The sequence below is a fragment of the Eurosta solidaginis genome, chromosome 3 (assembly GCF_040869045.1).
Source record: "Eurosta solidaginis isolate ZX-2024a chromosome 3, ASM4086904v1, whole genome shotgun sequence".
NCBI classification, from domain to species: domain Eukaryota; kingdom Metazoa; phylum Arthropoda; class Insecta; order Diptera; family Tephritidae; genus Eurosta; species Eurosta solidaginis.
Window position 1 is genome coordinate 193,352,636 of NC_090321.1, and position 262,016 is coordinate 193,614,651.

General features: G+C 40.6%; 7 protein-coding genes and 3 long non-coding RNA genes across 16 annotated transcripts; 4 read left to right on the forward strand and 6 right to left on the reverse strand.

Moving 5' to 3' along the window:
* Positions 1 to 42,675: 42,675 nt before the first annotated feature.
* LOC137246870 (uncharacterized) lies at positions 42,676 to 45,661 on the reverse strand. 2 transcript variants are annotated; one of them, XR_010951729.1, is made up of 3 exons: positions 45,470 to 45,661; positions 44,029 to 45,410; positions 42,676 to 43,128 (listed from the first exon to the last, which is right to left on the reverse strand). It is a non-coding gene; the product is annotated as an uncharacterized lncRNA (long non-coding RNA). The 2 variants fall into 2 exon arrangements; XR_010951728.1 differs by having other exon boundaries at positions 44,029 to 45,213; positions 45,267 to 45,661.
* A 5,664-nt stretch (positions 45,662 to 51,325) lies between these two features.
* Pbp49 (proximal sequence element A Pbp49) lies at positions 51,326 to 53,085 on the reverse strand. The gene has a single exon (XM_067777890.1). The coding sequence runs from the start codon at positions 53,083 to 53,085 to the stop codon at positions 51,841 to 51,843; it is 1,245 nt and encodes a 414-aa protein (XP_067633991.1). The 3' UTR covers positions 51,326 to 51,840.
* A 51-nt stretch (positions 53,086 to 53,136) lies between these two features.
* LOC137246872 (general transcription factor 3C polypeptide 6) lies at positions 53,137 to 54,173 on the reverse strand. The gene is made up of 3 exons (XM_067777892.1): positions 54,075 to 54,173; positions 53,544 to 53,714; positions 53,137 to 53,477 (listed from the first exon to the last, which is right to left on the reverse strand). Exons 2-3 carry the CDS (start codon positions 53,704 to 53,706, stop codon positions 53,137 to 53,139), a joined length of 504 nt encoding a protein of 167 aa, XP_067633993.1. The 5' UTR covers positions 53,707 to 53,714; positions 54,075 to 54,173.
* Positions 54,174 to 60,707: 6,534 nt separating this feature from the next.
* On the forward strand, positions 60,708 to 66,459 carry Socs44A (Suppressor of Cytokine Signaling at 44A). The gene is made up of 3 exons (XM_067774400.1): positions 60,708 to 60,970; positions 61,028 to 61,703; positions 62,609 to 66,459. Exons 1-3 carry the CDS (start codon positions 60,958 to 60,960, stop codon positions 63,078 to 63,080), a joined length of 1,161 nt encoding a protein of 386 aa, XP_067630501.1. The 5' UTR covers positions 60,708 to 60,957; the 3' UTR covers positions 63,081 to 66,459.
* A 38,420-nt stretch (positions 66,460 to 104,879) lies between these two features.
* On the forward strand, positions 104,880 to 110,523 carry LOC137244820 (uncharacterized). Of its 2 annotated transcripts, XM_067774403.1 has the most exons (6): positions 104,880 to 108,915; positions 108,980 to 109,205; positions 109,266 to 109,497; positions 109,558 to 109,635; positions 109,765 to 109,899; positions 109,953 to 110,523. In XM_067774403.1, exon 1 carries the CDS (start codon positions 106,901 to 106,903, stop codon positions 108,176 to 108,178), a length of 1,278 nt encoding a protein of 425 aa, XP_067630504.1. In that variant the 5' UTR covers positions 104,880 to 106,900; the 3' UTR covers positions 108,179 to 108,915; positions 108,980 to 109,205; positions 109,266 to 109,497; positions 109,558 to 109,635; positions 109,765 to 109,899; positions 109,953 to 110,523. The 2 variants fall into 2 exon arrangements, with proteins under 2 accessions (XP_067630504.1, XP_067630502.1); XM_067774401.1 differs by having other exon boundaries at positions 109,558 to 109,899; positions 109,953 to 110,522.
* LOC137244822 (uncharacterized) lies at positions 108,359 to 111,963 on the reverse strand. The gene is made up of 3 exons (XR_010951205.1): positions 111,063 to 111,963; positions 109,541 to 109,894; positions 108,359 to 109,472 (listed from the first exon to the last, which is right to left on the reverse strand). It is a non-coding gene; the product is annotated as an uncharacterized lncRNA (long non-coding RNA).
* Positions 111,964 to 113,303: 1,340 nt separating this feature from the next.
* On the reverse strand, positions 113,304 to 116,407 carry LOC137244821 (uncharacterized). 3 transcript variants are annotated; one of them, XR_010951204.1, is made up of 4 exons: positions 116,347 to 116,407; positions 114,575 to 116,291; positions 113,523 to 113,634; positions 113,304 to 113,363 (listed from the first exon to the last, which is right to left on the reverse strand). It is a non-coding gene; the product is annotated as an uncharacterized lncRNA (long non-coding RNA). The 3 variants fall into 3 exon arrangements; XR_010951203.1 differs by lacking the exon at positions 113,304 to 113,363 and having other exon boundaries at positions 113,378 to 113,634; positions 114,575 to 114,745; positions 116,077 to 116,291; XR_010951202.1 differs by lacking the exon at positions 113,304 to 113,363 and having other exon boundaries at positions 113,378 to 113,634.
* A 2,901-nt stretch (positions 116,408 to 119,308) lies between these two features.
* On the forward strand, positions 119,309 to 131,086 carry coil (coilin). The gene is made up of 5 exons (XM_067774404.1): positions 119,309 to 119,590; positions 119,646 to 120,145; positions 125,413 to 126,542; positions 126,599 to 126,704; positions 129,809 to 131,086. The coding sequence occupies exons 1-5, from the start codon at positions 119,370 to 119,372 to the stop codon at positions 129,934 to 129,936; spliced, it is 2,085 nt and encodes a 694-aa protein (XP_067630505.1). The 5' UTR covers positions 119,309 to 119,369; the 3' UTR covers positions 129,937 to 131,086.
* On the reverse strand, positions 126,914 to 132,293 carry LOC137244824 (mediator of RNA polymerase II transcription subunit 30-like). The gene has a single exon (XM_067774405.1). It carries the CDS (start codon positions 132,098 to 132,100, stop codon positions 131,102 to 131,104), a length of 999 nt encoding a protein of 332 aa, XP_067630506.1. The 5' UTR covers positions 132,101 to 132,293; the 3' UTR covers positions 126,914 to 131,101.
* Positions 132,294 to 135,036: 2,743 nt separating this feature from the next.
* Positions 135,037 to 222,390, forward strand: Pi3K59F (phosphatidylinositol 3-kinase 59F). Of its 3 annotated transcripts, none has more exons than XM_067774407.1 (8): positions 135,037 to 135,194; positions 135,252 to 135,873; positions 135,942 to 136,037; positions 164,004 to 165,051; positions 200,382 to 200,655; positions 200,719 to 201,080; positions 203,573 to 204,022; positions 221,101 to 222,390. In XM_067774407.1, the coding sequence occupies exons 1-7, from the start codon at positions 135,121 to 135,123 to the stop codon at positions 204,016 to 204,018; spliced, it is 2,922 nt and encodes a 973-aa protein (XP_067630508.1). In that variant the 5' UTR covers positions 135,037 to 135,120; the 3' UTR covers positions 204,019 to 204,022; positions 221,101 to 222,390. The 3 variants fall into 3 exon arrangements, with proteins under 3 accessions (XP_067630508.1, XP_067630507.1, XP_067630509.1); XM_067774406.1 differs by having other exon boundaries at positions 221,119 to 222,390; XM_067774408.1 differs by having other exon boundaries at positions 221,273 to 222,390.
* The last annotated feature ends 39,626 nt before the right edge of the window (positions 222,391 to 262,016 follow it).

Here is a 262,016-nt window from a genome sequence, read left to right on the forward strand (position 1 = left end):
CTCGATCAACTTGGACCAGAGCGCAACAACCACCAACAGTACCAACACAGCGCGCCCAAGACCGCGCGCCATAACCAACAATAGCGACAACTTCACCAGCAACAACAACATCACCAGTAACCACGCCGGCAGAGGCCCACGGTACATACTCTGGCGGCCATGTAAGTACCAGCCATGTATGAACTTCAAAATAATTACCCTACAAAAAAAATTTGGTCATAAAACTTACCCACGCCCATGCAAATGTGACTAGGAATATAACCTATGACTGTATAATAGCTAGTCAATTGACGTGGAATGACGAGAGCGTTTTTGCAGGGTAGTTAAAGAAACTTCTAAGTGGTACTTAGAGGGTTTTATACAGTCCGGTTGAACATTTTAACAAGGGTCGATTTTTTTTGTCAAATTGTATTATTGAATACTCGAAATGGTTAGCTATACAACAAGGGGCATACATTTTTTTTATTTTATCATTTTAATAATATTTTTTCTTGCTTTAAAATGATTGAAGTTAGCTGGATAAGTTTTTAGTCAAAAAAAAAAACGGTCTGTATCATTTGAAAAGTTTTAGCGTTCCATTTTTGGAGCTCAAACATGAATCTTTAACAAAATTTTTTTGCGACAGCAGCCATTCGTCGATTATGCACGAATTGGCTAAAAGGATTTCAACTTTTTTTTCTTATATCGTACAAATACAATCAGACCAATTCTAAATATTCTTGCGGAATTTTGTTCTCGCGGATTTTTTTATTCCCGCGGAAAAATTCCTCCAATTCTGTTCTCCTAGGGAGAACAATAATTGGGGAACAGGAATTTCGAATTTTCGAAGTCAGCTGTTTTGTCAATTGAAATTTCGTTGCACATTTCTTATTTTGTTTAAAAGATTGAAAAGTTTAATTATTGTTGCAAATTGGTTGGAAATTAAGAAATAAAATATAAACAATGCACAGTATTAATTGCATTTCATGTGATATTCACTGAAATTAGTAATGAATTGGTTCCACAGCAACATCAACAGCGGAACATAAGAAGAAGACGGCCGCATAACACAAATCTGCCAGTTGCCTGCTTTCGTTCAGCAAAGCAATTTTCTGGCGGCCAAGTTGAGTTGAATTCCTACTTCTTCATATGCCAAAATCTATTTAAGCCTTATTAAAAAATTCTTGCACAATTTCTGGATGGCTGCATCAAATATGTATACCAAGAGCCCTACCGTTGCTTATGATATACTTTTCGACTTAAAATAATTATTGTGGTTGTTGTTGTTGTTGTATTAACAGTGAGAATATTGGGGTAGAATGTAAATACATATTTTAGCACAAGTTTGTACAAATAAGTGTTCTTTCTTAAAAGAACCAATTTCCTTTAACTATTTTGATGCATTCCCTTTAATTTAACTAGTGAAAAAACTCCTATGAAATGGTAGAGAAATCTCCCTCTCCCTCACATTCATAATACCTACTTTTCTCCCATAACCGGTTTCCGTTTTTTCGAACATTGTTCAGAATAGGAGGAAAGGGAGAAGTGAAAAAACTCAAAAGGAATTTTTATTTAGAATACGAGGAATGGGAGAAGGGAAAAAACTCGCACGGAATTTTCGTTTAGAATTGGGCTGAATATATATATATATATATATATATACATACATATGAATCGCTATTGCTTGCAATATCTTTCGAACAACAAGACGAAAATAATATACGTGCACGAAATACATACTGCTATCGCAATTTCATCTTTACTGCTTTTGTAACCAATTTTCTTAGTACATATTACATATTAGTATCATTATACTATGCGCATTATAACAAATTGATATTTTGTTACACTCAAAATTAAGTTCTACTACGACCACATAATAATTTTGTAAGAGAGCCCCAAATATCGAAATTTGTATCCAAACTTTATAGTCTTAAAATATGTTTTGTGAATGTGAATGAAAAAGAAAAAAGTTCAAACAAATTCTTACTTTGTAGGTAGTATATTTACAATACATAAGTACATTTAATTACATATTTTTTCTCACACATAGCGTTTATAATGATTATCAAAAAAAAAAGGGGAGACATAAATAATTGTATAATTTGAAATATTAAGAGCAAAAGTAAGAGAAAAGAAAAGAACCCCCAACAGAAAAAGCTTAGCCAGACTTAAGTATTCATATTCGATTCCGTGTCGATTTCGGCCCAATAAAGTGTGAACTGTTGGATCATTTTTTTTTCTCTCACTTTATACACTACACACTCTTACCTACATTTTCATAGTGTAAAAAGCTATTCGTAGTTCAACAGCGCTGTAGCCCTGGTTAAGAAACCTGCATTATCTTATTTTTGTTGTTGCTTACATACGTTAATAGAAATGAATTATAAATAAATTAGTATTTAAAATGGGAATGCTGGCGTCGCCATTTATTTAGAAGGCACGTAGGGTCTACAGGTAAGTGGCCACTGAAAAATAGGTCCGTCGGTGGCCATGGATTTTGAGGGTGGGCAAAGCACCGGGCGTCGCAACACCACTCGCGGCACCCCCTATATATATTCGGCCCTTTTCTTCTTTTTGTTTATTTTCCCTTTTCAGCTTTTTTTTTTAATTTTATTTTCAGCGTTTTTTTTTTTATTTTAAAATTTTATCAGTTAGTAACCGGTCATTTCCGGTTCGGTTAGCTTTGTCTCCTTTTGCGTTAGATTTTTTGAGTTTTTTTTGAATTTGAATTTTTTTGAATGTTAACGGTCTGTCCGTGACATCGGTTCGGCCGGATGTTGTTTTATTTTGAATTATAAGCGTTTTGAGTAGTCTCTGCGCTTTTTGACAGCTAGTTTTGATAGGCATGATAGGAATTTTTTTCTGTTTATGGCGCAGGAACAGTAAGGTTGGCAAGGACCCGCCCCAGCCGACAATGACTAGCCACTGTGCACCAACACATCATGCCGACCGCCTTCCTTACTGCTTCCACCGAAGATGCGATACCGTAACAATTTGGCGATTTTCATGTGGTTGTTGTAATGTTGTTGTACCCTTTCTGCCAGCGCAGAAAATTGTTCTGCCCAAAAATGCTATGTAGCCAACTAATTGGTATTTGGTTTCTCGCCATATCCAAGTTAACACGCTGCGGCACCCAACATCCATTCCCACACTCTACCTGTACACGTGCCGCTGTATCAGCATAATTGCAGTGATACCATTTTGCAACCCAACACCCTAATTCAAGGCCAATGATATTGCCCTATTTACACCTGTGGGAAACCAATATCATGATTAGTACCACGTACTAATGGTTACTCAATAAGAATCATACCAACAGAGCCAGACAGTCAGAGCGTCAGCAAATAATGTTTCACACGATCGTGAAATACTTGCACATGCCCTCAGTGCATGTCAACCGTGAGAAGCTAGGGCCTAAGCCAGCGTCCCAAATACTTCGCACCCCAAGGCAGCATAGCAACAAGTCTATAAAAGGAAGCAGCGCGCATCAAAGTGGGAGTTGCATTGTGGACTAATAACCCGCTTGTTCTATTTCAATAAATTACTGGAAATCTAAATTTTCTGTGTTTCATCGCAGGGCAATTTGGCCCTTTAATTTTTTTATTGTTCAAGGACCTTCAGTCCTTTTCTTCCATAACCTAAAAATTTTTGAGTTGGTCAATTTAATAACTTTTTGTATATTTTATTCGTTGTTTTGGATACGTTATGACTAAGAGACTTATTTTTTGTGGAATATGTATGTAATTTTTTGCATTTTGTCAGGGGTGGGTGTTCCCCGCGTTGGGCGTACCTTGTCCCGCTCGGGGGATGTTAGATGGTATAAAAGGGCATAAAGCCGGAGGCCGCTCTCAAGAGTGTCACCGAAGTTCACCTGAAAAAGACAAAAGAAAAGTACCCTAAAGTAAAAAGTTCTTATAAGCAGCGTGTAATTTATGTATGTATACTTCCCGTAAACTCAACATTCCAGGGCCCCAACACCTCGCCTCCTACGCCTCCTAGTTTCCGCACTGAAAAAAAAAGCAAAAAGAACAAGAAATTTATTTAAATTAGTTTGGGCATAAATAGCGAAATCACTTATAAGTACAACAACCAAATGCAAATTGCCCACCTTCACTATAAATATTCTTAATTAAAATTTTCACATTTATTACCTCTTATCATCATTCCTAAGGCTTTCGGTAATTGTTGGACTCTATTAGCAGTCCACCAATGCTCCAAACTTGTAGTTTTTTTTATATTCCAGGCCCGGGCGCCTGGGGACCATAAGGAGGAAGTGTTCTTTCCTCAGCCACTTCAGGCACCGCAACCTAAACTGGTTATATGGCACTGAAGAGCCGCGTTGCTCTTCTTTCTTAAAAATAACACTCGCGCACTGAAATTATTTAATTTAAACGCGAAATTTATTTTTTTTGGTCGCGGACTTTAACTCGCACTCACGATGCAAAAAGGTAAACAAGCGAGAAACGTCAAATTAAAGATAATAGCAAAATTCCCAATATGGAGAAATTTGTAAAAGCTTTTCGATGGAGGGTTGCCGGACCGCAGCGAAAGGGATGATGAAGGAAAATAGGATCAGTCCAGGAAAAGAATGGATATAGGGTAAAGAAAGTGCGATTAAGATTGGAAATGAGGACTATAGAAACGGTATGTGGAACCGGTGTTGCTGTTGGATTCGGCTGGTATATATATAGGGCATAACTGTGGCAGAAGAAAAGAACGATTTTAACTGTGGGCATATGCACGTCGTGAGTGCGCGGTGAATTTTTTTTGGTGATAGTCCGTGAACGGTAAATAAAACTGTTTTCCCTGTGCGCGCAAAGTCCAGTAAGGACCAAATCCGTAGTGTTCAAAATCTGTATGTGCTGTGGGGCAGGATGCCCATAAATCTAAAATAATCGGTCGTACAAGTCGAAATTAAAATCATTAATACCATTTGGAAATTTAAGCTCAGGACAACGAGCAAATCGAGGGGAGACGATAAATCTAAAGTTAAATGGTGATAAGTCATCGGAGCGAAAGTGGTAAGTCGATCAAGATCCAAAACCCTTTGTTTAGGCCCTATGCAACTTTTTGTTTTTGGCTTTGCGCCTCTTTGGTGATTCACGCCAACCCAGTTTCCAAATTTGTGTCAACAAATTTTGCTAAAAATTCTGACCCAGCGCATTGCGTCTACAGGTGCAGATTTCTATGCAAAGTAAATTTCGATTCTCTTCCTGTTTTTTTTTATAAAAGAATGTTTTCCTTATTTTTTGTTTTTGTTTTATTATTTCTCGGTTTAAATTTCCATGTCGCATTCATACATATATTTGCTTTTGTAGCAATGCAATCTACCTAATCTATGAGGCGTGAATGCCAACTTGGCGCTCAGGCACACCATTGTACCTTATGGTAAATTGTACCTTTTTGTTCCGCTAGCTGGGATACCTTCCCCCATAACGAAAGCTCTGGCGAGCACAGGGAAATTCTTCAAGCCGACACACTAGTATTCACCAAACCATGCTATAATTTTCACCCATAATTCGTTCAAGAAACATTGCCATAAAACTATTGCGTGCCGGAAACCCAGCGAACAAACTACATTTGGAACCTCATTTGATTATATGTACATTTATATGTTTTATGTATATTTCGTTTAGTTATAAGATTTGTATTTGATTATAGTGTCAAAATATTAACTTTTTGAATAGTAATTCGTGGCGGACGTCCACGCGTCAACCCAAACGTTTATTCAAATATACCGTTTTTTTTTTGTAAATAGCGGCGAGAAAGCCCAGCCCCTAGGAGTCCCTTGACCACCAAAGAGAGCTCTTTTAGGTAGGATAGGACCCTGGTAGGGAATATAAAATTTTGTGCTCATATTGAGCGGTTCTAATGTTTGGTTTTTGGTAGCGTTGGCGGGAAGTCCCGAAGTAATTTGCGGAATTAATAATAATTAATAAATTTAAAAAATGATTTCGTGTAAGCCGAATAAGGCAAAGTAAAAATTTCCCAGAAATTCAATATTTTACTGATATATGTATGTAAGAAAATTTTGTTTGAAATAATCATGTGTGGTTGAGTCCATCATAAAGTAAAATTTTTTTTTATTGTTCAAATCGCCTGTCGTAAGCCAATTTTTATTGCAATTTTGAGTAAGCAGTAGATGTATGTATTTAGCTATATTTTATCTAATTAAAAATGTTATATTGAAGTGAAAAAGAAATTTAAGATGGCGTTCTAAATTAATAAGGTGGGGAGGGGGAAGATGAGCAAAGGGTAGGAGGTTTGGAACGGAATGGAGCAAAGGTAAGATAAGGGGACCTGCAGAGCGATGCGAAGCGAGCGGTCCAAGGAAGGGTGGGCTTCTTGTGGGGTGAGGTGGGAGAGGAAATGATTAATGTGATTGTGACATCCGCCCCGCATCAAGGTGGAAAAAGGGTTCAGAACCGCGACTACATGTACTGAGCTAGCTGGGGCAATTCCACCTTGATTGCGCAAAGGGGCGGATCCACAAATGTACGTGTACGTGACAATCATAATTAATAATGGCGCCCAATCAAAAACATATAGAGGGGCCGCCATATTCTATTAATATGGCGCCCGAACAAAAAGTTTTTCTTTTAGTGATGACATTAGCGCGGGTTGAAATTGGCGCCCACGCATGAGTTAAAATGTAAATCTGATTACCGAGATCTAGTCAGCGAAATAGTGTTCAAAGCTCATTTTTTTGTACAAATTATATTTCAACCCAAAGCTAATGTCCAATAGTTGCAGTCATTAAACCAAACGGTTCTGTCTTTATGTGACCATCTTTCCTATTTGGTGCCTTGTCTATGGTGTTAGATCCAAAAAGTTAATTGCACCGATAGTGGAGGTTGGGATCATAAGGACAGATACCATTAATAGCCCATAAGATGACATAGCTAAACAATTAATGGTAAGCTATAAGCATCTGAATAATTTTTAATTTTCAACTAACTTAATTTTTTTTAATTTTTTTTAATACCAGTTACGGAGCTGTCCTTATGTAACCATCTCCCCTATCCGATGACTTGTCCATGGTGTTAGATCCAAAATCAATTGCACCGATGGTAGAGTTTGGAATCATAAGGACAGTCTCTATCAGTAATCTGAGGATGGCATAGCCAAACAAGTTATGCGAGGCTATAAGCATCATACATAAATGTTTATATTGTTTTTAAAACCTATTTCGATTTTTTTTTCAACACAAAAGAAATTTTTTTTTTTTTTTTGATTTACAATGAATAGAAGTCCTTATAGTACATTCATATAAGACGCTTCTTATTGAAAATACAGCACTTATGGCCACAAGAAAGCCTCTATGCAATGCGTGTGTAGCATAAGTTGTTAGACATAATTAGTCAGATTTTTTTTTATTTTTCATAGATATATTCTCACCTCACAACAGGAACGTTTACAGTTGCTCCAACGATTCCTAACCAGTACAAATTTTTTTTTGCCTGCCTGAAAGGTAATCTGAATTTAATTAAATTATACAAAAAAAAAAAAAATTTTTTTTACATTCCGAGATTTTGAAAACAAACCAAAAATATATATACAACAAAATTGGGTCCCTAAAAGGAACAAAGTGTGCGAACCGTAGATCGAGCCCATATGATACGCGTTTTAGAAACAGGCAAGAAACCATGGTTCCGATGAATGTGTCCTACTCGAAGCATCCAAGCGAAAACGACCCTGCTTTTATTGATCTTTCGGGTCGGATAGGAGGGGGTAACCCAGCAGCTGCGGGCGCATCGGGCGGGGAAATGAGAAAAGAAAATTCTAGTACTATACCAGCAGAGCCAGCTAGCAACACGGGTGCCATTCCAAAGCCCCCGAAAGAATCCCAATCTACACAGCCTTTGACAGCCCCACCATCTACCTTAGCCTTTCCAAAACCCATTGCATCTAATAATAGTGATGCCAACCGGCAAGCTAAAGACAAACCATACGATCTGCGCAACGACAAAGTGCCCATGGTAAGGGAGATCATGGCCGAAGCCAAAAATGCCATCTTAAAAGAAATCCGCGATACCTTACCGGAAGTAGGCGCAACGGGTCGAGGGGTGCGCGAGGGGTTAGAGTTTTCGGGGGGTAACAATAATAACAGTAGGTCGCGCAACCGTAATAAAAGAAGAAGGCACAACTCCAGCCTTGAATCTCTCGAATCCAGGCGCTCTAAAAACGATTTAACAATTAACGAAAATTCCCACTGCTTTGCCATGAGTAGACACAATAATGTGAACCTAGCCCATACAGCAACATATGCATTTCCGCCGCGTAACGATCAGCCACCAATTCGTCAAACCCCAAGTGCAGATAGAGGCATACCCGCAGCTATCTCGGGAAGACATCGTGGACAATCTGAGCGAGAGAGTAGGGAATATGGCGGATCAGACCTCAAAGTCGAAAAGTGGGGGATTAACTACCAAGGACATCGCGATGCAATGTCGGTTGAAGACTTCCTGTTTCGTTTGGAGTACCTGAGGGAACAGTACGGGTGCTCATGGGCAGATATAATACGCGATTTTCACAATTTGTTGAGTGGCGAAGCCCGCGAGTGGTATTGGCTATATATCCGTTCTCATGGAAGAGTCGACTGGCCAAGTTTGCAGATGGCTCTTCGACGACAGTTCGCCTCTCAACAAACAGACTTTGAAATTTTAAGGGAGTTAACCGAGAGAAAGCAAAGGGCGGGTGAAAGCATAGATGCCTACTTCCATGTTGTTGGCACGCTTCGTTCGCGACTGCGGAATCCAATTCCGGAATATGAAATTGTGCGCTTAGTAAAAGGTAACTTGCGCGAATCTTTGGCCAAGTTGGTATACCCTATGTCAACATATTCATTGGACCAGTTGAGAATGGATTGTAAAGAAGCCGAAAGGTGTTTCCCGCGTCGCGAACGGCCGCATGCCGATAACTATATGCCACGTCCACAAATCGAGATCTGCGAGTTCGAATACCAAGAGGCGTGCACTCCCGGTGATGAGGGTCAAGTCGCCGTGGAGGAGATACGTCAGCAGTCTTTTCCAAAACAGGTAATAAGCCGAAGAAACGTATCATGTTGGAACTGTGGGGCAGATGGCCACTTTTTCACAGAGTGTATGTCGCTCCAACGGCGAATCTTTTGCTACAAATGCGGGAAGTTGGACGTGATAACCCCGAAATTCCCCTTATGTAACAAAGCGGGAAACGGATCCCGGAGCGCGATTGTGACGGGGGAATCGCGTGCCACACAAACCTCGTCAAAGTAGATGCGTCGACCAACACATCAACAGACGACGAAAATACATACAACAAGGAAATTTGCATTTTTAAAAATAACACGAAAACTAGAAGTCCACCAAAGGCCGCAAGGGAGAGCACACCATCATATAAGGAGAGATATAGAAAGTACCTCGAAAAGTGAGAAAGAATCTTCGCAGAAAGCATAGTGATGGGTCGCAGAGGAGTTTCACGGAGAATACAAAAAGCAAAGCAACGATTTCGTCAACGAAAACTTCTACGACAAAAAGTATTGGCCTCCATCAAAAAAATAAGTAAGTCAGATCCGCGTATCTACGCAGATATAGAAATCATGGGCGTTCAAACACGAGGCTTGCTGGACACTGGCGCATCAGTCAGTATTTTGGGAAGAGGGTGTAGGGAATTCGTTGACAAAATAGGTGTGTCGATAGAAAGATATGTGTCCTCCGTCAAAACAGCTGGCGGCCGGAGGCACAACGTTTTAGGAAAAATTACTACTTTTGTAAAATTTAACCAATTAGAACAAAAAGTTACATTCTTTTTATGCCCGTACCTAGAGCAAAATATCTACCTAGGAATAGATTTTTGGCGTACTTTTCAGTTAGCGCCGGATGTGGTGGCTGTAGACGAAATTGATTTAAATAAATTAGAACAGGAAATGGTTTCAGAGGAAGACAAAAATGAACGGCGCGTTTTACATAGCCTAACAGCGGAACAGAAACAGCGCTTAAAAGAAGTTGTTAGCGGTTTCAGAACTTTTGAGAAACACGGGTTAGGACGTACCAATTTAGAGAAACATACAATTAAGCTGGTTGATGAAGCGGTACCCGTAAAAGAGCGACATTATCCTCTGTCACCGGCAATGCAGGCAGTTGTGTATGAGGAGGTGGACAAAATGTTAGAGTTGGGAGTGATAGAAGAAAGTGACAGCCCTTGGAGTAACAGAACGACAGTTGTGCGCAAACCGGGCAAGAATCGTTTTTGCTTGGATGCGCGTAAACTAAACGCCGTAACCGTGAAGGATGCGTACCCCTTACAAAATATCGAGGGCATCATTAGCCGTATCGACGACACCCACTTTATAAGCAGTGTCGACTTAAAATTTGCCTTCTGGCAAATTGAGTTAGACGACAGTAGCAAGCCATATACCGCCTTTACAGTGCCCGGTCGTCCTCTCTACCAATTCGTCACTATGCCATTCGGGTTATGTAACGCTGCCCAAAGGTTATGCCGACTCATGGTTCGGGTTATACCACAAAAGTTGAAATCGAATGTTTTCATTTATTTGGATGATTTATTAATCATCGCGCCAGATTTCGACTCGCATTTGCGAATCTTAAAAGAAGTCGTCACTTGCTTAAAAGACGCAAATTTAACAATTGGATTGAGCAAGTCTAAGTTTTGTTTTAAGGAGTTACCTTATCTTGGCTTCATAGTAGGAGGAGGGATGTTGAAAACAGACCCGGAAAAGATAAAGGCTATACAAAATATCCCTGTTCCCAAAACAGTCAAAGAAGTAGTTTTCTAGGCACTGCCGGATGGTATAGGCGGTTTATAAAAGATTTCGCCACCATGGCAGCGCCGCTAACCGACTCTTTGAAAAAGGGAAGAAAATTTGAGATGTCAGACAAAGCAATGGAAGCATTCAATGCTTTAAAGAGAGCCCTCACAAGCGCTCCGGTTCTGAAACATCCTGATTTTTCCAAACGATTTTGGGTACAGTGTGATGCATCTGATTATGGTCTAGGTGCTGTTTTATATCAGAAAGAATGTGATGGTGGTGAAAAACCAATCGCGTATTTTTCTCAAAAATTCAATGAATGTCAGCGAAAGTACAGCACCACAGAAAAGGAATGCCTTGCGGCAGTAATGGCAGTCAAGAAATTTCGGCCTTATATCGATCTGATGCCATTTACAGTGGTGACAGACCACGCCAGTTTAAAATGGTTGATGTCTTTAAAAGATCTAAATGGCAGATTAGCTAGGTGGTCTCTACAATTGCAAGCGTTTGATTTTGAGATCGAGCACCGTAAAGGCTCGGAGAATATTGTCGCCGATACTCTATCACGCTGTATAGAGGAAATAACTAACTCACCAATAGCTAACATAGACACCACTGAGTTTGAATCAGAAGGGTATTTAGAACTAATTAAGACAATCGAAAGCAATAAGGAGCGGCTTCCCGATTTGAAGGTAGAGGATGGGATGGTTTTTAAGAAATTTGTTTCAAAGGATAGTGAACTTGAGGAAAACGAATGGAAGCTTTGGGTCCCTGAAGCACTGACCTCAACTCTCATAGAGAACGCCCACTGTCCAGAGATAGCTGCACATGGGGGGATGACAAAAACACTACACCGCATACGGAGGCTGTATTACTGGCCTAATATGGTGGTGCAGGTTCGGAACTTCGTGAGGGAATGTCAAACGTGCAAAGAATCGAAACCATCTAACGCGATTTTAAAACCAGGGATTGGGAAAGAAGTGGTTACTGTCCGCCCTTTTCAGAAGATATATATAGATTTTTTGGGGAAGTATCCTAGATCAAAGCGCGGAAATTGTTTCATTTTTATCGTAGTCGATTATTTTTCTAAATTTATTTTTTTGAAAGCGATGCGTGAAGCAACCGCAGGTAACGTGGTTAAGTTCATAACCGAAGAGATTTTTCATAAATTTGGCGTTCCGGAAACCATACATTCAGATAACGGAAAACAATTCGTATCGAAACAATTCTCGGAACTGTTAGAATCATATGGTGTCATACATCTAAAGACAGCCTATTATGCGCCGCAGTCGAATGCTGCTGAACGCGCGAATCAATCGGTACTAGCCGCCATTAGATCATATCTCGAAAATGATCATAGGGACTGGGATTTGTACCTTACTGAAATAGAGTGCTCCCTGCGTAGCGCTGTACATTCGGCCACGGGAGTTTCACCATATTTTGCCCTGTTCGGACAGAACATGTTTACCAATGGTGCAGATTACGCATTGGCGAAGAAATTGGATTGCCTATCGGACAACGAATTGTTCATTTTAGATCCTAGCGATAAAATGAGACTAATGCGCGAGAAAATAAAAGAAAACCTACACGAGTCGTATGAAACGAACGCGGCACGATACAATACCAGAGTCCGCGAAACACGATTTTCCCCCGGGCAAGAAGTCTACAAACGCAATTTTATCCTAAGCGATTTCAAACAGAATATAAACGCGAAATTCTGTCGAAAATTTACGAAATGTCGCGTTACTAAGGCTTTGGGTAATAACATGTACCTACTCGAAACCCTGGCAGGAAAGAGTCTAGGGGCATGGCACGCGAAGGACATTAAACAGTAACCTAATACTAAATAACCCGATGGTAAATAACTTAATACTAAAGGAATTGATATTACATAACTTAGTGTTGAATAACTTAAAACTACATAATTTTGTACTCAATAACTTAATACTATATTGCCGCTTGGTGACCTGAAAATAACACAAAATGTAATTAACTTTACACAAAGATATTCCATTACTTGCGTGAATACCACCCCGTCGATCAGGGTCAAGTCGGCGGGGAAGGGCATCGCCAAAAAGCTCTCGGTCCGAAGTTTACCTAGAATGAATACAAAAGAAAATAATTTCTATATACATATTCAAATTTTTTTCTTCACGTAATAGCAAGGCGAATAAATTCCATTACCATATGCCCGGCTCAGCTCTCGAGGCAGTAGACGTTGTCAGGGGTGGGTGTTCCCCGCGTTGGGCGTACCTTGTCCCGCTCGAGGGATGTTAGATGGTATAAAAGGGCATAAAGCCGGAGGCCGCTCTCAAGAGTGTCACCGAAGTTCACCTGAAAAACACAAAAGAAAAGTACCCTAAAGTAAAAAGTTCTTATAAGCAGCGTGTAATTTATGTATGTATACTTCCCGTAAACTCAACATTCCAGGGCCCCAACACCTCGCCTCCTACGCCTCCTAGTTTCCGCACTGAAAAAAAAAAGCAAAAAGAACAAGAAATTAATTTAAATTAGTTTGGGCATAAATAGCGAAATCACTTATATAAGTGCACATTTTTTCTGTTGGGTAATCAAACACTCAAAAGTACAACAACCAAATGCAAATTGCCTACCTTCACTATAAATATTCTTAATTAAAATTTTCACATTTATTACCTCTTATCATCATTCCTGAGGCTTTCGGTAATTGTTGGACTCTATTAGCAGTCCACCAATGCTCCAAACTTGTAGTTTTTTTTTATATTCCAGGCCCGGGCGCCTGGGGACCATAAGGAGGAAGTGTTCTTTCCTCAGCCACTTCAGGCACCGCAACCTAAACTGGTTATATGGCACTGAAGAGCCGCGTTTCTCTTCTTTCTTAAAAATAACACTCGCGCACTGAAATTATTTAATTTAAACGCGAAATTTATTTTTTTTGGTCGCGGACTTTAACTCGCACTCACGATGCAAAAAGGTAAACAAACGAGAAACGTTAAATTAAAGATAATAGCAAAATTCCCAATATGGAGAAATTTGTAAAAGCTTTTCGATGGAGGGTTGCCGGACCGCAGCGAAAGGGATGATGAAGGAAAATAGGATCAGTCCAGGAAAAAAATGGATATAGGGTAAAGAAAGTGCGATTAAGATTGGAAATGAGGACAATAGGAAACGGTATGTGGAACCGGTGTTGCTGTTGGATTCGGCTGGTATAAATATAGGGCATAACTGTGGCAGAAGAAAAGAACGATTTTAACTGTGGGCATATGCACGTCGTGAGTGCGCGGTGAATTTTTTTTTGGTGATAGTCCGTGAACGGTAAATAAAACTGTTTTCCCTGTGCGCGCAGAGTCCAGTAAGGATCAAATCCGTAGTGTTCAAAATCTGTATGTGCTGTGGGGCAGGATGCCCATAAATCTAAAATAATCGGTCGTACAAGTCGAAATTAAAATCATTAATACCATTTGGAAATTTAAGCTCAGGACAACGAGCAAATCGAGGGGAGACCATAAATCTAAAGTTAAATGGTGATAAGTCATCGGAGCGAAAGTGGTAAGTCGATCAAGATCCAAAACCCTTTGCTTAGGCCCTATGCAACTTTTTGTTTTTGGCTTTGCGCCTCTTTGGTGATTTACGCCAACCCAGTTTCCAAATTTGTGTCAACAAATTTTGCTAAAAATTCTGACCCAGTCATTGCGTCTACAGGTGCAGATTTCTATGCAAAGTAAATTTCGATTCTCTTCCTGTTTTTTTTTTATAAAAGAATGTTTTCCTTATTTTTTTTTTTTGTTTTATTATTTCTCGGTTTAAATTTCCATGTCGCATTCATACATATATTTGCTTTTGTAGCAATGCAATCTACCTAATCTATGAGGCGTGAATGCCAACTTGGCGCTCAGGCACACCATTGTACCTTATGGTAAATTGTACCTTTTTGTTCCGCTAGCTGGGATACCTCCCCCATAACGAAAGCTCTGGCGAGCACAGGGAAATTCTTCAAGCCGACACACTAGTATTCACCAAACCATGCTATAATTTTCACCCATAATTCGTTCAAGAAACATTGCCATAAAACTATTGCGTGCCGGAAACCCAGCGAACAAACTACATTTGGAACCTCATTTGATTATATGTACATTTATATGTTTTATGTATATTTCGTTTAGTTATAAGATTTGTATTTGATTATAGTGTCAAAATATTAACTTTTTGAATAGTAATTCGAGGCGGACGTCCACGCGTCAACCCAAACGTTTATTCAAATATACCGTTTTTTTTTGTAAATAGCGGCGAGAAAGCCCAGCCCCTAGGAGTCCCTTGACCAAAGAGAGCTCTTTTAGGTAGGATAGGACCCTGGTAGGGAATATAAAATTTTGTGCTCATATTGAGTGGTTCTAATGTTTGGTTTTTGGTAGCGTTGGCGGGAAGTCCCGAAGTAATTTGCGGAATTAATAATAATTAATGAATTTAAAAAATGATTTCGTGTAAGCCGAATAAGGCAAAGTAAAAATTTCCCAGAAATTCCATATTTTACTGATATATGTATGTAAGAAAATTTTGTTTGAAATAATCATGTGTGGTTGAGTCCATCATAAAGTTAAATTTTTTTTTTTTTTTTATTGTTCAAATCGCCTGTCGTAAGCCAATTTTTATTGCAATTTTGAGTTAGCAGTAGATGTATGTATATAGGGCGGCCACCGTGGTGTGATGGTAGCGTGCTCCGCCTATCACACCGTATGCCCTGGGTTCAACTCCCGGGCAAAGCAACATCAAAATTTTAGAAATAAGATTTTTCAATTAGAAGAAAATTTTTCTAAGCGGGGTCGCCCCTCGGCAGTGTCTGGCAAGCGCTCCGATTGTATTTCTGCCATGAAAAGCTCTCAGTGAAAACTCATCTGCCTTTCAGATGCCGTTCGGAGTCGGCATAAAACATGTAGGTCCCGTCCGGCCAATTTGTAGGGAAAAATCAAGAGGAGCACGACGCAAATTGGAAGAGAAGCTCGGCCTTAGATCTCTTCGGAGGTTATCGCGCCTTACATTTATTTTTTTTAATTTTTTTTAGTAGATGTATGTATTTAGCTATATTTTATCTAATTAAAAATGTTATATCGAAGTGAAAAAGAAATTTAAGATGGCGTTCTAAATTAATAAGGTGGGGAGGGGGAAGATGAACAAAGGGTAGGAGGTTTGGAACGGAATGGAGCAAAGGTAAGATAAGGGGACCTGCAGAGCGATGCGAAGCGAGCGGTCCAAGGAAGGGTGGGCTTCTTGTGGGGTGAGGTGGGAGAGGAAATGATTAATGTGATTGTGACATCCGCCCCGCATCAAGGTGGAAAAAGGGTTCAGAACCGCGACTCCATGTACTGAGCTAGCTGGGGCAATTCCACCTTGATTGCGCAAAGGGGCGGATCCACAAATGTACGTGTACGTGACAATTTTCTTCTTTTTTATGAAATTTTGACGTGCCTTAACACCATTAATCGATGACATTGGAGATGGTCATGAATATGGGTATGGTTGCGACCATGATACAATTAATTAATTGTACCATGGTTACGACTATGGCGTTAGGGTTAAGGAAGTTTAATTTGCACTTAAGGAAGTTTAATTCATTGTGAATGATAACTAAGTGTGATATCTTCTGCATATACGTCAAAATTCCAAAGTGATTGGATCACCTGATTTGTAATTGCCTATCGCTGTCTCATTCTGTATCTCTTTCTATCACCCGCTGAAGATAGGCGCCGCCATATTGAACACCCTGTCAAAACGCTAAAAAGTAGCCATATTGAACATCCTGTCAGGCAGTTGACAGATAAGATATCACACTTAGTCATTATTGACAATGTTTTAATTAGCCCTTTAACATGCAAAGGCAACAACGTTGTGAACTTGATATTTAGCTCGTCCAATTTTTGATCCGTATAGCAGTTCTGTTCGTTTTGTTTTCTTTAGTCGATTTTTTGACAGCTAACCACTTTTGAGTTGGCAGCACTGAAATATGTGTATGCATAAAAGATTTCGCCATATTTAAGCCGGAGTCATTGGTGCCGTATGTCGTATCGCTGTATCCGTATCCCTAACGTAATCAGCTGTTTATCGTTACGACGGTAAACCAAAACCCAATTGGTTGGCTACGATACGGTTACGACTTTAGCGGCACCAATAATCGATTGCATTGATTCTCATAAGGTTGGTCGAATCAGCTGTTAAAAGTTTACCGATACGGTTACCGATAAAGCACCAATGTCTCCAGCTTTAAAAGCAAAAATACGGTAAGAGTAAACACCTTGAAGAAAATGTAAGGAAAATAAAGGTAATAGTCTAGTTGAGGGGTCGACTGCTAATACGCTATCGAGAGATGTGTCAAACGACGCGTCGTGACATCAGTATTAATAATCCGAAGGCGGAAAATAAAAATATTAACTCGTTCAAAAGATATTAACGAAACCTCCGAAAAAAGACCCGGGGGAATATTTAGAATAAGGTGCCACGATTTTCCAACTTTTCTTTTTTTCGAGGGGTGGCGGGGGTCCTAAAAATCACAAAATTATCATCCGCAACTCTAGGAAACTCTTAGTTTATGAAATATAAGCCTTTTAATTTCCAAATTTAGTAAAATTTCAACTTAAGTCCTGCACTTAAAATTCGGGTCGCACATGTCGATAGTGATATCAAAAGACGCGTATTTACGTTAAAATTCAGAATCCGAAAGCAGAAACTATTTTTTTTTATCTCGTTTAAAAGTTATTCGCGGAAAACCCGTCGGTACTATTGTCGCTTTTTTCGTTGTTGCAATTAAGCAAACGAAAACCAATGAAGGTGGTGAATAGTGTTGCAAGCTCCGCAACAATATCTTTTTAACTTTGTAGAAGATTATAAGGTGCAAACAAACATACACTATCAATGTATTTTGTTTTGTAATTCTCTGAATAATTTGAAATTAATGTATTTAATTGGAACAAGTGCAGAATACATACATTTGTCAAAAAAAAATAAAAAATTGGACTTTATAGAGATTTTTATGCTGATTCCAATGGTAATTCTGCGTAGAACACCTTTCTGCATAGGCGGCCTTCGGCCGCGCTTATAAAAAATAACCCTGGGTCTACGCCATGCCAAGTCCGGGTGTGTGGTATAACCTTCTGCGTAGTACACCCTTCTGCGCAGCACCCCAAAGAATATTAGACTACAATTATTAAAACTGTTTTACAAAAACAAAATACATTAATAGTGTATGTTTGTTTGCATTTATGTCGACGTGCCACCCCCTTATAATGTTCTACGAAGATAAAAAGATATTGTTGCGGAGATGGCAACACTATTCACCACCGTCATTTGTTTTATGTTTTATGAGAGGGACATTTTTAATTGTCTCGCATTTATCCATGCCGTGTATGCCCCTTGTGCAACTGTGATTTTTGGAAAGAGAATTAAATAAATTAATTAAATACAATCGAAAAATGAACACAAATACCCCACGAAAATGTATAGAAGACATTTATAAACATCTCGCCCAAAATAAAGTATCGACTACCTCTCAGTATACATCATTGTAAACTTTACCAAGTAGCGCAACTAACAGCTGATCGCTCAAAATTTACACACGCACACAAACATGACTAATGGCCATATTACGGAAATCTTATGGAAATTGAAGTTAAATTTTTAAACAGACATAAGATGTTATAATTTTGGAATATATAGCATCTACGACACCTTAATTGCAGTAATTGAAAGAAAATGTTTGCTTACACTCAAGTATTTAATTATTTTTTCTAAATTTATCTTTAATATTGATGCAATGATTGGTCCAATGCAACTCTGGTCTTCCTACTGTTCTTCATTCCACTCAATTCGAGTGCCTATTTTCACGGCCTGCGAGTGCCTTCCACTCTATTCGCAACATAACCTCGAAGTAAGCTGCCAAACTATATAGTAAACAATGGTATACATCAGGCATGCTTAACCAACGAACCGATATCATTTCGTTACGATAATTAACGTTAATAAACGAAACAAAGTCATTCCGTTTCGTTTATTAACGTTAAGAACGTCAAATTAACGAAATGATTTTGCTTCGTTTTCTGCCATATCAAAACGAAATCAAATCGTTTATGTTGATTTATTAATTTCAAACTATGCTGGCAAAGCTGATTGATGGCGGAGTCATTAAAGGTGAAAGCATTAGTCAAGCTGATTGCAACTTTTCTCACGAATTTTGACAGTACGAACATTTCTCAGAGTATTTTTGACACTACCACCAACGAATTACACGAACAAGTTACATGGAGTTTGTGTGTGTATGTCCGCTCGCTGTTACCACCTTACGGCTTCACCATGGCTATAGCATTGCCAGCACAATTCAAACATAAAGTATCACGTTTTTGTTAACGTTTTTAACGTTAACGAAAGCTTTTCGTTTCGGTTAAAAACGAGATACAATTTATCTTTATAATTTCTTTATCGATAATATTTCGAAGTGTTTCAACGGAAACGGTGGAAATTTTTGGATAAACGATTAGCTTAACGTTAAGGTGCATCCCTGGTATACATCGAGTAAATGCCAAAAAAATAACGAGTGACGCCTCTTATTGTATTTATCTTCTCTCAAAATAGTGTACGTGTGACTCGCTTTCTCGCTCTTACCTATTGTGTTTTCGACATTCCTTCTCGCTCGATGTTATTTACATTTTTAAGTTACTTCATCAGTTGTTTTCGTTATCGCTAACCAAAACATATGCAACAACAACACGGGTAACTGGCCTACCGGTTACCCGTATCGGTTACCTGCTGTCAAATCGCTTTTTCCATGAATGAAACGCGCCTTTATGTTCAGATAATATTTAATTATAAATAATTCATATATACAATGTTTTTTTTACAATTTAAAATATTCCCTTATTACTCTAGTGAACTTTACATATGTGTATATTGATATGTACAAGCTAATTAAGTACAATAACGTCTATTAATAGCTGTGCCCTTTCTGAAACTTTCGAAGCTCAGTGATGATGCCCAATTTTTCCTGCGCTGGTGGTGTTGTTCAACATCAGTTTGCAGAGCCATATGAGTTTTGTAGGGATAATACCGGAAGCCCCAATTCGTGCTATCAAAGTCGATTTACAGGTGATATTGATCCTTTGGTCTTGACCCTTTCCCATAGTATGCTTGTTAGCGCCTTATCTGTGGTACTAAAAAGGGGGGATAGTTGTCGCAGTTTTCTTATAATTTGAGCAAATTTATGTTCTTCCTTCAGCTACAGCTGGAATATTTGGAATATTGCTATGCGCACATCGTCAAAATCAAATTTCCTAGAATGAGAAAGAAACTGATATCAGTAAGGATATATTAAAGCTTTAAATATATTTAACCCGAAAAGTGTTCTATAAATAGGGCTCCACAATTAGCTCTTTTCTGAGAGGCCAAAGGCACAAGGGACTCAAGGAGATTTCAGATAACTAGAATCAGGGGTACCCGAAGATACTTCGCTGTTGCATTCATAGAGAACACAGCATTATAACAAGGGATAATTGATTGATGTTACGAAGGAAATTAGACGTGCACAAAAACAAACAAATGCAGATGACTGTTTAATTCAACAACAACACCAACAACAACAACAACAACAACAACTGTTTAATTCATTATCCGAAGTTCTTGTATGGACGTGCAGTATGAAAAGTGCAAAGTACTGCTAAAACTGATTTCCCCGAGTAACCTGGGAACGAATTGATGTGACTACGCCTATCCTTCCTTAGCAGTAGGGTCTAGAACCAGTTCCCTGTTGGACAGGAAAATAAACGTTTGGTTATCTCCAAGTTGATCATATGCTATTACAGAATATACTCGTTCGCTGCATCCGACCAGTACATCCAACTTTCCCAGATTTTCTTGGCTCAGCAAGGGTATCCTCCTGAATGGTACATTTGTTGCACGCTGCTGCCTGGCCGCTCACCAAACAACACAAGACACGACGGAACTTTCCTTGGGACACCCAAGGTCACTAACGTTTCTCATAGCTCCAGCGGGTTAGGGGGCTTAGAGTATACCCGCGGTGGGCATGCCTGCGTAAGAGGCGATTAAAATACAAAATTGGTTCAGGGGATTGTGTAGCGCAACCCGTTCAATGGGTTGCCAGCGCAATATATAGCTTCTCCAACCCAATTGTGAACCTCACCTACCCGTGGCGAATCGTTTCTTTAACAGCCGAGGCTCTGGCGACCCCATGTTCCTTATGGATCTACATTTGAAGGCGCTTAGTTAGCTGACATCGCTTACTTAAACGGTTGATTCTAAAGTAAAAATCAAAACAAAATACAGGTTAGGATGAACTGGCGGGTTCATGACGACCTCACATAGACTGAATGAGTCCGTAGTGTTACCAGAAGTTTGTTTTAACGACCAAGCTAAAAATCCTATCAACAACCAGGACATGTTATAAAATAACTCCGTCCTCTTGACAAATACCAGAAGCTTCCTAGAACTTAAGCCACTTGCTGCTTTTAGATCTGACAGCTGTCAGCTGGAGTCTTAGCCTGGCAAGCGCAGGGCACGAGCACAGAACGTAATCGATCGTTTCCTCCTCCAACCCGCACTTCCTACATCTGCTATCACTGACCAAGCCTAATTTAAAGGCATGTGACGCCAGAAGGCAGTGTCCAGTAAGAATACCCGTCTTGAGTCTACAGTCTACAGTTTAATTATACTGAAAATATAAGAATCAGTGTTTATGAATGACATATTTTAATTAATCCCTTACAACAACGTGATCGGTGGCTACATCGCCATGTAGATAGTGTTGTGTTCCACCTTGTATAAACGTAGGTACTGTATGTGCTCAACCGTGCAAATGGACATAAGCAGTAACATTATTCACATAAACATAGCTTGGTATTTGTGCAGGCATCAATATAGCATACATTGGTCCAGTTCGGTGTGCACCAGCCACTGGTACAAACACTTTTGAATGCATAGCTTTCATATAGATTGGATGTCCAGCAGTGCTCCGGTTGTGCCAAAATGTAATGGGCTGCTCAGTCTCTTGGTACGGCTGTATAGGTATGGGCGGGTGCAATGTATTACTAGTCTGCTCAAGATCGTATGGTACATAGATGGCTCGAAGACGCCAGAGGGGATTGGAGCCAGAGTTTTCGGACCCAGAGCCAAAATATCAGTAACTGTAAAAGCACATCCGAGCATTTTCAATCGGAAGTATTCGCCATAAGTTAGTGCGCTAAGCTGAACCTTCAGCGCTGATACCCCAATGAATCCATTGCCATACTCAGTCAGGCAGTCAGGCCCCAATAAAGGCATTTGCGGCGTTCGAAATAAAGTCAGCACTGGTCCTTCAGTGCGTAGAAAAGCTAAATCAATTAGGAGCACACAACGTAGTACTGTTGCCCTGGGTCCTAGGCCATAGAGGAGTAGAGGGTAATGAGCAGGCGGACTCAGTGTTTAATTTATTGCGTCCCTCCCACAAATTGTCATCCTCCCAGCAGATCCTTGCAGCGGGTCTGCGCCATAATCTCCTCTTCCGGGAAGGTATCGACCCCAATCCGGGTCCTTCTCCTGACCCCGGTCCTGAGAAATGAGTTTGCTGCGTTGGCCGGAAAAGAATCTTTTTAGCACGGTCATATATATAAGGGCCTGAAATATTTCAATTAACTTCCTAATCACATAAAAAGTAGTAATAACTTCAATACTTTTAAAAAAAAGTTTATTGGAGCATTGTAAAACCCTTCCAATAAGATAAAGTTTTTCTCCTCTTATTTTTTACATGATATATCCGATACTGGAGCGCGAAAAGGGAATGGTAATATTGGAAGCAGCAAAATACAATGCATCCGGCCCTAAGAAAAAGAAAATCGGTCGCCACCTGTAACTCCAGACAGTTCCAACAACTAATTTCGCTGGAATTCGGTATTTTCAGCTGATATTTACTGTTGCTGATCGGAATCACTCGCATTCCGACAGCATTAATATAACAATAAAATTATATAATGTGTAACAAAAATAACGAAAATAAGGCCAAACAAAAGTTGGAGCAGGGGGGATTGGAAACACGTCCTTTTCAACCTCCCATTATATGTTGAGCTGTGCTAATCGGAATCTTCATGCATTCCGACAGCGTCTTTACTAAACAAGGTTGAGGGGTGATTAGATAAACGTTATTTTCAATTTCCAACATCCAAAAACATGTTTAGCTGTGTTGATCGGAGACTAATACATTCCGACAGCTTAAAATACACATATAATTGAAAAATATAAGTTCCAAATTTTGTTGCCTTAAGCTGGGAGCACTGGAGGATTGGAAACGCGTCCTTTCCAACCTTCCTTAAATGAACGGCTCCCAGACTCGTCCCTTTGTCACGCTAGTAAATATGCTGATCGGAATCACATGGCATATTCTATAGATAAGTGATTATAACAATGAATTGTACTTAGTAGTTTAAGTTTTAGGCCTAAAAAGCCGTAATAATCAATAAACTAAATTAAAAAGATAAATACTCTTGTCAGTGTTTCACGTGCAAGGGATGATTGCATCGGACAGGTTGCTCTGGGCTAGATTCCAAAATCCAGCGTCCTCGTAACTTTTATAAATCTTTTGTGGCTCTTGTCGTTCACGGCCTCATTACAATATGAGGAAATACGGCAGCTGAAAACACAGCCGTATGAAGCTAAAAAACACAAGCATGTCTTCAGTGAACTCCACAAACAGGCGTCGGACCTCTATGCCGGTGATTCTTGTACTCAAAGAACAAAACTAGCAGAGGAGGAACGCACTCTCCCTAGGGAAACGAGAGTAGTCACTCTAGCTCAACTTCGAGCTGGATAACGTAACAGGTTAAACTCTTACCTATCCAGAATTAACCCCGACATATAAAACATTATCCTGCTTGTAATGTGTCCCCACATGACACCAACCATCTCTTTAACTGTATTGTGGAACCAACGCCTCTAACACTCCTCTCATTATGGTCCACCCCTGTTGAAACAGAAAGTTTCCTTGGACTCCCGTTAGAAGACATTGATGACAATTTGTGATCGGTCGCACCTATTGGATGGGACGAAGCACTGCTATAACAACAGCAGGCGGACAACCCGGAAAGAGAGGCAGCAACTGCATGACCCATCGATCCCGAGCCGTTCCTGGCAGTTGGCTCACTCAATAAATGCCCCTAAAATAAAAAGAGAGAACACTGGCGCAATATGCCAGGCCTGAGTCAATCTAAGTTGCTGTTAGGGGGTTACAGCACACCTCGATATAGGGCATTAATGGGCTTCTAAAAAAGATAACCTGAGAATCCTAACGGCTTTTCTTACAAGACACTGTAGACTGAACAGTCACATGCAAAAGCTGGGTATAATATTGTCACGGATATTAGCATCACTAAATTATCCCATCACTAAGGCGATGCTAAGGCCATGCCAAGCAGTATTTACGTTAATAATTAAATCAAGTATACACATATATAAGGCAGCCCAGAGAGATGTCACACACAGATGCATTTACTTATATGCCTATGTGCGCGCGAGAGACTGTAAACTACAAACATTCACATCAATAATTCAATCTTTATGTATCTACATAAACGAATAAATAATTGCGTCTACACATATGTACGTATACGAGCAGCGGAGCGGCAATGCACAAACACATGCATATATCTTATCTGAGTTGTCACAAGAGAGAGCAATAATTTGTGCACGTAGTTGTGGCTGGCGATTTTGTAGCCGAAACAACTAGTAAGTTCTGGAAATCGAAGAGCCTAGAAGTATGCAGCGTAAACTATAAAAGCGCGGCAAGCGAGTAAGAAGTATTTCAGTTTGATTTGAGATTTGGATTAAGCGCTATCTAGCGAGCTATAGCAGTAGTAGAGTTTCATTTGAGCTGTCAATCAGTTTGGTTATTAAGTAAGCTATTCGTTGCAAAGTACAAGTGTTATTGTGAAGTACTTGAATAAAGGCCATTTTGCATTATTACATATTGGAGTTATTTATTAAACAGTTTAGCAATACGAACTTAGCAGAGGGTTGCAAATAAGAGGATTTGCAGCAAATTCGTTACAATTGGTGTCAGAAGAGGAATTGTTGAATAAATTCCAGAGGACAACAAGGACATGGCAAAGTTCAGTGAATTAAAGATCCAGCAACTAAAGAAGGAGTTGGAGAACCGTGCATTGAATACAAGCGGCGTTAAACACGAACTTCAGGCACGGCTAAGAGAGGCAATGGAAGCAGAAGGAATTGATGTGGAAGAGTATGTCTTTCATCTTGATGGCGAGGAGACAACAAAAATTGAAGAGAAAAACGAAACATTGCAGACGGTTACCAGCACAGACTTGAACATGATATTGGCTGCAATATCTGCACAAACATCGACAGTAGCATCAATGTCGTCACAAATGTCATCACAACTGGAAGAGAAGAAGACATATATGGTGTCACGGCACGCCCTTACATCTAATTAGCCAGCGTTAATGGGTTAATCTTCAATACCGAAATATGCCTGCACATCTCTATTTCATTTCATTTGTACATACATATGCATACATGCAGTCGAAAGCAGTTATGTATATGCACCTTTCATGTTATTTTTTGTATACTCTGTTGTTTGTTGTTGTCTAAATTTGTATTGAATTTTTAAACCGTAATGCGTCATTCTCCTTTGTTGCTTATGTGCATAATCGGGTGAGCTTTTTCGGCAAACCGCTGCGCATTAGAATGATAGGTTTCTATAATTTTTGGCAGCATACAAATTCTTGTTAGCTGTCGTCAACCAAGGGAGAAGGATCACACTGCGGTAAGTAGTTGCTTTCGTTATATTGTTCATTTTATAATTTATGTCGTTTTATAGAAATAAACCATTCCATTCCATTTCATCCATCCATTCAATTTAATTCCAATAAATGTACTTTGCCACATTAGCCTGTCCTTATTATTGGTTAAATTCGCAAGCGAGGACGACGGCTAACATCTTTATTTCGCAGAGCTGCATAGCATAATTTTAATTTTAATACATAATTTAATTACATAACGCAACCTGCATATATTTTATAAATTTACGACTTTGCCATACGTCATGTTTGCCTAACAAAGTGTCTATACATCTGCCATTGGTTTCGGCTGAAATGACACGCGATCTTCCACGTCGAGGCACTCGATTGAATACAGAAAGCGACTCCAGCGCAGCCGCTAATTCAACATCTGGTGAAAGAAGTGCAACTGCATCAACCGCTGTTTCCGCCACCGAATCCGTCGTCACCACCACTAGTAGCGCAGCACCAGCCAAGGTGCTACCAGTAACCGCCGCAAACGTCAACATATCTGCCAATACAACGCCAGTTACTCCTGGTGCAATGAATGTAATGCCAGCCAGGGATTACAGCGGCGGTGGTACTGCAACCAAAGGAACTAGCAATGTCACGCCCACTGCCACTGGGACCATTAAAAAGGTATCTACTACCACGGCCGTTGAAGCATCAACATACTCAGCGACGGTAACCACATCTCATCATGACAGTGCACTTCTAGCCATGGAAAGACGAATCGCCTTGCTGGAAAAAGCTTTAAAAGAACGGGACCTGCAAAACGAGGTACTGACTGCAGCACTCCAAGGTAACGGACCTAACTGTAGAAGCTCTGCCACTACCTCTGCTGACGTCGCAGCGCAGCCAATGCTTGCGTCGCCATCAACGCTACACTTACCTGCGCAACCGGTAACCGTACATACAAATACAATCGCCGAGCCCCCTAATTTTGTGCCAGCTAGTACAGCTATTTATAATTCAGCCTACGCGCCATCAGTCTCCTGCATCACATCATCATATGTGGGCCATAACTCATATGCAGCCTCAACCATTCCTATTGGTGACTCAATTTCTTGCCATTCGTCCAATGGAACGTTTCATCCAATTTCTGCCAACATAGGTAACGGGAATATGCAGTATATGTCACACGTTTCGATAATGCCGAGAAAGATTATTGATTTACCAGAATTTTCTGGAAATGCTGAAGACTGGCCTGTATTCCATACAGCGTTGGTTGAATCAACAGCGGCATATGGTTATTCAAATTTTGAAAATAACCAAAGACTACAGAAAGCCTTGAAGGGAGAAGCACGCGAAGTGGTGAAAGCATTACTGATTCACCCCAATAACGTTGGCTGCATCATTGAGCAGTTGCAGTTCAGGTTTGGTCGGCCGGAGCAGCTCATCCGCAGCCAATTAGCTAAAGTGCATGAGATTGCACCTATTCCCGAAAATGCCTTAGGGAAACTGGTTCCATTTGCCACGAAGGTAAAAAATATTTGGGCCTTTCTCCAGTCTGCTAATGGTGAGCATCAGCTGGCCAATCCCACACTCCTTGACGAGCTGATAGCCAAATTGCCAACGAGTAAACGCGTCGAGTGGGCCATGGTTGCAGCAAAGGTAAAGCCTCGCCCCACAGTGGTGCACTTTAACGAGTGGATTAGTTCACTTGCCAACGTGATCTGCACAGTATACGACGCAGAGGCCAAACGCGATTCCAAGCGCCGAGTGGTTCTGCACGTCGAGAAGAAACCACAGCCAAGAAGATGTCCAATATGTCAGGGCGGCCACAAGCCCTTTGAGTGTAAAACCTTCATCGATGCTACAGTAGCCACCAGGTGGAATGAGGCAAAATCAAGGCGCTTGTGTTTCGCATGTCTCAATCCTGGTCATGCTACTCGGGATTGCCAGCGCCGGAAGACATGTGCTATCAACGGGTGCCAAAGAATGCACCACAAACTACTCCATGAGGTTCCAAATGCCGTGAACAATACGCATCCAGCATCACCGCCAAGTCATGGTGCCCTTGAAACGCAGTTAGCGAAACGCCCAAACGATGATCGAAATTACATACAAGCGCAAGGAGTATCTCAATGCCAGCAATCGTCGAACGATGCAGAAGCATCTGTCTTAATCTGTTCTGCCAGTGCAGCTGAAGGTAAGCTTCTTTTCCGAATACTTCCAGTGACCTTGCATGGAAGACACAAGCTCATTGATACATATGCGCTGTTGGATGAAGGCTCTTCTGTCACAATGCTGGATGATGCGCTTGCCCAAGAGCTCGGCCTACATGGACAACAACAGCGCCTCAATATCCAATGGTTTGGTGGACAGTCAACGCAAGAGTCGTCAACTTTGGTGGACTTATTCGTCAATGGTCTTGGCCTAGAGAAGAAGCACAAGCTTCGCAACGTATACACCGTATCCAACTTGCAGTTGCCATCACAGAGTCTACTCAAAACCGATCTACATTGCGATGATAAATACTTACGTCAATTGCCAGTTCAGCCATACAGGGGAGTGACACCTAAGCTTCTCATCGGCCTCGACCACTGCCACCTAGGTCTGCCTTCTGCTACTGTAAGGATGAGGGAGAACGGACCATTCGCCGCCAACACCGAATTGGGATGGGTAGTTTTTGGGCCAACCAGCAAGCGTCTTCCAACCGCGCCTTCCTGCCTACTAGCCCATCGCATGACAAACGAGTCCCTACATAATTTAATCGAAGAATATTTTGCCATTGAAAGTTTCGGGGTGAGACCTTCGCCTCCGATCGAAAGTGCCGCCGACATCCGTGCTAGGTTTGTATTGAGCTCAGTCACATGCCGTGTCTCCGATAAAAGATTCCAAACAGGTCTGATTTGGAAGCGTGATAATATCCAGCTGCCCAATAGCTACACCATGGCGTTGAAAAGATTAGTTAGCGTCGAAAAACGAATGAGTAGAGATACAAATTTTGCCATAGCCTATAAGGCCACGATGGACTCCTACATAGCGAAGGGTTACGCCCGTAAGCTCGAACAGCCGGAAGCATCGATGGTCACGCCCCACACCTGGTACCTACCACATTTTGCAGTGGTCAATCCCAACAAGCCATCTAAGTTACGGATGGTATTCGACGCCGCAGCTGAGGTCAATGGTGTCTCGTTAAATTCAATGCTGCTGAAGGGTCAGCAAGAGTATCGACCTCTACCATCGATCCTCTTTCACTTCCGCGAAGGAGCAGTTGGCGTAACGGGCGATATTAAAGAAATGTTTCACCAAGTGGTGATGCAACCTCAAGATAGATGTGCCCAGCGTTTTCTTTGGCGCGACGGAGTGGTTGGAAGAGAGCCTGATGTGTATGAGATGTGCGTCATGACCTTTGGCGCTGCTTGCTCGCCATGCGCAGCACACTACGTCAAAACGCGGAACGCACTTGAGCACAGCCACAACGCCTCGCCTCGCGCTATCAAAGCAATCACCGATTATCACTATGTCGATGATCTCGTAGACAGTTTCGACACTTATGAAGAAGCCATATCCATTGTCAGACAGGTTCGATCAATCCACTTGGACGCCGGGTTCGAACTCCGCAACTTCGCTTCCAATTCACCGCAGGTGGTCACTACTTTGGGTGGTGCTGAGGTTACAAAATCAATATCTAGTAAGGAGGGCTTGGCAACTGAGAAGGTGCTTGGATTGTACTGGCAGTCATCAACCGACTATTTCAAATTCAATTTGCAGTTCAATAGAGTCGACCCAGACGTAGTGACAGGCAGCAAACGCCCCACCAAACGCGAACTCCTCAGCGTGGTGATGTCGATCTTCGATCCATTGGGGTTCCTTTCTCAGTTCGTCATTGGTGCCAAACTGATTATGAGAGAGGTTTGGAAGCAAAATACATGCTGGGAGGAGCCATTGCCTGACAGCATCTATATTGTATGGGAACGATGGCGAAGACAACTGCCAGCCGCCACTGAATACGCCATTCCTAGATTCTACTTTGGTCATGGTAAGCCAGAAAATCTGCAGCTCCACATATTTGTCGATGCCAGCGAGGATGCCTTCGCTGCTGTTGCTTACTGGAGATCAACCACCAGTCAAAGCGAAATTAGTGTCAGCTTAATATGCGCGAAATCCAAGTGCGCGCCTTTGAAACCGCTTACAGTACCGCGGTTAGAGCTACAAGCAGCTGTCTTGGGTACGCGTCTGATGCAGATAATTCGGAATGAGCACTCCTTCGTCGTGAACGATTGCTTCCTCTGGAGCGATTCATCCACCGTGATGAAATGGATCAACAGTGAGCACCGACGCTACAAGCCTTTTGTGCAGCACAGAGTGGCCGAAATATTGTCTTCCACAAATGCTTCCAACTGGAGATGGGTGCCCACTGAGGAAAACGTCGCTGATGAAGCAACGCGTTTCAGTAGTAAAGTTGACTTTGGCCCAGCAGCCCGTTGGATTCATGGTCCACCATTCTTACGCCTAAACGAATGCGACTGGCCCACTGATGAGATTCCCGCCATTCATCAAAACGAACACGATGAGGAGTTGCGACCCAAATATGCCATGGTCATTGTGAGTAGCAATTTGATAGATTTTAATCGTTTCTCTACATTCAACAGATTAGTTCGTACGACTGCTCGCGTCCTTCTTTTCATCAATATGTGTCGCAATCGAAGCTCAGCCAGATGTAGGTATGGACCGACAGCTACTGTAATTAACGCAGCTAAACTAATCCTGTGTCGCATCGTACAATACGAGTGTTTTGGTCCAGAAATACAACAGTTGAAGGATAGCAAAGAGGTCACTCGCAACAGTTCGCTACGCCAGCTATCACCGTACATCGATGATGAAGGAACGCTTCGAGTTTGCGGACGCATTGACGCAGCCAGCTGGCTCCCAATAAGTGCCAGACGCCCGATTATTCTGCCACCTAATCACGTTTTCACCAGGCTGGTCGTAGCGCATCACCACAATCTAATGCGCCACCAAAACATCGAAGCCACAATTTGCGCTATTCGTCAAACGTACTGGGTTCCTCGCCTACGGGCCTTGTTACGTAGTGTTATCGTTAATTGTCAACTGTGTCGTCTCAGGACAGCCACGCCAGTCCCACCACTAATGGGGCAATTGCCCGTCGATAGGCTCACTGCATACGTAAGGCCTTTTAGTTACACGGGCCTCGATTATTTTGGCCCGCTCAACGTACGAGTTCGCCGAAGCACCGAAAAGAGATGGGTGGCACTCTTCACTTGCCTCACTGTACGAGCTGTCCACTTGGAACTGGCCCAAGATCTGAGCACAGACTCGTGTATAATAGCTATTCGTAATTTCATCAACCGCCGCGGGGTGCCAGTGCGCATTACGTCCGATAACGGCAAGAATTTCTTGGGCGCCGATAACGAAGCAAAACGTTTCCATGAGGTTTTCGATTGCCAGCGGGTGCAAAGTGAGCTGGCGCAAAGAGGAGTCGATTGGGTGTTCAATACACCCTGTAATCCCGCCGAAGGTGGTGCCTGGGAAAGACTAGTGCAGTCGGTCAAGCGAGTACTGCACCACACACTCAAAGAAGTAGCGCCGCGTGAGCACACTTTAAACTGCTTCCTCATCGAAGCAGAAAGCATCGTCAATTCCCGTCCACTTACCCATTTGCCAATCTCTATTGAACAAGAGCAACCGTTAACACCGAACGATTTCCTGTTGGGATCCCCGAGCACAGCGCAGACTCCAGGTGTAGCCGATGTAACAAATGGTATGTGCGTCTTGCGCCAACAGTGGCGTGTTGCCCGACAATTAAGGGATCATTTTTGGAAGCGCTGGATCTCGGAGTAACTCCCAACATTAACAAGAAGAGTTAAGTGGTGCGAAAGGACAACACCTATAAAGGAAGGTGATCTGGTTTTTATATGTGACCCAAATGTGCCACGGAGAGAATGGTGTCGTGGAAAAGTTGAGCAACTGTATCCTGGACCAGACGGAGTAATAAGGCGAGCAGATATTCTTACCTCTGCTGGAATCAAAAGACGTGCCGTTTCCAAGCTTGCCATCTTGGACGTTGAAGTTGGTGAACCGGATCGCTTCACGGGGGCCGGGATGTCACGGCACGCCCTTACATCTAATTAGCCAGCGTTAATGGGTTAATCTTCAATACCGAAATATGCCTGCACATCTCTATTTCATTTCATTTGTACATACATATGCATACATGCAGTCGAAAGCAGTTATGTATATGCACCTTTCATGTTATTTTTTGTATACTCTGTTGTTTGTTGTTGTCTAAATTTGTATTGAATTTTTAAACCGTAATGCGTCATTCTCCTTTGTTGCTTATGTGCATAATCGGGTGAGCTTTTTCGGCAAACCGCTGCGCATTAGAATGCTAGGTTTCTATCATTTTTGGCAGCATACAAATTCTTGTTAGCTGTCGTCAACCAAGGGAGAAGGATCACACTGCGGTAAGTAGTTGCTTTCGTTATATTGTTCATTTTATAATTTATGTCGTTTTATAGAAATAAAACATTCCATTCCATTTCATCCATCCATTCAATTTAATTCCAATAAATGTACTTTGCCACATTAGCCTGTCTTTATTATTGGTTAAATTCGCAAGCGAGGACGACGGCTAACATATGGCATCACAACTGGAAGAACAGAAAACGTATATGTCATCCCAACTGGAATCCCAGGAGAACCGTATAACATCCAAGATGGAAGAACAGAAGACACGTATTGCAGAAATGTCGTCAGAAATAACATCGAAAATTGAAGCACAAGAAACGCGTATTTCACAAATTTCAGCACAGATATCATCTCAGATCTCCACACAACTAGAAGAGCAGGAAGTCCGTATATGATCTAAACTGGAAGCGCATATGGAAGAAAAACTAACCCAGTTTCATGAAGGCTTCAGTGGTCGACAGGATAAAATCGAGTCCGAGGTGGATGCTTTGAGAGGACGTATCGAGCAGTTACAACTAAATCGTCCAGCAGTTTCAGCGAGTAATCCAAAGGTAAAAACACCATCCTTTGACGGTTCTGTTCCTTTTCAGGTCTTTAAGCTACAGTTTGAGAAGACCGCAGCAGTGAACCAATGGAATGCTGAAGATAAAGTTGCAGCTCTGTTCGTGGCACTGAAAGGGCCTGCCGCGGAAATCTTACAGACCATCCCAGAGTATGAGCGGAACCACTACGAAACATTGATGAGCGCTTTAGAGAGACGTTACGGAAGCGAGCATAGGAAACAGATATTCCAAATTGAGTTGCAAAACCGCTACCAAAAAGCAAATGAAACATTGCAGGAGTTTGCTTCAGATATTGAAAGATTGGCTCATCTTGCAAATGCAGACGCACCCGTGGAATACACTGAAAGGGTAAAAATTCAGAGCTTTATAAATGGCATACGAGACGTGGAAACGAAGCCAGCTACATACGCGAACCCAAAACTGACATCTGCTGAAACGGTATCACATGCATTGACTCAGGAAACTGCCTCCCTATTAAGTAAACAAGCATATAAGGCTCATCGTGTAGAAGTAGAAAGGCCAGAATGGGTAGACACAATTTTGGAAGCACTGGTCCCAATAGCTCCAACAATGTGGGTGGCCGTAAACGCAGAGCTGAAGGAGATGAGCAAATCTCCAAGTCCACTCAATCGTTAAACTAAAGTGAGTCAGCCGCAAGGGGCGACAGCTGGCTCCTTCAATTGAATGCCCCATAATCTCTATCTCACAAATTGGAAGAAGGTCAAACAATCTTACTGTCGGAGGACATGTGGATGGAAAGGAACGTTTACTGACTGTAGATACGGGTGCGTCTCATTCCATCATTCGAGCGGATTTAGTCAACAAGAAGATAACACCATTGCATGGAGCAAGATTGCGTACAGCCACTGGAGAAGACAAAACAGTTCTAGGAGAAGTATCATGTGAAGTCGCAATTGGGAACGTCACGGTAGTACACAATTTTATAGTGGCAGAGATTGTTGATGAAATCATAATTGGAGTGGACTTCTTAATCGACCAGGGCATCAAGATCGACATGCAAAGCAAGACGATGCGATATAAGAACATGGACGTACCACTTAATTTCGGCTACGAGAGAGGCTACAGCAGTAAACGAGTGCTGGTGGAAGAGAGTCAGCGAATACCACCAAAATCCGAAGCAGTCATCTGGGCAAAGGTTGATGGAGATTGTGGGACAAACAAATTGTGGATTGTCGAAGCAGCAAACAAATCAGCACTGAACATACTTGTAGGAAAAACCCTGGCTATGACAAAACAAGATGGACGTGTTCCTGTAAGAGTACTCAATGAGTTCAATTCACCACTCAAACTGACTAAAGGAGCTATTTTGGGAAGATGCCAAGAGGCTGAAGTAGTTATTAACTGTGAACAGCTCCAGGAACACGTTTCAGCTAGTAATACTAATCTTTCAAATGACATCACGTAATGGACGCAGGGGCTAGAGGAAGCATATCAGAGTAAGGCAAAACAACTGCTCCTAAAGTACGCGAACATATTTGACCAGGATGGTTCTAAACCAGGCCGCACCAACGTTGTGAAACATCAAATTGACACTGGAGATGCGAGGCCGATCCGTCAAGCTCCACGTAGTGTTCCACTGGCGAAGCGGCAAGTTGTGAGTCAAATTATACAAGAAATGAGCGACAGCGGCGTCATCGAACCATCAGCTAGTCCCTGGAGCTCACCGGTAGTACTTGTAAAGAAGAAGGATGGAAAAATGAGGTTTTGCGTGGACTACCGGAAGTTGAATGACGTTACGAAAAAGGATAGCTACCCATTGCCAAGAATTGACGACACTCTGGACTCGCTCTCTGGTACGAAATGGTTTTCCACACTGGACTTGAAAAGCGGCTACTGGCAAGTGGAGGTAAAGGAGGAAGACAAAGAGAAAACATCCTTCAGCGTCGGAGATGGTCTTTTGCAATTTACAGTAATGCCCTTTGGACTATGTAATGCACCAGCTACTTTCGAGAGACTCATGGATCAGGTATTGAAAGGACTACATTGGAAAACATGCTTGGTGTACCTGGACGACATCATCGTATTGGGCAACAATTTCGATGAACATCTTAAGAACTTGGAGGAAGTTTTCCAAAGAATAGCTGGCGCTGGTCTGAAGTTAAGTCCCAAAAAGTGTGCTCTGTTTAAAAAGGAAGTAAATTATTTGGGTCACAAGGTAGCGACAGAGGGCATCTGCACTGCGAACGAAAAGATAGAGGCAGTAAAGGATTGGCCAAGACCACAGAACCTACATGAATTAAGAAGTTTCCTTGGGCTGTGCACATATTACCGCCGATTTGTACAAAATTTTTCCAGCGTAGCCCATAGCCTCCATGAGCTTACAAGAAAAAATAAAGCTTTTGAATGGAAGAAGGAGCAAGAAGTGGCTTTCCAAACATTGAAGGAGCGTTGCCCCAATGTTAGCATATCCGATTCCAGGAGCAACATTTATTCTAGATACAGATGCGAGTGGATATGCTATAGGAGGCGTTTTATCACAACTGGTCGATGGACAGGAGAAGGTAGTTGCATATTACAGCCGTTCGATTGGAAAACCAGAGAGGAACTACTGCGTTACGCGGAGAGAGCTGTTGGCATTGGTAGAGTGCGTTAAACATTTTCACAAATACCTCTACGGCCAGCGATTCCGTGTCAGGACAGATCACGCGGCTTTAAAATGGCTACTGCAGTTCCGTAATCCGGAAGGACAATTGGCACGGTGGATCGAGCGACTACAAAGCTATGACTTTTCCATTGAGCATCGAAAAGGTAGTACCCATGGAAATGCCGATGCATTGTCACGAAGACCATGTAGTTTGGAATGCAAGCACTGTTCAAAAGCCGAGGCTAAAGAAGACATTATAGATGTCCGGCTAATGACTATAACATGTACAGATGAATGGGACAAGGAACAGCTAAGAAAGTGCCAGCTAGAAGATGCAGATCTGTCACGTGTTATGCAAGGGCTCGATCGAAATGAAAGACCAAACAGAGAAGAGATGTCAGCAGAGAGTCCCATTGCGAAGTCATATTGGGCACAGTGGAACAGTTTAGAATTGATATCCGGTTGCCTTCATCGAGTATGGGAGAGTGAGGATGGTAAATACAAGAATAAACTGATAGTTGTTCCCAGAAAGAGGATTCCTGATGTGCTCAGCGAGCTGCATAATGGTCCAAGCGGAGGTCATCTTGGAATCACGAAGACGCTCGAGAAGATTAAACAGAGATTCTATTGGGTTGGTTGCCGTCAGTCGGTCACTGAGTGGATTGCGAACTGCGAGGTTTGCAGCAGAGCGAAAGGGCCCAGAACACGAAGTCATGGCCAGATGAAGCAATATAACTCAGGTGCGCCATTTGAAAGGATCGCTATGGATGTCGCCGGTCCATTTCCTACTAGCAACGACGGAAACAAATATGTACTGGTAGTTATGGATTATTTCAGCAAATGGCCAGAGGTATACCCAATCCCAAATCAGGAAGCGGAAACGGTAGCAGAAGTGTTTATAAACAATTGGGTTGCAAGGTATGGTGTACCAATGGAGTTACATTCTGACCAAGGCAGGAATTTCGAATCAGCTGTTCCAGGAAATGTGTAAGTCATTGGGCATTCGAAAAACACGGACAACTGCATTGCATCCTCAATCCGATGGTATGGTAGAACGATTCAATAGAACGTTGGAGGAGCACTTAAGGAAAGTAGTGGACAAGTACCATAAAGAATGGGATACCCGCATACCATTATTCTTGATGGCTTACCGATCAGCAGTGCATGAGACAACGGGCCAAACCCCTGCAAAAGTAATTTTTGGCAATGACCTTAGACTGCCAGCTGATTTGAAGTTTGGGATAGATGCCAGTGCGGAGAGACATGTCAGGAAATCCACTAGTGATTTGGAAGAAGAGCTAAGAGAAATACATGATCTGATAAGGCAACGAACAAAGATTATGAGTGACAAGATGAAAGCCAGATATGATAAAGCAATTCAGAAGGTTTTCAGGAAGGAGATTTGGTGCTGTTATACAACCCACAACGTAAAAAAGGTTTGTCCCCGAAATTGCAGTGTTATTGGGAAGGCCCATACAAAGTTGTAAAACGGATCAACGATGTAGTGTACCGCATACAAACCATCGGTAAACCACGAACCAAAATGAAGGTGGTCCATTTGGAAAGGGTAGCAACGCTTAGATCGAGAGATTTGTCTGATCGGGACGATCAGACTTAGGTGGAGGGCAGTGTCACGGATATTAGCATCACTAAATTATCCCATCACTAAGGCGATGCTAAGGCCATGCCAAGCAGTATTTACGTTAATAATTAAATCAAGTATACACATATATAAGGCAGCCCAGAGAGATGTCACACACAGATGCATTTACTTATATGCCTATGTGCGCGCGAGAGACTGTAAACTACAAACATTCACATCAATAATTCAATCTTTTTGTATCTACATAAACGAATAAATAATTGCGTCTACACATATGTACGTATACGAGCAGCGGAGCGGCAATGCACAAACACATGCATATATCTTATCTGAGTTGTCACAAGAGAGAGCAATAATTTGTGCACGTAGTTGTGGCTGGCGATTTTGTAGCCGAAACAACTAGTAAGTTCTGGAAATCGAAGAGCCTAGAAGTATGCAGCGTAAACTATAAAAGCGCGGCAAGCGAGTAAGAAGTAATTCAGTTTGATTTGAGATTTGGATTAAGCGCTATCTAGCGAGCTATAGCAGTAGTAGAGTTTCATTTGAGCTGTCAATCAGTTTGGTTATTAAGTAAGCTATTCGTTGCAAAGTACAAGTGTTATTGTGAAGTACTTGAATAAAGGCCATTTTGCATTATTACATATTGGAGTTATTTATTAAACAGTTTAGCGATACGAACTTAGCAGAGGGTTGCAAATAAGAGGATTTGCAGCAAATTCGTTACAATATCGAACAACACATACCGATTTTGTGATGGATCAGCAGACGGCGGACCATATCCTTCTAGATTGCGGCGCAATTTGAAGTCGTAGGGCTAAGTTTATGTTCTCACCATGGCCAGAGCATTCCCACATTTAATCCCTCAAGCCAAGAACACTGCTGGGGTTTATCAAGGAAGTCGGCTAGGATGAGGTGCTGTGAAGGAGATGTGCAAGTCACTGTGCAATCCTCAAAAAATTATCTATCTATCCACGTTCCGGTAACAAGCACCATTGTGGTACTAGCCCCACCATCTCGGGAACTATTGACATGACTACATCAAACCTTCTAGGGATTGAATATTAATAATGACCGCAATGCGAAACTCTGCTAAAATGTACCATTCTCCATGGAATGCTCAATATATAACTTTCCACGTTTTGAAACAGTGATGAAAAGAGCAAAATTTACTAAAATTTTAACTGGCTGTGGGTAGTAAGGTGTTGATGTCCTCTGTTAACGGAATATAATGACAACTGCGACGCAGGGAAAATGACAAAAATCTACTGATAATAATTAATTAATTCCTCCCCTTCTATGCAGTTCTATGCATACATACATATGTATTTTTCTCTCCAAACGCTAATTAAAAAAATTAATTGGTTTTCACATGAACTTCGAACTCTGTCGTATTTGCATTCTTCAGTTGATTATCAACAAAAGCATGACAAATTATTTAATATGGTAGCCAATTTACTTACCCTTTCTGGTGCGATGATTCCTGGACAATCGGGCCTGACTAGACGCGATTTTTTTTTTTTTTGCCTTAACCTCCTGCGTACAAAACCTAAAGTTTTTGGAATTTCTTTACAAAATCTTACTTCTGCACTTCTTGAAGATTACTTATTATGGAAATAATAATAAAAAAAATTAATTTAACGGTAAAAGTGGGTTTTCGCTATGTCCTATATAAAGGACATGGGAATTGAATCAATACACCACTTTTCAATTCATTAACTTTAGTTTTATTGTAGTTTTTTAAATAAACAAAAAAATAATTAGTTTTCTTTACTAAAACATAACAAAAACTTTACATTAATTCAATAGTTGTAATATAATAATGAGAAAAGTATAAAAATATATCATTTTTCACTTAACAATTTTCATGAAACTTTGAAAAGCAATTTCGATCCGGAGTGAAGCAGAGATAAATTTCAAATTTTTTGCAAAATACTGTTGTTTTTTTTCACATCCAGTTTTTCTGCAGCGGCTTTGCTTTGGGCCATATTCTGGCAGATGCGCAACCCCTTTAGTACGAGTTGCTTTAGTAGGCACTGGCTTTATTAAGACTTTTTGTTATGCTGCGGTTCAAGTTCATCGTAACTCATTTCAGCTTCAGTGTCGTCTTCTTCCTCATTTTCAGAGATGAGTTTTGTGCCCAAATTCATTTTGTATTCTCGCATCTGTATAATGTTTCTTTTTGGTACTCCCTTCTCCACTTCATTTTGCCTATACTGCAGTCAAGCATTTACCACGCATAAATCAAACAAATGAGAGATTACACGGATGGTCCACTTCCTTGTACGGTTACGCGATGGGCAAACCGAAAGCATTCTATCAGCGAGATCCACACCTCCCATATTTTCGTTATACTTTTTGATAACATCAGGCCTTTTGTTACATATTGCTTATCCTTCTTAGACCATCTCTTACATTCGTCATGGTACTGGCCGTAATAACATGTTGACATCATCAAGACTGGTTTATTATCAAGCCACATCGTTATGGCGAGTTTTTGATCTTGCCTTATCTTTACCTCACTACTTCCTCTTTCTTTCTTCTTGAACAACTTTTCTTCAGTCAGTACATAATCTTTCGGAACTCTATTTTTCATAATAGTGCCTGTGCAATGGAATCCAAGCTTCAGTAATTTGTCACACAGCTTTGCAGTGGTAAAGAAACGGTCGAAAAACAGTGAATGTCCTGGCACCAGTGTTTTTGTAAGATCAATAATAGCTGCTTCTCCCAAATTAAATCCGTTGCTTACCAAATGTGGAAATGTAGTATCCCCCTGATAAATAGTCATGTCGCAAACAACGCCTTTTGGTGTTGCTAAGACGAAAACTTTAAGCCCCACAGGGTTTGGTTTGTTGGGACAGTATTGTCGAATGGGACATTTCCCTGTGAAAGGTATAATCATTTCATCAATACTCATTTCTTGTGGACGATTCTGTTCATGACATGCAGCCAAAATGCGATCAAATAATGGCTGAACTTTCCAGATTTTCTGCAATTTTTGCTCCGGTGTTACTTCAGAGTCGTAAACGCATTTCAATCTCAGACGTATGAAAAAAAATCTGTTGCGTCACATTGCCGTTGCTATTATAGGAACTTTCCACTTGTTGGACCAATACATTGAAATTTGAGGATATTGTAAAGCGGACATGACCATGGTAATACCAATATAGACCTTCAGTTCACTTACAGTAAGCCCCACAGATTTTCCAGTTTCTAAAATATGTGTTCTATTAGTGCAGTGTGTTTTCAACCCAAGTGCGCTGAATGCCAGGATCATTTTGTTCGATACTTATCCGCCGGCTAGATAATGAACTCCGTCTTCGGCCATATGGTCTTTGCAATGTACGTTTTCTTTTACGTATTAAAACAGACGATGACGGTAAATCATGCAATTCTCTCGGAGAAGCCAGTGGAGTCTGCACAGTCTCCTCATTTTCATCCGAACAATCGGTATCAGTTTCAATGCGGTTTCTGGTTTCTTGTCCCAATTCTCCAGGGACAAAATCAGGGTCATTATCTTCGTCGTCACTAGAAAAATCAAAATCCGAGTTTTCCAACGCTGCAATTATCTTATCCTCAGTTATAGCTGCAAAGGAATAGAAAAAAAGTTTGATGTACTTCATAGAGTACATGAGCACTCATATTCATTAACTTAAATTAAATACTGTTGTACTTTGCAAAGGACATCGAAATGCATTTCAGTATTATAAGTACACTATTTGGTATTTCAATGAAATAATAGTTTAAACAAGTAATTCACAATTCTGTTAAATAAATTATCACTGATTTGCACTGATTTTCGAAATAATCCACTAAATAAATACAAATTAACTTACCTCTGCGCTGACGCTTATTATCACGTTCTTTTATGCACTCCATATTTATAATAACTGTAAATAATATTTGACATTTGGATTTTTTTCCATAAACTAAGATGCCAATGCGTGTCATAATAATAATATTTCAGTGATGCCAGTTTTAAAAAACGCTCTAGATTTTTTTAAATTCAATGTACTATGTGTAGGACAAAAGTACGCAGGAGGTTAAGAGAGGGTGCTTAACGCGAACCATATCATGTTATGGCACACCTTTGGTGATGCAAAAAATCAAAGACATTTCTGCTTCTAATGCTTCTAGGATAGCAGCAGCAGCTCCCGGAGGCGCCACATAAATAACAGTTGCATGCCGATCAGTTGCATTTTTTGCTCTGGCTACCTATTCAATTTTAATTCACATTACATTATCTACTATTGCAATTTTTAATCAATACAAATCAATATAAATTACCGAAGCAAATACTGGCAAACCAAGATGCGTAGTTCCCCCCTTTTTTAGGGAAATACATCCAACCAGTTTGGTACCGTATTCCAAAGCATGTTGGTTGTAAAGTACCTTGTATCTTTGGCAAATGACACGTGAGTCTGCATTTAATTGTAGATTTCCTCTGATTTTGGCATATTCTGAGCTGCATCGCAACCCGGCGGAGATGCTATCTATTGGAATAATATAACATTTTTTTTTATTATTTAAAAATGTACATACGTATGAATTAAAAGTAGAAAGTAAATAATGTTGTTGTTGTAGCGATAAGGACACTCCCCGTTATCGACTTAGTTGGTCCTTTGCCGGATGAAGATCGGGTACGTCCCGGGAACAATTAAGGTACTAGCCCGACGATATCGGGAGCGATTTAGTATGACATGAAACCTTGTAGGCCATCCCATCGATTCTATACAACTTAATATGGTAACGATTTAAAAGACGGTGCACCACCTAATTTTTATCAAAAATTATCAAACGAGGAATCAAAAGACGTGCCTCGAGCTCCGTTTTTATTATTATTTGATATTTTTGGTAATAGTCTAGTTGAGGGGTCGACTGCTAATACGCTACCAAAAGTATCGAGAGAGGTGTCAAACGACGCGTCTTGACATCAGTATTAATAATCCGAAGGCGGAAAATTTTAACGCGTTCAAAAGATATTAACGAAAAACCGAAAAAAGACCCGCGGGTACCTCCGAAACCGGGGGTCGGATCCATAGAATTTTTGCGCAGAACACCTTTCTGCGTTGGCGGCCTTTGGCCGCGCTTATAAAAAATAACCCTGGGCTACGCCATGCCAAGTCCGGGTGTGTGGTATAACCGTGGCTACCGCCAAGGTGATGCACAATTTTTTTCGTGGGTACTAACACAACAACAACCACATGGAAATCGCCAACTTCAACTGCAAATATCTCCGGACAGAGATAAAATTTTTCTTTTCTGCAGTCGGATTATTGTTGTCGAGATTAATACGCATCTTTTGACACCTCACTCGATATTTTTGGTAGCGTATTAGCAGTCGACCCCTCAACTAGACTATTACCATATTATTTTGGGCGAAGGCCGCCAACGCAAAAAAGTGTTCTCTGCAACAAAATTTTTAATTTCCATCACATGTCACAACTAAAAGCACAAGATATTTTTCGTTGTAAACAATGCTATTTTTTCTTCGTTTCAAAGTTTCAGGGAATAATTAATGAACTGTCATTTCGATGACAGCATGAAACATCGATGTTTAGTGGAAAAAAGCTTTGAATGTGTGGGTGAACTACCCTACAAGACAGGTACCCGTTACCTAATCGATTACTTAATCGTTACCAAATAGTTGGTCACCAATTATCGTCTTAATGACTTTTATATTGCTGTCGTGAAGAAGGTAACGCATGCGCTCTCTCAAAATAGTGTACGTGTGACTCGCTTTCTCGCTCTTACCTATTGTGTTTTCGACATTCCTTCTCGCTCGATGTTATTTACATTTTTAAGTTACTTCATCAGTTATGTTTTCGTTATCGCTAACCAAAACATATGCAACAACAACAACACGGCTAACTAGCCTATCGGTTACCCGTATCGGTTACCTTCTGTCAAATCGTTTTTTCCATGAATGAAACGCGTCCTTTATGTTCAGATAATATTTAATTATAAATAATTCATATATACAATGTTTTTTTACAATTTAAATTATTCCCTTATTACTCTAGTGTACTTTACATATGTGTATATTGATATGTACAAGCTAATTAAGTACAATAACGTCTATTAATAGCTGTGCCCTCTCTGAAACTTTCGAAGCTCAGTGATGACGCCCAATTTTTCCTGCGCTGGTGGTGTTGTTCAACATCAGTTTGCAGAGCCATATGAGTTTTGTAGGGATAATACCGGAAGCCCCAATTCGTGCTATCAAAGTCGATTTATAGGTGATATTGATCCTTTGGTCTTGACCCTTTCCCATAGTATGCTTGTTAGCGCCTTATCTGTGGTACTAAAAAGGCGGGGGGATAGTTGTCGAAGTTTTCTTATAATTTGAGCAAATTTATGTTCTTCCTTCAGCTACAGCTGGAATATTTGGAATATTGCTATGCGCACATCGTCAAAATCAAATTACATAGAATGAGAAAGAAACTAATATCAGTAAGGATAGATTAAAGTTTTTAATATATTTAACCCGAAAAGTGTTCGATAAATAGGGCTCCACAATTAGCTCTTTTCTGAGAGGCCAAAGGCACAACGGACTCAAGGAGATTTCAGATAACTAGAATCAGGGGTACCCGAGGATACTTCGCTGTTGCATTCATAGAGAACACAACATTATAACAAGGGATAATTGATTGATGTTACGATGGAAATTAGACGTGCTACAAAAACAAACAAATGCAGATGACTGTTTAATTCAACAACAACAACAACAACTGTTTAATTCATTATCCGAAGTTCTTGTATGGACGTGCAGTATGAAAAGTGCAAAGTACTGCTAAAACTGATTTCCCCGAGTAACCCGGGAACGAATGGATGTGACTACGCCTATCCTTATTTAGCAGCAGGGTCTAGAACCAGTTCCCTGTTGGACAGGAAAGTAAACGTTTGGTTATCTCCAAGTTGATCATATGCTATTACAGAATATACTCGTTTGCTGCATCCGACCAGTACATCCAACTTTCCCAGATTTTCTGGGCTCAGCAAGGATATCCTCCTGAATGGTGCATTTGTTGCACGCTGCTGCCTGGCCGCTCACCCAACAACACAAGACACGACGGAACTTTCCTTGGGACACCCAAGGTCACTAACGCTTCTCATGGCTCCAGCGGGTTAGGGGGCTTAGAGTATACCCGCGGTAGGCATGCCTGCGTAAGAGGCGATTAAAATGACAACAACAGGCGATTAAAATACCAAATTGGTTCAGGGGACTGTGTAGCGCAACCCGTTCAATGGGTTGCCAGCGCAATATATAGCTTCTCCAACCCAATTGTGAACCTCACCTACCGTGTCCGATACGTCTAAACTTTAGACTCTAAACTTTTAAAGTTTGATCAATTATCCTTTATCTCAGACCATGATCTAATTTTCTGTTCATTTGATGTAGTGCTCGATAACCACAGTGCAGTAGCTAGACCATCCATTTCACCAGATTATCGACGACTGGACGTAAATAACCTTCTTGGCGACATCTCCAGCATAAATTGGTATACTTGTTGGAGCTTGAGTTCGATGCATGAAAAGCTGAGATTTTTAAATGAAATTATATTATACCTCTATACAACTCACGTTCCATTTCGGGTATATAGCAACAGATCTTCCTCTTGCCCTTGGTTTAATAGATCTGTCCGTGCTATGATTATCAAGCGCAATAAGCTTTATTCCCTTTGGAAGAAAAACCGAAGTGACGCAAATTGACGTGCATACAAACTTACACGAAATGAGACCTCAGCCTATATTAGGAGAGAAAAATGCAGATACTACAGTAAAATGTTGAATATATCGTTGCCTAATCATGTTTTGTGGCGTAATCTGAAAAAACTTCGTGTACATGTGAGTGAGAGTTCTGACTGTTCCCTTAATCCTGAAGATCTTAATGCAGCTTTTGTGAGCCAAGCTAACCCGTTTTGTCTTAATACCAGTTTCTCAACCCCTCCCTTATATGTGGTTCCTGTTTGTCAAGTATTTGAGTTTACAGCTGTTTCGGAACTTGATGTTTGAATGGGCTAGGAAAAATGACTTATGCATGAACAGTGAGAAATCATACGTGTTGCCTATATCTAAAAAACGAATAAGTTTCTCAAGTATTCCGCCCTTGCGCGTTGCCAGTAAATGTCTCAAACTCGTTTCAAAAGTGACTAATCTTGGTTTTGTTATTAACACGACGTTGTCCTGTGATGATCATGTAAATTCGGTGGTTAAGAAAGTATACTATATCTTAAGAAACTTACGAATGTCTGCTATTTATACCCCGGTCAATGTTAGAAGAAAACTTGCAATTCAATTGATTATGCCGATCATTTGCTACTCTGAGCTAGTGTACAGTAAACTGAGCTCCCAGTCTGCTCATAAAATTGATGTAGCATTTAATCATGTTACACGTTATGTATTCGGCTTAGCCAGATTTGATCATATATCCAGCTGGAGAGCGCGTCTACTGGGCTGCGAAATCTTCGATTATCTGAAAGCTAGGAACAGCATTTTCCTTTGTCAACTTATCATGTATAAGGAGCCTAGTTACCTATATGATAAGCTAATATTCCCCAGGTCTGCTTGAATCAACGACCTAATAGTACCAACTTATAACTATCTAACATCTGGACGGCTATTCTTTGTCAATGCCATTCGCCCATGGAACTCTATTCCAGTATCCGTACGTAGTAGTCTAAATAAAAGCAACTTTAAAAATGTTCTTTATGCTCATTTTAGTTGAAACCATTATACTTCTTGAGTTTTCGCCATCAATATGTATGAGTGTATACAATGTTTTGTTATTGAATTTAATTATTTGTTTATTTTAGATACTAGTAAATTACGATAATTCTCTATGTTTGATGTGATTATTTAACCTACATAACCCTCTGTTATGACTTTTGTTCTTTTTTACATTGCGATTTATCTTTTTGTTGTACTATAAAAGATCCTAGATCTTATTGTACTAATACTATTTTTGCAATAAACGATGATGATGATGAAGAGCAGAGCATTGCTTATAAGCCTAAGTCTAGAAGGGAGCGAGTTCCAAAGACGTATGGAAGTAATGAAGAACTGGCGATCAGATATTAGCATACGATGTCTGAAGTGGGTAAGGAGAACAGATCTAGACGACTGGAGAAAATTTAGCCTCCGATACAGATAGTCAGGTTCCTTCATATATATTAATTTATGTAGCGCAGTGAGCGTTTTAAGTTTAACAAGGTTATCGAAAGAAAACTATATACACGGCTCAAAAACACTGCGCAATATTCATTTTTAAAGTAGCGCAACAAATGAAATATATGTTTTAATTGCATAAAAAAGGCACTAATTGTATAAAAAATCACTATTTATTTTCCGCAGCGCTGGTAGTTCACGGTATAAGTAAAAAAAATCGCACCGGAAGCGTTTATTTTCCATTGTACTTATAAAATATATAATTTAATTGCAAGACCAGCTCAACTCATTGCAGCACTGCGCAATATTCATTTTTCAACTAGCGCAACAAATGAAACATGTGTTCTAATTGTGTAAAAAATTATTTTGTATTACTAAATTTGTGTGAATTCCTGTTACAAGCTAGAGATGGTCCTTTCGCCTTCGATATTAACATTTTTAAGCAATAATGGTAATAGTCTAGTTGAGGGGTCGACTGCTAATACGCTACCAAAACTATCGAGAGAGGTGAAAAATTTTATCTCTGTCCGGAGATATTTGCAGTTGAAGTTGGCGATTTTCATGTGGTTGTTGTTGTGTTTGTACCCCCAAAAAAATTGTGCATCCACACACCCGGACTTGGCATGGCGTACCCCAGGGTTATTTTTTATAAGCGCGGCCGAAGGCCGTCAACGCAGAAAGGTGTTCTGCGCAAAAATACTATGGATCCGACCCCCCGTTTCGGAGGTACCTGCGGGTCTTTTTTCGGTTTTTCGTTAATATCTTTTGAACGCGTTAAAATTTTTATTTTCGGCCTTCGGATTATTAATACTGATGTCAAGACGCGTCGTTTGACACCTCTTTTTGGTAGCGTATTAGCAGTCGACCCCAACTAGACTATTACCGCAATAATTACTGATGTTATATTGTCAGGAACCACAGGTAAACTGTGTAAGATTCAACACACACGAAGAAAAAAGCATGTGCAATATTTGCAGCCATGCGTAAATCGCCATCAAAATCGTTTTAATTTTAGCGCAGTTCTCTGCGCAAATAGCGCAACCAGTGCACACACCGGTCAAATCCTTGTGCAAATTGGTAATTGGAACAAGGATACTTGAGCAGTGTAATTGGCGTATAACTCAGTGGAACTGTCCTAATGGCAATATGACACAGGGTTGCAAATATACCTATTATGGAGCTGCCAGATCTGTCCTTCAGTAATGTGGTTAAAGGGCAAATTAAACTTCCTTAAGGGCGAATTAATAGTGACTTATAACCATAAAGCCATAACCAGATAAAACAGCTGATCGAACCTACCTTATGGAAGTCAATGTAATCGATTAATGGTGCCATACCATAACGCTAACTCTATTACATTGATTTCCATAAGGTAGGTGTGATCAGCTGTTTTATCTGGTTATGGCGTTATGGTTATAAGTCACCATTTAACCCTAACGCCATAGTCACCATTAATTCGCCCTTAAGGAAGTTTAATTTGGCCGTTAACCACATTACAGAAGGACCTTATGGAAATCAATGTAATCGATTAATGGTGCCATACCATAACGCTAACTCGATTGCATTGATTTCCATAAGGTAGGTGTGAACAGCTGTTTTATCTGGTTATGGCTTTATGGTTATAAGTCACCATTTAACCCTAACGCCATAGTCGTAACCATACCCATATCCATCTCCAATGTGGTCGATTAATGGTGCCTTAACCTAAAAATCGTGAAAATTTCATAAAAATGAAGAAAACGCAGAAAATTACAAACATATTCCACAAAAAATAAGTCTCTTAGTGAAAACGTATCCAAAACAATAAATAAAATATACAAAATGTTAATAGATTCACCAACTCAAATATTTTTAGGTTATGGATATGGCGAAAAACCAAAAACCAATTCGTTGGCAATGGTACGGTTATGGCGTTAGCGTTATGGTATGGCACCATTAATCGATTACATTGGTTTCCATAAGGTAGGTTCGATCAGCTGTTTTATCTGGTTATGGTTTTATGGTTATAAGTCACCATTAATCAGCCCTTAAAGCTGGAGTCATTGGTGCCGTATGTCGTATCGCTGTAGTCGTATCCCTAACGTAATCAGCTGTTTATCGTTACGACGGGAAACCAAAAACCAATTGGTTGGCTACGATACGGTTACGACCTTAGCGGCACCAATAATCGATTACATTGATTCCCATAAGGTTGGTCGAATCAGCTGTTATAAGGTTACCGATAAAGCACCGATGTCTGGAGCTTAATGCCGTCACAACCCTTCAAAAAACGCGGTTACTCTATAAATAATGTAAGGAATACTCCTTTGGGAGTATAGGACTGCTCCAAATCTAATCTGTATTCATACAAAAAATGTGCTCCAATTAACATTGCGATGTCCTAGGAGAGGAGTAGGTGATCCCACTCTCGCTTTGTTTGTGAGTATGCCATAGAGTACATACGTGAGAGTACTTTCCAAGGTACTTTCACTGTAGTACTGCATGGAGCACCCACAGAGGATCATATGCCAAAGTACTAAAGAGGAATTGTGTCGGAAAGAATTATCGAAGTGAATTTAATTTAAAATGAAAGTAAATGAAGAGGGGCAATACAACTTTAATATTTTATACTACGAATATTCTTATGTTATTTAGCATTTGAGTGAATAAAGAAACTAATATAATACGCATACGCTTACGTGAATAAAGAAACTAATATAATGAGGCCGTTCCATTTGTTTATCGAGCTCTGGCTCAAATCTGATTGGAACGATTTGGATCAACTTTATGAGAGCTGGCAGCACTAATATAAAACATCTATTTTGTTGAAAATAACGTACGCAAAATTTTAAGTTACTGATAGAATTATTAACATTTAAATAGTTTCGCACATAAGCAAACTATTTATTTTCCTTAAATCACCCTCAAGTTGTTTACTCTGTCAGTGTTTTTGCTTTTAAATATGGCGAAATGTTTTATGTATACAGAAATGTACACGTATTTAGTTCAGTACTACAATGGCTCAACTATATGGTTGGCTCATCTGACCAGCTGATTTTATATTTTTCATTTCACTGGAGTAGGGATTGTCAGAAGGAGATGGCCAACTTAAAATGAAACCAACGAATTTAAAACATTTGCTTACTACTTACAAATGCTACTAAGTTTTATGTTTTCATTCCATTCCATTCGTCTAACACCAACACGATGATTTTGGCAATGTGAACAAAAGGTATGTTGTTGCTGTAGACATGAGCCAACCATATAGTTGAGCCATGAGTGCTACCAACTCAAAAGTGGTTAGCTGTCAAAAAATCTACTACAGAAAACGAAACGAACAGAACTGCTATATGGATCAGAAATTGAACCAGATAAATATCAGGATCAGAACGTTGTTGTTACATTTGCATGTTAAATTTCTATCCGTATCTCGCTCAAGTCTCAATGGAACGTAACTAATATGTATACATAAAACCAATGCGCTATTGCATTTTATCAGAGTTGCCAAAGTAAAATTTTATTATTAGTTATTTGCATGCAATATTTTACTTTTGGCAACTCTCTTTGATCGTCATCGTGTCGATAAAAAACGAGCAATGATCGGCTGATGATGGGCCGCAAACGCATTGCAAAGGAGTATTGTTAGAGTACTCCAACATGAAGAAAATGGAACACGTAATCCCATGGCGCAACGATACAAGGTGGCAGCATGGAACAGCTGATTATAAATTTTTTTTATTTGATTTGATACATCAACTTCCGGTGCAGTACGATTTTGACATTTGTCCATCGAATTTGCAAAAAACAAAGTACATGGAATTTGTATTTATGTTTGTAGGTATGTCACCATGCTGCCACCTTGTATCATTCCGCTATGCGTAATCCATGGTTCAACTATATACAGGTTGGCTCATCTGTAAAGCAACAAAATATGTCTGTTCAAATTGTCAAAATCTGTGAATTGGTGTTGTTGCGAATGGTATGGAATGGAAACATATAACTTAGCAGTTTTTGTATGTGTACGTAAAATGTTGCCAATGGGTTGGTTTCATTTTGAGTTTGCCATCTCCTTTTGACAATCCCTTCGACCATGCAATGACATAATTAAAATCAGCTGATGAGATGAGCCAACCTGTACATAATTGAACCATGGCGTAATCCAACAATTTTTGCAGAGAAATCACAGAGATTACTCAATGCGCATGTAAACATTATTAGATCAGCTGTTTTTGATGACGTATGGTTTAACCCTTTTCTTTTACCCGAGCGCATTGTACAGGTCTACAAGTAGGATATGTAGCAGCACGCACATACACAGCCACGCTCACCTGATAAAATGCTTGTTCTTGTTCGTTTTTTTTGTGGATGCTATTTGGCACTGTTGTACTTCTTAGGACCAAACAAAGTTTAGTAGCTGCTATCGAAAACTGCTTAAAATTTTTTTTTCTTATATTACAAAGAAATATACTTATTTACTTTCAAACGAGCACTTAATTACATCTCTCTTTAATAACCATATATTTTGGACAATTTTAATTAACAAATTGTGATACTTTTTTACGGGGACGATTGCTAAAACACGACCAAAACCGTCGGGGGAGGTATTAATAGACGCGTTTTTGCCTCGCTTCCAATAATTCGAATACTTTTTCTCTTCGGACTATTGACAACAGGACAAAACGCGTCTATTCATTTTTCTTTCCCCTTTTTTGGACGGGTTATTGCAGTCGACCTCGGTTTCAAACTGTTTTTCGCGGAGAACTTTTGAACGGGTAGAAAAACTTAACTCCCGTGTTTGCATTCTTAATACTGAAATAACTACGCGTCCTCAGATACCCCAATTGAAGACTTTTTTATAATTTTCTGAAGGACCCACATGAGTGCACTTAAAATTTCGTACTAAATTCGTTAAAAGAAATTTACCATCACAGCAACCCATATTTGATATTCCGATCCCTTTTTTGCTTCCCTGTGTCGCTTTAGACGAAGCAACCCCGGTAATTTTGACACTTCTTTCAGTGTCAAAACTCATGTTCCACGTAGGTTCCACTGGGTTCCACGCTAGTTTGACACTGACCGAAGTGTCAAACTGCCGTGTGTTAGAAAAGGAAAGAAATTGTTTCCCTCTCATACATATCATACTTGTAAACCTGTACAATGCCCGAGCGTTTATATATACATATTTGGTGTTATTTGTGAGAATTTTAATTAAATAATTATATTAATAATGCGATGTGCTGTTTGGGTGTAACAACAACAACAAGAAAACCGCTGAAAACAAATGGAGATTATTCCATTTTCCGAAAGATGCAGTAGTGCCTAAGAAATGGCTTCATTTTTGCCGCCAAAAGGACGTAGTGAATCTCAAAACAGCATGCATATGTGAAGTGCATTTCACTCCCGAAGATTTCGAAAGAAATATGCAATACGAATTAATATTTTATGATTATATAATATAATTATTAATAGCAGCCTAAAATAAATTTGATACATTATATGGTTATTAATATATCTACATCTTTATATAAACACCATTATACGGTACGGTAAATAGTTGTGTAGATGCTGGTTGTCCGCCGGATGCACCCGTTGCTAAACCTGATTGTCGTGTGTCTGTGTTTTGGTGGTCCAATTGGTAAATTTTCTTTGAAAATTTCACGAAAAACACGAAGTTTGATTGGTTCTCCTATATCCACGAATAAATCATGCTTAGCACCATCTTCTAGTGGATATTCCCATACCCAAGCTTGTTCAGCTTCCTCGAACCGAGAGGATGTTGTAATGCAGATGGCGGTATTAATGTATCACCGCCTAGATAAATAAAAAAAAATATAAAAAACAAAAAGAATTTCGGACATTTTTTTACTCAATTTTCCGCTCCAATAGGAAAATCCTTTTTTTAAGATAATGGCGTACGTTGTTACGCGTATATATGTAGCGCTATTAAATTAAGCTAGAATCCATTATGCATCAATGTTACTGACTGCTTCCTCGTTTCCTGATATAATAATTTCACCTACTTTCTCATTATTATCCGAAGTATATTCAGTTTCATCGGCTGTCCTCTTGTCGTCGTTATTTAGGTCTCCCACCTCACTGGTTTCATTCACACGATAGGCTTGAAAACTTCCAATTTTTTTACCATCTATGTAATGGTACTGTAAGAAACATTTACTGCATACGTAAGCTGGATCTTGTAGTTGACGGTCACTATTTGTTACTATAAAAGTATACCGTCCTGTACCACACATATTGCATACACGGCTATTAAATGAACCAAATGAGCAAAGACGTGGATATTGTTGACGCTGGCCCCACGCCATACCAGGTACTAAGACTTCAACTTGTGAGATTACGAAAACATGCTCGCAATTTCCATGATGCTGATACAATTGTGGAAATCCAATGCTAACGGACAAATCTAAAAAACGTGTTTTTTCCATTTGTGCCACTTCAAAACTTAGATCTTTTAAGCCAACTGCTTTTTTAGCCCACTTTCGTATAATCTCTGAATAATCAGGGTTGTTGGGAATTCGTAGATCATTGTAGAACGTATTGTTTATAAAGAAGTATGCCGGATCGGTTATTTTTGTTGGTAGCTCAGCATTTGGATTATCACTTACATCAAAAAAGCGTTTCTTTTTACAGACACATGCTATCCTATCTCTCAATTCACTCAAATAGTTCGTGCCTAAACAGTCAAACTCTTCAGCAAAAACGGGTTTTTCCAAACTTTGTCCTGTATGTACAGCACGCGCAGGCCTATAAATCCGCACTTTTACAATTAAGTCATTATAAAAGTTTAGAGAATCGAAGCCTTCAATTTCTTGTTGCGCAGGAATAGGAGTCATTGGAAATGTTTCTCGTGTGCGTTTAAATGGATTTCGACTAGCGCTGCTTTTTCCTGTCATAAGCTCATTGTACGTTTTTAGATTGATGTCATTTATTACCAAAGAAATACGACCTGGGTTGGTAATACCTGGTTCATATTTGATGGGTTTGATATCATTTTCATCAGCTAGGTGCTCTAACGAGCATTTCTTTGATACGCATATAAACTGTTCTGGCCGTTCAGATAATTGCATTGCATTCTGTATATCTATAGGGCTTTTCGGTATAATCGTAGATTCCAATGTCGATTTCCAATCTTGAAAAAATTGCTGAAGTGAAATGGGCGGTCGCATTTCTACACCAAGTATTTCTTCCATTATGCTAATTATAATTTTTATTTATATTTAAGGCTTATAATTAGTTAGTATCTATACGGCGGCAGAGTCGTGTGCTTTAAATAATTTTATTGCCTCTTCATATGACATATTTACTCGAAGTTTTTCGGAGTCGGCTAATCTTTCATGTTTTTCTCGATCAACAGAATGGATTTCTTCTGTAGATGTCTCAGAAATATTCTCATTTAATTGATCTTCCGTTGATTCCAATATTTTTTTTTCTACAAAAATGCGCTCAAAATTTATAACTTTATTGGTTTTTGCTGTATACTTAAATTTTTGCCGGCAACTATTTTCGAAGAGGGGATCTGATGGGTTTGCATCTACATCCTTTTCAAAGAAGACACATGTACCCATAGGATAATCATAAGCTCCTGTGGATGTAGTTTGATAAGATTTTTTATGCTTAATACATTGTTTAAATTTTTTTTGGAGCTTACCTTTGAACACGTTTCCGTTCACTTCAGCTATTGGGTCTTCCTCAAATCCAATTATTTTTACAATTGCATTTTCACTTAATTCAAGTGGAGCAAGTTGGTTTTTGAAATCAGCGTACACTAAAATTTCTTCTTCCTCATAATCCGATTCTTCATTTGCATTCATTCTGCAGTATATTGTACATTGTAAATTTTACCAAGTAGCGCAACTAACAGCTGATCGGTGAAAATTCGCACATTCACACGCACAGTTCTCGACTCAGTTTCAAAACAAAACTTTAGATTATTTAATTAAAATTTTAAAGTGAGATAATCCTTACAAATTTATGTATACAGAATATATATGGCGTTTTTGTTGTTATTAAAACAATAGTTTTATTTATAATAAAGCTTTTATCATTTTTATTTTTAACTTTGAAAAATCTCCGAACACCATTCCTTCATTATATGACATTCGACTGCCTAGTCCACTGCCTTCCACTCTATTCGCAACATAACCTCTACTTAAGCTGCCAAACTATATAGTAAACAATGATATTGTAGGATAATCTGATTGTGCTTCACGTTATTATTTTTGTTAAAGATGGCATTTATCGTGCCATACGATATTCCATATCTCGATGTGACTTTTCCTTAACAAATCACCTACCCGTGTGTGATTTGTGCTTTTCATTATAACTGTTCGTTCCAATGAAGCCTGACCCAGATACGGATAGAAATTTAACATGCAAATGCAACAACAAATTGATCCATATCCAACCATGGCGGAACGATACAAGGTGACAGCATGGTGACATACCTACAAATCTAAATAAAAATTCCATGTATTTTGTTTTTGTAAATTCGATGGACAACTGTCAAAATCGTATTGCACCGGAAGTTGATATATCAAATCAAATAAAAAAGTTTATAATCAGCTGTTCCATGCTGCCACCATCTTTCCACCATGTATCCGACGCAGCGGTTGACACAATCATTCTTACTTATCCACATCTATTGGCATCGGTTATTGGTGCTTTAACTTAAAAAAGGTGACAATTTTATGAAAAAGAAGAAAATATTAAAAATTTTGAAACAATTCCACAGAAATAATAAGTTACTTAGTCAAAATGTATCCAAAACAAAAAATAAAATATCAAAAAAGCTAATAAATTCAACAACTGAAATAAAACACAAAAACGAATTAGTTGGTTCAGTATCTATGGTTATGGCTAGGGCGTTATAATATGACACCATTGACCAATTTACTTAACTTCCGTAAGATTGTTCTTAGGTTATTCCGGTAAATTTTTTGAAGGTTTATCGTATTGTGCAAGGTTACTTGACCTATTACGTTTTTAGTGCAAATAAAACAAGTTTATTCACTGTTATAGCCTGACGTTTCGCTAGTAGTCCTATCATTTTCAAGGGCGGAATCTATTTTCATCAACAACATTTTTCACATTATTAATATATGGTATTGTTACGAATATTAGCAACACTAAGGGGTACTGCCATCTCTAAGCCGATGCTAAGCAGTGATTGTATGCACATCCATAAATCAATCATTATGTATCTACATAAACGAATCAATCATTATGTCTACACAAATGTATGAACACGCAGCGGAGAAGCAACGCACAACCACATGCATATATCTGAGATACTCCCGAAAGTATGCAATGAGAGAAGCTATAAAATCGTGCATCTGTAGTTACAGCTGAGAAAATTGATAGCTGATGGCCAACTAGTAGATTCTGGAAATGGAAGCGCCTAGAAGATGCGAACGAGGAAATCAGAGAGTATAAAAGGCAACAACGGTAGAGGCGCAATAAGAAGTTTTGATTAAGACGCTATCTGGCGAGCAATAGCAGTATTATTTATTGTGAAGTACTCTAATAAAGGCCATTTTTCCATTATTCAATATTGGAGTTATTTATTCAACAGTTTAGTGATTCGAAACTTAGTAGAAGATTTGAAATAAGCGAAATTTCAAGTAAATTCGTTACAGTATAAATAAAATTGTTCGGATCAGATACGTATTATGGATAAGACAAGTTTGCCACGAGCTTTAAAGTTGACATATTCATAACGCTATAGTAATAATCAAATTTTTATTTTTATAAAATTGCCATTGGTTATTAATACCATAACCTTAAATATTTTTAAATTCCATAAGAAAATGGAAAAACTCACGACTAAATTCCATAAATAATAAGTCACTTAATCACAAAACGTATCCAAAAAAAAATTAAATATCCAAAAAGTTAGTGAATTCACCAAAAGAAATATTTATAGGTTATGGACATGGTAAAAACCCAAAAACCTATTGGTTGATATGGAGCCAACGGACCAATTGGGGTGGGAAAGGACCATTTTTGATCCAAATGGACTATCGTGGGAACCGTGTTGACGATATCGTCTGCCGCAAGAGAGCAATTGTCAAATTTGTTTTCGTCCTTATTTTCTAAAACTTGGTGTTCACTTTCACAGCAGGTGTTTGTGATAGAGAATGCCGACTTACACACGAATATTTTTGTTCCAGAAACACGATATATGAAGCAGAGGGGGTGACGAGGAAAGCGGACGTGCACCGAGTTTCTTGTGTTTGGAAACTTGCTTTGTGCTCTCTTTTTCTTATTGTTAAATTCTGGTTTTTGTTTTATTGCATTTTTTCGTGGATTTCGAACACAAATTTTTATAATTTAAATTGATATTCCCAATGTTTCGCAATAATATTTCAATGAACTCGAAATATCGACACTAATAAAATAATGATATATTCAATATTAACCAATCGTCTTTTAATAATATATATTGTGGCCTCGAGCTCCAACAATCTTCAACAAAGTACTCTTTAAAGGCCGATAATAAGAATATAATAAATATTTCAAACAGTCAATAGAAAGATAGATAATTAATTGAGGATCGCATTGCGATCATTGGTCTATTGTGCCCTCATCTGCTTCACAACACCTCATCCAAGCCGACATCTATGATGAACCCTAGCAGTTCACCTGGCTTGAGGGATTTGATGTGAGAATTCTCTGGCCATGGTGAGCCCATAAACTTAGCTCTACGTCTTGAGATTGCATCACACTCCAGGAGGATATGGTCCGCCGTCTCCGCTGATCGATCACAAAATCGGCATGTGTTGTTCGATATTATACCCAGCTTTTGCATGTGGCTGTTCAGTCTACAGTGTCCTGTAAGAATAGCTGTTAGAATTCTTAGGTTATTTTTCGAGAGGCCTATAAATGCCCTGTATCGAGTTGTGCAGTAACCCCCTAACAGTAGCTTAGATTGTCTCAGGCCTGGCATATTACGCCAGTGTTCTTCCCTCTTTTCCTTTTCTTCTGCTAATAGATGCCCCCTAATTTCCTGCGGGCCCACTGGCAGGAATGGCTCAGGACCAATAGGTCGTATCGTTGCTGCTTCTCTGGCCAGGCTGTCCGCCTGCTCGTTTCCCTCGACTCCCCTGTGGCCAGGAACCCAGGCCAACAGTAGTTCATTGTGTGTATGTTTCCGCTGAAGGTTCAGGTCCGCGCACTGGCTTATGGCGAATACCTCCGCTTGAAAAATGCTCGGGTATGCTCCCAGGGGTATTGATATCTTGGCTCTGGGTCCAACGACTCCAGATCCAATCCCCTCTGGGGTCTTCGAGCCATCGGTATACCATAATATACTGTTTAGCTGCTGAATGCTCTCAATTCTGTTTTCTTCCCACGTACCCTTGTCTTCCAGTTCTACTTTATATCTTTTCTCATATACTATCTGCCTGAGGATGGCATCCCTCGGGAGTTGAGAGGTGGGGGTCTTCTCTCTCAATTCCTCCATGTTCCGGGACGATATGACTTTACCTTTGCCCGAGCCCTCCTTGACGATATTAAGGAGGGCTCGCTTGCATGACTGCTCTATCGATATATGCAGCGGGGTTAGATCGAGGATAGCTTCCAGCGCTGTTGTGGGGCATGTGCGCATAGCTCCCGTGATGCACACACATGCCAGTCGCTGAAGTTTTGACAGTGCTTGCCTCGTCGTCGCCCGAGTTGTTCTCGATGCCCAGGCTATTGACCATATGTTATCATAGGTTTTACTATCATGGTATACATCCATCTTAGCACGTGTGGGCTACAGCCCCATGATTCGCCTGCTAGACGTTTGCATACCATGATGGACCTCGTGGCCCTAGTCTTCATGGAGTCGAAGTGTTGTTTCCATAAGAGCTTGGTGTCAAAAGTGATCCCCAAGTATTTCACTGCGGTTCCATATTCTAGTTCCACGCCATCTATTGTTATTGCTCTCAGGGCTGGTAGGACCCTTCTTCTGGTGAAGGGGATGATGGTTGTCTTAGATGTGTGGATGTTAAGACCCACATTGGCGCACCATTCCCTTGTAATGTTCAATGCTCTTTGTATTATGTCACAGAGCGTACTCTCGAATTTACCCCTTGCAATTATAACCCTATCATTGGCATCTTATGCCACTGTCTGATAGCTTTTGCAGGAGTTCATCCACTACTAGGCTCCACAAAAGGGGTGACAGGACACCTCCCTGGGGGAACCCTCTCGTTGTAATAACCTTAACTGCGCTGCTGCCTACTTAAGCTTCAGCGATTCTTGTGCGGAGTAGATTGTCAATCCATCTCTGGATTGGCACCTGAACTCCTCTTCTCTGCAGTGCTATGTTTACGCTTTCGTGAGATGTGTTGTCAAAGGCACCCTTCTGGCACTGTTTTCCCTGTTTCGAACGCCCTCTGTATTTCAGATGTTAACTGGTACAGAGCTGTGTCCGTGGACCTACCCGCTCTGTAGGCATGCTGGTTATAATGTAGGGGCCAGCTCTTGAGGGCGTTCGACCTGATTTCTTGGTCTATTATCTTTTCCATTGCCTTCAAGACAAAGGAGGTTAGACTTATTGGTCTGAAGGACTTTGCCTGTGAATAGTCCTTTTTACCTACTTTTGGTATGAATACTACTCTTGCTCTTCTCCATATCGTGGGTATATATACCAATGCCAGGCTATCTCTCATGATCCTGGCGAGATGTGGGATGATCTGTGTCCCTTGCTGCATTAGCGCCGGGTAGATGCCATCCACCCCCGGAGATTTGTATTTCTCAAAAGATTCCACTGCCCATCTGACTCTGGCCTCACAAAAGAGGGAGTTGGCTAGTTGCCAGTCCGATGGGGTTGGTCTGACTCTGGGGAATACAGGTTCCGGTACTTGCGGGGAGGCCTCAGGAAAATGCGCTTGTAGCAAGGCCTTTGCTCGCTCTTCCACCGTTTCGGTATAGGTACCGTCTGGGAGCCTAATTGCTAGGTTTGTCTGTCTCTGCTCTTTGGCTAGGGCGTTGTGTAGCCTTGCCGCTGCAGGCGTGCTGGAAATTTCCTCACAGAAATTCCTAAAACTTTCCCTTTTTGCTTTTCTTATCTCTTTATTGTACTTAGTTAGATTTTGGGTGTATTCCTCCCAGTTGTCGGTTCTCCTTGCCTCGTTAAAGAGTGTTATGCCTTCTGTTGGGCCTCCACTCTTCCCGGTTTCGTTTGGTGTCGTTCCCTTTCTGGGTCCTATCGCAGCTACCTTGTGAGCTGCTTCCAGAATCATGCTTCGACGGTGATCGCCCATGCTTACTCGGCTCTCTAGAGGGCCTGCTAGGATGGTTGTTGCCACCTTCTCTCGTATGTGTAGAGGTACCTTCGGAGCTACGTTTAGTTGCTGTACCTCTTTCCTTGGGAGGCCCGCGATGCTCTATGGTGGTACTGGGCCCTCCATGGTTCGCGGGTTTATTGCTCGACGCCTGTCCCTCCTGCTCCCCTCTTTTGATTTGCCCGCGCTGCTCACCAGTGGCCGAGATGCCTCTGGGGATCGCGGGTTTCGTCGCCTTTTGCTTATTATGCTCTTCTGGCCCGCGTTGCTTTCCTTGGGTATCTGTGTTGCCCTTTGGGTTGGCCGGTTCTCTGCGCACTCCAGCACTCCAGTCAATAAATAAAGCAAGTTTTTAAAAAGAATTGAAATAAAAGGTCAAATTGACGGTTAGAAAAAGTCGCCATGTAAATATGATACGCAACTCCAACAGAGAAGTTGCCGATAATCGCAAACAAAACTTTTTGTATGTAAACTTCGACTTAACAAATGAGTTCAATGAATCGGAAAGATTTAATCGAGAAATCATTCCTCGTGTTCCAGATACGGATAGAGATTTAACGGCCAAATGCACCAACAATGTAATTTGGGTGTTAATTCCCTAACTGTGAAAAACTGAAAAACGCAAACTTATTGAAAACTCAACAAAAATTACACTTTAAATTTTCATGCGATTCGGTAAAGTATTGTGCACGTTGTTTTGCTGAATGGGTGCTGAGTGTAAAAGTCTTATGTCAGTAAGAAAATGTTTATCAAACGCCATGAAAAGAAAAAAGTTATTCTGCAACAGTGCGTATGTCTGAATAGTGTACATTGGCTGTCAAGAAAACTCACCAAGTTCTTAAAGGTGAGTTTTCTTGTTCACAGTTTTTCTTTACATAATCAGAGTTTCATAGTTTAAAGCCGGAGCCATTGGTGCCGTATGTCGTATCGCTGTATCCGTATCCCTAACGTAATCAGCTGTTTATCGTCACGACGGTAAACCAAAACCCAATTGGTTGGCTACGATACGGTTACGACCTTAGCGTCACCAATAATCGATTGCATTGATTCTCATAAGGTTGGTCGAATCAGCTGTTAAAAGGTTACCGATACGGTTACCGATAAAGCACCAATGTCTCCAGCTTAAGGCCAAATTAAACTTCATTGTTAGGGGTGGTCGTAACCATATCCATATCCATCTCCAATGTTATCTATTAATGGTGCCTTAACCTAATATTCGTGAAAATTTCATATAAATGAAGAAAACGCAAAAAATTACAAACATATTCCACAAAAAATAAGTCTCTTAGTAATAACGTATCCAAAACAAGGTTATGGCGAGAACCAAAATTAAAATGGTTGGATATGGTATGGTTATGGCGTTAGCGTTATGGTATAGCACCATTAATCGATTACATTGATTTCCATAAGGTAGGTTCGATCAGCTGTTTTATCTGGTTATGGTTTTATGGTTATAAGTCAGCATTAACTGCCCTTTTACACAATTTTTCCTGTACACTTTAAAACTGACAGATAGTGTATAGGGCCCGGGGATCAAGATTCGATAGCTGAGTTCCATCTCTAGGTAAAGTGAAGAACAAACAAAATAGTAATTTCTTTCTATTGGAATTTTTTATATCTCTCTAGTTTTTAATATCAATTACAAACCATATAAAAATTAATCATCGCAATGCGCAATATTTGTTTTAATTAAGTTGTGCACGTACCCGTAAGCGTTGCCTATGTTTGAAATACCTCTAAGCATAATTAGGATACAGCTCCCCAGAGCTTATCACTCAAAATATAATGTGAATGGGACGAACAGGTACCAGTAAATATAATTTGATAAATTATTATGTACTAAATATTAAGTATTCTGTAGACATAATGAATGAACGTATATCCACAAAAAATGAGGAAAGTGACGAAATACCTGGCACATGTGAAGGTGCAAGCGCGCTAACATCAAGCGTTTTTACTGTGGCATCAACAACTAAAGAAAAGCGCAATTGGTTTAAATCGTTAACAAGAAGAAAAAGAACTGACACACAAATATCCTTGGCTGATGTACCATCCACCTCTAGAGAAGCGCCTCGTATACAAAATAACAACAATGAACCTATAATACAGCTCGTAAGCAATAGAAACACAATAGCAATTGAAAACGATACAAACACAACCACCAAAGCATTAAATATAAGTGGCTCATCTGGACGTAAACGTAAAGAAGAAAAAAATGTTTTTCAACGTTTACGCAAAAAGATGGGTATTCGATTTTCCTCATTAAAACACCACAATGATTCTGTCGATAGAGTTGGAAGTGGTCGTGCTGGTGCTGGTTGCGCGGGAGGAACAATAAATGCATCAAATGAATTTTTAACTCACTCGCCCATACGTGAACCTCGGCTGCAGTTTCACTATGCACAAAATATTCCAATTGATGAGCAAGAAATGACACCCTTTACACATGGCTATAAGCGTTTCATAGTAAAGAAATGGTTGCAAAATGAGTCAAGACCTAATCACATAATGTACACTGCATGTTCAGAAATGTTAAGGTAGGATTAAAAAAATTTTCATAAGTGGAAGATATGTATATTATACATACATAGAACGTTTCATATTTCAAATAGTTTTTAGGTACACGTTTTGTCGATTTTCGTTGGTATATCAAAAAAGGAAAAGATATTATTAACAACTTCCCTGTCCCCATACAAAGCGCTTTGAGAAGGCCACACACCCACTAGTTTTTTGTATTGCTCAGAGAGTGCATACTGAGTGCATAATGTGTAAAAAGGCCTTTTGCTTTGAATGCTATAACGAAAGACACACTTGATTTTATTAATTTAAATGAATAAAAACATTCTCTTTTGTATTTAATTTTTATATATTTCCTGTTTCTTCTACCGAATAAAGGGCTACTATCAAAAAAGAGTTTTCGAAATTTTATTTAATTTTCCTAAAGTTTAGGTCTTTTGATATACGCTCACATAGAATTCATAAATACATATATCTGTGGCCAAAAGCAATAATCGCCTAAGTTCTATCCTATCTTCTATCTATCTAAGTTCTATCCTTTTACATGGTACTTAGGCGGTTATGGCTTATGACCACAGATATAACGACACGCTTATAGCAAGAAAGCTTCTCTAAGTTGTATAGATAAATGAGTCACATGTGACTCATGAACTTATTTCAATACGCTCTCGTGAGTCACATATGACTCATTGTACAGGGAAGTTGTTAAAATATATTTCTCCAAACACTGAAATTCGACAAAATAACTATTAGAAGTTAACTCTGCTATTTGTTCAGAGCAGTTACTTTGGTATACTCTCAGCATCCGGTATGCTGGTTAAAAATTATAAAAATACATTATTCTTTATAGCAGGGCTTTAATTACTTAGAGATCAAAATTTATAAGTTACTGTATACATAAAAACATATTTTATATCAATTATAGCCAAGTTTGGTACTGGGGCGAAATATCCAGACTCGATGCTCAAAGGCAACTTAGCGACAAACCCACTGGTTCGTTTCTGGTTCGCGACTCTGAAACACGTGGATGTCAATTTACGCTTAGCTTTCGTATTGTTAATGTGACATTTCATTATCGTTTAGAATATCGTGATGGCTATTGGCATTTTGAAGAGTTACAGTATGAATCTATTGTGGAAATGATTGAAGATATACTTTACCGTTGTACCAACGATAATTTTGTATGTTTCGTAAAAGTACAAAATGAATTACAACCGCCTTGTCCAGTCATATTAAAGTATCCACTTAGTCGTTACTTTAAAATGCCACAATTGCAGGATTTATGCAGAAGGGTAATACAACAACATACTGCTTCCGAAGAAATTGCAAAGCTGCCAATACCACCCAAGCTTCAAGCATATTTAAATATAAAGCGTGAACTAGTATTTCATAGTTAATCAAGAATTCACTATATTTAAGTTGAAAAACTAAAAGTTGGAATTATTTGTACAAAAATTATTTTGCTGATAAACAATTAAAACATGTAAAAGTTGATCGGATAATACTAAAAATTAGTGAAAGCCAAATATGTACATATCGCTCGTTTACATCAATAGTGTCACAACTCAAAAAACACAATTTTCCAAGAGAGCCATTCAAAGATTTCAGCACGTGGTAAATTATTAACTGATCACAAAAATTTTTAATACAACATAGATCATGATATTGGGTACGTTTATATGTTATTAACTCAAAAGTCGTGTTTTTTGAGTTATTACACTATTGAAGTTAATGAGCGATATGTATATCCTATGTATATTAGGCCGTTTCAGAAACTCGTATTTATATTTTTTGACGTTTCACTCTACCAAAGAATCTTTATAAAATTACATATAGTGTGACATAATCATAGTCATAGTAGATCCCGCATTAATGTGTCAGCAGGGTGTACCATAGATTCTGGGTTCAAGACCGAATCGAATCTTTAGAAAGTGTGTTTTCAACTAGAAACGAATTATCTTTGTGGGGTCGCCTCTCGGCAGTAGTTTGGCGAAATCTCCAGGTGTATTTCTGCCTTTCTTAGATCAAATTCATCTGCTTGCATATGTATGTGGATCGCGCCCCACCAATTTGTGGCCAAAATAAAACACTAGCACAAAGAAAATTGGAAGAGAAGCTAAGCCTAAATCCCCTAGGAGGTATTGCGCGCCTTGTATACATATATATTTTACATCACAGTCAAAATTAAAATTTAGCAACAGATTTTTGACGTTGGTTTTTAAAGGTCTTTCTGTCAAAATAGCTGAAACTAAATTTTGGTTTTTTCGACTATGGCAATAAGTTTATGTTTCATTGTTTGTTTGCAATTTAAACACGCAAAAGAAACTTATAAGAGTCTCGTATTTGTTGTAAAGTCTTAAGTTTTTAGTTGTTTCCATGGTTTCTATTATAAAAGTTGATTAAAACATACATAGCTCATACGACGAATAGGAGACCTTGTTAATTGCCTATATGTGCTAGTATTTCATCAGCATATGTAACCCGGCCTATGAAAAGGTGGCTTATGACTCACAAAAGAAATTGCGAGAAACAGCTGTTAGCAGCTGTTTTTTTAGTCATAACCTTTTCATAGGCCGGGTCCCATATGTAATTTGACAACCATGAAAAAATTTTAATTCCGTAAAAAGAAAATGGTTGCGGTCTGTTATACTCCTGGAAGGATCGCCAAATGTTATACTCTTAGTATAACCAATTAATATAAATTTATTTGAATAATAATACTGTTATTTATTATTATTTAAGTTAAAGGAAATTGATGTTTACAATTAGATAGAAAATTAAAATATGAAAATTTTTAACATTCATTGAAATCAAAAGAAAATATAATTAATAAATTCAATTTTTCAAATAACATATCTAAGTGGTACAATAAACAAGTACCACTACACGGTCAAATATGTATGTATATGTACTAGGGATGTAACGGAACTGAGTTCACCGGAACTGGAACTTACATGTTTGCTTGGAATCGAAAATGAAATCGGAAGCTAAAGGCCAAATTAAACTTCCTTAACCCTAACGCCATAGTCGTAACCATAGCCATATCCATCTCCAATGTGATCGATTAATGGTGTCCTAACCTAACCTAAAAATCTTGAAAATTTCATAAAAATGAGGAAAACGCAAAAAATCACAAACATATTCCACAAAAAATAATTCTCTTAGTCAAAACGTATCCAAAACAATATATAAAATATACAAAAAGTTAATAAATTCCTCAACTCAAATATTTTTAGGTTATGGATATGGCGAAAATCCAAAAACCAATTGGTTGGCTATGGTATGGTTATGGCGTTAGCGTTATAGTATGACACCATTAATCAATTACATTTCAATAAGGTAGGTTTGATCAGCTGTTTTATCTGGTTATGGTTTTATGGGTATAAGTAACCATTAATTAGCCCTTAAGCAAGGTACCCGAGACGCACATCCCTCTCACAAATGGAGAGAAAACTGTGAACAGTGTTGTTCGCTTCATAGAAAATTTTAGTGCAAACGCATTTGACCGTAAAAAAAACACTGCTAATATTAAAGGCTTCTTTACCCAGTTGTTAAAACTGGTATTAGAACTAAGAAGCCTGAGAGTTACTGACTTTTACATAGTATTTAAAATGAACGAAAGTGCTAGTCACAATGGTTTTGCTCTCAAAAAAAATATCTATATATGTGACCCGGCCTATGAAAAGGTGGCTTATGACTCCAAAAAATGTTTCCACTTTTTTCTGGTTTCGATAGTTTTTGAGACGCTCTTTCACGTGGTGAAAACTAGAAAGTCTTAACTTGCTTAGAAGTGTTCTGGAGATGATATTTTCATCCACTTCCATTTGACCATCAGTTTGAAACAATGCTTGTAGTTCGTACTCGTAATTGATGCCAACATCATCGAAAGAATCATCATCATTCTCTTCGTTTTCACAGAAATATGTTTGAAAAACCTCGCAAAATTCTTCTTCGACAGACATTATTCACAAGCGACACACGTCCTACTCGTTCAGCATTGCTTTTAAATCTGAGCACTAACACGATTTTTTTTCGGTCAGAAACCGGTTTGTGTTTTGCATTGAAAAAAACATCGCTCTTTATATACACACACGAACTTATCTCATTTATGCTCTTTTGCCTTTTTTGGTTGCCTTTTGGGCATGATTGTTCATAATGCAAAAAAGAAAACCACTAAGAAACTGAAGAAATGGATTGTTTATCTTTAACAGCTGTTTCTCGCAATTTCTTTTTATAGTCATAAGCCACCTTTTCATAGGCCAGGTCACATATATAGAAATGGAGGCTATTTTTCCATGTAAAGGGATGCAGCTCAAACGAGTGAACCAAACATAAAAAAAAAATGTAAGGCGCGATAGCCTCCGAAGAGATTTAGGCTGAGCTTCTCTTCCAATTTACGTCAGATGAGTTTTCACTGAAAGCTTTTCATGGCAGAAATACCCAAACACTGCCGAGGGGCGACCCCGCTTAGAAAAATTGTCTTCTAATTGAAAAAACTTGTTTCTAAAATTTTGATGTAGCTTTGCCTAGAGCGTGAACCCAGGATCTTCGGTGTGGTAGGCGGAGCACGCTACCATCACACCCCGGCGGCCGCCGTTTTGACCAAACTTACACCCGTTTTATGTACATGGACCCTTATTGTTTTGGTTCTTTAATTTTTAAAATTAAATACACTACGATCCTAAAGCCCAAAGAAAGGACCCGGTATTTTTTCAAATATGAATGTAAAATATGAATATCAAACGAGCTTTAATAAAAGGTAAACTTTTTGCGAAATGTTGTTGTAGTAGCGATATCTTAACCCGTGGTTCAGGGGTATTATCTATCTTATATATTGTATCGAATTTAGTAAAACTCCGCTTATTTTACACCTTCTGCTAACGTTCGAATCGCTAAACTGTTGAATAAATTACTCAAATATTCAGTATTGCAAACTGGTCTTTATTTAGATTACTTTGGGAGTAGTACTTCACATTATACTTCACAACCAACAGCGTGTTTAAATCAAAACTGATTAGTCATTCCTCAGCTTGCGCTGCTTTTATACTCTCTGTTTCACCTTCTAGAATTGTTGTATCTTCTGCTTGGTAATTTTAGTTATATGCGTGTGTATGCATGAATAAGAACTTCGGCTGATGACTATATGTGTGTGTGTGAGATATCTCTCCACTTCGAGCTTCTGGTTATGTGTGTAAATTATGATTAAATTGATGTGTTCATGTATACAAGAGTGGCAGCTTGTTTTTGTTTTTGTGCCTTTATTTACTAACAGCTTAGTGATGCTAAAATTCGCCACACTGCCCTCCACCTAAGTCGAATCGTACCGATCGGACAAATTTTCTGATCTACACGCTGCCAGCTTTTCCAAATGAACCACTTTCATTTTGGTTCGTGGTTTACCAATGGTTTGTATGCGGTAAACTACATCGTTGATCCGTTTTACAATTTGTATGGGCCTCCCAATTATACTGCAATTTCGGGGACAAACCTTTTTTCCGTTGTGGGTTGTATAACAGCACAAAATCTCCTTCCTGAAAACTTTCCGAATTAATTGCTTTATCGTATCTGGCTTTCATCTTGTCACTCATAATCTTTGTTCGTTGCCTTACAAGATCATGTATTTCCCTCATCTCTTCCTCCAAGACACCAGTGGATTTCTTGGCATTTCCTTCCGCATCGGCATTTATCCCAAACTTCAAATCAGCTGGCAGTCGAAGGTCATTGCCAAAAATTACCTTTGCGGGGGTTTGGCCGATTGTCTCATGCACTGCCGATCGGTAAGTCATCAATAATAATGATATGTGTGTATCCCACTCTTTATGGAACTTGTCCACTACTTTCCTTAAAAGTGCTCCTACAAGGTTCTATTGAAACTTTCCACCATACCATCGGACTGAGGATGCAATGCAGTTGTTCGTGTTTTTCGAATGCCCAATGTCTTACACATTTCTTGGAACACAGCTGATTCGAAATTCCTGCCTTTGTCAGGATGTAACTCCATTGGTACACCATACTTTGTAACCCAATTGTTTATAAACACTTCTGCTACTGTTTTCGACACTATTTCGGGAACAATTCGGAATAATTTCAGGACCCCTTCGAGACTATTTCCGAACTATTTGGAACGGATCACATTGGGATTGTTTTTGGAATAATTTCGGGAAAACTTCAGAATAATTTCTGGACAGCTTATGCATCCTTTCGGGTGCTATTCGGCACAATTCTTGGAATCATTTTAAGACTACTTAATTATTTATTAGTAGAAAATTTAAGAATTTCATTGAAATTTTTGTCGTAAAAATTAAAAAAAAATCAAATTGTGTGTCCGGAAACGTAGCTGGGTATGGAATTTCTTTTCTAGCTACGAAAATGCAACGACGCAAGTGCAAGATGTGTGAGCTGCAGATAGCTTACACTCAGAGAAAAAATCGTTCTAAAACGATCGAAACAAGTTCAAATTTAAGAACATTCGTTGACAAAAGTCTGTTAAGTACGTTTTTTCTTAACTCGTGGCCGATTTTCTTGTTTTAAGAACCGTTTTTCCAAGCACACCGTTCGTATTTTATGACCAGTTTGGTATTGATGTGTGAACCTTCTGTGCTCATTTCAAGCACTACTTGGGCTTGATTTAAGATTTTGCGTTGTCACGTTACGAGAACAATTTGTGGTCGATTTAACATTTTTCGGTCTCAATTCAAGAACGGTTTGTTCTTGATCTTTAGGGGGAGTGGGAAGGTACCATTTTATTTATTTATTTTATTATTAGTAAATAATTTGTTTTTCATTAATAAAAAAATATTAATAACAAAAAAACTATTATTAAAATCCAAAAAGGTTTGAAAAAACGCATAATATGCATTTTTTCATATATTTCTCTTATCGAGAAATTTTTCTTATTTGATGATGCAATCTGAATATATATTTAAAACATTTTATAACAAGTTTGAGAATTACCTGTGCATATGTGAATGCAGTTGAACGAAAAATAAGAGTTAAAAAATGGAAAATAAAAAAATTGTTTTAAAAAACTTCAGAGCTTGCCGGTGATCGAACTCGCGCCACACGATCGCAACCGCAACATCATAGCCGCTGGGCCACTACAACTGCTTGATAACTTGCGCCAAATATTGTATTTAACATTTTAGTACACGCGAATAATACCGTTCTCATTAATAGAACATTTGTTCATATTTTAAGACCAGCCGTTCTCTTTTCAAGAAAATGGTTGTCAGTTCAAGAACAAGGTTATTGTTTTGAGGACAGGTCGTTCATTTTTCAAGAACAAAAAGGTAAGAACATGAAAAGCTTGAAGTGAGTCCGGTGGTGCTGGATTTTAGAACGCCGTTTTTCTCTGAGTGTACAAAAACTCCATGATGTCTTTACAAATCGCGCAACTCATTAAAAATTACAAAAAAAAAACTATCTATTCGAATAGTCAAATCTATCACCTATCGAATGCAAACGACTAGTCGATTATTCGGTTATCAAGAACTCTCGTTAGTATCTATAATCCTATTTCAGTTCGAGGTATTTACTTTATGTCATCCGTGTTTAATATTCCAAATATTTTTTACCAATAGCAAACGACATAAATCCTTGAAAAAGCTTTAACATAAAATTTACGCAGGGAAAACTTTTATTGCCGCATGGACAAAAGCGTCAATTCAAATTTGTTTCTAATGCACATGTGCGTTATGGGTTTTAAAATAAATGTAAATATTTGCAAAAGTCCCAGTACATACATATGTATATATTAGGGCGGGTCAAATTGTATGGGAAAAAAAAACTTCAGGTGCACATCCAGTTTCTGAATCTATGGGTCATACTGAGTAATATTGTCCATGGGACCATAGGTCTGAAATGAATTTCGAGCCTCCCTAGTTTTGTTAGAAAATTTTATATCCCAGTCCGAATCCTAATTTGACATTTATTTTCATGTATTTTATTTGTGAGAGCCGCAATTCGGATTAGAATATAAAATTTTCTAACAAAATTAGGGAGGCTCGAAATTCATTTCAGACCTATGGTCCAATGGACAATATTACTCAGTATGACCAGAGAATTTAAACACAATGAGAAGGCGTTTTTTTGGCATCCACTGCTTACGATCCATTTGCATGTGACACGTCTTGCACTTCACTACTATTCCCCAAATTCATGTTAACTTAACAGGGTGCAAGACGTAACAGAAAATTCTCTTAACGGTTTTCTCTGTTTGTCTGTTACCAAAAAATTCTCTGATCAGAGCAAATATATTGGAAATTTTAATTCTCTGATTTTTTGTAAATAAATTATGATGATTCATTGTAAATTGACTTGCCCCATTAAGTAAGGTCTTAGGAGGCAATTATTTAATAGGGTGTTTGGTGCAGGTGTAAAGCACTTGTATCAATTTCAATCAAAAATCAATAAAAGTTTCTTTTTATAAGGTACAGAAGAAGGCAGAAAATTTGAAAAAGAGCCCGATTCACCAGGCCATCATAAAAAATGTGTAGGGTTACTGGATAATATAAATTGAATTTGACATCTCTAATGAATGCTGCTAAGTAAAAAGTACTAGGGCTATCTCCTTTGTACAACATATAAATATGTTTCCAAGTCAGAAATTAACGTTAGTTATATATATCTTCCACGCATTCACTCACCATCACTTGATTGAAACTCATGCATTTCGCATCTCTAATGAATGCTGCGAAGTAAAAAGTACTATACGAATCATAGAGGATAATAGGGTTATCTCCTTTGTACAACATATAAATATGTTTCCATGTTAGAAATTATATATATGTTCCACGCATTCACTCACCACTCACCACTCACTAGATTGAAACTCATGCTTATAACTGCCTGTTAGGCTATTAAACTTCACAAGCTATTGTGGAACAGCTGTGTAGGCAACTACATTGTTGTACGATTTCGTGGGTTCGAAGCCCGCTCCAGTTAAAATCCTTAAAATCCAAAATAGCAAAATTTTGCCGATAAGCGCGTTTTCTTACAATGCAATATCAAAGCAAAATTTTTTGCAAGAATATATAAAAATGTGCTTAAACCATTTGACAAAATTAAAAGCTAACCAAATTCAAACAATTGTTGAATTACTTTCAATTGTTAGAAATTGTTCTCGAAGCTAAAAAGGGCATTTCAAGACCATTGAAAGCTGGCATGGTAATAGGCGACCATACAAAATAGCAAATGTCGCTAAAAATATGCAAACATTTCTCCTAACTTCCATACCCGCCTTCGCTTCATCCTCAAGCACAAAAGTCAAACCAGAGACAAAATCTTAAATTTAGATTTTGTGTCGATTATTTTTACCAACACATTCAAACATTTCGTCCGGCCTCGTACATATAGGCCAAAACTAACACAACCTTAGATTTTGGCGAGGAAATCTTACATTCCCGCCTACGTCTCAACAACAAAATCACAAACATAAGAGGAAGAACAAAAAATCGAAGTCAGACAAAATTTTTATTTCTACTTGATTCCGCTTACTAACACATTCAAAGTTTCTGTCTGGCCTCGTACATATAGCCCAAAACTACTACACCTAAGAGAAAAACTTCCTTTCCCGCCTACTACACATTGTCCAAAAGCAAACTTATAGAATTAATTTTTTCAAAGACATTGTAAAAATCCATCTTGCCTTGTCTTCAAAGTGTAAGAAGAAGAATCATTGGGCAAGAAACATTTTTATATTATCAGGCGCTCATAAAAATTGGCGCGTGTGTGAAATGTATGAAAATAGTTTTTTGGCTTTCGTACGCACATATGCTATTCCTTTTACGCATGAGGCTATACCATACAAAACTTCATATTTCCATTTCTGTTCTGATATTTCGAAGTTTTGAATGAGAAGAAAAAAATCTTCTTTTTCTTCGCCGCCTTCACCTGACCCACAAACAAAATAGCAAAAGCGAAATATTTTTGAGGTCGTTCGCACTTGCAAGCGCAAAGTATAGAGTTGGGTCGTTTCGTTCTGAACTTGTTCAATTGACCGGGTCTCTCAACTGAACAAGTGAACTAGATCTTCGATTTCGGTTCTATTTGTTCTTTTAGTTCGTTTTACCTAATGTTATTCTTTCTCTCTTCTCGTTCACGAACATTGTAAATTCATACATACATACGTAGAAATTCACAGTGAGCACGAATGTCGATGATGCCACTTATGCGATATGTGTGTATATATTTATGAAAAACATCTTTTGTAAGAAACTAATTATTATATTTATTAAACTTGAAAAGTTCATATTTACAATTTGTGCCTGTACTCTTTCAACTTCCTCGATCTTCCGAAATTTGTAACTTTTTTTGAAGTTAATTATATATATCTATATATATTAACTTACTTATTCATAACACATTTAAATATACCTACACAAAGCATTGCTGCATACACTTGCTTGAAAAAAAAGGAAAAGATGAACAAAAAGAACGAAAGAACCGAATCTCTGAAATGAACGGAAAAGCGCAACTCTAGCAATGTATTTGTAATTATACATGGTCAGTTGATCAGGTCAGAATAAGGTAATCAAAAATTTGAAACGCAAAATAGTCAAAAACGGAAAAAATTGCCAAAAATCGGCGGAATTTTCTATGAACTTAACATTTGCACTTTGTTAGGGTAGAATTAAAAGGGCTATACAACTGTATACTTGAAATATTATTTCAAATTACAGAAAAAAATCCACACTTAATAAATATAATTAAATAAGCAAAATGACATAGACTTTTCGGCGTTTGCTTATCGAAAATTCATAATTCGATATGTTAACGGGATTTTCCATCAATAAAAAAAAAGAAAGAAAACAAGCTTTATTAAGGTTCGAACCTGAAACACCTGCAGCCTTAAACGAGTGCCTAACAGGTGCGCCAAACCTACTATGACTTTCATGCTGTCTTATCTGCTACTTTGATCGTATATACGAATTTGCGCGCCATAAGGCTATTTTCAACCCTCCATTTACCATTGAAATTAAGCCTAGGTTCGCATACGGTCGGATAACGCTACTAACTTCACCGGCGCTAATAAAGAAATGCAGCGGCAACGTTCGGACTTCGCGAATGGGAGGATAGCCGACGCACTAGCAACTGAGGGCATCGAGTGGGTGTTTAATTGCCCGTTGAATCCGCATGTAGGTGGATGCTGGGAGCGACTTGTGCGCAGCGTCAAGCAGGCCATAGGGCATGCCCTACACAATGAGAGTCTACCCGAGCAAAGTTTATACAGTCTTATGTGCGAAGCGGAAAACCTTGTGAATAGCCGACCGTTAACGCACATTCCATTAGAAACACCCACCGACGAACCTTTAACACCTAACCATTTTCTTATAGGTACTGCCAACTCAGAACAGACCCCTCATCCGCGAGAAGAAGATCACACGGTGTCTAGGAAGCAATGGAGGAAGGTGCAACAAGCACAGCATCGCTTCTGGAAAAGATGGGTTCAGGAATATCTGCCAGATCTGTGTCGACGCACTAAGTGGTACCAACCGGTCGAGCCATTGCGACCAGGAGATTTGGTCCTGTTGTGCGACAGTAATATACATCGCTGCAAGTGGCCGTTGGGAAGAATAGTTCGCGTGTTCCCAGGGAAGGACAACCAAGTCCGAGCAGCGGAGGTGCAGACCACAGTTGGGTTATTCCGGCGACCAGCGTGCGTATTGGCTCGGCTAGAGGTTGGTGAATCTGACCAGATTCACGGTGGTCGGGATGTTGGCGAGAATCGTTAAAGTAGTTTAGTCGTTACTTATGTTTGCATTATTCTGTTCTTTATGTTAGTATTACCTGTTTTCATATTTGTATTACCCTGTTCTCTACACTTTGTACTAATGGAAACAAACTTATAAATTTGGCCCATCTGGTAACTCCCTTCGCCTTTGTCAAAGTTTTGCATTTTCATTGCAACCGATTAAAACGAATTTGAGCGGCGAGCTAGACGGGAGGCGAAAAACCAAAACGTAAGTTTATTTTCAGTACTTGTATTTTATACATATGTTGTAACATTATAATTATTTAGGAAATAAAACAGAGCATATTCAGAGCATATTAGCTTAATAATACAAGTTCAAAAGCCTGTTAATTTCAAGCCTACCCCGGCCGCAACAAGGACTATGGGATAAATACAACAGCTAGATAATATGATATTTATGCCATAACGCTAACGCATAGATTTATGACATTCGTTGCTGTATAAATCATGTTATATATGGCACATGAATAGCATATTGAAAAGAGAAAAATATATGAAAGCTTAATAGCAGAATTTAGTGAACATAAAAGAGAAGGCTGCTCACATGTATAGATAAATATACGTGAGGATTTGTCACTCTGTCTTAACAAACTGATGTAAACTTTTTGAATTTCTCACGCATAGTTTTTGTAGCACAATGGATAATTTAATTCATTAGGTGGACTCATGTAACCGTATAAATGCCTTATAAAGTGTGTAAACGTATAAATTTATCTAGTGCGTAAACGAGCTGTCAAATTTTGTATGAAAAATCATTTACACAATTTGTATAAATTTACGCGCACATTTCATTGTGTAAACGCGATAAACTCAAAGGAATGCAACCTTGCAGACATTACAGCCAACATTTTCATCAGAAATCTCCAACATCAGCAAGTAATGGCGTTTTAGTTTTGATTTTTCACTTAATCTTGGTATTTTTTAATTTGTATAACAATCAAAAAAATTTTGTTTGGCAATAATACAGCTGATAAACAATCAAGTTTATCAAGAGTATTACTAGGTGCGTTCATATAACCGCGTGTGTAAATGGATATAATTTTACACCTTATAACTTTATATGCTTTCATGAGTCCCCCTATTATATAACAAGTAGCGTTCTAACTGGGTGTAGACATAATGATTGAATTATTGATGTGAATTCACGTCACATTACTGACCCGTCAGGATAATTTCGGGACTTTTCCGGAACTATTTTGGGATGCTTTTGGGGCCCTTTCGGCATAATTTCTGGATAGTTTTTTCCCGTAGTAGTTATGTAATTATGTGGATCAACTACATGCAATGTCAGTAATTTACGTGCCAAATTTAAATAACGTGGCTTCTTTAGATACTCAAATATTTCATGTTCTGTGCGGAAATTTCTACATACAGAAAGGGGCGTGGCTACTGACCGATTACGACCATTTCTTTTTTTGGAAAGCTTTCCTATCATAGCAGAATGCGGTTTACCAATTTTCACTCTAATAGTTGTATTGGAACGAAATTTATTGTGCAAAAATCCACTGCGAGTTCACCATTTATACTAAGAGATTTTCGATCTAGTTTGTTTATGATAAATTTCTAGTATTATTAACAGAAATTTTCAAAAATCTTATTTTTAAAAGTCCGAGTTTAACTAGTTCTATCGGATAAAAATACAGATTTTACTTTTATATGTGGACTTTTATGGAAAAAGTTTGACATGATATTGCTATAGAGATACCTGGGAACTCAAACTTTTCACCTAGGACAATTTTTTGACCAGGACTTTTTCGACTCCGAAAAAAAAAATAATTATTATTTTCCGTCCCTGCATTAAAGAAAGATATTACTTAATTGCGCCACTTATAAATATGAACAAGTAAGGAAGGCTAAGTTCGGGTGTAACCGAACATTACATACTCAGCTGAGAGCTTTGGAGACAAAATAAGGGAAAACACCATGTATGTATATGACATGGGTATCAAATGGAAGGTATTAAAGAGTATTTTAGAAGGGAGTGGGTCATAGTTCTATAGCTGGACGCCTTTTGGAGATATCGCCATAAAGATGGACTAGGGGTGACTCTAGAATGTGTTTGTACGGTATGGGTATCAAATTAAAGGTATTAATGAGGATTTTAAAAGGGAGTGGCCCTTAGTTGTATATGTGAAGGCGTTTTCGAGATATCGACCAAAATGTGGACCAGGGTGACCCAGAACATCATCTGTCGGGTGCGGCTAATTTATTTATATATGAATTACCACGAAAAGTATTCCTGCCATGATTCCAAGGTCTTTTGATTTCACCCTGCAGAACTTTTTCATTTGCTTCTACTTAATATGGTAGGTGTCACACACATTTTACAAAGTTTTTTCCAAAGTTATATTTTGCGTCAAAAAACCAATCCAATCGCCATTTTTCTTCCCTTTTTTCGTATTTGGTATAGAATTATGGCATTTTTTTTCATTTTTCGAAATTTTCGATATCGAAAAAGTGGGCGTGGTCATAGTCGGATTCGCCCATTTTTAATACCAAGATAAAGTGAGTTCAGATAAGTACGTGAACTAAGTTTAGTAAAGATATATCGATTTTTGCTCAAGTTATCGTGTTAACGGCCAAGAGGAAGGACAGGCGGTCGACTGTGTACAAAAACTGGGCGTGGCTTCAACCGATTTCGCCTATTTTCACAGCAAATAGTTACCGGCATGGAAGCTATGCGCTTACCAAATTTCACAAGGATTGGTAAATTTTTGTTCGACTCATGACATTAAAAGTATTCTAGACAAATTAAATGAAAAAGGGCGGAGCTACGCCCATTTAGAAATTTTCTTTTATTTTTGTATTTTGTTGCACCATATCATTACTGGAGTTGAATGTTGACATAATTTACTTATATACTTTAAAGGTATTAAATTTTTTGTTAAAATTTGACTTCAAATTTTTTTTTTTTTAAATGGGCGTGTTCGTCATCCGATTTTGCTAATTTTTATTTATCACACATATAGTAATAGGAGTAACGTTCCTGCCAAATTTCATCATGATATCTTCAACGACTGCCAAATTACAGCTTGCAAAAGTTTCAAATTACCTTGTTTATATACAAGTGGGTGTGACTTTAATTCGATTATAAAACTTTTTCCGTCGGCATGTACAAATACAAATATGAAGTTCGCTTACTAATTTGCGAAAATATTGCTCAAAGTATGTACGAGTTATCGCACTTGAAAAATCTTATTTGGAAAGTAGTTGGTGCCACGCCCATTGTCCAAAAGAATTATGTGGATCAACTACATGCAATGTCAGTAATTTACGTGCCAAATTTAAATAACGTGGCTTCTTTAGATACTAAAATATTGCATGTTCTGTGCGGAAATTTCTACATACAGAAAGGGGCGTGGCTACTGACCGATTACGACCATTTCTTTTTTTTGGAAAGCTTTCCTATCATAGCAGAATGCGGTTTACCAATTTTCACTCTAATAGTTGTATTGGAACGAAATTTATTGTGCAAAAATCCACTGCAAGTTCACCATTTATACTAAGAGATTTTCGATCTAGTTTGTTTATGATAAATTTCTAGTATTATTAACAGAAATTTTCAAAAATCTATAAGGTTTTAAATTTTAGGCATCCGGAGAATCGACTGGTACGAAATTTTTTTTTAATTCGGATAAGCCGTTTCTTTGTTATCAAGCGGGACTTTTATTTCGGCCTTAAAAAATAAAAGTATTGATTTAACTTTTATATGTGGACTTTTATGGAAAAAGTTAGACATGATATTGCTATAGGGATACCTGGGAACTCAAACTTTTCACCTAGGACAATTTTTTGACCAGGACTTTTTCGACTCCGAAAAAAAAAAAAATAATTATTTTCCGTCCCTGCATTAAAGAGAGATATTACTTAATTGTGCCACTTATAAATATGAACAAGTAAGGAAGGCTAAGTTCGGGTGTAACCTAACATTACATACTCAGCTGAGAGCTTTGGAGACAAAATAAGGGAAAACACCATGTAAGAAAATGAACCTAGGGCAACCTTGGAATGTATTTATATGACATGGGTATCAAATGGAAGGTATTAAAGAGTATTTTAGAAGGGAGTGGGTCATAGTTCTATAGCTGGACGCCTTTTCGAGATATCGCCATAAAGATGGACCAGGGGTGACTCTAGAATGTGTTTGTACGGTATGGGTATCAAATTAAAGGTATTAATGAGGATTTTAAAAGGGAGTGGCCCTTAGTTGTATATGTGAAGGCGTTTTCGAGATATCGACCAAAATGTGGACCAGGGTGACCCAGAACATCATCTGTCGGGTGCGGCTAATTTATTTATATATGAATTACCACGAAAAGTATTCCTGCCATGATTCCAAGGTCTTTTGATTTCACCCTGCAGAACTTTTTCATTTGCTTCTACTTAATATGGTAGGTGTCACACACATTTTACAAAGTTTTTTCCAAAGTTTTATTTTGCGTCAAAAAACTAATCCAATCGCCATTTTTCTTCCCTTTTTTTCGTATTTGGTATAGAATTATGGCATTTTTTTCATTTTTCGAAATTTTCGATATCGAAAAAGTGGGCGTGGTCATAGTCGGATTCGCCCATTTTTAATACCAAGATAAAGTGAGTTCAGATAAGTACGTGAACTAAGTTTAGTAGAGATATATCGATTTTTGCTCAAGTTATCGTGTTAACGGCCAAGAGGAAGGACAGACGGTCGACTGTGTACAAAAACTGGGCGTGGCTTCAACCGATTTCGCCTATTTTCACAGCAAATAGTTACCGGTATGGAAGTTATGCCCTTACCAAATTTCACAAGGATTGGTAAATTTTTGTTCGACTCATGGCATTAAAAGAATTCTAGACAAATTAAATGAAAAAGGGCGGAGCTACGCCCATTTAGAAATTTTCTTTTATTTTTGTATTTTGTTGCACCATATCAGTACTGGAGTTGAATGTTGACATAATTTACTTATATACTTTAAAGGTATTCAATTTTTTGTTAAAATTTGACTTCAATTTTTTTTTTTTTAAATGGGCGTGTTCGTCATCCGATTATGCTAATTTTTATTTATCACACATATAGTAATAGGAGTAACGTTCCTGCCAAATTTCATCATGATATCTTCAACGACTGCCAAATTACAGCTTGCAAAAGTTTCAAATTACCTTGTTTCAAAAGTGGGCGGTGCACGCCCATTGCTCAAAATTTTACTAATTTTCTATTCTGCGTCATAAGGTCAACCCACATACTAAGTTTCATCGCTTTATCAGTCTTTGGTAATGACTTTTTCGGTTCTTCAAAATTTTCGATATCGAAAAAGTGGGCGTGGTTATAGTCCGATTTCGTTCATTTTAATTAGGGATCTGAGATGAGTTACTCAAGTTATCGTGTTTACGGACAGACGGACGGACGGACGGACATGGTTAAATGAATTTCTATTTTCGCCTAGATCATTTTGATATATAGAAGTCTATATCTATCTCGATTAGTTTATGTCGTTATGCGAACAAAATTAATATACTCTGTGAGCTCTGCTCAGCTGAGTATAAAAACTATTATTTAATTTGTATATTAATTCTTTTACTTTTATACTATGTCTGTACAGCGGCATTTAATTTGGGTGTATAACTTAATCCCGAAACACATAATCCCGACACGACCAAATCCCCACAACTCATAATCTCGACACGACCAAATCCCGACAAAAATCCCGACAACATGTAAATTGGGGACTAGAACATTTTTTATATATTTTGTCAGTATTTTTGAATAAGCTGGATTCAGTTTTCACTCAGTGATAAAACGATGCCATAAAAAATACACATCTTCGGTATTATTCTATTATTTTAGGCACCTCTTTTGCGTAGGCTACCTTCGGCCGCGACTCATAAAAATAATCCTTAGCCGATCCAATCCGGCTGCGCCATGCACAGTAATTCTGCGTAGAACACCTTTCTGCATAGGCGGCCTTCGGCCGCGCTTATAAAAAATAACCGTGGGCTACGCCATGCCAAGTCCGCCACGGTGATGTCCTTCTTCGTAGTACACCCTTCTGCGTAATACCGAAATTTTAGTAAATTTGTCTGGATTATGTGCTGTCGGGATTTTGAGTTGTCGGGATATTGTGTTGTCGGGATTTCGTTGTCTGGATTGTGTCTTGTCGGGATTTCTGAAAATTGTCGGGATTATGAGTTGTCGGGATTTTGAAAGTCGGGACTATGAGGTGCACCAATTTAATTTAATAGATAAAGAGGTAGGAATAAGCAAATGAACACAAAATAGAGAACGCACGAACTTTTTTTTCACTTTTGCAAATAAGGCCCCTTTTATTAGACAAATTCGATCTTCGACTGTGATCGAAAGAGCTGGACCCGCATTACGTTTTACAATCAGTTACTAAGCCATCGAATACCGAAGATCTTTTGCAATCCCGGGATTTGAAAATGATAATCCCGCGATTTTTCGGGACTATCCAGAGGCTTTTACTTTTAAATTTTGATTCAAAAATAATGATGTTACGTAAATGCATACGAGTAGTTACCCATACATATTTATTCAGTCCAATGTTTTAAAAATAATTCAAGACAAATAAATAACTTATCTTGTGCACCTCAACACATGCGCATTGTGAATTCATACAAGTGGCGAATGTTTGAAAAATCGTTTAGTTAAATCATTTACTCGATAGTGTTTTTCAAACATTTTTGTAAATTCTTGGTATATTGCATTATTTACATATTTTAAAATGTTTGCTTGACTGGTTGCCTGAATTTGCTCTTTTCACTAGATTTTATAAACGAATATTAATAATAAGTCGTATTTTCTATGGATACATTAAAAAGAAATGTTGCTTTGAAACACAAATGGGCAAGCCATAACGAACTAATTTATTTGGCGCGAGCAATCAAACAATCCTTCTTTCTTCCATTCTCTGGCCATTCGTGACAGTCTTTCTCCCTGTAAGCCTTATTTGACAGGTAGGTATGGCAATGGAGGAATAGACAGATTCTTCACACGATGTACAAATGTTACATATGAAAGATCAGCCAAGTCAAAACACTTCTTTATTTTAAAAAATACCCTCATCATATTCATATGCTTTAGAACAGGGATCGCCACAAGCTTCTTATGGAAGCGTGACCACACCTACTTTGAAATCCAAAAAGTACACTGTAAAAACTTCGAAAATTCATAAAATGATATTATTTTATTTAGAAAGAAAATTATATATTTTGTAATCCTGATAAAATAAAAATTCATTCGGATTTTTTCTCTTTATATAGTTTTTTTTTTGTTTCTATTTTTTTAATTTCTTTTTATATTTTTTTAAATTTTTTTTTATATTTTTAGGCTTTTTATTTTTTTGTTGTGTTTTTTTAGAAACAAAATAATATATTTTGTAATTCTGGTTAAATAAAAATTCATTCATTCATTTTATTTAATCTTTTATATTTTTTTGTTTTTATTTTTTGTATATATATATATTTTTTTTTTTGTTTTGTTTTTAAATTTTTTTATTTAATAGTATTTAAGAAAGAATGATTAAAGTTAGGATGAAGAATAATAAAAAGACTAATAAAGTAAAAAAACGGGGAAACTGGAGATATGAACCTACTTTAAATTGTCCGCAACAAATTTGTCTATATCTATTTTGATGTTTGTGGTTGATAATTTAAGAAGCGCTTCTAAATGCTGATTTCTAATTCTATTTCTGATATTTGTTTTTATTTGCTTAAGAAATGAAAAGGAGCTTTCACAAATGTACGTACTACCAAACATTGAATAAAATTTTAAAATTTCTTGACGCAGTAAGGGATATTTCTCCTTGCTTATAACTTTCCAAAAATCAATGCCTTTTAAATCTAGTAACTGTAGTTCAGAGTCGCATTGTAAGTCGCATAGCGCCATTTGGAGTTCTGGGCTCTGCTGTTTTGCATCGCATGTCATGGGTATAAAAAAATTGGTATAATTTTCCTGATAATTTCAAAGTCTTGGAATCTTTTAGAAAAGTTATTTTTAAAGTCAGCGAGACAAGTTATAAAAAAAGAGAAATTGAAAGTTGAAATATTAACCATCATCCGGTGGCAAAATCCTGAGCCAGATAAATAATTTTGCATGTAAATGCAACAAAAACGGTTTGAGCCAGATAAATTCAGATAGAAGTCTGGTTCAGTTTGTGAGCCATATAATTTGTTAATTACTTCTTTTTAGTTTGGCAATGCTAACCTACTTTTTCAAAAATAGATGTCGCTGCTTAGCCTTTTGACGTATGAGTTAAATGAAAAACAGCGGCGACATCTGCCTATCACATTTCACGTGTGCGAAAATTTCACGACATCTGCTTCTCAAGTCTCTCAATGATCCAGAGCATTCCCGTGAGAATTGAGCGTGAGCCGGAGCTGTAAAACTCACTGGATGACGGCAATTATATTAATTTAGAACCAACTTTAATGAAGGAAAGTGATAAAGTTTTGCTATGTTCAGATCAGCTATAAGCACTTCAATTTTTTTTTATAAACCCTTCAATTGAGTTCACCATTTCAAAAATCGTTTTATTACTTCCTTGCATTGAAATATTTAAATGATTTAAATATTTTGTCAAATCTGTCAAAAAAGCAAGATTTATATTAAATTGTTGTGACTTAATTTCTTTTATAATATCTTCAAAGCCTTTAACTTCAGTTTCTATAAATACAACAATTTCTTTTCTCAGTTCAGAAAATCGTTGCAGACATTTTCCCTTACTAAGCCATCTAACTTCCGTATACATTAACAAATCGCCGTATTCGTTTCCCATTTCAATCAAAAATACCTTAAATTTTCTGTGTTAATGAGTTGTGCCCTCCTCTGATTCTGTTAACGATTTTTACGACTCCATTAATCGTATTAACACTACTAGTCCATTTTGCACACAGAGACTCCGTGTGTATTATGCAATGAAACAATGGAACGCGTATACCGTTTTTCAAGAGCTTGCCAAAAAAGCCTTTTTTTTTCCAACCATTGCAGGTGCACCATCTGTACACACCGAAGATAACTTTTCAATGTTAGCGCTTAAATTTAACCTTTCATTAACGGAATTAAAAATATTAACACCCCGAGTATTTTTTAATAAAGGAATTAATGCGAAAATCTCCTCGAATATGCTGATATGCTAAAATTTTCATCAACCAATATTACTGCTCAAATGAGTTGACTTGTGTCGGAAATATCGCAAGCTTCATCCACGGCAATGGAAAAATAGCTACAGGAATTCAACTTTTTACCTAACGCTCCATTCAGAAAGGAATTTAAGTTTGCGATTCGGCGAGTCACAGATGCTGCAGAGAGAGAAATTTTATCTATAGTATCTGCCAACAATGCATGTTCGAGCGAGATGATACCCATTTGAGTTAGTTGCGATTTGAGTGTACATCAGAACGGTAGTAAAATGAAAGCGCGCAAGGCTACAATAAATGAATTAAATTAAACCATAAGTGTATTGTGTTTTTATTTGGTTATGCGGAAACATTTTGGTCCATCGAGCCGAAGGTTATGGATTTACAGCCCATTAGCTGCGAAATTTCTGCGGAAAGGTGCAAACTTATTACAAAACGGGCTAAAGCAAACGAGTTTGTACATGTTGCATAATCGTGAAAGAATAATGTGTATTGTGTAGTGGTGGAAAACTTCGATGCTAGCACATCGATTATACGAAGTTTTGTTGGAACATCGATGTATAAAACTTGCAACAATCGAATATCTTGTTTACTGTTTTCGAAATATGGCAAGAATCTGCGCCTATAGGGTTACAATCATGATAAAAGAGAGATGAGCTGCGATATTTCGTTTGCTATAGAAAGATAAAAAAAAAATCCTCGGTAATAGTAGACCGATAAAAAAACGGCGAAAATCGAAATGAAATCAAGCATTGATGTATTGATATTTCATCGATGTTGCTTCCATCGCTAGTATAATGTATTGCGTCTTACATACATGACTATGTGGGTATATATATACGTAAGCGTGCGAATTTATTGCGCACGAGTTTTGTTTCTGCTGAGAGTCACAAATTTGCTCAGAAGACTGCGTATGGCGTTAAAGTGGTGACAATATTGAGCGAACACAATATAGTTATTGCTCGAAAGATCTGAGCGAAGAGAAACTGATTAATCCAGATGGCGTTGTGTTTCGCGAATGGCGAACGGCGAACGGCGAATATGTATAAATGTGTAGCGTCAGCGTCGTGCGATGGCTTAGCATTGTGTTTGAGTTTTTCATGCGAAAGTGAGAGGGTTCTGCATAGTCGTCTCATGTTTGAGTTGTTTCATGAATAGAATTGTAGTATTATAGATTCGCGGCGGAGTATATTTGAGTCGTTTCGTGCGAGAGTGGAATATTTTGTACCAGCGGCTTTGTATCATTACTGCGTTTCGTATATTTGGAGTGCTTGTATGACTGTAATACTTATTCGATCTTGCTCATAGCATACGGTGAAGGGAAAGTATGTATGAAAATAAAGCGAATATTATCAGCGTACTATGTACGGCGAAACAAAAGTGCTTGAAAATAGAAGCAAAAGATTCAGCAGAATATTCTCGAAAACGGCGACGCATATGTATGTATATGTACGAGGCGAAAATAGATGCACATTAATAGGTCTGTAGCAGAAGAAAGACTTTGCTTCTCTTTAAAAACTTGTATAGGTGTCGTGAAGGCAAATAAAATTTTAAACTGTTTCGTAAAATTTTGGCTGCAATAAAAATAACAAGAGTGCGAAAAACATTTTCTGGAGACTCACAACTTTGAACCACAGGAGAAACTATATGTTGTGCAGCTTCCGCTCAGACGTAATTGGGATCGTATCGGGTCAAATCGCGTGACAGCGCTTCATAGATATTTACGGTTGGAGCAACGATTTAAACGGGAACCAGAACTGAAAGAAATATTTGGCCTTCGTAACCGACTATATAGCTAAAGGCTGGTTAAAATTGGCAACGAGACCACCAGAAGGAAAGGCATATTACATTCCCCATCACGCAATTATGAAGAAATTTCGAGTGGTGTTCCACGCTTCCTGTTCAACAGATTCTGGGGTTTCTTTGAATGATGTCCAAATGGTCGGGCCTAAATTGCAGCGAGACTTGATAGATCTCCTTTGGTGGTTTCGCATGTATTCTTATGGTGTATCGGCGGACATTAAGCAAATGTTTCCTCAAGTAAAAATATCCCCAAATCATTGGGATTTACAGCGAATATTTTGGAGAGACCAGACGGAGAAAATACGTGAATACTGGCTTACTCGAGTGACATTCGGTATGGCATCGGCTCCCTTTTGTGCTGTTAGGACAATGCAGCAGTGTGCCAGGGATAATGGGCTCAGATGGTCTAGAGCGTCTGAGGTTGTACTTAACAACTTTTACATGGACGACTTTTTGGCTGGTGTTGATACGGAAGAAGAGTTACTATCTTTATGTATGCAGTTGCAGCAACTCTTAGCGGCTGGAGGGTTTGAGCTCAGTAAGTGGCGGTCAAATTCGAGCCATGTTCAACATTCTCTTCATCTTCAATCTGAATATGACGATAATTGGCTTAACATCCATAACGAGACATCAGTACTGGGCCTTAAATGGATCCCGTCCACAGACGAGTTGTCGTTTGCAGTAAAACCGTTATCACATGTAGATCCCGACTCTTGGTCTAAACGTATGGTTTTAAGTATCACTGCCCGGATGGGCTGACGTCGCCATTTATAATAAATGCTAAGGTATTGATTCAAAGAATATGGTAACAGAAGTTGGAGTGGGATGCAGTTTTACCTGACCCTCTGAAAACTACATGGCAGGAAATCTTTTCCCAAATACAACAATTCAACAATGTTCGCGTGCCACGTTGGATAGGATTTTCACGACTAGTAGTCATAGAGTTGCATGGGTTTGCCGACGCCTCCATTCTAGGATTTGGAGCCGCTGTATACGCAGTTATACACGATAATAAATCGGTGACATCAAATCTATTGCTGACAAAATCAAGGGTGGCACCTCTAAAAAAGGAAACTATACCTCGGCTTGAATTGCGTGCAGCAACGTTGCTTGGAGAGTTAATGCACCGCGTGATTACGACGTGCCAAGCACATCATAAGATCCAAATCCATTCGGCCTACTGCTAGTCGGATTCGATGGTAGTGTTGTGTTGGTTAAGGCGCGATAGTGCAACCCTAAAGCAGTTCGTGGCTAATCGGGTACGACAAATAAATAAAAACACAATGACTTGTAAGTGGAGGTACGTGCCCACTGAAGTGAATCCTGCCGATCTTATTTCCAGAGGTATGTCAATGGACGAATTAATTGCTTCCAGACTTTGGTGGAGTGGGCCGGAGTTTCTACGTCTCCCGGAAGCAACATGGCCGCTGCCACCAAATGAGATGCAGGAAAAGGTAAGGACAGAGGTGGATAATGAATGCCAAGTCAAGGTTCGTCGAGATTCCAAGGGGGCAGGTAGTAAACCTATAGCCGAGGTCAGCGTGTTATTAATGAAAGACCAGTCATTACTGCAGCGGTATTCATCCTTAACTCGTTTAACTCGGGTAACGGCTTGGATTTTCAGGTTCATTAAAAATTGTCGGGCACCATCAGAAACCAGACGCCAAGTACATTTGGAAGTTAGCGAACTCGAGGACGCACTGAATTTCTGGATCAAGCAAGAGCAACGGAACCATTTCGAGGATGACATACGAAAGATAAAACATGGTGAGCAGGGGAAAGGTAAAACGGAAGGAGTTCGCCTATCGAATTTCATCGGGAGTTTGTCCCCTTTTCTTCAATGTGGGGTACTTCGTATGACAGGCCGATTACAAGAAGCCGATTTACCCTACTGCCAGCAAAATCCAACCATACTTCCAAGAAAGGGAAGACTAGCTTGGCTAATAGCTCAGACCACACACTTGAAGTTACTTCATTGCGGGGCACAGCAGTTGATATCTGACTTAAGGCAAAGATATTGGGTCATAGGGATGCGAAGATTAGCAAGGTCGTTGATAAAGAACTGTATAGTATGCGAAAGGCTGAAGGCAAGAACAAATGATGGGAAACTTACCGGCTTGTCGGGTGCGTCCAGCGCGACCATTTTTGAACTCGGGAGTAGACTACGCAGGTCCCATTCAGGTACGCCCAGACCGTCGCAGAGGCAACGTGGTTCTGAAGGGTTATATTTCCGTTTTTGCTTGCATGGTGTCCAAGGCGGTTCACCTTGAATTCGTATCCGACTTATCCACCAACGCTTTCCTGATGGCGTTCATTCGTTTTACTTCCCGGTATGGGCACTGTCTGCATTTATGGAGCGACAACGGCACTAATTTTGTCGGTGCAGAGCGCGAGCTTTGCCGAATGTAGGAGACATGGCGCGGTTCCGATCTCTTTGACCAGTTATCAGCGCGGCAAACCGAGTGGCATTTTATTACTCCATCCGCTCCTCACCAGGGTGGTTTAAGCATCATTTGCGTCGGGTGATGGGAGCTCGATTATTAACTATAGAAGCCATCCAAACTCTATTAGCAGAGATAGGGGCAGTCCTCAATTCACGACCATTGTGTGCTCAAAGCGCAAATCCACGGGACTTAAACTATTTAACACCCGGGCATTTATTAATTGTAGAAGCTCTGATCCCAGCATTGGGAGAGCAAATACCAGTGGAACGGCCGGAGAATCGACTTAGCTACTGGCAATCCCGGCAGCTCATAACGCAGAGATTTTGGAAACTTTGGTGCAACAGTTATCTCCATGAACTGCAGCAGCGCCCAAAATGGCGAGAAGCCAGGCAGAATATGAAGGTAGGCGACTTGGTAGTTGTAAAAAATGAAGCTACACCATCAGCTTTATGGAAATTGGGGCGGGTTACTGCACTGCATCCAGGCAGTGATGGGTTAGTTCGAAATGTCACTATTTGGACTAGGCAAAATACCATAAGTCGACCAGTACAGAAACTTTGTATCCTGCCATTGAAACCTGTTGAGCCTCGAAATGCATCGAGCCTCAAGGCCGGAGGATGTTCGAGCGAGATGATACCCATTTGAGTTAGTTGCGATTTGAGTGTACATCAGAACGGTAGTAAAATGAAAGCGCGCAAGGCTACAATAAATGAATTAAATTAAACCATAAGCGTATTGCGTTTTTATTTGGTTATGCGGAAACAATGCACCTTCATCTCCGAAACAATGCAGCATTTCTTGGTAAACTTGTTTAATGAAAATTTTCTCTGTGAAGGGTTTACAATTTTTTGCAATGCTTAAGCTTGCAATATATGAAGCTCTTAGAAGGGCATTGTCTGGGAAACGTTGAATTTTAGAGAGCCGTGAGCCCACGAGTTCTCCATTACTTTCAATATACGACAATATATTTTTCGCATCCTGCTCAATAAACGATTTTCGGAGGGCTTCCACAAGTTCTTTCCGCGATTCTCCCACTAAAATTTCTGTGGAGAGTTCAGCATGACAACTCATATAATTCCATTTCAAGTCGTGACCACAAATTCGGCTTATAATGGTAAAACAAACCATGCATTGTGCTTCCCCTTTGAAGTTTGTGGAAAATAAAAATTCAACCTCCAAATCCATATTAAATTTATTTTAAAATGAAGGACACAAAAAAATTTGTCAACTTGTATCGCCAGTTATTGCAAAATTAATGCTTTTTAAACGGGTTTATTTGGCTTGACTATGTGTAGCGAACAGAATTTTGTAATTCACGTAAACTTCCCGATAAAAAAAAACTCAAGAACAGCTTCTAGTTTTTATTCATTTGAAGCTTTTAAATATCTAAAACAAAAATTTTCTTTTTGAAGTAGTTCAAAAATTTTCATCTTCAAAAGATAACTCAATTAAAAATAATTTACAAAAATAAAGTATTGTAACGAATTTAGTAAAACTCCGCTTATTTTACACCTTCTACTACCGTTCGTATCGCTAAATTGTTGAATAAATAACTCCCATATCCAGTAATGCAAAACGGTCTTTATTAGACTACTTTGAAAATACTTCACAACAACACTTATACTTCGCAACTGATAGTGTGCTTAAACTGATTACAGACTACTCAGCTTCTGCTGCTTTTATATTCTCTGCCCAAATGTCTAGACGTTTCTTCTTCTAGAATCCTCTACCTGGTCACCAGCCAAACGCGCGTGTATTTTTAGTGTGTAACCGTATGCGTATGTATATGTGAGCGAAGTAGTAGCTGATGACATGCGTTTGTGAGTATCTATCCGCTGCTTGTATGTATGTGTGTACATGATGATTAATTTGTTTACGTACATACAAGTGTGGCAGCTTGCTTTATTGTTGTTGTGGCTTTATTTACTTAGTATCAGATTAGTGATGTGAGTATCACTTAGTGCCACTAATATTCGTCACAGTATAGTTAACTCAAGTAGATAACCCTACATAACTATATCTATATATATAAAAGAAAGTGGTATTAGTTACACTATTTATAACTCAAGAACGGATAAACCGATTTGGCTGAAAATTGTTGGAGAGGTAGCTTAGAACCAGGAGACGGACATAGGATACTTTTTATCCCGTTCTGGCTAGGGTCTTAAGATCAAAACGTGGACCTGTGTAATCCTGGGAAGTGTTTGTACAATATGGGTATCAAATGGAAGCTGTTTATGAGTGCTTTGATACGGGGTATTTTTCGTACCCCTGGGTGACTGGGGTCTCGAGATATAGGCCAAAACGTGGACCCGGATACCCCCAGAATGTGTGTGTAATATGAATATCAAATAAAAGCTGCTGCTAAGAGCTTTAAAGTAATTTTCATTGTGATATTCGATTTAGTCGCATCAACCTGGCAAAACTGATAAATATGCATGCGAAGCCGAAATAAAGACATGAATTAAAAATACCCACATACCTATTTACATACGTCCTATTCGATTTGCCTGAAATTTGGTATATAAATTTGGCTATATTAGTATTTACGATACTTGTTTCCGGGAAGTTGACCAGAGACGGACTGGGACTAGGATTAGGACTAGGACTGGGACTGAGACGCGGAATGGTACTGGGACTGGGACTTGGACTGGAACAAAATACATACCACCCTCTGGGACTGGCAATTAGGGATGAAGAGGAATGAGAAGAACTTGAGAGAAGAGAAAAGAGAGAAGGAGACTGAGAAAGAGATAGACTGAGACGAAGATAGAGACAGGTGAAGAGAAAAAGACGGAAAAAGGAGTGAATAAAATGATTAGGAAAAAGTGAAGAGGGGGGGGGGGGGGGGGGGGGAGGACAGAGTAAGACGGAAAAAGCTTATTAAAATGTATGCAGATAGACCAAATTTAGGGCAGATTATATTAAATTTTAAATAAAATATATTAACATTTTAAAAAATTTTTTAAATAACTGCCAATAAAATTTTCATTTTGAAATAACATACAAAGTAAAATAATTCAAAAATAATTAACAAAAATAAAGTATGTATATTTAACTCAAGTAGATAACCCTACAGCAATAATAAGAAGAAAATCGCCGCCAGCTGGCGCAAGGACCAAAATATTAAAAAAAATGGTATATGTGTTGCGCTAAAAAGGGCTCCTACGCATTATCTAAGTGAGGATTTAAATGAGCCAAATCAGACCACAATATCTCGATCGTTTCGCTACCTAGCGGGAGTTTTTTTTTTCACAAAGCGATTTCTATTTCCGTATGTAATGTGTGTTCCAAATATGAGCCAAATCGGATCACAAATACGATTTTTTGAAATATTTCGATCCATGCGCCAACTATCGGAAATTTTTTTCTTATTATTGCATTGTCATCGGGTTCTGAACTATATTCCAAGATTCAAGCTTGTAGCTTATCGGGAAGTTACTTAAATTTCGATTACAAAATCCTGTTCGCTACACAGAGTCAAGCTAAATAAAACCGTTTAAAACAAACACGGCTATTATTTATTATATTCTATTAGATAAATGATTGATACTCTTAAATTATCTTTTCCGGTTAATAATGGTGAAACAAAGCATGCATGTACTTCAAACTTATCACTAATATGTACCATATTCCATATTCAATTTTTAAGTTCAAGTGAGACGAAATAAATTTTTGTCAGTGTGCGTCTATTCTTCATATTGTTTTCCAAAAAAATAGCTACAACCAATCAGTGCACGTCTATTCTTCATTTTGTTTTCTAAAAAAGTAGCTACAACCATTCAGCGAGCAGAAATGGCGCTGACACGTACACAAATCCAGTCGGACTTGGTAGCTTTCAAAATTAACGTATCGCATTGTTTTCTTGAATGCATTTAAAAATACATGCGTTCAATTCAAATTTAATTTAAATTCTAATTATTAAATAAATTAAACAAAGCTTCATTGTTTTCGTACAGGTGAAACAAAAATATACCCAAAAATATTACTTCAAAAGTCATTTTATACGAAATTATAGCAGTTTAGTTCCTAATGGGTACAGCAGAATGCATTCGGTTGTTTGCGAGAGGATAGAATGCGTGCGCGCGGGGATGTGTGGTGCGCTTGGCTGAGCGTTTTACAAAAACAATTGCGTGAAAGCGCTTATGGGGTGGTGGTGCTTTAGAAGTTTCATTTTTAAGAATTTAACCTTGCAACGCATGTAACGGGAAGTTGAGAAACATCTTTCAGACTCCACAGTATTAGGGAAAATCGCTGATACCATGTTAGTTCTAAATGTGCACCACAAAATCCACCAGATGGCGAAATGTCTATTTCCCTTGAAATCAGATCATTGAATTTTGTAACAGGGACATCCATCGGTTAAAGTTTTTTTAAATTTTCAATATGAGACTCCAACATATATAATCCCGGGATTTCGGGATGGCACAACGAATCGGGAATCCATTTTCACTTAAACGATAACTATCCAACTGTCAAACTATTTCTAAAAATTATAACAAGTTTTGAATCTAACGAGTACTATTTGTCGCTAGTTCACATATGTCATTAATCCGATCCACCATTAAAAAGTTAATGTGATTAAAAAATGGGTCTCGATCACAGATCGTAAAACGGACCCTGGGCGATGAAGACTAGCGTTTTTGGACGCTTTCAGCGAACACAATTTTTTTTGATACTTTGCAAACATGTTACCATCAGTTGAATGATAGAAAAGTTGTTCTATGAACAGCGAATTTAGCCAACTTATTTACTTAATTGGCGCTTAACCGTTTAAAAGGTTATGACCGTCCAACAAGGCGTGCCAGTCGCTTCTTCGCTCTGCTAACTGACACCAAAGGAATTTAAATCGTTTTCCACCTCGTCCTTCCAGCGGAGTTGGGCCGCCGTTCTTCCTCTGCTTCCATATGCGAGTTCCGATAAAAATACTTTCTAAGCCGGAGCGTCATCTTTCATTTGCATAACATGCCCTAGCCAGCATAGCTGCTGCGATTTAACTCGCTGAACTATATTGGATGTCTGCGTAAAGGTCATACAGCTCAATATTTAATATTCCTCGGTACTCGCCGTCGTCAAAGCGTAGAGGTCCGTAAATCTTTCTAAGAACTTTTCTTTCGAACACTCCCATCTGATGTTGTCATGGTCCATGCTCCTGCACCATATAGTAAGAAGGAAACGATAAATGCCTTGCACAGCATGATTTTCGTTTGCGGATAGAGGACTTCACTTCTCAATTGCCTACCTAGTCCGAAATAGCATTTATCGGAAAGAGTGATTCTTCGCTGGATTTCAGAGTTGATATAATTGTTTGTGTTCTGTGCTGGTTCCCAAACGTAAGTCTTTTACTATTTCGAAATTATGGCTGCCAAGACGCAAGTGCACTAACTCTTTGCTCAATGCCAACAGGTACTTCATTTTGTTCTCATTCACAACCAAGCTCATGTTTTCCGCTTCTTTTTTCAGTTTGGAGTAAGCAGAACTGACAGCGCGGGTGTTCAAGCCGATGATAGTAATGTCATCAGCATACGCAAGTAGTTCCACGCTTTTATAGAACATTGTTCCAGAGCGGTTAAGTTCCGCAGCTAGTATAAATCTCTCCAGCATCAAATTAAAGAAATCGCACGATAGGGGGTCATCCTGTCTGAAACCTCGTTTGCTTTCGGACGGCTCGGAGAGATCATTCCTAATTCTGACTGAGCTGATGGTGTTGCTTAATGTCATTCTGCACAGCTGTATAAGTTTTTCGGGGAAACGAAATTCAGACATAGCGGCATATAGGCAGCTCCTTTTCGTGCTGTCGAAGGCGGTTTTAAAATCGACGAAGAGGTGAATGGACTTCTTCAGTGCATAGGGGATGATTTTGGTGTAAAGGGGCGTGACATCTGATATACAGAACAACATACGAAAAATCAGATATCTCTGAGGCGAATAGGTTACCAGTGGAGAAAAACCGGAAGAATTGGAAAGTGGAGATGTTACGGAAGAACCAGTAAACAGAAGCATTTGTCATATTGTAGCTTCTGCAAAAAAAAGTAATTTCTTGTTGACTCTCTTTCCTTCTCTCCATATATTTGATCCCTGAATCTTCTCCGTATCTCTTTCCCTTTACATTCTCTATTTTTCTCTCTTCTACTTACGCTTACTTTCTTCTCCCTGAACCTTCCTTTTTCACCCTAACCCTCCTTTCTCTTGCTTCCCTCTCCGATCACTAATTTTCCTTTATTTTCCTTTTTCGAAAGGCTGCCTAAACAAAACATTTCCAACAAATTGCACCAAAGTAAGATTTTTTGGAACATGTTGTAGGCCCTTTGCCCACATACCGGAAAGAAAGTTTTTCAAGTATAAAGCTTGTCGAAGAGGAACTACTGTACTAAATTCCAAGTAAATCGCACCCACCATAAATAAGATTTTTTCAAATAGCTCGGTAACTCAGCCACTTCCCGGAAAGAAAAGTTTCTCAAATATTAAGCTAGACAAAGGGTACTGTACTAAATCTTAGTCAAATCACCACATGAAAAGGAATTATTACAAAAGGTCAAGCCTTTACATACAATTTCTTACAAAAGGTCAGGCTCTAGTCCACTTTCCAGAAAGAAAAGTTTCTCAAGAAATAAGCTACTCCGGAAGTACTCTTTAACCAAATTTCAAGCAAATCGCGCTACAAGCTGTTTTATTTAGGCTAGGTCGGCTCCTGATCCGCTTCCTGGAATGAAGGGTTTCTCAAATGTTATCTTTGTCAAAGAGATACCACGAGGTACCGAAGTTCAAGCGAATCGCACCATAAATTAGTTTTTTTGGAATAGGTCGGCCCCTGGTCCACTTCGCGGACCAAATTGTAAATCTAAAGCATCCTCAAACCCCCTTGAAGACACACAATTTCATCAAAATCGGTGCTTGCGTTTAAGAGGAGTTCAGTGACAATACATAAGATATGAGTATAAGGGAAGTAAAATTTAAATTGCAGCTACACAACATAAAACCCGTGTTGTGCACAAAGTTATATATTATAGGAAAGAGGTTGGGCTCATCTCAAATAAAGAGAAATTTGTATATCCAATGCGTAGAAATCTTTATACGCGCTTTTCTAATCGGATTGGTTGAGCTTTCGACCGCGGGCGATACACTGAAAGAAATGGTGCTATTAAAATCAACAAATCGGTTCTGTTGTTCTTGACTTAACGGAGATTCGGTGAAATTGATCGAATTATGGTTAATTCGACCGAGTTCTTTGTCAAGCGAACAAATTAGTTTAGTCATTTTAACAGAAGAGAAATTGTCGCTCTTAAGTTAACAAAATATTGCAAAATTGACAGATTCCTAATTAATCTAACTGATTTTTCTGTTAACACAACTGATATCACTGGTCATTCCAACAGCGATCAACAGTCAATACATGAGCAAATTTCAAAGAGAATTTTACGCTCACTGCGCTCTCTACTTTGTACTTATGACGATGGTGCCACTTGTTAACAAAAAAACAGCAAAATGAGAAAACCACTAAATCGAAAAAAAATAGTTTTTCAGTTATCAATACAAAACGAAAAACCCTTTTTTGAATTTACTGTGCAAAAAATTATGAGATACCGGGACACCTATTTATCGGGTACAATTTTGCAACTTCTCTTCCAAGCGAAATGCAAAATTGCGCCCTTTTGTTGGAAAAGTTTTGTTTGAACGAACAGGATTTTTCCAAAGTTAGTAACGAATTTTCACTCACGCGAACGTATCTAATAAGATAATAAAAAACATCCTTTTTTAATGTTGATGTTTCCGACAACATAAAAGTTTGAGTTGTTTTGGAATCGTTTCAAAATAAACTGTTACGAAATTTAAACTTGCCGAATTACATGTAAAGTTACTCCAGTGGCGATTTGATTCTTTACTTTTATATAACTCACTTTTTTAAAATGTTATGTTAAACATTTATACTACAAGTTTTGTTCGAAACAATCAAGTGTGGCAACTACATGCGAGAGAAGAAATTGAGAATGAGCTGAGCTGCAACTGAAAGAATTGAGAATCAGTTTTGTGACTACTATTTTCATTTCTATCTGCAAAGCGAAGTTCAAAACTATAAATTGAATAAATTATAAAAAATAAAATTTGGTGAAAGTGCGTTTAATAAAACAAAATAATAAAGTGTAGAATGTTTAATATGTGTCAGCATATTTGATGTACGCCCAATTGAAGTTCGGTTAGTAAGTGCGTACATATGTATGTATATGTAGCAAGCATGCGTATTTATGTATTCACATATTTACGTGTGTATGTATATGGCAACATAGGTACTTTCGTACAAAGCTGTCGCAACAACCTTTTTTATTCATTTGAATACTAAAACGGTCAATTACGAATCAACGATTTGTGCGCAGTTGATTCAACATCTTGTTGCGATGGATAAAAATTGACAGAAATTTCGGTTGAGTTGACCCGTATTTCGGTTGATTTTACCAATCTTTTTCTTCAGTGTACTAGTTTATTTAAAACTTCAGACTGTCCACCTGCACAACCACTGTGGTACTAAAAGAGGCTTTGAATGCCTTGGAAATTTTTTTTTTTTGAAAGAGGAGGCTAAGCTGCAAAGATGCATTTCTATAACGTAAGCAGAATCTCGGAGATTATTGGTGGATTTTGTTACATTATTGAAACCAGTACCAAGCTCTTGCTTTGTACTCACAACCTTAGACCTATGTAAAATTTATGCAAATAATTTAAAATTACCATTAATTAGGTGGCAACGAAGTAGACGGTAAATAACAAAGACTTGCATTTTAAACAGTTTTCTTTCGATACACTTTCGACAACGAACTTCTATTCGATTGAAAATGAGGAGATACACAACGAGAACTTGGAATTGGGTTTTCGATGTTCAATAGCCAGCGAAGATCGAGATCGAGTAAATCTTGCTCCGATTAGACTTTGACGAAAAAAGTGCGGAGTTTTGGCCTTTGTTTTTCTTTTGAGGCTTCGAAAATTATTGTTAAGTTCGTCTTTGGGAAAATTTGTGCAAATGTCGGTCGGTTCGAGGCAATGTGCGGTTGTATATTTTTAAAAACCAATTCATGATCTTAACTCACCACCATTTCAGCAAATCTTTACTTTAAACCAATAAAAAAATCGTAAAAGTGTTGAAGAATTTTTCTTAATATTGCATAAACTTTAAGCACACAAAGACTTGAAATTAAAATAAAATAATAAAAAAAAAAATTTTACGATAAACGGTTTTAATTTCCAAAAATGTGAGGCGTAGCATAACCTTAGTAAAGTTCAGTTGGTCTTATATATGTATGACTATCAATAGAAATTTTATGCGTCCAACGCTTTTATTTAATTGTCTGATCAACGCCCTAGATTGATGAGGAGTGCGATGACTAGTACCTAGGAGCTACCTAATTATTTTCTAGCTTTTAGTATTATTATTACTTTATGTAAGTATTGTTTTCAATAAAACTGTTTAACTTAAAATTTTTTTTTAATTATTTTATTTTCAAGTTTTTAGTCTTTATTAATTGCCTATTATTTCTCATTCTATTTAGTTCATTTAGTGACTCATATTTACAAGGACTCTTTCCTGACAATTTGTTACAATATATGTCCTCAATACATAATCCTTCTGCGCCACGTATGCTTGTTTGTGTCTCCTCCAACTCCAAAATATTTTGATGTCACTTCCACCGGACTGTATGTATTATGTGTTCCAAATATGAACCAAATCGGACCACAAATACAATTTTTTGAAATATTTCGATCCATGTGCCACCTACTGAAGTTTTTTTTTATTTTTGCATTGTCATCGGGTTCTGAACTATATTCCAAGTTGCAGGCTTGTAGCTTATCGGGAAGTTACTTAAATTTCAATTACAAAATTCGTGCCGGCCAGCCAGCCAGCCTGTCAAGTCAAGCTAAATAAAACCGTTTAAAAAATGCTACTTCCGCTAAAGAAACGTGTGCTAGTTATATGTTTTAATAGTGAAACTAAATTCACTTGAATTTTCACATAAATACTATTGTAACGAATTTTGGAAAATTCCGCTTATTTGAAACCTTCTGCTAACGTTCGTATCGCTAAACTGTTGAATAAAACACTCCAAACACTACAAAATGGTCTTTATTAGATTACTTTGAGAGTACTTCACAATTAAACTTCACTTCACAACCAATAGCGTGCTTAAATCACAACTGACTCGTTATTACTCAGCTTGCGCTGCTTTTATACTTTCGGTTTTCTCGTTAACCCATTTCTCCCAAAGTCTAGTAATTTCCCGAACTGTTGTAGCTCATGCTTGGTTAGCTATCAGCTATATAAGTACATGTATATTTGTAGTTTATAGCCATATGCGTGTGCATGTGTGAGTAACTACTGCAGCTGATGACTACATTTGTGTGTGTGAGATAGCTCTTCGTCGCCTTCTACACAAGTGTTGCTAGATTTAATGTGTACACGTACATAGGAGTGGCTGTTTCATGTTTTTGTTGTTGCGTGATTATTTACTAACAGCTTAGTGATGCTAATATTCGTCACACTATTGTCTATACATTTTTTAATTAAGTTAATGTATCATAGGTAAGTAGTGCACTACATAAGAACGTATCTATGTAAATATATTTTAAATAAAAACATTTGTTGTTAGGCTTTACGCCATTTCTGTATTACTCATTCTGTTAAGTATCAATGTAGTTAATTAAGAACCAATTTGACACTAAATGATTGTATGTTATAAACATAAATAAATAAGAACTCCATTGACTACCAAGTGAAACAAGCGCAATATATTGAAAACGATACGCACAAATATATAGTATCTATGATGCAATAAAATGAATTAAAAACAAACAAAAATGAAATAAATTAATTTATTTTATATTTCAAAAAATTCGGTAAACCGAAATACATTTTACATTAAAATATAAGAAAACAGCTTTATTACAGGATTTGACACAACTTAACTGTTAGTTCTAATTAGTAGTACTTAAGTACAACATTACGCTTAAAATTGTATTGCACGGTTATATGTATAGATGGAAATTTATGATGTCGCATGTTTTATTGTAAACCGATGTATCGCAAAATTTAAATTTTATGATTCAATTTAATTATAGGCTTATATAATTGTGTTGAATCTCATGCAATACTTGGCGGGCGGGAATAAATGTGTTTCACCTTTATGTTATGTTCCAATTCAGTGCGAACCACAATCAACTTTTTCATATACATAGATGCAGGGCCGGATTAACAAGTAGGCAGAATAGGAAGTTGCCTGGGCCCCCGATTTTAGTGGGCCCCCGAAAAGTGAGACTTCTAAAATTTTCTTACAAACATAAAATTCTAGAGAGTGAAAAAAAATATAATCAGACTGAAAATAAATTTTACTCAAATAAATAAAACTCAATTGACTGCATTCAAAAGACATTATATAATTTTTTTTCCGCTTCCACCTATCGTTGGGGTACACGCTGGAAAGCACATTCGAATGCAGTTTACGATCCATTTGATATCTTATTAGAGGCTCTAGAAATCATTGCTGATCATGAATCACAAAATACTAATACTCGTTATGAGGCGACGTGTATCGCGAATAAAATGCAAAAATTCGAATTTGGTTTCATGTTGATTTGATGGAACTCTATTTTGACTGCTATGCGTTCAGTAAGTTATTGCAAAGTGAAAAAGCAGATTTGCAAACGTGTGCTTTTTTGTACGGATCGTTAGAAGAGAGTTTAGTTTCATTCCGTGAAAAGTTCAATGATTCCGAGGAAAAAACAAAACAATTATTACCTGGTATAGGATATACAGAAATCATAAAACGTACTCGTAGAAAAAACCAACCTAATGACGGAAATTCTCCAGAAGTATAATTTTCGCCTCGCGATGATTTTAGGACAAAAGGTTTCCTCGAAATCATCGATAATTTTCACAGTGAAATCAAACGACGTGGGAAAGTGTATATAGAAGTTTCAGAGAGATTTGCATTTCTCATCAACTTTTCTCTAAGTGATGGAAACATCCACGAAGCTATAAAAAACTTAGTTCATTTTTATTCTAGAGATTTGGAAGAATTTTTCATTGAAATGAAACAATTCCAAAGTTACGTGAACTCCAGATACACTGATGCACAAAAAACTCATAGTCATTTGTATAAGTTTATAATGGAAGATCAATTAGCCGATGTATTTCCTAACACAGAAATAGCTCTTCGGATTTTTTAACACGTATGATCACAAATTGTTCTGCCGAACGATTCTTCTCGCAATTGAAAAGAATCCTAGAGAGACTCGAGATGTTAGGTATACTTTGCATTGAGTCAGATTTATTGAACAAAATCGATTTTGATGATATAATAGATAGATGGCGGCCACCGTGGTGTGATGGTAGCGTGCTCCGCCTATCACACCGTATGCCCTGGGTTCAACTCCCGGGCAAAGCAACATCAAAATTTTAGAAATAAGGTTTTTCAATTAGAAGACAATTTTTCTAAGCGGGGTCGCCCCTCGGCAGTGTTTGGCAAGCGCTCCGGGTGTATTTCTGCCATGAAAAGCTCTCAGTGAAAACTCATCTGCCTTGCAGATGCCGTTCGGAGTCGGCATAAAACATGTAGGTCCCGTCCGGCCAATTTGTAGGGAAAATCAAGAGGAGCACGACGCAAATTGGAAGAGAAGCTCGGCCTTAGATCTCTTCGGAGGTTATCGCGCCTTACATTTATTTATTTATTTAATAGATAAATTTGCCGAAAATAAATGTAGAAAACGACATGTTTAAAATGTAGATAGTAATTTTATTGATATTATTACATTGTGACAATACAATTTTATGAAAGTTCGTATTTTTTAATTGAAAACAGAAGGGAACGGACGTGAAAAATTCGGTATTATGACACTCATTCGATCAAGACTAGTGTCCATTGTGAATGAAACTAACTGTGATATCTTCTGCATAGACGTCAAAATTCCAAAGTGATTGGATCACCCATGGCGCAACGATACAAGGTGGCAGCATGGGACAGCTGATTTTAAGCTTTTTTTATTTGATTTGATACATCAAAATACGGCGCAGTACGATTTTGACATTTGTCCATCGAATTTACAAAAACAAAGTACTTGAAATTTTTATTTTTGTTTGTAGGTATGTCACCATGCTGCCACCTTGTATCGTTCCGCTATGGGATCACCTGATTTGTAATTGACTATCGCTGTCTCATTCTGTATCTCTTTCTATCACCCGCTGAAGATAGCCGGCCCTATGCGCCGCCATATTGAACACCCTGTCAAAACGCAGAAGAGTAGCCATATTGGACATTCTGTCAGACAGTTGACAGATAATATATCATAGTTTCATTCACATTGCTAGTGTCATTCTTCGATAATTCGATAAATTCAACCGTTCAGAAAAGCACATTCCCAACGTCTGTCAATTAAAAGCAAAATTATTTATTATGAAGAAAAAAGCTTAAGTACTGGAACTAGCCACAAGTATAAAACGCTGAAATGAATTTCAACGCGTAATTGTAGCTTTCTAAATATTGTAACTTTCTAAACATGTCGTTACATGTGTTAAAAACTAAACTTCATAATGACCATAGAAGCGTTCATGGACTTGCTATCCAGTAAAGATGAATGGCTGCAACAATGTACAAGAGCCAAGTCTATTCCAACCATTTGGATATTGGCAACAATTCTAAGATTTTGCGATAGGGATTGTCTCAACTGAGCATCGGGTACGAGAATGCACTCGGAATTTTTTCCACCTGATCCTTTCTGCAAGTTCCTATTGTTATAAACGGATTTTGTCCAATTTTCGAAACCTTTCTTCCAAGCAGTTGTTTTGCATTCACGACCTTGGACCTATATTTAGGGTTCTTAAATTATATTGACTCAATTATTTTTATTTAACTTTGTTATTATGTTACTTTGAACTTTGTAATTTTAATATGATTAACAATATTTTAATTTTCAATATTGATTTTTCTATTTTCGAAAATTTTCATTATTATTCAATTTTGCATCATGAAAATATAACATTTTCTTTTAAATAATTTTTGTGTGGATATTAACTTTAATAAAAATAAAGCCTCCTACACTATACACGACTAATACAAATAGTTTGAAATTACTATTAGGTAGCAAAAAAGTAGAAGATAAACACAAAAACCTACGTTTCAAACAATTTTCTTCTAATTCGATACAGCGTCGACAACAAATTTTTATTCGCTTCAAAATTAGATACACAACGAAAATTTCGACAGAGATTAGATGTCGTAATACCAATTTCAAATTCGATTTTCGATGTTCGATAGCCAGGGAAGATCGAAAAATGCTCATAATAGGGGCCAATGTCATATGGGTATTACCCACAAATCACAAAGAAGATTGCGCATTGCGCATGTAAACAAAAGATCAGTTGTTTTTTATGGGCAATTCCTACGTCATTTTCCTTTAGCTCTTGTTTTTCTCTCTCTTTCTTTCATTCGCTTAAGCAGTTAGCTGTGACGTGAATGCGCAGAACGAAGCAATTTTGAACTCATGACTGCGCAATCTTCTTTGTGTGATCTGTGGGTATTAAGCTGTAGTCATTGGTGCCGTTTGCCGTATCGCTGTAGTCGTATCCCTAACGTAATCAGCTGTTTATCGTTACGACGGTAAACCAAAACCCAATTGGTTGGCTACGATACGGTTACGAACTTAGCGGCACCAATAACCGATTGCATTGATTCTCATAAGGTTGGTCGAATCAGCTGTTATAAGGTTACCGATACGGTTACCGATAAACCACCAATGTCTGCAGCTTTAAGCTGGAGTCATTGGTGCCGTATGTCGTATCGCTGTATCCGTATCCCTAACGTAATCAGCTGTTTATCGTTACGACGGTAAACCAAAACCCAATTGGTTGGCTACGATACGGTTACGACTTTAGCGGCACCAATAATCGATTGCATTGATTCTCATAAGGTTGGTCGAATCAGCTGTTAAAAGGTTACCGATACGGTTACCGATAAAGCACCAATGTCTCCAGCTTTAGCCATGGCCATGGTACAATTACCAGGTAGAAGCATTAGCGAAAATGCGACCCTCCCTTGTATTTTGTTGTTGCCGATTGTACATACAATCGTTCTTTCAGTTTCTTCTGTCAAAAGTGATGGAAGAAGAAAAATGTCACATGTAATCTTCGTCAACAAAGCCAAAACAAAAAAAAGAAAAGAGTTGGTTTGCTGATGAAGATGGAGGAAAAAGGCATTTTTAATGGAAAATAAAGGTAATTACCTGATTTTTAAATGATATATATTTAATTTATTGTTATTATTTATTTACATATAGCAGCTGAATCACTTCTTCAACGTTTCCAGCGCATCAACTCTTGGTAATTCTATACGACAGCATGACACTGATAATATAAGTCCATAAATATCGAGAGAGGTGTTAAAAGACGCGCATTGACCTCGACAACAATAATCAGAAGGCGGAGGTAAATTATTTTGTGTTGGACAAGAGATATTTGCAAAAAAAGCTGAAAATTTTCATGTGCGCGTTGTAATGTTGATGATATTTGGTACCTACAAACAAAATTGTGGAAATAAGTGTTTTGCGCAGATATAGTTTTGGTCTCTAAACCGGTGTTGGACCCACCCAGATTAATTTTTTATAAGCGCGGCCGAAGGCCGCCAACGCATATATACTATGGGTCCCACCCCGGTCTCGAAGCACTCCGGGGTCATTTTTCGGTTTTTTGGGAATATCTTTTGAACGAGCTAAAATTTTTCTTTTCCGCCTTCGGATTATTGTTATTGGATTTGGTGCTGCATGTTATCTTGCACTCAAAGAAATGGAATATGATAAGAAATTTATAGATTTTCTGTCGAAACGTTTGAAGAGGTTGATTATATTACCGATACCTGCATCAAACATGTCGAACGTTTACGTGAAATGTCTCCATTATGGGAGATGGTGCTAGAACCAATTGATTTGAAAAATATCCAATGGTCGCAACATTAATTTTGTGTATGATATATAAATAAGGGACCGTTTTGTATTGTATGTATCTTTTTGTGTATGTATTTATATTCCAAAGCAGTTTAATGTAAAGTGAGATACAACTTTTTAGGAATTATATTGTTCCTACTTTATCTGCCTAAGGTCGTTATTTTGTAGTATTAAAATTATATTGGGAAATGCTATTGCTAAATATTTTTTGTAGTGGACCTTATTTTCAATACATGTATGTATGAATGCTAACGTTACTGTCTCCAAGAGATGTTGAAAATTTGGGATAAGATTGTATATAAAATGCTGAGTTAATAGTATGTTCATGAATAAGTACTGATTTATTTTAAAATTTCATGTATTTTGTAAAGTAAAAATTAAGTAATTTATTAACCTAATAAATATCGAAGATACATATATACATAATAACGTTTAACGTTGGAAACTCGTCGTGTCGGTATTTGAGGTGCAGATTTCTTTGAAGGATATGTACTCCATGTCTTTAGATGTAATCTTTTTTAATTAAAAAAAGCACGGGTGTGTTGAAAATTTCAAATGAGTCGCTTTGCCACAGAACTTTCGCGTTCAGCGCCATTGCATGGTTGTTTTGATCCAATTTTTCTTTTGGCTCCTCTGTTCGGAACCGATTTCGCTTTCGGTTTAATTTTTGGATACTAGTTCGGTTGTAGTACTAACTTAAATTACGGTTCCGGGTTTTCCTTCTGGCTCTAGCCAGGAGGCTTTTGTAGCAATTTCGGCTTTAGGTTGGATCTGGTATCGGTACCTGCTACGGTAAAAGTTCGGCTTGGAATATTTCCGTTTTCAACTCCAGTATCGGTTATACTCCAGTTTTTTTCTTGTCATCATATGGATGATATAAATAATCCAAAAGTAAATCTATAGCATATAAAACATAATTTTCTAGCAATATTTTCTCTTCGCAAATTGTTTGTGGCCCCGATAAGGGCCGCTTTTCGTAGGTATAATTGTTTAGCATTTTTTTCTCTTTGTTGACTAGTGGTGGCCCTGATAAGGGCCGTTTTGCGTATACTTGTATAGCATATTTTCGCTCTTTGTAAACTAATGGTGGCCCTGAAACTAGGGGAGGTTACTGCGTCTGGGTTTCACGGCTTATTCGTGGTACATCATGCATATCCGTTTGTGTGCTGCAGCTGTTCCGTGCGAAGTATTGACCATTCGCTCCAACGGTGTCACTTAAAAAAAAGCGAACATGTAGAAGGGACTTTATTATTTATTCTTCGTCCTTCTTTCACGTTGTAGCGGCGAAAGTATTGTCCGATATTTTGGTAGATAACTGTAGGAATGACCGCGTGGGGACGATGAGACAACTTCCGTTTTTTACAAACTCTTGCTAAGTCATACATAAAATTATATTATATTTTTTATCTTACAACATTCGGGAAACAATATTTACATCAAAGACGGTAAATATAGCGATGGAGTGGAGTTGGGCATCAAATGAGCTCCCACAATAAGGTCACAGGCCTGAAAATGGAGCGAAAAAATTAAGCCATTTTAGGGAAGCTAATGCCACAAGCTTTTTCCCAATTTTTCCTCTTCCTTGTTCTTGCGGGGTAATTCTTTACTTTAGCTCACAACTGCAAAAACTCGTGCAAAAATATCGGGAGAGATATCAAAAAAATGTGTTTTGGACTCAGGACGACGAATCCGAAAGCGAAAATTAAAAATTTTATTTCTGTCAGAAAATATTCCCAAAAAACTGAAAAATGGCACCGGAGCGCTCTGAAACCGGGGGTGGAATCCATAGTATTTTTGCGCAGGTAATAGTCTAGGTGAGGGGTCGACTGCTAATACGCTACGCGTCTTGACATCAGTATTAATAATCCGAAGGCGGAAATTAAAAATTTTAATTCGTTCAAAAGATATTAACGTAAAACCGAAAAAAGACCCGCGGGTACCTCCGAAACCGGGGGTGGGATCCATGGTAATTTTGCGCAGAATACCTTTCTGCGTTGGCGGCCTTCGGCCGCGTTTATAACAAATTACCATGGGAGACCAAATCTATATCCGCGCAAAACACTTTTACCCACAGTTTTTTTTGTGGGTACCCAACACCATCAAAATTACAACAGCCACATGAAAATTTTCAACTTTGTAAATATATCTGGAAAGAAATAAAATTTTCAATTTCCGTTTTCGGATTCGTGGTTCTGGGTCCAAATCGCGTCTTTTGACACCTCCCGATATTTTTGGACGAGTTTTAGTAGTTGTGAGCTAAAGTAAAGAATTACCTAATAAATTTTCACATCAAAAGTAAATAAACAAAAAATGTAAACATAAACAAAGTTTGACATTTTATGACCACCTTCGAATGAAACAGGGATGCACCTTAACGTTAAGCTAATCGTTTATCAAAAAATTTCCACCGTTTCCGTTGAAACACTTCGAAATATTATCGATAAAGAAATTATCAAGATAAATTGTATCTCGTTTTTAACCGAAACGAAAAGCTTTCGTTAACGTTAAAAACGTTAACAAAAACGTGATACTTTATGTTTGAATTGTGCTGGCAATGCTATAGCCATGGTGAAGCCGTAAGGTGGTAACAACGAGCGCACATACACACACAAACTCCATATAATTTGTTTGTGTAATTCGTTGGTGGTAATGTCAAAAACACTCTGAGAAATGTTCGTACTGTCAAAATTCATGAGAAAAGTTGCAATCAGCTTGGCTATTGCTTTCACCTTTAATGACTCCGCCATCAATCAGCTTTGCCAGCATAGTTTGAAATTAATAATGAACACAAACGATTTGATTCCGTTTTGATATGGCAGAAAACGAAACGAAATCATTTCGTTAATTTGACGTTTTTAACGTTAATAAACGAAACGAAATGACTTTGTTTCGTTTATTAACGTTAATTATCGTAACGAAATGATATCGGTTCGTTGGTTAAGCTTGCCTGGAATGAAAAAACATGTAAAATGCAACTGATGCTTTTACCTGGTTATTGTACCATGGCAATGGCGTAACGATACAAGGTGGCAGCACGGGACATCTGTTTATAAACTTTTTTTATTTGATTTGAAACATCAACTTCCGGCGCAGTACGAATTTGACATTTGTCCATCGTATTTACAAAAACAAATTACATGGAATTTTTATTTATGTTTGTAGGTATGTCACCATGCTGCCTCCTTGTATCGTTCCGCCATGGTAACAGCTTTGTAACCGGTAATAATACTTTTGTTATCACGCCGGAATGAGGTGTAATAAAAGAACAAGAAAACAAATGTTTTTCGAAAAAAAAATATATATATTTCATTGTTTACTATATAGTTTGGCAGCTTAAATAGAGCTTATGTTGCGAATAGAGTGGAAGGCAGTGGACTAGGCAGTCGAATGTCATATAATGAAGGAATTGATGTTCGGAGTTTTTTCAAAATTTTCCCGAAATCCTGAATCACAAAAGGGAGTGTAGTTAAGTACGAAAATGGTAAAATTTAGTTAAGTTTTGCTCCTGTTTTAGCAGGAGATTTTCATTTTAAAAATGTAATGTACAAACCAATGTTCATTCTATTACTTTTTTAGCAGGAGATTTTCATTCTAAAAATGTAATATATAAACCAATGTTCCTTCTATTGCTCATTTTATCTATGGAGCTTCACATACACTTTATAAAAACGGGATTTTTATTTTTACGAACTTATTCCTCAATGAAAATAAATGAAACACGTATTAATGTAAGCATTAATCATGTTTCGTACTTCTTAAATGTTCTTCTTAAATATTATAAATGTGTTAAAAGTAGCAGGACTGAAATAATATTGACAAATCTGATATGTCAAACTAATTTTATATAATACAAATGATTTCATAAATTGCATGCATTTTATACATATGCATTATATTTTAAATTTTCTCTAACTATTCGTTTTGTGCTGACTAAATTTTGCTTATGCATAACTTTCTTTGGCTATATAAGCTGTTATGGAAACGCATTTACGTTGGAAGCAGTAAGGAAGGCGGTCGGCATGATGTGGTGGTGCACAGTGGCTAGTCATTGTCGGCTGGGGCGGGTCCTTGCCAACCTTACTGTTCCTGCGCCATAATCAGAAAAAAAGGTCATATCATGCGAAAAGCGGAAAAGGATTTTTTAAAATATGAGTTGGAAAGCTTGTACTCGAAGAAGGATGAGATAAATGCCGAGTTATTATCTATCCATTTAAGATTGGCAGAACAACTACCTACGACTGCATTAATGGAATGTTTCGACCGCATTAAGACAGAGGTCGATCAGGAACTACAACAAAAATACAGGTCGCTGAACCGAAAATTGGACAAGCTGGCAGGACACCGAGAGGGTAACCAAAACCAAAACACTCACCAGTTTCATGACAAGTTCGTTAACCTCACAACAGTGGCCATTACCAAGGAAGAGGCACAATTTCTCGAAAAGGGCCTGAAGCACAATATCATGGACCAGAATACAGTAAGAAAAACGGAGCAAGCGATTGTAGATGCGGAGATCGCAATATCATTGATACCACAGGAAGAACAGGAGCACGCAAGACACATGTGCAGGGAAATCATAAAAAAGGAGGTGAAAGCACAGGAAGGACAAAAATCGAATACAGAGGAGAAAACAATAAAGAATCTACGGCATAAACTAAGGAAAAACAATATTGTCACAACGAAAGCGGACAAAGGAAACACCACTGTGCTAATCGAAAAAGAGCAATATATATCCAAAACCGAGGATCTCATAGGGGAAATGAAATGTCGTAGAATGAGAGAGGATCCCACAGATGAATACCAAAAACAAATCAAAGTTGCTATAAAGAATGCAACCAATATAGTAGATTCTAACATGGCATATAGATTGGTCCAAATGAACCCTTCGGCTCCTCCACTGGTTGTGCTACCAAAAATCCACAAGCCGGACACGCCAATGAGGCCCATCATTAATTTTAAATCGGCACCATGTTACAAACTGTCCAAATATTTAAAAACGATATTGATAGATACTCTGGAGCTAAGGAACGAATATGCAATAGCTAACACAACAGAACTAATAGAGAGACTCGAGACCGTAGAGCTAACAAGAAACAGCAAATTGGTATCTTTTGACATAAAAGATTTATACACATCTATACCACTATCGGAGACTTTGGACATAGTTAGCTCAACAATAGTTCATAACACAAAAAACAAAGTGAAAAGTATGCAAATCACAAATACGCTAAGAGCCACTTTACGTCAAAACTATTTTCAATTCAACAATAAAATATATAGACAAACAAACGGTCTTGGAATGGGAAGCCCCACATCAGCAATTCTTATGGAAGTGTTCATGCAAAATCTGGAAGAAAAGTACAAACAGGAGCTGAAGTCCAAATTAGGCGTGTAATTTTATGCTAGATACGTGGATGACATAATATGCGTTTTAACTACTAATAACGAAGAGCTTGTACTGGAGTACCTCAACAAGCAGCACGGAAATATAAAATTTACAATGGAAACCGAAAAAGACGGAGGAATCAACTATATAGACCTCACGATAAATATTGATAAAGAAGCCAATAAATGTTGTTATTTTTCTAGAGTGGTCCTCAAATTGGTCAGCTACACCACCAACATCAATTGCCGGCAGTGTTAAATCTCCATACCAGCAAACAGATGAACAGCAAATGCCACCGCAACTGGGTCCAATGCCACGGCAGCCTGGTCTAATGCAGTCAAAATCCGGTCAAATGCCACCTCAACACCCTATGCGCCAGTCATTTGGTGGCCATGAGCAACAAGGTCCTCCAGGTATGCCGCCCGCATCTACTGGACCATGTGGAGCAATGACACCACATCCAGTTATGCCAAGGTATATACCACAACAGCAACCGGGTTATGCAATGCCACGATAACAGCAGCAACAACCTCCCCAGGATGGCTATCTGCCAATGCCACAAAATCCGGGCTATCCACCACAACCTCAAAATCCAGGTTATCCTCTACAACAACCAGGTGCACCACGTGGTTACATGGGTCAAATGATGCCACCAACACAACCTGGACAGACGCCAATGCTCAGTCAACCACCCAAGCCGGGTCAACCCCCAATACCCGGACACATCCGGACGTTCTGGTTATAATGTATGCTAATACAACTAATAATTTACAAATTTGCTGATGATTATTTTTGTGTTATTTTCTTTAGCAACCACCTGCAACTGTTACTGGTAAATATCAACAGCCGCAACAGTATGATCAAGCCCAACGCCGTTTAGATCCCGATCAGATGCCAAATCCGATAAGCGTTATCATTGAAAATCAAAATAGCGCTGGTGGTGTTTTTATTACTAATGAACAGGGTTTATTACCACCATTGGTGACCACAAATATGTGGTAGAAAATTAGGGTAACTCCTCGCCACGTTACGTTAGGTATCGATAATCGAAATTAATGTTTTGTTTGGCAATTACATTGATCTTTCTTCTTTGCAGGTCGTCTTTGTATTGCATACCTGCAACAGCTGATTTATTAAAAACAACAGCTTTGTCCATTACACTTACCGTCTCACCAATGGCACGCACGGTTGAGGGTGAATATGAGCCACCCATTATAAATTTTGGTGAATTGGGTGCAATTAGATGTAATCTTTGCAAGGCTCATATATACAATTTGTAGATGCTGGTCGTCGTTTCCAAAGTCTTGTGTGTAAAGTAACAACAGATGGTAAAAAAATCTGTAAATTTTGCTTGTGTTCATTGATACATACCTATTTTTTCTCAACAGTGCCAACTGAATATTTCCAACATTTGGGCCACAGCGGACAGCGTGTAGATAAATATGAATTTCCTGAACTTGTATTGGGTACGTATGAGTTTTTGTGTAAAAGATGTTTGGGTACCGATAGCTCTCAAGGTAAACCTCAACTCATATCCAACATCAATGCCACGCAATCAATTGTGGACGCTATACGCACTAATTGGGTCCACGCAGTATGGACAAGCATATTGTTGATTCCAGTGGTAAGGCCACAATTTCAAATGATAGGGCAAGCAGTATGAAACTATTGCATATTGTGCATCCAGCCGTAAAACTCTAGTCGACATCGCCAAATCTCAAGATGCTGAGGTAAGTTTTTTGTTATATTAGAATGTGTAAAATAAAAATGTTTCTCTTATCAGGTCAGCGATGGCACCACTTCAGTAGTACTTTAAGCAGGTGAAATCTTAAAACAAGTTAAGCCATATGTTGAGGAAGGCGTGCATGCACATATCATTATTAAAGCTATACGTAAAGCATTACAATTATGCATGACCAAAATATGACATGGCTGTACATGTAGAGGCGCCAATCAAAGGAATAACAACGTGCTTTATTGGAAAAAGACGCTGCCACAGCAATGTCATCCAAACTTATTCATCAACAAAAAGATTTATTTTCTAAAATGGTTTTGGACGCTGTACTTTCCTTTAATGGACCCAAAGTCACACAAAAAATATAAAATCGCAAAATTAAATATAGAATTGGAATTGAAGGCTTTTATTCAGTCTATAAATTTCACTTTCAGACAATGTATGTATATACAAAGAAACATTAAAAACTAAAAATAAATATACATACAAACAGTGGCTCCGAAATCTATAATAGAAGCCACCTAAACAAAAGTTGCAAAAGTTACAGAGAGTTAATCAAACTTTGAAGAACGGACATCAAAGTTTGCACCTTTTTTGGCAGAGGGTCTAGCAAATTTTTGAGTACGCAGTTTTGTAGCTCAATCAATTTCAAAATAATAATGTAAATGTTAGAACGACTAAAAAGTTTATCTGAATTTTCATAACTTTTTTGTACAGGCTGTTCAACATTTTCTTCCATACAAAAGAAAATTTTTCTCATGCGTTGTATGGAAGAAATTCCTCAACAGCCTCTACAAAAAAATTCTGAAAATTCAGATAAACTTTTTAGTCGTTCTAGCATTTACACCATTATTCTGAAATTGATTGGGCTACAAAACTGCGTACTCAAAAATTTGCTAGACCCTCTGCCAAAAAAGGTGCAAACTTTGATGTCCGTTTTTCAAAGTTTGATTAACTCTCTGTAACTTTTGCAACTTTGGTTTAGGTGGCTTCTATTATAGATTTAGCTATATTTTGCAAATTAGAGTGCCTTTTTGTTATGCAAATTTTACAGCCTTCCTGTGATGCATTTTAATCGACATTTTGATACAATATAGAATATTTAATGGTTCATCTAATGACCTGATTAGATCAAAGTTTAAAAAATGGCACACTCACGCTTCTGGCAATCAAGTGACGATATGTACATTGTGCGCCAAAATTAAAGCACCGAAGTCTCTGTTGCTTTTGGTTAAGTAAAATCTTAAATGCAAGTTCTTAATTCAATGGGGCGTATACTCTAAATTAGTTGCAACTTTTTTGACAGATAGCCCATTGGAAGTTTTGTCAAAAAGCTACAACTAACTTTAAGTACCCACTTAATTCTGACTATGAATATGCCCCAATATTTTGCTTTTATTTGTGAAGACCACATCGACGGTTGAGTGGAACCGTATCACCGTATTTCAAAACATTTTTCGAAAATCCCTCTCTCAGAAATTGTTTCACGAGCGCCTTAAATTAGAACTTGTCTCAAAAATGCCCTATTTCAAAACTTGGTTCAAGAACGTCCTATCTCAGAATGAGTTTCAGAAACGCCCTATCTCAGCTGCAAGTGTATTTAGTTTTAGTTCAAATATGACCTTTTGTAAACTCATTCTAAGATACGGCGTTTTGGAACTAAGTTATAAAATAGGGCGTTTTAGGAAAAAATTCTAAGTTAAGGCGTTCTTGAAACAATTTCTGAGAAAGGGCATTTTTTTTAAAATGTTTTGAAACAGGGTGATCTTCCACTCAGCCGTCGATATACTAAACATTTATATATTATATTGAGTATATGTTCTTCCTTAATAAAAGAGACTTAACATCCTTTTTTTTTTTTTTTTTTTAACATCCTAGAACTTATAATTTGACTTTTGTTGAGCTATGTAGATGTTCTGAAAGGAATTTCGGTGCTTTATTTATGTCGCACACTATATATCATAAATTTCACCAACAGACTTCAATATTTACTCTTGGAGAGCTCATTAATAATACAATACAATAAATAATAATAAAGGCATGCTTTCAATAAGCGCGTATAAACTTCCCCTCTTATCCATAAAAAAATAAAATAGGTTTATTAAGCTCTTATAATTGGAAATTTGTATGGAAATGTCATTTTAAAATGCTTTATAAACCTTCAATATTTTATATGAATAATGGGATTAAATAAATATACCCCCTTATACATAAAAAATCATGAGGGTTTATAAAGATTTTTAAAATGACATTTCCATACAAATTTCCAATTATAAGAGCTTAATAAACCTATTTTCTTTTTTATGAATAAGGGGTATAATTTATAACAAACATAAAATAACATTTCTTTTTATCTAATAATATATTGGGTAATATGAACAAAAGAGTTTGCTAATAGACTTCAATATTTGGACGCTTTAAGAGCTTATTAAATTCATTAAATGTATACTTTCAATAAGGGCTTGTATTAGGCTGAGGCGATTTGGCAATTTATACCGTGCCGTCGAAATTATAGTTCCTCATATTCGTACGAACCAAAAATTTAATGTTGTTATAAAAAAAATTAAAAACTTAGAAGGAATCATTCGCAAATCTAAATCTTTTCCATTTTGAATTCAGAAAACGTCAACTGAATTTCAGAATAGGTAATTGGATTTCAGAATAGGCAATTGAAATTCAGAATGTGTGAAGTGGATTTCAAAAATAGACAATTCAATTTCGGAAGGCATCAATTGGATTTCAGATATCAAACAATTTATTACGCAAAGTTGGAAAATAATTTGTAAGTTCAAGACATTTCATAAATTCATTTAAATGTAAAATGGTTCGAAAGGTATTTTCTGAAATCCACTTGACGATTTCTGAAATCCAATTCACACATTCTGAATTCCAATTACCTATTCTGAAATCAAATTAACATATTCTGAAATCCAGATAACTATTCTTAATCCAAATGACAAATTTTGAAATTCAATTAACTATTCTGAAAGGTGTAGTTGACCGATCAATTATGTACCTATTAATTTGGCAATGAGTGTATGTTGTAGACCAATTTTTTGTTCGTACCAACATAAGGAATCATAATTTCGACGGCGCGGTATAGCCTGCTTACTTAAATATAATTTATAACAATTTTTCATGAGGACGATATGTGATCACAGGTGGTGCACTGACGTACAGACCAATTTATTCTGTGGTCTGGCTGGATTTGTGTTCCACGATTTTCTGTAGAAGGATACTGTTTATGTGAAGACACATGTCATCTCCGACAGAACGTGGCAGCTTATTTAGCAGCCAGTCAAAAGTCGATAATGCGTGGGCGTATGGGGATTTCTTACGATCCTCCAAAAACTCCTCTTGCTTTTTTAAAATTCTATTGAAGCGCCCCCCCCCCCCTCCCCCTCCCCACTTCTCATCTGGACTTTGAGATAACGTATACGGTTTCGAACGCTTTGGATTCTGTAAATACCAAATGATAGGTCTATTTATATATTTTATTTATTTATTATTTATAGAACGTCATGCTGTTGCGCATATTGCCAGACATCAACGCAGAATGTGATGCTGGTGCAAATGCGCAATACTGCTGTCGATATTACCATCTGCACCCATACTCACATAGTCGTATTGGGAATCGTTGTCACTAATTTGCGTGCTGTTCAAGTCCTCTGATGGATCTAAGGGAGATTGGCTTGATTCCTCACTGAAATTCGATGAAGATGTAAATGTCCTGCAAGGGAGTACATGTACAATGTTAACATTTTTTGAAGTATACACACAGAATTCATGACAATGGATCAAACTTCAAAAACTTTTTTTTATCAAAACTTGAATTTTTTTATCCGAATTTCAAAAAATTTTTCGAATATGCAGTTTTGTAATGTCCTAGTTAGAAGTTTCTCAGAAGTTTCCCCGAATTTTCAGAACTTTTTTTGTAGACAGTGTTGGATATTTTCTTAAAAAAAATAAAAATATTTCGTTTTTTATTCGATATTCAAAAGTTTCATTTCGTTGATATCAAAGTAAAAAAAAATTGATTTTTGGAGTTTGAGTATGTTTTTCCATACAAAAAACGCTCAAAAAATTACTAAAAAATTCTAAGTTTTTGATTTTGTTTCTGATGCCAACATAACGAATTTAAAAAAATTTTGTTTGACTTCGTTGTCGAAAAAAAATATTTGTTTATTTCGTTGTGCAGCCTTGTTTTCTTCCATACAACTCATGCAAAAAAAGTGATTTTTCAATCAAAACATATGGAAAAAATACTCAACACTATCGACAAAAAAAAATTCTGAAATTTCGGGGAAACTTATGAGGTACTTCTAGCTTACACATCTATCTATATATATAAAAATCAAATTATGTATGTATGTATGTAGGTATAGATCGAGTTGCGTCCTAAACGTATCGACCGATCACAACCAAATTTGCACAACCCACTAGAAACCTTCCAAGAATGGTCATAGGCTAAAAATAATATCTATATATAAAAGGGGCGTGGCACCTCCCATGCAAAATGAATATTTAGTACTACATAACTCTGAATATATTCATGCTAGAACATTGAAATTCAGTAAGGAGTTATATGAGGTCAATCCCCAACACAAACAAAATGTGGGGAGGGGGAGAAGGTCATCGGGAAGCTAGTTAAAAGTGGATTGCAAAATTACCTTCGTTTTTGTGAAACGTTTGGCAACAATGCCATTTCCCCCGGCATACTCCCAATATAGCCGCATCCAACGCAGCGCCGCCGCTACTGCCATTCTTTTGCCGCTTGGATGCTCTGGCGCGGTAGCGATAGCTTTCCCGAAGGCTGGTCCACGCGTCTTTGCTTTCAATCACTAATGTAAATAACACATACAATTAAATGTGATACTTTGCATTTGCTCACAATTGTTAAAACATGTCCAAAAATGTCGCGAGAGGTATATAAAGATACGTTTTGAGTTCCGTACCAATAACACACTTGCAGTTTTCGGAACACGCAATACTTGTGCGTACACGAACCAAATGGAAATTACAGAAAATTTCCAACTTTGCTTGCAAATACCTATTTATAAAAGACAAAACGCGTCTTTTGACACTCCTCCAAATATTTTTGGACGTGGTTTAACAGTTTTGAGCTAAAGTAAATAATTACCAATTAAAATACACAAATATGGTAATTGTTTACTTTAGCTCACAACTGCAAAAACCCGACCAAAAATATCGGGAGAGGTGTCAAAAGACGAGTTTTGATCCCAGGACCACGACTCCGAGAGCGGAAACTCAAAATTTTATTTCTGTCAAAAGTTATTTCCAAAAAACCGAAAAATGGCCCCGGAGCGCTCCGAAACCGGGGGTGGGATCCATAGTTTTCTTGCGCAGAACACCTTTCTGCATTGGCGGCCTTCGGTCACGCTTATAAAAAATTACGCTGGGTGAGTCCAACACCGGTTTGGAAACCAAAACTATATCCGCGAAACACACTTTTACCCACAGTTTTTCTTGTGGGTACTACAAAATCATCAAAATAACAACCACATGAAAATTTTCAATTTTGTTTGCAAATATCGGTAATAGTCTAGTTGAGGGGTCTACTGCTAATACGCTACGACGCGTCTTGACATCAGTATTAATAATCCGAAGGCGGAAAATAAAAATTTCAACTCGTTCAAAAGATATTAACGAAAAACCGAAAAGACAGGGATCCATAGTATTTTTGCGCAGAACACCTTCCTGCGTTGGCGGCCTTCGGCCGCGCTTATAAAAAATAACCCTGGGCTACGCCATGCCAAGTCCGAGTGTGTGGTATAACCGTGGCTACCGTCACGGTGATGCACAATTTTTTTGGGGGTACTAACACAACAACAACCACATGAAAATCGCCAACTTCAACTGCAAATATCTCCGGACAGAGACAAAATTTTTCTTTTCCGCCTTCCGATTATTGTTCTCGAGATTAATACGCGTCTTTTGACACTTCTCTCGATATTTTTTGACGCGTATTAGCAGTGGACCCCTCAACTAGACTATTACCCAAATATCTCCGAAACGAAATAAAATTTTGAATTTCCGCCTTCGGATTCGTGATCCTGGGTGCAAAGCGCGTCTTTTCACTCCTCTCCCGATATTTTTGGACGAGTTTTAGCAGTTGTGAGCTAAAGTAAACAATTACCACTAATATACACACAGAAAGTTTTATTAACATATCTTCTTTACCAAGGGAGCTATTTAAGTGGACCCAGGCCTGATCCACTGCATTTTTGTTGCAATGCAATGGATCAGAAGTATCCCATATCCTGGGCCACTCTTTCACTTCCCTTATCAGAGCCCGTTTCTCCTCCGCCGTGAAATTTAATACGCGCTTTTTGCGTTTTGGTGCTGCAGCAATATTTATTTCCATTTCTGAAATAAAATAATAATTATTTATTGCAGACAAATTAAAAAACCATTTGCTTACCTAATTTTTCCAGTTGTTTACCTTTTTTTCTTCAAGAACTATATGGCACTTGACATATTTCTTGCGGAAACCGGTGTTGCCGTATGTAAATTTAATGGAAAAATAGTAGTAAAGTATCGTACTAAATTTCTTGTAAACTGCGTACTACTTCAAGAAAATTTACCACAAGGAATTTTCTTGAGCATTTCTTGAGCCTCTTTTTATATGGAATTTTTACTTTCTTGTGATCTGCGTACCACGCTTATCCTTTGAGGAAATAGGAGGTGGCAAGAAAAACGGATAGAAGATCAGTAAAGAGAGTCAGTTGAAGGAGAGGTGAGTCGATTAAAGAACAAGATCAATTCTTTTTTGAAATGCAGTGTATTACTTATTTGTCTTATTCTGGCTGGAAGGGAGTTCCAAAGACGGATCGAAGTAACGAAGAATTGGCTTTCAGAAATTAGCATACGGCGTTTAACATGTGCAAGAACCATTGTCCTCGTAGAATGAATTTATCAATATTAATTAAAAATGTTAGATCTCCTAAAAAGTTGAACTTAGACAAGATACACAAGAGGCGTAGCTTCGTAGACGCCTGCAAAATATGTCATGCAGCTAAGATCTCTCTACACCTCAAGATTGCTTATGCTGTGCCTAATACGCGTCTATGAAGCTACGCCTCGTGTCCATCTTCTCTTAGATTATATTTCAAAGACATTTTTTTTAGCTTTAAACTTTGTTCATAATATTCATGTACATGTCTACTACTATGGCAGTCGCTTGCATACTACTATTCATTACTACTATTTCATTATTTAAAAAAAATTAAGTTCGGAAAAATGCAACCTTATCACGTGCATTCTCAAACATGGTTGCCACACCATGTTGTCATTTGGGACCAAAATTTATCGAAAAAAGGACCAGACCTCAAAAAAAGGACCAAATTTTAGTTTTATTTTATTGGTATACAAACAATTCGACAAGTTACTAGAGTATCGTAAGTTACTAGAGTATCGTATTTTTTGTAAAAAGCGAAAATTGTAGGATGTTTCAGAGGATCCTATATAAAATTTTAATAAAAGAGACAATTGGCTTTAGTTAAAACTGCACAAACAAAAACAAAGTGTACCTTTAGGTATCACATTTTAAAATTTTTAGGATAAGACTATGTCTTTCACCAATATAACGTTGTGAACCTAGTTTTGCTTGATTGCAATGAAATAAAATGTATCGCGCAGCTAGGTTTTAGTAAGGAACGGTTAAAAAATTTGCGTTGTGGCAAACTCATTAAATCGTAAATGAAACTATGCAATTGTGTTAATGCTATTTTTATAGATGCTTTCATTTTCACTCACAGTTTAAACTTCATACCAGAGCCTAGATTCAGTAAGTGTGAGTTTTGAACTCAGGCTAAAAATGAAGCGTCTTAAAAGTTTCAACTGTATAATAATTGAACACCGATCGGAATATCTAAACACTAAAACAAGTATTTTTGTGATAAGTGTGTTGTTATTGCCTCGCCTAAATTATCTCCCAAGTGAAATATCATTGTTCTGCTACATTTTATTGACAGCAATTTTCTTGGTAAGAATTCCATTGGAATAAATTGAAAATTATATGTGGTTAATAGATTTGCGGCAATTTTTTAGCAGTGTTTTGAATTTTTGTTTCAGCGAAAAAGAAATAAAAGTACCAAAACCTTGCCGAAAAAGAACCAAAATTGAGAAAAAGAGATCATGGGTCCATATAAGGGGGAAGGGAATGGACTGTAGTGGCAACCGTGTTCTCAAATGCAAGCTTCCACATCAAATACATATACATATAAGTACTTCGACGTTACGAAATACATTAGGGGGACTCGTGTAACCGTATAAACGCCTTATAAAGTGTGTAAACGTATAAATTAATGTAGTGCGTAAATGAGCTGTCAAATTTTGTATGAAAAATCATTTACACAATTTGTATAAAGTTACGCGCACATTTCATTGTGTAAATAACCGCGTGTGTAAATTGATATAATTTTACACCTTATAAGTTTGTATGCTTTCATGAGTCCCTCTATTGTCACGTTGTGAGGCTAAGTATTTTTGCATAAAAGCTTTATGACCACCATAATACCACAGGTTAAGTATAAAATTTCACAAAAATAATAGGGGGACTCATGTAACCATATAAATGCCTTATAAAGTGTGTAAACGTATAAATTTATCTAGTGCGTAAACGAGCTGTCAACTTTTGTATGAAAAATCATTTACACAATTTGTATAAATTTACGCGCACATTTCATTGTGTAAACGCGGTAAACTCAAAGGAATGCAACCTTGCAGACATTACATCAGGCATTTTCATCAGAAATCTCCAACATCAGCAAGTAAAGGCGTTTTAGTTTTGATTTTTCACTTAATCTTGGCATTTTTTAATTTGTATAACAATCAAAAAAATTTTGTTTTGCAATAATACAGCTGATAAACAATCAAGTTTATCAAGAATATTACTAGGTGCGTTCATATAACCGCGTGTGTAAATGGATATAATTTTACACCTTATAAGTTTTTATGCTTTCAAGAGTCCCCCTAATACATTTTTTCGAAACATCACACAGAATACTGCAGTCATTGTTTACGAATTTAGAAACAATGAGAATGGCAAATACGAACGTGTATGAAATGTAATGTCAAAACGTATATGCACATGGTTGTATTTATATGCCCGAAAATGCTTAAATAGCATGAAATTGTTAAATTAAAGTTCAAAAATAAATGATAAAAACTTTAATATAAATAAAAACATTCTATTAATAACAAAAAAACGCCTTATATATTCTATATATATATCAATTGGTAAGGAATATCTTACTTTAAAATTTAAGCTAAATAATCTAAAGTTCTTTTTTGAAACTGAGTCGAGAACTGTGCGTGTGAATGTGCAAATTTCACCGATCAGCTGTTAGTTGCGCTACTTGGTAAAATTTACTATGATTTACAATGATTCGCGTATTCCGGTAACCTTATTGTCCTTGTGGGCGGGCATATTTACTGTGAAAAATGAAAAAGTTTCCTGTTAAAATTGACCTATCGACCTTTTTCCAAGACGAAAGGAAATTTGTCATAATTCTAGTGGATCCAGAGTGGAAAAGTGTGGAATATTTACAGCACCGCGTAGAAGAAATATTTGATGTACGACCGGTGCGTTTTCTGACAAATGATGGTTTATTCATACCTCCACAAGAGTCGGTAGAAGTTGTGGCATATACTGAGTCGCTTAAGTGATTAAATATACTTTATTTTCTTTATATTATATATAATATATATAACCCTTAGAGCTTACATACCCAAACATGCAATCGAGGAATCACACCGACGTTCCAAGCATTTTGCTATCCCCGAAATCAAAGAAAATAAAGATTTTGCTGTTACAGAAGAACGTTCAATTAAAAAAAGAAAATATTACACATTGGGTACAGAAGTACTCAATAGTTCTACTCCGAATCAGAAAAAGAGGTCAAGGCGTACACCAGTTACAGCCTCGAGTACCTTAACGTCTACAGCAATGCCATCAACAAATGATTCACAGGAAATAACGAGTACCAACGAACAAGACAGCGGGGTGAAAAGTCTGGGGGAGCAGGAATCAAAGCATTTGAAAAATCAACAAAACGCTGGCAGTGAGACGGCATCCGTTGACTCTGATCTTTCAGATAATCAAGGTACAACATGTGAGGGAATGGAACTTAATGCTATAACCAAAAAGAAACGTAAAAGACCAGGAAAGAAAAGTTGTTCACAGCAAACGATTTCGAAAGAAAAAACTGAACAATGTGGTAAATATGAAATGCCATATCCATGGATGGTTTTTATTTATTAATACAATTACTTATATTTTAAAAAATACTAATCGATTTTACGTTTGGGTACTTGACTATCCGGATAAAAATCCCGGCTCTAATTTTTATATATACCTTTTCCTTGTTGTTGTTGTAGCAGTGCTTCGCCCCACCTAACAGCCGCGACCGATCACAAATTGTCATCAATATCCTCTAACGGGAGTCCAAGGAAACTTGCTGTTTCAACAGGGGTGGACCATAATGAAAGGGGTGTTAGAGGCGTTGGTTCGACATTACAATTAAAGAGATGGTTGGTGTCATGTGGGGACACTTTGCAAGCGGGGCGTACATTTTGTATGTCGGGGTTGATTCTGGATAGGTAAGAGTTTAACCTGTTACAGTTTTCAGTACGAAGTTGAGCAAGAGTGACTCGCGTTTCCCTGGGGAGTATGCGTTCCTCTTCCACAAGTTTTGGGTACTTTTCTTTGAGTACTGGATTTACCGGGCAATTCCCGGCATAAAGGTCCGACGCCTGTTTGTGGAGTTCACCAAGGACCTGCTTGTGTTTTTTTTTTGCTTCATACGGCTAGGTTCTCAGGTGCCGTATTTCCTCAAAATGCTTACAGAGATGACTCCTTAAGCCCCTAGGCGGTGTTGGCTCATCAATCAGATGCCTGTATTTTGGCAGGCCTGTAGCTTCTTCCAGTGGGTAATTTTTAGGCTTGGCGACCATATGGGTGACGCGTAGCACGTAAACGGCTGGCTAATTGCTTTGTATGTAGTAATGAGCGTTTCTTTATCTTTTCCCCAGGTACTGCCAGCAAGGGATTTGAGGATTTTATCACGGCTCTGGATTTTCGGAACAATTCCGGCTGCGGGCTCACCAAAATGTAGATCCTGATCAAACGTCACACCCAAGATTTTGGGGTGTAGGACAGTCGGTAGCGTAGTGCCATCGACGTGGATGTTCAAAATGGTCGACATTTGGGACGTCCACGTTGTAAATAAGGTCGCGGAAGATTTAGTCGGTGATAATGAAAGATTTCGCGAGGCGAAAAAACTGAAGGGATCAGGGAGGTAGCCGTTTATTCTGTTGCAGAACTCATCGATCTGTGGGCCTGTGTCTGTGGCCGTTATTATGCAGTCATCGGCGTATGAAACGATTGTAACTCCTTCTGGTGGTGAAGGTAGCTTAGATATGTAGAAATTAAACAAAAGTGGGGATAGGACACCACCCTGTTGAACCCCCTGTTTAATTCTTCTTGGTTTTGATGTTTCGTTTCTAAATTGCACGGATGCGTGCCGACCACCCCTATAATTTGCGGTCCACCTTTTAAGACATGGGGGAAGGGTATACCCTTCCAGGTCTTGCAGTAGCGTGTCATGGTTGACTGTATCAAAAGCATTTGATAGGTCTAGCGCTACGAGTACTATTCTATGGTGGGGGTTTTGATTTAAACCGCAATTTATGCTGATGGCATTTAGCGCGGTGGTGGTGCTATGGAGTTTTCTGAAGCCATGCTGATGACAGGCTAGCTGCAAATTTGCTTGGAAGTAGGGGAGCAAAATTACTTCAAGCGTCTTTGCTACTGGCGATAGGAAAGATATCGGACGATACGACTCTCCTATGTTAGCTGGTTTCCCAGGCTTTAGTAACGGGACCACCTTGGTCATTTTCCATTTTTCGGGTATGACAAAGGTGGAAAGAGACAGGTTGAAGACATGTGCTAAGTATTTGAAACCCTCTTTCCCTAGGCTTTTAAGCATCAGCATGGTTATGCCGTCTGGGTCCACTGCTTTGGATGGTTTAACGTGACCAATGGCATCTTCAACCTCTCTGGCGGTGATGGTAATTGGTGACGCGCTGAACTTATGTTTATGTGCGTGTCTGTTGGCCCTCCGTCTATCTTTGTCGACCGTAGAATGCATTACATATTGACGGCAGAAAGCGCTCGCGCATTTTTTCGAATCCGACAACACTATCGTCGAAGGCGATAGAAACTTTGTCATTGTGCTTAGACGGATTCGATAGGGACTTTACGGTGGACCAAAGTTTACCCACACCGGCAGAGAGGTTACAACTTAGGTGCTCCTCCCATTTCGCCCGCTTGTGTTCATCCACAAGCAATCTGATGAGTTGGTTTATTTACCTTATTTGGGGGTCGCCTGGGTCGAGCTGTCTTATAAGGTCACGTTCTCTCGCTAAATTTGCGGCCTCCGCCGGGAAGTGGGGCCGAATTTCGGGAATTCTCCCGGCGGGAATGAAACATGCCGAGGCGGATTCAATGACCTTGCGGAAAGCACGCTCCCCTTGGCGGGCATCAGTCGGGATAGGGAGGGCAGCAAAGAGGTTGTCTGTAAAAGATTTGTATTCGTCCCACTTTCCTTTTTTAAAGTTTATGAAAGTGCGTTTTCTGTAACGATGAAGTCGGCGGTACGCTCGAACGAAATAAGTATAGGCAAGTGGTCGGATGCCAATGTTTCCATCGGCTGCCAGTTGACGCAGTTTACGAGTTCTGCGCTCACGATTGAGATATCCGGCGAACTGTGACAGCTTCCTGCCATACGTGTAGAGGCGTTTCCGTTTATTGTACAGAACGTCGTTTCTTCTATTTGATCCGCCAACATCTCACCCCTACTGTCCGCCCGCAAGTTTGAATGCCATAGATCGTGCAGGGCATTAAAGTCGCCTAAGATAATGCGATTGTTGCCAGTGAGTAAGGCGCTAATATTAGGGCGGTATCCACTGTGGCAACAGGTGGCAGGAGGGATGTAGATGTTTTCCTTGCAACTCGTTTGTTGGCAGTTTTTGTGTTGACTTTTAATTCCCATGAAGTAGTAAGCCGCTAGTATTATAATTGGTATACCTAGGCAAAGGCAATCTTGGGTAATAGCCCGCTGAGGAGTTAAGCGGCATTTCCATGACACATGCGCTTAAGAGGGATTCAAGAGGTTGTTAAGCGTAATACAAAGCTTTATAGCTTCACAGCTTCTTTAATCGGATGTCAACCTCACTAACTCGAAGGGAATGTTGTTTTTAATGTGAATGCATCAATGTTGTTGTTGTTATAGCGATAAGGACACACCCCGAAGGCCTTGGGGAGTGTTATCGATGTTGATGGCCCTTTGCCGGATGCAGATCCGGTACGTTCCGGTACCAAGCCCGATCATCTCGGGAACGATTTGTTATGACCACATGCGACCTTCTAGGCCATACCGCCCTCCCACCCTCTACGTCCATGATGAGCTCGGGGTCGCCAGAGCCTCGGCTGTTATTGAAACAGGATTCGCCACGGATAGCTGAGGTTGACAATTGGGCTTGGAGAAGCTATATATTGCGCTGGCAACCTGAAAGGGTTGCGCTACACAACCCCTTGAATCTATTTATTTGGTATTTTAGTCGCCTCTTACGATAGGCCTACCTGCCGCGGATATATTCTAACCCCCTAACCCTGGCTAGCTTGGCTGTGTCGGTAAGGTATAAAGTAATGTGTTATATTTTTGCGTTGATGGCGCGAATGTACGTATGTAAAGATGGCGTTGATGTTTTCGATTATGCGATATTTTATAAGGTTGATTGGTTTGGGACTGTGTAGGTTGGTTGAGTGTTCGTTTTGGAAGGCCGAGCATTCAAAGAGCAGGTGGGTAACCGTAAGTTGAGTGTTGCAATGTAAACAATTGCTACTGATTTGGTTGTTTAGTAGATGTGAATGTTCGGAAACTCCTTTGTATTGTCAAATTGTATTAATTTTTGGACTTGGTCTCATCCTTTCTCAGCGAAATCTGATTTCGCTTTCTTTGATTCTTGTATTTGTTGGTAAATTTCTGTGTGTCCCGTTTCAAGTGGTGAAGTTAATTGTGAGAATTTTTTTCACCAATTTTCTTGTCGCGATGTTTACATTCCCTTTTATCAATCGGTTCAAAAAAAAAAAAACGAATTAATTATACACTGCATTACTTACTTACTTAATTGGCGCTTAAGCGTTTAAACGGCGCGCCAGTCGCTCCATCTCTCTGCCAACCAGCGCCAATTGGTCACACCAAGGGAGTTTAAATCGTTCTCCACCTGGTCCTTCCAACGGTGTGGGGCCTCCCTCTACCTGTGCTTCGATAGGCGGATTCCGATAGAAACACTTTCTTGGCCATCTTTCAATCGCATAACATGGCCTAGCCAGCGCAGCCGCTGCGTTTTAATTTGCTGGACTATGTTGATGTCTTCGTATAGCTCGTACAGCTCATCGTTAAATCTTCTTCGGTACTCGACATCGCCAACGCGTAGAGGTCCATAAATCTTTCAAAGAACGTTTCTCTCGAACACTCCCAGAGCCGCTTCATCTGATGTTGTCATGGTCCATGCTTCTGCACCATATAGCAGGACGGGTACGATAAGTGACTTGTAGAGCATGATTTTCGTTTGCCGAGAGAGGACTTTACTTGTCAGTTGCCTACCTAGTCCAAAGTAGCATTTCTTGGCAAGATTGATTCTTCGCTTGATTTCAGTGCTGATGTTGTTGCTAGTGTTGATGCTGGTTCCCAAATAAACGAAGTCTTTTACTATTTCGAAATTATGGCTGCCAACAGTAGCATGGTTGCCAAGGCGCGTATGCGCTGACTCTTTGCTCGATGACAGCAGGTACTTCGTTTTGTCCTCATTAACCATCAAACCCATCTTTACCGCTCCTTTTTCCAGTTTGGAGTAAGTAGAACTAACGACGCGGGTGTTTAGGTCGATGATATCAATATCATCATATGCCACATGCCAGTAATTGCACGCTTTTATAGAATATTGCTCCAGAGCGGTTAAGTTCTGCAACTAGTATAATTTTCTCCAGCATCAAATTAAAGAAATCGCCCGACCTGTCTGAAACCTCGTTTAGTTTCGAACGGCTCGGAGAGGTCCTTCCCAAATCTGACTGAGCTGGTGGTGTAGCTCAACGTAATTTTGCACATCCAGATAAGTTTTGCAGGGAAACCAAATTCAGACATAGCGGCATATAGGCAGCTCCTTTTCGTGCTGTCGAAGGCGGCTTTAAAATCGACGAAGAAGTGATGTGTGTCGATTCTTTTTTCGCGGGGTTTTTCCAAGATTTGGCGCATTGTGAAAATCTGGTCGATGGTAGATTTACCAGGTCTGAATCCGCACTGATAAGGTCCAGTCAGCCGGTTCACGGTGGGCTGATTGTAAATGCAAAACACAAATGGAGCCATCTAGGGATCAACAATTAATTCTTTATGCTATTAAACCTTTTATTTTTTTTTTGCAGTTTATTCCATGACAATAGGACGACCCGGCGAAGTACCGTCTTCCACTCTACTTAGCACTTCGAAATCAATGGATACCGATTCTCATATTTATTTTGATGATTCCACCATCGTTGCAACTGCAAACTCTATAAAAGCAAGCAAGCGCACGAAAGCTAAGCCTATTCAAGAACAAACAAAGCCAAGAATAATTTTTAAATGTAAATTGAATGAAAAAGACATTGGCAAGCCATTGATATTTCCCTTAAAAGTAGTGAATAAAAATAAAAAATCCCGTAAGCCCCTCATCGATATAAAAGAAAATATACTTTTGCCGCCTGCACATATTGAAAACATAATTAAAGAAAAAGCTAAACAAGATTTGAATAAAGAATTGGACAATAATATCGCCGCTGTAAATAGTTTGATCAATTTAGAAAGTGAAGGAAAAGAATGCTTGGAAAACGTAAATTCTATGGAAACAGAAAACACTCAGACGGAATTCACCAAAAATGAAATTAAAAATAATACTGAAATTTCAAATGATCACACGAATTTTGAGAAGTTGTGTGAAAATACGACGAACGTGTCGCCGAACATCACTTTGCGCTTAGAAGATTCATCAATACGTGATAATGAAAGTAAAGATATTGAAAATGTTACACCTGGAGAGAATAATAAGAATATTACCAATTCGAAAGATGAAAAAACAGCAAATGCTAATAATGATGGGGTTACTGTTGAAAATTCTAAATCCACTAAAGAAACAGAAAATGCTAATATAACCAACACCGAGTCTTCAAGAGATGACTGCTCTTTAAATATAACGCAAAAAGAAAATTCAATTCAATCAAAAAACAAAAAACTTGGCAATAAAAAGAATTCAACGGATGATTTGGAGAGTTCATCATCAACAATCGATGAGAGTTGTGTTATAGATTTGGATGATGATGATGATGATGATGAGGAAGATGTCATTGATTTAAGTGATGCTGATGAGAATCCAAACGAAGAAAGCGCGGCCATGAATCGAAGTAAAAACCTATCGGGTACTTTGAACAAAAGCATCACAAAAATGAGCATCAAGGAAATGTTCCCGTTCTGTACACCGCTTGATGGTACACCAAAAGTTGGGGATGTTGTCGTATTTAAGGTTCGTGTGCGGTTGTTTAAATTTCTTAATTTGATGAAAATAAATTTTTCTTACAGTTTAATCGTAAAGCTCTGGGAGATAAATTGGATGTGTCTGAGTTTATAGCAGGCAAATGTGAACACGTTAATCGGCGCACCAAAGTCTTAAAGCTGGCTATAATTGGTAAACAGTTTTTTTTTATTTTTTTAAATAATCAGCTAAATTAATTCTAAATTAGGGCTGGTACTATCCGCATATTCGAATATCCGGATATCCATACGGATATGCGTTGACACGGATAAAATCCGGACGGCATGGATATCGGGTTAATCATGGTTCGTGAAACTATCCGGATATCCGGATTTATGAAGATCCTGTTAATAACCGTATTTTTCAATATCCAGTGAAAGCAACAAATTGATTTAACATATACATATGTACATACATATGTGTATTTAACATTAATAACAAAAATAATTGTTGATGGTTGTAAAATTGTAGCTTTTTAATTTATTTAATTTTTGACGTTAATTTTATAATCTACAAACATATTTTGTGAATAATTTTTCGATGTTTGCTTCGTTCAATTCTGATATGCAGATATTCAACTTTTATATTCCAGTATCCGGACATACGGATATCCGGATTTCCGTTTACATATCCGGATAACCGAACAGCGGATTTCCCATTTATGAATCCGGATATCCGGATAGCCGGATTTATTGCTTAGCTATCCCGTTATTCGAATATCCGGTTATCCGGATAGTTGAAAAATCCGGATGCAGTTCACAGCCGTATTCTAAATATATCTCGCAATTTTATTCTCGTGAATTTTTTTCCGAGGAAAATTTCCACTAATTCTTTTCACTTTGGGAGAACAATAATTAGGAATATAGGAATTTTGAATTTTCGAAGTTGGTTGTTTTGGCAAATCGCATTTTGTTGCGCATTTTGTTTGGTTTAAGAAACTAAAAAGTTTAATTGTTGTGACGAATGTATTAAAATTTGAGAATAAAATATACAACAATGCACAGTATTGCTTTGCAAATGGTATTGGACGAAATGAGTAATGCATTGGTGCCACAGCAACAACAACAGAGTAGGGTAAGAAGACTGCGCAATAACAGGAATTTTCTGGCGGCCATGTCGAGCCCAACTGCTCTTTCGTCATACGCCAAATCTCTTTAAACCTTTTGCAAAAATCCTTGCGAAATTTCTGGATGGTTATTTATATACTTTTCGACTGAAAATAAAAAGTATTATGATAGAATATGAATGTATTTTAGCACAAATGTTTACAAATAACTATTTTTTGGTAAAAGAAAAATGTAATTTAACTATTTTGTACGTTCCTTTTAACAAGTGCAAAAAAAATCCTTCACAATGGCAGAGAAATCTCCCTCTCAATCACGTTCATAGTACCTACTTTTGTCCCTTAACCGGTTTTTCCTTTTTCGGACATTGTTCAGAATACCGAAGAGGAAAGAGAGAAGTGAAAAAACTCACAAGGATTTTTTATTTAAAATACGAGGAATGGGTCAATTATAATTACCTTGTATATACAGACTTATCTTAAGCTTTATTCGCAAATGCACTAAGAAAGTTTAAAATTTTGCATGAGAGCAAAAAATGTTTTAGTTTCAGATGCTTTTTCAAAGTGGCGAAACTCCGTTATTGGTTCCAAAACTTACAAAAATCTATGATGCATTTTAATATATCGCCCACTAACTACAAGAGTCATAACTTAAAATTTTTCAAACTCGGTTTTTTTCCATAAACCAATTCACAGTACACATCTCTAACTGCCCCTTAAATTTCGTTGTCATTATTTTCTTCTTTAACTGGAAAATTACCGTTATGCCAGTTTTGGTGTTTTATTGCATCACTTGCATAGTGTACAAGTACAAGTGTGTTGACTTATCTGTCAAGCATTCTGACAGGCACTCGCTGGATTCGGCAGACCGAAAATGACAGCGAATTCAAAATGGATACCATTACCGAATGCGCCGAATGATTGAAAAATTTAAAAAGTCGAGACGATAAAAATATTGTCGTTGAGACCAAAAATGCGACTCTAGACCTGAGATTTCCATCAGGTGAGCGAGGCTGTTTGTAGTTTTGACGTTTATCGCTTAGTGAACACACTTGTATAGGTACACTATGATCACTTGCGCTGTATCAACTAAAGCTTGAAACACAATGCCCTGACGCCGCGAAATAAACGCGACGAACATCGCGTTGTCAAAAATAGAATCCCCATAATTACATGAAGGTGAACACAATGAACGCCAAGAGCGAAATTTACGCGACGTCATTTTGCGACGATAGATTTATTTCTATCGTCGCCGCCGGGCGATGACGACAAACATCCCAAGGGTTGCTGCTGTTCAATTTTTTAAGTATAAAAAAAAGAAAGCATAATATCCAAAAACCAAATTTTTTTCTTTACATATAATTTTTAATTTTTAGTTTAATTTCTTAACATATTTGTTTTGTTTTGTTAATTTCTTAACATTTTCTTAACATTTTTGTTTTGTTTTGTTAATTTCTTAACATTTTGGGCGTGTTTTAGCAGTCAAGTGCTAAAGCAGAGAATCAAAATAGTTTTAATTGTTTTCATCTTTATTTCTAAATAATGGCCACTCTGAATAAACAGCGTCAATTTCGCCCGGAATTGTATTTTAAGTAGACGAAATGTCTGGGCGTAATTTGAAAAATGTCATCGCCCGACGCGGCGTATATCGTCGTCGCTCGGCATTGTGTTTCAAGCATAATGAGTACTATTTTTAGTTGTGTCAATGTGCTTAAGAACAAGTGAACAGTTTGTTTACGCATAAAGCGTATTATTTTAAATTCTGACTATCTTGTTGCAAAAAAGTTTTAACTTTGTTGTTTATTAATTAAAATTGTGTCTTTTTATACGTAGAGTAAGTAAATTTGCTTGTATTATTGTGAAATGTGCCTTTTTTGATGAAATAATTGTGCTATAAAATTGTCATAAATAGTCATAATTCAAAATTGCTATATATTTTGTCCGTAAACAAATAATTACAACAAAATTTCGTCAATTCATTTTATAATGAAGGTCTCCTTCTTTGTAAAACTGGTTTTCAGTATAACATTACAGACGTTTTCACATAAACGGTTTTTCTTCTCTCCTGAACATTTACATTTTTCAAGTTGTGACTCTTTTGTAGTTAGTGTGCGTTATCTTACCAATTATATCTTGAATTAAGCTAACGATATATTCATTAATTTTTCATTTCATATTGTTTATTTATTTCCAGATGCACGTTCCGAAAACAACATCATTCCGCATCAATATGCATACAATTTAGATGAATCACTCAACACTGATAAATATATGAATATTAAGGTTTCCGAATTGATCGATCCTAAGGTGTTGGAAACTTAGCGAATAGATACATTTATAAAATGTTCGTAATGGAAAATAACGAATATTTGTGACGTTCCAAGCGTGATCTACACCTTTTCCAATTTAAGTTCAGAAAATTACAATTCAAGTTCAGAAAATTACAATTCAAGTGCAGAATTTCCAATTTAAATTCAGAAATTTACAATTCAAGTTCAGAAATTTACAATTGAAGTTCAGAATTTTCAATTCAAGTTCAGAAAATTACAATTCAAGTTCAGAAATTCCAATTTACATTCAGAAATTTACAATTCAAATACAGAAAATTACAATTCAAGTTCAGAAATTCCAATTTAAATTCAGAAATTTCCAATTCAAGTTCAAAAATTTCCAATTCAAGTTCAGAAAATTTGTCGGGTATTTTTTTTTCATCCAATGGATATAAATGTATGTAAGATGGTATGTATGAAGGAAGCATTGACATCTTAACTCGTTTAAATTAATTTTGTGGGATAGCGAAGAAAAAACTCTCGCTCATAAGAAGCAATTGCAATGCCATCCAGCTATATCCTTAGCGTCACAACCATTGATCTGCACTGAGTATGACAGCAGTGATGACGAAGATATGACCGACCACTTAAACAGTCAACGGAGCGTCCACACTCCCAGAAGTAACGTATAGGCACTGTCTGCATAGATCTTGGCGCCATATGTCATAATATCTCAACTTATCCGCCATCATCATCATTCATCATGAATTGGCACTTAATCGCGATTTTGGCAGTTTCGTAACAAATCATTCCAGCTAAATTTCTGAACTTGAATTATAAATTTCTGAATTTATATTGGACATTCTGAACTTGAATTGTAACTTTCTGAGCTTGAATTGCAATTTTCTAAACTTGAATTGTAAATTTCTGAACTTAAACTAGAAAAGGTGTAGATACGGCTAGAAATTTAACACGCAAATGCAGCAACAATGTGGACCATATGGATCAATTTGTTGTTGCATTTACATGTTACATTTTTATCGGTATCTGGGTAACTGTTCATTGAAACGCAAGGTATTAATATTATACAGTTATTCAATTAAGTGTTAAAGAATGTTATCGAGCACATCTTTTTTTTTTAAATACATAACTCAAAACGCGCTTAAAGCAAAAAATATAAGGGCCTAGTTCATACAAGCGTACATATATCAAATACACTAGGATCGCCTCATAGCTAACATGGTATTGATTTCCCAAATGATAATACGCGTACGATCAATGATTTCGCGCAATTGACGATTTTTTAAACGAACCGTCTCAATTAATTCTTGGTTTTCTTGCAAGGCTTTTCGATATTCATCGCATTGTGTAGGCTCATTGCGATGATCGAGTTGCTCTTCTTTATACGTTATTAAGCTCTCGACATTTGTATAATCCATGCCATGCGGATATCCGTCATTACATTTTTCATATATAATGCGTACACGCTTGAATAATAATCGAATAGTGCGAAAGTACTCCTGCACTTTCTTTTCTGTGTTGTTATCTCGATTGGCTGTTGGTTGTATAATTTTCAGCGCAGTGAATATCTCTTGAAAACGTGATGTTATATCTTGTACAGTTTCCTGGCCTAGACGCGATAGCGCTACAATATTGATCTCTTTATGTGGATTTGGTTGCGATATAGCTAACATATTTCCACTGGTTGAAGATGTGGCTGTCTGTGGTGTAGCATGTTGCTGTTGCGAATGCATCATTCCTGTTATATTTGTCTGTGGCATCTGCACTTGTTGTTGTGGCTGCTGTTGCTGAGCACCCATTGCCATTTGTTGTTGTTGTGGGTGTAACATTATATTTCCGGTGGGCCCACTGTTGATTCCAGGTCCACCAACGCCCATCATACCTGAACCTACCGGGGCACTGCCGCCACCACCCTGAACCATTTGAACATGTTGCTGTTGCGGAATGTTCATAAGACTTCCAGGGCCGCCCATTCCTATACCACTAGGCAGCTGTTGGGCGTGATATCCACCCATCGGCATCATACCACCACTACCAACACCAACTTGCCCAGCAGTTCCACCACCTACAATTGCATTTTGTCCCATTTGATTCATAGTACTCATCATTTGCGGTGACTGTTGTTGCTGCTGCGGATTGAACTGGCCCCGATGGCCTATTGGGCTATTGTAGCCACTAGGATATTGTCCTGACATTCTTACGTTCTGTAGTACTTTATTTAAATTTGCCAAATCAGTGCTTACGGTAAAGATGGCTCCCTTTCTAAGCTAAGCTTTCTAACTAACCGATAAACGTCAAAATTAAAAACAGCCTATTTCGCCTGATCAAGGACCCATTGTAAATTGATGGACTAATGTCAAAATCCTACGTATTAAATGATATTAAAAAAGTACAAATCAGCTGTCACCGTGCTGCCACCTTGCATAGTTCCGCCGTGCAGCTGATCTCAGGTCTAGAGTTGCATTTTTGGTTGCAAAGAACCGCGATCCAGGGGCCCTATTCGCTAACTGTGAGTTTTAAGGTGTACACAAGAAATTGTGTAAACTTTGAAATTCTGGTTCAGTAAAGCAAAACTTTGAACACAAAAACTCACTGATAAAAACTTCGCGAGTTTTCTTGGCAGCCAGTGTACACTTTTATGACATTAAAAACTCATATGCACTGTTGTAGAATGACATTTTTGTTTTCATGGCGTTTGATGAATATTTTCTCACTGACATACGACTTTCACATTCAGCGCTCATTCAGCAAAACAATGTGCACAATAATTTACAGAATCGCATGAAAATTTAAAGTGTAAATTGTGTGTACAAATGAGTTTTCAATGAGTGTACATTTTTCAGTTTTTCACAGTTAGAGAATTGACCCCCAGATACCGACAAAGAAAGTAAATTAACAGAGGGCGCATTGTAAAATTGTTCATTCAACACAAAGTGGAACGACTGCGAAATGAATTCACCTTACGTTTTGCACCTGCTTCGTTTTCACCAGATGGATACTAAAAGTCACAAGCCTGGGCATTCGCGCAATTTTAGTGATGTAAATTGCACTGAGCTGATGACGGTAGCGCTGGTAGTCCAGCTTTTGAATCAGAGATAGAATTGATGACCCATTTAATTATGGCTTGGCTATTATTGGTTGTGATTTTGAACCAAATAAATGCTGCGGTCATAACAACCGGAGTAATTTTTGAGTTTTCTATTTTCTGCTCAAATTTTGATCTCTCTGTAACAGCGCTGCACTGCAGCTCGAACACACCCTATATCGAGCAAATAAGAAACAAACAGACAAATTCGCTTTTTTTTTACAAATCCCTGGTTGAGACTTTCATTTGTTGATTTAACTTAAGCTGTTATGCTACTATTTTTCAGACAGCTTATTTTCAAATAGGTCATTTTTCCAAAGGCAAAATAAATTACAGAGTTAGACAGCCTTAAAAAATCAGCTATGTTGAGGCGGACAGCATAGCAAAACATATGGTGAATTCCTTTCATAGCAGTTCTACAAATTCCACGAAGTTCCACAGGTCTACAATGCACCATCTTATAATTTTTAAAATCTTTGTTATTACTCTTAAATCTCAATACGCATTATACTCAGATGAAACTGAAATATGTGTTAATGTTTCGCCTCTACACTACCTCTATGTATAAGCTCTACAAATGGTGTGTGTCCACTATTCACGGCAACCGATTCACCTATAGGTTATACACTATGGCCAAAGAGAATAGATATAATAAGAGCCGTCACTCGTTATTTTTTAGGCATTTACTCGATGTAAACTTTGGGGTAGTCGCTATTTTTTTTGGGCGAGATGTTTATAAATGTCTTCTATATATTTTCATGGGGTATTTGTGTTTATTTTTCCGACTGTATTTAATTAATTATTTAATTCTCTTTCCAAAAATCACGTTTGCATAAAGGGACAGCACCGCATATATATTTGGGAGGCAATTCAAAAATGTCCCTCCTAGAAAATATGCGGCATCAATTTTTTGATTCCAGCGAGTTAAAATAAATAAATAAATGTAAGGCGCGATAACCTCCGAAGAGATCTAAGGCCGAGCTTCTCTTCCAATTTGCGTCGTGCTCCTCTTGATTTTCCCTACAAATTGGCCGGACGGGACCTACATGTTTTATGCCGACTCCGAACGGCATCTGCAAAGCAGATGAGTTTTCACTGAGAGCTTTTCATGGCAGAAATACACCCGGAGTGCTTGCCAAACACTGCCGAGGGGCGACCCCGCTTAGAAAAATTTTCTTCTAATTGAAAAATCTTATTTCTAAAATTTTGATGTTGCTTTGCCCGGGAGTTGAACCCAGGGTATACGGTGTGATAGGCGGAGCACGCTACCCATCACACCACGGTGGCCGCCAAGCGAGTTACTCGCCACAAAATAATGAGTGATAGCTCTTATTATATCTACTCTCTTTGCTATGGCCAACAGAGGTGTGTGTCTCCGCTTTTCGGTACAACATATTCTGTAGCTAGTTATTTAACCACTGCCGCTAGATGGGTCTCCTAAACATTATCTATGTGAGGATAACTGTTCTTTTACCCGCAAACGTTAACGTATATACGTGTAAAAAAACACCTCGTTCTATGTAGGTCCGGCACACAGGGCCAATTAATGGTGACTTATAAACATAAACCCGTAACCAGATAAAACAGGTGATCGAACCTACCTTATGGAAATAAATTTAATCGATTAATGGTGCCATACCATAACGCTAACGCCATAACCATACCATAGCCAAACAATTGGTTTCGCCATACCCATAACCTAAAAATATTTGAGTTGGTTAATTTAATAACCTTTTGTAGATTTTATTCATTGTTTTTGATACGTTATGACTAAGAGACTTATTTTTCTGGAATATGTTTGTAATTTTTTGCGTTTTCTTCAGTTTTATGAAATTTTCACGATTCTTAGGTTAAGGCACCATAAATCGATCACATTGGAGATGGTTATGGATATGGGTCTGGTTACGACTATGGCGTTAGGATTAAGGAAGTTTAATTAGCCCTTAAGATTGTTAACAACGATGTTGCAAGAGCATCGATATTTTTATTTTGTCGATATTTAAGGAAATCAATGACTAATTATCAAAATCGATACATAGTTTGCGTCAACAACTACAGCTGGAAACAAAGCTGTGGCAAAACCAATATAAATGAAAAATATATACCTCAATATAATAAGGATACGCAAGCATGGATCAACTGCCCGACGATCATTTTCGTTACATTTATAGCTCTTCTTTGCATGAGCAAGTGCAAATTAAAGTGTAAGTCGTTAGCACAACACAAAGTAATTTTATATCGTAATAATTTTCCTATTATAGAGGAACATTAGAAGGCAAAAAACGTCAACCAGACTATGAAAAGTTACTCGAAGATCCCATTCTACGCTTTTCTGGTCTCTACTCTGAAGAATGTCCTCCATTTCAAGTACGTTTGCAAGTTTTCAACAAAAATCGACCATACTGCTTGCCAGTTACGACATCATATAAAGCCTTTACCAAACGTTGGAGTTGGAATGAATGGGTTACATTACCTTTACAATTTTCCGACTTACCGCGAACTGCTATGTTAGCGCTAACCATACTTGACTGTGCTGGGCCTGGTAAAACGACTGTAGTAGGTGGTACATCAATATCTTTATTTGGCAAGAATGGATTATTCCGTCAGGGTATGTTCGATTTACGTGTTTGGTTAGATATTGAAGGAGATGGTAGTTATCCATCCAAAACGCCTGGCAAAGGAAAAGAGTCATCTAAATCACAAATGCAACGTTTGGGAAAACTTGCAAAGAAGCATCGAAATGGTCAAATGCATAAATTGGATTGGTTGGATCGATTGACATTCCGTGAAATCGAAGTTATAAATGAGCGTGAAAAACGTATGTCCGACTATATGTATCTAATGATTGAGTTTCCAACTGCAACGTTTCAGGAATATTATAATGTAAGTTAAAGTAGATCAAATAACCTTTATCTGTATCCACCGATTAAGTTGTTTTTGCAATTCTTTAGTATTCAATTGTTTATTTCGAGCCTGAAGGAGATACAAGTTACAAAATGCTGTCTAAACCAAAATTGGTCACTGTACCAGATTCGGATATATTACAGGTTCGTAAAAGAATAAACATTTACTTTGTTTTTAGAAATCTTTAAGGAGGGGGATTATTACAACTTACAAAGCAATTGGTAGGCCACTTTCATGATACGCGTCCCCGATATGGTAGCCGAAAGATTAGAAAATACAGACTTGTCATAACACCAATCTCAGAACCGCTACGGCCTGTCTTCCTATGACCCCAGAAAACCATTTACCCAGTGAGGCGGGCGTACTCCCTATTAGGGAGAGAAAGTAAATGCTGAGCAAAAAGCTTCTGTTGAATACTCAGAAATCTGGGAATACCCCAACCCCAAATCTGAACATTCCCCGCCTCCCAGGGGCTTAAGGAGTAATCTACCTAAGCATTATGAGAAAATACGGAACCTGAGAACTCAGCCGATTCAGTGATATCCGCAAACAAACATCGAACCTCTATGCCTGGAATTTTTCGGGGGGAGTCGCGTTCTAAAAGTGAAATACCCTGAACTCGCAGGAGAGGAAAGCAATCTCCCTAGGCAGACGCGCATCTAGCTCAACTTTGAAAAGGTCAAACTCTTACATATCCCGAATCAACCCCAACATATTAAATGTATGTATGTGCTGCTTGCAACGTGTCCCTACATAACACTGTAGTGACTACCCAAATCGAACCCTGCCCCAATATGTGGCAACATCATAGAGCAGCAACAACAGCCAACGTCTAGTAAGACTTTGAATTTCAACGCATATATAATTTTGGGAATTTTCCTTTTGAAGATAACATTGTTCTTTTTAGTTTAATTTTGAGTTTTATTGAATTAAATATTATAGAATAAACATTAAAATTCTATAAGTGGTGACCCCGACGACAACAGAATAGTACAACCAAGCATTACTGAGGCATTTTCCACATGATGGCCAACGAGAACGAAGAAACATTTCGCGAGGCAGTAGCTCAATTTGCACGAGCGGGAATTACTACAGACGATACCAAAAAGTTTACGGTCGCTGCCGAAATCGATTCAGCTGTACTAGCACATGCCAGCGACATTATTTCCTCGCCACCCACTGCAAACAAGTACGACATATTGAAAGAGCGATTGATCTAAGAACTTAGCGAATCAAAAGAAAAAAGTTTAGGCCATTATGCGAGTTGGGCGAATCGGGCCAGAAAAAGCCTACAGTTTTGTAACGAAAGATGAAAGACCTGGCGAAGTCTTTATGGCTGCGACGACTGCCCCTCCATGTGCAGCAAATTTTAGTAACAATGGAGGGTGAAGTAGAAGAGTTGGCAAAAAAAGCTTATGACATAGTGGCAATTCCAACTATGATTAGTAGCGTCGATGCTATTTGCAAACCAAGTGACGATGTAACAGCAACCATTTCAGAATTGGTGGATAGTTTAGATCGTTTAGAGAAGCAGGAGGTAACGTATAAACAGCAACGGATCGGATTGCCTCGACAACAAGCACGACCGACCAGCTCACGCAGTGAGGACACACGGGATACAAACTGAGATATCTGTTGGTATCATCGACAAGAACGCAACACGGTGTCGGCCACCATGCGCTTTCACACCATAACTTTCGGAAAACTAGTCAGCCCTCCGTACAAAGCGGCTATGTCGGAGGAAGATATGAGCTCCAGCCGCCTTTACATTCGGGACATAACGTCCTCAATGAAATTCCTCATCAAATACAAATACGGGCGCCGAAGTTTCGGTCGTACCCAAACGTCACGGTGAGAGTATACAACCAAACGCAATGAAATTGGTTGCTGCGAACAATACTACAATGTATACATTCGGCAAACGACAGATAATATTAGATCTCGGTCTACGACGGCCATTTAAGTGGTGTTTCATAATAGGTGCGGATTTCCTAAGACACTACGACGTGTTGGTGGATTTAAAAAACAAAGCTATCATCGATCAAGCAACGCGTACTCGGGCGCTTTGCCAAATCATACTGCCGCCACATAGTGTACTCTCTTTAGAGGGAGCTAATCCCTATCACCGGCCACCGTGGTGTGATGGTAGCGTGCTCCGCCTACCACACCGTATGCTCTGGAAATAAGGTTTTTCAATTAGAAGAAAATTTGTCTAAGCGGGGTCGCCCCTCGGCAGTGTTTGGCAAGCGCTCCGGGTGTATTTCTGCTATGAAAAGCTCTCAGTGAAAACTCATCTGCCTTGCAGATGCCGTTCGGAGTCGGCATAAAACATGTAGGTCCCGTCCGGCCGATTTGTAGGGAAAATCAAGAGGAGCACGACGCAAATTGGAAGAGAAGCTCGGCCTTAGATCTCTTCGGAGGTTATGTTGTTGTTGTTGTTGTTGTAGCAATGCTCGCTGTTGTTGTTGTTGTTGTTGTTGTTGTAGCGATAAGGTTGCTCCCCGAAGGCTTTGGGGAGTGTTATCGATGTGATGGTCCTTTGCCGGATACAGATCCGGTACGCTCCGGTACCACAGCGCCATTAAGGTGCTGGCCCGACCATCTCGGGAACGATTTATGTGGCCACATTAAACCTTCAGGCCATCCCCTCCCTCCCCAACCCCAAGTTCCATAAGGAGCTTAGGGTCGCCAGAGCCTCGTCTGTTAGTGAAACAGGATTCGCCGCGGATAGGTGAGGTTGACAATTGGGTTTGGAGAAGCTATATGTTGCGCTGGCAACCTGCAGGGTTGCGCTACACAGCCCCTTGAATCTGGTATTTTAGTCGCCTCTTACGACAGGCATACCTACCGCGGGTATATTCTGGCCCCCCTAACCCGCTGGGGGATAGCAATGCTCGCCCCACCTAATAGTCGCGACCGATCACAAATTGTCATCAATATCCGCTAACGGGAGTCCAAGGAAACTTGCCGTTTCAACAGGGGTGGACCATAAGGAAAGGGGTGTTAGAGGCGTTGGTTCCACATTACAATTAAAGAGATGGTTGGTGTCATGTGGGGACACATTGCAAGCGGGGCATACATTTTGTATGTCGGGGTTGATTCTGGATAGGTAAGAGTTTAACCTGTTACAGTATCCAGAACGAAGTTGAGCAAGAGTGACACGCGTTTCCCTGGGGAGTATGCGTTCCTCTTCCGCGAGTTCTGGATATTTTTCTTCAAGTACTGGATTCACCGGGCAATTCCCGACATAAAGGTCCGACGCCTGTCTATGGAGTTCACCAAGGACCTGCTTGTGTTTTTTCGCTTCATACGGCTGGGTTCTCAGGTGCCGTATTTCCTCAAAATGCTTACGGAGATGACTCCTTAGGCCCCTGGGCGGTGCTGGTTCGTTAATCAGATGTCTGTTGGGATGCCCAGGTTTCTGGGTATTCAACAGAAACTGTTTGGTCAGCATCTCATTTCTCTCCCTGATGTTGATGAGTATTCTCGCCTCATTATGCAGATGGTGTTCTGGGGACATAAGAAGACAGCCCGTGGCGATTCTGAGAGCAGTATTTTGGCAGGCCTGTAGTTTCTTCCAGTGGGTAGTTTTTAGGCTTGGCGACCATATGGGTCACGCGTAGCACGTAATCGGCTGGCTAATTGCTTTGTATGTGGTCATGAGCGTTTCTTTATCTTTTCCCCAGGTACTGCCAGCAAGGGAACAATTGCGGTTGCGTGTGCACCAAAATGTAGATCCTGATCAAACGTCACACCCAAGATTTTGGGGTGTAGGACAGTCGGTAGCGTAGTGCCATCGACGTGGATGTTCAATATGGTCGACATTTGGGGCGTCCATGTTGTAAATAAGGTCGCGGAAGATTTAGTCGGTGACAATGCCAGGTTTCGCGAGGCGAAAAAACTGGAGAGATCAGGGAGATAGCCGTTTATTTTATTGCATAGCTCATCGATCTCTGGGCCTGGACCTGTGGCCATTATTGTGCAGTCATCGGCGTAGGAAACGATTGTGACTCCTTCCGGTGGTGAAGGTAGCTTAGATATGTAGAAATTAAACAAAAGTGGGGATAGGACACCACCCTGTGGCACCCCTTGTTTAATTCTCCTTGGTTTTGATGTTTCGTTTCTGAATTGCACCGATGCCTGCCGACCACCCAGATAATTTGCGGTCCACCTTTTAAGACATGGGGGAAGGGTAGACCCTTCCAGGTCTTGCAGTAATGAGCCATGGTTGACCGTATCAAAGGCTTTTGATAGGTCTAGCGCTACGAGTACTGTTCTATGGTGGGGGTATTGATTCAAACCGCAATTTATCTGGGTGCTAATGACATTTAGCGCGGAGGTAGTGCTATAGAGTTTTCTGAAGCCATGCTGATGAGGGGCTAGCTGCAAATGTGCTTGGAAATAAGGGAGCAAAATGGCTTCAAGCGTCTTTGCCACTGGCGATAGGAGAGATATCGGACGATATGACTCACCTACGTTAGCTGGTTTCCCAGGCTTTAGTAGCGGGACCACCTTGGCCATTTTCCATTTCTCGGGTATGGCAAAGGTGGAGAGAGACAGGTTGAAGACATGCGCTAAATATTTGAAACCCTCTTTCCCTAGGTTTTTAAGCATCGGCATGGCTATGCCGTCTGGGCCCACTGCTTTGGATGGTTTAGCGCGACCAATGGCGTCCTGTTGTTGTTGTTGTTGTTGTAGCGATACGGTTGCTCCCCGAAGGTTTAGGGAGTGATCGATGTGATGGTCCTTTGCCGGTTACAGATCCGGTACGCTCCGGTAACACAGCATCATTAAGGTGCTGGCCCGACCATCTCGGGAACGATTTATATGGCCACATTAAACCTTCAGGCCAATCTGGTATTTTAGTCGCCTCTTACGACAGGCATACCTACCGCGGGTATATTCTAACCCCCTGACCCGCTGGGTTACCAATGGCGTCCTCAACCTCTATAGCGGTGATGGTGATTGGTGACGCGCTGAATTTGTGTTTATGTGCGTGTCTATTGGCTCTCCGTCTATCTTTGTCGACCGTAGGATGCATTATATATTGTCGGCAGAAAGCGCTCGCGCATTTTTCCGCATCCGACAGCACCTTATCGCCAAAGGCGATGGAAACTTTGTCTTTGTGCTTAGTCGGATTCGATAGGGACTTTACGGTGGACCAAAGTTTACCTACACCGGTAGAGAGGTTACAACCTCTTAGGTGCTCTTCCCATTTCGCCCGTGTGTTGGTCCACAAGCAATCTGATGCGTTGGTTTATATCCCTTATTTGGGGGTCGCCTGGATCAAGCTGTCTTATAAGGTCGCGTTCCCTCGCTAAGCTCGCGGCCTCCGCCGGGAAGTGGGCCGGATTTCGGGAATTCTCCCGGCGGGAATGAAATGTGCCGAGGCGGATTCAATGACCTTACGGAAGGCACGCTCCCCTTGGCGGGCATCAGTCGGGATAGGGAGGGCAGCAAAGCTGCTGTCTGTTGCAGATTTATATTCTTCCCAATTTCCTTTTTTGAAGTTTATGAAAGTGCGTTTTTCGGTGACGATGAAGTCGGCGGTACGCTCGAACGAAATAAGTATGGGCAGGTGGTCGGATGCCAATGTTACCATCGGCTGCCAGTTGACGCAGTTTACGAGTTCTGCGCTCACGATTGAGATATCTGGCGAGCTATGACAGCTTGCTACCATACGTGTGGGGGCGTCTCCGTTTATTGTGCTGAACGTCGTTTCTTCTATTTGATCCGCCAACATCTCACCCCTACTGTCCGCCCGCAAGTTTGAATGCCATAGGTCGTGATGGGCATTGAAATCGCCTAAGATAATGCGATTGTTGCCAGTGAGTAAGGCCTCGATTTTAGGGCGGTATCCACTGGGGCAACAGGTGACAAGAGGGATGTAGATGTTGATGATTTCCATATTTGCATCGCCTGACCGGACAGATAGGCCCTGACGTTCTAAGACATTGTCCCTGCGGTCGATGCCAGGATCAAATATATGATATTGCACAGAGTGGTGTATAATAAACGCGAGGCCGCCTCCATTTCCGCTCTCGCGGTCCTTCCTGTGGACATTATACCCAGAGCAGGTCTGCAATGCAGATCTTGCTGTGAGTTTAGTCTCTTGAATCGCAGCAATGCGGATGTTGTGCCGCTTCATGAAATCGACTATCTCCGTAATCTTCCCAGTTAGTCCATTACAGTTTAACTGCAGAATTCTGAAGTGCATGAGGGGTAACGCCGCCACTCTAGGGGTAAGTGACGGGTGACTACGCCTAGGTTGTGGAAGGCCAGGACGCAATTGCTGTTGTGGCCTTGGGACTGGGCGCCCTTGGGCAAGCATTGGGGTACCCGGATGATTTGGGTTTGCGACCTGGCAACATGGCGCGATGAAACCCGTCGAGGGGTTGCCGTCGCGGAGACCAGAACATCTAGGAAAGTGGCACCACCCAAGGCAGGAGCTGCATTGAGCGGATGTCGCAAACCTATATATTCTGTGCTGGCAGACGGTGCAAACGGAGGTAGGGACTAAGAGTCTGTTTCCCTGGCCTGCACGATTGCTGCCAGAAAAGAGGGGGGGAGAAGAAGGCGGGGGCAGGGGCTAATGCTCAGCATTGCTACCAGCTCTACTCCGAAGGTAGTAGTTATGAGTGGTATCAGCTGTTTGAGTTGTTGGCGCCGTGGGGCGCGAGCAGCAGCGGGTACTTGTTGTGGCTTGCTGAGCAGCGAGGCTGCTGGAAGGTAGTGGAGGGGCGCTTAGGCGTAGACTACGGGACGCCCGTGGGCGTGAGCAGCAAGGAGCCACAACAGATTTATAAAAGTTACGTGGACGTCGGGTTTTGGGATCAAGCCCAGAACAACCTGTCCGATGCAACCATCCCTTGCACGAGACACACTGAACAGAGTATGACCGTCCTAAAAAGATTCTTTTCTGGCAAATGCAGCAAAACCATTTCTCAGGACCGGGGTCAGGAGACGGACCCGGATTGGGTTCGATACCTTCCCGGAGTAAGAGAATATGTAGCAGTCCTGCTGCAAGGAGCTGCTGGGAGGATGACAATTTGTGGGAGGGACGAAACAAATTAAATGGGGTAACACTGAAATGACAGTCCTTGGTCGGGAAAAATCCCGAGTCGCTCCGATACATAGAACCGACTGCCTTGGGAAGCGCCTTCGGAGGTTATCGCGCCTTACATTTATTTATTTATTTTATAATCCCTATCATGCGATCTTATCACGTTATCCTGATCTTACTAATGACTTGCCCAAGGCCGATATACCTACGACAGCAGTCCAACAACATATATAGACACGAGGGGCACCGGTAGCGCAAAGGAAGCGACGACTTTCTCCTGAAAAACTGGAATGCGCGAAGAAAGAGTTTGAGTACCTAATCGAACGCGGGATTTGTCAGCGCTCAAGTAGTCAATGGGCGAGCCCGTTGCACATGGTGCAGAAATCAAACGGGACGTGGCGGCCTTGCGGCGATTATAGCAGATTGAACGCGAAAACAGTGCCAGATAGCTATCCAATTCGGCATATTTAGGACTTAGGTGGTGAATTGTTCGGGAAAAAAATGTGTTCGGTAATAGATTGCAAGAAGGCATACCACCAGATCCCAGTGTACTCGGCAGACGTGCCAAAGACAGCTATTCTAACGCCGTTCGGACTATTTTAGTTTAAATATATGACTTTCGGGTTAAGGAATGCTGCCCAAACGTTCCAACGCTACATTGACGAAACAGTAAAAGGTTTATCTTTTGTATTTCCATACCTAGATAATGTACTCGTAGCTTCCACGTCGCCGGAGGAACATGCGGAGCATCTCAAACAGCTTTTTGATCCTTACCGCGAGAGGAAGGTAGTTATCAACAGCGAAAAATGTCAACTGGGTTTAGAAAAAGTGGAGTTTCTAGGATACTGAGTCTCAGCGGATGGTGTCAGACCGCAGCCACAGAAGGTCAAAGGTATTCTACAGTGCAAAAAGCCGAAGGAAGTGTACGAGTTGCCCCAGCGGGTTAGGGGATCAGAATATACCCGCGGTAGATATGCCTGTCGTAAGAGGCGACTAAAATACCAGATTCAAGGGGTTGTGTAACGCAACCCTTCAGGTTGCCAGCGCAATATATAGCTTCTCCGAACCCAATTGTCAACCTCACCTATCCGCGGCGAATCCTGTTTCACTAACGGACGAGGCTCTGGCGACCACAAGCTCCTCATGGAACTTGGGGGTGGGGAGGGGGGAATGGCCTGAAGGTTTAATGTGGCCACATAAATCGTTCCCGAGATGGTCGGGCTAGCACCTTAATGGTGCTGTGGTACCGGAGCGTACCGTATCTTTATCCGGCAAAGGACCATCACATCAATAACACTCCCCAAAGCCTTCGGGGAGCAACCTTATCGCTACAACAACAACAACAACAACAACAAGTGCACGAGTTGAGAAGGTTTCTGGGGACAGTAAATTTTTATAGGCGATTTTTGCCCCATGCTGCGGCCACCGAGACACCTTTACAGAAATTAATGGGACTATGTAAGAAAAGAGATAAAACCGAGATCCGTTGGACGAGAGAAACAACAGAAGCGTTCGAGAGACTGAAACAAAAATTGGCAGAAGCGGCCCTTCTTGCGTTCCTCATGAAACATGCCACAATAGCTTTAATGACTGACGCCTCCGACGTCGCAGTCGGTGCCGTGCTACAGCAATTAGTTAAGGGTAAGTGGATGCCATTAGGGTTTTTCTCACAGAAGTTTACCCCAACAGAACAACGCTATAGCGCATATGATCGTGAACTAACAGCAATTTACAAAGCAATACGGCATTTCCGTTATCATTTAGAGGGAACAACTTTCATTATTTTCACGGATCACAAACCGTTGGCACATGTATTGGAACAGAAGTGGGAGAAACTTTCACCACTGCAGACACGACAGCTTAATTTCATTAGTCAGTTTTCTTCGGACATACGACACATCAGCGGCGCGGATAATATTGTAGCCGATATGTTCTCAAGGGTCGAGACCTTTTCGATACCGACGCCAGTAGATATGCAACAATTGCATGACGAGCAAACAAAATGTAACGAACTTAAAGGATTACTTGATGGCGAACAAACCTCGTTGCAGTTAGTGGAACACCGACATCAACAATCGGGCATCGTAATAATTTGTGATAAATCAACCGGCACACTGCGACCATACGTACCAAAAGTGTTACGACAAGTGATATTTAATGCTTGTCATGGTTTGGCCCACCCAGGGGCGAAAGCAACTATTAAATTGATAACGAAAAGCTATGTATGGAAGAGAATGGGTTCGGACATACGCAGTTGGGTACGCAGTTGCCCAGTGTGTCAACGATGCAAAATCTCACGGCACACGAAAGCAGAGCTAGAACAATTCGCAGTTCCAAAAGGAAGATTTGAGCATGTCAACGTGGACATAGTTGGTCCCTTCACTCCGTCAAGAGGTTTCACTTACTGTCTCATATGTGTGGATCGGTTTTCAAGGTGGTTGGAAGTGATTCCTTTGACGGACATGACAGCGGAGACGATTGCCAGAGAGTTTCTCAATGGTTGGATAAACCGGTTCGGTACACCGAAGTTTATTACCACAGATCAGGGACGCCAATTTGAAAGCGCTTTGTTTAGGGAGTTGACCAAACTTTTAGGGGTCAAGCATATACATACCACCAGCTACTATCCACAAGCAAACGGTATGGTGGAAAGATGGCACCGAGTTGTAAAGGCAGCCCTTAGATGTCATGCAGCGGATGCAAACTGGGTGGAAGTCCTGCCTCTCGTTAAGAGAGACCGTAATAACACAAGCCACATGTATTGATGCCAACACATCGGCGGATTTTCTGGAAAGGGGGTGGTGTAGTGACTACCCAAATCGAACCCTGCCGCAATATGTGGCAACATCATAGAACAGCTGAGTTTTAGCAACTAAAGCCAACGTCTAGTAAGACTTTGAATTTCAACGCATATATAATTTTGGGAATTTTCTTTTTGAAGATAACACATTGTTCTTTTTAGTTAAGTTTGAGTTTTATTGAATTAAATATTATAGAATAAACATTGAAATTCTATAACACCAACCATCTCTTGAACTGCAATGTGGAACCAATGCCCATTAACACCCCTCTTTCTCTGGTCCACCCCTGGCGAAATTGCAAGTTTCCTTGGACTCCCTTTAGAGAATATGATGACAATTTGTGAGTGGTCGCACCTATAGGATGCGGCAAAGCACTGCTACAACAACAACACAAATGACGCAAATGGGTTTTGCGAAAAAATTAAATAAAACACGATAATTTGTATTGATATAACGAATTATGTTTCATTGACATTCAAAACTTGATCAGAGCCGACGGAAACTTCCAAATTGCCACGAACCCTCAATTTTCTCTCTTAACGAAAGAAAATGCTGGATCACCACGATTGGAAGTAAGCCGTTGCTTGCTGAAAAATGAAAAAATAGTTAAGTTCCTCATGGAACTTGGGGTCACCAGAGCCTCGGCTGTGAATGAAACAGAATTCGCCACGGATAGGTGAGGTTGAAAATTGGGTTTGGAGAAGCTATGTATTGCGCTGGCTGACAGGCATACCTACCGCGGGTATATTCTAACCCCCTAACCCGCTGGGTTGTAGATCTCGGTTCTAAACAGGCTTTATTTTGGCATTGTAAGGGTGGCATTAAAAGTCCAAAAACCGGGTGTGAGCATCTCAATATATTGTAGGTCAAACATTTCTTTCGCACATATCTCACTTCTCATGTCCAGCCTGAAGTATTTGGCGTGGACTCAAAAACTTCTGAGTTACAGCGCGGTAAGCTCGAACGAATTCGTCCAAGTTATTAACGTTCTTGGACTAACATTGGGGTCGCCAATAGGAAAAATTGAAATTTTAGAAAAAATAGGCGTTTATAGGCTCGGTTGTTGTTGTTGTTGTTGTTGTAGCGATAAGGTTGCTCCCCGAAGGCTTTGGGGAGTGTTATCGATGTGATGGTCCTTTGCCGGATACAGATCCGGTACGCTCCGGTACCACAGCACCATTAAGGTGCTAGCCCGACCATCTCGGGAACGATTTATGTGGCCATATTAAACCTTCAGGTCATTCCCCCCTCTCCACCACCAAGTTCCATGAGGAGCTTGGGGTCACCAGAGCCTCGTCTGTTAGTGAAACAGGATTCGCCGCGGATAGGTGAGGTTGACAATTGGGTTTGGAGAAGCTATATATTGCGCTGGCAACCTGAAGGGTTGCGCTACACAGCCCCTTGAATCTGGTATTTTAGTCGCCTCTTACGACAGGCATACCTACCGCGGGTATATTCTGATCCCCTAATCCGCTGGGGTATATATATATAGGCTCGGTATTTCTATACAACTTGAAAGCTGTAACTCTCTTAATATCTTAAATTTCGAGATTTGGCCTTTTTTATGTAAAATGGCTGAACTATATCTTACATTTTCTTCTACTCCGAAATCTCTCTGTTGTTGTAGCGATAAGGTTCCTCCCCGAAGGCGTTGATCCGGTACGCTCCGGTAACACAGCACCATTAAGGTGCTAGCGCGACCTTCTCGGGAACGGTTTTTGTGGCCACATTAAACCTTCAGGCCATCCCTCCCTGTTGTTGTTGTTGTAGCAATGCTCGCCCCACCTAATAGCCGCGACCGATCACAAATTGTCATCAATATCCTCTAACGGGAGTCCAAGGAAACTTGCCGTTTCAACAGGGATGGACCATAAGGAAAGGGGTGTTAGAGGCGTTGGTTCCACATTACAATTAAAGAGATGGTTGGTGTCATGTGGGGACACATTGCAAGCGGGGCATACATTTTGTATGTCGGGGTTGATTCTGGATAGGTAAGAGTTTAAGCTGTTACAGTATCCAGAACGAAGTTGGGCAAGAGTGACACGCGTTTCCCTGGGGAGTATGCGTTCCTCTTCCGCGAGGTTTGGATAATTTTCTTTAAGTACTGGATTCACCGGGCAATTCCCGGCATAAAGGTCCGATGTCTGTTTATGGAGTTCACCAAGGACCTGCTTGTGTTTTTTCACTTCATACGGCTGGGTTCTCAGGTGCCGTATTTCCTCAAAATGCTTACGGAGATGACTCCTTAAGCCCCTAGGCGGTGCTGGTTCATCAATCAGATGTCTGTTGGGATGCCCAGGTTTCTGGGTATTCAACAGGAACTGTTTGGTCAGCATTTCTCTCCCTGAGGGGGAGTATTCTCGCCTCATTATGCAGATGGTGTTCTGGGGACATAAGAAGACAGCCCGTGGCGATTCTAAGAGCAGTATTTTGGCAGGCCTGTAGTTTCATCCAGTGGGTAATTTTTAGGCTTGGCGACCATATGGGTGACGCGTAGCACGTAATCGGCTGGCTAATTGCTTTGTATGTAGTCATGAGCGTTTCTTTATCTTTTCCCCAGGTACTGCCAGCGAGGGATTTGAGGATTTTGTTACGGCTCTGAATTCTCGGAACAATTGCGGCTGCGTGCTCACCAAAATGTAGATCCTGATCAAACGTCACACCCAAGATTTTGGGGTGTAGGACAGTCGGTAGCGTAGTGCCATCGACGTGGATGTTCAAAATGGTCGACATTTGGGACGTCCATGTTGTAAATAAGGTCGCGGAAGATTTAGTCGGTGATAATGCCAGGATTCGCGAGGCGAAAAAACTGGAGAGATCAGGAGGTAGCCGTTTATTTTATTGCATAGCGCATCGATCTTTGGGCCTGGGCCTGTGGCCATTATTGTGTAGTCATCGGCGTAGGAAACGATTGTGACTCCTTCCGGTGGTGAAGGTAGCTTAGATATGTAGAAATTAAACAAAAGTGGGGATAGGACACCACCCTGTGGCACCCCTTGTTTAATTCTCCTTGGTTTTGATGTTTCGTTTCTAAATTGCACCGATGCCTGCCGACCACCCAGATACTTTGCGGTCCACCTTTTAAGACATGGGGGAAGGGTAGACCCTTCCAGGTCTTGCAGTAACGAGCCATGGTTGACTGTATCAAAAGCTTTTGATAGGTCTAGCGCTACCAGTACTGTTCTATGGTGGGGGTATTGATTTAAACCGCAATTTATCTGGGTGATAGTGGCATTTAGCGCGGTGGTAGGGCTATGGAGTTTTCTGAAGTCATGCTGATGAGTGGCTAGCTGCAAATTTGCTTGGAAATAAGGGAGCAAAATGGCTTCAAGCGTCTTTGCCACTGGCGATAGGAGAGATATCGGACGATACGACTCAGCTATGTTAGCTGGTTTCCCAGGTTTTAGTAGCGGGGCCACCTTGGCCATTTTCCATTTCTCGGGTATGACAAAGGTGGAAAGAGACAGGTTGACGACATGCGCTAAATATTTGAAACCCTCTTTCCCTAGGCTTTTAAGCATCGGCATGGCTATGCAGTCTGGGCCCACTGCTTTGGATGGTTTAGCACGACCAATGGCGTCCTCAACCTCTTTAGCGGTGATGGTGATTGGTGACGCGCTGAATTTGTGTTTATGTGCGTGTCTATTGGCTCTCCGTCTATCTTTGTCGATCGTAGGATACATTATATATTGTCGGCAGAAAGCACTTGCGCATTTTTTCGCATCCGACAGCACTTTGTCGCCAAAGGCGATGGAAACGTTGTCTTTGTGCTTAGTCGGATTCGGTAGGGACTTTACGGTGGACCAAAGTTTACCCACATCGGTAGAGAGGTTACAACCTCTTAGGTGCTCCTCCCATTTTGCCCGCTTGTGTTCATCCACAAGCAATCTGATGCGTTGGTTTATATCCCTTATTTGGGGATGGCCTGGATAAAGCTGTCTTATAAGGTCACGTTCTCTCGCTAATTTTTCGGCCTCCGCCGGGAAGTGGGGCCGGATTTCGGGAATTCTCCCGGCGGGAATGAAACGTGCCGAGGCGGATTCAATGACCTTACGGAAGGCACGCTCCCCTTGGCGGGCATCAGTCGGGATAGGGAGGGCAGCAAAGCGGTTGTCTGTAAAGGATTTATATTCTTCCCACTTTCCTTTTTTGAAGTTTATGAAAGTTCGTTTTTCAGTGACGATGAAGTTGGCGGTACGCTCGAGCGAAATAAGTATGGGCAGGTGGTCGGATGCCAATGTTACCATCGGCTGCCAGTTGACGCAGTTTACGAGTTCTGCGCTTACCATTGAGATATCTGGCGAGCTGTGACAGATTCCTACCATACGTGTGGGGGAGTCTCCGTTTATTGTGCAGAACGTCGTTTCTTCTATTTGATCCGAAACATCTCACCCCTACTGTCCGCCCGCAAGTTTGAATGCCATAGATTATGATGGGCATTGAAATCGCCTAAGATAATGCGATTGTTGCCAGTGAGTAAGGCCCTAATATTAGGGCGGTATACACCGGGGCAACAGGTGGCAGGAGGGATGTAGATGTTGATGATTTCTAGGTTTGCATCGCCTGACCGGACAGATAGGCCTTGACGTTCTAAGACATTGTCCCTGCGGTCGATGTCAGGATCAAATATATAATATTGCACAGAGTGGTGTATGATAAACGCGAGGCCGCCTCCATTTCCGCTCTCGCGGTCTTTCCTGTGGACATTATACCCAGAGCAGGTCTGCAATGCAGATCTTGCTGTGAGTTTAGCCTCTTGAATCGCAGCAATGCGGATGTTGTGCCGCTTCATGAAATCGACTATCTCCGTAATCCTCCCAGTTAGTCCATTACAGTTTAACTGCAGACTTCTGAAGTACATAAGGGGAGACGCCGCCACTATGGGGGTAAGTGACGGGTGACTACGCCTGGGTTGTGGAAGGTGCTGTTGTGGCCCTGGGACTGGGCGTCCTTGGGCAAGCGTTGGGGTACCCGGATGATTTGGGTTTGCGACCTGGCAACATGGCGCGATGAAACCCGTCGGGGGGTTGCCGTCGCGGAGACCAGAACATCTAGGAAAGTGGCACCATCCAAGGAGGATGTCGCAAACCTATATATTCTGTGCTGGCAGACGGTGCAAACGGAGGTAGGGACTAAGAGTCTGTTTCCCTGACCTGCACGATTTCTGTCGGAAAAGAGGGGGGGGGGGAGACGACGGGGGCAGGGGCTGATGCTCAACATTGCTACCAACTCTACTACGAAGGTAGTAGTTATGAGTGGTATCAGCTGTTTGAGTTGTTGGCGCCGTGGGGCGCGAGCAGCAGCGGGTACTTGTTGTGGCTTGCTGAGCAGCGGGGCTGCTGGAAGGTAGTGGGGGGGGGGGGGCGCTTAGGCGTAGACTACGGGACGCCCTTGGGCGTGAACAGCAAGGAGCCAAAAAAGATTTATAAAAGTTACGTGGACGTCGGGTTTTGGGATCAAGCCCAGAACAACCTGTCCGATGCAACCATCCCTTGCGCGAGACACACTGAACAGAATATGACCGTCCTAAAAAGATTCTTTTCCGGCAGATGCAGCAAAACCATTTCTCAGGACCGGGGTCAGGAGACGGACCCGGATTGGATTCGATGCCTTCCCGGAGTAAGAGAGTATGGAGCAGTCCTGCTGCAAGGAGCTGCTGGGAGGATGACAATTTGTGGGAGGGACGAAACAAATTAAATGGGGTCACACTGAAATGACAGTCCTTGGTCGGGAAAAATCCCGAGTCGCTCCGGTACATAGAACCGACTGCCTTGGGAAGCGAGGTGGTAATGAGGTGTGAGGTGGTAATTTAGTTCGCCGTATTTTCGCTCGTACCATTCCGCTATATTCCGGACTAGCATTAAGGTCCAGCGCCCTTTTCTCGAATCTTCCCACCGTTCTTGCCACCTAACTATTCAGCCCAATCTCGCAATCCATCGTAGACTGTTTTTTCGGGATTCGTAACATTGCTACGATGGATTGTGTGATTGGGCTGTTTGTTTTAAATATTTTTCGCGTTTCGTAAATTTTCTCCGTTGGCAAGAACTTGTAGAAATTTTCAAATAATCGTCAAACGTTTACGTTCCGAGTGAATTCAGTGATGCCACTGTACGAATTTCCAATTTACTTATTACTTTCGGAGACGTTCGGAAACACGGTCGAATTGCATGATAGCAATTTCGTAACTTTCCCGAAAAAACAGTCTAAGATGGATGGCGTGATTGAGCTGATTGTTCGTTACCTTGCGCTTTTCTTAGTATCTTCAGATGGTCGGCTGATTCCAATGCCATACAGGTCGGCCATTTCACCTGAGAGTAGATCTACTGGGATTTTAATGGATAAAACATGGATCGCGTCGTCGGACACCGTCCGATAAGCACATGCTATTCGTATAGCAGTAATGCGGTAGGCTGCTAATATATCTTTTTGGTGGACCATTTTAGATCCGTGCCATACTAATATTATAGAGCTGGTTACGTTGGGATAATAGCTGACTGGTAGCTTCGCCTGGGCCGCCGATGTTGGGCATTATTCGCGTTAGGGTTCCACTAACTCTAGAAACTTTCTCCCCCACCGCCCCGAAGTGCTCCTTTAAAGTTAGTTTCGAGTCAATGATTACTCCTAAATATTTCAAGGAAGGCTTTGAATTTATTTGATAATCTCCTATGGTTAGGACCAACTTTAATTTTGTTCGCATAAAGGTACCCCGTACCGGCATAAACTAATCGAGATAGATATAGACTTCTATATGTGACCCGGTCTATGAAAAGTGGTTTATGACTCAAAAAAAAAAAAAAGAAGAACACAAACGTCCTGAAGAAATGCATTCTTTATCTTTAACAGCTGTTTCTCGCAATTTCTTTTTTGAGTCATAAGCCACCTTTCCATAGACCGGGTCACATAAATCAAAATGATCTGGGCGAAAAAAGATATTCATTTAGCCATGTCCGTCCATCCGTAAACACGATAACTTGAGTAAATTTTAAGGTAGCTTAATGAAATTTGGTATGTAAGTTCCTGGGCACTCACCTCAGATCGCTATTTAAAATGAACGAAATCGGACTATAACCACGCCGACTTTTTCGATATCGAAAATTTCGAAAAACCGAAAAACTGCGATAATTCATTACCAGGGACGGATAAAGCGATGAAAGTTGGTAGGTGGGTTGACCTCATGACGCAAAATAGAAAATTAGTAAAATTTTGGACAATGGGCGTGGGACCGCCCACTTTTAAAAGAAGGTAATTTAAAAGTTTTGCAACCTGTAATTTGGCAGTCGTTGAAGATATCATGATGAAATTTGGCAGGAACGTTACTCCTATTACTACATGTGTGCTAAGTAAAAATTAGCAAAATAGGATAACGAACACATCCACTTAAAAGGAAAAATAACTTTACAAGTAAAATTTTAACAAAAAATTGTATATCTTTACAGTATAGAAGTAAATTATGTCAACATAAAACTCCAGTAAAGATATGGTGCAACAAAATACAAAAAGAAAAGAAAATTTCAAAATGGGCGTGGCTCCGCCCTTTTTCATTTATTTTGTCTAGAATACTTTTAATGCCATAAGTCGAACAAAAAATTACCAATCCTTGTGAAATTTGGTAAGGGCATAGCTTCTGTGACGATAACTGTTTTCTGTGAAAATGGGCGAAATCGGTTGAAACCACGCCCAGTTTTTATACACAGTCGACCGTCTGTCCTTCCGCGGGGCCGTTAAAACGATAACTTGACCAAAAATCGATATATCTTTACTAAACTTAGTTCACGTACTTATCTGAAGTCACTTTATCTTGGTATTAAAAATGGGCGAAATCCGACTATGACCACGCCCACTTTTTGGATATCGAAAAATGAAAAAAATGCCATAATTACACACCAAATACGAAAAAAGGGATGAAACATGGTGATTGGATTAGTTTTTTGACGCAAAATATAACTTTGGAAAAAACTTTGTAAAATGGGTGTTATATCTAGTTCTGCACGGCGAAATCCAAAGCCCTTGGAATCATGACAGGAATACTGTTCGTGGTATTACATATATATGTAAATATATTAGCGGTACCCGCCAGATGATGTTCTGGGTCACCCTGATCCGATATCTCGAAAACGCCTTCACATATACAACTAAGGTTCACTCCCTTTTAAATCCCTTATTAATACCTTTAATTTGATACCCATAATGTACAAACAAATTCTAGAGTCACCCCTGGTCCACCTTTATGGCGATATCCCGAAATGGCGTTCACTTATAGAACTATGGCCCACTCCCTTTTAAGATACTCTTTAATAAATAAAATAATTGTAAGGTGCGATAACCACCGAAGAGATCTAAGGCCGAGCTTCTCTTTCAATTTGCGTCGTGCTCCTCCTGATTTTCCCTATAAATTGGCAGGACGGGACCTACATGTTTTATGCCGACTCCGAACGGCATCTGCAAGGCAGATGAGTTTTCACTGAGAGCTTTTCATGGCAGAAATACACCCGGAGCGCTTGCAAAACACTGCCGAGGGGCGACCCCGCTTAGAAAAATTTTCTTCTAATTGAAAAACTTTATATCTAAAATGTTGATGTTGCTTTGCCGGGGTGTGAACCCAGGGCATACGGTGTGGTAGGCGGAGCACGCTACCATCACACCACGGTAGCCGCCATACTCTTTAATACCTTCCATTTAATACCCATTTCATATAAACACTCCAGGGTTACCCTAGGTTCATTTTCCTATATGGTGATTTTCTCTTATTTTTTCTCCAAAGCTCTCAGCTGAGTATGTAATGTTCGGTTACAACCGTCCTTACTTGCTATTTTTAAAAAATTTCATCAACTCTTGCTTAATTATGTAAGTTCGCTATACAAATATCCTTACATTCAAAGCTGAAATTTCACGAAAATTTAGTTTTTGTTGTTTGTAGCGATAAGGTTACTCCCCGAAGGCTTTTGGGAGTGTTATCGATGTGAAGGTCCTTTGCCGGATACAGATCCGGTACGCTCCGGTAACACAGCTCCATTAAGGTGCTAGCCCGACCATCTCGGAAACGATTTATATGGCCACATTAAACCTTCAGGCCATCCCTCCCTCCCCACCCCCAAGTTCCATGAGGAGCTTGGGGTCGCCAGAGCCTCGTCTGTTAATGAAACGACATTCGCCGCTCGAAGGTGAGGTTTACAATTGGGTTTGGAGAAGCTATATATTGCGCTAGCACACAACCCCTTGAATCTGGTATTTTAGTCGCCTCTTACGACAGGCATACCTACCGCGGGTATATTCCAACCCCCAAAGCCTTCGGGGAGTGTTATCGATGTGATGGTTCTTTGCCGGATACATATCCGGCACGCTTCGGTAACACCGCTCCATTAATGTTCTAGCCCGACCATCTCGGGAACGATTTATATTGCCACATTAAACCTTCAGGCCATCCCTCCTCACCCATCCCTCCCTCCCCACCCCCAAGTTCCATGAGGAGCTTGGGGTCGCCAGAGCCTCGTCTGTTAATGAAACGGCATTCGCCGCTCGAAGGTGAGGTTGACAATTGGGTTTGGAGAAGCCATATATTGCGCAGGCACACAACCCCTTGAATCTGGTATTTTTGTCGCTTCTTACGACAGGCATACCCGATAAACGAACATTTAGAACTTTGTTTTAATTGCTTACTGTATGTATGAAACGAGATGGCAGCGCCACGACAATAAATTATTTATATATACATCTGGCAACTGTGTTGCCAGAACATTCTTTATCTTCTTATTTATTACTTTTTTATCTTTCAATTGATATACTTTTACGCATTAGCTTTAAAATGTAACAATTAACTTATTTCATTAATTAAATAAACACTCATATATAAAAGTGGTGTCAGAAGTGTATTTAAAAATGAGCCTTACACCGGAGGATTTAAAAACAGTGTTGGATGCGCTAGCAGGAGCAATCCGAGGAGCTGTGGAGGAGGCTGCACAGAATGCTGCGGCAAATACAAAGGTAAATCGTTCGTTGTCACCCAAACCGCCACCGTTTAGTATTACGGAATACAAATCGGAAGATAAATCCTCAGTACAGGATTATTTCACACGTGTAGATTGGGGATTACAGTTGAGCAAGGTTCCAGAAGCGGAACAGCACAAGTTCGTACGTGTGCACATGGGGACAGAGCTTAATACAGCGCTAAAAATTCTTGTTAGCCCAAAAACACCAGACTCGCTCAACTACAGCGAAATAAAAAATATCTTGATTCGCCATTTTGATGGCTTTAGGAATAAGTATGCAGAAAGTATCAAGTTCCGGCAAAACAAACAAGAAAAGGGAGAGCCGATTTGCAAGTTCGCACTTCGGTTAAGAGAAGCGGCTGTACACTGTGAGTATGGAGAATTCTTGGATATAATGCTACTAGAGCAATTGTTGTATGGCGTAGAATCACGAGTTATTTGTAATGAAGTTATTGCAAGGAAACCAAAAAATTTTGCTGAAGCATACGAAATTGCGCATACAATCGAATTAACACAAAACGCCACAACAGACCTAAAGTGCACAGAAGTGATACAAACAAGCGAGCCAACGTATAAACTGGGATACGCACCAGTTAAAACAAAAAAAAAAACAAAAAAAAAAACCCGAGTGGCGAAAAACCGATGCAGAGGGCAAAAGAGAAAGAGTCCAATTGTTACGGATTTTGCCCCCCACACCTTAGAAAAGACTGCAAATTTAACAAGTCCAAATGCTTTGCATGTGGAAGAGTAGGCCACATCGCCAAAGTGTGTAAGATCAAATTAGATCAGATTTCAGAGGATGAATGTGAATCAGTACATAAACTAAACAGTGTTAATGCATGCAATGCAGTAGATAGAAAAATGGTTCCTATATATATAGATGGGAAACAAATTCAGATGGAATTAGATACGGGTGCACCATGTGCAGTAATGAATTGCAAAACGTTGCGTTCGATTAAACCAAATTTTAGGTTGTTAAAGACAGATCGACGATTTACAAGCTATACGGGCCACAAGGTGAACTGCATTGGACGGGTCGTAGTAACTGCGACAATGGGGAAAACTTCACGACGACTTAATTTGTATGTCGTTCAAGGAGATTGTGATACACTTTGCGGCCGAGAATGGATATCGTAATTCGCACGAGAAATAAACTTCACTGAACTGTTTTCATCGTCTGACCGAATCAATACTATAAATTCAACAGCACCAAAACTATTAATAAACCAAGAAACGCGACTGCAACATCTCATTACACGTTTTGAGGACATCTTCAGAACGACAGCTGGGAAGTTGAGTGGGCCACCTGCAAAAGAAAAGCTCAAAGCTGGAGCAACACCAGTTTTCGCGCGAGCGCGCGTTGTACCGATGGCGCTGAGAGAGGAGTATGCCCAGGAAATAGATCGTAAAATTCAGTCAGGTTTTTACAAGAGAGTGGAGCATTCAGAATGGGCCTCAAGAACACACGTAGTAGCAAAAAAGAATGGGGGTATTCGCATTACCGGTAATTATATGCCCACTGTCAATCAAAAATGATCATCGAGGAACACCCGATTCCAAAAGCAGAAGATTTGTTTAATAAAATGAAAAACGCTACAATATTTTGTCACTTAGATATAACAGATACATATAGGCATTTAACAATTGACGATGAGTTTGCGCATGTATTGACATTAAATACAGTGACCCATGGGTTAATACGACCTACTCGTGCGGTATATGGAGCAGCAAATATTCCAGCTATCTGGCAAAGAAAAATGGAGACTGTGTTACAAATGTTTTAAATTTTTTTGATAACATCTTGGTGTTTGCTGAAAACTTCGAGCAGCTACTGATAGTTTTGGAAACGACACTAAATCGCATTAAATCACATGGTTTGCATTTGAACAAGTCAAAGTGTGTCTTTGCGACACCATCGGTGGAGTTCCTTGGCCACCGGTTCGACGAACAGGGCATACATAAATCCGAAAAACACATTGAAGCGGTACTAAACGCTCCCAAGCCAACGACTTTCGAAGAGTTACAGCTGTTTTTAGGAAAAACCACGTATTATAGCGCATTTATTCCAGATTTGGCCACAAGTGCACGGTCATTGCGGGATATGCTGAAAAGAGAGAAATTTCACTGGACTAAGGAGGCAAACGCAGCGTTTGCCCTATTGAAAGAGACGTTGGTTTCACCTCAAGTGTTGATGCCATACGACCCAACACTACCTGTACTACTGGCAACAGACGCGAGTCCAACAGGACTAGGAGCCGTGCTTTCACACCGTTTAGGGAAACGGGACCGAACAACCAATTGCATACGCAAGTCGAACATTGAATGCTACAGAACAACGCTATCCACAGATTGACAAAGAGGCATTGGCAATTGTGTGGGCGGTTCAGAAAATTTTCAAATATTTATACGCGCGTCATTGGACACTAATCACCGATCATAAGTCATTGTCACAAATATTACAACCTGACAAATCGCTTCCAGTATTATGCATAAGTAGAATGGCGAACTACGCAGACTTTTTAAGCAGATTTGATTTCGAGGTAGTGTACAAGAGCTCAAAGGCGAACGCGAATGCCGACTATCTTTCCCGCGCCCACTTTCAGCCACCGAAATCATTACAAATTAAGCAGTTGCAACAGACAGCCATGACGAATCTAGACGAATATGATGAGTTCGACCACTTCATTATTCGCCAAATCAACCAATTACCACTAAGTTCAGAACACATAGCAAAAGAGTCCAGAAAAGGTGAACGAATGGGTAAAATAATTAAACTACTGGAAAGTGGCCAGTGCTTGAAATGGGCAGGGTACAAATCCCCAGAAGTCAATTATAAGTTGTCCTCCGGATGATTGACGTTCGAGCATCGTGTTGTTATTCCACCGAAATTTCGAAACAAACTGCTTGACAATTTACACACGGGGCATTTAGGAATTGTTAAGATGAAAGGGATTACTCGCTCATTCATATACTGGCCGGGCATAGACAATGATATCGAGAATATTGCGAACCAATATGATGCATGTGCAAGACACGCAAACATACCGGCAAAAAGTGAGGATCATCATTGGGAATAACCCAAGGGACCATGGGAACGTATTCATATCGACTATGCGGGACCTTTCGAGGGAGCGATGTTGCTGGTAATCTCGGACGCATACAGTAAGTGGTTAGAAGTGAGAGTTACTAAATCTATAACAGCAACGGCGACAATTGCGTTGTTGGACGAAGTGTTTGCGGCTTACGGCGTGCCGCTAACTGTCGTTTCTGATAATGGAACAAATTTTACTTCTGCAGAATTTAACAACTTTCTGACAGCAGTTGGTGTTAAATATCACAAATATTCAGCGCCGTATCACCCAGCAACTAACGGACAAGCAGAGCGTAGCGTACAAACAGTCAAGAAAGCATTGAAAGCGATGGGTACTACGAGTAGTTCATTAAAGACAAATTTGAATGAATTTTTGAAGCAATACAAAAACGCACCGCATGCAACCACAGGGTCATCACCAGCACTATTATTTATGGGGCGACAGTTGCGCACAAGGTTGAATCTGATTCGACCAGAGGAAATTTCAAAGAAGGTAGAAGAGAAGCAATACGTAAAGTCCAAGAAAACTATTAGAGAGTTTGAACCAAATCAAAATGTTTACTTTTTGTCTGGAAATCCACGAATTTGTAAGTGGCTCAGGGGAACCATAAACGCACGTCTAGGTGATCTGCACTATGAAATACCCTTCAATGGGGAAAGTGTAAAACGGCATGTGGACCAAATACGCAAAGCCCCGGTTGGACCTGATAAAACAGCTCGGGAAGTTGATTATTACAAGGCGAGGCTGTCAACCGAAGACAACACTAATGAAACGGAGGCATCAGCTGAAGTAGATATCACTAAAGCAATAACGCAACCGGTGGTTACTGAAACGGCGCAAAACGAATCGTGGGGATCGGAAGATTTTGAAGGCTTTGCTTCGGCCAATAGTACAATAGCGCATAATCCTACATCTACACCGCAGACAACACCCGAAACAAGTAGGATACCTCAAATTCCACGGAGATCAACCAGACAGAGAACCTGTCGGATACCTTAGCCCTTGCAGAGGAGGGAAAAATCTTATGTATGAAACGAGATGGCAGCGCCACGACAACTGTGTTGCCAGAACATTCTTTATCTTCTTCATTACTTTTTTATCTTTCAATTGATATACTTTTACGCATTAGCTTTAAAATGTAACAATTAACTTATTTCATTAATTAAATAAACACTCATATATAAAACTTACGACGTTTATCTCAAAACATGAAGCCGTTACTAGTTTGTTATCACTTTTGTTTCGTAAAATGTACAAATGCATTAAAATTAGTTTTGTTTGGGGTTAAGGTTTGTAACCTTTTGGCCTTTTTATACTCAGTTGAGCAGAGCTCACAGAGTATATTAAGTTTGATTGGATAACGGTTGGTTGTACATATATAAAGGAATCGAGATAGATATAGACTTCCATATATCAAAATAATCAGGATCCAGAAAAAATTTGATTGAGCCATGTCCGTCCGTCCGTCCGTCCGTCCGTCCGTTAACACGATAACTTGAGTAAATTTTGAGGTATCTTGATGAAATTTGGTATGTAGGTTTCTGAGCACTCATCTCAGATCGCTATTTAAAATGAACGATATCGGACTATAACCACGCCCACTTTTTCGATATCGAAAATTTCGAAAAACCGAAAAAATGCGATAATTCATTGCCAAAGGCGGTTAAAGCGATGAAACTTGGTAGATGGGTTGACGTTATGACGCAGAATAGAAAATTAGTAAGATTTTGGACAATGGGCGTGGCACCGTCCACTTTTACAAGAAGGTAATTTAAAAGTTTTGCAAGCTGTAATTTGGCAGTCGTTGAAGATATCATGATGAAATTTGGCAGGAACGTTACTACTATTACTTTATATGTGCTAAATAAAAATTAGCAAAATTGGATGAAGAACACGCCCACTTTTTAAAAAAAATTTTTTTTTAATTCAAATTTTAACAAAAAATTTAATATCTTTACTGTATATAAGTAAATTAAGTCAAAATTCAACTCCAGTAATGATATGATGCAACAAAATACAAATATAAAAGAAAATTTCAAAATCGGCGTGGCTCCGCCCATTTTCATTTAGTGTGTCTAGAATACTTTTAATGCCATAAGGCGAACAAAAATTTACCAATCCTTTTGAAATTTGGTAGGAGCATAGATTCTATGACGTTAACTGTTCTCTGTGAAAATGGGCGAAATCGGTGGAAGCCACGCCCAGTTTTTATACACAGTCCTCCGTCTGTCCTTCCGCTCGGCCGTTAACACAATAACTTGAGCAAAAACCGATATATCTTTACTAAACTTAGCCCACGTACTTATCTGAACTCACTTTATCTTGGTATAAAAAATGGCCGAAATCCGACCATAACCACGCCCACTTTATCGATATCGAAAATTACGAAAAATTAAAAAAATGCCATAATTCTATACCAAATACGAAAAAAGGGATGAAGCATGGTAACTGGATTGGTTTATTGACGCAAAATATAACTTTGGAAAAAACTTTGTAAAATGGGTGTGACACCTACCATATTAAGTAGAAGAAAATGAAAAAGTTCTACAAGGCGAAATCAACAGCCCTTGGAATCTTGGCAGGAATACTGTTAGTGTTATTGAATATATAAATAAATTAGCAGTACCCGACAGATGATTTTCTGGATCACCTGATCCACATTTGGTCGATATCGCGAGAACGCCTTCACATATACATCTAAGGGCCACTCGCTTTTAAAACCCTCATCAATACCTTTAATTTGATATCCATATCGTACAAACACATTCTAGAGTCAACCCTGGTCCACCCTAATGGCGATATCTCGAAAAGGCGTGCACCTATAGACCTAATGCCCACTCCCTCTTAAAATGCTCAGTAACACCTTTCGTTTGATACCCATGTCGTAAAAACATTCTAGAGTCACCCCTGGCCCACCCTAATGGCGATATCTCGAAAAGGCGTCCACCTATAGACCTAATGTCCACTCCCTCTTAAAATGCTCAGTAACACCTTTCCTTTGGGAACCAGCATCAACATTAGCAACAACATCAGCACTGAAATCCAGCGAAGAATCAATCTTGCCAATAAATGCTACTTTGGACTAGGTAGGCAATTGAAAAGTAAAGTCCTCTCTCGGCGAACGAAAATCATACTCTACAAGTCACTTATCGTACCCGTCCTGCTATATGGGGCAGAAGCATGGACCATGACAACAGCAGATGAAGCGGCTTTGGGAGTGTTCGAGAGAAAAGTTCTTCGAAAGATTTATGGACCTCTACGCGTTGGCGATGGCGAGTACCGAAGAAGATTTAATGATGAGCTGTACGAGCTATACGCAGACATCAACATAGTCCAGCGAATTAAAACGCAGCGGCTGCGCTGGCTAGGCCATGTTATGCGAATGAAAGATGATGCTCCGGCCAAGAAAGTGTTTCTATCGGAACCCGCCTATGGAAGCAGAGGTAGAGGGCGGCCCCCACTCCGTTGGAAGGACCAGGTGGAAAACGATTTAAACTCCCTTGGTGTGACCAATTGGCGCCGGTTGGCGGAGCGAAGGAGCGACTGGCGCGCCTTGTTGGACGGCCATAACCGTTTAGACGGTTAAGCGCCAATTAAGTAAGTAAGTAAGTAACACCTTTCCTTTGATACCCATATCGTACAAACATTCTAGAGTCACCCCTGGCCCACCCTAATGTCGATATCTCGAAAAGGCGTCCACCTATAGACCTAATGCCCACTCCCTCTTAAAATGCTCAGTAACACCTTTCGTTTGATACCCATATCGTACAAACATTCTAGAGTCACCCTTGGTCAACCTTTATGGCGATATCTCGAAAAGGCGTCCACCTATAGAACTGAGGATTACTCCCTTTTAAAATACTCATTACCACCTTTCATTTGATACCCATATCGTACAAACACATTCTAGAGTCACCCTGGCCCACCCTAATGGCGATATCTCGAAAAGGCGCCCACCTATAGACCTAATGCCCACTTTCTCTTAAAATGCTCAGTAACACCTTTCGTTTGATACCCATATCGTACAAACATTCTAGAGTCACCCCTGGCCCACCCTAATGGCGATATCTCGAAAAGGCGTCCACCTATAGACCTAGTGCCCACTCCCTCTTAAAATGCTCAGTAACACCTTTCGTTTGATACCCATATCGTAAAAACATTCTAGAGTCACCCTTGGTCCACCTTTATGGCGATATCTCGAAAAGGCGTCCACCTATAGAACTAAGGATTGCTCCCTTTTAAAATACTCATTACCACCTTTCATTTGATGCCCATATCGTACAAACACATTCCAGAGTCACCCCTGGCCCACCCTAATGGCGATATCTCGAAAAGGCGTCCACCTATGGACCTAATGCCCACTCCCTCTTAAAATGCTCAGTAACACCTTTCGTTTGATACCCATATCGTACAAACACATTCTAGAGTCACCCCTGGCCCACCCTAATGGCGACATTTCGAAAAGGCGTCCACCTATAGACCTAATGCCCACTCCCTCTTAAAACGCTCAGTAACACCTTTCATTTGATTCCCATATCGTACAACTAGAGACACCCCTGGTCCACCTTTATGGCGATATCTCGAAACGGCGTCCACCTAGGGAACTAAGGATCACTCCTTTTCAAAATACTCATTAACAGCTTTCATTTGATACCCATATCGTACAAACATATTCTAGAGTCACCCCTGGTCCACCTTTATGGGGATTTCTCGAAAAGGCGTTCACCTATAGAACTAAAGCCCATTCCCTTTTAAAATACTCATTATCACCTTTCATTTGATACCCATATCGTACAAACACATTCTAGAGTCAGCCCTGGTCCACCTTTATGGCGATATCCCTAAATGGCGTCCATCCATAGAACTATGGCCTACTCTCTCTTAAAATACTCTTTAATACCTTCCATTTGATACACATGTCATACAACCACATTCCAGGGTTACGCTAGGTTCATTTTCCTACATGGTGATTTTCCTTATTTTGTCTCCATAGCTCTCAACTGAGTATGTAATGTTCGGTTACACCCGAACTTAGCCTTCATTACTTGTTGGTTCTAGCCCCGAGTTGGACTCACTACAGCCTAGACAGTCTAATCTCTAATCTGGGTATAAGAAACGTCAATAATTCATATTCGCAATAATAGTATGCAACATTTTTTTATTTTAGGAAAATCTTGTCGAACGAAAACATCATCGCTTGGCGCGTTCCGAACGTTCACGTATATCCGATCGAGATGCAAAACCCACTGCCATGATACGCAATCAATTACATACAATTGTGTATCGTTATCCACCAACATGTGTACTTAGCAGCGAAGAACAAGATCTATTATGGAAATTTCGATTTTATTTGTGTTCACATCGTAAGGCTTTAACGAAATTTCTAAAATGTATCAATTGGGAAACTCAACATGAAGTTATGCAAGCACTTTCTTTATTAGCGAAATGGGAACCTATGGACGTAGAGGATGCTTTAGAATTGCTTAGTCCTGCATTTACACATCCAGAAGTGCGACGTTATGCCATTAGTCGTTTGGCTCAGGCACCCGATGAGGATCTTTTGCTTTATCTTTTACAATTGGTGCAGGCATTGAAATATGAAAATTTCAATGATATTTTAGAACTACACAAACGCCTTTTCCCCTATCATGATGTTGTACGTTCATTGGATGGAAACTCCACCATATTTGATCCAAGTTCAACTTGTTCAGATACAAGCGGTGTTGCTGGTGCTGGCGCCTCATCAGTAATTGCAGTAGGTGGAGGAGCTGCAGTACAACGCGGAATTGTTGCATCGGTTCTGCAACGCTCCACAGCACAAGCAGAAATGTCTGTCACCCGCACAGCCACACCAGTGGTGCCAACATCTACAGCAGCGTCATTTGTTGCAGCTGCCGCAACAAGTGCTGTGGCAGGTGGTGGTGGTGTAGGCAGTCTGGATAGCAATTTAAATACTTCAATAGCTTCTGGTATCTCTGATGCGACTAATACATTAACAAATGAAAGCATTACAGCCGGTCCACTAAAAAATGATCCTGGAGATCTTTGTATATTTCTTATACAGCGTGCATGCAAAAATCCAACACTCGCTAATTATTTATATTGGTATTTATCTATTGAAGTTGAAGATCTCGGATCTTTACTCAAACAGGATGAACGTGTACACGATATGTACGTGATGGTGTTGAAAATATTCCTGAAAGTCTTGGAAACTGGTGAGTAGAACATACAGATATATTCAGAGATTAAGAAGGCGTTATTGTGGGTGCAATTCAGGCACATAACATCTAAAAGCAGAAGACTTAAACAAGGGGTAGGTTAGGTTAGGTTTCGAGGGCTGAGCTGGACACTATGGTAACAGCTCACTACTTAGGCCACCAATGGGCCCATTGGAATACCCTATACGGTCTCAAAGAAGACCCCTACCATGCCTAAAGCGGGTCAAACCACTTCGTGGAATTTATATATTTTGCTAGAGCCTTGACTTCATAGCTAGAGACCTCAGCAAGGTCATGTAGAAAAGGTTTACCAAGGATGGCCAACCTACGCCTACTAAGCGCAGGACAATGACATCTGCAGCTGCGACAATAGTTCGCATCCCAAGGCAGTCGGTTCTATGTACCGGAGCGACTTGGGATTTTTCCGACCAAGGACTGTCATTTCAGTGTAACCCCATTTAATTTGTTGCGTCCTTCCCGCAGCCCCTTGCAGCGGGACTGCTCCATATTCTCTTGCTCCGGGAAGGTATCGAACCCAATTCGGGTCCGTCTCCTGACCCCGGTCCTGAGAAATGGTTTTGCTGCATCTGCCGGAAAAGAATCTTTTTAGGATGGTCATACTCTGTTCAGTGTGTATCGTGTAAGGGATGGTTGCATCGAAGAGGTTGTTCTGGGCTTGATCCCGAAACCCGACGTCCACGTAACTTTTATAAATCTTTTGTGGCTCCTTGCTGTTCACGCCAAAGAGCTTCCCGTAGTTTACGCCTTAGCGCCCCCCACTACCTTCCAGCAGCCCCGCTGCTCATCAAGCCACAACAAGTACCCGCTGCTGCTCGCGCCCACGGCACCAACAACTCAAACGGCTGCTACCACTCATAACTACTATCTCCGTAGTAGAGTCGGTAGCAATGCCGAACATCAGCCCCTGCCCCCGTCTTCTTCCCCCCTCTTTTCCGGCAGCAGTCGTGTAGTGTGACGACGTCTCCCCCGTTGCACTTCAGAATTCTGCAGTTAAACTGTAATGGATTAACTGGTAAGATCACGGAAATAGTCGATTTCATGAAGCGGCACAACATCCGCATCGCTGCGATTCAAGAGACTAAACTCACAGCAAGATTTGCTCTGCAGACCTGTTCTGGGTATAATGTCCACAGAAAAGATCGTGAGGGCGGAAATGCACCACTCAGTGCAATATCATTTATTTGATCCCGACATCGGCCGTAGGGACAGTGTCTTAGAACGTCAAGGCTTATCTGTCCGGTCAGGCGATGCAAACCTAGAAATCATCAACATCTATATCCCTTCTGCCACCTGTTGCCCCAGTGGATACCGCCCTAATATCAGCGCCTTATTCACTGGCAATAATCGCATTATCTTGGGCGATTTCAATGCCCATCACGATCTGTGGCATTCAAACTTGCAGGCAGACAGTAGGGGTGAGATGTTGGCGGATCAAATAGAAGAAACGACGTTGTGCACAATAAACGGAGACGCCCCCCACGTATGGTAGGAAGCTGTCACAGTTCGTCGGATATATCAATCGTGAGCGCAGGACTCGTAAACTGCGCCAACTGGCAGCCGATGGTAACATTGGCATCCGACCACCTGCCTATACTTATTTCGCTCGAGCGTACCGCCGACTTCATCGTCACAGAAAAACGCACTTTCATAAACTTCAAAAAAGGAAAGTGGGACGAATACAAATCCTTTACAGACAATCGCTTTGCTGCCCTCCCTATCCCGACTGATGCCCGCAAAGGGGAGCGTGCTTTCCGCAAGGTCATTGAATCCGCCTCGGCTCGCTTTATTCCCGCCGGTAGAATTCCCGAAATTCGGCCCCACTTTCCGGCGGAGGCCGCAAATTTAGCGAGAAAACGTGACCTTATAAGACAGCTCGATCCCGGCGACCCCCAAATAAGGGATATAAACCAACGCATCAGATTGCTTGTGGATGAACAGAAGCGGATGAAATGGGAGGAGCAACTAAGCGGTTGTAACCTCTCTGCCGGTGTAGGTAAACTTTGGTTCACCGTAAAGTCCCTATCGAATCCGTCTAGGCACAATGACAAAGTTTCCATCGCCTTTGGCGATAAAGTGCTGTCGGATGCGAAAAAAAGCGCGAGCGCTTTCTGCCGACAATATATAATGCATTCTACGGTCGACAAAGATAGACGGAGGGCCAACAGACACGCACATAAACATAAATTCAGAGCGTCACCAATTACCATCACCGCCAGAGAGGTTGAGGATGCCATCGCTCATGCTAAACCATCCTAAGCAGAGGGCCCAGACGGCATAGCCATGCCAATGCTTAAAAGCTTAGGGAAAGAGGGTTTCAAATATTTAGCACATGTCTGCAACCTGTCTCTTTCCACCTTTGTCATTACCGGGAAATGGAAAATAGCCAAGCTGGTCCCGCTACTAAAGCCTGGGAAACCAGCTAACATGGGATAGTCATACCGCCCGATATCTCTCCTATCGCCAGTAGCCAAGACGCTTGAATCCATTTTGTTCCCCTACTTCAAAGCAGCTAGCCTGTTGTTGCTGTTGTTGTTGTAGCGATAAGGTTGCTCCTCGAAGGCTTTGGGGAGTATTATCGATGTGATGGTCTTTGCCGAATACAGACCCGGTACGCTCCGGTATCACAGCACCATTGAGGGGCTAGCCCGACCATCTCGGGAACGATTTATATGGCCACATTAAACCTGTCATCAGCATGGCTTTAGAGTACTCCATAGCACCACCACCGCGCTAAATGCCATTAGCACCCAGATAAATTGTGGTTTAAATCAGAAGCCCCATCATAGAACAGTACTCGTTGCGCTAGACCTATCAAAAGCTTTTGATACGGTCAACCATGTCACGTTACTGCAAGACCTGGAAGGGTCTGCCCTTCCCCCATGTCTTAAAAGGTGGACCGCAAATTATCTAGGTGGTCGGCAGGCATCGGTGCAATTCAGAAACGTAACATCAAAGCCAAGAAGAATTAAACATGGATGCCACAGGGTGGTGTCCTATCCCCACTTTTGTTTAATTTCTACATATCAAAACTACCTTCGCCATCGGAAGGAGTTACTATCGTTTATTACGCCGATGACTGCACAATAATGGCCACAGGCCCGGGCCCACAGATCGATCAGCTTTGCAACAGAATAAACGGCTGCCTCCCTGATCTCTCTAGTTTTTTCGCCTCGCGAAATCTGGCATTATCACCGACTAAATCATCCGCGACCTTATTTACAACTTGGACGTCCCAAATGTCGACCATTTTGAACATCCACGTCGATGGCACTACGCTGCCGACTGTCCTACACCCCAAAATCTTGGGTGTGACGTTCGATCAGGATCTACATTTTGGTGAGCATGCAGCCGCAATTGTACCGAAAATCCAGAGGCGTAATAAATCCTCAAATCTCTTGCTGGCAGTACTTGGGGAAAAGATAAAGAAACGCTGGGATTCAAGGGGTTGTGTAGCGCAATATATAGCTTCTCCAACCCAATTGTCAACCTCACCTTCGAGCGGTGAATCCCGTTTCACTAACAGACGAGGCTCTGGCGACCCCAAGCTCCTCATGGAACTTGGGGGTGGGGAGGGAGGGATGGCCTGAAGGTTTAATGTGGCCATATAAATCGTTCCCGAGATGGTCGGGCCAGCACCTTAATGGTGCTGTGTTACCGGAGCGTATCGGATCTGTATCCGACAAAGGACCATCACATCGATAACACTCCCCAAAGCCTTCGGGGAGTAACCTAATCGCTACAACAACAACAACATAAAGAAACGCTCATTACTACTTACAAAGCAATCGGCCAGCCGATTGCATGCTACGCGTCTCCTATATGGTCGCCAAGCCTTAAAACTACTCACTGGAAGAAGCTACAGGCCTGCCAAAATACTGCTCTCAGAATCGCCACGGTCGCTCCTATTTGATGGGGCGAAGCACTGCTACAAAAACAATAGTCGAAGGTCGTTACCCCCCTTCTAGCACCATGCGTGCCTATTAAACAATGCCCTATTAGAACCCTTATCAGGGATGACAGAACTAATTTGTTTAAAATCAGAAGCGCTCTTGTGCGCCCCTTGTCATATGAGGGCCAGGTTAGCCTGGATGTCTCACACGATGATATGGCTGACCATAGTCCATTCGCAATTCTTATAGTGCTTGTGTTCACACGAAGCCTGAAAGCGGCCATGGGTATACCTACCGAATCATTTCCCGGAAGGATATGGTCGGTGGTGTCTTCTGGCCAGGTCGTCTGCTCTGCAGTTACCTTCAATATCCCTGTGCCCAGGTACCCATATAAGGCTGATACTGAAGTGCTGAGCCATCTCGTTAAGAGATCTGCGGCATTCAGTGACCGACTTTGCGTTGTCGACGAATGAGTCCAGTGCCTTTAATGCGGCCTGGCTGTCTGAGAAAATAATCACCCGTTTACCATCCTTAGGCATACACCCGAGATGATTCACAGCCCTGGGTATTGCCAGCATTTCCGCTTGGTAAACACTGCAGTGATCTGGTAGGCGAAAAGAGACCTCTAGACCCAGATCCGGTGAAAAGAGGCCTGCTCCCACCTTCCCGTCAAGCTTAGAACCATCCGTGAATATTTTGATGGCACCCGGTACCGTATGTTGTCTGGTATTCCAGTCTTGTCGCGATGGTATATATATACTATAGGTTTTAACGAAGACGTTCTTTGGCGTGCAGTAGTCAGTGCGTACCGGTATTGGGACTGGGGCGTTCGTGCCCAGGATTGTTGCGTGTCGACTAGATCCATTTGACCAGAGACCTGTTTCCCTTATGCGTAGAGCGGCGATGACCGCTATTTCCTTCGCCACCAGGTCAAGAGGTGGAAGGTATAGCATTGTGTTGAGTGCTTCAGACGGAATGGAGCCGAGAGCCCCGGTAATGCAGAGCTCCGAACTCCGTTGTACCTTTTGAAGCATTTTAAGATAGGTACTTTTAGCTAGTGCAGGCCACCATAAAGAAGAATTGGGCGCACAATGGCTGTGTAAATCTAGTAGGCCACCTTAGGGCAGAATCTCCAGGAGGTGCCATTTGCCCTCTTGCAGGTGAACAGCGCTGCTGCTGCCTTCTTGGATCGCTCCACTATATGGTCACTCCGTAATAGCTTTCTATCCAGACTGACTCCCAAATACTTGACTTGATCGCTAAACGCTAAAAACGTACCCCCAATTCTTGGCGGTGTTAGATTTGGTACTTTGTACCTCCTCGTGAAGGAGACCAGCTCGGTTTTATCCGGGTTGACTTCCAAACCTGTGGCTGTGGCCCAGTACGAAATTTTGGATAGTGCCCCTTCCATTAGGTTGCAAAGAGTTTGCGGAAATTTCCCCCGCATGGTGACACAGATGTCATCTGCATACGCAATCACTTGGTGATCTTCTGCCTCCATGAGGCGTAGTAGTTGGATGACGGTAACCAACCAAAGTAGCAGAGAGAGAACGCCGCCCTGCGTAGTGCCTCTGCCGACCGGTCTGCGGATCACGCATCCACCTAGCTCAGTTTTAATCTGTCTACGCGTAAGCAGATTGTATATAAACTCCACCAGGCAGGCGTCAACCCCCAGATCGGTCAGCGACGAGGTGATGGCCTCCGGGAGAACGTTGTTGAAGGCATCCGCTATATCTAGAAATGCCACCAGTGTGTATTCCTTGAGGTCAAGTGACCACAAGGTGGTTTCCTATACCCGCTTCTGTTTAACGTCTACATATCGAAGCTACCTTCACCACCAGAAGGAGTTACTATCGTATCCTACGCAGATGTCTGCACAATAATGGCCACAGGCCCAGGCCCACCCTGATGTCTCCAGTTTTTTCGCCTCGCGAAACCTGACATTGTCACCGACCAAATCATTGGCGACCTTATTTACAACATGGACACGGCAAATGTCGAACATATTGGACATCCACCTCGATGGCATTATGCTACCGACTGTCTTGCACTCAAAAGTTTTGGGCGGATGTTCGATGAGGATCTACATTTTGGAGAGCATGCAACCGCAATTGTACCTAAAATCCAGAGCGTAATAAAATCCTATTTTTGTTGTTGTATTAACGACACTCCCCGAAGGTTTTGGGGCCCTCCGAATGCATGCAACGCGTCCCCGATATGGTCGCCAAGCGTAAGGGTTACTCACTGCAAGAAAATATAGGCCTGCCATCCCCAGAACACCACCAACCAAATAAGGCGAGAGCATTCCCCCTTAGGGAGAGAAATGAAATGCTGAGCAAACAGTTTCTGTTGACTACCCAGAAACTTGGGCATCCCAACATACATCTGATTGATGAGGCCGCACTTCCCAGGGGCTTAAGAGGTCATATCCATAAGCATTATGAGGAAATACGGCACCTGAGAGCATAGCCATATGAAGCAAAAAAGCACAAGCAGGTCCTCCGTGATATACACGAACAGGCGTCGGACCACTATGCCAGAAATTGTCTGGCGAATCCAGTTCGTAAAGAAAAATACCCAGAACTCGCAGAAGAGGAACGGACTTTCCCTAGGAAAACGCGCGTCACTCTAGCCCAACTTCGATCTGTATACTGTAACAGGTTAAACTCTTACCTATCCAGAATCAACCCCGACATACAAAATGTATGTCCTGCTTGCAATGTGTCCCCACATGACACCAAGCATCTCTTGTAATGTGGAACCAACGCCTCTAACATCCCTCTTACTATGGTCCACCCCTGTTAAAACAGCAAGTTTCCTTGGACGCCCGTTAGAGGATATTGATGACAATTTGTAATCGGTCGAGGCTATTGGATGTGGTGAAACACTACTACAACAACAACTACGTTATTATGGGGCGTTCATCGCACAGCGCAGATATTGTGTATTAATGCAGTTTGTTGTGTCAGCATCTGACTTGCTTAAAGGACCCATCAAATCATTGGCTTCCATCGAAGCCATTTACATATTAGAGGCGGTTCTAGTTAATTTACGATCGGGTTCACTTCGGGGCTATTTGGGGATGATTTCGAATAGTTGTCGGGCTCATTTCGCGACCATCTCAAGACATTTGCGGACTATTTTGGTGTAAGTTCGGCACTATTTCTAGATCATGTTTGATTGTTTTCGGTACCATTTGAACTATTTCATAACCTATTCGACATCTTGGTGTGTTAAGCGTGCTTCGCCCCCTTCAATAAGTGCAACCCCTCACAAATTGTCATCAAAATCCTCCAACGGGAGTCTAAGGAATAATTAATCAGTTTGATTTTAACACACTGATGACCTGATATGAAAATTCTTCCTCTCTGAGAGTGCGTGAAAAGGGTAATTTTAATAATATTGGCCATAAATGCCATCGTCCTCAAAATCGAATTTGGGCATTTCAGAATAACTTTGGGGTATTTTATATGGTAAAGGTTTTATTTATGATTTTCACTGAAAATTTATTCAAACTTGTCAAATGGGATATCAAATAAAATCTTTTTCACCCGTGGAAAATTTATCTGTGACAACACCTTTCACCGAAGCAACTTTCGATTGGTGAAAAAGTTGACTTCTTAGTCTTCGCATTGATGTAAGTGGATGGATAAAGGCCATGTTTTTGTGGCGCGTTGCGACATTCCATTATTGACAGCTGAGATAAATTGTATGTACACGTATAGGTTAACGCAACATGTTTCATTAACTGCTTTTGCGTTCGTTAAAATAACAGTGGATCCAATTTTTTGCGTTTTTTATTGTATGTGGATTTAAAGTCACAAACAACGTAAAATGGACTACATGATATAAAAGATATATTTAAGTATATATGTATACAACTGAAAGGTTAAAATTAAAATACATAGATATTTCAACAATGTTATACTTATTAGAAACAGAAATATATTGTAACGAATTTTGGGAAATTCCGCTTATTTGAAACCTTCTGCTAACGTTCGAATCGCTTAACTGTTGAATAAATCACTCCAATATTCAGTATTGCAAACTGGTATTTATTTAGATTACTTTGGGAGTAGTACTTCACAATTATACTTCACAACAAATAGGGTGTTTAAATAAAAACTGATTAGTTATTACTCGGCTTGCGCTGCTTTTATACTCTCTGTTGCCTCGGCCGCATATTTCTCCAAAGGTCTAGACGTTTCACTTTCTAGAACTCTTGTATGTCATGCGTGGCTAGTTATCAGCTATATACAGTGTCAAACTAGCGTGGAACCCAGTGGAACCTGCGTGGAACATGAGTTTGACACTGAGCGTCAAAATTACCGGGGTTGCTGTCGTCGAAAGCGACACAGGGGAAAAAAGGAGCGGAATATCAGATATGGGTTGCTGTGATAGTAAATTTTTGAACGAATTTAGTAGGAAATTTTAAGTGCACCTATATGGGTCCTACAGAAAATTATACAAAAGTGGGGTTTATTGTATTTATTTATTTTTTAATTTTTATTTCAATTTTTTTTAATTTTTTTTTTTTTTTAATTTTTATTTCAATTTTTTTTTATTTTTTTTTTTTTTACGTGGACGTCTGGTTTTGGGATCTACCCCAGAACAACCTGTCCGATGCAACCATCCCTTACACGAGACACACTGACAAGTGTATGACCGTCCTAAAAAGATTCTTTTCCGGCAGATGCAGCAAAACCATTTCTCAGGACCGGGGTCAGGAGGCGGACCCGGATTGGGTTCGATACCTTCCCGGAGCAAGAGAATATGGAGCAGTCCCGCTGTTTTTTCTTTTCAAAAGTTCTCCGTGAAAAACAGTTTGAAACCGAGGTCGACTGCAAAAACCCGTCCAAAAATGTGGAAAGAGATATGAAAAGACGCGTTTTGTCCTGGTATCAATAATCCAAAGGCGAAAAAGTATTCGAATTATTGGAAGCGAGGCAAAAACGCATCTATTAATACCTCCCCCGACGGTCGTGTTTTAGCTATCGTCCCGATAATAAAATATCACAATTTGTTAACTAAAATTGTCCAAAACATATGGATTTTAAAGAGAGATGTAATTAAGTTCTCGTTTGAAAATAAATAAGGGTATTTTTTTGTAATTTTACAATTAAATTTTTACGCAGTTTTCGTTAGCGGGTACTACATTTTTTTTGTACCTATAAAGGACAACAGTGCCAAATAGCATCCACAACCAAAACGAACAAGAACAAGCATTTTGATCAGGTGAGCGTGGCTGTGTGTGTGCGTCTTACTACATATCGTACTTGTAATTACAATGGCTTATGACTACATATTTGTTTGTATGAGATATCTCTTCGTCACCTATCTATTGTTGTTGTGCATTTATTTAGTAGCAGCTTAGTGATGCTAATATTCGTCACAATATTATTTAACATTACAACTTAATTTCAGAACATAATAGTAAGAAATAAGAGCAAAAATAGGATCATATACTGGCGGAATGCATCAGATTCAGCTCAGCATGATTTCGGAATGCACTGGATTCCAATCGACATGCTGTTGGAATGCAATAAGATTCCAATCAGCATGTCGTGGGAATGCGGCAGACTCCGAGTAGTGTTATGTGGTATGCCATCACAATGCATAAAAAAGTAACATGAGAAGAAAGGGACTAGCCGTTCATTGTTACCTTATGGCGGAGCCAGAGCATCAAAGCAAAGCAAATCGATCGAAATATTTCTTTTCACTTATGTATTTACCATGATACAAAAAATGGAGGTCCACTTAGTGTGACGTTAGCCACTTGACTTTTGCGGGGACAATGATAATTTCACCAAAAATAAGCTACCAGATTGGAAAATGTAACGTATTTTTCTAATTTTGATAGATTTCATATAAACGGATATGACTAAAGGCTTGCGCGGTTCCAGGGGGGGGGGGAACTTTTTTTTGTATTGTAATGAAGTATATAATACAAATCTACATAGTAGTTTCTTATCACAACGGATTTTTACTAATTTTTAATTTTTCTTGCTTTTTTACGTTATTATTATATATAAGTTAAAGAGCCCAAGGACTAGGGCTCCAAAAAGTTAAAGTTGGGGGCCGCCCCATTGCAACCTGAAAAGATCCAAATAAAAATAAGTTTTTCCGCTTAACAATATTTACCATTTATTTCCGTTCAATGTCAAAAACAGACTGACTCTATCATTAACTTTAACTAAGCTCTAAGCTTCTACCTTAGTCTAAGTGATAATTGCTGACACTGCACTTCCCACGATTGGCCAAAATAATATTTTATCGCTTGCGTGGCGAATCACACGACTTGCATTTTGTCCGCATATCATATCGCTTACGCTGCAGTTCCCATGGATTGCATTTTGTGTGCTTTCGCAATATGATATCGGATCAATTACCTACGTTGGCTTTGCTTGTGTTTGTTGAAGTGTCGTGTCAGCACATTCTTACAAGTAAGTGTGTCTGCCCCCTTGTTAAGTACCCCCTCCCTGACACCGGGCCGCCTTGGGGAGTAACTATGGCCTTACCGCGTCAAGGGGCTCTGCCGCGGTGGACGAACCGAGTTCCCCTATATATTAAAATAGATCACTACGCTTGCCAAGTCAAGCATGTGATCGTACGAAAAAGATGATGAATACAAACATAAATAATAAAAACCAACAACAAAAACAAATTGAAGGAAAAGAGATGAGGTCAAATGCTAAAAGCGGCGGTAACAACAAACGCCGAAGAGAAAAACAGGGCGAGAGAACTTACTCCCTGAGTCATCTAAACCTGACGGCGGAAGAACTTGCCCTTTTCGAGGAGCATGCCAGAGACGACGATGACCAAACGTCCGGGAGCGAGACGGTGAAAAAGGTAAAGAAGGACACGGCAACCAGACTCCAGCGCCAGAGTGGGCAGAGCACCACCAAGACGGTCAGCGAGGACAAACAACACCACGGTGGGTCAATCACCACCGTGAAGAATGTCATGGCCAACAAAAGTGAACAGCACAGTGGGCACAGCACCACGAAACCAGAGAGCAGCGCCAAACCACACCACGGTGGGTTAATCACCACCAGTGGGCCAAGCCGAGCAGAGGCTAAGAAGAGCGATAGGAGCCCGGAAAAGGGCACCCATCCACCCAAGAAAAAAGCACACTCAGCTACAGCCACTGCGAAAACCGGCAAAGAAGAACCCGAGGGGATAGGGAAGAGCAGCGGGAGAGTCGCAAACGCTCACCCTCTAGAGATAGGCATCGACACAGCAGCAGAGAATCAGCGGCCAAAAGACATCTGGGTGAAGAATGTGACCGCGAGTACCCAGGGGGACGAAAACGATCCAATCCAAGGGACGAGAAGGTCGAGCGAGACAGAGGAAGGAAGAGGTCATACACGGGACATGAAAGTCGTTCGCCGAATAAGAACGCAAATGCCAGAGCAAGGTCATCGTCGTCCGCGGACTCTGGCACAGAGCGGCATCATGGTGCAAGCTGGCCCGAACTGGGAGAGCCAGGTGGCTTTGACGACCCTAGAAGAATCGGGCTAAGTGGAGCAGGTAAGAAGTGGTATCTTCGGTACCTAAAGCAAGGAAGGACTCCGGACAGTGCACGCGAGAAGGCACTGCAGCACATGAGGCCAAGTAAGAAAAACCCGCCCGCCCGGAAATCAGGGCGTGGCGAGCGAGAAACGGCGAGGGGCGAGCATGCATCGCATCACCGCGGGTCATATAACCGCGGGCACCAACAAAGCCGTAACAACAAACAGAGCGCTCCCGCTGACAACCTGAGAGGAGGTCAGGGAAGACGGGAGGACGCACCACAGTCCAGGGGACAGAGGGCTTACCCCCACCTTCCACCTCGCGTAGGGCGAATGCGCCGCCGCCAGCACCTGGTGCATCAACTTCACAAGTGAGGCCAAGAATGCAAGGCTACTCGGATGCTTTAAAGGGCATACGAATGGCGGTGCTTCCAAGGCAATATCCGGCGGAGGTCCTGAGCCAGGAAGAGCTGACGCGGCTGCAGGATACCATAATGATTGAGGTATCGAAGGGTTGGGGAAAGCAATCTCTGGCCTTCTGCGGTGTATATTTTAGACCAGGACTACTCCTTGTAGACTGCAAGGATGAGCAAACAGCCGAATGGCTGACTAATATCACACCAACTCTACAGGGTTGGGAGGGCCCTGCCCTTATTACGAGGAAAGGGGATGATATACCACCGACGCATACCGTCACTATGTATCTCCCCAGGAGCAATGATCAGGAATTCGCGCTTAAACTGCTGAAGGTACAGAACACATTCTTAAATGTCGCGTTGTGGCGTATAATCAGCAGCAGTGCCGAGGAGGGAGGCCTACGGGTAAACGTAGCTATCGACGAGGCATCATTTATAAAAATAAAAGAAGCTGGTTTCAAGGTGAACTACCGGTTTAGCTTTGTCCCGGTCAGACCCTGGAAACAAAAAGCCCCAGCTAGTGTGGAGCAAACCCACTCACAATCGCAGATCACTGGGGAGCAAATCCCAGAGGCACCAACAACATCCACCCAGTGCCCAGCCAGCGTCTCCTCAGCCATAGGCGCAACACCCGGGTTAATCACCGGTCAGGAGCCTACGCAAGCTCCCTCAACACAGGAGCTACTGGAAGGGCTGAATTTAGAGAACCTAGGTTTAGAGGACAAAGGAGAGGAAACCCTGCGGCTGTCCGGTGAGGACGAGCTGTTAAGGTTTCAGCTCTGACCGACCCACACACAAAGGTTGCCCAGATCAACCTGCACCATGCTAAAGCTGCTTCGGCAGTAATAGCACGCAGGTTCGCCTCGGAAGATCTGGGCATAGCACTCATCCAAGAACCTTGGGTGTATAAGGGTCAGGTGAGAGGACTAAAAGAGAGAAATAATAAGGTAATTTGGGATCTTTCTCAGGAAATACCAAGAGCGTGTGTAGTGCTTAACAATTCCATTAACTACTTTTGCATTACAGAGTTTATGAGTCAAGACCTCGTAGCAGTTCAGGCGGTGATGGAAATACAGGGAGAGCCAAGGAACATCGTCTTCGCAGCGGCCTATTTTGCGGGAGATAACCACGAGGTCCCTCCAGAGGGTGTGAAGAAACTGACGGAATATTGCAGACGGGCAAAATTACCGTTAATTATGGGATGCGACGCCAATGCGCACCACGAGGTATGGAACAGCTCAGACACCAATTCAAGGGGTGAGTGCGTTCTTGAATTTATTATTAGTAATGACCTAAGTATATACAACGTTGGGAATTCACCAACCTTCATCACTAGGTCTAGAGAGGAAGTCCTGGATATAACCCTGGGTAACGATCTGGCTGATGAGCTGGTCTCGGGATGGGGGGTTTCCTCTGAACCCTCCATGTCGGACCATCTTATTATCCAGTTTGTCATCGGGGCTATACCTCTAGAAGGACCACCAAAGCGAAATCCCAGGAACACAAACTGGGATATGTTTAGAAATACAATACAGGAAAATCTTGCCACTATAGAGAATAGGAACAGAGGAACAAGTTATATGGAATTAGAGATCAGGGTTAACAACTTCAACAGTGTGATTATTGAAGCGTATAACTCTAGCTGTCGTGAATCAAAGGGCCCAGGGAGTAAAACCCCCTGGTGGTCGAGGAAGCTCTCGGAAATGAGGAAAACCGTGCGCAAACTCTTCAACCAAGCGAGACGCACGGGAAACTGGGAGCAGTACACAGCAAATCTAACAACATATAACAAAGAGATTAGGAAAGCTAAAAGAGAGAGCTTCAGGAGATTTTGCGAGGGCATAACAGAAGTTCCAGAGGCAGCAAGGCTTCATAAAGCCCTAGCCAAGGACCAAAGGGAGACGCGATTATCGATGAAACTCCCCGATGGAACCTATACAAGGACAGAGGAGGAAAGAGCACATGCCCTGCTTGCAGCGCACTTCCCGGACGCATCCTCGGAAACCTTGCCGGAGGAGGTTCGAGAGGTAAGACCGACACCCACAGATTGGAACCTCGCCAAAGAACTCTTCAGCGACAGCACAGTTAAGTGGGCAGTAAGGTCTTTCCAGAGCTACAAATCTCCGGGAGTGGATGGCATATATCCAGCCTTTCTGCAGCAGGGAGAGGAATTGATCCCACACCTGGCCAGGATTATGAGGGATAGCCTCGCACTGGCATACATCCCAACAGTGTGGAGAAGAGCAAAAGTGGTCTTTATACCTAAAGTGGCAAAAAAGGACTACTCTAGCCCAAAGTCCTTTAGGCCTATAAGCCTGACATCCTTTGCTCTGAAAGCAATGGAGAAAATTGTAGACCACGAGATCAGATCAAAGATTCTCGATAAAATGCCACTACATCGAGATCAGCATGCATATAGGACAGGCAGGTCGACAGAAACTGCATTGTATCAACTGTCCACAGAAATCCAAAGTGCGTTCGAGTGCGGGGAGATAACGCTATGCGCATTTTTGGACATAGAGGGGGCTTTCGACAACACGACACACGAAAGTGTGAATCGGGCACTCGAGAGAAGAGAGATACAACGTCCAATCCGTATGTGGATAAACGCCTTATTGCGTACGAGGACTGCCGAAACCTCAAGTGGGGACGGTACAGTAGAGATCAAAACAACGAAAGGATGTCCGCAAGGGGGCGTCCTGTCACCCCTGCTGTGGAGCCTGGTAGTAGATGAACTTCTACAGAGGCTCTCAGAAAACGGAATCCGATGTCAGGGGTACGCGGATGATATTGTTATCATTGTAAGGGGCAAATTTGAGAGCACCCTTTGCGACATAATGCAAAGGGCATTGAGGCTAACGAAAGAATGGTGTAATTAGGTAGGGCTAAGTATCAACCCTAACAAGACATCCATTGTGCCCTTCACCAGGAAAAGAAAACTGGAAGGGATTAGGCAAATCACAATGGAGGGAGTACAGATGGAGTACACGACTGAGGTGAAATACTTGGGAGTCACGTTTGACTCTAAGCTCTTATGGAGGAAACACGTCGACAATACCATATCAAAGGCTACAAGAGCAATAATGGTGTGCAGACGTATTGCAGGAAGATCCTGGGGATGCAGCCCAAAGATCCTAAGATGGATGTACACTATGATAGTGAGACCTATCATAGTGTACGGAGCAGTTGCGTGGGCATCAAGGACAACCATGGTGACCGTACAAAAATCACTCACGAAGCTTCAACGCTTAGCGTGTGTCTGCATTACGGGAGCTATGCGAACATGCCCGACGGCAGCAATAGAGGTGCTGATTGAGTTAACGCCTCTACATATAATAATTGAGCAGGCAGCCAGGAGAACTTTAGTAAACATAGCTAAAGAGGGATATGGAAGAGGCAAAGTGATACAGTCACGGAGCATGGCAAAGCTGCAGGAGCAGATTCCACTTATCCAACTTCCCAGAGATGATACGAGGAAGATAATTAAGTTTGAGAAGCGCTTCAAAATAGAGCTGGGGAACAAATGTACGTGGGACACTTCCAGGTTTGAAGCGCTTCACCAGGAACACACCATAATATGGTACACCGATGGCTCGAAAACACCGGAGGGCATAGGAGCGGGGATCGTCGGCCCCCGAACCAAAATATCCCTACCACTCGGAAAATATCCGAGCATCTTCCAAGCCGAAGTTGTTGCCATAAGCCGGTGTGCAGAGATAAACTTACAGCGGGGATATACCAACGAGAAAATCGCTATACTCAGCGACAGTCAAGCTGCACTCAAGGCATTATCATCAGTTGAGATTAAATCATCAACAGTCCTTGAGTGCGTAGAGAGGTTAAACAGTCTAGGAGTTAATAACACCATCAGTCTAGCATGGGCACCTGGACACAGGGGAGTGGATGGTAACGAGCGAGCGGACGAGCTTGCCAGGTTGGCAGCGGCCGGAAAGCCAATAGGTCCCGAGCCTATGGTCCCAATAGGGTCACATACAATAAGGGAGGAATTTAGACAAAAGGAGGCGTGCCTCAGAGAACAACACTGGCGTGAAAGTCCAGGACTTCGGCAGGCAAAGGCACTAATAGGAGGGTACAATTCAAAGCGATATAAGGCTATGATTAATCTCCCAAAAATTAGCCTTAGGATTTTAACAGGTATACTCACAGGTCACTGTAGGCTAAAGAGCCATATGCATAAATTGGGTATATCGGCTAGTAGCCTCTGTCGATTCTGTGATGCCGAAGATGAGTCTGCAGAACACATCCTGAAGGAATGTGATGCAGTCGCGAGACGAAGGCTTAGGATCCTAGGATCATCCAAATTAGAAAATAGTCACATACATTCTCTGAAGCCAAGAACCATTCTGGATTTTATCAGAGAACTCGGCTTGGATGAAGTGTTGTAAAGAGAATGAGGGCACAATAGACCAATAGGTCGCAGTGCTTAACCTCACAACATCTATCTATCTATCTATCTACCCCCCTTTAAACATCTGCGTCCCGCAGATGAGCTCCTTTTTCAGAGGGATCCTTTGCATGGCTTGGCTGGTCCTGATCTGTGGTCTGATTTAGTCTAGGAAAGTTGATTGTAGTAGTGAGTTTTCTCCAGATAATGTAGCATACGGCTGCCAGAATGGCCAAGGCAAGAGCGTCAAAAATTAGCGAAAAGTGAAAATTATTGCCAAGTTGTTTAAGCTGATTAATATTTTCCATGCTCAGGCCGTGAATGTAGTTAAGGTTCAATTTTAGTCCTTCGCTCGTGATGTTTACCAAGGGCGGTGGCAGGGCCTGCGCTGTGCGTACTGATCTGCTGGTGAATGTTTCATTTCCCACCGTGACTGTTTCGTTGTTCAAAATAATGACGTACGTTCCATTTAGGGTTGTGGAGTAGTTCCTCCCTTGTAATAGGCCTTCAAAGTTTTTAACAAATATGGTTGAGTCTGTGATCATCTCGACGGTTTTGGTGTTGTCTGGTTCAAAGCGGCATTTGGCATCGCCACCTTTAACTAGCCTAGCTAGGCACCCGTTTTCCCGAATTTTAGTCAGGGATTTGGGAGAACAAATTGTTGTGTTGCTGATCGAAGGGCAATCCTCGTTCACCCCGAACGTTTCAACTTCGTTGATTAGCATTTTTTTATAGCTGAGGTCAACGTGTTGTCCTTTTATAACAGCGGCCCGTGTTATTAGGAGTCGGTAGCCATCTGGTTTTACTTTTGGCATTGAGAGTACGTACAAAAGTGTGCTACCGTTTGAATACACGGAGGCCCACCCGTACTCTATGGCTTCAATGGTGTTCTGATATGGTAGGGAATATTCCTCCATTATGAGCCTTCCAATCTCGTCTCGATCAAGAAGATTTGTGTTGATTACGCCAGATTTCGCCATTTGGCACGCTTGGACGACTTCTGACACCTGTTCCTTCAAGATAAGGACTTTGCTTAGGTCAAGAAGTTCGATATTCTCCTCGCTAATGTTTTTGCTTATAGCGTTAATGTGGAGCATCGCTTCGTTTGCTTTCTCGATTGCCTCGCGGGTACCGTTGAATAGTTTTTCGTTGACCCGGTACTGGTGATTGTTGTTTATTATCACGTCATTCATGCTTCGAAGAATATAGTCCCAATCCGCTGCATCTGGAGACCCAGCTATCCACTTCCATGCAGAACCAATCCAGTCAATGGAACGTACCCTTCGTGATTTGCTTATTTGTAGTTCGTCGAGACGCAGCTTAGTTTGATTTAGGTGGTATTGTAGGACAGTCCGCACAGCCCTGCTTGTAATATCGTGCTCTGTTGACTCCATCAATTTGACCAAAGCCGTGTTGAAGTAGTTTAGGTCGACCACATGGACTAAACTGAAGTGTCCGTTCAGGATCCAACCACGCCCGTGCTCAATAGTTACCAGTGGGGAGCCATAATTGTAGATGTTGAGGCCGTACACGCCAGATATTAAAAATAAACTGTGTTCCATTATGGAGAGAAAAAAAACTCATTAGTGTTGGTAAGATTAGTATTGACCATTTTTTGTTTTTAGGCACTTTTATTATTTATCCCATGGACGGTGAACTAATAATAAATGGTTACATAATGTAAATCTTGTTTTCTTTTGTATTTTTTTCTTTTATTATTATTATTTAAAGAACAATCTATTGTATAATAAAAAAATCTTTCCACACTAAGGGAAGAGTTAAAAAAATTAAATTTTTTGTGTGCTTTTTTGAATTGAACTGCAATTTATTTATGTGTTTTTTGTTGCGTTTAAATGTATTCCTATATCCTACCACCGTCCCCGGCTACCCATCGTGGTACTTGGAAGGTCCACAGGATCCGAGAGCATGGATATGAAAGGGAGGTAGTTTGTAATTCTTTACTTTTGTTTGAAAGGTAGCGTTAAAGGCTACTACCCTTGGATCCTGCCGCCTTACAAAAACTCGTGGTAAAGAAGCTGAGGAAAGAGGATAATATTTCTAAGAATTACTGAAATGTTTCCTCTTTACCCCCTTCTTTAAAGTTTTTTATGTTTTTTTGTTTTTTTTTCTCTTTTTTCTATTTGTCTAATTTGCCTTTTTTAGTAAGCGCATAATTAGTTTTTTGTTGTGGGCAGATTTCTTCTTAAGAAAAAAATTTATTTTTTATTTTGCCTCTTTTATTAAGCGTGTAATATTGCTTCATTAAAATTTTTAAACGAAAAATCGTTTTCTCTGTTTTTTTTGTATTTTTTTTGTTTTGTTTTTTGCAATATTTTATGTTGCCTCTTTAATCGCTTATGTGGTTTGTTATAGAAAAGATCTTTGATCTTGAAATTGATGCCTTTTTGGCGTCGTCTGTGCTATAAAATTTCAAATCTTCGTGGTCCCTTATTGGGACATCTTTTTGTTGTTGACTTCCCGTGGTGACCTTATTATCTTTTTTTTTATTTTTTTTTTTTACCTTATGTTGGCGTATTTTTTATCTGCGCTTTATGAATCCTTTTGCCAGTGTCTGTGAGCAATGTCACTGTATTGTCTTTACCAACCGTTTCCTTTTTGTAAAGTGCCTTTTGTTTTGATTTTATCTGTTTATCCCTTACGTAAATCTCATCTCCTGGCCTAAATTCCTTAGCTCTTTTCCTTTTTTTATTCAATCGGAGATTTCTTAACTCCTGGTTTCTCTTGATTTGTTCCCTGATCTCCTTGTGGACCCTACTTTTGAAGTTGGTTAGGCCTTGGTAGTTAATTCTTTCGGTTCTGTTGAAAAATATGTCGCTAGGCTTCCTCTTCGTTACAGAGTGTATTGTTGTGTTCCGACGGTGCTGTCAAATGGTTTGCCTGGCATGGAATTCTGGAGAGAGCATCCGCCACGACATTCGATTTACCAGGAGTGTAAATCAATTCGTGGTTATACTCTTCTATTCTAGCCTTCCACCTCTTCAACTTGGCGTTATAGTTTCGACTTCCTAACGCAAAAGACGAAAGAACGTGTATTACGGGAGTCCCTGTCGTGAAGACTTAACTCCGGTGTAAAACACAGATCAATGTCCGTTGATCTTCGGCCCAACAAGTTGGTACCAAATCGGTGAGCTGGGGTGTTCAAGTCAACCAGCCTTGGTTTGGCCGAGGAGGACTATCCATCCTCCTCTTCCATTTTCGGGTAATGGCACCCGGTTGCACGGCAACTCCACCGCGAGTTCCGTGCTTGCCTCAGAGTCCCTCTTTCATTGATTTTGATATCTCGATATCTGATTAACAAGTCAACCAGATTGAGATATTGTGTTTTTGTCGCAATTTAGGAATGTGACCAACCTTTTCTGTCCTGCAGTGTTACAACAATGTATAAATACATTGTTAACGACGGAGCTTGGTTTTGCTTAGACATTGCTTAAAGGGCCGCACTACGTTGACAAACAAAGTGAGCTTGGCATCCAATTATGCTCCGTCTAAAACACCATCACAATTTAAATCAAGGGATGTGACCAACCTTTTCCGCACACAGACCTGTGAGTGCCGAGTGCCCGCCTCAACAATGCCCCTCGACATCGCTTGAGGTCACACTACGTTGACAAACATTGTGTGCCATATTGTCTACTATTGGCTTCCATTTTTGCTACTAATTTCGCTCCAATTTCCACTCAATTACGCAACAATTATGCACCGATTTGCCTCCAAATAAACTCCTACCACAATTAAGGGATGTGTCCAACCTTTTCCGCTCACAGACCTGTAAGTACCGAGTACCTGCCCCAGCAATATCCTTGCACTGCAGTTCGCCACACTGCAGTGATTTGACAACGTCAAATCTACCACATATAGGATGTGGTCATCCACACAGCGAACGCCTCCTATTCGCTTACGCAGTCTAAAGCAGCCTCAAACATCTCAAAAGACGAGATGAGCACCGGCCCACTCGTACAATTATCGATTGTTTTTCGGCTGACGATAGACATGCGTTCTTTCACCATCTTTCGTCAACTTATTTGCAGCATTTTGTCACAAATTAAGGGATGTGACCAACCTATCATCTGCCCCTCAGGGTCAGTTTCTCAATGAAATTGGGACTGCCGTGGCAAGCATGAGACCGAATTCCCTTGGGTTTGCACGCCCCAAGGAAAAACAAGTCTACTCAGAGCGTGTGTCATAAGTGAACTCTATTTGAAACCACAGCCACCGCGATGCTCCCACAAGGGGGCCATCCCAGGACAGGAGGTGAGACCTGAGTACAAAGCATCGTTTGATGCAGTGCACCAGATCACACTGGCTTCCACTGCTCCCGCGGTAGCAGTTTTTACAAAGACCTTGCCTAGGGTCCCACAGGGTGATACACCGCGTCCACCCTGCTACCTTTCGAGTAAAACACCTTACTCATGGATTGGGCACCCATGGTATTATGGTCGCCTTTTACGACCGGTATACCTACCGTGGGCATATTCTAACCCCTAACCCACAGGGGATTCCTAACGCAAAAGTGAGAGGTTGGTGGTCAGTGAAAATTCTAACTTTTTTCGCCCCATAGAGGTAGGATCTCAAGTTATCTAGAGCCCAAACTATAGCCAACATTTCCTTCTCGTTTGTGGCATAGTTTTCCTCTGTTCTGCTTAAAGATCTTGAGATGTAGGCGATGGGTCGATCTTTCCCTGCTTCTCCTTGGGATAGCACCCCACCAATGGCATAGTTTGAGGCGTCGGTGGTAAGGTTGAATGGTTTTTCGAAATCTGGAAATGCGAGAATATCTGAGGAAACGAGTAGTTTTTTTAGAGTATCGAAGGCCTGAAGGGCCTCGGAATTCATTTTGATACGCTCTCTTCTAGATTGGTTTGCCTTGACCTGCGAATTCTCACCGCGTGTGAGATTGGTCAAGGGTTTAGCAACCTTAGCGTAATCTCGAATGAACTTTCGGTAATACGACGTCATTCCCAAAAAGCTTTTTAGTTCCTTAAGCGTTTCTGGGGGTGAGAGGTTCTCTATAGCTTGGACTTTTGAAGGATCTGCCTTCATCCCGTGGGATGTTATTACATATCCCAGAAATTCTACTTCCGTTCTCATTAACTTAGATTTTTCCAAATTCACTCTCAAATTAGCATCCGCAAGCCGTTTAAATTTACTAAATGTCCAAAGACAATAATGTCGTCGATATACACGTAGCATATCCTCCCTATATACTCTTTAAGAACGTCATCAATCATTCGCTGGAATATAGCCGGAGCGTTTTTTAACCCAAAAGGTAATCTCAGAAATTCGTACTTTCCATTCATGGTTGAAAACGCTATTTTGGGTATATCTGTTTCTTTCATTGTGATTTGGTGAAAGCCTGAGGTCAGATCTATAGTTGTGAAATATTTTGCGTTCCCTAAACTGGCCAGCGTTGCATTAATATCTGGGATAGGATAGGCGTCTGGCACGGTGACTGCATTCAGACGTTTGAAGTCCACTACCATTCTATATTGCTTTTCACCATAGGGTTTGGGTTTTTTCGGAACTACCCAAATAGGAGAATTGTACGGGCTTTTGGATGGTCGTATAATTCCTTCTTCAAGCAACTCGGTAATTTGTTTTTCTACCTCTTCCCTCATGTTTGCAGGATATGGGTAACTTTTCGTGTATATGGGCTCATTCGTGGTAGTCTTTATCTCAGCTCGAACTGTGGTTTTAATATTTGTTTTGATGTTAAGTGGACCGAACAAATGAGAATACTTTTCTATCATGGCTTTTAGGCTTGGGAGAATTGCGTCGGGTATATCGTCAGTTTCGAAAAAATTTAGGCTTCCTACGACTTTGTTTTTGAGCGGAATTCTTATATCTATTGTAAGGACATGTTTTTTCCTGTCTATGACGGCACCCATTTCTTTGAGGGTGTCATCGCCTATTATCCCATCAAACGAGATTAAACCAGGAAGTGCGTAAAAGGTCACCATAGCTTCGTTACCAGCATTTTGGAAAAATCTCCCACTGATTTTTTGGTTTATTACTACAGGTCCTGCTATGGTGGTTACTGAGAAAGGTGGATTGACTGGGACTGTATTAGTTGCCAATTCAGGTCTTATAAAATTTTTATTTGCCCCTGTGTCAACTAAGAACTTTAGGGCTACTTTGTTTGGTGTCAAACAAGTGAGATAGGGTATACTGGATTGCGCGGTAGTCCTCATACGAAATAGTCTGGTAGCCCGTCCGCCATAAAATTTACCTGCTGGAAGTTGTCTTCTGTCGATTCAGCATACGTCGAAGGTCCGCTTTCTACATCTGCGCTGTTGGCCTCCATGTTGTAGAGCATCTGCTGTTTGGGCATCTTTTAAATCGATGATGCAGGTCCCCTTTTGAAGGCGTTGTTATTCGTCGGTCGGTTCATGTAGTTCACCTGTCTGGTTTGAACACTGTCGTCGACATCCTTTCTTTCCGCAGGTTTTGGGGCTGCGGGTCTAGCAGGAGGTGCGGTGTTCGTCCCTTGATTGCCTTGGAATCTGTTGTAGGATGACCGGCCATTCCCTTGAGTGTTGTTCCGATTCGTCCAGTTGTATGTAGACCGTGATCGAGGAGGTAATGGTGGTCTCTGAGTAACTTGCGGCAGGGTATTGGTGTGGACAACTACTCTATTTGGAGTGTTTGCATGGACTATTGTGTTCCTTAACGTTAGGTTCTGGATGTCAAGGCAGGCCGTGTACGCTTCTGGCAGTGTTTTTGGCTTCTGCACTATAAGCATACACGACAATTCTGCACTGAGGCCCCGTATGAAAACATCGAGTGCCCTGTTACGGTACGTTTCCACAAGGACCGACACGGTTTCCTGGCTATAGTAATCGCACTTGATTTTGTTCACTATTAGAGACAACTGATGATTGACCGTTGCGTAGAAATCATCTAGTTTTGAACCTCTCTGAGCTAGCTGATTCAGTTGGTGCTCTAAAGTCCTAATGTCCCTTTTGTCTGCGTAATGCAGCGATAATACCCTTTTTATTTCTACCCAATCGCTATCGAAAACATTATACGCTACCAGTGCTGCATCGGCAAAGCCACGGATTTTTTGCCTAATATGTTGCAGGATGGCACGATACAGGGGCCTTTCCTTGACGATATCGTAGTCCGACAGAATTCCTTCAACGCTGTGAACCCAAGAGATGTATTGAGAAGGGCTGCCTTCAAAAACTTGCAGCTCCTTCACGCAGTCGGGAAGTCTGCCAATATCCTTTAGGTCTTGCTCCGACAGTGGTGTTCGCACCGCTGCCAATACCCCCTGTGGCTGCGTTTTTACGCCACCCTGTTCTACTCTTCCCAATCGCTCATCGATTCTGGCAAGATTTTGTTCTAAACTCGCGTTATTGTATTCAATTTTCCCTAGCCTAGAGTTCAGAGCAACACCGTTGCTTTCTATACCCCCAAAGCGTGTCTCAAGCCGCCTAATCTGCTCGAGGAGAGCATTGATGCCCCCATTAAGTTCATTAACTTTCGTGGCTAATGCGTCCATTTCAGATAAAAAAAATTTAGTTTGAGATTAAAAAATATATTTTCAAATTTTAATTTGTCACACGGTGGCTCTTTAAAAATTGTTTTTAATTTTTTTGTGTTACTTACTGGCGTTCGCGATCACCTGACGGGATAGTCCTTATAGCACAGACGATTTGTTTGTTTTTTGTTTTAGTTTTAAGGTTGTCCTTACACTTTGACAGTTTCCTGCAAAGAAAAAAAGGACTTTAGTTACATTTGTGAAACTTTTACCGTGTTCTTATGGCAACGGCGACATGTACCAAGTTGGCGTTTCACAGTACATTAGTCTTTAAATAATTATGGTTTTGGTCAGGGGAGGCTGTGTCACTCCTTTTTAGTCGTCGACAATCAGATTGAAGGCAACCTACTAAGGCACAGTTGCTCCACAACGCTCTGGACATATTGCGAATCTTTAGCGTGTTCTTATGGGTACGCTGAAAGTATCGCAAGTAACGAGTGACCGTTTCCAGTGTGTGCTGATGTGTACCCTGGAAACTCCACAAAAGGATAAGCCGGCCCAAGTGTGTTCTTATGTGTACGCTCGGGTTAACTTTTAAAGCCGGCCCAAGTGTGTTCTTATGTGTACGCTCGGGTTAACTTTTTCAGAAGGAAATTTTTGCCGTATCCTGAAGGGTCGTTAACCATTTTTCGGCCTTTGGTATGGTGAGGTCCGTCCTAGAAGTATAGGTATACGGACTCACCCAGCCAGTGTGATTATACGTGCACTTGGAATAGCAATAGTGGGGCCGTAGGATAATTCACTTATAAAATGTTTCAATTTTCGTGTTGAATTTTATTCGCGCGCCAGAGGATCTTAGGGGTCACAGGCTCGCTTCTTTTGATATTATTCCTGTATAGCCCTCTGAGGGCTTTTAGGATTGGACGTAGTAATTTATTGCGTGTAGCATCACTTTTCACTCAACTTTTTGTTATTCACTTGTTTTTTTTTTTATTATTCGTTTTACCTCTCCTGGGGAGAGGAGCTTTTATACCCTGGAGGGTCCCGAAGGAATCGCAGAGTTAGGCTATCGTTATAACCGGAGGGTCCCCTCGAAGGTGAATCTCGGTTTTGGTATTTTCGTTATTGGCTGTACAAGCCTTAAATTATCTAAGCTGAGGTCTTGCCTCTCTATATATTTTTTTATTCCTTTATCGGTAAAATTTCTATTATTTTTTTTTTTAGCACTCCACTATCACTATCACTTTGTCACTAATCACTATGGACCTTACATTTAAGGAGGTCCTTTTTGAAGGACCCACTTGCCAGTGGGTCCCTGCTCGGGCGCCAGTTAAGGAGCCCAAGGACTAGGGCTCCAAAAAGTTAAAGTTGGGGGCCGCCCCGCGGCCCCATTGTAACCTGAAAAGATCCAAATAAAAATAAGTTTTTCCGCTTAACAATATTTACTATTTATTTCCGTTCAATGTCAAAAACAGACTGACTCTATCATTAACTTTAACTAAGCTCTAAGCTTCTACCTTAGTCTAAGTGATTTCATAATTGCTGACACTGCACTTCCCACGATTGGCCAAAATAATATTTTATCGCTTGCGTGGCGAATCACACGACTTGCATTTTGTCCGCATATCATATCGCTTACGCTGCAGTTCCCATGGATTGCATTTTGTGTGCTTACGCAATATGATATCGGATCAATTACCTACGTTGGCTTTGCTTGTGTTTGTTGAAGTGTCGTTTCAGCACATTCTTACAAGTAAGTGTGTCTGCCCCCTTGTTAAGTTATATTTAAAAAAAGGTTTACCAAGGATGGCCAACCTACGCCTACTAAGCGCTGGAGAATGACAGAGAAGGTGCTGGACACTCTCTTCCACTTCTGTATATCTGCAGCTGCGACAATAGTCAAAGGTCGTTACCCCCATTCTAGCACCATGCGTGCCTATTAAACAATGCCCGGTTAGAACCTTTATCAGAACGATAGAACTGATTTGTTTAAAATCAGAAGCGCTTCTGTGCGCCCTTGTCATATGAGGGCCAGGTTTGCCTGGATTTCTCACACAATGATATGGCTGACCATAGTCCATTTGCAATTCTTATAGTGCTTGTGTTCACACGGAGCCTGAAATTGGCCATGGGTATACCTACCGAATCATTTCCCGGAAGGATATGGTCGGTGGTGCCTCTTCTGGCCAGCTCGTCTGCTCTGCAATTGCCTTCAATATCCCTGTGCCCAGGTACCCATATAAGGCTGATACTGAAGTGCTGAGCCATCTCGTTAAGAGATCTGCGGCATTCAGTGACCGACTTTGCGTTGTCGACGAATGAGTCCAGTGCCTTTAATGCGGCCTGGCTGTCTGAGAAAATAAACACCCGTTTACCATCCTTAGGCATAGACTAGAGGTTTACACCGATCACTTTATCGGCGGCGGCGTGGGCGGCGCGCCGGCGTACGCCGGTATTCTTACTTTAAAAAGCTTGATTTTTCTATTTAAAAAAAAGTAATTAGGTAAGGTTTTGTTTGTATGTATTTAATGAAATTAACGTGTTGGCCATTTCGGAAAGATCCGGAGTTTTTGCCTCAAGATCTCGCAGACCGTTCAAAAATTTTCAGGAGTAGCTCCTTGCGGAGGGATTGCCCCTCCTTCGCTTACTCCAGAGAGGCTTCGAACGTAACCCCGGTCTTTGGAATTGGTAGTGCTGCGTCTGCTGAAAAGAAATAGAGATACATAAAATAGCCACACTTTTGTTTGCATATCTCGTGCAAAGCGTAGTTTCGCCTAGGGTTAACTCCTAATAATCGTCGTGAACACGATTTCTTAAAATAATTTGTGGCTCCTTTGCGATCACGCTCAAAGGCGACTTACGGTTGCTATTAATGGTCTGTTAATACTCATGACTCCCGTGGCACAGGGCGCCTCCAGTTTTTCGGCTGTTTTTAAGAGCTACAATTCCCGATGTGCGAACAATAGCAATCCCGACCACCAGTCGCTACCACGCCTCCTGACCCTCACATCATATGCCAGCTGTAGGACTGCGACTTCGAACTCATACCTTCGTCGACGTCACTTTCCTAGAAGCTCTAGGTGTAGCTCCGAAGATTTTCCAACGGATGCTTTTGTCGCGCTATGCTGCCGAGCTACACCAGAGAAACACCTTGAAACATTAGGGAGTGACTTTTCGGCCAAGGACGCCGCCTTCGAAATCATAAGCAATCTAAGTCATTGCGTAATCGGTGAAAATCGTAAAATACTCGGCGCATCTACATAATTAAAATTTTACAAGGACCCTGGATAAAATTTTTAAAATATAGACCAATGTTTGCAGACGTTTGTGTTCACATCATTTATTTCAATAGTCTTCGTTAAATCAAAACGATATTTTAGAATGAAAGTCGACCGATTTTAAGTTGAAAGATGTTTACTGCTGTTTTCCGGCCTTATGATATAAAAGCTCATTATGGATGACCGCGTGGCTTCAGTTTTCAGACTAGTTCGACTATCCACTACGTTAGGGTAATAGCACACACAGTCATTAGTTCGACTGTCTTGGGAAAGCTTTTGCTTCACCACTATGAGTGTTCTTGCGAAGGACAAAGCCTGACCTGGTAAATATATGTGCATACGTATTCACATTTGTAAAAGGAGCCGTAACGTGTAGGCGATATTTAAACTTGGTTGATAGGCTATAATCAATGTGATTCACTCCAAGGGACTAGTTTTGGATAGGGCCGCCAACTTTATGTCAAACCGGAAGACTTGGGTGTTGAAGGATGAAGTGTGAAAATTAAAATTAACATTTCAGACGCTATTTTATAGTTTCGCAAATAAACGATAGATTTTTGAATGTAAGCCCAAATGATTTTTCAAAACCTTCTCATTCGTACATATATCCTCAACTTAAGTATGAGGTAAGAATCAGTTCAAAGGAGTGTTTATGCCCCTAGAACCTACTAAAGGATTTTGCATCACTGATTTGGCTTATTCTTTCAGCCAATCGCAATATACAATTTTTTTAAAAAATCGGCACCTTTTTTTTTTTGCTTTTTTAACAACTTGAGGGCAATTTGAAAACAATTTGAAACGCCTTGGGTCATTTTATTTGAATTCATTGTTCATTATTAATTTTTTGAAAAAAAATATGCAAAGTAAGCATATAAATCTCTACTATATATTTGTGAAAGTATGTCTGTATGTATGTTTGGACTTACAGCCTAAACCGCAGAATGGAATCAAACGAAATTTTGCCATGACATACCCTGAGTGCGTCAATCTATGGTAGATTATATAAAAAGGTTTTCGACAAGAGGGCGTGGCACCTCCCATACAACTGCAATTTTTCGTAGTCAATATATCTGAAAGTATTAAGGCTAGACGACTGAAATTAGGTGAGTGGTTATATGAGACCACGAAAAAGGGGCGTGGCACCTCCCATACAACTAGAATTTTTGGTTGTCAATATATCTGAAAGTATTAAAGCCAGACGACTGAAATTAGGTGAGGAGGTATATAAGACTAATCCCTACCCCCTCGGGAAAAATTGGGGATAGCGAAAAAGGGGCGTGGCATCTCCCATACAAATGGGGGTTGGGATTAGTTTAATATATTAGTCTACATAGTACTGCTTTTATTTATACCCGAACGACGTCGGGTACTCTGCTAGTTTATTATATAACTTTTCTTTTAGTGTTTTGTTTTAATAACTTGGTGAAATGGGTGATGCAAAGTCCGTGTTAAGATGACATCGAAAACTTAACTTAAATAACTTTTTAACAGTTAGAAAGAATAAAATTTCGCAATTAGTTTCTTATAACTGGCAGTGATGCGCATCTGTTGATACCACTTTCGACCATATCCGACATGAACAATAAATGGCCTAAACAGTCTTAAACGAGTAGAAAATATAGTAACGCGCCGGACGCCGCTGCCGCCGCCGCCGCGCCGATATTTTTGACATTCGGCGGCGGCGTGCGAAAAACGACCCTAATCGGCGGCGTATATCTCTAGCATAGACCCGAGATGGTTCACAGCCCTGTGTATTGCGTAGAACGTAAAAAAGCAAGAAAAATTAAAAATTAGTATAAATCCGTTTTGTGATAAGAAACTACTATGTAGATTAGTATTACATACTTCATTACAGTCAATACAAAAAAATAAAAAAAATTAGCCGCATGCGTTGAAAATATTTTAATACGAAATATCAGCCTAGAAAAAATGTTACTTTTTCAGCTCTCGAAAATTGCTTTGGTGGAAGAAACATGGATCAATGTATGCAAAGCAAGGCAATATAGCCTTCTTAAGTGTCCGCACATTTGCTCAGAACATGTTGACAGAACCTGTAGCTCTGCAGGTGAGCCACTAGTTATGAGAGTTCTTTTGCCCGTTGTACCAGGGGTAACCTTGGGAACTCGCTGCAGACTTTGGAGATACACTTTATCTCAACATGCCTTCAGAAATGTAGAGGCATGATAATAGGGACATGCTAGAACAGCAGGATTTTCGTGTATTTTTCTCTATCAGGGGTCAAACTGCCGTAAATATATGAGTCACTAACCAATATATGTGACCCGGTCTATGAAAAGGTGGCTTATGACTAAAAAAACAGGGCTCGAATCGTAACATACGATCACGGATCGGTAACCATACGAAAGAAAATTACATGATACGTCAGACGTATAAACAAAATGGAATTATAACATACGATAGCGAATGGAACGTGATTTATTTTCAATTCACAATAATTTTTACGATCCACAATAGATTGGATTGTATTTTTAGCTCACAATAGACTTTGAACTGTCAAATTGGTTGCAAAAAATATAAAAAATAAAGTAAATAGTTACGATGGATCCAATTTTATTGTTTTGTATGAGCTCAAGTGATAGCGAAGGCGATGAAAAAATTGTCCGGAGGCGGCTAAGAGAACGCAGTAACCCGTTGGACTTATCGAACAAAGCGTAAGCATATCATTTATATATTATTTCTTTGTAACAAAAAATAATTTCAGATTCTTGAAGAGATTTCGCTTAACTAAAGAAGCTTTTAGTTACCTTCTGGAGAAATTAAATTTGAAGCAAGCCGATGCCAAAGCGGTTCTTTCAATTTTGCAATTGACAGTCACGCTTTCACTTCTTGCTAGCGGTGGCTACCAGCACAATGTCGGTAGTGACTATTTAGTAGGAATTCATGGCTTTTAGGTAAAGGTATTGGGTGCAGCGAACTTTTTTTAACCAATAATTAATTTATACATTTACATAGGAGATTATGGCTACCCACTTGAGACGTGGTTAATAACCCCATACAGAAGCATATCAGACGGTTCAGATGAACAGTATTTTAATGACATTCACTCTAAAGGAAGGTGTATTATTGAGAGAACAATTGACATTCTCAAAGGGCGCTGGAAGATTTTAGGATATGACAAAAGAGGAAGATATCATCCTGCGAAAATGGCAAGATTTGCAAATGTTTCTGCTGCATTACATAACATTTGCATTACATTTAAGATACATTATGAACCGTCAAATCTTCACTCGGAAGATCATATTCTAGAAATTGAGACAGGCGAAACAAACCAACTTACCAATATAGGAAAATCGATAAGAGATCAAATAAAACGTTCACTTTTAAGGGTGTCCTAAGCAATGATATGTTCCTAAATAGCTTCAAAATTAAGCCTGGCAGTATTTAAATAAATGAAATTATTTATTAAATTCAATATTCTCTTTCATTTTTATTTTAAATATGTATATAGTGTATGTACCAAGTAAATATCACATTACTTTAAGTCATTCTTCAGGTAATCTTTGTAAAACATAAATCAATTAATTTTCTGACTTAAAAACTAAAAAAAAAAGAAAATTCACAGTCAGTTTATTATATATAAATATGCATATAATAATAAATATTCTAAAAAAAATGAATGAGGTCTTCTCGCTTTAATTTGCAGCGTCTCCAATTCCAGTCACTTTATTTGCAAGTCATCACCTGCTACACATACCTCAAGGCCAGCCGCCTCAGTGATAGCCTCCTCGGTGGCAGTTATTGTTTTTTCCTGATAGGGTCCCCCACCAGTCTTTTTCTTTGACTGTTTGTTGAAGGAAAGCTTATTTTTTGCATGATACTTCTGATCAGCAAAAGCCCGCAATGAAATAAAAACAAGTTTATTACTTTCAAGCATTCAAAGATATAATAACGGCTGTATATACCTTCCTCCACATCTTTGCATCCTTAACTGGTGGCCCTTCAGCATTTAATCTATTAGAAAGTTCCTCCCAAAGTCTACTGGAGGTAATTATGCCGTTTCCAGAGTTTGGAAGATTATTCTTCGCCAGCCCTGGGTGTCTCGCCATGAAATCCGCCTTTATTTCCTTTTGGATTGGATTTAGTTTATTTGAATTCGACCTCTCTTAATAATAAGAGTTTGAAATGTGTTATTATATTTTATTTATTCATATATTTCAACGGCCACCGTGGTGTGATGGTAGCGTGCTCCGCCTATCACACCGTATGCCCTGGGTTCAACTCCCGGGCAAAGCAACATCAAAATTTTAGAAATAAGATTTTTCAATTAGAAGAAAATTTTTCTAAGCGGGGTCGCCCCTCGGCAGTGTCTGGCAAGCGCTCCGATTGTATTTCTGCCATGAAAAGCTCTCAGTGAAAACTCATCTGCCTTGCAGATGCCGTTCGGAGTCGGCATAAAACATGTAGGTCCCGTCCGGCCAATTTGTAGGGAAAATTCAAGAGGAGCACGACGCAAATTGGAAGAGAAGCTCGGCCTTAGATCTCTTCGGGGGTTATCGCGCCTTACATTTATTTATTTATATATTTCAACAATTTACTTACATTTTTCATGAAATTTGTATGTATACGAATGCCGGTTTGTGATCGAATGAAATTGGAACGTAACGTGTACGTTCAGTCACTCGTCACGTATGTTGCGATCCAAAATTACGAGCGAAGTCGTACGTTCACGTATGTCATAATCCGAAAATCATGTTTTTACGTGACGAGTTATACGATCACGGATGTTACGATTGTTGTTGTTGTTGTTGTAGCAATGCTCGCCCCACCTAATAGCCGCGACCGATCACAAATTGTCATCAATATCCTCTAACGGGAGTCCAAGGAAACTTGCCGTTTCAACAGGGGTGGACCATAAGGAAAGGGGTGTTAGAGGCGTTGGTTCCACATTACAATTAAAGAGATGGTTGGTGTCATGTGGGGACACATTGCAAGCGGGGCATACATTTTGTATGTCGGGGTTGATTCTGGATAGGTAAGAGTTTAACCTGTTACAGTATCCAGAACGAAGTTGAGCAAGAGTGACACGCGTTTCCCTGGGGAGTATGCGTTCCTCTTCTGCGAGTTCTGGATATTTTTCTTCAAGTACTGGATTCACCGGGCAATTCCCGACATAAAGGTCCGACGCCTGTCTATGGAGTTCACCAAGGACCTGCTTGTGTTTTTTCGCTTCATACGGCTGGGTTCTCAGGTGCCGTATTTCCTCAAAATGCTTACGGAGATGACTCCTTAGGCCCCTAGGCGGTGCTGGTTCGTCAATCAGATGTCTGTTGGGATGCCCAGGTTTCTGGGTATTCAACAGAAACTGTTTGGTCAGCATCTCATTTCTCTCCCTGATGGGGAGTATTCTCGCCTCATTATGCAGATGGTGTTCTGGGGACATAAGAAGACAGCCCGTGGCGATTCTGAGAGCAGTATTTTGGCAGGCCTGTAGTTTCTTCCAGTGGGTGGTTTTTAGGCTTGGCGACCATATGGGTGACGCGTAGCACGTAATCGGCTGGCTAATTGCTTTGTATGTGGTCAAGAGCGTTTCTTTATCTTTTCCACAGGTACTGCCAGCAAGGGATTTGAGGATTTTATTACGGCTCTGAATTCTTGGAACAATTGCGGTTGCGTGCGCACCAAAATGTAGATCCTGATCAAACGTCGCACCCAAGATTTTGGGGTGTAGGACAGTCGGTAGCGTAGTGCCATCGACGTGGATGTTCAATATGGTCGACATTTGGGGCGTCCATGTTGTAAATAAGGTCGCGGAAGATTTAGTCGGTGACAATGCCAGGTTTCGCGAGGCGAAAAAACTGGAAAGATCAGGGAGATAGCCGTTTATTTTATTGCATAGCTCATCGATCTCTGGGCCTGGGCCTGTGGCCATTATTGTGCAGTCATCGGCGTTTGACAACGATTGTGACTCCTTCCGGTGGTGAAGGTAGCTTAGATATGTAGAAATTAAACAAAAGCGGGGATAGGACACCACCCTGTGGCACCCCTTGTTTAATTCTCCTTTGTTTTGATGTTTCGTTTCTGAATTGCACCGATGCCTGCCGACCACCCAGATAATTTGCGGTCCACCTTTTAAGACATGGGGGAAGGGTAGACCCTTCCAGGTCTTGCAGTAACGAGCCATGGTTGACCGTATCAAAAGCTTTTGATAGGTCTAGCGCTACGAGTACTGTTCTATGGTGGGGGTATTGATTCAAACCGCAATTTATCTGGGTGCTAATGACATTTAGCGCGGAGGTAGTGCTATGGAGTTTTCTGAAGCCATGCTGATGAGGGGCTAGCTGCAAATGTGCTTGGAAATAAGGGAGCAAAATGGCTTCAAGGGTCTTTGCCACTGGCGATAGGAGAGATATCGGACGATATGACTCACCTACGTTGGCTGGTTTCCCAGGCTTTAGTAACGGGACCACCTTGGCCATTTTCCATTTCTCGGGTATGACAAATGTTACGATTCGAGCCCAGCTGTTAACAGATGTTTCTCGCAATTTCTTTTTTGAGTCATAAGCCACCTTTTCACAGGGCGGGTCACATTTATTATCCACTATTTTTCAATAAAATTGCATTTTTACTGTATTCTCAATCGATATGTATGCATATAAATCGTGCTAAAGCATATTATTGTCTCAAATGACCATTGCCTTTTCATCCTGAAGGAAATTATCATCCCGAAAAAACACAATTTCGCCTTAAACAGTAACGGTATGGCAACGCTTCTAGCAAAAAAAAAAAACAAACATTATTAAACTTCAAAAATCCGCAAATACGTCAAAAAATTTTGAGTGGAACTACCTTCTTTTTTATACCATGGTATTTACCACAAAATATATTTTCAAAACTTTTCCTTTATTATAAATTTTAATAAGTTTTTATCAGCTTACTTGCTAATTTATTTGAAAATAATGATACCGATCGGATTTCTTGGAGTTTTTTTTTGCGTATTTTAGGCAACTCTATAGCCATCTGATATTGAGGACCCATTCCTGGAAGCGAATGAACCATTGTTTACAATGGAATGAACAGACAGCGGATATTGAAGACCCATTCCTGGAAACGTACTGAGAGAGAATGAATGTTCTATATCAGGCACAGATGACATGATATGAAACTTCTCGCTCTCTGAGAGCGCGTGAAAATGTGCATTTTTTATAATATTGGCCATAGATACCATCATGCTCAAAATCAAATTTGGGCATTTCAGAATAACTTTGGGGTATTTTACATGGTAAAGGTTTAATTTATAAATTTCACTGAAAAATTACTCAAGATTGTCAAATGGGATATGAAAAAACTCCAATTTTTGTCAGGATTACAAATCCGAAGAAAAAATAACTATTTTTCACCCGTGGAAAATTTATCAATGACAACACCTTTCATCGAAGGGCTGCACACGAAACGGGTTTTGATAGCAGCTTTCGATTGGAGAAAAAGTCAGCTTCTTGGTCTTCGCATTGATGTAAATGGATGCATAAAGGCCAGGTTTTTGTGGAGCGTTGCAACATTCCACTTTTGACAGCTTAGATAAATTGTAGGTATACGTATAGGTTAACGCAACATGTATAATTAACAGCCTTTTACGGACGACAACGCAGATACTTCACCAAGTGATCTAATTTCGTAATTTCTTATAAATTTTTTGCGTTTTTTATTGTATGTGGATATACATATGTATGTAAATAAACATTTTGGTCGCATCAAAGTGAAAAAGGGGCTAGCCGTTCATTGTTATCTTATGGCGGTGCCAGGGCAACAAAGCAAAGCAACGCAATCGAAATATATTATTTCATATTTTTTCACTTATCTACCACAAAATATTTCTACAAAACTTTGCCTTTTTTATAAATTTTAATAAGTTTTTATCACCTTACTTGCTGATTTTTTGAAAATAATGAAACCGAACGGATTTCTTGGAGTTTTTTTTTTTTTTTGGTAGTTTAGGCAACTCTATAGCCATCTGATGTTCAAGACCCATTCTTGGAAACGAACGAACTTTTGTTTACAATCGAATGAACTTCAAGACCCATTCCTGGAAACGAATTGAGAGATAATAAAAGTTTCGTATCATGTCATCAGTGATATCAGGTCATCAGAGTTTTAATACGATATAAGTGAAGTACGCGGGTATAGTAATTGTGAAGTACTACTACAGTAGAGCTGTAAATAAAGTACATTTATACCGAATATTTTATTTATTTATTCAACAGCTCAGAGATTCGAACGTTAACAGAAGCTGCAAAATAAGCAGGAATTTTATGTATCCAAGCCATATAATTTTTCTATTTCCTCGCAGGTAACTTTCAGTTGCGAAATATATGGCATAATTTGAAGAAACAGCAGATTTTAATAGATGAATTGGTGAAACTGGTTAAAATCGTTGCTAAAGAACCCGGCAATAGGAATAAAAAAACTGAAAAGTTTCAAAAACTTTTAACGGAAACGGACACATTCAAAATAAATTTCACCAACTTTGATCCACGACCATTCCCTTTGGATCCAGAAATATCCATTGCAAAAATTATTCCATCCAAAACTTCGCTCTTCAAAAGTGCGCTGATGCCTGCCAAGTAATTTTATGTGACAAACATTAGATATTTAATTAAATCTTAACTTTTAAACTACGTTTTTAGACTGACTTTTGTTACGACCATTGGCAAACATGAATATGTAGCCATTTTTAAGCATGGCGATGATCTTCGACAGGATCAATTAATTCTACAAATGATAACCTTAATGGATAAATTATTGCGTCGAGAGAATTTAGATTTAAAATTGACACCTTACAAAGTATTAGCGACTAGTTCAAAGCATGGCCTCCTACAATATATCGATTCGTTTACTGTAGCTGATGTTTTGGCGCGCGAAGGCAGTATACACAACTTCTTCCGTAAGCATAATCCATGCGAGAATGGGCCTTATGGTATTGCGGCAGAAACAATGGATACATATATAAAAAGCTGTGCTGGTTATTGTGTGATAACATATTTGCTAGGTTATTATCAATGATATATGTATATATATATTAGGGCGGGTCGATTTAAAAATCGCTCATTGCTCTGTGAAAATCGTATTCTAGGGATCAAAATAAGAAACTTTGCCGAAGGAACCATACCTCTAAAACGAAAAATTTGCCCCTACGACCCAAGGGGGGGACATCAGAATTCGTTTTAGAGGTATAGCTCCTTCGGCAAAGTTTCTTATTTTGATCCCTAGAATATGCTTTTTTTTTTTGCCTCCCCACAAATCGACTCGGCCTAATATATATATATATATATATATATATATATACATATATATATATATGTGTGACGGTCCGTGAGAAAATACCCTTAAAGTTAAAGTCGACAGTAATTGTGCCGCATACGGGCGGTCATGCGAAAGCTAGCGCACACGATCTAATATGTCTGCTCGCCATGTCAAACCAACACGATTCGCGTTAGGGGCCTTTTCACGCGGAGCGTCAAATACGTATTTGTAACACTAAGGCCCGGTTTTTCAGTACAAATTCAACTCATTTTGTCAGTTAAACTACGCCTAAACTTAATCTGCAGTTTTTCAGTCTACTTTAACTGAAGTTTAAGTTCAGCTTAAGCGGCCGATCTGGCAGGGTTAAACTCTAGTTAACCTATCGGTGATTTGCGTTCGCTCGAAATGGCGTCGAATATACCCAACAGGAATTTGGGCATGAGTACCAATAGAGCTCATGTTGATCAGGGCCGTACCGGAGGTCGTGGGGGCCTTGTGCAAAATTCACAGGAGGGCCTTTTTTCTAAAAAAAGGTTCTACGACACAAAGGTTTTGCTTGTAGGATATTTTTATATAATTTTGCATACATAGTTTCTTTATATACTCCTTTACAACCAAATTGTCGTACTACTTGTTACAAAAAAATAAATATTCTTATATCACTACATTAATGACTAATACTCAATGTAAAATCTCAGAAACATTATAACGATTCAAGGTTCGATTCGAGCTCAAGGCCAGAACAATAATGGAAAAATTAAAAAATAACAATAATTATCATTAGAAAAAAATTATTGTTCTGGCCATGAGGTCGAATCGAACCTTGAATCATTTATCAATAGGCCGATAAAAACAAAAACAATTGTTAATAAACCATGAGCCCTTGGGAATGTCAAACAAAGTAATTGACAATAAACAAAAATCCAGCATTATCAGTGATTTGCACCAGATGGCGCAACACTGAATAAATATAGTTGGTAAAAAGGAATAGAAGTAGATAATTATCATTAGAAAAAAATTATTGTTCTGGCCTTGAGCTCGAATCGAACCTTGAATCATTTATCAATAGGCCGATAAAAACAAAAACAATTGAAACATTATAACTTCAAATTTTCTTGCACATATTGTGAGTTTCTTGTGTCTCTCATTCTAGAAAAGTTTTTTCTACTTTTCATACTCGCAAAATCGTTCATTACCCATCAAACTTCGCAAATAATTTTTGATAAAGTTTAATTTTGAAAACGATTGTTCAGAGGTGGCAGTTGTTGCTGGGATGGTGGGGGTTTGGGGCCCTTCGGAGCTGGGGCCCTGGTGCACCGCAGCTCTTGCACCAGTCTCGGTACGGCCCTGATGTTGATAACTAGCATACCTATAAAATCTCAAGAGTTGTTACGAAACAGTGGCTCAACTTGAGAATCATAGTGTACTGAGCAAAAGAGGAAATTTTTTATAAAGCGAAAAATGCTATTACTTACGTTGAAAAATGATAGTTCCCAACTTGTGGTTCTTTGACTAGACTCAAGTGTAAGATTCAAATACTACAGTATTTTCAGAAAAATAAAATAAGATAAATATGATTTATTTTTGATAAATTACGCTTCGTTACTGCTATCAACCAGGTGTTGATTTTTCACAATAAATAGCTGTTGGCTTTGGTGGTAGAACCTTGGAGATTTTTTTAACTTCACTTCAACTCGATATCCAATCTAGGATATCAACTGAAGAAACGTGTTGGATATTCATTTGAGAACTGTACATTTCTCAAAATCTCTCAAAGGTTGGATAATAATTTGAAAATGCTAATGACGTTGGATATCAACTCGAAAACTATAAATTTTACATCAAATTTTTCTCAAAGGTTGGATAGTGATTGGTGAATGAAGTTGGATATCAACTTGACAACTATCTGGTTTAAGAATAAATATATAATGATGTTGGATATCACCTCCGGAACTAGATATATATTTCGCTGAAGAAATACCTTTTAAATGTTTGTTGGGTAAGCAAAATCCAGCTGTTGTCGTATCTACAAATTATCTAGATAATAAAAAACCAATGTTGCCGTACAAAAAGGCCGAAGGCGGCCTTAAACTGTGACTGAAAAGCTGCTCAGTAGGATAAATGTAGTTTAAATTTGACTGCAGTTTAAGCAAAGCTTAACTACTACTGAAAAACCCTGGCCTAAGTTTTTAAATTCGATTATTTATTTGTCGTTTGTTTACTTTACTATATATTTAGGTGTGGGCGATCGTCATTTGGATAATCTACTTCTAACAACTAATGGTAAATTATTTCACATTGATTTTGGTTACATACTAGGGCGTGATCCAAAACCTATGCCGCCACCTATGAAACTGAGCAAAGAAATGGTGGAGGCCATGGGCGGTGTCAGTTCTGATCATCATCATGAATTTCGTAAACAATGCTATACAGCTTATTTGCATTTGCGTCGTCATGCAAATGTCATGCTGAATCTTTTTTCCCTTATGGTCGATGCTTCTGTGCCAGATATAGCACTTGAGCCCGATAAGGCTGTGAAAAAAGTTGAAGAGAACTTACAATTGGGTCTAACGGATGAAGAGGCAGTACAACATCTACAAACACTTCTGGATGTTTCAATTACAGCAGTTATGCCAGCTTTGGTAGAACAAATTCACAAATTGGCACAATATTGGCGAAAGTAAAATGGTATATCATTTATTTTATTATTATTTCATATTTAAGTACAGTATTCCGTAAAGAGAATAACTGCTTATAAATATACATATGAGTACGAAGTACTATATTAGGGAATTCCGTACTGCATTTCATTTCCTTTATATTAGGTCGGTTGAATGTTGGTCCGCATTTTCAATACAAATCTTGCAATCGATTTTTAAACAGAGCTACAAACGTGAAACTTGACATATAGGTTAAGACACAGACAATGCAATAAAAGGGGGGAAATCTGTTAGGTAACGCACGGATCCAAATAATTAGATGAGAACTTAAACCGGCTTTTAGGTAACATCGATGAGCTAGAGACTTGAAATTTCAAACTTAATTCAGAGGCCGATGATAGCATGATTCAATCACAAGAGGTTTGCTCGACAGACATTTTTTTTAAAATTGCAGCCACTTTGCTCCCAAATCGAATTGACATTCGTTAGCTGTGTTGTTTCTTTGCGAATTTTCGAAAAATATTAGTAGTAGAAATAGGATGCAATCAGTTTACATATACCCGATAAGTACTGAACTGCATAATTCTTTAGAACATTTTTTTAATTTTCTTATGAATTAATTAACTATGCCGTGATCTATTAATGTGGGTGAACATAGGTTTTATGAAAAGTATGGACACCAAGGAATCGTGCACTTTCGTAAACCTATGAACATACGAAACCTAAACCAAATCATAATTCATCGCTCAACGTCAAAAACTCCACTAGTAAACCGATTCCCGTAAAAATGTCATTAGTAATTGAGCACGTTAACTTATTCATTCCGAATGCTTTTCATTAACTCCCTCTTATGACTTATGCTCATATAGGGAATTTTTGAAACAATTTTTGATAGTGGATTTTTGAATAAAATCGTAACGTACGGCATTCTTAAAACAAATTCTGAAAGAATGACCAAACCAACATAACTTTATCAATTCACGAAATATTTAGTAGAAAATGAATTAATTCCCCAACAACTTTTGGCATTTACAAATTTGTTATCACTACTAATATACTACCAAAGATACTTTTCTACCTACTACAATGTTTACTGAAGGGGATTGAATTATTCCCCGTTTTCCTTAATTCGTAAAAGCAACCCGTCCAGATTTTTCAATTTGGGAGTGTCAAAGATCTGTCGTCATTGGAGAACAAACCTCTAGTAATTGAATCATGGATGATACTATAAAACAATTTACAAAAAGTTTCGCCTGGGGGCGCACGGATGAAGATATTTAGAAAAATCGTACGGAACGGAGGAATCATACGATCGATTATTATATTGTGTTGGGTTTGCACAGTTCACAAAATGCAAGGGTGTACGGTGGATAACGCAGTGGTGAATCTAGGATCTGCACTTTTTGCCAAAGGCCTGGCCAGCGTTCTGAAAGCTATTATACAGAGATAGTGAAGCGTCCTTCATTAACGTTAACATACACACATCCTGTTCCTGTTAATCCTGTTTATGCCGAGTCGTTGTAAGGCCGTGGTTCATTAAACCGTCGAAATCCAAAACTGCTCAGCTACAGAGAAAACCTCATCAGCTAAGTACAATAAATGCCGCATTAGTAGTTAATATACATTTAGTTGCTATTAAGAGAGGAAAGAACAGATTGTTTTTATGCAAAAAAGCGAGTCCGAAACATCAAATGTGCTAAAGTGGAGTTGTAATTCTGACACAAGCAGCGGAAGGCCTCATTTAATTCAAAATAATATAATAAATAATAATACAATGGTAGAGAGGATTAAAATGTCTTGAAGGCCGGGAAGAGACATTAAAGTTTACTTCGCTCAACAGAAATGAGCTAGAGACCGAACCATTAAGTAATTTAATCATTAATACAATTCCAAGCATTTCCCTACGACTAGCAAGGGTGGGAAGATTAATAAGTTTCAGGCGATTAGTATAAGGTGACAGATTAGACGTAGAATCCCAATAAAAATCTCTTAAGAAGAAAAGTAAGAATTGTTTTTGGACTAAATCTAGCCGATCAATATGAGCCTGGTAGCTCGGGTTCCAAATTATTGCACCATATTCTAATATCGGCCTGACTAATGTTGTAAAAAGAGCTTTAGTAACGTACGGGTCGCTAAATTCTTTAGACCATCTCTTTACAAATGCTTTACAGCCCCTTGAATCTGGTATTTTAGTCTCCTCTTACGGCAGGCATACCTACCGCGGATATATTCTACCCCCTAACCCGCTGGCATAGGTACATAAAAATTTTAGAAAATTTTATTGTTGTAGAAATATCGTTTATAAACAGCAAGAACAGAATTAGGCCAAAATGACTGCCCTGAGGAACTCCAATGACATCGGACAAAGCATTTTTAAAGATCACTGTTTGAGTTCTGTCAAGAAGATAGACGATATCCATTGCGCGAGACCTGGTTGAAAGCCCAGAATATCCAGTTTATGAATAAGTAGCGAGTGATATACTTTGTCAAACGCTTTACTAAAATCTGTGTATACAACGTTCGTGTGCATGCATTCTTGAAAACCGTTTAAGACATGAGTTGTGAACTCAAGCAAGTTGGTAATTGTGGATTTTCCCTTGCAAAATCCGTGTCGGCAACTAGCAATTGATGTAGAGATCGGAAGTGTGAGCTGGCTGGTAACAATAGCTTCAAATAATTTTGGAATAGCGGAGAGCTTAGCTGTGCCGCGATGGTTTTCAATGAGAGACCTACTCCCGTTCTTATGAAGATGAATGAGAAAAGATTCTTTCCACGCTGACGGAAAGATGCCATACTTCAAAGATATATGAAGCAAGTTAGATAAAGGCTTATAAATATAATCTGCGCATATGTATGTATGTTAGCACGACACACGCCAAATAGTAAAGCAAGAAAACACTTGTTGCACAAGCTGGTAAACAAAATTCCATAACGAAACATAACACCACGAAAATAACTAAGAATGCAGTAAGCGGTGGGAAATGCATCGTCAACAATTTCAACCAAGTCATAACATCACGAAAATAAATAGGAATGCAGCAAGCGGTGGGAAGCGCATTGTCAGCGAATTCACAAAGCGGCAACAGCAGCGCAGTCGGTAGAGCGGCGACAAAATAAGTTAGTTGTAAGAAAATAATATTTGTAAAAGTTAGTTCTGATTCTGACATTGACTAATAAAGGAGCCATAGCTCCCAATAAAAACATTTTTTCCACTAAATAACCTTTAGTAAGTTAACTGGCGCCCGAGCAGGGACTAGCGCGAGTATCGGAAAGTAGTAGTGCCTGAAAATCAAAAAGTAAGGCCACGCGAGTGACGTATAAAAAAAAACGTTAAAAGTGCCTGAAAAATAACAAGTAAGGCCACGCGTCTACAGCGGCACCGGGAAGTGGAATAAGCAGTACGACCGAGGTACCCAAGTACCAGGAGGGAAAAGGACGAACACCGAAGCGGCGAAAACCCCACATCCAGCGTTGGACATGATACTAGCGTTAGATTAAATAGTAATAAGTAAATAATTGAAAACAAAAATAATAATAACAATTGAAAAAAAGAGAAAAAGAAATTATTATGAAAAGTAGATCTAATTGTGCTTTGTGAAAGAAAAGAAAAATTAAAAGTGAAATTAGCATACAAATCCATAAAATCAAAGATAAAAATTTACACAGAAGTCATTGCGAGAAAGTAAATTGAGTTGCGCTTGTGGAACAAAAAAAGAAAAGCGAATTATTGTGAAAAGTAAATTTAATTGCTTTTTGTGAAAGAAAAATTAACTATAAATTAGGAAACAAATCCATAAAATCTAAAGAAAATATTATACAGAAATCATTGTGAAAAGTAAACAGAGTTGTGCCTTGTGAAATAAAAGAAGAACTAAAAGAAATTAGCAATCAAATAAAAAAAAAAAAAAATCTAGGAAAATGCCAGGATCCGCGGAGGAACTCGTTGATCAATTGAACCAACTTAGGTTGGAATACGGAAATACCCGTCAGGGAAATCCTCCCGTCTCTAATACGACGGCAGTAGAATCAGCAGCTATAGAAGCGTTAGATAGAATGAATAGGACTTCCCCTAATGATTTGCCACCAGACCATAGTGTTACATTAAATGCGCAAAATATAAACGATCTAGATAGGGTACCAGATATGGAAAAATGCCTGAGAGAATTCTCAGGACGACCAGGAGAATTTAGCTCCTGGAGAAAAAGTGTCGACAGAATACTAAAAGCATATGAATCTTTGAAAGACACACCTAAATATTTCGCCATACTACATACAATCAGACACAAAATTGTCGGCGATGCCGACACGGCTCTCGAATCCTATAGTACTCCACTAGATTGGACGCATATTAGAAAGTGCCTTATGATGCACTATTCCGACAAGAGAGATATTGGTACTTTAGAATACCAAATGACCACGCTGGCCCAGCGCCACGATGATATTTCTACCTTCTATCAGAAGGTCTATCAACATCTTTCACTAATCCTTGACAAAATTTCCTGTCTCGACTTGGGCGAAGAGTCCATCAGAGCCATGACAAACTCCTACAGAGAGAAAGCTCTGGATACGTTTATTCGCGGGCTTAATGGAGACCTAACCCGTCTCCTCAGTATCCGTGTACCAACCACCCTGCCACAGGCATTGCACCTGTGTCAAAAACTTGATAACATGTCCTTCCGAATGAACCACGCGAACACTGTGAATAGATCAATTATCAACGGACCGCCACGACCACCACGAAATACCACAAATTATAACAATAACAGACCCTTCTATCCCGAGCTGACTTATTCCTTAGCACCAAAACCTAGTTTTGCACCGAGGTCGCAACAGTTTAATCGACAACCAAATAGGTACCCAAATAATCCATTCATTCCACAGACAAATCGTACTGGCAACTACAATTACCCCGGGATACTACGGCCAAACCAATTATCCCCAGTATAACCCAAATTTCCGTTTGAACCCAACAGGATACAAAAATCAAAATAATTACTCCAATAATAACAGAAACAATCTACCACCAAAACCACCCGTACCCATGGATGTAGACCAGTCCATACATTCCAGGAAGGTCAACTATCAAAACCGGCCGCAGAATAACCAAAACAATTTCGCGCAGAAGCGTCCCCTTTCTACTCAACATCCTCACGCACCAAATAAAATGCAAAGAACTTTTTACGCCAATACGGACTACACTAAACCGGATGAATACTACGATCAGGCAGATCCTCACCAAATCTACGAGGATAATCCCGTCCTAACTAATTATGGAAATGAAAATCAACCAGACCACATACCAAAAAGTAACCTTAATTTAATCACAAACAACAATCCAGCCCTGAACGAGCAGGATTGCACCGAACTAGATACTATTAATTTTTTAGACTAACTCCATCTTCACTCCCCTATTACGAGTTCATTGCTAGGAGCGGAGATGGACTAGACTTTCTAATAGATACCGGCTCGAATAAAAACTACATACAATCCTCGAGGATAAGAAATCCAATTCCTAATGAGCATACTTTTAAAGTTAACTCTGTCGCAGGAGACATAGAGATCACTCACCACACGTACGTGGATATTTTCGGACACGGCGTAGGCAAAATTAAATTTTTCATTTTACCAACATTAAACTCCTTTCACGGAATAATAGGTAACGACACGCTCAAACAACTGCAAGCAACAATCCACACTGATAAAAATATGATGACAATTTTCGAAAATATAGTTATCCCTCTAAAACAAAGGGTGCCACAAGAAGTGAATAATTTAGGAATAAAAATAACACATCTTTCTGCCGAAATTCAATCAAAAATTAATGGCATAATTGGGAAATGTCCCAATCTGTTCTCGGATCCCGACGAAAAACTAACATATACTACTTTAGTGAAGGGCGAAATCCGCACTACCAGCGACACACCCGTATATTCCAAGCCTTATCCTTATCCAATGGCGCTTAAAGAGGAAATAGAAAGGCAAAGAGAGGAACTCCTAGATAACGGGATAATTAGGAGATCAAAATCCCCGTATAACTCACCAGTCTGGATAGTCGACAAAAAGTTGGACGCCTCTGGTAAAAAGAAATACCGGATGGTGATCGACTATCGAAAGCTCAATTCAGTTACAATCCCCGATAAGTACCCTATACCAGAAATAAATGAGGTTCTTGCAAACCTCGGAAATAATTCACTATTTACCGTTGTTGATCTTAAAAGCGGATTTCATCAGATTCCACTTCGTGAGTCCGATATCGAGAAAACGGCATTTTCCGTAAACAACGGAAAGTACGAATTTCTCCGATTGCCATTTGGGCTTAAGAATGCCCCTTCCACATTTCAACGGGCATTGGATGATATCCTCCGGCAACATATCGGTGTAAGATGTTACGTCTACATCGATGATGTAATAATATTTTGGAAAAACGAAGAGGAACACTTAAAAAATATTGAATTAGTGTTCAGAACCCTAGAGAGTGCAAACATGAAAATACAGCTAGACAAGTGCGAGTTTGCCAAACAGGAAGTAGAATTCCTGGGGTACGTTGTTACCCCGGAAGGAATAAAAACAAACCCAAAAAAGGTAGAAGCCATAGTTAATATGCCTCCTCCTTAAAATCTTAAGGAACTTCGTTCGTTCCTTGGCATGGCAAGCTATTATAGAAGATTTATTCAGGACTTTGCCAAGATCGCCAAGCCACTTACGGCCATTTTGCGAGGCAAATTTGGAAATATTTCCAAAAACGCATTAAGGAAGCAATTCATTACCCTAGATCAGGAAGCATTAAATGCATTCGACAAAATAAAAACCACCCTTACTTCACCGGACATCGTTCTGTCCCATCCGAATTTTGAAAGGGACTTCGAACTGACCACGGACGCATCCGACTTCGCAATAGGCGCCGTACTATCACAAAATAAAAAACCCGTAACATACATATCCAGAACCCTCAACAAAACCGAAGAATCTTATGCAACCAATGAGAAGGAGATGCTGGCCATTATATGGTCATTAAGCTCCTTAAGGAACTACTTGTACGGGTCAAGAAAAGTAAATATATTTACCGACCACCAACCGCTTACATACGCTTTAAGTACAAGGAATACGAATAGCAAAATGAAACGATGGAAAGCAATCCTGGAGGAATATAATTACGAACTGAAGTATAAACCAGGGTACTCCAACGTGGTCGCAGACGCCTTATCAAGGATACCTCCCCAAATAAATTCCCTCACTCCCACAATCCACAGTGACGAGAGCTCAAGCCATAACCTCATACCATGTACAGAGGCCCCAATAAACGTTTTTAAAAATCAAATATTTTTCAAGCAAGACGAAACATCTTCATATCAATTTAAAATAATATTTCCAACAATCCATCGTCACATAATTACAGAACCCCAATATGACGATCAAATTCTCGCTACGCACCTAAAACGATACCTTAACCCCTCCGTCATCAACGGAATCAACACAGATGAAAGAATAATGGGCATGATCCAAAACATCTATCCACTACATTTTAGTAACTATAAGATATATACCCAAAAATTAGTTGACGACATCACCAACGAACAGGACCAGGAAAACACCATTTTAGACATCCATAAACGCGCACACAGAAATGCAGTTGAAAACAAAGTACAGATTCTGGAAAAAATCTATTTCCCAGGAATGCTCAGCAAAATAAAAAGAATTGTAACTAATTGCACAACTTGCAAAGAAAACAAATACGAACGCCATCCCAACCAACTCAAAATTGGCGAGACGCCATTACCCACATATCCCGGACACACGGTCCACATAGACATTTTTTTAACAGAAGGTAAAGTAATTATGACTGCCCTGGACAAATTTACGAAATACGCACAAACAAGGAAACTTTCAAGCAGGGCAATAGTAGACGTTAGAGGTCCTTTAAGAGACTTGATTTTCTATTCCGGAGTGCCAAAACTGATTGTAATCGACAACGAACCTTCATTGAATTCTAGTTCAATTAAATTTATGATGACGGACGAGTTGGGAATAGAAGTTTTTACAACACCACCATACAAAAGCCAGGCAAACGGGCAAGTAGAAAGGTTCCATTCTACTCTGGTGGAAATAACGCGTTGCCTCAAAGAGAATGGAGGACACAGGAACTTTGACGAGCTCCTAGAAAGAGCTGTGTCGGAATACAATCATACTATCCATTCTGTGACTAAATAGAGGCCAGTAGATTTATATTTCGGTAGAAACGTTACGTTTACTCCAGAAGATATAGAAAGAAGTAGGCAAAGTAACTTAGAGAAACTGGCACTTAAGCAGAGAAAGGACATAGAATACCACAACAGAAAGAAACATAACGTAAAATCATATTTACCAGGTCAAATCATTTACGTCAAGAAAAACAGGAGGTTAGGGACTAAATTAAGTAAGCCATATACTAAGGAAATAGTTAAGGAGGATCGAAATAGTACAGTAATTACCGAAAAGGGACAAATAGTACACAAAAGTAGGATACGCAACTAATTAAACGATGTGTAAAACTTCTTCTTTGCAGATTTTTCATACCGCTCTGCCTAGCAGAGGTACAAATACTCGACTACTCTAACTCCCAACTTGTAACAATAGAAAAAGGAACGGCCAAACTACAGACCGGAACATTTAGAATAATACACGAAATCGACATTGACAAATACAACGAAATCCTGGAGCATATAGAACTGAAAACACAAGCATATAAAAATCCCAATTATCCCTTCTTACCCCTTCTCATATCACAAATTAAGGCTCATCTAAATAATCTAAAAATAGAAGGAAGATCGAAAAGGTCACTAAATTTCATAGGTAGTGCGTGGAAATGGATCGCAGGAAATCCAGACCACGAGGATCATGAAATAGTTTTAAATAAATTAAATAACGTCCTTGAAAATAATAACAATCAGGTTATTATTAACAAACTAACAATAAAAAAGATAAATGAAATTACAAATATTACAAACAATATTACCAAGGAATTGCAAAATGACAAAAGCAGGGAAATAGAAGCATTTTTGAAATTGAAATACAAATTAGAAATTTTAAAGGAAGAAATCATAAATATAGCATATGCTATTCATTGGGCTAAAGCCAATATAGTAAACTCATATATTATGTCAAGTGAAGAAGTAGACATTGCCAAACAGATTTTCGAAAAAGATAATATTCCGTTTATAAATTTGGATGAAGCTTTAGAATTTTCACAAATTAAAATAGCAACAAATGGCAATTTATATCATAAGTCTACCCACGGTAGAAGAACAAACTTGTAAAACAATAGACATTAGAGCAATAAAGAAAAACAATAAGATTAATAAAATAAATTTCGAATCAATACTTACCTGTGAAAGAAACCTTTATGGCATACAAAAAGAATGTAAACAATACAACTCAATTCAAATATGTTCAAAAAATAATTTGTTAGATTTAAGTAGGGACTATTGTATAAGTAATCTCCTAAACAGCCGCTTGCCGAACTGCACAGTGACCAACAGTCAACACATACCGGAAGTTGAAGCACTCTCACCAGACATCCTATTTTTGAACGACTTTAAAGGAGAAATCGTAATAAACGAAGAAACTACATCCCTTAACGGCACATTTATAATACACTACAACAACGCTACAATTATAATCAACGGAAAAAAATTTTCCAATACAGAAAAGCGCACAAGCAAGCCCCTACCCGCTGTACTCCAACCATTTTCAGAATCAAATACAACCGAAGAAATATTGTCCTCAAAAATGCTAAAGCAGATAAACATAAATAACACGAAACTAATAGAATACACAAAATCTGCAAATCATTTCAACTATGCCACTAATATCAGTATCGCACTGGTAGCTATAATCATTATTATATCCATTACCAGGTCAAGATTACACCTCAAAAAGGTCAACCAGCAGCAGCCCATCGAACTGACAGAGGCTGCAATAGAGGGGCTGAATCAAATATTTCAAAAACCCAGCACCTCAAACGCGGACGTTTGAATTTCAGGGGGGGAGCTGTTAGCACGACGCACGCCAAATAGTAAAGCAAGAAGACACTTGTTGCACAAGCTGGTAAACAAAATTCCATAACGAAACATAACACCACGAAAATAACTAAGAATGCAGCAAGCGGTGGGAAATGCATCGTCAACAATTTCAACCAAGTCATAACATCACGAAAATAAGTAGGAATGCAGCAAGCGGTGGGAAGCGCATCGTCAGCGAATTCACAAAGCGGCAACAGCAGCGCAGTCGGTAGAGCGGCGACAAAATAAGTTAGTTGTAAGAAAATAATATTTGTAAAAGTTAGTTCTAATTCTAACATTGAGTAATAAAGGAGCCATAGCTCCCAATAAAAACATTTTTTTTCAACTAAATAACCTTTAGTAATTTAACTTGTATACTGCATAAGCTACTTCATATTGTGACGAATATTACCATCTCTAAGCTGTTACTAAGTAAATGCACAACAACAAAAACATTAAAGCAAGCTACATAAACACATTAATCATCATTTACCCACATACATAGGCAACGGAGAGATACTCATAAACACATGTAATCATCAGCCGAAGTAGTACTCACATATATACACGCATATGTTTATGCAAGAGGCTATAAACTACAAATACACATGCCTATAGCTGGTAACCAAGTAGAAAATTCTAGACGGAGAAACGTCTAGACATATGGAGTAATATGCGGACAATGCAACAGAGAGTATAAAAGCAGAGCAAGTTGAGTAGTCAGTAATCAGTTTGATTTAAGCACGCTATTGATTGCGAAGTATAAGTGTTATTGTGAAGTACTTTCAAAGTAGTCTAATAAAGACCACTTTGCATTATTGAATATTGGAGGAGTTATTTAACAGCTTAGCGATACGAACGTTATTAGAAGGTGTAAAATAAGCGGATTTTCAATAAATTCGTTACAATATGATAAAATACAAGTATGGTTCGCACTTGAAAAAAGTAAACTAAAGTTGGAACGAACAAGTTGGACCGAATCAAGGTGTTGCTGCTACCACAACAACATCAGCATTTGATAGCCTATTCCGACCTATATGCCATTTACGTTTTGATGCGGGGTGATAAAATACAATCTCAAGTATGATTCACACTTCGTTAAACAAACAAATCCAAGTCCCCAATTTGAAGCAAACCAAAAAGGTTGTGGCGAGGAAACGAACAAATGTAAACCAACCAAGATATTTGCTGCAACCATACAACAACAGCGAATAATAGCTTACCATATTTATATCTCACTGCTATGAAATTTTTCAAGCTTCGAAATGCATTCGTAAAGGCCCCGGCACAGTGACATTTTTCATATAGATGCGTTTAACACAAGCTTATGCATTTCAATAACATCGCCACAATCAACCAAGACCAGCGGCCGCCGTGGTGTGATGGTAGCATGCTCCGCCTACCACACCGAATGCCCTGGGTTCACACCCCGGGCAAAGCAACATCAAAATTTTAGAAATAAAGTATTCCAATTAGCAGACAATTTTTCTAAGCGGGGTCGCCCCTCGGCAGTGTCTGGCAAGCGCTCGAGTGTATTTCTGCCATGAAAAGCTCTCAGTGAAAACTCATCTGCCTTGCAGATGTCGTTCGGAGTCGGCAAAAAACATGTAGGTCCCGTCCGGCCGATTTGTAGGGAAAATCAAGAGGAGCACGACGCAAATTGGAAGAGAAGCTCGGCTTTAGATCTCTTCGGAGGCTATCGCCTCAACCAAGATGTTGCGTTTGTAAATATGAAGGAACTTCAGACTTGGCAATTGAATTTTATTTATCCTGGCCCATTCACATACACAATTTCGCGAAGCACTGTTATAGACATTCACCCTAAAAATACTTGCTAACATATTTTGTGTCGTATTCGATTGTTATATTGCAGTTTTTAATTGCGAAAAATGTTAGAAAAGTTACCAACGAGTGGGAAAAATAATTTCACTTGCAAAGTGTGCCAACGCCCTTAGCCAAAGCGAATGTAAAATTCTTCTTATGATTTGCTTGCAACAAAATTTGGGAGTTCAGATGGCGCCAGTGTCGCTCAATCTATCGTTCTCCATAAAAATACGTGCAATCTACTCATAACGCATTAGCTTGTGTTAAACTCATCTATATGAAAAACTGCTTATGTGACGGAGCTATAAGTGTGTATGTGTAGAATTTCAATCATGAGCTTGTACGTATAGGGCTGATCATATTCACGACGGCGGTGTAGCCGCCACATCTGTCATATTATTTTTACACATGTTCTTATGAGTGCCGTTATTTTCGGCGCGACAGCGGCACGACATCTATCACGAAAGCCGTTGTAGCCAGATTAAACCTAATTCTATTTTTGGGAAGTGTCAGTGAGTGGCGTCCTTTTTATTTTGTCAATAAAAACTAAAATAGAAGTAAATAACAGATAATAAAAGCTAAAATCATTCTTTTGGACGTTTTTTAATCATAATTAATATTTTTTTCTAAATTTTTCGCTGCTATTTGCTGTAATTTATATTGGTGGCTGCCGCTTTTAAAGTAATTAAGAAGCCAATGCTTGGCTAGGGTTGTCGTTAAGCTTTGCTTTATTGTGGTTGTGGTCTGTAGACGCCATGTTGAATGTAATCAGCCTTTATGTTTAAACCAGGAGTCCCCAAAATCAAAACTGTGGCTGTGTGAGTAAAACTAAAATCATCTTATTGGTAGTGATTTAGTTCAATGATGACATGATACGAAACATTCATTCTCTCTCTATTCGTTTCCAGGAATGGGTCTTAAAGTTCATTCATTTGTAAACATTGGTTCATTCGATTGTAAACAAACTTCATTCGTTTCCAAGAATGGGTCTTGAAGATCAGAGTTGCGTAAACCGCGCAAAAAAAAATCCAAGAAAATCGGTGCGTTTTCATTATTTTTCATTTCAAGTGTATTCAACTACATAAGCGGATCAAAAATTTGTAAAAAAGGTACACGAAATAACAAAATTAAATGAGCTGTTATATTAACGCACGAAAAGAGATAAGTACATTTTATCTTAAAAAAATAAAATAAATGTAAGGCGCGATAACCTCCGAAGAGATCTAAGGCCGAGCTTCTCTTCCAATTTGCGTCGTGCTCCTCTTGATTTTTCCCTACAAATTGGCCGGACGGGACCTACATGTTTTATGCCGACTCCGAACGGCATCTGCAAGGCAGATGAGTTTTCACTGAGAGCTTTTCATGGCAGAAATACAATCGGAGCGCTTGCCAGACACTGCCGAGGGGCGACCCCGCTTAGAAAAATTTTCTTCTAATTGAAAAATCTTATTTCTAAAATTTTGATGTTGCTTTGCCCGGGAGTTGAACCCAGGGCATACGGTGTGATAGGCGGAGCACGCTACCATCACACCACGGTGGCCTTAGCTATCAAAAAATTAAATTTCACGTGTTGTCACGAAAAATTTTTAACGGGTAAAATAAGTTTTTTTTTGTATTTGTGATCCTGAAAAAAATCCGAGTTTTTTGATATCCCATTTGACAATCTTGAGTAAGTTTTCGGTGAAAATCATAAATTAAACCTTTACCATGTAAAATACCCCAAAGTTATTCCGAAATGCCCAAATTTGATTTTGAGGATGATGGCATCTATGGTCAATGTTATAAAAAATGCACATTTTCGCGCGCTCTCAGAGAGCGAGAAGTTTCATATCATGTCATCATTGATTTAGTTGTAGATGAAAAATCGATGAGGTAAGACGTATGCACGCATGTTTGTAAACACGCAAAAAGTAATTCGTAAATATGCCATAAAAATACTACTTTATTGCTTGTAAGGAAAAATTTAAACAAAAGTATAAAATTAAACCGTTAAAACATTCTGCGCATGAGCGTTTGTTTGCAAAATATCTTTTCGGCAATGCGCAAATAAACAATAGCCTCACCCGATGTTGATACTCTACTTGTACAGCAATGATGACATGATACGAAACATTCATTCTCTCTCAATTCGTTTCCAGGAATGGGTCTTAAAGTTCATTCAATTGTAAACATTGGTTCATTCGATTGTAAACAAACTTCATTCGTTTCCAAGAATGGGTCTTGAAGATCAGAGTTGCGTAAACCGCGCAAAAATAATTCCAAGAAAATCGGTGCGTTTTCATTATTTTTCATTTCAAGTGTATTCAACTACATAAGCGGATCAAAAATTTGTAAAAAAGGTACAAGAAATAACAAAATTAAATGAGCTTTTATATTAACGCACGAAAAGAGATAAGTACATTTTATCTTAGCTATCAAAAAATTAAATTTCACGTGTTGTCACGGAAAAATTTTTAACGGGTAAAATAAGCTTTTTTTTGTATTTGTGATCCTGAAAAAATTCGAGTTTTTTGATATCCCATTTGACAATCTTGAGTAAGTTTTCGGTGAAAATCATAAATTAAACCTTTACCATGTAAAATACCCCAAAGCTATTCCGAAATGCCCAAATTTGATTTTGAGGATGATGGCATCTATGGTCAATGTTATAAAAAATGCACATTTTCACGCGCTCTCAGAGAGCGAGAAGTTTCATATCATGTCATCATTGTTGTACAGCGACAACTAAAAACGAAAGAGAATAATAATACGTGTGAAGTGGCGGCAATAATTATTCAACTAAGTGAGGACCGCTGGTGTAAACTAATGCAAGTATCTATAAGTATGAGTTGAAGGAAAGAATTTTACGAGTAGGCAAGCCACATAGTCAGTTGTAGCAATCCAAGCTTGGCATATATGTATTGTGACGAATATTAGCAGCACTAAGCTGATGCTGGCATCACTAAGCTGATACTAAGCAGCCACTCGTATGTACGTACACAAATCAATCATCATTTACACACATATGTACATACAAGGCAGCGGAGAGATACTCACAAACGCATGTCATCATCAGCCGACGTAGTACTCACATATACACACGCATATAGTTACAAACTACAAATATACATGTATATGGTTGGTAACCAAGCATGAAGTTGAGGAAATTACTAGACCTTAGGAGAAATGGGTGAACGAGCAAAACGGGAGTATAAAAGCAGCGCAAGCTGAGGCATGACGAAGCAGTTTGATTTAAACACGCAATTAGTTGTGAAGTTATTATTACAGCCAAATGAAAATTAATAAATACTTCAACTTGATTATTCTAGTTTGTTTTTGAAAACACTTTGAATATCAGTAAATAAAATTGCACATTTACTCACATTTGCTGACTCCCGCTTCCAACAAAACAACTATGTCCACACTCTTTGTTCATTTGCTTCGGGATCAAATCTGAGTTCGCTTGCATGAAGCTTGCTTGGTTTCTCAACACAACAACATTAAACACACGTAGCGTCCTTAATGTGTTTGGCATCTGTGTTAGTCTCATTTTTAAATTGATATTTAAGCGCTATATTTAACATATATAATTATTAATATCTTAGAATAATAGTTTGACCGTAAAAGGGGCTTTTAAACTTGCCTATTTACATATGTTTATTCAGTTTTTTAGCTCTCGCAGTTTTTAAAAAAAATTGCGAAAAAAAAATAAATGTTACTCCTCATATGGCCAGACCTGATTTCCAACGAGAATAAGTCATTTCAGGTTGGTTTCTACCGCAGATCGGGAATATTTTTATTAAAAGAGCAGTTAGAAATAGGCTTACTTACTTTTTCACTTAAGCAAAAGAAAAACAAAAATTTTACAACGTGATAATCTGTCCTGATACTTATTTACTAGCTATATACACGTATATTTGCAATTTGTATCCATATGCGTGTGTATGTGTGATCGGCTGATGTTGTTGTTGTTGTTGTAGCGATAAGGTTGCTCCCCGAAGGCTTTGGGGAGTGTTATCGATGTGATGGTCCTTTGCCGGATACAAATCCGGTACGCTCCGGTACCATAGCACCATTAAGGTGCTAGCCCGACCATCTCGGGAACGATTTGTGTGGCCACATTAAACCTTCAGGCCATTCCCTCCCTCCCTACCCCCAAGTTCCATGAGGAGCTTGGGGTCGCCAGAGCCTCGTCTGTTAGTGAAACAGGATTCGCCGCGGATAGGTGAGGTTGACAATTGGGTTTGGAGAAGCTATATATTGCGCTGGCAACCTGAAAAGTTGCGCTACACAGCCCCTTGAATCTGGTATTTTAGTCGCTTCTTACGACAGGCATGCCTACCGCGGGTATATTCTGATCCCCTAACCCGCTGGGGTGAGCGGCTGATGACATGCGCTTGTGAGTATCTCTCTCTGTTGCCCCGCACGTATGTGTGCAGGCAATGAATAATTTGTTTACGTACATACAAGTGTAGCAGTTTGCTTTATTGTTGTTGTGGTCTTATTTACTTAGTATCAGATTAGTGATGGGAGTATCACTTAGTGTCACTAATATTCGTCACAATATTTTTTACTTTAATCTTATACAACTCCCATAGTGAAGCAGTCTTTATGCAATTTAACATGCAGCGGATTAATCTGGTTATAGCTGATACTAAGCAGCCACTCGTATGTACGTAAACAAATCAATCATAATTTACACACATACATACAAGGCAACGAAGAGATACTCACAAACACATGTATGTAGTTCGATTACCAAGCAGGAGATACAGCAGAAGGCGAAACGTCTAGACTTTAGTAGAAATATGCGAATGAAGCGACGGAGAATATAAAAGAAGCGCAAGATGAGTAATCAGTAATCAGTTTTGATTTAAGCACGCTATTGGTTGTGAAGTATAAGTGTTATTGTGAAGTATTCTCAAAGTAGTCAAATAAAGCCCATTTTGCATTATTGAATATTGGAGTTATTTATTCAACAATTTAGCGATTCCAACGTTAGCAGAAGGTTGCAAATAAGCGGAATTTCCTAAAATTCGTTACAGTATGAACAATTTTCAAGTAGCTTAAAAATTAATGAATATATGTGATATGTACTTTATTGTATTGAATGCATTGATTAATGTGAATTAATAAATGTAAGTTTTTCACCTTGTAATAAATAAGGCACTATTATCATCAAGAATATGTGTTTATATAAGGACACATTTTTCGCTGATTTTTGTACATTTATATAAAGGAAATGCTTAAATGTTCTTTATTTTAGTCTCTGTTTTATTTCTAGCCTGCAGGGAAGGCAGAACATACTGAAGAAATTTATGCTTACAAAATTGGAATATCTTAAAAAAAAATTGTTCATGCTCCTTGGTACCCGAGGTCGGTTTCGCTACTAATGCTATAAACAAATTTGAAAAAACACAAAAACTATGATATTTCAGTATCGAATACACTATAAATCCCACTCCGATGGGAGGACGAAGTGAAGAATCATCTGACACCTCACTGACAGAAAAAGACTGGTAAAATCAACCGAAATAGGGGCCAATTCAACCGAAATTTCTGTCAATTTTATCCATCGTAACAAGATGTTGAATCAACTGCGCACAAATCGTTGATTCGTAATTGACCGTTGTAGTAGTCAAATAAACAATAAACGTTTTTTCATTCACCCTTATTGTCATTGTCGTCGTCGACATCGTCGTCGTATTTCAGCCGACGTCACATCGTATCGACGTCGTCGTCACTTCGACACCAAATCAGTATTGGCTAAGCTTGTTGAGACGACGACGACAATTTATCGATAAAACAAAAGGAAAATATACCATCTCTGCCATTTCTGGATCAGCTGTTCGATTTTTTTTTACTATTTCTGTATCTTTTATCGCGATTTGAGATTTGTTTAAATATTTCATTTCAAGATTTTACAAAAATGTTTTATTATGAGCTCTAGTGACGAAAATAATAAAGAGGAGCTTAGCCTCAATAGAAAAAAAAATCAGAAATAACTCCGATTTTTTCTAGCCCAACTACAAGAACCTCGAATTATTGCGCACTCGTTATTTTCATTTTGAATATCTAAAAAAAACAATGCATATTTGTATATTTAATTAATAAAAAAGAAATGTTTTACTTACAAATTTTCCTTCTGTCGTCAGTAAAAACAGCGTCGACACAAATGGCGTCGTGTGAGGGCGACGACGACAGCAATTTTGCTTAGCCAATACCAAACATGTGTCAATAGTCGTCAATAGTTATCGAAAACGACAACGGCAATACCGAATTTAAAACGTCGTCGTGAGTCGTCGTCGTTCATCCAATGACAATAAGGGTGATTATATCTATATATATTGTTAAATCACGAGCTGATTTATATTTTAAATTCAATGGTATTCATTTATTCAAACAATTGTCTAACAAGATTAATTTAAAGTTACGTATTCACTTTCAGTAGTGTATCAAATTATTCAATTATTTACAAAATTTATTTGCTATGTAATTCTTTAAAGCAATTCCAAATGAAACTTTAATTTACGCAAAATAAAGGGATTTAATAGAATTATGTTGAATACTTATGTATGTTGATTGTAGTTGTTGCTGAGTAGGATCCCGTGTCGTTACGGGAGATGCTCCGTCTTGTGGATTGGTGATGCAAAAAGAGAAGGAAGTGGCAAAGCGCCCAGCGCTTATATAACCTTTTGGACATTAGAAGCCCCTTCCAATGAGTTGTCAAATAGTGACGAGTGCATGCAGGGATGCATTATGCACATATGTGTGACTGATGTGGGGAAAACTGCGGGAACGTGAGTCACCACAGTACTCGTAGACTCTTCACATGAGCGTGAGTCATAGAAGAGTGGTTTAAGTGGAGAAACTCACTTAAACATATATAAAAATGAAATGATGTTCGTTCCTGTCCATCTTTTGGGGCCGATACGAGGCCAATTTTATTCGTTCTTTTTTCATATTATAGGGATCAAATAGGGGAAGGTTTTTAGCAAAAAAAAATTTTTTTCAATTCCTAGGGTCTTGAGATATAGGTCCAAACGTGGACCCGGATAACCCTACAATGTGTTTGTATAATATGGGTATCAAATGGAAGTTTCTGATGAGTACTTTAACATGGGGTACTTTTCGTACCCCTAGGTGACTACGGTCTCGAGATATAGGCCAAAGTGTGGACCCGGGTACCCCAAGAATGTGTTTATACAATATGGATATCAAATGAAAGCTGTCGATGAGTGGTTTAGAACATGATAATTTTTCGTACCCCTGGGTGACTAGGGTCTCGAGATATAGGCCAGAAGGTGGACCCAGATACCCCTAGAATGTGTTTATATAATATGGATATCAAATGAAAGCTGTTGATGAGTTCTTTAGCAGAGGGTAATTTTCATACATCTGGGTGACTACGGTCTCGAGATATTGCCCAAAACGTGGATCAGAATAACCTTAGGATGTGTTTTTAAATTATGGGTATCAAATGGAAGCTGTTAATGAGTACTTCAATATGGGTATCAAAAGGAAGCTTGCTGATGAGTGGTAATGTTTCTCTGGGTGACGAGCGTCTAGAGATCATTTCATGTGTACAACATTTTTTCAATAAATATACGAATTTTTCGATTTGTGTCATGCTGCTAAGTTCCAAATTTTTTTCGAAGGAGAGTGAACATAAACACCGAGGTTTGTACACTTTATGAGAGATGCTTCAGCACACATACACAAACGCACCTTGGAAATGGCCAACGCGTTTATTTTATTCCTGAAAATGGAGCGCTTAGAGCAACAAGTGCACCGTCTACAACTTTGACTGCCTTTTTTCTTTTATGTCAATCGGACGATTTTGCAAGAACTTTGCTATATGCAGAAGTGCCACAATATTTCACATGGGATAAATCCAGGAAAACATTTCAAAGGCGAAAAGAAGGAAAACCAGTTCAAGGTCATCCTAATGTGTTCTCAACAGATGCATTACGATGCATTTATGCAGTTCATCCAAATAATGCTGAGTGTTTTTACTTGCGATTGTTATTAATTAATATTCGTGGCCCAACATCATTCCAAGCTTTAAGAACAATTAATGGTGAATTGTGCGCTACATATCGTGAAGCATGTCAACAATTAAATTTGTTGGAGGATGATAAGCATTGAGAAGATACGCTTGCCGTTTCAGCTGTAATAGCCAGTCCACATCAAATACGAACATTATTTTCGATAATAATTACAATGTGCTCCCCAACTAATCCATTGGAATTATGGAATAATTTCATAGATTATAAGGCAGATGATATTTTACACCGAATGCGTCGAAATAATGCAAATTATGAGTTGGAATTCACACTGGATATTTACAATGAAGCATTGATAAGGATTGACGACATTTGTTTGTCGATGTCAAACAAATCGTTAGTACAATTGGGCATACCAGCAGCAAATCGTCCAATGCATGATATGTTTAATCGAGAACTGAAGCGTGAATACCATTATGATTGTAATGAACTAAACACATTTGTAACACCAAATTTAACGAAATTGAATGACCAACAGCGCCGTGTTTATGATACAATCATGAATAATGTTAGCCATGGAACTGGTGGATTGTTTTTCTTGGATGCTCCTGGGGGAACAGGCAAGACCTTTTTGATTTCATTGATATTAACAAAAATTCGATCAGATAATAACGTTGAATTGGCACTCGCTTCTTCCGGAATTGCGGCTACATTACTGGAAGGCGGTCGCGCAGCACATTCTGCATTAAAGTTGCCTTTGAATATGCAGGTAAATGAAACACCAACATGTAATATTTCGAAAACATCTGGAATGGCAAAAGTTCTTAAAGTATGTAAGCTCATCGTATGGGACGAGTGTACTATGGCCCACAAGAAATCATTGGAAGCACTTGATAGAACTTTGAAAGATCTACGGGGAAGCCAAACAGTCTTTGGAGGTGCCATGATTTTATTGGCTGGAGATTTCAGGCAAACATTACCTGTGATCCCAAAATCCACCGCTGCAGATGAAATCAATGCATGTTTAAAATCATCGTATTTATGGAGACATGTAAACACGCTTATACTTACTAAAAACGTACGTGTTCAACTACAAAATGATCCTTCAGCAGCTGAATTTTCACAGCAATTACTGAAAACCGGAAATGGCGAAATGTCTGTCGATCCAATAGGAATGATTATATTGCCTAACAATTTCTGCACTTTTGCACAGTATAAAGAGGTATTGATACAGATTGTATTTCCAAACATAGTTCAACATTATAAAAATAATGATTGGCTCAGCGAAAGAGCAATTTTAGCTGGGAAAAATAAGGACGTCAGTGATATAAATGCAGCTATTGTTGATCAAATACCTGGTGACATAGTTGCATATAAGTCAATGGACACTATTACTGATCAAGATAATGTCGTAAATTATCCAACTGAATTCTTAAACTCAGTCGATTTTCCAGGCCTACTACCTCATAATTTACGATTAAAAATTTGAGCACCGATTATTATGCTGCGCAACATTAATGTGCCACGACTTTGCAACGGTACCAGACTCGCTGTGAAGAAGCTAATGGGTAACGTTATCGAAGCAACAATTTTGAAAGGGAAGTATAAAGGAGAAGACGTTTTGATACCCAGAATTCCACTGATCCGACGGATTTACCATTCGATTTGAAACGTTTGCAGTTCCCCATTCGCCTTGCCTTCGCTATGACAATTAATAAGGCGCAAGGACAGTCTACAAATGTGCGTTATTAATTTAGAATACCCAATTTTTTCTCATGGACAATTGTATGTAGCTTGCTCACGAGTAGGCAAACCATCGTCATTATTCATGTACGCGAAAGATGGAAAAACCAAAAACGTTATCTACCAAAAAGCGTTACAATAAAGTTCGAATGAAATTGTATCAAAGCATTTTGCTTTGTTTCGTATTAATTTTATTCTCTTTCAGCAAATCATTGAATTTATCGCCTAGCGAAGCGGGCGAGGGTACCCTAGTATATTATATACTAGCCTTTACCCGCGGCCCCGTCCGCAAGGAGAAAATGAAATATGTGGGCTATTCACGTTAGCCTGCATATCAAGTTGTCTGTTTAAAATTTTTTTTCTGTTTAATGCATTTTATATTTGTAATTGAGTAAAAAAAAGAACTAAATGAGCTGATAACCTGATATGATCCCCAAATGATCCCACAATTATCCAGAAAAAGCCACAAAATGACCCCGACGCTATCGCGGATGGATCCCGAAAACCATCAAGAAATGCCCCGGAAGGATCTCCAAAAGTTCCCGGAATAGTTCCCAAAAAACCCGAAATCACAACGACACGATTCTAGACTTATCCAGAGAACCACACAAAAATGATCCCTGAAGGGTACCTAAATGGTCCCGAAATAGTCCCGAAAAAGTTCCGAAATGACCCTGACGGGCTCCCGGACGGATCTCAAAAACAGAAAATTTCCAGGAAGGGTCCCTAAATTATTTCGACATAGTCTAGAAAAAGTTCCGAAATGACCCCGAGGGGATCCACGCCGGATCGCGAGAACCATACAGAAATGAATCCTGAAGGGCCCGAAATAGTCCGACAATGACCACGATGAAATCCCACACGGATGCAGAAATGATCCCGGAAGGGCCCCAAAACTATCCCGAAAAAGTAACAAAAAAATCCCGAAATGGCTCCCACGGCATCCAGGATGGAGGCAGCGGGTGTCACCTTTGAGCTTCGAATCCCGTTTCACTAACAGACGAGGCTTTGGAGACCCCAAGCTCCTCATGGAACTTGGGGGTGGGGAGGGAGGGATGGCCACAAGGTTTAATGGGGCCATATAAATCGTTCCCGAGATGGTCGGGCCAGCACATTAATGGTGCTGTTACCGGAGCGTACCGGATCTGTATCCGGCAAAGGACCATCACATCACCCCCAAAGCCTTCGGGGAGCAACCTTATCGCTACAACAACAACAACGGATCCAGAAATGATCTCGGGAGGGTCCACAAATGATCCCAAAATGGTCCCGAAATGACCCTGATGGATCCGGCAAACTATCAAGAAATAATGCCGGTAGGGTTCCCAAATGATCCTGAAATAATACAGAAAAAGTAACGAAATTACCCCTAAAGGGTCCCCAAATGATCCCGAAATAGTCCCGAAATTACCCTGATGGGTTCCCGTACAGATCCCGAAATCCATCCATAAATAATGCCGGAAGGGTCCCCAAATGATCCAGTATTAGTCCTGAAAAAGTCCCGAAATGACCCCGACGGGATCCCGGACGGATCCCGAAAACCATCCATAAATGATCCCGAAATAGTCCCGAAGAATTCCCGATATGACCCTGACGGAACCTCGAACGATCCCTAAATGACCCTGACGGGATCCCGGACGAATCCTGAAAACTATCCTTAAAGGATCACGAAAAAGTCCCGAAATTACTCTGACGGGATCCCGTACGGATTCCGAAAACCATCCAGAAATGATGCCGAAAGCCTCGCCAAATAATCCCGTATTCGTAACGAAAAAGTAGCGAAATGATCCCGACCGGATTACTGACCGATCCCGAAAACCATCCAGAAATTATGCCGGCAAATACCCCAAATAATCCCGAATTAGTCCCGAAATGACCCCGACGGGATCCCGGACGGATTCCCAAAACATCTAGAAATGATGCCGGAAGGTACCACAAATGACCCCGAAAAAGTCCTGAAATGACCCCGACGGGATCCCGGACGAATCCCGAAACCCATCCAGAAATGATGCCGGAAAGGTCCTCAAATGATCCCCTAATAGTCCCGAAATGACCCTGAGGTGTTCCCGGACGGATCCCGAAAACCATCCAGAAATTATCCCGGAAGGGTCTCGATATGACCCTAACGGGATTACAAATAAGGTGAAGCTAATTATAAAACCATGTTAATAAGGCAGCATGCACGTTGGAGCGAATGAAAAGTTACATAGAAACATACAGGTAAAGCTAATAAAAGCGTGCTAATAAAAGCAATTGAAGGAGGGCGGATGGCGGGAGGAGACGGAGAGCACCGCCGATCGTTTTTCCAAAATTGTTTAGATCTCGATCTGTGTGAGCCAGATACCAAAAATTATTGATTTAGGAGAACATTTATATTGAGTTATAACTATTTATACATTTTACACCAGAGGGGTGAGAAGGCGGAGAGGGGGACGGAGGGTGTCACTGCTCAGTTTGTAAGCCCTCGACTTATTTGATCCATTGAGTCTGTAATATTGGTGAAGGCCCGTATACGTAAAGTTGTAATGTGTAAAAATTATTAAAAAGTAATTGTTCGAGGGGGTCGTGAGACCTTCACCCCTCTTTCCATGTCCGAAAAAATTTCGCTAGTAGACTACTGTCTGTGTCCCAAATTTCATTAAAATCTGTGTAGCCGTTCTGGCGTGATTCAGTCACAAAGACGAAAAAATACGATAATTAAATTATAACTGTTCCTAGGGGCGGGGACCTCCCCCTTTTCAAAAAAACATAGCTAGTAGATCCTTCTAGACTATTGGCTATATGTGTGCCAAATTTCATCCAAATCGGTCCAGCCGTTCTTGCGTGATTGAGTCACAAAGACAAACGTCTGGACAAACATCCAAACTTTGCCATTTATAATATACTAGCCTTTACCCGCGGCCCCGTCCGCAAGGAGAAATTTATATATATGGGCTATTCGCGTTAGCCTGCTTATCAAGTTATCTGTTTAAAATTTTGTTTTCTGTCTAATGCATTTTATTTTTGTAACTGATAGATCCTTCTAGACTATTGGCTATATGTGTGCAAAATTTCGTCCAAATCGGTCCAGCCGTTCTTGCGTGATTGAGTCACAAAGACAAACGTCTGGACAAACATCCAAACATCTAAACATCCAAACATCCAACCTTTCCCATTTATAATATAATTTGGCTATTTGGCTATATGTGTGCAAAATTTCATCCAAATCGGTCCAGCCGTTCTTGCGTGATTGAGTCACAAAGACAAACGTCTGGACAAACATCCAAACATCCAAACATCTAAACATCCAAACTTTCCCATTTATAATATATTTGGCTATATGTGTGCAAAATTTCATCCAAATCGGTCCAGCCGTTCTTGCGTGATTGAGTCACAAAGACAAACGTCTGGACAAACATCCAAACATCCAAACATCCAAACTTTCCCATTTATAATATACTAGCCTTTACCCGCGGCGCCGTCCGCAAGGAGAAAATGAAATATGTGGGCTATTCACGTTAGCCTGCTTATAAAGTTATCTGTTTAAAAAGATGTTTCTGTCTAATACATTTTATTTTTGTAATTAAGTAAAAAAAGAACTAAATGAGCTGATAACCTGATAGGATCCCCAAATGATCCCGAAATTATCAAGAAAAATCCACGAAATGACCCCGACGCTATCGCGGACAGATACCGAAAACCATCTAGAAATGCCACGGAAGGGTCTCCAAAAGTTCCCGGAATATTCCCAAAAACCCCGAAATGACAACGACACGATTCTAAACTTATCCAGAGAACCACAAAGAAATGATGCCTGAAGGGTACCAAAATGATCCCGAAATAGTCCCGAAAAAGTTCCGAAATGACCCTGACGGGCTCCCGGACGGTTCTCAAACACCATCCAGAAAATATCCAGGAAGGGTCCTTAGGGGATCCACGACGGAACGCGAAAACCATACAGAAATTATTCCGGAAGGGTCCCAAAATGATCCCGTATTAGTCCCGAAAAAGTCCTGAAATGACCCCGACGGGATCCCAGACGGATTCCGAAAACTATCCAGAAATGATGCCGGAAAGATCCTCAAATGATCCCCTAATAGTCCCGAAATGACCCTGACGGGATCTCGAACGGACTCCTAAATGACCCTGACGGGATCCCGGACAGATCTCGAAATCCATCCAGAAATGATCTTGGAAGGGCCCAAAATAATCCCGAAACAATCTCTGAAAAGTCCAGAAATTACCCCGACGGGATCCCGCACGGATCCCAAAAACTATCCAGAAATGATCCTGTATTAGTCGAGAAGAAGTCCCGAAATTACCACGACGGGATCCCGGACGGATCCCGAAAACCATCTATAAATGATGCCGGAAGGTACCCCAAATGATCGCGAAATAGTCCCGAAATGAGCCCGACGGGATCCCGGACGGATCCCGAAAACCATCCAGAAATGATCCCGAAAGCGTCCCCAAATGATCCCGTATTAGTCGAGAAAAAGTCCCGAAATGACCCCGACGGGTTCCCGGACGGATCCCGAAAAGCATCCAGATATGATGCCGAAAGGGTCCCCAAATGATCCCGTATAAGTCGAGAAAAAGTCCCGAAATGACCAAGACGGGATCCCGGACGGATCCCGAAAATCATCCAGAAATGATGCCGAAAGCGTCCCCAAATGATCCCGAAATAGTCCCGAAATGACCCCGACGGGATCCCGGACGGATCCCGAAAACCATCCAGAAATGATGCCGAAAGCGTCCCAAAATGACCCCGTATTAGTCGAGAAAAACTCCCGAAATGACCCCGACGGGTTCCCGGACGGATCCCGAAAAGCATCCAGATATGATGCCGAAAGGGTCCCCAAATGATCCCGTATAAGTCGAGAAAAAGTCCCGAAATGACCAAGACGGGATCCCGGACGGATCCCGAAAACCATCTAGCAATGATGACGGAAGCTACCCTAAATGATCCTGTATTAGTCGAGAAAAAGTACCGAAATTACCACGACGGGATCCCGGACGGATCCAGAAAACCATCTAGAAATGAAGCCGGAAGGTACTCCAAATGATACCGAAATAGTCCCGAAATGACTCTGACGGGATCCCGGACGGATCCCGAAAACCATCTAGAAATGAAGCCGGTAGGTACCCCAAATGATCACGAAATAGTACCGAAATGACCGTGACGGGATCCCGTACCGATCCCGAAAACCATCTAGCAATGATGCCGGAAGCTACCCCAAATGATACCGTATTAGTCGATAAAAAGTCCCGAAATTACGCCGACGGGATCCCGGACGGGTCCAGAAAACCGTCTAGAAATGAAGCCGGAAGGTACCCCAAATGATCCCGAAATAGTCCCGAAATGACCCTGATTGGATCCTGGACGGATACCGAAAACCATCTAGCAATGATGCCGGAAGGTACCTCAAATGAACCCGTATTAGTCGAGAAAAAGTCCCAAAATTACCCTGAAGGGATCCCGAACGGATCCCGAAAATCATACAGAAATGATGCCGAAAAGGTCCCCAAATGATCCCGTATTAGAAGCGAAAAAGTCCCGAAATGACCACGACGGGATCCCGAACGGATCCCGAAAACCATCCAGAAATGATGCCGGAAGAGCCCCCAAATGACCCCGGAAGAGCCCCCAAATGATCCCGAAAAAGTCCCCAAATTACCCCGACGAGATCCCGGACGGATCCCGAAAACCATCCAGAAATGATGCCGAAAGGGTCCCCAAATGATCCCGTATTAGTCGCGAAAAAGTCCTGAAATGACCCCGACGGGATGCCGGACGAATCCCGAAGACCATCCAGAAATGATGCCTAAAGGGACCCAAAATAACCCCGAAAAAGTCCCGTAATGATCCCGGCAACCATCAAGAATTTATCTCTCGAAGGTACGCAAATGATCCCGAAAATACCCCGACGGGATCCCGGACGGATGCCGAAAACCATCCAGAAATGATGCCGGAAGGGTCCCCAAATGATCGCGAAATAATCCCGAAATGATTCCGGAATAGTCCCGAAAATGTCCCAAAATAACCCCGACGGGATCCCGGACGGATCCCGAAAACTATACAGAACTGATCCCGGAAGGGTCCTAAAATGATCCCGAAATAGTCCCGAAAAAGTCCCGAAATTACCCCGGCGGGATCCCGGACCGATCCCGAAAACCATCCGGAAATGAACCCGGAAGGGCCTCGATATGACCCTTACGGGATTACAAATAAGGTGAAACTAATTATAAAACCATGTTAATAAGGCAGCAGTCGCATTGGAGCGAATGAAAAGTTACATAGAAACATACTGGTAAAGCTAATAAAAGCGTGCTAATAAAAACAATTGAAGGAGGGCGGATGGCGGGTGTAGAAGGAGAGGACTACTGATCGTTCCTCCAAAATTGTCTAGATCTCGATCTGTATGTGTCAGATACCAAAAACTATTGATTTAGGAGAAAATTTATATTGAGTTATAACAATTTATAGATTTTACACCAGAGGGAGATAAAGGGGGGAGGGGGGCGGCGGAGTGTTTCACTGCTTACTTTGTAAGCCCTCGACTTATTTGACCCCTTGAGTCTGTGATATTGGTGAAGGCCAGTATACGTAAAGTTATAATGAGTAAAAATTATTAAAAAGTAATTGCTCGAAGGGGTCGTGGAACCCCACCCCTCTTTCCATGTTCGAAAAAAATTTCGCTAGTAGACTACTGTCTGTGTCCCAAATTTCATCAAAATCCGTGTAGCCATTCTGGCGTGATTCAGTCGCAAAGACGAAAAAATATAATAATTAAATTATAACTGTTCCTAGGGGGCGGAGACCACGCCCATTTTGAAAAATATATAGCTAGTAGATCCTTCTAGACTATTGGCTATATGTGTGCAAAATTTCATACAAATCGGTCCAGCCGTTCTTGCGTTATTGAGTCACAAAGACAAACGTCTGGACAAACATCCAAACATCCAAACATCCAAACATCTTAACATCCAAACTTTGCCATTTATAATATACTAGCCTTTACCCCCGGCCCTGTCCGCAAGGAAAATTTTAAATATATGGGCTATTCGCGTTAGCCTGCTTATTATCTGTTTAAAATTTTGTTTTCTGTCTAATGCATTTTATTTTTGTAATTGAGTAAAAAAAAGGACTAAATGAGCTGATAACCTGATAGGATCCCAAATGATTCCGAAATTATACAGAAAAAGCTACGAAATGACGCCAACGCTATCGCGGACGGATCCCGAAAACCATCCAGAAATGCCCCGAAAGGGTCTCCAAAAGTTCCCCGAATAGTCCCAAAAAAACCCGAAATGAGAGCGACACGATTCTAGACGTATCCAGAGAACCACACAGAAATGATCCCTGAAGGTGTTCCAAAATGATCCCGAAAAGGTTCCGAAATGACCCTGACGGGCTCCCGGGCGGATCTCAAAAACCATCCAGAAAATATCCAGGAAGGGTCCCTAAATTATCCCGACTAACTCCAGAAAAAGTTCCGAAATGGCTCCGAGGGGATCCACGATGGATCGCGAAAACCATACAGAAATGATTCCGGAAGGATTCCAAAATGATCCCGAAATAGTCCGGAATTGACCCAGATGGGATCCCGCACAGATCCAGAAATGATCCCGGAAGGGTGCAAAAACTATCCCGGAAAAGTTACAAAAAATCCCGAAATGGCTCCTACGACATCCCGGACGGATCCAGAAATGATCTCGGAAGGGTCCCCAAATGATCCCAAAATGGTCCCGAAATGACCCTGATGGATCCGGCAAACCATCAAGAAATTATGCCGAAAGGGTCCCAAAATGATCCCGAAATAATACAGAAAAAGTCACGAAACGACCCCTAGAGGATCCCCAAATGATCCCGTATTAGCCCCGAAAAGGTCCCGAAATAACCCCGACGGGATCCCGGACAAATCCCGAAAACCATCCAGAAATGTTGCCGGAAGGAATCCCAAATGATTCCGTAAAAGGCCCGCATTGATTCCGACGGGATCACGAACGGATACCGAAAATCATCCAGAAGTGATGCCGGAAAGGCCCTCAAATGATCACCTAATAGTCCCGAAATGACCCTTAAGGGGTCATGGACGGATCCCATAAACCATCCAGAAATGATCCCGATATAGTCCCGAAGAAGTCCCGAAATGACCCTGACGGGATATCGAACGCATCCCTAAATGACCCTGACGGGATCCCGGACAGATCCCGAAATCCATCCAGAAATGATCTTGGGAGGGACCCCAAATGATCCCGAAAAAGTCCCGCAATAATTCCGAGGGGATCCTGATCGGATACCGAAAACCATCCAGAAGTGATGCCGGAAGGGTCCTCAAATGATCACCTAATAGTTCCGAAAAGACCCTGACGGGATCCCGAACGGATCCCGACAACTATCTAGAAATGATGCCGAAAGGGCCCGCAAATGATCCCGTATCAGTCGAGAAAAAGTCCCGACATGAACCCGACGGGATGCCGGACGAATCCCAAAAACCATCCAGAAATGATGCCGGAAGGGACACCAAATGATCCCGAAAAAGTCCCGCAATAATTCCGACGGGATCCTGAGCGGGTACCGAAAACCATCCAGAAGTGATGCCGAAAAGGTCCTCAAATGATCACCTAATAGTCCCAAAATGACCCTGACGGCATCCCGGACAGATCCCGAAATCCAACCAGAAATGATCTTGGGAGGGTCCCAAAATTATCCCGAAATAGTCTGGGAAAAGTCCAGAAATTACCCTGACGGAACCCGGACGAATCCTGAAAACCAATCTTCAATGATGTCGAAAAAGTCCCGAAATGACCCTGATGGGACCCGGCAAGGATCCCGAAAACTAACCAGAATTGATGCCGGAAAGATCCTCAAATGATCTCCCAATAGTTCCGAAAAGACCCTGATGGGATCCTGAACGAATCCCGACAACTATCCAGAAATGATACCGAAAGGGCCCGCAAATGATCCCGTATTAGTCGAGAAAAAGTCCCGAAATGACCCCGACGGGATGCCGGACGAATCCCAAAAACCATCCAGAAATGATGTCGGAAGGGACCCCAATGATCCCGAAAAAGTCCCGCAATTATTCCGACGGGAATCTGAACGGATACCGAAAACCATCCAGAAGTGATGCCGGAACGGTCCTCAAATGCTCACCTAATAGTCTCAAAATGACCCTGAGGGCATCCCGGACAAATCCCGAAATCCATCCAGAAATGATCTTGGGAAGGTCCCAAAATGATCCCGAAATAGTCTCGGAAAAGTCCAGAAATTACCCTGACGGGTTCCCGGACGAATCCTGAAAGCCATCCTTAAATGATCCCGAAAAAGCCCCGAAATGACCCTGACGAGATCCCGAAAGGATTCCAAAAACTATCCAGAAATGATGCCGGAAAGGTCCTCAAATGATCCCCTAATAGTTCCGCAATGACCGTGACGGGATCCCGAACGGATCCCGACAACTATCCAGAAATTATGCTGAAAGGGTCCGCAAATGATCCCGTATTAGTCGACAAAAAGTCCCGAAATGACCCCGACGGGATCCCGGACGAATCCCAAAAACCATCCAGAAATGATGCCGGTAGGTATCCCAAATGATCCCGAAATAATCCCGAAATGACCTCGTCGGCATCCCGGACGGATACCGAAAATTATCCAGAAGTGATGCCGGAAAGGTCCACAAATGATCCCCTAATAGTCCCGAAATTACCCTGATGGGATCCCGGACGGATCCCGAAAACCATCCAGAAATGATGCCGGAAGAGCCCCCAAATGATCCCGAAAAAGTCCCCAAATGACCCCGACGATATCCCGGACGGATCCCGAAAACCATCCAGAAATGATGCCGGAAGAGCCCCCAAATGATCCCGAAAAAGTCCCTAAATGACCCCGACGAGATCCCGCACGGATCCCGAAAACCATCCAGAAATGATGCCGGAAGAGCCCCAAATGATCCCGAAAAAGTCCCCAAATGACCCCGACATACTCCAGAAAAGGTTCCGAAATGGCTCCGAGGGAATCAACGACGGATCGCGAAAACCATACAGAAATGATTCCGGAAGGATCCCAAAATGATCCCGAAATAGTCCGGAAATGACCCAGATGGGATCCCGCACAGATCCAGATTTGATCCCGGAAGGGTCCAAAAACTATCCCGGAAAAGTAACAAAAAATCCCGAAATGGCTCCTACGGCATCCCAGACGGATCCAGAAATGATCTCGGAAGGGTCCCAAAATGATCCCGAAATGGTCCCGAAATGACCCTGATGGATCCGGCAAACCATCAAGAAATTATGCCGGAAGGGTCCCCAAATGATCCCGAAATAAAACAGAAAAAGTCACGAAACGACCCCTAGAGGATCCCCAAATGATCCCGTAATCCCAAAAACCATCCAGAAATGATGCCGGTAGGTATCCCAAATGATCCCGAAATAATCCCGAAATGACCTCGTCGGCATTCCGGACGGATACCGAAAATTATCCAGAAATGATGCCGGAAAGGTCCACAAATGATCCCCTAATAGTCCCGAAATTACCCTGATGGGATCCCGGACGGATCCCGAAAACCATCCAGAAATGATGCCGGAAGAGCCCCCAAATGATCCCGAAAAGTTCCCAAATGACCCCGACGATATCCCGGACGGATCCCGAAAACCATCCAGAAATGATGCCGGAAGAGCCCCCAAATGATCCCGAAAAAGTCCCCAAATGACCCCGACGAGATCCCGCACGGATCCCGAAAACCATCCAGAAATGATGCCGGAAGAGCCCCAAATGATCCCGAAAAAGTCCCCAAATGACCCCGACATACTCCAGAAAAGGTTCCGAAATGGCTCCGAGGGAATCAACGACGGATCGCGAAAACCATACAGAAATGATTCCGGAAGGATCCCAAAATGATCCCGAAATAGTCCGGAAATGACCCAGATGGGATCCCGCACAAATCCAGAAATGATCCCGGAAGGGTCCAAAAACTATCCCGGAAAAGTAACAAAAAATCCCGAAATGGCTCCTACGGCATCCCGGACGGATCCAGAAATGATCTCGGAAATGTCCCCAAATGATCCCAAAATGGTCCCGAAATGACCCTGATGGATCCGGCAAACCATCAAGAAATTATGCCGGAAGGGTCCCAAAATGATCCCGAAATAGTCCCGAAAAAGTCCCGAAATTACCCCGGCGTAATCCCGGACCGATCCCGAAAACCATCCAGAAATGATCCCGGAAGGATCTCGATATGACCCTTACGGGATTACAAATAAGGTGAAGCTAATTATAAAACCATGTTAATAAGGCAGCAGGCGCATTGGAGCGAATAAAAAGTTAGATAGAAACATACAGGTAAAGCTAATAAAAGCGTGCTAATAAAAACAACTGATGGAGGGCGGATGGCGGGAGTAGAGGAGAGGACCACTGATCGTTCCTCCAAAATTGTCTAGATCTCGTTCTGTATGTACCAGATACCAAAAACTATTGATTTAGGAGAAAATTGAGATTGAGTTATAACAATTTATGGATTTTACACCAGAGGGGGAGATAAAGGGGGCCGGGCGGAGGGTGTCACTGCTTACTTTGTAAGCCCTCGACTTATTTGACCCCTTGAGTCTGTGATATTGGTGAAGGCCAGTATACGTAAAGTTATAATGTGTAAAAATTATGAAAAATAATTTCTCGAAGGGGTCGTGGGACCCCCACCCCTCTATCCATGTTCGAAAAAAATTTCGCTAGTAGACTACTGTCTGTTTCCCAAATTTCATCAAAATCCGTGTAGCCATTCTGGCGTGATTCAGTCGCAAAAACGAAAAAATATAATAATTAAATTATAACTGTTCCTAGGGGGCGGGGACCACGCCCCTTTTGAAAAGTATATAGCTAGTAGATCCTTCTAGACTATTGGCTATATGTGTGCAAAATTTCATCCAAATCGGTCCAGCCGTTCTTGCGTTATTGAGTCACAAAGACAAACGTCTGGACAAACATCCAAACATCCAAACATCCAAACTTTCCCATTTATAATATACTAGCCTTTACCCGCGGCCCCGTCCGCAAGGAGAAAATGAAATATGTGGGCTATTCACGTTAGCCTGCTTATAAAGTTATCTGTTTACAATTTTTTTTCTGTCTAATGCATTTTATTTTTGTAATTGAGTAAAAAAAAGAACTTTATGAGCTGATAACCTGATAGGATCCCAAAATGATAACGAAATTATCCAGAAAAAGCCACGAAATTACCCCGACGCTATCGCGGACGGATCCCGAAAACCATCCAGAAACGCCCCGGAAGTGTTTCCAAAAGTTCCCGAAGTAGTCCCAAAAAAACCCGAAACGACACGATTCTAGACTTATCCGACGGGATCCCGGACAAATCCCGAAAACCATCCAGAAATGATGCCGGAAGGAATTCCAAATGATTCCGTAAAAGTCCCGCTTTGATTCCGACGGGATCCCGAACGGATACTGAAAATCATCCAGAAGTGATGCCGGAAAGGTCCTCAAATGATCACCTAATAGTCCCGAAATGACCCTTAAGGGGTCATGGACGGATCCCATAAACCATCCAGAAATGATCCCGATATATTCCCGAAGAAGTCCTGAAATGACCCTGACGGGATCTCGAACATACCCCTAAATGACCCTGACGGGATCCCGGACAGATCCCGAAATCCATCCAGAAATGATCTTGGGAGGGACCCCAAATGATCCCGAAAAAGTCCCGCAATGATTCCGAGGGGATCCTGATCGGATACCGATAACCATCCAGAAGTGATGCCGGAAAGGTCCTCAAATGATCACCTAATACCAAAATGACCCTGACGGCATCCCGGACTGATCCCAAAATCCATCCAGAAATGATCTTGGGAAGGTCCCAAAATTATCCCGAAATAGTCTAGGAAAAGTTCAGAAATTACCCTGACGGGTTCCCGGACGAATCCTGAAAGCCATCTCTAAATGATCCCGAAAAAGTCCCGAAATGACCCTGACTGGACCCCGAAAGGATCCCGAAAACTATCCAGAAATGATGCCGGAAATGTCCTCAAATGATCACCTAATAGTTCCAAAAAGACCCTGACGGGATCCCGAACGGATCCCGACAACTATCTAGAAATGATGCCGAAAGGGCCCGCAAATGATCCCGTATTAGTCGAGAAAAAGTCCCGAAATGAACCCGACGGGATGCCGGACGAATCCCAAAAACCAGCCAGAAATGATGCCGGAAGGGACACCAAATGATCCCGAAAAAGTCCCGCAATAATTCCGACGGGATCCTGAGCGGATACCGAAAACCATCCAGAAGTGATGCCGAAAAGGTCCTCAAATGATCACCTAATAGTCCCAAAATGACCCTGACGGCATCCCGGACAGATCCCGAAATCCATCCAGAAATGATCTTGGGAGGGTCCCAAAATTATCCCGAAATAGTCTGGGAAAAGTCCAGAAATTACGTTGACGGATACCGGACGAATCCTGAAAACCAATCTTAAATGATGCCGAAAAAGTCCCGAAATGACCCTGATGGGACCCAAAAAGGATCCCGAAAACTAACCTGAAATGATGCCGGAAAGGTCCTCAAATGATCTCCCAATAGTCCCGAAATTACCCTGATGGGATCCCGGACGGATCCCGAAAACCATCCAGAAATGATGCCGGAAGAGCCCCAAATGATCCCGAAAAAGTCCCCAAATGACCCCGACATACTCCAGAAAAGGTTCCGAAATGGCTCCGAGGGAATCAACGACGGATCGCGAAAACCATACAGAAATGATTCCGGAAGGATCCCAAAATGATCCCGAAATAGTCCGGAAATGACCCAGATGGGATCCCGCACAGATCCAGAAATGATCCCGGAAGGGTCCAAAAACTATCCCGGAAAAGTAACAAAAAATCCCGAAATGGCTCCTACGGCATCCCGGACGGATCCAGAAATGATCTCGGAAAGGTCCCCAAATGATACCAAAATGGTCCCGAAATGACCCTGATGGATCCGGCAAACCATCAAGAAATTATGCCGGAAGGGTCCCCAAATGATCCCGAAATAAAACAGAAAAAGTCACGAAACGACCCCTAGAGGATCCCCAAATGATCCCGTATTAGCCCCAAAAAAGTCCCAAAATGACCCTGACGGGTTCCCGAAAGGATTCCGAAAACAATACAGAAATGATGCCGGAAAGGTCCTCAAATGATCCCCTAATAGTCCCGAAATGACCGTGACGGGATCCCGACAACTATCCAGAAATGATGCCGAAAGGGTCCGCAAATGATCCCGTATTAGTCGAAAAAAAGTCCCGAAAGGACCACGACGGGATCCCGGACGAATCCCAAAAACCATCCAGAAATGATGCCGGTAGGTATCCCAAATGATCCCGAAATAGTCCCGAAATGACCTCGTCGGCATCCCGGACGGATCCCGAAAAGTATCCAGAAATGATGCCGGAAAGGTTCCCAAATGATCCCCTAATAGTCCCGAAATTACTCTAATGGGATCCCGGACGGATCCCGAAAACCATCCAGAAATGATGCCGAAAGGGTTCCCAAATGATCCCGTATTAGTCGCGAAAAAGTCCCGAAATGACCCCGACAGGATCCCGGACGGATCCCGAAAACCATCCAGAAATGATGCCGGATGAGCCCCAAAATGATCCCGAAAAAGTCCCCAAATGACCCCGACGAGATCCCGGACGGATCCCGAAAGCCATCCAGAAATGATGCCGGAAGAGCCCCCAAATGATTCCGAAAAAGTCCCCAAATGACCCCGACGATATCCCGGACGGATCCCGAAAACCATCCAGAAATGATGCCGGAAGAGCCCTCAAATGATCCCGAAAAGTCCCCATATGACCCCGACGAGATCCCGCACGGATCCCGAAAACCATCCAGAAATGATGCCGGAAGGGTCCCCAAATGATCGCGAAATAGTCCCGAAATGATTCCGGAATAGTCCCGAAAATATTCCAAACTATACAGAAATGATCCCGGAAGGGTCCCAAAATGATCCCGAAATAGTCCCGAAAAAGTCCCGAAATTACCCCGGCGTAATCCCGGACCGATCCCGAAAACCATCCAGAAATGATCCCGGAAGGGTCTCGATATGACCCTTAAGGGATTACAAATAAGGTGAAGCTAATTATAAAACCATGTTAATAAGGCAGCAGGCGCATTGGAGCGAATAAAAAGTTAGATAGAAACATACAGGTAAAGCTAATAAAAGCGTGCTAATAAAAACAATTGATGGAGGGCGGATGGCGGGAGTAGAGGAGAGGACCACTGATCGTTCCTCCAAAATTGTCTAGATCTCGTTCTGTATGTACCAGATACCAAAAACTATTGATTTAGGAGAAAATTTAAATTGAGTTATAACAATTTATGGATTTTACACCAGAGGGGAGATAAAGGGGGCGGGCGGAGGGTGTCACTGCTTACTTTGTAAGCCCTCGACTTATTTGACCCCTTGAGTCTGTGATATTGGTGAAGGCCAGTATACGTAAAGTTATAATGTGTAAAAATTATGAAAAATAATTTCTCGAAGGGTCGTGGGACCCCCACCCCTCTTTCCATGTTCGAAAAAAATTTCGCTAGTAGACTACTGTCTGTGTCCCAAATTTCATCAAAATCCGTGTAGCCATTCTGGCGTGATTCAGTCGCAAAGACGAAAAAATATAATAATTAAATTATAACTGCTCCTAGGGGGCGGGGACCACGCCCCTTTTGAAAAATATATAGCTAGTAGATCCTTCTAGACTATTGGCTATATGTGTGCAAAATTTCATCCAAATCGGTCCAGCCGTTCTTGCGTTATTGAGTCACAAAGACAAACGTCTGGACAAACATCCAAACATCCAAACATCCAAACATCCAAACATCCAAACATCCAAACATCCAAACATCTAAACATCCAAACATCCAAACATCCAAACATCTTAACATCCAAACTTTCCCATTTATAATATACTAGCCTTTACCCGCGGCCCCGTCCGCAAGGAGAAAATGAAATATGTGGGCTATTCACGTTAGCCTGCTTATAAAGTTATCTGTTTAAAATTTTTTTTCTGTCTAATGCATTTTATTTTTGTAATTGAGTAAAAAAAAGAACTTTTTGAGCTGATAACCTGATAGGATCCCAAAATGATAACGAAATTATTCAGAAAAAGCCACGAAATGACCCCGACGCTATCGCGGACGGATCCCGAAAACCATCCAGAAACGCCCCGGAAGTGTTTCCAAAAGTTCCCGAAGTAGTCCCAAAAAAACCCGAAATGACAACGACACGATTCTAGACTTATCCAGATAACCACACAGAATTGATGCCTGAAGGGTACCAAATTGATCCCGAAATAGTCCCGAAAAAGTTCCGAAATTACCCTGACGGGCTCCCGGGCGGATCTCAGAAACCATCCAGAAAATATCCAGGAAGGGTCCCTAAATTACCCGACTAACTCCAGAAAAAGTTCCGAAATGGCTCCGAGGGGATCCACGATGGATCGCGAAAACCATACAGAAATGATTCCGGAAGGATTCCAAAATGATCCCGAAATAGTCCGGAATTGACCCAGATGGGATCCCGCACAGATCCAGAAGTGATCCCGGAAGGGTGCAAAAACTATCCCGGAAAAGTAACAAAAATTCCCGAAATGGCTCCTACGGCATCCCGGACGGATCCAGAAATGATCTCGGAAGGGTCCCCAAATGATCCCAAAATGGTCCCGAAATGACCCTGATGGATCCGGCAAACCATCAAGAAATTATGCCGAAAGGGTCCCAAAACGATCCCGAAATAATACAGAAAAAGTCACGAAACGACCCCTAGAGGATCACGAAATGATCCCGTATTAGCCCCGAAAAGGTCCCGAAATAACCCCGACGGGATCCCGGTCAAATCCCGAAAACCATCCAGAAATGATGCCGGAAGGAATCCCAAATGATTCCGTAAAATTCCCGCATTGATTCCGACGGGATCCCGAACGGATACCGAAAATCATCCAGAAGTGATGCCGCAAAGGTCCTCAAATGATCACTTAATAGCCCCGAAATGACCCTTAAGGGGTCATGGACGGATCCCATAAACCATCCAGAAATGATCCCGATATATTCCCGAAGAAGTCCCGAAATGACCCTGACGGGATCTCGAACGCACCCCTAAATGACCCCGACGGGATCCCGGACAGATCCCGAAATCCATCAAGAAATGATCTTGGGAGGGACCCCAAATTATCCCGAAAAAGTCCCGCAATGATTCCGAGGGGATCCTGATCGGATACCGATAACCATCCAGACGTGATGCCGGAAAGGTCCTCAAATGATCACCTAATACCAAAGTGACCCTGACGGCATCCCGGACTGATCCCAAAATCCATCCAGAAATGATCTTGGGAAGGTCCCAAAATTATCCCGAAATAGTCTCGGAAAAGTTCAGAAATTACCCTGACGGGTTCCCGGACGAATCCTGAAAGCCATCTCTAAATGATCCCGAAAAAGTCCCGAAATGACCCTGACTGGACCCCGAAAGGATCCCGAAAACTATCCAGAAATGATGCCGGAAATGTCCTCAAATGAACACCTAATTGTTCCGAAAAGACCCTGACGGGATCCCGAACGGATCCCAACAACTATCTAGAAATGATGCCGAAATGGCCCGCAAATGATCCCGTATTAGTCGAGAAAAAGTCCCGAAATGAACCCGACGGGATGCCGGACGAATCCCAAAAACCAGCCAGAAATGATGCCGGAAGGGACACCAAATGATCCCGAAAAAGTCCCGCAATAATTCCGGCGGGATCCTGAGCGGATACCGAAAACCATCCAGAAGTGATGCCGAAAAAGTCCTCAAATGATCACCTAATAGTCCCAAAATGACCCTGACGGCATCCCGGACAGATCCCGAAATCCATCCAGAAATGATCTTGGGAGGGTCCCAAAATTATCCCGAAATAGTCTGGGAAAAGTCCAGAAATCACCCTGACGGATACCGGACGAATCCTGAAAACCAATCTTAAATGATGCCGAAAAAGTCCCGAAATGACCCTGATGGGACCCGGAAAGGATCCCGAAAACTAACCAGAAATGATGCCGGAAAGGTCCTCAAATGATCTCCCAATAGTTCCGAAAAGACCCTGACGGGATCCCGAACGGATCCCGACAACTATCCAGAAATGATACCGAAAGGGCCCGCAAATGATCCCGTATTAGTGGAGAAAAAGTCCCGAAATGACCCCGACGGGATGCCGGACGAATCCCAAAAACCATCCAGAAATGATTTTGGAAGGGACCCTAATGATCCCGAAAAAGTCCCGCAATTATTCCGACGGGAATCTGAACGGATACCGAAAACCATCCAGAAGTGATGCCAGAACGGTCCTCAAATGTTCACCTAATAGTCCCAAAATGACCCTGAGGGTATCCCGGACAAATCCCGAAATCCATCCAGAAATGATCTTGGGAAGGTCCCAAAATGATCCCGAAATAGTTTCGGAAAAGTCCAGAAATTACCCTGACGGGTTCCCGGACGAATCCTGAAAGCCATCCTTAAATGATCCCGAAAAAGCCCCGAAATGACCCTGACGGGATCACGAAAGGATTCCAAAAACTATCCAGAAATGATGCCGGAAAGGTCCTCAAATGATCCCCTAATAGTTCCGAAATGACCGTGACGGGATCCCGAACGGATCCCGACAACTATCCAGAAATTATGCCGAAAGGGTCCGCAAATGATCCCGTATTAGTCGAGAAAAAGTCCCGAAATGACCCCAACGGGATCCCGGACGAATCCCAAAAACCATCCAGAAATGATGCCGGTAGGTATCCCAAATGATCCCGAAATAATCCCGAAATGACCTCGTCGGCATCCCGGATGGATACCGTAAATTATCCAGAAATGATGCCGGAAAGGTCCACAAATGATCCCCTAATAGTCCCGAAATTACCCTGATGGGATCCCGGACGGATCCCGAAAACCATCCAGAAATGATGCCTGAAGAGCCCCCAAATGATCCCGAAAAAGTCCCCAAATGACCCCGACGATATCCCGGACGGATCCCGAAAACCATCCAGAAATGATGCCGGAAGAGCCCCCAAATGATCCCGAAAAAATCCCCAAATGACCCCGACGAGATCCCGCACGGATCCCGAAAACCATCCAGAAATGATGCCGGAAGAGCCCCAAATGATCCCGAAAAATTCCCCAAATGACCCCGACATACTCCAGAAAAGGTTCCGAAATGGCTCCGAGGGAATCAACGACGGATCGCGAAAACCATACAGAAATGATTCCGGAAGGATCCCAAAATGATCCCGAAATAGTCCGGAAATGACCCAGATGGGATCCCGCACAGATCCAGAAATGATCCCGGAAGGGTCCAAAAACTATCCCGGAAAAGTAACAAAAAATCCCGAAATGGCTCCTACGGCATCCCGGACGGATCCAGAAATGATCTCGGAAGGGTCCCCAAATGATCCCAAAATGGTCCCGAAATGACCCTGATGGATCCGGCAAACCATCAAGAAATTAAGCCGGAAGGGTCCCCAAATGATCCCGAAATAAAACAGAAAAAGTTACGAAACGACCCCTAGAGGATCCCCAAATGATCCCGTATTAGCCCAAAAAGTCCCAAAATGACCCTGACGGGATCCCGAAAGGATTCCGAAAACAATACAGAAATGATGCCGGAAAGGTCCTCAAATGATCCCCTAATAGTCCCGAAATGACCGTGACGGGATCCCGACAACTATCCAGAAATGATGCCGAAAGGGTCCGCAAAGGATCCCGTATTAGTCGAAAAAAAGTCCCGAAAGGACCACGACGGGATCCCGGACGAATCCCAAAAACCATCCAGAAATGATGCCGGTAGGTATCCCAAATGATCCCGAAATAGTCCCGAAATGACCTCGTCGGCATCCCGGACGGATCCCGAAAATTATCCAGAAATGATGCCGGAAAGGTTCCCAAATGATCCCCTAATAGTCCCGAAATTACCCTAATGGGATCCCGGACGGATCCCGAAAACCATCCAGAAATGATGCCGAAAGGGTTCCCAAATGATCCCGTATTAGTCGCGAAAAAGTCCCGAAATTACCCCGACGGGATCCCGGACGGATCCCGAAAACCATCCAGAAATGATGCCGGATGAGCCCCAAAATGATCCCGAGAAAGTCCCCAAATGACCCCGACGAGATCCCGGACGGATCCCGAAAACCATCCAGAAATGATGCCGGAAGAGCCCCCAAATGATCCCGAAAAAGTCCCCAAATGACCCCGACGATATCCCGGACGGATCCCGAAAACCATCCAGAAATGATGTCGGAAGAGCCCTCAAATGATCCCGAAAAAGTCCCCATATGACCCCGACGAGATCCCGCACGGATCCCGAAAACCATCCAGAAATGATGCCGGAAGGGTCCCCAAATGATCGCGAAATAGTCCCGAAATGATTCCGGAATAGTCCCGAAAATGTTCCAAAATAACCCCGACGGGATCCCGGACGGATCCCGTAAACTATACAGAAATTATCCCGGAAGGGTCCCAAAATGATCCCGAAATAGTCCCGAAAAAGTCCCGAAATTACCCCGGCGTAATCCCGGACCGATCCCGAAAACCATCCAGAAATGATCCCGGAAGGGTCTCGATATGACCCTTACGGGATTACAAATAAGGTGAAGCTAATTATAAAACCATGTTAATAAGGCAGCAGGCGCATTGGAGCGAATAAAAATTTAGATAGAAACATACAGGTAAAGCTAATAAAAGCGTGCTAGTAAAAACAATTGATGGAGGGCGGATGGCGGGAGTAGAGGAGAGGACCACTGATCGTTCCTCCAAAATTGTCTAGATCTCGTTCTGTATGTACCAGATACCAAAAACTATTGATTTAGGAGAAAATTTAGATTGAGTTATAACAATTTATGGATTTTACACCAGAGGGGGAGATAAAGGGGGCGGTCGGAGGGTGTCACTGCTTACTTTGTAAGCCCTGGACTTATTTGACCCCTTGAGTCTGTGATATTGATGAAGGCCAGTATACGTAAAGTTATAATGTGTAAAAATTATGAAAAATAATTTCTCGAAGGGTCGTGGGACCCCCACCCCTCTTTCAATGTTCGAAAAAAATTTCGCTAGTAGACTACTGTCTGTGTCCCAAATTTCATCAAAATCCGTGTAGCCATTCTGGCGTGATTCAGTCGCAAAGACGAAAAAATATAATAATTAAATTATAACTGTTCCTAGGGGGCGGGGACCACGCCCCTTTTGAAAAATATATAGCTAGTAGATCCTTCTAGACTATTGGCTATATGTGTGCAAAATTTCATCCAAATCGGTCCAGCCGTTCTTGCGTTATTGAGTCACAAAGACAAACGTCTGGACAAACATCCAAACATCCAAACATCCAAACATCCAAACATCCAAACATCCAAACATCCAAACATCCAAACATCTAAACATCCAAACATCCAAACATCTTAACATCCAAACTTTCCCATTTATAATATATATTAGATATTAGATTAGAATTAGATTAGAATTAGATTAGATTAGATATATATAAGTCTTCTTTTATACAAATTATTTTTGAAAATCACCCATAATATATTTAAAGTGTGTTTTTAAATATTTCTCAGTGTTTATATAAACTTTTGCCCCTGAAATATATAATATATATAAGTCTTCTTTTATACAAATTATTTTTGAAAAGCACCCATAAAATATTTAAAGTGTGTTTTTAAAATTCTCAGTGTTTATATAAACTTTCGCACCTGAAATATATGTATATCCACAACTCCAGCTCAACAAAATATTTTTTTTAGAAAATAAGTTTCCAAGCGGAGCAGAAAAATGCACATTTTGTTCAACATGCTATCGTCAGGTTATGCCAGGCAAAATTCCAAACATTTGTTTGGTAAATGGCCTCCAATTTCCAGACATACCTGATGTTTTGAAGAATCTGACATGCCTAGAAGAACGGCTTATATCTCCAAGAATTCCTTTTATGAGAATAGTATCTCTCGGGTACGAGCGTCAATGTGCTGTTAGAGGAGCGGTTGTAAAAGTTCCTATTTCCGTAGTTCAGACAGTTACCACTCTTCCTCGAAGATTTGAGGATGCACAAGTGATTCAAGTACACTTAAAACGTCGTTTGGAGTATAACCATAGCTTTATAGTAGAAACTATAAGGCCAGCAAGAGTAATAGCAGCACTTCAGTGGCTCATGGATACGGATCTGTATCGTTTCCACAATATTCAATTGTCCGAAAGATGGTTAGCAGACTATAGGAACAACGAAACAGTTCAATTTCTAGCAGATCCAAACGATGAGACTTTCGTAAGAGCATTACAGAGTTCTCTACACAATATTAAAATTGAGGCTAGTGTAGAAGATGAAATAAATCCCGGAGGACAAGAAACTCTTTTGGACAACGAGTCCATTGATAACCTTCCACTGGAACGAGTGGAAATAGCTCCTGGTGAAGGACGAACTCCCATCGACATTACACGAGACGATGATGCGAAGGAGTTATCTTTTCCAACAATATTTTGTGGCAAAAAAGAACAACTGATCTAACATATAGCAAAATTGCGCAGAAGTACGAAGATATGATCGATGCTGTGCGCGTGTTGATAATTTGCTATGGAAATATAAATATTATGAATTACATCGCATTAAAGAAGCGATTTCTATTTGTTTAAGAAAAAAGTCCGGAGCCTCTCTTATTACGGCAGCAAACATGGTACCTCAAATTTTGTAACCAACTTATTCCAAAATGATGAAGGATATCATATTTTAAAAGAACTTAGATCATCACCTGCTCTCTGGGAATCAGAGAAAAAAAAGGTGTTAGCAATGATTCGTCAGTTTGGTTTGCCTACATTATTTATTACTTTATCGGCTGCAGAGACCAAACGGTCAGAACTTTTGGTTATTCTATCCAAACTTGTGGACAAGAAAGATCTTTCAGAAGACGAAGCTGCACAACTTTCTAATTCGGAAAAAGCTCGCCTGATAAGGACAGATCCGGTAACATGGTCAAGATATTTTGATTACCGATTCAGACAGATGGTAAAGTTGTTGAAATCTAAAATTTTCGAGCCACATGTGCTCACTCATTTTTACTGGAGAATTGAGTTCCAACACAGAGGCTCACCTCACTGTCATGCAATGTATTGGTTGAGCGATGGACCTACAATAGAGATAGATGGAACTATAAATGTTGGACCCATTATTGAATTTGTGGATCGCTTTATTTCAACGGATGAATACAATCCAGACGTGCAACAATATGTTGAATATCAAAGACACAGACATGGTCGCGCTTGCTTAAGAGACATAAGAGGTCAGCAAGTCTGTAGCTTCAACATGCCTTATCCACCTATGCCTAGGACTGAAATTTTATTTCCCCTAGATGAAAATGAACTAAATGAAGAGCATGTGGCTTTGTTTAAAAAAATTAAACATTTTTGAAACCTACATAATGAAGCCGACAACTTAAACAATTTTGAGGAGTTTTTAGTACATCCAGAAATTTCGAAAACCTACGAGAACTACTAATTGACTCTTCGGTCAAACTTGGAAAAGCCTCAAATATTTCTCCGAAGGAAATTTTCTGATCGACTGCTGAATGCATAGTTATAACAGTGATATTTTACGTTTGCATAGAGCAAATATGGACATTCAGTTCATACTTGATGCTTTTGCCTGCTGCATATCATAAATTATATAAATAAATCGAATAGGGGGGTTTCTCAGCTATTGCGGCAAGCCATGGAAGAAATAAATGAGGGAAATTATACAGTTAAGCAGAAATTACAACACATTGGTAATAAGTTCGTGAACGGCTCTGAAGTGTCCGCCCAAGAAGCAGCCTATAACATTTTAGGTCTCCATCTTTCAGAAGCCAGTGAAGGTGATATATTCATTAACACGTCTCATTCTGAGAAGAGAGTCCGAATGGTAAGACCGAAAGCAGATATAGAGAGACTACCAGGCGATTCATCGGATATTTATGATCCCAACTTACTGGACCATTATATCCAGAGACCAAGACAGCTAGAACAACTATTTCTTGCAGATTTTGCCGCTTCTTTCCGCTTTTCGAAGACAAGAAGGCAAACTACAGCAGAAAATTAGGCCAACGAAGAGTTGGAGCCAGATGCTGAAACTTCTGAAATAACCATAGTCCCACTGGAATTAAATGATGGGAGTGGTTTAATCAGGCCGAGGAAGCATCCACTTGTATTAAGATGGAGACGTTTTAGTATTGAGTTTTCTCGATCCGATTATTTTCGAGAAATGGTTATTCTGTTTTATCCATGGCGCAACGAAGTCTCTGATTTAATTGAAGTCGATGTTGAAGCAATATGTAACCTCAATAAAGAGATGATAGAGGAGAGTAAGAAAAAGAACGACAAGTTCTCTGAGCATGAACTACAAATAATTCTAGTGGACTTGTATCAACAAATAGGGCCAGAAAATGCTACCAACGAAGAAAGTATGACTCCTTTCTTGGATGAGGAATTCAGGGCATTAGCTGGTCCGGAAATCGGAAATAATGTCGACGTATTCCAGAACGACGAGCAAAATATAGACGAAGTTAGACTTATAAGATTGCCTGTCATCATACAAGAAAATGAACTGTTATCGACCGTACCATGTGCACCATAATATGAAAATTAAGCGACGATTTTACGAATATGTTGGCGGTGGTGCTGGAGTAGAAAAAAACCGATTAATTTCCGCTATATATCAGTCACTGACCACACGAGCAAACACTTTACCTGGAAGTAACCCGGAAACGGTTAAAGTGTTGTTATGTGCTCCTACGGGAAAAGCTGCGTTTGTTATTGATGGAGTAACATTGCATTCTGTTTTCTCTTTACCCATCAATCAGTCTTCAGCTGAATTATGCCCATTAAGCAACGATACCGTTAATGCAATATATTCAAGTTTGATAGATCTTCAGCTTATAATAGTGGATGAAATATCAATGGTGGGTGCCAAAATGTTTGGATACCTGGATGCTCGTCTAAAGCAAATATTTTGGACTAGCGAGTATTTCGGAGGTATACCCAGTATTGTGTTTGGTGACTTAAAACAACTTTCACCAGTAGGCGATAGGTGGATTTTCTCACCAAATCAATCGGATCCATATAGTGCGATTACCGGCGCACCTTTTTGGGATTTGTTTCGTTACTTCGAGCTCACAGAAATTATGCGCCAAAGAGAAGACCAAGTATTTGCTATCGCCTTAAACCACTTGTCTGAAGGGAATATGAATTCTGCTGATGTTGATTTAATAAAAACAAGGGAAACAAGACTAGATTCTGTTCCCAACGACTGTATTCACCTCTTCTACTCTAATTAAGATGTTGCAATTTATAATAGTATGAGACTGGCTGAAATTGGCACGGAAGAGTTTACATCTATCGCAAAAGACACTGTAAAAGCCCACTCAACATTTTAGAAGCAGTTCAGATCTTTAAAATATCAGAGACACAAGGAATGTGCTATCATTGACAGCTAAAAGCATCTGCAAAATACATGGTTACAGTAAATATTAATACTTCAGATGGCCTGGTAAATGGAGCTGCAGGTCGCTTAATGCAAATTAACCATCAGAGTAACGAACGTACGCCAACTACTTTTGGATACAGTTTTCAGAACCAGAAGTGGGTGCGATTGCCCGCTCAAAAAAATCTCATTCTCATTAGTCAAGTTGGACCCCAATTGAGAAGGTGGTACGTACTTTCCAGTATAGAAGAAACGACCAAGTTACTGTAGAAAGGAGACAGTTTCCTTTGATACCAGCAGAGGCAATCACGATCCATAAAAGTCAAGGAGCAACCTATAGGCAGTTTGCTGTTCATATAAAGAGAGGAATAAGTCGCTCTGCTTTATACGTTGCGTGCAGTAGAGCGACAAGTGCATCTGGCTTATTTATTATAGGAAGAGCCCTCAAATGATCCCGAAAAGTCCCCATATGACCCCGACGAGATCCCGGACGGATCCCGAAAACCATCCAGAAATGATGCCGGAAGGGTCCCCAAATGATCGCGAAATAGTACCGAAATGATTCCGGAATAGTCCCGAAAATATTCCAAAATAACCCCGACGGGATCCCGGACGGATTCCGTAAACTATACAGAAATGATCCCGGAAGGGTCCCAAAATGATCCCGAAATAGTCCCGAAAAAGTCCCGAAATTACCCCGGCGTAATCCCGGACCGATCCCGAAAACCATCCAGAAATGATACCGGAAGGGTCTCGATATGACCCTTAAAGGATTACAAATAAGGTGAAGCTAATTATAAAACCATGTTAATAAGGCAGCAGGCGCATTGGAGCGAATAAAAAGTTAGATAGAAACATACAGGTAAAGCTAATAAAAGCGTGCTAATAAAAACAATTGATGGAGGGCGGATGGCGGGAGTAGAGGAGAGGACCACTGATCGTTCCTCCAAAATTGTCTAGATCTCGTTCTGTATGTACCAGATACCAAAAACTATTGATTTAGGAGAAAATTTAAATTGAGTTATAACAATTTATGGATTTTACACCAGAGGGGAGATAAAGGGGGCGGGCGGAGGGTGTCACTGCTTACTTTGTAAGCCCTCGACTTATTTGACCCCTTGAGTCTGTGATATTGGTGAAGGCCGGTATACGTAAAGTTATAATGTGTAAAAATTATGAAAAATAATTTCTCGAAGGGTCGTGGGACCCCCACCCCTCTTTCCATGTTCGAAAAAAATTTCGCTAGTAGACTACTGTCTGTGTCCCAAATTTCATCAAAATCCGTGTAGCCATTCTGGCGTGATTCAGTCGCAAAGACGAAAAAATATAATAATTAAATTATAACTGCTCCTAGGGGGCGGGGACCACGCCCCTTTTGAAAAATATATAGCTAGTAGATCCTTCTAGACTATTGGCTATATGTGTGCAAAATTTCATCCAAATCGGTCCAGCCGTTCTTGCGTTATTGAGTCACAAAGACAAACGTCTGGACAAACATCCAAACATCCAAACATCCAAACATCCAAACATCCAAACATCCAAACATCCAAACATCTAAACATCCAAACATCCAAACATCCAAACATCTTAACATCCAAACTTTCCCATTTATAATATATATTAGATAATTAGATTAGATAGATATTAGATACTAGCCTTTACCCGCGGCCCCGTCCGCAAGGAGAAAATAAAATATATGTGCTATTCACGTTAGCCTGCTTATCAAGTTGTCTGTTTAAAAATTATTTCTGTCAATGTATTTTATTTTTTAAAACAGTAAAAAAAAAAAGAACTAACTGAGCTGATGGGCACGCTTACATGAATAGTACAATACACTTTTTTCGAATTAAAAAAAATACATTTTATTTCTAAGTTAAATTAATTGATATGACAGGGGTGAAAGAATTACTACTCATAGAACAAAGGAGTGAAACTACAATTAGCTAAAACCAAAAAGAAGTTTTTAAATGAAAGCAGTGTTGCTTTTTCGGGTATTTAGTTGGTTAAAATATTACAAAAATTTTAATTATAGTTGTAATAGTTCGTTACAGGATTCATTTAAAAATAGAACGAAAAAGCTGTGATATATTAAAGATAAAACATACCGAATTTTAATTACGAATAATTTGCCATAAATCCACGGCCATGTGTGCTGAATTACCGGTTTCGAAGAGACCTAAAATGATCCCGGAAGTGTCCCTAAATGACACCAAATAGTCACGAAATGATGCCGACGGGATCCTGGACAAATCTCGAAAACTATCCAGAAATGATGCCGGAAGGGTCCCAAAATAATCCCAAAGTAGTCACGAAAAGTCCCGAAATGACCCTGACGGGATCCCGGACGGATCCCGAAAACCATCTAGAATTGATACCGGAGGGTACCCCAAATGATGCCGAAATAGTCCCGAAATGACATCGACGGGATCCCGGACGGATCCCGAAAACCATCCAGAAATGATGCCGGAGGAGACCCCAAATGATCCCGCTAAAGTCCCAAAATGACCCCGACAGGGTCCCGGACGGATCCCGTAAACCATCCAGAAATGATGCCGGTAGGTACCCAAATGATCCCGAAATAGTCCCGAAATGATCCCGACGGGATCCCGGACGGATCCCGAAAACCAACCAGAAATGATGCCGGTAGGTACCCCAAATGGTCCCGATATGACCCCGTCGGGATCCCGAACGGATCCCTAAAACTATCCAGAAATGATGCCGAAAGGGTCCCCAAATGATCCTGTATTAGTCGAGAAAAAGTTCCGAAATGACTCCGACGGGATCCCGTACGGATCCCGAAAATCATCCAGAAATGATGAAGGTAGGTACCCAAATGATCCCGAAATAGTCCCGAAATGATCCCGACGGGATCCCGGACGGATCCCGAAAACCAACCAGAAATGATGCCGGTAGGTACCCCAAATGGTCCCGATATGACCCCGTCGGGATCCCGAACGGATCCCTAAAACTATCCAGAAATGCTGCCGGAAAGGTCCCCAAATAACCCCCTAATAGTCCCGAAATTACGCCGACGGAATCCCGGACGGATCCGGAAACCATCCAGAAATGATGCCGGAGGAGACCCCAAATGATCCCGCTAAAGTCCCAAAATGACCCCGACAGGGTCCCGGACGGATCCCGTAAACCATCCAGAAATGATGCCGGTAGGTACCCCAAATGGTCCCGATATGACCCCGTCGGGATCCCGAACGGATCCCTAAAACTATCCAGAAATGATGCCGAAAGGGTCCCCAAATGATCCTGTATTAGTCGAGAAAAAGTTCCGAAATGACTCCGACGGGATCCCGGACGGATCCCGAAAACCATCTAGAATTGATACCGGAGGGTACCCCAAATGATGCCGAAATAGTCCCGAAATGACATCGACGGGATCCCGGACGGATCCCGTAAACCATCCAGAAATGATGCCGGAAGAGACCCCAAATGATCCCGCAAAAGTCCCAAAATGACCCCGACAGGATCCCGGACGGATCTCGGAAACCATCCAGAAATGATGCCGGAAGAGACACCAAATGATCCCACAAAAGTCCCAAAATGACCCCGACAGGATTCCGGACGGATCCCGAAAACCATCCAGAAATGATGCCGGGAGAGACCCCAAATGATCCCGCAAAAGTCCCAAAATGACCCCGACAGGATCCCGGACGGATCCCGTAAACCATCCATAAATGATGCCGGAAGAGAACACAAATGTTCCCGCAAAAGGCACAAAATGACCCCGACAGCATCCCGGACGGATCCCGTAAACCATCCAGAAATGATGCCGGAAGAGACCCCAAATGATCCCGCAAAAGTCCCAAAATGACCCCGACAGGATCCCGGACGGATCCCGAAAACCATACAGAAATGATGCCGGAAGAGACCCCAAATGATCCCGTTAAAGTCTCAAAATGATCCCGACAGGATCCCGGACGGATCCTGTAAACCATCCAGAAATGAAGCCGGAAGAGACCCCAAATGATCCCGCAAAAGTCCCATAATGACGCCGACAGGATCCCGAACGGATCCCGAAAACCATCCAGAAATGATGCCGGAAGAGACCCCAAATGATCCCGCAAAAGTCCCAAAATGACCCCGACAGGATCCCGGACGGATCCCGAAAACCATCCAGAAATGATGCCGGAATGGACCCCAAATGGTCCCGAAATGACACCGACGGGATCCCGGACGGATACCGAAAACCATCCAGAAATGATGCCGGCAGGTACCCCAAATTATCCCGAAATAGTCCCGAAATGACCCTGACGGGATCGCGGACGGATCCCGAAAACCATCCAGAAATGATGCCGATAGGGTCCCCAAATGATCCTGTATTAGTCGAGAAAAAATTCCGAAATGACTCCGACGGGATCCCGGACGGATCCCGAAAACCATCTAGAATTGATACCGGAAGGTACCCCAAATGATGCCGAAATAGTCCCGAAATGACATCGACGGGATCCCGGACGGATCCCGAAAACCATCCAGAAATGATGCAGGAGGAGACCCCAAATGATCCCGCTAAAGTCCCAAAATGACCCCGACAGGGTCCCGGACGGATCCCGTAAACCATCCAGAAATGATGCCGGAAGAGACCCCAAATGATCCCGCAAAAGTCCCAAAATGACCCCGACAAGATCCCGGTCGGATCCCGTAAAACATCCAGAAATGATGCCGGAAGAGACCCCAAATGATCCCGCAAAAGTCCCAAAATGACCCCGACAGGATCCCGAACGGATCCCGAAAACCATCCAGAAATGATGCCGGAAGAGACCCCAAATGATACCGCAAAAGTCCCAAAATGACCCCGACAGGATCCCGGACGGATCCCGTAAACCATCCAGAAATGATGCCGGAGGAGACCCCAAATGATCCCGCTAAAGTCCCAAAATGACTCCGACGGGATCCCGGACGGATCCCGAAAACCATCTAGAATTGATACCGGAGGGTACCCCAAATGATGCCGAAATAGTCCCAAAATGACATCGACGGGATCCCGGACGGATCCCGTAAACCATCCAGAAATGATGCCGGAAGAGACCCCAAATAATCCCGCAAAAGTCCCAAAATGACCCCGACAGGATCCCGGACGGATCTCGTAAACCATCCAGAAATGATGCCGGAAGAGACGCCAAATGATCCCACAAAAGTCCCAAAATGACCACGACAGGATTCCGGACGGATCCCGAAAACCATCCAGAAATGATGCCGGGAGAGACCCCAAATGATCCCGCAAAAGTCCCAAAATGACCCCGACAGGATCCCGGACGGATCCCGTAAACCATCCATAAATGATGCCGGAAGAGAACACAAATGTTCCCGCAAAAGGCACAAAATGACCCCGACAGCATCCCGGACGGATCCCGTAAACCATCCAGAAATGATGCCGGAAGAGACCCCAAATGATCCCGCAAAATTCCCAAAATGACCCCGACAGGATCCCGGATGGATCCCGAAAACCATACAGAAATGATGCCGGAAGAGACCCCAAATGATCCCGTTAAAGTCTCAAAATGACCCCGACAGGATCCCGGACGGATCCTGTAAACCATCCAGAAATGATGCCGGAAGAAACCCCAAATGATCCCGCAAAAGTCCCATAATGACGCCGACAGGATCCCGGACGGATCCCGAAAACCATCCAGAAATGATGCCGGAAGAGACCCCAAATGATCCCGCAAAAGTCCCAAAATGACCCCGACAGGATCCCGGACGGATCCCGAAAACCATCCAGAAATGATGCCGGAATGGACCCCAAATGGTCCCGAAATGACACCGACGGGATCCCGGACGGATACCGAAAACCATCCAGAAATGATGCCGGCAGGTACCCCAAATTATCCCGAAATAGTCCCGAAATGACCCTGACGGGATCGCGGACGCATCCCGAAAACCATCCAGAAATGATGCCGATAGGGTCCCCAAATGATCCTGTATTAGTCGAGAAAAAATTCCGAAATGACTCCGACGGGATCCCGGACGGATCCCGAAAACCATCTAGAAAGGGGGGGGGGGGCGGGCGGAGGGTGTCACTGCTTACTTTGTAAGCCCTCGACTTATTTGACCCTATGAGCCTCTGATATTGGTGAAGGCCAGTATACGTAAAGTTATAATGTGTAAAAATTATTGAAAAATAATTTCTCGAAGGGGTCGTGGGACCCCCATCCCTCTTTCCATGTTCGAAAAAAATTTCGCTAGTAGACTACTGTCTGTGTCCCAAATTTCATCAAAATCCGTGTACCCATTCTGGCATGATTCAGTCGCAAAGACGAAAAAATATAATAATTAAATTATAACTGTTCCTAGGGGGCGGGGACCACGCCCCTTTTCAAAAATATATAGTTAGTAGATCGTTCTAGACTATTGGCTATATGTGTGCAACATTTCATCCAAATCGGTCCAGCCGTTCTTGCGTGATTGAGTCACAAAGACAAACGTCTGGACAAACATCCAAACATCCAAACATCTTCACATCCAAACTTTGCCATTTATAATATACTAGCCTTTACCCGCGGCCCCGTCCGCAAGGAGAAAATGAAATATGTGGGCTATTCACGTTAGCCTGCTTATAAAGTTATCTGTTTAAAATTTTTTTTCTGTCTAATGCATTTTATTTTTGTAATTGAGTAAAAAAACGAACTTTATGAGCTGATAATCTGATAGGATCCCAAAATGATAACGAAATTATCCAGAAAAAGCCGCGAAATGACCCCGACGCTATCGCGGACGGATCCCGAAAACCACCCGGAAACGCCCCGGAAGTGTTTCCAAAAGTTCCCGAAGTAGTCCCAAAAAAACCCGAAATGACAACGACACGATTCTAGACTTATCCAGATAACCACACAGAAATGATGTCTGAAGGGTACCAAATTGATCCCGAAATAGTCCCGAAAAAGTTCCGAAATTACCCTGACGGGCTCCCGGACGGATCTCAGAAACCATCCAGAAAATATCCAGGAAGGGTCCCTAAATTATCCCGACTAACTCCAGAAAAAGTTCCGAAATGGCTCCGAGGGGATCCACGATGGATCGCGAAAACCATACAGAAATGATTCCGGAAGGATTCCAAAATGATCCCGAAATAGTCCGGAATTGACCCAGATGGGATCCCGCACAGATCCAGAAATGATCCCGGAAGGGTGCAAAACTATCCCGGAAAAGTAACAAAAAATCCCGAAATGGCTCCTACGGCATCCCGGACGGATCCAGAAATGATCTCGGAAGGGTCCCCAAATGATCCCAAAATGGTCCCGAAATGACCCTGATGGATCCGGCAAACCATCAAGAAATTATGCCGAAAGGGTCCCAAAATGATCCCGAAATAATACAGAAAAAGTCACGAAACGACCCCTAGAGGATCCCCAAATGATCGCGTATTATCCCCGAAAAGGTCCCGAAATAACCCCGACGGGATCCCGGACAAATCCCGAAAACCATCCAGAAATGATGCCGGAAGGAATCCCAAATGATTCCGTAAAAGTCCCGCATTGATTCCGACGGGATCCCGAACGGATACCGAAAATCATCCAGAAGTGATGCCGGAAAGGTCCTCAAATGATCACCTAATAGTCCCGAAATGACCCTTAATGGGTCATGGACGGATCCCATAAACCATCCAGAAATGATCCCGATATATTCCCTAAATGACCCTGACGGGATCTCGAACGCACCCCTAAATGACCCTGACGGGATCCCGGACAGATCCCGAAATCCATCCAGAAATGATCTTGGGAGGGACCCCAAATGATCCCGAAAAAGTCCCGCAATGATTCCGAGGGGATCCTGATCGGATACCGATAACCATCCAGAAGTGATGCCGGAAAGGTCCTCAAATGATCACCTAATACCAAAATGACCCTGACGGCATCCCGGACTGATCCCAAAATCCATCCAGAAATGATCTTGGGAAGGTCCAAAAATTATCCCGAAATAGTCTCGGAAAAGTTCAGAAAATACCCTGACGGGTTCCCGGACGAATCCTGAAAGCCATCTCTAAATGATCCCGAAAAAGTCCCGAAATGACCCTGACTGGACCCCGAAAGGATCCCGAAAACTATCCAGAAATGATGCCGGAAATGTCCTCAAATGATCACCTAATAGTTCCGAAAAGACCCTGACGGGATCCCGAACGGATCCCAACAACTATCTAGAAATGATGCCGAAAGGGCCGCAAATGATCCCGTATTAGTCGAGAAAAAGTCCCGAAATGAACCCGACGGGATGCCGGACGAATCCCAAAAACCAGCCAGAAATGATGCCGGAAGGGACACCAAATGATCCCGAAAAAGTCCCGCAATAATTCCGACGGGATCCTGAGCAGATACCGAAAACCATCCAGAAGTGGTGCCGAAGATGTCCTCAAATGATCACCTAATAGTCCCAAAATGACCCTGACGGCATCCCGGACAGATCCCGAAATCCATCCAGAAATGATCTTGGGAGGGTCCCAAAATTATCCCGAAATAGTCTGGGAAAAGTCCAGAAATTACCCTGACGGATACCGGACGAATCCTGAAAACCAATCTTAAATGATGCCGAAAAAGTCCCGAAATGACCCTGATGGGACCCGGAAAGGATCCCGAAAACTAACCAGAAATGATGCCGGAAAGGTCCTCAAATGATCTCCCAATAGTTCCGAAAAGACCCTGACGGGATCCCGAACGGATCCCGACAACTATCCAGAAATGATACCGAAAGGGTCCGCAAATGATCCCGTATTAGTCGAGAAAAAGTCCCGAAATGACCCCGACGGGATGCCGGACGAATCCCAAAAACCATCCAGAAATGATTTTGGAAGGGACCCCAATGATCCCGAAAAAGTCCCGCAATTATTCCGACGGGAATCTGAACGGATACCGAAAACCATTCAGAAGTGATGCCGGAACGGTCCTCAAATGCTCACCTAATAGTCCCAAAATGACCCTGAGGGCATCCCGGACAAATCCCGAAATCCATCCATAAATGATCTTGAGAAGGTCCCAAAATGATCCCGAAATAGTCTCGGAAAAGTTCAGAAATTACCCTGACGGGTTCCCGGACGAATCCTGAAAGCCATCCTTAAATGATCCCGAAAAAGCCCCGAAATGACCCTGACGGGATCCCGAAAGGATTCCAAAAACTATCCAGAAATGATGCCGGAAAGGTCCTCAAATGATCCCCTAATAGTTCCGAAATGACCGTGACGGGATCCCGAACGGATCCCGACAACTATCCAGAAATTATGCCGAAAGGGTCCGCAAATGATCCCGTATTAGTCGAGAAAAAGTCCCGAAATGACCCCGACGGGATCCCGGACGAACCCCAAAAACCATCCAGAAATGATGCCGGTAGGTATCCCAAATGATCCCGAAATAATCCCGAAATGACCTCGTCGGCATCCCGGACGGATACCGAAACTTATCCAGAAATGATGCCGGAAAGGTCCACAAATGATCCCCTAATAGTCCCGAAATTACCCTGATGGGATCCCGGACGGATCCCGATAACCATCCAGAAATAATGCCGGAAGAGCCCCCAAATGATCCCGAAAAAGTCCCTAAATGACCCCGACGATATCCCGGACGGATCCCGAAAACCATCCAGAAATGATGCCGGAAGAGCCCCCAAATGATCCCAAAAAAGTCCCCAAATGACCCCGACGAGATCCCGCACGGATCCCGAAAACCATCCAGAAATGATGCCGGAAGAGCCCCAAATGATCCCGAAAAAGTCCCCAAATGACCCCGACATACTCCAGAAAAGGTTCCGAAATGGCTCCGAGGGAATCAACGACGGATCGCGAAAACCATACAGAAATGATTCCGGAAGGATCCCAAAATGATCCCGAAATAGTCCGGAAATGACCCAGATGGGATCCCGCACAGATCCAGAAATGATCCCGGAAGGGTCCGAAAACTATCCCGGAAAAGTAACAAAAAATCCCGAAATGGCTCCTACGGCATCCCGGACGGATCCAGAAATGATCTCGGAAGGGTCCCCAAATGATCCCAAAATGGTCCCGAAATGACCCTGATGGACCCGGCAAACCATCAAGAAATTATGCCGGAAGGGTCCCCAAATGATCCCGAAATAAAACAGAAAAAGTCACGAAACGACCCCTAGAGGATCCCCAAATGATCCCGTATTAGCCCCAAAAAAGTTCCAAAATGGCCCTGACGGGATCCCGAAAGGATTCCGAAAACAATACAGAAATGATGCCGGAAAGGTCCTCAAATGATCCCCTAATAGTCCCGAAATGACCGTGACGGGATCCCGACAACTATCCAGAAATGATGCCGAAAGGGTCCGCAAATGATCCCGTATTAGTCGAAAAAAAGTCCCGAAAGGACCACGACGGGATCCCGGACGAATCCCAAAAACCATCCAGAAATGATGCCGGTAGGTATCCCAAATGATCCCGAAATAGTCCCGAAATGACCTCGTCGGCATCCCGGACGGATCCCGAAAATTATCCAGAAATGATGCCGGAAAGGTTCCCAAATGATCCCCTAATAGTCCCGAAATTACCCTAATGGGATCCCGGACGGATCCCGAAAACCATCCAGAAATGATGCCGAAAGGGTTCCCAAATGATCCCGTATTAGTCGCGAAAAAGTCCCGAAATGACCCCGACGGGATCCCGGACGGATCCCGAAAACCATCCAGAAATGATGCCGAAAGGGTTCCCAAATGATCCCGTATTAGTCGCGAAAAAGTCCCGAAATGACCCCGACGGGATCCCGGACGGATCCCGAAAACCATCCATAAATGATGCCGGATGAGCCCCAAAATGATCCCGAAAAAGTCCCCAAATGACCACGACGAGGTCCCGGACGGATCCCGAAAACCATCCAGAAATGATGCCGGAAGAGCCCCCAAATGATCCCGAAAAAGTCCCCATATGACCCCGACGAGATCCCGCACGGATCCCGAAAACCATCCAGAAATGATGCCGGAAGGGTCCCCAAATGATCGCGAAATAGTT

What these genes read in the sequence shown, in the direction of transcription:
- Pbp49 (XM_067777890.1), bottom strand. Translation starts at nt 53,085, where the DNA reads ATGGAAGAAATACTTGGTGTAGAAATGCGACCGCCCATTTCACTTCAG.
- LOC137246872 (XM_067777892.1), bottom strand. Translation starts at nt 53,706, where the DNA reads ATGAATGCAAATGAAGAATCGGATTATGAGGAAGAAGAAATTTTAGTG. An exon ending in GAACGGAAACGTGTTCAAAG is followed by an intron (nt 53,478 to 53,543) that starts GTAAGCTCCAAA and finishes CTACATCCACAG; the next exon opens with GAGCTTATGATTATCCTATG.
- Socs44A (XM_067774400.1), top strand. An exon ending in GCATGTTCAGAAATGTTAAG is followed by an intron (nt 61,704 to 62,608) that starts GTAGGATTAAAA and finishes TATCAATTATAG; the next exon opens with CCAAGTTTGGTACTGGGGCG.
- LOC137244820 (XM_067774403.1), top strand. Translation starts at nt 106,901, where the DNA reads ATGCGAAAAGCGGAAAAGGATTTTTTAAAATATGAGTTGGAAAGCTTG.
- coil (XM_067774404.1), top strand. Translation starts at nt 119,370, where the DNA reads ATGAAAAAGTTTCCTGTTAAAATTGACCTATCGACCTTTTTCCAAGAC. An exon ending in AGAAAAAACTGAACAATGTG is followed by an intron (nt 120,146 to 125,412) that starts GTAAATATGAAA and finishes TTTTTTTTGCAG; the next exon opens with TTTATTCCATGACAATAGGA. An exon ending in CTTAAAGCTGGCTATAATTG is followed by an intron (nt 126,705 to 129,808) that starts GTAAACAGTTTT and finishes ATTTATTTCCAG; the next exon opens with ATGCACGTTCCGAAAACAAC.
- LOC137244824 (XM_067774405.1), bottom strand. Translation starts at nt 132,100, where the DNA reads ATGTCAGGACAATATCCTAGTGGCTACAATAGCCCAATAGGCCATCGG.
- Pi3K59F (XM_067774407.1), top strand. Translation starts at nt 135,121, where the DNA reads ATGGATCAACTGCCCGACGATCATTTTCGTTACATTTATAGCTCTTCT. An exon ending in CAGATTCGGATATATTACAG is followed by an intron (nt 136,038 to 164,003) that starts GTTCGTAAAAGA and finishes TTTTTATTTTAG; the next exon opens with GAAAATCTTGTCGAACGAAA. An exon ending in CCTGAAAGTCTTGGAAACTG is followed by an intron (nt 165,052 to 200,381) that starts GTGAGTAGAACA and finishes ATTTCCTCGCAG; the next exon opens with GTAACTTTCAGTTGCGAAAT.